This window comes from Diabrotica virgifera, chromosome 2 (assembly GCF_917563875.1).
Source record: "Diabrotica virgifera virgifera chromosome 2, PGI_DIABVI_V3a".
Lineage (NCBI taxonomy): Eukaryota > Metazoa > Arthropoda > Insecta > Coleoptera > Chrysomelidae > Diabrotica > Diabrotica virgifera.
In genome coordinates, this window is record NC_065444.1 from 131,273,523 (window position 1) to 131,561,880 (window position 288,358).

Sequence of the window (288,358 nt, forward strand, 5' to 3'; positions counted from 1 at the left end):
ATATCTTACCGCACGAATAGATTTTATCATCATCATCTTTGACTAGACAATTCTGTAGACGACGCCATTCTGTTCGGTTTCTGGCAACCTGTTGCCATCTTCTGATTTTTAATATCTCTAAGTCAGTCTCAACTCTATTTATTTAACTACCTAAAGTAATTCGGGCTCGGCCTCTGCTATTTCTTCCTACAGGTGTTTCTGTGTTTAGCTTTTTAGCAATCTTGTTGTTTGGCACTCGTATTATGTGTTCAGCCCACCTAAGTCACTGTGTTTTAATGAACGTTACAACGTCTGGTTCATTAAAGAGTTAAAATTAAGTCTTTGGTTCTAGTAGCGTTAAGGAACATGACGTGGCATCCTTAATGGCGTTATTTCAGGTGGACGACCCAAAAATGAAGATAGTTTAAATTTGATGTTCACAGGGAGTGATACTAGAGACTGAATCAGGTAACCGCACCAAGCTAATACCTCTGTCAAAACTTGGTTAACTAGCGAGCATAAACCAGTTAAAACTTTTTCTAGCTTTCTGGATTTTGTTTACTTTCTTAGAGTAGTATAATGTTTCTTTTCTAGGATTTTTTTGTTATACTACTACCATCAAATGGTCAATCCCGATAACTAATAATAGTCATAATTTAAACTGTATTCAGCCTCTTACCCACATTTCGTTTTAGATAAATTATTGTTAATTATTTTATTGTTTTGTACTTTGTGACATTTTTGTGAGATTGCAATTGAAATAGATTTATATTGCAGGAATTTTGGTCAATGCTACACCATTTACTAAAATGTTTATTTTAATTTTTTTTTCTAAAAGTTTAGGGTACTTAAAGATATATACTGAATTGTTGAGAACAGTGTATAAATAATGTATTCTAGAAATTGAGCAGAATAATATTTGGCATGCGTTTGTATAAAACACTAGAATATTGATAGTGGAATCAAAATTATAAGACTGCAAAAAAGGTAGGTAATGAAAATTAATTACGATTTAAAAAAAAATAATAAATTTTTTTAATACAAAATTCATTATTATTTATTTTTTATTGCTTTGTAATAAAAAAAGAACACAAAAGTTATTCTGACTTCTACCTCATTTTATTAGCTCTGATTGTAGATGATGTAATTCTATTTCTAAAAATACTATGAAAATATTCAATTTTTTTATAACGTGTCTGTTGTGATGTGTTGTAGGTAGACTGCATGAAAAACATATTTTTTGGGAATGGCCTGAGAAAAAATCATACTGCTTGACTTTGATTGGGTAGGATTTCTGCGGTAAGATTATTTCAGTAATAGGAGAAACTTACTTCTTTTTGCTTTTAAAGTGGATGTTTATATTATGTAATAATTTCACAAATTTCTCACAATCAAACGTTTCATTTTTGTGATAAAGCATTACTCTGTTAATTTTTACTAAAATTGGTGAAGATGGGCCTAGTGTGGGTAACTATCCCAATATTTAAAATAATAATTTTTTAAGTAGATGTGAGTTGCACAAAACTTATTACATATACGTAGGTGGTCACAGAAGGTGATTAAATCCGACGGAATCCCAATGAAATATGTTATTTACGCAAATCTGACATTGGTTAACAAAAATGTTGGTCCGGTTTACGGTATTATTATTATCTAACGTATCGAGATAATTATTTATTATTCATATTTTCGAAAAAACATATAACTGTAAGAAATTGACAAAAAAATTAAAATCGAACGTAAGTAGCAAATTTATTTTATTTGTTGATATCCTTCAATTATTATATTATCTTTCATTCAGTATACGTCTTTAAAACACGACAGGCGTCATATAATCAAACAAAAATATACAAAAATGTTAAAATTCTATATATATGTACATATAACTAAATTAGGAGCCAATTTGCCTAGTCTTTTGCCTTACAACCGATTTATTTTTTTTATTTAATTCTGATTTTACAAAATATCTAATACATACTTACTTAAAAAAGCGTTTTATTTAGTGTAAAGAACACAAATTTTACAAAATACTTAAAATATCTACAAAAGCAGCTCATTTCGGGGGGATAAAAATATATACATGAATTGAAATAGATTAAATTAATCTATATTAAGATTGTTCACAAACACAGAGCGCTATGGTAAACACATCAAAAATACCTATAATTCCCTATAAATTATAGGGGATACAAGTCTTTTCCTCATATATAAATCAATTTGATTGGAATTGGATTTTAAAAAGGGTCACTATTATACGCCCGATGGTCAGCAGTGACCAAATCATCTAAATTCAAAATAATAGAATAAACGTTAAAAAGAATACACAAACAAAAAATTGACACGGTTAACTTAAGGGGAACGGAGCAAAAAGCAAAATTTTGACGCGTGTCAAACTTTTCAATGTGTTTTAAATGAATTCATTTTGTTCGAATCCTAAGAAAACTAATAAGTATTTTTTAAAAATTTAAACGCAGAATGAAAGACTACTTTATTATCGAGGGCCGAAAGTCCCTTTCGAAAGATAAAAAGTTTCTTTTAAATAAAATATTTGCAATTAAAAATCACACTAAATTTTCTCTTATATTTTCACCCCTGCAACTTAATCAAATAAACATTATAGAAGTTTTTAGGGACATTCCGCCCTCGGTAATAATGTAATCTTTCATTCTGCGTTTAAAATTTTTAAAAATATTTATTAGTTTTCTCAGGATTCGAAAAGATTTAATACATTTAAAACACATTGAAAATTTTGACATGCGTCAAAATTTTGCATTTTGCTTCGGTCCCCTTAACATTGGATATAAAATATAAAAATCTAAACAAAACATATTCCAAATTTAATTATCAATTCTGTTTTGGAGTAATAAGGTCCAGTATTGGGCCAGAAAAACTTGTAAACCTTGTATACCCTATTCCACGAACATACGCCTGTTTTGGATTACTTCGACAACGAATATTTTACTGTGCAAAATAAGAAGAACGAAAGTAAATTGCAAATTACATTGTTGTTTATTGGAATAATTATTAGCGCCATTTACTTTCGGACTTCTTATGTTGCACAGTAAAATATTCGTTATCGAAGTAATCCAAAACAGGCGTATGTTCGTGGAATGGCCCATATTGGTGAGTATCAATATTACACAGAGGAGGGATGATCTATCTCTGGAGCATTGTCCATACATGCTGGATAAGATCAAGGTCCTGCGACTGAGTAGGCAATGCACAAGGGTAATACATTCATTCATCTGTCTAATTATACTGTATTAATTTTTTTTATAACAATATTAGTCCAGAAAGCCACTGCGCATCCGCTAGGAAAAATATTCTAATTCGGATTTTTTGCACAATCTTACTCAAAAAGGACTCCTTTTAACAAATTTACATGTTGCCAGGACCAAAAGGAGGTCAAAAATTTTTTAAACGTTTTTTTTTTGTTTTTTTCCTAAAATTATTTTTTTTTGCATGGAAAAAAGATCTTTTAGGTTTTTTGGATCATTCCAAACAGAAAAGGTCTTTAGTGGCTTTTCTCTAAAAATGATATTTTTTGACATATAAGCGATTAAAAATTGAAAAATTGCGAAATCGGCCATTTTTAACCCTCAAAAACTATGTGAAAAACTAAAAATTTTAATGTTGCCAAGGTAGGTAGATATTCTTTAAACATCGATTGATGAAATCCCGAACAGTTTTTTGCAATACAATATTCAAAACTCCTTTGTTTTTTAATTGCTAATCAAGCGTGCGCGACACTATTTTCCACCGACAGTATGGTGCAAATGAAAGGAATAAATTCGTTATTTCGTAAACCGGCGACTTTAAGGAAAAATCCCGAAACAGGTCGATTTTTATTTTTAAGTTATGATATTGTGGCATATATGGTATACTAGTGACATCCGTCTGGGCGTGATGACGTAATCGATAATTTTTTTAAATGAGAATAGGGGTCGTGTGGTAGCTCATTTGAAAGGTTCTTCAATTCTCTATTCAGTAATGTAAACATTTACATAATTATTTATACAGTGTGTCCTTCTACTTCTTTTTTTGTCAAATAATTTAATTTAATAAAAAATTTTTGGACACCCTTCATAAATAATTATGTAAATGTTTATATTACTGAATAGAGAATTGAAGAAACTTTCAAATGAGCTAGCACACGACCCCTATTCTCGTTTAAAAAAATCATCGATTACGTCATCACGTCCAGATGGATGATGTCACTAGTATACCATATATGCCACAATATCATAACTTAAAAATAAAAATCGACCTGTTTCGGGATTTTTCCTTAAAGTCGCCGGTTTACGAAATAACGAATTTATTCCTTTCATTTGCACCATACTGTCGGTGGAAAATAGTGTCGTGCACGCTTGATTAGCAATTAAAAAACAAAGGAGTTTTGAATATTGTATTGCAAAAAACTCTTCGGGATTGTATCAATCGATGTTTAAAGAATATCTGCCTACCTTGGCAACATTCAAATTTTCAGTTTTTCACATAGTTTTTGAGGGTTAAAAATGGCCGATTTCGCAATTTTTCAATTTTTAATCGCTTATATTTCAAAAACTGTCATTTTTAGAGAAAAGTCACTAAAGGCCGTTTCTGTTTGGAATAATCCAAATAACCTACAAAAACTTTTTCCATGCAAAAAAAATAATTTTAGGAAAAAAACAAAAAAAAAAAAACGTTTAAAAAATTTTTGACCACCTTTTGGTCCTGGCAACATGCAAATTTGTTAAAAGGAGTCCTTTTTGAGTAAGATTGTGCAAAAAATCCGAATCAAAATATTTTTCCTAGCGGATGCGCAGTGACTTTCTGGACTATATTGTTATATTACAATTTGAAAGATATGTAGAGCCTATCTTTAAAATTTAAATCACTTTACACTTAACTGAAGAAATCTGAGGCGCTGACGATGCAACTGACATATTAATTTTTTTGTTGAAAATTATTTGAATTAATTGCAGAGTATTTAGCAAAAATAAAGTATAAATTTTTTTTGTGAAAAAGGAGAAATAATGGTAATATTAATTATATATACATTTTTGATGTGTTTATACAGATTGTAAATTTATATCTTAGAGTAAAATATCTTTACGCCAATAGTCTTAAACTTCAATTTCAGGAGATTAGTTAAATATAATAAATACATCTTCAAAACGTCAGTTCAATGTTAAAATCTTCTTAATGTATTACCGAAGAATATCCATCATACGAGTTAATACAGTTTTTATTTAGTCATTTTTTTTTATAACTTTTTGACAAACAGGCGCTTGTTAGCGAATGTTGTTGACCAGTTTTGTTAGGAAATTTCATTATTTATATTTATATCGTTATTTTTAATTATTTGTATATTTTTAGTCAAACAAGCCGCTTATTTGCTGAATGATGTTGATGATTGTTGTTAATACCTTACAGTTTGATAAAAAAATTTAATGTGGTCAATATTGCAACTTTTCATAACTTATTGAACTTTTCAAAATAAATAAACTGAAAATAACAATTTTCTTGAAACATAATATGAGATCGTGTTATGATGAGCAATGGGAAATAGTGTACCCAACAGTGATACTTAAATATTGTCATAAAAACCTTAGGCTGGTTCAGGTTGCTTAATGGATTGGTTCAGAATTAGCACTTTTAGAAAACTTTATAAAATAAATTTAGCTAAAAGGTTAATCTTTAAAAAGCACCTAACTAAAGTTGGTGGAAAGTTAAAGACCATAAACATACAGAAATTCTGTGATTCAATATCGGGAGCATCGGCTTCATACACAATGGTACTCAGTCATATTTTAAAGTCATATCAACGATGACAAAGTTCCAACAAAGAAGGTAGAAAAATACTTAAAATCAGAAAACGATATATACACAATTATATAGAAGACTCAAACAAAAATCCACTTCGCTTTATTAAAATCCATAGCCATAAAAAGCATAGCCAAAAACCACAACCAAGATTGAATTCACCATATTTAACAAGTGTGTTTACGAAAGGTCTGAAGTTCAACCCAATAATGAGTTGTAAGGGTAAGGAAGTAAGGGTAAGGAACTGAAAACCTTCACGGCTTCAGCACGCAAAATATGGTGCATACTAAATATCGTCAAGATTGATCAATCGATACATTAAACTATAACTCACATTGATGCCAGTTTATGTTTAACTAAAAGTTTGTTTAATATCGAATCACTTTTATTTGATATCTTTAAGTGTAAGGAAATGTCCTATCTTTGACCATCTTGTTCTAGGCCTTCACTTTTTCCGTTTTAGATGAGTTATACTCCATGCAATATCTTCTAATTATTTCCCATTTTCCATTCTATCGAAGTGTCTCAACGATTATAGTCTTTGTATTCTTACAAATTTACATATTTTAGCTTCTTTGAATAGTTTGTACAGTTCGTTAGATGTCTTTCTATTTCAAATTTCTTCTGTTAGACGTCCACCAAATATTTTGGCAAGAACTTTCCGTTCCCATCTTCCCAGCATATTCTGAGACGTCTTCAATCTTATCAAACTCTTGGTCTCGACACTGCTTTGTACATTCTTGTCTTAGATCTTTTTATAGCTCTTGTCTCAATTCCACAATCTTCCTCTACTTTTTTATTTATCACCACATTGAAGCTTTTCATAAAAATATAGAAAACTAGTCTATTTAAGAGATTAGGTGAATGAAAAACAAGAACAGAGTTAGAAAATATGCCAAATCGTTTAAATTTACTGTAATTGTCACGGGCTCTAAAAGGTAGTCGCATCACAAAGATTACAACGACCAGACCATAACATGAGAAATATGGAAGACAAACTTTTTTACAGCTTGAAGAATCCCAGACAATGTAATTACTTGCAATACATTAAAATGAAACAACATTTATTTTAAAATATCTTAATAAAAATGACTTGTTAATTTTCCTTAGTGTGAGGTATACTTCTGTATTGAAGTGTAGAGGCTATTAGTTATGTACAAAAATATAATCATATAAAGTTACCTTGTGGATAAATTTACAATCTATTTTTTACATAAATTGTACAACGAATAATTCAACTAACGCAACTTACTATCCCTTGTAGATATTAATAGGCTGTCAAAAATAGCTCAAACATTAAAATTCTGAGGCTTATCGACATTTTCACATAAACTTATGTACATTTCTAATTTTATGCAAGTTCAAACAAGTGATTTTTACAATACAAAAATAAACAAAAACAATAAATATCTTATTTCACTATTATGTGTAGCTTCCAAAATAAAAGAAAATTCATAATCAAGATGACTACCGTTTGGCTACATTCTAAACCTAAAAGTTTGCAAGTATTCCAGAAATTAAATTGTCAGTCTTCCGTATTCTCTGATAAATTCGAGATTATTTTTCAGATATTTTTTTTATCCAAATTTTTATCTTATCAAACACCACAGAAATAAATTTTATGGATTTAAAAAATATTTCTCTTCTTCTAATACAGATGTGGTAGTTGGTATATGGAGCGGATGAGTAAAGCAATAAATTCAGATTATTTATTGCTCAATATGGTCCAAAAATAATTGCAATAAATCATGACCATACTTTATGTCTCTTGTTAATATACGGTACCTAATCCTCATTACTAATAGAATGTAAAACGACAATGTCGTGAGTGATTAAGGTTGTCAAATATTTCGACTCACTTGAAATCATTATATATAATAAAAAATTATTCTTCTTCATGTGTCTTTCCGAATGTTGGCAAGTAACACGGCTATTCTGACTTTGTTTTCGGCAGATCTGAATAGTTCGGCAGATGACAACCCGAACCATTGCCGCAAGTTTTGGAACCACGAGTATCTCGTCCTCTCTGGACCCCTTCTGCTGTCTATTTTCCTTGAATGATTAGTTCTAGTACTCTATATTTATTGTGCCTCATAACGTGGCCAAAATATGCCAACTTTCTTTAATTTATAGTTATGCCTACTAGTCCTGTCGCCAGGGGGGGTACAACGGCCTCGTTAATTCAGATGGACTTACTCAAGTTTTTTTTATGTATTTTGACCCGTAGAACACGAATTTTTTGGGTAACAGTTGATCCGGATGTCGATAAGATTGTTATAGACCAAGAACTTGAGGAATCAAATAACAGCGATTTTTGGCAAAACAAAACACTATTTTGTATTTTTTGGGCCATTTTAAGTAAAAAATATTTCTACAAGTTTTTTCGTAGGATGCACAGTTTTCGAGATAAACGCGGTTGAACTTTAAAAAAATCGAAAAATTGCAATTTTTGAACCCGAATAACTTTTGATTAAAAAATAAAATAGCAAGTCTGCTTACCGCATTTAAAAGTTTAAGTCAAATTATATCGGTTTTGATTATTTCCATTGGTAAAAATTTATTTTTTTATTGTTTAACAAAGCTATAAACACGTAGGGTTTCCCGTGCTTTTACATGTGTTTTAACGCATGTAACGTAGAAATAGTCTTGATTGCACTAGTACCTATTCTACCTACTCGTTCGATTTTAAATGAGAAATCATAGAAACATCACTCACGCACTAGTTGTTTGTAGCTTTGTTTAACAATAACACAATAAATTTTTAGCAATGCAAATAATCAAAACCGACATAATTTGACTTGAACTTTCAAAGGCGCTAAGCAGAATTGCTATTTTATTTTTTAATCAAAAGTTATTCGGGTTTAAAAATTGCAGTTTTTCGATTTTTTGAAAGTTCAACCGCGTTTATCTCGAAAACTGTGCATCCTACTAAAAAACTTGTAGAAATATTTTTTGCTTAAAATGACCCAAAAAATACAAAATATTGTTTTGTTTTGCCAAAAATCGCTGTTATTTGATTCCTCAAGTTCTTGGTCTATAACAATCTTATCGACATCCGGATCAACTGTTACCCAAAAAATTCGTGTTCTACGGGTCAAAATACATAAAAAAAACTTGGGTAAGTCCATCTGAATTAACGAGGCCGTTGTACCCCCCCTGGCGACAGGACTATACCTCTCTCGCCTTACCTATCCGGCGTAGTACCTCCTCGTTGGCCACAAAAAGTTATTAAAATGTGAAAACTTGACTTTCAAACCACTGCACTGGTTTAAAGCTCCCCAAAGCAAATATAAGCCAGTATACTTGATTGTAGACTGATCAAATGCAACCTGTACAAGCTCGGTTCAGAAATTGATGGTGCCAGCTTCTCTATTTGTCTTGCATCTTGTGAGGTCATTGCTCTCCAGAAATCATGAGTCTTAACTAGGGGAGGGGGCAAAATTAGACAAGTAATTATATTGATTCGTCTGATCATTGGGGTTTTCAGCATTGGCAGATTAAAAGATGTTTGTTCAAAATTTGCCTTCAGTATTTTTATTTAATTACGTCCTGTTATAATATGTAACAAATTATCGGTAATATTGTTGATTTAAAGTGCTATGTTGACTGTTTAATTTTTATCAATGCCGCGGCAATGATAAAAATTAGGCCACAGCATTGATAAAAATTATGCCAAACATTGGCTGTTCAAGTGCACCTAAAAGAAGAATGAACCTCCAGGTTATACAATCTACCCTCTTATACGGCGCCCCCATATCGTTCAAAGCTTTGAGAATGCCTAAATAGTATAAAAAACTGCTTACCAAAGCACAAAGAAAGCTCCACCTAAAGGTAACAAGCGCGTAGCGAATTACTACGACTGCCCTACAGGTCATAACCGATAAACCGATACATCCTCCATTCAGAGAGCTGGGCACTTTATTACCACCTGGGCATTCTGAATAGTTACGTCCCCGTTTCTCAAGCTGGGTACTCACTTGAGCATGAATACGCATGAGGCAAGCCGAGGCCGCAGGGAATGCCTCGAGTCGGGAAAAATGTATGAGGACACGCATCCCGCACGAGGCTTGCCACAGCAGTGATCCATTTATTCGTCCTGAGGCAGCGAATATGTCGAATGAACAATTATTATTATTATAATAATAGCTAGGGTTACGAGAATTCCCTAGTATTTCCATATTTTTGTATTTATCAATAAGTTCTAAACACAACTCTTGGCTCCATTCCATTTTTTATAGGTAGATTTATAAATTTGCCTTAAATTTTTAAGTGTATAACTTTCCAAAAGAATGAATATTTCAAGATAAATAAAATTCAATAAAATCCAAATCTTTTAACACCCTTTTGTATTATATAGCTACATTCATTGCTTGCACGGTCTGTTTAAAAATGTATAAATATGAATCGAAACGCAACCACATGTTGAAAAATACTTAAAAACCGTCCACTCTAAGGCACGAATCCCTTTGATGGACCGACAACAAATGGATAGCTCCGAGGCGTGCGGCGAACGATTTGAGCATATTTGCGGATGACGTCCTCACTGACTGCCTCGTACGGCCTCGGCTTGCCTCATGCGCGTTCGTGCTCAAATGAGTACCCAGCTTTAGAGCTCTCACTTGAGCGATACGAAGAATTTTTAATACTTGATCCGCGATATTAGTGTTGATTAAAGTTTACATAGGTTAATATTTTATTTTTTTTTGGTATAAGATTATGTAAATAAATATATAACCGCGCCCGTTGGTGATTTTAAGCCGCGTCCTGACTGGTAAAAATTTGTGACGAACCAGCTGTTCGTCGCAAATATTTGCGTGCTTGAGGTAAGTTGTGCTAATGTGGACGTGCTCGTCGCATAAATCGGACGCAAGAATTTTCAACGCACACTCTCCATCGGTTGTCGGTTTTTGGCGAAGATCAAAGGATTTGCGTCGCATACGGTTTGCAGTGTGAACGCTTTTTTTGTAACAGTGTGTGTTTTTAAATTACAACATCGATTGGGATAATCGTGTGGACTCATCCATCATAAATAACGATTTAACAATGAAAAGAAAGTGAAAATATATTTACAGCGAACTCATCGCAAACTCATCACGATCCATGGAAAGCGACGAACCAACACTTGTTCGAAGTTGATATAAATGATTAATTTAATTTGTAATTTGGGTATTGATTACATTGCGCTTCTCACGTTTCTTATCTCTTTCAAGTCAGGAAGGAACACGTCATTCACACAATCTCGATGCGACGACACCTACAGACAATATCGCTGCGTACGCCGTCCAAATTTCGAATACCCTTTGTGTTCGTCCTAAAAACTGATAGGATGTTGTTCGCGACGAGAGACAAACGAACAGCTCACAGGCGGTTCGTCCCGCCGAACAAATTATACGAATATAGAGTTCGCAAACTGCTCGGCTCGAATACGTGTACCGACGTTTATGTGCGGCTTACTCAAAGGTTCGATCAGAAAATAAGGTGAACAAAAAGATACGGCGATATTGAATCAAGCATTTATATCAACAAAGAACTTTGGAAGACAGTTCCCAGATAGTAAATATATTGTCGCTTGATAAAAGCACCAGTCATTAAACTTAATATTTTTTGTTTTGCTTGTGCACTGTCAACATCAAAAAATCTTCAATTTCTTCCCAAACTGATTTATTTTTGTTGTAATGAAATTTCTTTTTTGGATCCTATAGATTAGGATGTTTAGGATTAATAGTAAAACATCTTCCCTGGATAAATCCATAATAATACTTATTATCCGTCTACTTTAAATACACAAAAATTATTCCCTTATTTACTCCACACAACCTGAGCAGACGCGCACAACGAACGATAAACAAATTTTTGGATGGTCGAGCAGTTAACCATTAGTTTAATACGCACGTAAGAATTTACCAATGAGAACGCGGCTTTACTTGTGGTACAAATATTTGAATAAATTGGTGTGCAAATCTGAATATACCGGGTGGTGAATTGGAAAACGGGCCATAGGAAACTCAATGTAAAATTCTAAACTGTTGAATTCCTGCTTCCCTAATTATTTTACATCAAAAGATATTAGAAACTATTTGTAGAGGATTGAAATCTGTATTAAAAACAACTGTTAAAATTGTTCTACGAATTAAACATATTTCAAAATTTGTAAAAATGTAATAAATTTTTCGGTTTTTTAGCCCAAAATTAGGCCACACACAGTGCAACAATGTGCCACAATGAAGTTATTATTTTCACATTTTTGAACTGTCAATATTTTATTTTACCATTTATTGTTTTTGTTTAAAAACAATACAGTTGATAAGATACCCTCAGTTGCGGATAAAGTACTAATAATAAAGATTTTTTATTCATTCAATGGTGTGAGCACTGTCAGTTAAATAGTACCTAAACCTAACGTGTGGCCTAACTTTTACACACATACCTAATATGGCAAATAAATCATATTTTTCAAAATTTTTGGAATGCATTTAAATCGTAGAACAATTTTAACTTTTGATTTTAATACAGATTTCAATTCTCTACAAATATCACCTCATGACTTTTGATGTAAAATAATTAGGGAAGCAGAAATTCAACAGTTTAGAATTTTACATTGAGTTTCCTATGGCCCATTTTACGATTCACCACCCGGTATGTGTTAAGACAATTTTTTTTGTTAAATAGTGAAAAAATCAGAACAAAAATGCCAATAAAAACTTTTAAATGTTCATAAAAAATTTTTCGGTTTCACCAATCAAAAAAATTAATGAATAGTTAGTTATTCACCGAATAAAATTTATGAGTCGATTAACTTGTCAATGTATTCGAAGAGTAAATACTTATTTGATAAATAAATAAAATGTTGTTTGACATTAGTGAAATGTAGATGTGTTAGTTTATTGGTCGAACAACTTTATTCATCGAATAAACTACTATTTATCGTTGGTAAAACCGGCCATTAGGAGTAGAAGTATAGATCGAGGTTTTGCTTAGGATATACTCATCTCAATTACAATGGACAAACTATTGTTACAGTTTCTTTGAATACTTGAAGACATTTAGGCAGCTACTTTAGAATATTCTTTGACTCTACCTGACCTAAAATTCAATTTTTGGCAGTAAGGTCATTAAGGCAGCTTAGTCTTTAAAATAAAATCATTATACCGTTGTGTTTATGTTAAAACAGATATGCCATTCTGATCATGCTATTCCTTTAAAGAAAACTAAAACAATAAATATTTTTCGTCCGTGTTGCGTATAAGAATGTTTTGACGACAAAAGTTATAGACATTTTCAAAGATTTCAGATGGATACCATTGCCCTAAATAATTAGGTAGTTTAATTAAGCCTAATAATACCTTTTATAATAATTTTACAATAATATACATCCGACAATGGCCTACTAAGAACACAAAATACTATCTTTTGGTTCCTTACTTTTGATTTTCTAAATATTTTCTATACGGATCTATCACAATGGGCTTATGTAGGCAAGTCATAATTTAATTGAATTTTAATGTCTTCAAAACATTCTTATGTTATAATCGATATGTCATTTATAGTTTCACAGCTTTTGCTTTACCAACAACAACAAATATTTTTTGAAGGAACACCGTAGCGCCGTTCGAGCCTCTTTGGAACCATTCTGGTTTTTTCCAGTACACAAATACGAAATAAACGGGAATAGACGAAAGAATCATCAATAGTCCCATACCTGAAATTAAGAACAGTTAAATAATAACTTAATTTATTGCTTAAATATCTTAAATTTTTTAACATTTCTACAATACTTAATGCCTATACAATATTGAAATACCAAATAATATATGTATCCATAATCTTCTTCATCTTTTGGCATCATAACCCTGGATGGGTCTTTGCCTGTCTGGCTATGTCCTTCCATTCAGATCTCTTTTGTGTCCTTCTCCTCCATTGTTTTATATTCATGATTTTCAGGTCGTCTTCCACATCATCCAATCATCTCGTTCTGGGCATTCCTTTTTTTCGCCTTCCTATCGACTTACCAACTACAAGGTATTCAGTTTTCTCCATGCTCATTTCCAAACCCCATTTTCGGTACTCTTCTTTCAATTTTCTAATCATGTAACTGGCGTCATCTTTATCAGCAGCAATCACAACTTGGTCGTCAGCAAATAGCAACGTATACAAATAAGAATCTCCTACTGGTATCCCCATTGTTTGGCATTTCCTAGTCCAATATCTTAACACATGTGTAAGGTAAATTTTAAATAAAGTGGACGACAGACAGCATCCCTGCAAAAGGCCTTTCGAAGTTTCAAAGGTATTTGAAAGTTTCGTTCCAATTTTAATTGCTGTTGTTGCATTAGCATAGAGATATTTTATTGTTTGGATGTATTTTCTATTTGAAGTGGTTTGTTGTAATACCTCAAACATTTTTTCTCTGGGAACGGTATCGTATGCTTTTTTAAGTCTACAAATACCATGTGAGTTTCTAGATTTCTAGCAGAACGTTTTTCTAGTAGTTGTCTTATGCAGAAAATGTTATCGGTGCATGATCTACCTGCCCTAAATCCACTTTGTTTTTCGGAATCTTGCCACTCCTTTTCTATCCGTTTCTTTATTATTCGTCCCTACAGTCTTACAACTGAGCTGGTTACACTAATGCCTCTGTAATTATTACAATTTTTCCTACCACCCTTTTTGTATATAGGGGTAGGTTTATCCACTCAGAGGGCACGCCACTACTGCCTGAATGGCATCCGTTGAATATTTCAACTAAAATTTCTTTTGACTGTGTCATGCTGTGCATAATGAGTTCAATTGGAATACCTCCGGGACCAGGAGGTTTATTGTTTTTCATTTCTCTTAACGTTAGTTCTAGTTCTTAAATTGTTATATCTTTTAGTTGTTTCAGGTTGTTTGGGGCGATGATGGTTTGCCTTACATATTCCTGTCTACTCTCTTGCAATAGGTTTCTAAAGTATGTTTCCCACTCGTTTATATTTATAAGGGATATCTGGCATCTTTCTTGTACGTTTTGTCTTGTATTTGATATTGTTCTCCAAGCTTCTCTGCTTTTTGTTCCTCTCATAAGAGTGTCTATTTCTTCACATTTCTTCAGCCACATATTTTCTTTGGTTTTAATCACTTCTTTTTTTGTTTCCATTCTTATTCTTGCATAGGTTTTTCGGTCTTCTGAGCAATTGGTACTGAGCCATTTTTGATATGCTTCTTTTCTTTCCCTCGTCTTTTTTAAAGAATATGTAAACCAAGGGTGATGAGTGTTATTTGAGGATTTTTCCCCTAACGCTTCGAATGCAGCTTCATATTTTCTTTGTGGTTTTTGTATCTTCTTTGTCTATGTCCCACTCCCAGCCATGACAGTCTTTGAATTTTCATAAATCTTACAATACGTTATATGAGAAACGACGAGGTTTATGAACTGAATCAAGGGTATGTATACCATAATAGTAACATAATATATACCATAATATGGTTTTTGTTACTTTTGGATGAGCATAGTGCCTACTATAGAACCTCATTTAGGTTGAAACCCCGTTTCATTAGGTATGCAAATCTTTCCTAACTGCACAACGTTTTTTGGTACTAGTGGGGATTCGTTAGTGTTTTTATGACTAGTTTCATAATTTTTATTGATAAAGCTGCACTGTTCTCTCCTTTCTCTCTATGGTTTATTTATTATTGATTTTTGCTATATGGTCCGCCAAATTTCACTTTAGCCATGATATGCGCTCTATTACATATCTTTTTAAAGTTCAACATGTTGCGTTCGTATTTTCATGTTTCTATACATTTAATACAAATTATATAAAAAATACAAAGAAGAAAAATATGTATAAGGAAAACAATATAGAAAATAAATATTACCTGTTTCATATGGACTTGCAGCCATTGGTACAGCTGTGACAAAAATTGTGCAGGCCAAATACAGGATAGGCCAAATAAGGTTTACTTTTATAGGTCTGTTAAGATCTGGCTGTTTCCATCTCAGCCATGGAAGACATAAAACTGCTGCTCCAATACTCAGCTAAAAAAGAAATTATTCTTCTTGAGTTTTAGACAAATATTTAAATATGTGCTTGGGAGTCTCGATAGTTAATAGTAAAATAAATCAAATTTACAATGGAAAACAACAATTCCCTTCATTCTTTTGATGTGTCAATCACAAAAAGAAGATGATACATTGAAAACAAAAATCAAACTGAATGTAACGTAATATACGGAATTTGTCTATTTTCTACTACAACTACTATAGACCAGGGCGCATCTGTAAAAATATTAGTAAATTTGGACGTTGAGAGGTGACTCAATTTTTTTTGCAGAAATTGCTTGAAAATAACTCAAATAATAATATTTGAGTTATCCTCCCTCTCAAAAAGGTCCGGAACATTGTTTAAATAATCAAAATGTCAAAAAATGAAGGAAAAATTCGATTTTTTTCTTCGTTTTTTGATTATAACTTTAAAAGTATTCATTTCCGAGAAAAGTTGTACTGACATAAAAGTTGCGTATTAATAATTAAATTTCCTACAATATAGAATTGGCTAAAAATTTAAAAAATAGTCACCCTTGTTGCAAAATAGCAATAATTGCGAAAAAACCATACAAAAACAAGTATTCGCATTTTACGTTTTTCAACCATTTATGCTACACTTAGAACCTTCATATTTCACCCAAAAAAACTTTATGATGCAGTAAAACAATACTGTAAATTTCATTAAGATCAGTTCAATAGATGTTGCAAAATAAGTTTTGAAATCCAGCTTTCGCAAAAAAATTCATTTTTTCAAAATGTCACAGGACTGAAAATAAAGCAGATAGCAAGTTGAAATTTTTTTTTTGCGTATAGAAGTGTACTGAACCTTTCATTTGCAATTTGCAAAATTAAAATCGATTAACTACCACGGCGTCAGGAATTTTTTTAAATAAACATTAATTATTGGTGCTACGCGCAGGTCAGCGGATAATTTGCTCTGATTGGGCATTCCAATGACCTTTGATAATGATTGATACATTTTAATTTTTATTACATTTCGATATAAATAAATAAATTAGTTTATTGCAAAATAAAAACACATACTCTATCCTTTGAAATAACATTTTTTTAGCAAAAACTTTCTTTGTTCATATATTTTAACTTAGAGAATAAAAGTTTATTATTTTTAAACATATGCAATTGTTTAAACAATATTTCACAAACAATAATAATTTTTTTTTAACTCCTTTATTCTGCAATCTATCAGTAATGACAATAAGCGGCTTTGTTGATAAATGATTATGACATGTACAGGATGCTCCATTAAGCACCCTGTTTTATAATGTAGCTATTGCTAACTTTGTTGCATTACCTCTAATATTTACAATATGTAGATACAATACAAAGATATGTACATTACTAATAACTTAAACCTATTAATTAAGTCTCTTGGTTTGAATTTTTTTAATCTTCTTTCTTCATGTTCATGTAAGTCTTCAAACATAATAAAATTAGTTTGATTTTTGTGAAATTAAAATATTAAATTACAACAAAATATAGAGTAAGAAAATAATATATTAGATAAAGATTGAAAGAAATTTTGGTGGAAATCAACTTGTGTGAATCGAACACCGCTGTCCTGCGCGTAGCACCAAAAATTAATGTTTATTAAAAAATTTCCTGACGCCGCGTGGTAATTAATCGATTTTAATTTTGCAAATTGCAAATGAAAGGTACAGTACACTTCTATAAGCAAAAAAAATCAACTTGCTATCTGCTTTATTTTCAGTCCTGCAACATTTAAAAAAATGATTTTTTTTTGCGAAAGCTGGATTGCAAAATTTATTTTGCAAAATTTATTCAACCGATTTTAATGAAATTTACAGTGTTATTTTACTATATCATAAAGTTTTTCTAGGTAAAATATGAAGGTCCTGAGAGTAGCATAAATGGTCGAAAAACGTAAAATGCGAATACTTGTTTTTGTATGGTTTTTTTTCGAAATTATTGCTATTTTGCAACAAGGGTGGCTATATTTTAAATTTTTTACCAATTTTATATTGTAGGAAATTTAATTACGCAACTTTTATGTCAGTACAACTTTTCTCAGAAATGAATACTTTTAAAGTTATAATCAAAAAACCAATAAAAAAATCGAATTTTTCCTTCATATTTTGACATTTTGATTATTTAAACAATGTTCCGGACCATTTTGAGTGGATGGATAACTCAAATATTATTTTAAGTTATTTTTAAGCAATTTCTGCAAAAAAATTTGAGTCACCTCTCAACGTCTATCTCAAAACAGATGCGCCCTGGACTATACAGTGATATATTTCACCATTATATACATTGTAGATAATGATTTTTTACAAAAAAGATTTTGGATTAGTCATAGGTTCTTCATTATCTCTATTATTAGCAAATATTTTCATGTAGCAAATCGATAAGAAGATTGTGCTTAAACATGACCAAAAACTCACAGTATGGTGCAGATACTCACAAAACACTCACAAAAAGTAATTCAAAGATGAAACAATACCCTAAAAAGCTTAGAAAAATTAAAAAGGATAGCAAATAGGTATATCACAAAACATTCAAAACAACCAACACACTGAAACCTATCCTGTCCAAAACTAAATCTAACAACACACAAGAGAAATCAAATAGTTGCCTCTATAGTTGCTTACTAGGAATAGGGATGATCACAAGCTCGAGCTAGCTCGGCTCGGCTCGATTGACGAGGCGAGGTTCGAGCCGCATCAAATGTTTTTCAAGCCGAGCCGAGCTGAATTCGAAACGAGCCGAGCTTTACTTAACGAGCTTGTCAATATTTTAGCTAATACTCTAATACTTTTTCTAATTCATTTATTTCTGCTACGACGGATACTTTTGTTTGAGAATAAATAATTCAGACTACAAATATGTATTTTCAATATACAGTGTGTCCGTAAACTATGGAATAAATTCCAGCCGAGCCGACAGCACGAACTCAACCTGCAGCTCGAAGTTCAAGCTAAGCTTCTATCTCGAGCTCGGCTTGAAATTTCGAGCTGAGCTTAAGCTTGTCAAAAGCTCGGCTCGGCTCGAGTCCATCCCTAACTAGGAGGCAGGATAAAGATCATGAATCATACATCAAAAATAGAGATTTGACAAATCCAGGTGTGCAAACATATCTGGGACAACGGAAGTACAACAGAGTACAACGGAAAAATGCATCTATAATAATGACAGAAACAGACATGAAAAATAGAAAAATCAAGGAAGCAGCTCTCATCCTACTCAATGAAGAAAAAGGTGTAGCAAAACCATCAGCAGACTGTAGTAGGCTATGGTTGCCAATACCAAAAGAAAAAGTCCGCAACAAGAATATACCAACATTAGCGGATTAGTAGAAAGTCGTTGACACATCATCTACAATTATAAATAGACACACCTAAACTTATATGGAATCATCTTATATTTCGTACTATTTCGTGCGAATTTAAAAAAAAAAACGAACACACGAAGTCAAACAATATTTAGTTTAAAGCAATTTAATAACAAATACATAACAATTAAATAAAACAAAGTATTTAACAAACAAATTGAAAGTAGTTGTTTTAAAGTCAATAGCATACAAAATTTCAATGTAAAACGAATAATGTATAAATTGTTTTTATTTATTTTTTTTTGTATTTTGTGGTAGTTAGTGTTATCACCTCTAGTCCTTATGCAAGCTTCAGTTTGTGTGGGCACTAGGGTGGGCCGAAACTGGACTTCAGAAAAAAAACGAATCAAACAGGAACGCAATACCCGTAAAAAGATGCGTATATGTGTAAAAAATACTTGTGATTTTTTGTTTTATTTTGAAAAAATGTCTTCAGCCCTCTACCAGCCCTTAAGTGACCTTGAAAAATAAATAAATAAATTAGGAACACAATACCGCTCAAAGTTTGTCTTTTACCGTGTATAAATCTTTTGTTTTTTTCTTATTATTTTAAAATGATTTTATCAGCCCTCTACCACCCTCTAACTAAAATAAAATCTCAATTTTCCAACTTTTTCCAAACACAAAATGTAAAATTAACTCCGTATAACTTTAAAGCATAAAAAGTATAATAATATAATATAAAAGTATTTAATACTGATGGTCTTGGTCGTGAAGCCTCGGATACAATCGAACAGTCCCGGCTGAGATGGATCGTCGAGAGTTATGGTACTTGTCGTCGCTTATCTTCTTAGTGCGAAATAAGCTTTCGGGTGAAACGCATGTTTATTGTTTATTTGTTGAAAGCCAAGACGAATAGATTGTGTTTGTTGTATTTGCGTGAATACCTAGCACGACCATAAATATGGCTGCTTTAAAATTAAATATTACAAGAAGTAAAGTAGAATGTCCAATTTTCGGTAACCCAGTCGACTTAAACTGTCATGTTTTACCAACGATAGAACATGTGCTTCGATGTTATTTGTTTATTCGTTATGAACTGAAGTTTACTAAATATTTTGGAAAGGAACCAAGTTTTAATGAAGTTTGTGAAGTGCTTGTGCCAAAAATCAAAAGTATATGGGAATCAGCGTCAATTCCAACCGTGTCAAAGGACCGCATCATGCAATTATTACGTAAATATCATAATAAATATTTAAACCTTATCAGATATCCAAAAAGCAAAAGAAATGTTCAATATGAGTTAAAGATTACCAGCTTCAAAGAGGAAACAAGGGATAAGTTGTTCGACATTGCTGCCTGTAAGTGTGATTTTTCTGCATGCAAGTGTGATAAATCAAGAAAAGTACCAAAGCAGGAACAGGAATTTCTTTTGGATCAACGGTCCACTAGAGATATGGCTATAGGAACTGTTGATCGTGAAACAACTAAAAAGTTGAATGTAAGGACGGAGAGACAAACAAAAGAAACAGAACGAGTACAAAAATTCAAATCTGAATTTCACAATATTTCTATGCCCAGCTGTTCTACTGAGGTCACTAGGTTATCAACAGACTCTGACAATTCTTCTTCATCTGAAGCCTCACCTAGTGTTGCAAATATTGATTTACCGTCGAAACCATCCTGTAGTCAAATGAGGATAAAGTTGCCCACATTAGGTACCATATGTGACAAATATGGAATTTCTGACAGGTCAGCAGCTGCTGTTGCCACAGCTGTATTAAAAGATGTGGGAATTATTTGCGATAGTGATACCTCAAAAGTAATCGATAAAAATAAAGTTAGAAGAGCTCGTCAAAAGAACAGAAATATCCTTAGTAATGAGTTTCAGTCTACAAATAAACCCATTAAGAGTATTTACTTTGATGGCAGGAAGGACAAAACCTTAGTGCAGGAAAAGAAAGGTGAGAGATATCATAAAAGAACTATTGCAGAACATGTGTCATTGATAGAAGAACCGAATTCTGTTTATTTGGGGCACGTTACCCCATCTGCAGGCTCAGCCAAGTCAATTGGAAAGGCAATAATAGACTTTCTCATTTCAAATAACTTCTGTTTGGATAATTTAGTGGCGATTGGTTGTGACGGAACCATAGTGAATACTGGACATAAAAATGGAGTTATAACATATATCGAAAATGAACTTAAGCGACCTTTGCAATGGTTTGTGTGTGCCTTACATGCTAATGAGTTGCCATTGAGACATTTATTTCAACGTTTGGATGGAGCTACTACTGGACCTCGTCAATTCTCTGGAGTGATCGGGAAATTATTGGAAAAATGCGAACACCTTCCAATCGTAGATTTTGAAATAATTGAAAGTGATCTCCCAGAACTAACAATACCATCTAAAGAATTAAGCTCAGACCAGTCATATCTGTACGACATATGCCAAGCAATATCAAATGGCAACGTCTATGAAAATTTAGCAAATCGTAGCCCTGGAAAGTTAGCTCATTCCAGATGGCTGACAATGGCAAATAGAGTTCTCCGCCTCTACGTTGGAACCGAACATCCTACATCAAGATTGAAAGATCTTGTTCAATTTATAATTAAAGTCTATGCACCAATGTGGTTTTTTATAAAGCTTAATCCAAGTTGCACACAAGCCAGTTTGCATGTTTTCAAATCCATTACACTATCAAGATATTTAAGAGATGATCTTAAAAATATTATAGATGCAGTTATCCAACGAAACTCCTATTATATTCATCCGGAGAATCTTCTCTTATGTATGTTAACAGATAATCGTCAATGGGTACGAGAATTAGCTTTACGGAGAATTATTAAAGCCAGAAAAGAGAAAAAAGTCGGAATAAGGCAGTTTAAAATACCAGAAATAAACTTTAATGCTGCGGAGTATTTTGAGTTAATAAACTGGAGTGAATGTGAAGTAACGGCCCCACCAATGTTAGCTGACATACCAGATGATGAGCTGAAACAGTTAATTGATAGCTCTATAATTGCAGACTTTGACTTTCCAAAATATCCATGCCACACGCAAGCTGTGGAGAGATGTGTGAAATTGGTTTCGGAATCATCTTTGCTAGTTACAGGGCCAGAACGCAGAGACGGATTTATTCGATCTAAAATAAAATCAAAAGACTTTCTTGTAACTTACGATAACAAAGCACAATTTAAAATTGAATGAACGCATTTTTCTATTGATTTTTATTTCGCATTTTAGTGTGTTTAAAAATAGGATATTTATATTTTTGTTTGTTTTCGGTTTCCAATAAACTTTTAGTTCAGTTCAAATTTTGTTTTATTTCCCAACACCCTATAAAATGTGCAGTAGTTTCCCATATTTACACACAATTTTTCAGAAATAATTGTGAATTTATTATTTTTATTTTTGATTCAAGATCATTATCTGTTGGTAGAGGGTAGAATATCTTATTCTAAATGTATAAAAAAAATAACATGAACTCTTTGCATATAATTGAAACTTTTTACAGGTATTGCTAATTAAATTAAATAATTTTGATTTAGGGTTCACTTTAGGGGTGGTAGAGGGCTGAAGATGTTTTTTTAAAAATCCTAAAAAAATACAGTGATTATACTTACCAAAAGGCATCTTTTTGGGGGTATTGTGTATTAAAACTAAACAAATAATTTTTTCGGCCCACCCTAGTGGGCACGCTCCTAATCAAATTATCAACATTTTGTTGTGGTAGGTTGCTCCATCGTTTAAGAGCAGCTTGTACTAGTCGTGTGGTGTTTTGTGGATTATCCCGGCGAGCTCTAATTTTTCTTTTAAGCATATACCACAAATACTCTATAGGATTAAGCTCAGGTGAGCAAGCAGGCCACTCCCAACAAGGGATACCTTCTGCTTCAATGATGTCTGTAGTCACTCTAATGGCATTAGACCAGTAAGGATCTGTTTTTAGGTGGATGTGAGAGGTGGCATTCAGATTTTTGCGGATAAAGTTAGGTGATAACTTCGTTAATAATAATTGATTTATGCTCCTTCTCAAATATGCCCGGAACATTAATAAAAAAAATAAAATATTTAAAAATTTAAAAAAATTTCGTTTTTTTTTCTACTTTTTTTGCTTATAACTTAAAAACTATTCATTTTAGAACAAAGTCCTATAGGAATAAAACAAAGGTAATTAAATTTTCTATCAGATGCGATTGGTTAAAAATGTCTTAATTTATCACCCTTGCTTCAAAATAGCAATAAATATAAAATAAGGGGGCAAAACAAGCCTGTCCTTATTCAATGATTTTCCATCACTTAGGTTACACTTAGAACCTTCCTAATTCGCTTAAAAAATTTTTGTAATGTGCTAAAACCGTACACCAAATTTCATTAAAATTGACTTACTAGATTTTGCATAATAATTTTGCAATCTAAACTATTTTTAAAAAATTAGAATTTTTAAAAATCTTGCACAACAAAAACTAGAACATACAAAGATTTGTCCATTTTTTTACATATAACGAAGTACTCCACCTATCTAACGCACTTTACAGAATTGAAATCGGATTTAAGCAGCCTCAGCAATGTTTTAAAGTTATAAACAATTTTTTGGCTTATAAACAAATTAGTGCTGTGGCCAGGAGGGGGTGCTACGGGCTCCTTTATTTAGATGGACTTACCCAAGTTTTTTTATGTATTTTTACCCGTAGAACACGAATTTTTTGGGTAACAGTTGATCCGGATGTCGATAAGATTGTTATAAACAAAGAACTTGAGGAATTACAAAAAATTTTTCGCAAAATAAAACATTTTTTTGTATTTCTTGGGTAATTCTAAGCAAAAAATGTTCTTACAAGTTTTTTCGTAGGATGCATAGTTTTCGAGATAAACGCGGTGGAACTTTCAAAAAATCGAGAAATTGCAATTTTTGAACGCGAATAACGTTTGATTAAAAAATAAAATAGCAATTCTGCTGACAGCATTTGAAAGTTTAAGTCAAATTATATTGCATTGCTAAGAATTAATTTTTTTTTATTATGAAACAAAGCTATTTGTTTATAAGCTAAAAAATTGTTTATAAATTTAAAACATTGCTGGGACCCCTTAAATAATCCGATTTTAATTCTGTAAAGTGTATTAGATAGGTAGAGCACCTCTTTATATGTAAAAAAATTAGCCAAGTTCTAAATGGCCTACTTTTTGTTCAGAAAGATTTTAAGCAATTTGAACTTTTTTAAAAACATTTAGATTGCAAATTTATTATGCAAAATTTATTAGGTCGATTTTAATGAAATTTGGTACACGATTTAAGTATGTTACAAAGAATTTCCTAGGTGAATTACTAAGTTTCTAAGTGCCACGAAAGTGGTTAAAAAATATTGAATAACAACAGACTTATTTTGCCCCCTTATTTTGTATTTATTGCTATATTGCAGAAAAGGTAATATCTTGAGACATTTTTTACCAGTCGCATATCATACAAAATTCATTTATCTTTATTTTATTTCTCTACGACTTTGTTCCAAAACGAATCGTTTTAAAGTTATAAGCAACGAAAGAAGAAAAAAATTATTGTTTTTCGAAATTTTTAAATATTTTAATTTTTTTATTAATGTTCCGGGCATATTTGAGAAGGAGCATAAGTCAATTATTATTACTGAAGGTGTCACCTAACTTTATCTGCAAAAATCCGAATGCCACCTCTCACATCCAAAAATAGACGTTTTTTCGCAGATCCTTACTGGTCTATATGTGGATCCATTATCATGCAATAAAATTAGATTTTCTCTTGTTGCGCCTCTCCAGAGCCTGACTACAGGTTATCAACATACCTGTGAGCAGTTAAAGTTGATTAACTGAAAATTAAATGAGTTTCACAATTTCTCTCCAGAACATTACACTTCCCCTTGTATATTTGTGAACAGATCTGACAGTTTTTGATCTTGCTTGGCTTCCTCAACCTCTAAGTACACGATTTCGTGGGTCATCTGATTTTACACAAATCCTGACTTTTTTTGAAAATAGCGCATTTTGTCAATTCCCAATGTTCCAGTGTTGGTGGTGAAGACACCAATTTAAGCGATCAATCTTGTGCTGCCTGGATAACTCGGGGACCCATACCTGCCTCCTGCTGTATACTCCTTGGTACGAACTCTTCTTCTTATCGTTTCAACTGAAACAGTTACACCTGTAGCTTCCAAAAGCTGCATTTGGAGCTGCAGGTAAGAAATGGTTGAGTGTCTTCCAGCTGATATGACAATTAAACGATCGTGGAGAGCCGTTATAACTTTTGGCGACTTTTCCTTGCTTTATTTTTGAGCTTTCCTAGTAGGTTTTGGACAGAACGCCCTGTATTACGCCTAGCTCTACAGCTATATCCCTCTAAGAACATTATTTTTCCACAAGACCATTAATCTTTGCTCGTTGTAAGTTCTATAACCCCACAGGAGGCATATTTTCGTTTTTGGACTCAACAGTTAGTTTATTTATTTTCGTTCAATTTGCAACTCAAGCAAATAACCTATACCGTACCGAGCTGTACTATCTGATTGTCTTATCGATTTGTTTATTTTCAATAAAAATCTTTATTCTTCGCAACAATAACAAGTTTTTTCAAAAGAAATAAATATTAAAAAACTCTAACAAGAAGTAAAACCACTTCTATGTAAATTGGTATATTTATTAAAACTTAAAATCCCAATGGATTGAATAAAATAAGTCCAATTCAGAACGTTTTCAGACCTATCGGTCCATCATCAGTGAATCTACAATAAAATAAGTAATCCCACCATTAGAATTGAAAGATGGTTGAAATTTTTTTTTAAAAAGCTAAAAATGTGGTTAGATTACTTACGTGCATACTTGCTAAATAGCCCCAGAACCAAACAGTGGTTGAATTTAAAATTCGATTTACATTATTTAAAAATAATATTCAACAGGCTAAACGCCGATATTACAGGATATTGCCTATGGGAACATGGTGAAACCCTACCAAAACCTCAATCAACCATCTTAGGCCAACTTTGACTATAAAGTGACACTAGTGTGTATGGAACTGTTTGAAGTGACATTGACAGTAGAGAAAAAGGTAGTCGATTTTACAGTTAATTAACCAATAGGTCATGACCCACAACAAATGATAAAAATTTTAAAATATCTGAAAACGTCCAACATTTTAAATCTATTGGTTATTGAAAAGAACTTGTGATATTCAAAATTAATTTAGAAAATAAGATTATTTATATTGACTGTATACCATAACATTAGATTGATCAAATAGATAGAAAGAAAGTTGAGCTGCTGTCAATAATGATAAAAAGATAAAAATAGATGAAGGTGAGAAAAAAAGAAAGAATCAGTATTAGTTGGAATGTTATTGTACAAAATGAATAAATTGGTAGGCAATTTAATCTAGTCTATATTGTATTGGTGGTTGTATATGTAAAAGGAAAATATTGTTATTTAAAAAATAAATGTAAATTTTTGTAAATAATGGATTTGAGTTAGGATACAGTCAAATAATTAAAAGTGTGTAATATGTGAATGAAAAAGAATTGTAATTATTATGAGATGTTTTATTTTTTTAATTTTATTTCAAAAGTTTTGAGAGAATTCTTGTGACAAAGTGAGGGTATGTGAAGTTAGAGATAAAGAAAAATATGATTATATCTGTTAAGTCCAGTTGATACACGAATGAAATTAAAATGAAAATAATATTGAAAATGTACTGAATAAAATAAAACCAAAGTAAGAAAAAGAATATTGATATAATTTAATTGTAATGATAATGGATCTGAATGTGAGAACTGAAATTAAGTGATGTGATGTTAGTTGGAGAGGTAAAAATTTTTTTTTCTTGGAAAAGTCAAAGACAAAAAGTAGAGGGCTGTGGTGTAGGGTATAAAGACAAGAATTTTAAGGGAAAGAGAGGGATAAAGAAAAGATAAGGTGTGGAATTAAACTGAACGAAGTAATGAAATGAGAAAGAAGTAAAAAGATAGTAGGGTGAATTAATGAGGTGATGGTTAATAGGGTTCAGTAGTTAATAATGTTAGTCGGGTAAAGGAGTTTGAAACAGTGAAGGATAGAGGAAATTTTGAAAAAGAAGGGAGAGAAAGTTGAGAGAGAAAGAATAGGATAAAAAGAGGAAGTTGAAAAATAGGAATTATGAGAATAATTGGCGGTGAATGGGGACAAAGTTGCGGTTAAGGGATGTTTGTCTATTGACACAGTTGGGACTCTTCTTCATGTCGTTGCCAATCTCCAAATCTTCGTATAAGTCTAAACGGAGTGTATTGTTTTGTTGAATATTGTGTATCAACTGGACACCTTCAGGAATCTTAAGTTCATGTTTATTGACTTTTAAATGGTGTGAAAAGGCAGAAGTGGTATCTCTCTTGCTGTGTTCAGCAGATCGGGTAGAAAGGGATCTGTAAGTTCTGCCGATGTAGGTGGCATCACAATCTGAACAAGAGAGTCTGTATACCCCACTCCGGTTCATATAATGGATAGGATCTTTGGTATTAGTTAAACTTTTGCTGAGAGTGTTATTAACTTTGAAAGATATTTTTATGTTGTCACAAGAATTGGAAATGATATGTTTGACTCTTTCAGATAATTTGGAGTTATTGAATGGTAAGGAGGCATAGATGGGAGTAGTTGTGGATGATGTAGAGAAAGCGGATTGTTGTAGTAATTTGAGTTCTCTTTTTTGTTGAAGTTTAGTGATGATGTCTGGGTCATAACCATTGTTGACTGCAATCTGTTTGATAATATTCAACTCATTGTTGAATTCAGTTACGGATAAAGGGATAGAGTTTAATCTATGTATAAAACTGCGAAAAGCTGAGAGTTTATATGATAAAGGGTGATTAGAAGTAGAATGGATAACATGATCTGTCTGTGTTGGTTTACGGTAGATACCAAAATTGAAGGGGTCATGTAGTCTGGTAATAGATAAATCCAGAAAGTTAATGGAGTTAGAAGATTCTAGTTCCATGGTAAAGGTGATATTAGGATGGATTTGATTAATTTTGTGAAGTAAGTTGTGAGCTGAATCAGAGTTACCAGAAATGAGGACTAAAATGTCATCAACATAACGGAACCAGTGTAAGATCTCTGGATTTTTTATGATATAGTTGGATTCTAAGTGATCCATAAAAACATCAGCTAAGAAAGGGGATAAGCAACTACCCATTGCTAAACCGTCAGGTTGTTGATAAAAGTTGTTATTAAAAACAAAGTAATCTTGAGATAGACAAATTTTGAGAATGTTTATAATAGACGAAGTGGTGGTGGAAGTGACAGAATTATTTAAGAGGAGTGAATTAACCAGACTAATCGATTCATTTTTTGGTACTGAAGTAAATAAATTGCTAACATCAAAAGAAAGCATAACAATATTTGGATTAAGATTGACAAGTTGAAGTTTTTCAACTAATTGGCGAGAATTCAAAACAGTAAACTGTGGGGTAAAGTTGATAAAGTTTTTAATGGTGTTAAGAATGAATTTAGATAAAATAGAAACTGGAGTGTTAATGAAGCTGACAACGGGACGAATAGGAATGTCAACTTTGTGTATCTTTGGTAAACCGTATAACCTGGGGGTGAGTGGATTTGATGGAATTTTAGTATATGGTGCTTCAAATTCAGAAAAGAATTCAGTAAATTGCTTTAAGTTGGTTTTCATCTTCGAAACAAAAGATTTAGAGGGATCAACGGGAAGAGAAGTAAATTTATTGTTGTCTAGGAAAGAGGTGACTTTGTCAATGTATAATTGTTGGTCTAAAATAACAAGGCAGTTACCCTTATCTGCTTTGCTGAAGATGAGGTGGTGGTTTTGGATCTTATTTTTGATAGATTTGAGTGTGGAGAGAAGGGATTTAGACTTATTATATGAGAAATTGGGAAAAGAAAGAGATGAAGAAGTTTGTGTAGAAGTAGAAGGGGAACTGATGTTGGTAAGAGAAGAGTTATTGTTGGAAAGAAGTTTCGTTTTGAATTTGTTGATAGTTTGGATGCAAGAGTTTCTGATTGAAGTTTTTTGTGTGAGTGAAATGGAAAGATTCTGAATAACCATGTCGGTCTCTATGGAAAGACTCTCAAGATCTTTGATAGATAAATTGCTAGGAATGGAGTGTTTGAGGCCGAGGTTTAAGAGTTTTAATTCGTCATCAGAAAATTGGACATTTGAGAGATTTTTGATTCTTGGGTGAAATCGAATTTGGGTGAAATCGATTTCACCCAAGAATCAAAAATCTCTCAAATGTCCAATTTTCTGATGACGAATTAAAACTCTTAAACCTCGGCCTCAAACACTCCATTCCTAGCAATTTATCTATCAAAGATCTTGAGAGTCTTTCCATAGAGACCGACATGGTTATTCAGAATCTTTCCATTTCACTCACACAAAAAACTTCAATCAGAAACTCTTGCATCCAAACTATCAACAAATTCAAAACGAAACTTCTTTCCAACAATAACTCTTCTCTTACCAACATCAGTTCCCCTTCTACTTCTACACAAACTTCTTCATCTCTTTCTTTTCCCAATTTCTCATATAATAAGTCTAAATCCCTTCTCTCCACACTCAAATCTATCAAAAATAAGATCTAAAACCACCACCTCATCTTCAGCAAAGCAGATAAGGGTAACTGCCTTGTTATTTTAGACCAACAATTATACATTGACAAAGTCACCTCTTTCCTAGACAACAATAACTTTACTTCTCTTCCCGTTGATCCCTCTAAATCTTTTGTTTCGAAGATGAAAACCAACTTAAAGCAATTTACTGAATTCTTTTCTGAATTTGAAGCACCATATACTAAAATTCCATCAAATCCACTCACCCCCAGGTTATACGGTTTACCAAAGATACACAAAGTTGACATTCCTATTCGTCCCGTTGTCAGCTTCATTAACACTCCAGTTTCTATTTTATCTAAATTCATTCTTAACACCATTAAAAACTTTATCAACTTTACCCCACAGTTTACTGTTTTGAATTCTCGCCAATTAGTTGAAAAACTTCAACTTGTCAATCTTAATCCAAATATTGTTATGCTTTCTTTTGATGTTAGCAATTTATTTACTTCAGTACCAAAAAATGAATCGATTAGTCTGGTTAATTCACTCCTCTTAAATAATTCTGTCACTTCCACCACCACTTCGTCTATTATAAACATTCTCAAAATTTGTCTATCTCAAGATTACTTTGTTTTTAATAACAACTTTTATCAACAACCTGACGGTTTAGCAATGGGTAGTTGCTTATCCCCTTTCTTAGCTGATGTTTTTATGGATCACTTAGAATCCAACTATATCATAAAAAATCCAGAGATCTTACACTGGTTCCGTTATGTTGATGACATTTTAGTCCTCATTTCTGGTAACTCTGATTCAGCTCACAACTTACTTCACAAAATTAATCAAATCCATCCTAATATCACCTTTACCATGGAACTAGAATCTTCTAACTCCATTAACTTTCTGGATTTATCTATTACCAGACTACATGACCCCTTCAATTTTGGTATCTACCGTAAACCAACACAGACAGATCATGTTATCCATTCTACTTCTAATCACCCTTTATCATATAAACTCTCAGCTTTTCGCAGTTTTATACATAGATTAAACTCTATCCCTTTATCCGTAACTGAATTCAACAATGAGTTGAATATTATCAAACAGATTGCAGTCAACAATGGTTATGACCCAGACATCATCACTAAACTTCAACAAAAAAGAGAACTCAAATTACTACAACAATCCGCTTTCTCTACATCATCCACAACTACTCCCATCTATGCCTCCTTACCATTCAATAACTCCAAATTATCTGAAAGAGTCAAACATATCATTTCCAATTCTTGTGACAACATAAAAATATCTTTCAAAGTTAATAACACTCTCAGCAAAAGTTTAACTAATACCAAAGATCCTATCCATTATATGAACCGGAGTGGGGTATACAGACTCTCTTGTTCAGATTGTGATGCCACCTACATCGGCAGAACTTACAGATCCCTTTCTACCCGATCTGCTGAACACAGCAAGAGAGATACCACTTCTGCCTTTTCACACCATTTAAAAGTCAATAAACATGAACTTAAGATTCCTGAAGGTGTCCAGTTGATACACAATATTCAACAAAACAATACACTCCGTTTAGACTTATACGAAGATTTGGAGATTGGCAACGACATGAAGAAGAGTCCCAACTGTGTCAATAGACAAACATCCCTTAACCGCAACTTTGTCCCCATTCACCGCCAATTATTCTCATAATTCCTATTTTTCAACTTCCTCTTTTTATCCTATTCTTTCTCTCTCAACTTTCTCTCCCTTCTTTTTCAAAATTTCCTCTATCCTTCACTGTTTCAAACTCCTTTACCCGACTAACATTATTAACTACTGAACCCTATTAACCATCACCTCATTAATTCACCCTACTATCTTTTTACTTCTTTCTCATTTCATTACTTCGTTCAGTTTAATTCCACACCTTATCTTTTCTTTATCCCTCTCTTTCCCTTAAAATTCTTGTCTTTATACCCTACACCACAGCCCTTTACTTTTTGTCTTTGACTTTTCCAAGAAAAAAAAATTTTTACCTCTCCAACTAACATCACATCACTTAATTTCAGTTCTCACATTCAGATCCATTATCATTACAATTAAATTATATCAATATTCTTTTTCTTACTTTGGTTTTATTTTATTCAGTACATTTTCAATATTATTTTCATTTTAATTTCATTCGTGTATCAACTGGACTTAACAGATATAATCATATTTTTCTTTATCTCTAACTTCACATACCCTCACTTTGTCACAAGAATTCTCTCAAAACTTTTGAAATAAAATTAAAAAAATAAAACATCTCATAATAATTACAATTCTTTTTCATTCACATATTACACACTTTTAATTATTTGACTGTATCCTAACTCAAATCCATTATTTACAAAAATTTACATTTATTTTTTAAATAACAATATTTTCCTTTTACATATACAACCACCAATACAATATAGACTAGATTAAATTGCCTACCAATTTATTCATTTTGTACAATAACATTCCAACTAATACTGATTCTTTCTTTTTTTTTCTCACCTTCATCTATTTTTATCTTTTTATCATTATTGACAGCAGCTCAACTTTCTTTCTATCTATTTGATCAATCTAATGTTATGGTATACAGTCAATATAAATAATCTTATTTTCTAAATTAATTTTGAATATCACAAGTTCTTTTCAATAACCAATAGATTTAAAATGTTGGACGTTTTCAGATATTTTAAAATTTTTATCATTTGTTGTGGGTCATGACCTATTGGTTAATTAACTGTAAAATCGACTACCTTTTTCTCTACTGTCAATGTCACTTCAAACAGTTCCATACACACTAGTGTCACTTTATAGTCAAAGTTGGCCTAAGATGGTTGATTGAGGTTTTGGTAGGGTTTCACCATGTTCCCATAGGCAATATCCTGTAACATCGGCGTTTAGCCTGTTGAATATTATTTTTAAATAATGTAAATCGAATTTTAAATTCAACCACTGTTTGGTTCTGGGGCTATTTAGCAAGTATGCACGTAAGTAATCTAACCACATTTTTAGCTTTTTAAAAAAATTTCAACCATCTTTCAATTCTAATGGTGGGATTACTTATTTTATTGTAGATTCACTGATGATGGACCGATAGGTCTGAAAACGTTCTGAATTGGACTTATTTTATTCAATCCATTGGGATTTTAAGTTTTAATAAATATACCAATTTACATAGAAGTGGTTTTACTTCTTGTTAGAGTTTTTTAACTATATGGTATACAGCCAACCTAGGGAACTTCCCTTCTAGTTTAAATAAATATTACTTTGAGATACATGGTGATTCCATATAAGTTTGGGTGTGTGTATATAATACATAAACACATAATGCACAAACGCATAATACACAAACACACATAATAATCAGAATTTGATATCGTGAGAGCAAAAACATCAATATTAGTTTTTTTTCAACTAAACGCATGGCTATTGAGGGCAAGATCGAGGCTAAAAGTTATCCGTCAGCTTTGAAAAACATAAACCCGCTTAAAAACTTTTGATTAGATTTTTCGTACAATTTTTAAAATAATCTTTTTTGAAAATTATTTCCGGATGTAATTTTGGTTAGAATAAATTGTGGCTTAATTCCATATTCACATAATTTTAACTTAGACATGGCATGGTACAAGCAAAGAGTTTCAGAACCTTAGGAAAGAAGTCAGTAACAAAAAAAAAATGAAACAAATACCTATATTACTTAGACGAAACATTTGTAAGTACATACACGTAGGGCTTACAATACCGAGCCAAAATCTCAATACCGGTAGTTGGTATTTAAAATTTCAAATACCGGGATCCCGGTATTAAAACCGGTATTGTGAATGAAATTATACTATCCTCAGTTGTTATATCGACTCGTTATTAAATAATATATGAAACCTATTAAATTTTATTTTGAAATGAGTAGATGTTGTTTATAACATTACATAGAGAGTAGGAATAGATATATCAAAAATGTGCAAATAGAAAAACTATATATTTGATTCTGCGATAAATTTTGCATATAATAGGATAGTACTTACTTTTACTTATGAAATTTGCTATTTGTAAATTAATTTAACTTTAAAATATATTATTACAAAGATTAACTTACTGTGACAAATATTTTATATGGATTACCCTTTATTTAGCCCGCTATATATTTTCAATTATTATTAATAATTCAGAAAATAAGTAATAAGTGAGCCTAATTTATACACCACAATACACAAAAAAAATGAAAAATAGATCTGAAAATGTAAAAACAATTCTGATTAATAAATCTTACGGCTTATTTATAAAATCAAGTAGTCTAATTTTAAATATTTAAGAATTTTTATATAGCTCATTTTATGTATTTGTATAGACGAGATTTAATAATTTGGTTGTAATTCACGCTTTTAGAAAGCGCTATACTTGACTTGTGTAATAAACGTGTTTAATAAATATTTTTTACAATGATATTGGTTGTTTATCTTCAAAAATAAGTTCTTGTAATAGCAAAAAATATCTTAGAAGAAAGTTTATTGTGCATCAATTCACATTTTATAAATTAAGCTAATACCGAAATACCGGTATTTTTATTATAAATACCGGTATCGAATACCGGACAAAAATCGTCCGGGATCCCGGAATTCCGGTATTGTGAGCCCTACATAGACGATAAGCTCTTTAAATTGCCATCAGTTACGTGAACAACATGAAAAAGTATATTATATAATTGAAATTTTACTTTAAATTTCGTGATATACACTGGATTTATTTTCTAAACGTAATGATTATCTATTTAGTACTTTCCTTAATTTGTTTACAAACTATTTTTATTTTTATATATAAAAAAACTTACCCAGGTTGCAAAGCCAACGTAGTTGATAAGAGCGTCGATATCTGAGACAGTCAGATAGAGCAACGATAAAAATGCCTGTAAAAGAAATAAATAATGAATGTATCAACTATAGACAGAGAGCTAGAGCCGAAAAATCATCGTCATAAGTAATATGGAGTTTTTCCTGTGAAATGTGTCCATTGTATATTGACAATTATGACCCTTTCAGGCTGACACCTCAGTGGATACAGGAAGTAGCAATAAGGGATGAAAGGGGAAAGTTAGTACAGTCATTAAAGGTTTTCACCTCCTATTTTGTTAAACCTCCATCGATTTGCATGAAAATTGGTGACTAGTTAGAGCATACCTCAAGAAATGTGCCCACTTGTACTTTTACCCTGGTGGTGAATACCACCCCTTCCCGCGGGTGAAAACAATTTTATTAAAAATAACTCCACAAATTGATAGAGGGACAAATTTTAAGTAAAATTTGTTATATCATGTTATTAAAATAAATCAATACTTTTTGAGTTATTAAAGATCAAAGATTTGTCTATTTAAGAGCATATGCGTGAAGTTACGGATGATAAAAAGAACATATTAATTAATTGTATGTTAGTAAAATATTATTTTTATATTATTTCGATATTTAATTGAATTTTTTCTATCAATATAAACTGAATGTGTCCAGAAACTGGGGGTGTCCAATAATGGGTACATTTGACATATTCGAATACACTTTTACTAAATTTATAATATCGAAATAATATAAAAATAATATTTTAGTAACATACAATTAATTAATATGTTCTTTTTATCATCCGTAACTTCACGCATGTGCTCTTAAACAGACAAATCTTTGATCTTTAATAACTCAAAAAGTATTGATTTATTTTAATAACATGATATAACAAATTTTACTTATAGTTTGTCCCTCTATCGATTTGTGGGGTTGTTTTTAATAAAATAGTTTTCACCCCGAGGGTAAAAGTGCAAGTTGGCACCAAATCATTTTTATTTCTTGGGGTATGCTCTAACTAGTCACCAATTATCATGCATATCGATGGAGGTTTAACAAAATAGGAGGTGAAAACCTTTAAAAACTACACTAACTTTCCCCTTTCATCCCTTATTGCTACTTCCTGTATCCACTAAGGTGTCAGCCTGAAAGGGGTCATATTATCAATATACAATAGATACATTTCACATGCCAAACTCCATATTACTTATGTCGATGATTTTTCGGCTCTAGCTCTTAGACTACTATAACAGTTATAGTTACTGTATTTAACATATTCTCTGTGCTATAACCCATTATCACAATGATGGAGTCCCATAATCGATATTTATTAGTAGAGGATCCGATATAAGGTCGATCTGCACCGATCTGTTTAATGGATGAAAATTATTGGATATGTAATTTAGCATGTTAACAATTACAAAAAACAAGGGTTGCCCGATCTAATCTTGTTCTAACTATAATTAATTAATAACTAAAAAATTACATTTTTTTTTAATTAAAAAGATTGTCGACGCGGGCAGATATTATTTCAGATTTTTTGGATCATTCTAAACAAAAAAGGTCTTTTATAATTTTTCTCTAAAGTTGATCGTTTTCGAGTTATAAATAATTTAAAACTGAAAAAAGACCAAAAGATGACAATTTTCAAGGCTCAAAAACACAAGTAAAAAATATCATTTTTGTAATCACATAAATGTACATAACTTGAAGTTCAAACCTTTTTCTATCAGGTCTCCATACGAATTTTAGCCATGTTTTATTCTAAAACATATTTTTTAATAATTGTTAATGAGGAAGGTTTCTTATGGGGAGACGGGCATTAACAACTAAAAAACAATGTTTCAGAATGGAATAAGTCCAAAAGGCTTATCAATAACTGATAGAATAAGGTTTGAACTTGAATTTAGGTACTTCGTAATTTCCAAAATGATATTTTTTACTTATGTTTTTGAGCCTTGAAAATCGTCATCTTTCGTTCTTTTTTCAGTTTTAAATTATTGTTTATAACTGTTTGTTTTTTTTTAACCAAGAGGAGTAATTCAAATTTACCGCGCCGTAATGCTTGTTTCTAATTGGTCCAACCGCAGGCAAGTTTACTCCACTGTTATTAAATTTTGACACTAATGACATTTACGAAATTTTGGCAGTTCTGTCATTTTATAGGTTAATTAAGTATATCGGCGATTTTTTGTGTTTTCTGCATTATTCCTTTAATTTTTAGATTTTTAGTCTACTTTTATATACAAACAGTTGTTTTTAGAACTCTTTAGCGATGTGTTAGTATAATATAATATGTATGGATTACCATCGAAAGCTGATATGATCAACGAAAAAAGAAGATGAATTTGGTGACTTTTCTAGTAACTTTCTTGGGTGTGAATCTGTCTTTTTAGTTTACGCCTCTTGGTTAAAAAATCGACATAGAAAACGATCAACTTTAGAGAAAAATTACAAAAGACCTTTTTTGTTAAAAATTATCTAAAAAATCTGAAATAATATCTGGTGGGTCGAATTTTTTTTTATTTAAAAAAAATTTATTTTTTAATTATTAATTAATTATAGTTAGAACAAGATTAGATCGGGCAACCCTGCTTGTTTTTTGTAATTGTTAACATGCTAAATTACATATCCAATAATCTTTATCCATTAAACAGATCGGTGCAGATCGACCTTATACCGTATTTTAGACTATTACCACAGTATATAGAGGTTCCAAAGGTCCCTCTTTATACTGTGCTATTACATATATATGTTACAGTGAAAGTTGACGTTTCAGGGAAGGTTAACCTTTACTAGTCACGGTCGACTCTCGCTGGGCATCTTAGTGAAAGTTGAATTCTGAAATAACAAGATCAACTTTCACTAGTGAAGGTTGACCATTCTTAGTGAACGTCAACCTCCCCTACAGCAGTCTAGGGAAAGTTACACAGACGTACAAACAAGATCAACATCCACTAGTGAAGGTTGACAATTCCTATAGTGAATGACAACCTCCTCTACAACAGTCTAGGGAAAGTTAGAGAGAAATAAAAGACTAATCTTAAATCACGTATACTTTTATAACAAAAGTAAATTTAGAATTTGAAAGATGAACAAATAAGAACAAAATAAAACGTGAAACTATAGTCTACAATTTAAAGACTATAATAGAGACGAAAATACTATAGTCAACAATAATAAAATTATTTGTTGCAACATGATAATGCTTTATGGCATTTGGAATTGCATAAAACATTGTTTTTTATGCAGTAACACTTCTTTGTTTGGCACTTCTTGTTACAACTGCACTTAAAAAATCCTTGCCCACTTCCGGTTGACTGAGTAGTAGCAACTGTTCGTAAAGTAAGTGTCTTTTCCATTGGAATTTCATCTTCTTTTATAATGTTTACTGGACAAGTATTAAACTGGGATCTGCAAATAAAAAGATACTTGCAGGCTTAAATGTAAAATTACTAATTATTATACTATGCGGTATTAAATACGTTCAAACAAGTTAAACTTCATAAAAGTATGGAATTTCAGTATGGAATTTTTATTGGAATTTCATCTTCTTTTATAATGTTTACTGGACAAGTATTAAACTGGGATCTGCAAATAAAAAGATACTTGCAGGCTTAAATGTAAAATTACTAATTATTATACTATGCGGTATTAAATACGTTCAAACAAGTTAAACTTCATAAAAGTATGGAATTTCAGTATGGAATTTTTATTGGAATTTCATCTTCTTTTATAATGTTTACTGGACAAGTATTAAACTGGGATCTGCAAATAAAAAGATACTTGTAGGCTTAAATGTAAAATTACTAATTATTATACTATGCGGTATTAAATACGTTCAAACAAGTTAAACTTCATAAAAGTATGGAATTTCAGTATGGAATTTTTATTGGAATTTCATCTTCTTTTATAATGTTTACTGGACAAGTATTAAACTGGGATCTGCAAATAAAAAGATACTTGTAGGCTTAAATGTAAAATTACTAATTATTATACTATGCGGTATTAAATACGTTCAAACAAGTTAAACTTCATAAAAGTATTAAAAATGTAAACTAAATTGACGACTGTGGCCTACTTAGGGTAAGATTTTACTTGTTATAATAGAATAATAAAACTTACCGAGCATACAGCTGTTTCAGAACACCATCTCTGGTTCCTATGCGGTAAAATCCATTATCCACTACATCCAACACAACGCCAAGAATTGACCGTGCATCCCCTCGGCCTCGGTCCACATCAGGAACAGGAACTCTCACAGTGCAACCTTTGTCAACAGGTTGTAGTTTATGGTCAGATGTACTTTTCATACGTTTTGCTTGATCTGTTAGGCATTTGAATGCTTCATCTCGTTGTCTTTTAATGTCCATAGTTGATTTGTCCAGGTCAGTTAAAAGGTAACTAGTACCTTCTAAGTGTTGGTCTTCGCTGTTCTCTGTAACACTCAAATCACCCTCATTTTCAAGTGTACTGGAGGTTTCCTGTATATTTTCACCTGTATCGTGCTCACCACTAACAGTAATGTCCCTAATAACGGCTTCAAGATCTTCTTCAGACTCTACATTTGTTAAAGCTTCAGTAGGGATACTGGAAGTAGCTAATCCGTGCTTAGGTGGACATCCAAACATGGCTTCATACGGTGTTCTTTTTATGCCGCTGTGTAAAGCACTATTTTTCATCAACTGAATAAACTTCAGACCGTAGCTCCAATTAGAAGATTTGTGGTCATGCATCCATATGGTAAGCATATTTTCCACATCCTGGTTAGCCCTTTCGACACTGCCCTGACTTTGGCTATGTCTTGGTTTCCCATGGACAATTTTAAAATTAGGCCAAAAATCAACTAATCCATTAATAATTTTATTCACAAATTCCCGTCCATTATCTGACTGCAATACTGTTGGGGCGCCTAGCAAAGTAAAAATATCTATTATATTTTCACAAACCTCATCAGCTGTTTTAGACTTTAGTGCTCTGAGAACAACAAACTTTGTGAGATGATCTTGGTACACTAATATAAATTTATACTCGCCGTCTGGCTGCGATTGGAAATCGATTAAATCAACTTGCATCTATGATTCAACTCTTTAAAAAGCAACGGCTTAACTACAATACCTTTCTTTAGGCTTTTTTGTTTCTGTAGGCAAGGCTCGCAGAGACTTAGAAAGATTGATATATCCTTGTAGGTTATATTCTTGTATTTTGTTTTTAAATGTTTCACCATGCGATCTCGCCCACCATGTCCGGTTGTAATGTGAGCATCATTTAATATCTGAAAAAGATCTTCATCGCATATAAAATACTTGATGCTATCTTGTTCAGTTACTGGGGATATTAATTTGGTGATTCCATTCACCTCAATAACATCATACCTTTTCAAAAACCGGTAGTCATTGCCATCCTTATTAGATTTTATTTTTACAGTCTTAACCTTATCAATAAGAAGCTCATACTTCACCTTATTCACTGAAACACAATTCAACTTGGAATTTTCACGCTCATCTTTAAGTAGTTCGTAAAACTGCGCAGATTTAGACATTATCGTTCATTAACACTGAACCACTTTAAAACATAAGCGCACCACCTTCAGAATTAAAATACCACATCAGGATATAACACACAGTTGCACAATAACATAACCTCACCAACACTGACGGCCGGCTGGGCGGGAATGTAATATGCACAATGCTGCAGACACCAGACATCACTGGCACCAGGTCAAGGTCGTTCGCCCGCCGTGCACATCCGCCAGATGTTCAACATTCCCTAGGCTGATTCCGTGAAGGTTCACCTTCCCTAGTGAAAGCTGATATATATTTTCTACTATCAACATTCACTGGTCATTTCAGTGAAGGTCGACAATCACTAGCGACGGTACACCTTGACTAATATTCAGCTTTCACTGTAACATATACACCAATATATATTATTTGTATTTAATTTACGTAGACTCTAGAGTAAAGAGTTATAAAGAGGTTTATGTATTTGACTGTGTCGAATAATACACCGTGCGTCGTTGGATTTCCGACGAAGCTTAACCACAATTTTATCCCTTATACCAGTAGTTCCCAACCTTTTATGTCTGGCGACCCACTTTCTGATGTTTTTTCATATTCGCGACCCATCCCTCACCCATGATTATATATATGGACGTTGTTTAGCTACTGTACTGGGCCACGCCGCGACCCACCTGAAACCCGCCCGCGACCCACCGGTTGGGAAACGCTGCCGTATACTGACGATTTTCTAACTAATGTCATTTTGGTATGATTTTATTTTTAAAAATTTTAGCATAAGGGCCACTGGTGCTCTAACTAGGTCCTTTAACTAGCCCGTGTCCAGTAAAGAAGCCTATTATGACTGCGCTCATTCATGCATGTTTTTCGCATTACTTCAACCCTATTAACACGTTCAATGCCAATAACGCGCTGGCGCGTCGATACATGACTTTAGCTAGGTGCCGACGACGCTCTCGCGCGTTCAGACTTTCATCGATTATTATCTTGGATTATTTCACTGGCGATAAAACAGGGCTTTTTATATTTTAAAGGCAGGTAACTAGAGGTATCAATTCTCTAATTTTGTTCTTGGTTTTTCGATTTACGACTTTTTGTCCCGATAGGATGTATATCTGTTGGCTTTGTATTAAGTGTAAATATCAGTAATAGCACATATAATTCTGCAAATGCTTATTAATTTATCGGATTACTAACCGTGTAAAAATTAAACATTCCCAGATTTCGGTATTTCCCCTATTTTCCAGAGTCGCTAATCGTAAAGCTTGGTAATACCCGGATAATTTCGGTGTTTCCCCTAAATGTTATTTGAGTTCTGTTACATCTCCTTTGGTTATTTTATATTTGAATGGCATAGGGTAAGCATACGGAAGTGCAAAAATGAATAACACTGACGATATTTTACAAAGTGGCTCAAATTCAAATAAAAAAATAAAATTAGATATGAAAAAAAAATTAACAGAGGAAGAACTTTTGAGATTATTAGAAACAAGCGATGAAGAATTTAGTGACTTTCTTGATTCAGACAGTGAATATTTACCAGAATCTGAGGATGAAATTGAAAATACTTTACCTACAGCACTTATTGAGGATACGGAAGATACGGTATGTTACAAAATTAAATGCAAATATTAACTTTTTATTAAAACATATTATTTAATTGTAGCCTAATCTACTCGTTGATGTTGATGAAAGCGATAAATGGAAAGAAAATTTTGATGGTATGAAAAATTTTCCTTTTTTAAAACACCAAGAGTTACTAGTAGAAGTTTCCGATAATAATCCAGTTGACTTTTTTCGGATGCTACTTACAGATGAATGTTTGCAGCAAGTATGTGATGAGACAAACAGGTATGCCGAGCACATTTTCTTATCTAATGCAGGGGCGACACATTCTAGGATTTTCGATTGGAAAATTTTGACTTCCGAAGAACTGCTAGTCTTTTTAGGATTAGTTCTACACATAGGTCATATTTCGTTGCCTAGGATTGAGGATTATTGGAAAAAGAAAGATCCTCTTTTTGCTAATGCAATTTTTTCCACTTTTATGGGCCGGAACAGATTTATGGTCATAATGCGATGTTTGCATTTTAATAATAATCCAGAAGAGGGAGAACAAGTACCTGAAGACAGAATTTATAAAATTAGACCGATGATAAACTTTTTCAATAAGAGAATGGAAGAAGTTTATTATCCTGATCGTAATTTGAGCTTAGATGAGTCAATGGTATTACACAGAGGACGACTTAATTTTAGACAATACTTAAAAAACAAAAAACATAAATATGGGATTAAGTTGTATATGTTGACCGAACCAAATGGTCTAATTTTAAAATTTTTAGTTTATTCTGGAATGTTTGACGATTCAGGTGGAAAAGGACATGTTAATAAAGTGGTTTTGCACCTTTTAGAAGGGAAACTAAATGTAGGCCATTGCGTTTACATGGACAATTTTTACAACAGCTTTGATTTAGCTAAAAATTTACTTGAATTTTCCACTTACTGCACAGCAACTCTTAGAATTGACCGTAAAAATAATCCGGCAGAAGTAAGGCAAGAAAAACTTGCTAAAGGTGCAACAATTGCCCGTTGCCGAAAAGGGGTATTAGTTGGCAAATGGAAGGATAAAAGGGACGTTTACTATATAACAACAGAATGTCAAAACACTTTACAAGAAGTTACAACAAGAAGAGGTCAACATGTAATAAAACCAGAGCCTATTATCAGATATAATAAAAATATGTCTGGTATTGACCGGCAAGACCAGATGCTTGCCTATTATCCGAGTCAACGAAAAACTGTACGATGGCCAACAAAAATATTTATACATGTTATACAGATGATGGCTATAAATGCCCACATACTATACAACAAGTACTCTGGAAAAAAGATTGGTCTTTACGAATTTCGTTTACAACTCGTTAGATCCCTTTTAAAAGTTATTAATTCTGAAGCCAAAAGTTATGAGAAAACGCTGTAAAACTTGCAGTCAACAAAATATTCGTAAAGATACAATTTACGAATGCAAAGCCTGTCCCGATACCCCTGGATTTTGTCTGGATTGCTGTCAAATATCCCACAAAGTTTAATGTTGTTTTATTTACTTATAATTTATGTTATTTTGTATTTCTTGTTTTGTTTTGTATTAGTAAATAAATGTTCCTACTGATTTTTATCAATATTATTTACAAAACGCACCAGCGCGTCGAACGGCGTATGTATACAAATACTAGAGTCGAGCGCCACTGACGCTCTGGCGCGTTCACCACCAACCCCTCTTGTATATATGTGCATTTAGTTTAAAAATACTTACTTTATTCGGACTTTTCCAGAAACTAATAAATAAACGTCTTTGTATCAAAAACAGTAAGCGGCTCCTGGTGAAAGCCTACCCAGAATAGACCGGCAGTTAACGTGTTAATGTTAGCAAATACTATACCTTAAGGCTCCTGAAAGTCCCCATAGTCCTGGAGTCTCTGTGCATATAGTGACCAGCCTTAGTTCAAAAGTATAGAAATGTTTATATTTCCACTACTGCTGTAGATTCCTAGTTAGTAATCCTTCGGTAGTTTTTGATCCGTCTGTGTACAAGGTATAATCCTGAAGAATGGAGGTGAGTGTTTCCTCTGCCTATTCATATTTGGTTATCTATTTGATACGTTATTCATACCTATCCTTGACAGGTTTGAGAACTTCCCCACCACCTCTCTGGCCTTTTGTACTCGCCACATAAAGGCAAACACCGAACATGTAGGGTGAATATAGGTCGGAGAAGAAAATATAGATATACTTATACAATAAGTATAGTTAGATCAAATATCCATCCCACAAAAATAAAACAAACACATACATAATTTGGCTACTAAAAATAAGACTTTAGAGGCTTTTTCCTACAAGAACAAAAATCGAAAGTATTCAAACAATATTATGTTCGTCTCACTATGCATTATGCTTCCGTAAAGGTTTCTTACAAAAGTCAACAAAGAAAAACTGAAAGTATCTCAAAGCAAAAATTCATTCTCAAAAATGCAATCGCAATAAGACAAGGGTGTAATATGTATTGTAGGAGAGACATTGGAGAGTTAGTCAGAAGAGAGGACAAAGGACAAGAATGGATTATTTGAAGGCCCAGAACAAGCGAGATAGACAGACGAAGATAAACAGGAAACGGAGCGATGACAATCAAAGCTGGAGGAATTGAACACGATAATTAGAAAGATCTTGGGGAGGCATTGACATGATGATAATCGTTAAATATGCACAGGAGAAGAAGTGAGAAATAGAGAGACATGGTAAACACAAGTAAAAATAAACGTGATAAATGATGATGATACCAACTGACCAGAAAGTGTGATAGTACCTTCTTCAAAATTACTTGGATGATACTTTTAAACATACAAGAATAAGAGCTCATTAGAATCAAAACCTGCTAAATTCTAAATTTTTCGATTTCTTCTTTTTACACAGTTTCAAAGTTCAAGTATCTATTAATCTACAGGCATAAGGTCTCGGCACAAAACCTTCCAAATCCTCTTCAAAATGCCACTGAAATGTTAACGTAGAATCAAACCCTGCTAATTCCATAGTTTTATGAACAATAAAATACTTTATTTCTCTTGTATATTTTGTATGTTTTCCTATCAAAATGGTTCAATACCTATTTTTAGTGCATCAATTGCGCCTAAAAGCAGTAGGCGAAGCAACGAAGCACTAAAAAGCCCAAAACCTAGGAATTTTGTGCAGTAAGATGAATCGGCATGCAACTTTTTGCATTCGATTCGAGAGAGTGTCAGGCAATTTTGTGAACTAAATTGATCTCCAGCAAAAAATTTTGTTCATAAGAAAATGCATTTTCAAAGTGAATTTCGAAGAGATGGAAAATGAAAAATTTAGAACTCAGGAAATACTGACGGAAATAAGTTCAATTTTTATACTTGGGGGTTTGGAGGTCACTGAACACGAATTTCATGACGGCGATGGTCTCCGAGGAATCTGGAGTAACTCGCGAGACGATGGAATAATTCGCGAAATGAAGATTGGATCGAAAAACTGAAAAATACGTGTTTAATATTTTTCAAAAATCTAACGAATGACTTTACACACGACCCCCTCACTCCACCCCTTGGAGGTGGGGTGGGGGTAACTTTAAAATATTAAATGGAAACCCCCTTTCTTATTGCAGATTTGGATTGTCTACGTAAAAATAAGCAACTTTTATTCGAGACATTTTTTCGAATTGTGGATAGATAGCGCTATAATTGGAAAAAACGATTTATCGTGATACCATATGTAAATTATAGAAACGGTCTAATATCTCAAGAAATGCACTTCCAAATAAAAATCCAAAAAATATATGTTTAATAAACTAAAAAGGGGTAGTTCCCTGGATTGGCTGTATACCTTATAGTTAAACAAACTGGAACATGAAGTAAAAACCACTTCTATGTAAAAGGTATATTTACTAAAAATTTTTAGAATCCCAATGGATTCAATAAAATGAGTTCATCAGAACGTTTTCAAACCTATCGGTCCATCATCAGTGATCTAAAATCAAATAAGTAATCCCACTATTAAAATTAAAAAGATGGTTGAAATTGTGAAAGTTAAAAAATGTGGTTATGATTACTTACTTGAATACTTGCAAAATAGCCCCAAAACCAAACAATGGTTGTGATTATAAATAAATCTACATTATGTTGAAATAAATTTAAAATGGCTAAACGCCGATGTTAAAGGATTAAACCTCTGGGAACATGGTGAAACTCTACCCGAGGACCCAATCAACCATCTTCGGTCAACGATGACTACTAAGTGTCAAAGCTATGTAAGGAAATGCTTGATGTGACATTGACAGTTAAGGAAGAAGGTAGTCGATTTTCTAGGAATTTTAAAAAACAAAGTCATGATCCAGAAGAAGATATGTTAAAGCTTTTAATATCTGAAATTGTATGTTAATTAAATCTATTGTTGTTTAAAATTAAAAGATAATGTGTTTTACAAAATAAAATTATTTTAACTGTAGGTAACTACAAATTGACTGTATCAAATAAAATTAACCTGATCAAAAAATTACAATATGATAAAGTGAGCTGATTAGTAGTAATAACAGAAATAAAATTAAATAAGTGGTGTTGTAGAAGAAGTTTTAAATTTTGAAAAGGGATATTATTATATCAAGAAATTTATATGTCCACAGCATGTGTATTGATGGTTGTATAGGTAGTAGGGAAAGTATTGTTTGGATGTAGGTGAAAATTAAAAAATTTTTATATAGATTGGAGTTAGGATAAAGTCAATCTGATAGTAGAAAATGTGATTCAGGAATGCAATTATTATGGAAAAATTTTAATGAAATTGAGAAAATTCTTGTGACAAACTGGTGAATATGTAATTGATAATAAATAATTTTAGGAAAAACAGGTTGCCCAGTTGATACAAACTAAAATTTAATTAGTATAGAAAACAATAGGTGTAATGAATGAAATAGAATTAATAAAACAAAATTAAGAGAATGAATATTGTTATAATTTGATTAAAGAATGACTGAGTTTAACTGTGATTAAAGAAATAAAGTGATGAAATGTTAGATGTGAAGATAAAAAATATATTTGGAAAAGGTCAAAGACAAAAAGCAAAGGAGTGTGATGTAGGGTCAAGCATAGGTGAAATGAGTGAAAGAGAAAGATTGGAGAGTTGGGTATGAGGGTTGAACTGAATGAAAAAAAGAAATGAAAGAAGTGTGAAAAGAGGGTATGGTAAATTAATTAGGTTTTGATTAAGAGGAGTTTATGTGGTTAGTAATGATTAGTATGTGTAAGGAGTTTGGAGCCAGTAAGGGAACGAAGAAGATAGTTGACAGTGGGTAAATAGGATGAAGAAGATAGCAGATAGGATAGGAAAAGGGAAGGTATAACAAAGTAATAGGAATTATGAAAATAATTGACGGTGAATGGGGACAAAATTGCGGTTAAGGGATGTTTGTCGGTTGACACAATTGGGACTTTTCTTTAGGTCTTTGACAATTTCCAAATCCTCGTATAAGTCTAAACGGAGTGTATTTTTTTGTTGAATGTTGTGTATCAACTGGACCCCATCAGGAATCTTAAGTTCGTGTTTATTGACTTTTAAATGGTGTGAAAAAGCTGAAGTGGTATCTCTCTTACTGTGTTCTGCCGATCGGGTGGAAAGAGATCTATAAGTTCTACCAATGTAGGTAGCATCGCAGTCTGAACAAGAGAGTCTGTATACCCCACTACGGCTCATGTAATGGATAGGGTCTTTGGTGTTAGTTAAGCTTTTATTGAGGGTGTTATTGACTTTAAATGAGATTTTGATGTTATCACAAGAATTAGAAATGATTTGTTTGACTCTTTCAGATAATTTGGAGTTATTAAACGGTAAGGAGGCATAAATTGGAGTAGTTGTGGAAGATGATGAGAAAGCGGATTGTTGAAGTAACTTAAGTTCTCTTTTCTGTTGAAGTTTAAGGATGATGTCTGGGTCATAACCATTGTTAACTGCAATTTGTTTGATGATGTTCAGTTCTTTGTTAAATTCAGTTGTAGATAGAGGAATAGAGTTTAATCTATATATAAAGCTACGAAATGCAGAAAGTTTATGTGAAAGAGGATGGTTAGAAGTGGAATGGATAACGTGATCAGTCTGTGTAGGTTTACGGTAGATACCAAAGTTGAAGTGGTCATCTAGTCTGGTAATAGATATGTCCAAGAAGTTAATGGAGTTAGAAGATTCTAGTTCCATGGTAAAAGTGATTTTAGGATGGATTAGATTGATTTTATGAAGTAAGTTGTGAGCTGAGTCGGAGTTACCAGATATGAGGACTAAAATGTCATCTACATAACGAAACCAATGTAATATCTCTGGATTTTTTGTGATATGATTGGATTCTAAATGATCCATAAAGACATCAGCTAAGAAAGGGGATAAGCAACTTCCCATTGCTAAACCATCTGGTTGTTGATAAAAGTTGTTGTTGAAGACAAAGTAATCTTGAGATAGGCAGATTTTGAGAATGTTTATAATAGATGAAGTGGTAGTGGAGGTCACCGAATTATTTAAAAGAAGCGAGTTGACCAGACTAATCGATTCATTTTTTGGGACTGAAGTGAATAAATTGCTAACATCAAAAGACAGCATGACGATATTCGGATTAAGATTGACAAGTTGAAGTTTTTCAACTAATTGGCGAGAATTCAAAACAGTAAACTGTGGGGTGAAGTTAATAAAATTTTTAATAATGTTAAGAATGAATTTGGATAAAATAGAGACTGGAGTATTGATGAAACTGACAACGGGACGAATGGGAATGTCAACCTTGTGTATCTTTGGTAAACCGTATAACCTGGGAGTGAGTGGATTAGACGGAATTTTGGTGTAAGGTGCTTCATATTCAGAGGAGAAATCAGTAAACTGTTTAAGATTGTTTTTCATTTTTGAAACAAAAGATTTTGAAGGATCAACAGGGAGAAGATTAAAATTATTGTTATTTAGGAAAGATGTGACTTTGTCGATGTATAGTTGTTGGTCTAAAATAACAAGGCAGTTACCCTTATCTGCTTTACTAAAAATGAGGTGTTGGTTTTTGATTTTATTTTTAATAGATTTGAGTGTGGATAGAAGGGATTTAGACTTGTTAAATGAAAAATTGGGAAAAGATGAAGATGACGTGGAAGTAGAAAAGGAATTGATGTTGGAAATAGAAGAATTGTTATTAGAGAGAAGTTTAGTTTTGAATTTGTTGATAGTTTGGATGCAAGAGTTTCTGATTGATGTTTTTTGTGTAAGTGAAATGGAAAGATTTTGAATAACAGTGTCGGTCTCTATGGAAAGACTCTCAAGATCTCTGATAGATAGATTGGTGGGAATGGAGTGTTTAAGACCGAGGTTTAAGAGTTTTAATTCGTCATCTGAAAATTGGACATTTGAGAGATTTTTGATTCTTGGATGGAATCGAAAATTGGAAAAACTTTTGTTATGGGAAGCTTTTTGTTGATCAAGTCTAATCTTATTGTTAACTAAATGTTGTAATTTATTATTGACTCGGTTGAATTTAACTGAATGTGAACGATCTACCTTATCCTGAACGTCAGACAAGAGAGTATTAAGATTAATATAATGTAAAGTTTCGAGTAGAGAATCATATGTTACCTTTAGCTTACAGTCAATGTAGTTCAGTTTGCTATAATGTTTACAAATCTCTTTCTTCATGAGTTTAGTCTGCATAGCGTTCCTGATGTTGGGATGTACATTATTGGAAGTTCTAACTCTACAGAATGTTGGGAAGACTTTATTATGTAAACATCTGGATATGAACCATATGTCCAGCTTTATGTTGCTCCGTTGTGTGGCTAATCGCAAGTATTGTAGAGCCAAGTTGACCATACTGTCATATATAAACTAAAAAGGGGTAGTTCCCTGGATTGGCTGTATACCTTATAGTTAAACAAACTGGAACATGAAGTAAAAACCACTTCTATGTAAAAGGTATATTTACTAAAAATTTTTAGAATCCCAATGGATTCAATAAAATGAGTTCATCAGAACGTTTTCAAACCTATCGGTCCATCATCAGTGATCTAAAATCAAATAAGTAATCCCACTATTAAAATTAAAAAGATGGTTGAAATTGTGAAAGTTAAAAAATGTGGTTATGATTACTTACTTGAATACTTGCAAAATAGCCCCAAAACCAAACAATGGTTGTGATTATAAATAAATCTACATTATGTTGAAATAAATTTAAAATGGCTAAACGCCGATGTTAAAGGATTAAACCTCTGGGAACATGGTGAAACTCTACCCGAGGACCCAATCAACCATCTTCGGTCAACGATGACTACTAAGTGTCAAAGCTATGTAAGGAAATGCTTGATGTGACATTGACAGTTAAGGAAGAAGGTAGTCGATTTTCTAGGAATTTTAAAAAACAAAGTCATGATCCAGAAGAAGATATGTTAAAGCTTTTAATATCTGAAATTGTATGTTAATTAAATCTATTGTTGTTTAAAATTAAAAGATAATGTGTTTTACAAAATAAAATTATTTTAACTGTAGGTAACTACAAATTGACTGTATCAAATAAAATTAACCTGATCAAAAAATTACAATATGATAAAGTGAGCTGATTAGTAGTAATAACAGAAATAAAATTAAATAAGTGGTGTTGTAGAAGAAGTTTTAAATTTTGAAAAGGGATATTATTATATCAAGAAATTTATATGTCCACAGCATGTGTATTGATGGTTGTATAGGTAGTAGGGAAAGTATTGTTTGGATGTAGGTGAAAATTAAAAAATTTTTATATAGATTGGAGTTAGGATAAAGTCAATCTGATAGTAGAAAATGTGATTCAGGAATGCAATTATTATGGAAAAATTTTAATGAAATTGAGAAAATTCTTGTGACAAACTGGTGAATATGTAATTGATAATAAATAATTTTAGGAAAAACAGGTTGCCCAGTTGATACAAACTAAAATTTAATTAGTATAGAAAACAATAGGTGTAATGAATGAAATAGAATTAATAAAACAAAATTAAGAGAATGAATATTGTTATAATTTGATTAAAGAATGACTGAGTTTAACTGTGATTAAAGAAATAAAGTGATGAAATGTTAGATGTGAAGATAAAAAATATATTTGGAAAAGGTCAAAGACAAAAAGCAAAGGAGTGTGATGTAGGGTCAAGCATAGGTGAAATGAGTGAAAGAGAAAGATTGGAGAGTTGGGTATGAGGGTTGAACTGAATGAAAAAAAGAAATGAAAGAAGTGTGAAAAGAGGGTATGGTAAATTAATTAGGTTTTGATTAAGAGGAGTTTATGTGGTTAGTAATGATTAGTATGTGTAAGGAGTTTGGAGCCAGTAAGGGAACGAAGAAGATAGTTGACAGTGGGTAAATAGGATGAAGAAGATAGCAGATAGGATAGGAAAAGGGAAGGTATAACAAAGTAATAGGAATTATGAAAATAATTGACGGTGAATGGGGACAAAATTGCGGTTAAGGGATGTTTGTCGGTTGACACAATTGGGACTTTTCTTTAGGTCTTTGACAATTTCCAAATCCTCGTATAAGTCTAAACGGAGTGTATTTTTTTGTTGAATGTTGTGTATCAACTGGACCCCATCAGGAATCTTAAGTTCGTGTTTATTGACTTTTAAATGGTGTGAAAAAGCTGAAGTGGTATCTCTCTTACTGTGTTCTGCCGATCGGGTGGAAAGAGATCTATAAGTTCTACCAATGTAGGTAGCATCGCAGTCTGAACAAGAGAGTCTGTATACCCCACTACGGCTCATGTAATGGATAGGGTCTTTGGTGTTAGTTAAGCTTTTATTGAGGGTGTTATTGACTTTAAATGAGATTTTGATGTTATCACAAGAATTAGAAATGATTTGTTTGACTCTTTCAGATAATTTGGAGTTATTAAACGGTAAGGAGGCATAAATTGGAGTAGTTGTGGAAGATGATGAGAAAGCGGATTGTTGAAGTAACTTAAGTTCTCTTTTCTGTTGAAGTTTAAGGATGATGTCTGGGTCATAACCATTGTTAACTGCAATTTGTTTGATGATGTTCAGTTCTTTGTTAAATTCAGTTGTAGATAGAGGAATAGAGTTTAATCTATATATAAAGCTACGAAATGCAGAAAGTTTATGTGAAAGAGGATGGTTAGAAGTGGAATGGATAACGTGATCAGTCTGTGTAGGTTTACGGTAGATACCAAAGTTGAAGTGGTCATCTAGTCTGGTAATAGATATGTCCAAGAAGTTAATGGAGTTAGAAGATTCTAGTTCCATGGTAAAAGTGATTTTAGGATGGATTAGATTGATTTTATGAAGTAAGTTGTGAGCTGAGTCGGAGTTACCAGATATGAGGACTAAAATGTCATCTACATAACGAAACCAATGTAATATCTCTGGATTTTTTGTGATATGATTGGATTCTAAATGATCCATAAAGACATCAGCTAAGAAAGGGGATAAGCAACTTCCCATTGCTAAACCATCTGGTTGTTGATAAAAGTTGTTGTTGAAGACAAAGTAATCTTGAGATAGGCAGATTTTGAGAATGTTTATAATAGATGAAGTGGTAGTGGAGGTCACCGAATTATTTAAAAGAAGCGAGTTGACCAGACTAATCGATTCATTTTTTGGGACTGAAGTGAATAAATTGCTAACATCAAAAGACAGCATGACGATATTCGGATTAAGATTGACAAGTTGAAGTTTTTCAACTAATTGGCGAGAATTCAAAACAGTAAACTGTGGGGTGAAGTTAATAAAATTTTTAATAATGTTAAGAATGAATTTGGATAAAATAGAGACTGGAGTATTGATGAAACTGACAACGGGACGAATGGGAATGTCAACCTTGTGTATCTTTGGTAAACCGTATAACCTGGGAGTGAGTGGATTAGACGGAATTTTGGTGTAAGGTGCTTCATATTCAGAGGAGAAATCAGTAAACTGTTTAAGATTGTTTTTCATTTTTGAAACAAAAGATTTTGAAGGATCAACAGGGAGAAGATTAAAATTATTGTTATTTAGGAAAGATGTGACTTTGTCGATGTATAGTTGTTGGTCTAAAATAACAAGGCAGTTACCCTTATCTGCTTTACTAAAAATGAGGTGTTGGTTTTTGATTTTATTTTTAATAGATTTGAGTGTGGATAGAAGGGATTTAGACTTGTTAAATGAAAAATTGGGAAAAGATGAAGATGACGTGGAAGTAGAAAAGGAATTGATGTTGGAAATAGAAGAATTGTTATTAGAGAGAAGTTTAGTTTTGAATTTGTTGATAGTTTGGATGCAAGAGTTTCTGATTGATGTTTTTTGTGTAAGTGAAATGGAAAGATTTTGAATAACAGTGTCGGTCTCTATGGAAAGACTCTCAAGATCTCTGATAGATAGATTGGTGGGAATGGAGTGTTTAAGACCGAGGTTTAAGAGTTTTAATTCGTCATCTGAAAATTGGACATTTGAGAGATTTTTGATTCTTGGATGGAATCGAAAATTGGAAAAACTTTTGTTATGGGAAGCTTTTTGTTGATCAAGTCTAATCTTATTGTTAACTAAATGTTGTAATTTATTATTGACTCGGTTGAATTTAACTGAATGTGAACGATCTACCTTATCCTGAACGTCAGACAAGAGAGTATTAAGATTAATATAATGTAAAGTTTCGAGTAGAGAATCATATGTTACCTTTAGCTTACAGTCAATGTAGTTCAGTTTGCTATAATGTTTACAAATCTCTTTCTTCATGAGTTTAGTCTGCATAGCGTTCCTGATGTTGGGATGTACATTATTGGAAGTTCTAACTCTACAGAATGTTGGGAAGACTTTATTATGTAAACATCTGGATATGAACCATATGTCCAGCTTTATGTTGCTCCGTTGTGTGGCTAATCGCAAGTATTGTAGAGCCAAGTTGACCATACTGTCATATATAAACTAAAAAGGGGTAGTTCCCTGGATTGGCTGTATACCTTATAGTTAAACAAACTGGAACATGAAGTAAAAACCACTTCTATGTAAAAGGTATATTTACTAAAAATTTTTAGAATCCCAATGGATTCAATAAAATGAGTTCATCAGAACGTTTTCAAACCTATCGGTCCATCATCAGTGATCTAAAATCAAATAAGTAATCCCACTATTAAAATTAAAAAGATGGTTGAAATTGTGAAAGTTAAAAAATGTGGTTATGATTACTTACTTGAATACTTGCAAAATAGCCCCAAAACCAAACAATGGTTGTGATTATAAATAAATCTACATTATGTTGAAATAAATTTAAAATGGCTAAACGCCGATGTTAAAGGATTAAACCTCTGGGAACATGGTGAAACTCTACCCGAGGACCCAATCAACCATCTTCGGTCAACGATGACTACTAAGTGTCAAAGCTATGTAAGGAAATGCTTGATGTGACATTGACAGTTAAGGAAGAAGGTAGTCGATTTTCTAGGAATTTTAAAAAACAAAGTCATGATCCAGAAGAAGATATGTTAAAGCTTTTAATATCTGAAATTGTATGTTAATTAAATCTATTGTTGTTTAAAATTAAAAGATAATGTGTTTTACAAAATAAAATTATTTTAACTGTAGGTAACTACAAATTGACTGTATCAAATAAAATTAACCTGATCAAAAAATTACAATATGATAAAGTGAGCTGATTAGTAGTAATAACAGAAATAAAATTAAATAAGTGGTGTTGTAGAAGAAGTTTTAAATTTTGAAAAGGGATATTATTATATCAAGAAATTTATATGTCCACAGCATGTGTATTGATGGTTGTATAGGTAGTAGGGAAAGTATTGTTTGGATGTAGGTGAAAATTAAAAAATTTTTATATAGATTGGAGTTAGGATAAAGTCAATCTGATAGTAGAAAATGTGATTCAGGAATGCAATTATTATGGAAAAATTTTAATGAAATTGAGAAAATTCTTGTGACAAACTGGTGAATATGTAATTGATAATAAATAATTTTAGGAAAAACAGGTTGCCCAGTTGATACAAACTAAAATTTAATTAGTATAGAAAACAATAGGTGTAATGAATGAAATAGAATTAATAAAACAAAATTAAGAGAATGAATATTGTTATAATTTGATTAAAGAATGACTGAGTTTAACTGTGATTAAAGAAATAAAGTGATGAAATGTTAGATGTGAAGATAAAAAATATATTTGGAAAAGGTCAAAGACAAAAAGCAAAGGAGTGTGATGTAGGGTCAAGCATAGGTGAAATGAGTGAAAGAGAAAGATTGGAGAGTTGGGTATGAGGGTTGAACTGAATGAAAAAAAGAAATGAAAGAAGTGTGAAAAGAGGGTATGGTAAATTAATTAGGTTTTGATTAAGAGGAGTTTATGTGGTTAGTAATGATTAGTATGTGTAAGGAGTTTGGAGCCAGTAAGGGAACGAAGAAGATAGTTGACAGTGGGTAAATAGGATGAAGAAGATAGCAGATAGGATAGGAAAAGGGAAGGTATAACAAAGTAATAGGAATTATGAAAATAATTGACGGTGAATGGGGACAAAATTGCGGTTAAGGGATGTTTGTCGGTTGACACAATTGGGACTTTTCTTTAGGTCTTTGACAATTTCCAAATCCTCGTATAAGTCTAAACGGAGTGTATTTTTTTGTTGAATGTTGTGTATCAACTGGACCCCATCAGGAATCTTAAGTTCGTGTTTATTGACTTTTAAATGGTGTGAAAAAGCTGAAGTGGTATCTCTCTTACTGTGTTCTGCCGATCGGGTGGAAAGAGATCTATAAGTTCTACCAATGTAGGTAGCATCGCAGTCTGAACAAGAGAGTCTGTATACCCCACTACGGCTCATGTAATGGATAGGGTCTTTGGTGTTAGTTAAGCTTTTATTGAGGGTGTTATTGACTTTAAATGAGATTTTGATGTTATCACAAGAATTAGAAATGATTTGTTTGACTCTTTCAGATAATTTGGAGTTATTAAACGGTAAGGAGGCATAAATTGGAGTAGTTGTGGAAGATGATGAGAAAGCGGATTGTTGAAGTAACTTAAGTTCTCTTTTCTGTTGAAGTTTAAGGATGATGTCTGGGTCATAACCATTGTTAACTGCAATTTGTTTGATGATGTTCAGTTCTTTGTTAAATTCAGTTGTAGATAGAGGAATAGAGTTTAATCTATATATAAAGCTACGAAATGCAGAAAGTTTATGTGAAAGAGGATGGTTAGAAGTGGAATGGATAACGTGATCAGTCTGTGTAGGTTTACGGTAGATACCAAAGTTGAAGTGGTCATCTAGTCTGGTAATAGATATGTCCAAGAAGTTAATGGAGTTAGAAGATTCTAGTTCCATGGTAAAAGTGATTTTAGGATGGATTAGATTGATTTTATGAAGTAAGTTGTGAGCTGAGTCGGAGTTACCAGATATGAGGACTAAAATGTCATCTACATAACGAAACCAATGTAATATCTCTGGATTTTTTGTGATATGATTGGATTCTAAATGATCCATAAAGACATCAGCTAAGAAAGGGGATAAGCAACTTCCCATTGCTAAACCATCTGGTTGTTGATAAAAGTTGTTGTTGAAGACAAAGTAATCTTGAGATAGGCAGATTTTGAGAATGTTTATAATAGATGAAGTGGTAGTGGAGGTCACCGAATTATTTAAAAGAAGCGAGTTGACCAGACTAATCGATTCATTTTTTGGGACTGAAGTGAATAAATTGCTAACATCAAAAGACAGCATGACGATATTCGGATTAAGATTGACAAGTTGAAGTTTTTCAACTAATTGGCGAGAATTCAAAACAGTAAACTGTGGGGTGAAGTTAATAAAATTTTTAATAATGTTAAGAATGAATTTGGATAAAATAGAGACTGGAGTATTGATGAAACTGACAACGGGACGAATGGGAATGTCAACCTTGTGTATCTTTGGTAAACCGTATAACCTGGGAGTGAGTGGATTAGACGGAATTTTGGTGTAAGGTGCTTCATATTCAGAGAAGAAATCAGTAAACTGTTTAAGATTGTTTTTCATTTTTGAAACAAAAGATTTTGAAGGATCAACAGGGAGAAGATTAAAATTATTGTTATTTAGGAAAGATGTGACTTTGTCGATGTATAGTTGTTGGTCTAAAATAACAAGGCAGTTACCCTTATCTGCTTTACTAAAAATGAGGTGTTGGTTTTTGATTTTATTTTTAATAGATTTGAGTGTGGATAGAAGGGATTTAGACTTGTTAAATGAAAAATTGGGAAAAGATGAAGATGACGTGGAAGTAGAAAAGGAATTGATGTTGGAAATAGAAGAATTGTTATTAGAGAGAAGTTTAGTTTTGAATTTGTTGATAGTTTGGATGCAAGAGTTTCTGATTGATGTTTTTTGTGTAAGTGAAATGGAAAGATTTTGAATAACAGTGTCGGTCTCTATGGAAAGACTCTCAAGATCTCTGATAGATAGATTGGTGGGAATGGAGTGTTTAAGACCGAGGTTTAAGAGTTTTAATTCGTCATCTGAAAATTGGACATTTGAGAGATTTTTGATTCTTGGATGGAATCGAAAATTGGAAAAACTTTTGTTATGGGAAGCTTTTTGTTGATCAAGTCTAATCTTATTGTTAACTAAATGTTGTAATTTATTATTGACTCGGTTGAATTTAACTGAATGTGAACGATCTACCTTATCCTGAACGTCAGACAAGAGAGTATTAAGATTAATATAATGTAAAGTTTCGAGTAGAGAATCATATGTTACCTTTAGCTTACAGTCAATGTAGTTCAGTTTGCTATAATGTTTACAAATCTCTTTCTTCATGAGTTTAGTCTGCATAGCGTTCCTGATGTTGGGATGTACATTATTGGAAGTTCTAACTCTACAGAATGTTGGGAAGACTTTATTATGTAAACATCTGGATATGAACCATATGTCCAGCTTTATGTTGCTCCGTTGTGTGGCTAATCGCAAGTATTGTAGAGCCAAGTTGACCATACTGTCATATATAAACTAAAAAGGGGTAGTTCCCTGGATTGGCTGTATACCTTATAGTTAAACAAACTGGAACATGAAGTAAAAACCACTTCTATGTAAAAGGTATATTTACTAAAAATTTTTAGAATCCCAATGGATTCAATAAAATGAGTTCATCAGAACGTTTTCAAACCTATCGGTCCATCATCAGTGATCTAAAATCAAATAAGTAATCCCACTATTCAAATTAAAAAGATGGTTGAAATTGTGAAAGTTAAAAAATGTGGTTATGATTACTTACTTGAATACTTGCAAAATAGCCCCAAAACCAAACAATGGTTGTGATTATAAATAAATCTACATTATGTTGAAATAAATTTAAAATGGCTAAACGCCGATGTTAAAGGATTAAACCTCTGGGAACATGGTGAAACTCTACCCGAGGACCCAATCAACCATCTTCGGTCAACGATGACTACTAAGTGTCAAAGCTATGTAAGGAAATGCTTGATGTGACATTGACAGTTAAGGAAGAAGGTAGTCGATTTTCTAGGAATTTTAAAAAACAAAGTCATGATCCAGAAGAAGATATGTTAAAGCTTTTAATATCTGAAATTGTATGTTAATTAAATCTATTGTTGTTTAAAATTAAAAGATAATGTGTTTTACAAAATAAAATTATTTTAACTGTAGGTAACTACAAATTGACTGTATCAAATAAAATTAACCTGATCAAAAAATTACAATATGATAAAGTGAGCTGATTAGTAGTAATAACAGAAATAAAATTAAATAAGTGGTGTTGTAGAAGAAGTTTTAAATTTTGAAAAGGGATATTATTATATCAAGAAATTTGTATGTCCACAGCATGTGTATTGATGGTTGTATAGGTAGTAGGGAAAGTATTGTTTGGATGTAGGTGAAAATTAAAAAATTTTTATATAGATTGGAGTTAGGATAAAGTCAATCTGATAGTAGAAAATGTGATTCAGGAATGCAATTATTATGGAAAAATTTTAATGAAATTGAGAAAATTCTTGTGACAAACTGGTGAATATGTAATTGATAATAAATAATTTTAGGAAAAACAGGTTGCCCAGTTGATACAAACTAAAATTTAATTAGTATAGAAAACAATAGGTGTAATGAATGAAATAGAATTAATAAAACAAAATTAAGAGAATGAATATTGTTATAATTTGATTAAAGAATGACTGAGTTTAACTGTGATTAAAGAAATAAAGTGATGAAATGTTAGATGTGAAGATAAAAAATATATTTGGAAAAGGTCAAAGACAAAAAGCAAAGGAGTGTGATGTAGGGTCAAGCATAGGTGAAATGAGTGAAAGAGAAAGATTGGAGAGTTGGGTATGAGGGTTGAACTGAATGAAAAAAAGAAATGAAAGAAGTGTGAAAAGAGGGTATGGTAAATTAATTAGGTTTTGATTAAGAGGAGTTTATGTGGTTAGTAATGATTAGTATGTGTAAGGAGTTTGGAGCCAGTAAGGGAACGAAGAAGATAGTTGACAGTGGGTAAATAGGATGAAGAAGATAGCAGATAGGATAGGAAAAGGGAAGGTATAACAAAGTAATAGGAATTATGAAAATAATTGACGGTGAATGGGGACAAAATTGCGGTTAAGGGATGTTTGTCGGTTGACACAATTGGGACTTTTCTTTAGGTCTTTGACAATTTCCAAATCCTCGTATAAGTCTAAACGGAGTGTATTTTTTTTTTTTTTTTTTGTTGAATGTTGTGTATCAACTGGACCCCATCAGGAATCTTAAGTTCGTGTTTATTGACTTTTAAATGGTGTGAAAAAGCTGAAGTGGTATCTCTCTTACTGTGTTCTGCCGATCGGGTGGAAAGAGATCTATAAGTTCTACCAATGTAGGTAGCATCGCAGTCTGAACAAGAGAGTCTGTATACCCCACTACGGCTCATGTAATGGATAGGGTCTTTGGTGTTAGTTAAGCTTTTATTGAGGGTGTTATTGACTTTAAATGAGATTTTGATGTTATCACAAGAATTAGAAATGATTTGTTTGACTCTTTCAGATAATTTGGAGTTATTAAACGGTAAGGAGGCATAAATTGGAGTAGTTGTGGAAGATGATGAGAAAGCGGATTGTTGAAGTAACTTAAGTTCTCTTTTCTGTTGAAGTTTAAGGATGATGTCTGGGTCATAACCATTGTTAACTGCAATTTGTTTGATGATGTTCAGTTCTTTGTTAAATTCAGTTGTAGATAGAGGAATAGAGTTTAATCTATATATAAAGCTACGAAATGCAGAAAGTTTATGTGAAAGAGGATGGTTAGAAGTGGAATGGATAACGTGATCAGTCTGTGTAGGTTTACGGTAGATACCAAAGTTGAAGTGGTCATCTAGTCTGGTAATAGATATGTCCAAGAAGTTAATGGAGTTAGAAGATTCTAGTTCCATGGTAAAAGTGATTTTAGGATGGATTAGATTGATTTTATGAAGTAAGTTGTGAGCTGAGTCGGAGTTACCAGATATGAGGACTAAAATGTCATCTACATAACGAAACCAATGTAATATCTCTGGATTTTTTGTGATATGATTGGATTCTAAATGATCCATAAAGACATCAGCTAAGAAAGGGGATAAGCAACTTCCCATTGCTAAACCATCTGGTTGTTGATAAAAGTTGTTGTTGAAGACAAAGTAATCTTGAGATAGGCAGATTTTGAGAATGTTTATAATAGATGAAGTGGTAGTGGAGGTCACCGAATTATTTAAAAGAAGCGAGTTGACCAGACTAATCGATTCATTTTTTGGGACTGAAGTGAATAAATTGCTAACATCAAAAGACAGCATGACGATATTCGGATTAAGATTGACAAGTTGAAGTTTTTCAACTAATTGGCGAGAATTCAAAACAGTAAACTGTGGGGTGAAGTTAATAAAATTTTTAATAATGTTAAGAATGAATTTGGATAAAATAGAGACTGGAGTATTGATGAAACTGACAACGGGACGAATGGGAATGTCAACCTTGTGTATCTTTGGTAAACCGTATAACCTGGGAGTGAGTGGATTAGACGGAATTTTGGTGTAAGGTGCTTCATATTCAGAGGAGAAATCAGTAAACTGTTTAAGATTGTTTTTCATTTTTGAAACAAAAGATTTTGAAGGATCAACAGGGAGAAGATTAAAATTATTGTTATTTAGGAAAGATGTGACTTTGTCGATGTATAGTTGTTGGTCTAAAATAACAAGGCAGTTACCCTTATCTGCTTTACTAAAAATGAGGTGTTGGTTTTTGATTTTATTTTTAATAGATTTGAGTGTGGATAGAAGGGATTTAGACTTGTTAAATGAAAAATTGGGAAAAGATGAAGATGACGTGGAAGTAGAAAAGGAATTGATGTTGGAAATAGAAGAATTGTTATTAGAGAGAAGTTTAGTTTTGAATTTGTTGATAGTTTGGATGCAAGAGTTTCTGATTGATGTTTTTTGTGTAAGTGAAATGGAAAGATTTTGAATAACAGTGTCGGTCTCTATGGAAAGACTCTCAAGATCTCTGATAGATAGATTGGTGGGAATGGAGTGTTTAAGACCGAGGTTTAAGAGTTTTAATTCGTCATCTGAAAATTGGACATTTGAGAGATTTTTGATTCTTGGATGGAATCGAAAATTGGAAAAACTTTTGTTATGGGAAGCTTTTTGTTGATCAAGTCTAATCTTATTGTTAACTAAATGTTGTAATTTATTATTGACTCGGTTGAATTTAACTGAATGTGAACGATCTACCTTATCCTGAACGTCAGACAAGAGAGTATTAAGATTAATATAATGTAAAGTTTCGAGTAGAGAATCATATGTTACCTTTAGCTTACAGTCAATGTAGTTCAGTTTGCTATAATGTTTACAAATCTCTTTCTTCATGAGTTTAGTCTGCATAGCGTTCCTGATGTTGGGATGTACATTATTGGAAGTTCTAACTCTACAGAATGTTGGGAAGACTTTATTATGTAAACATCTGGATATGAACCATATGTCCAGCTTTATGTTGCTCCGTTGTGTGGCTAATCGCAAGTATTGTAGAGCCAAGTTGACCATACTGTCATATATAAACTAAAAAGGGGTAGTTCCCTGGATTGGCTGTATACCTTATAGTTAAACAAACTGGAACATGAAGTAAAAACCACTTCTATGTAAAAGGTATATTTACTAAAAATTTTTAGAATCCCAATGGATTCAATAAAATGAGTTCATCAGAACGTTTTCAAACCTATCGGTCCATCATCAGTGATCTAAAATCAAATAAGTAATCCCACTATTAAAATTAAAAAGATGGTTGAAATTGTGAAAGTTAAAAAATGTGGTTATGATTACTTACTTGAATACTTGCAAAATAGCCCCAAAACCAAACAATGGTTGTGATTATAAATAAATCTACATTATGTTGAAATAAATTTAAAATGGCTAAACGCCGATGTTAAAGGATTAAACCTCTGGGAACATGGTGAAACTCTACCCGAGGACCCAATCAACCATCTTCGGTCAACGATGACTACTAAGTGTCAAAGCTATGTAAGGAAATGCTTGATGTGACATTGACAGTTAAGGAAGAAGGTAGTCGATTTTCTAGGAATTTTAAAAAACAAAGTCATGATCCAGAAGAAGATATGTTAAAGCTTTTAATATCTGAAATTGTATGTTAATTAAATCTATTGTTGTTTAAAATTAAAAGATAATGTGTTTTACAAAATAAAATTATTTTAACTGTAGGTAACTACAAATTGACTGTATCAAATAAAATTAACCTGATCAAAAAATTACAATATGATAAAGTGAGCTGATTAGTAGTAATAACAGAAATAAAATTAAATAAGTGGTGTTGTAGAAGAAGTTTTAAATTTTGAAAAGGGATATTATTATATCAAGAAATTTATATGTCCACAGCATGTGTATTGATGGTTGTATAGGTAGTAGGGAAAGTATTGTTTGGATGTAGGTGAAAATTAAAAAATTTTTATATAGATTGGAGTTAGGATAAAGTCAATCTGATAGTAGAAAATGTGATTCAGGAATGCAATTATTATGGAAAAATTTTAATGAAATTGAGAAAATTCTTGTGACAAACTGGTGAATATGTAATTGATAATAAATAATTTTAGGAAAAACAGGTTGCCCAGTTGATACAAACTAAAATTTAATTAGTATAGAAAACAATAGGTGTAATGAATGAAATAGAATTAATAAAACAAAATTAAGAGAATGAATATTGTTATAATTTGATTAAAGAATGACTGAGTTTAACTGTGATTAAAGAAATAAAGTGATGAAATGTTAGATGTGAAGATAAAAAATATATTTGGAAAAGGTCAAAGACAAAAAGCAAAGGAGTGTGATGTAGGGTCAAGCATAGGTGAAATGAGTGAAAGAGAAAGATTGGAGAGTTGGGTATGAGGGTTGAACTGAATGAAAAAAAGAAATGAAAGAAGTGTGAAAAGAGGGTATGGTAAATTAATTAGGTTTTGATTAAGAGGAGTTTATGTGGTTAGTAATGATTAGTATGTGTAAGGAGTTTGGAGCCAGTAAGGGAACGAAGAAGATAGTTGACAGTGGGTAAATAGGATGAAGAAGATAGCAGATAGGATAGGAAAAGGGAAGGTATAACAAAGTAATAGGAATTATGAAAATAATTGACGGTGAATGGGGACAAAATTGCGGTTAAGGGATGTTTGTCGGTTGACACAATTGGGACTTTTCTTTAGGTCTTTGACAATTTCCAAATCCTCGTATAAGTCTAAACGGAGTGTATTTTTTTGTTGAATGTTGTGTATCAACTGGACCCCATCAGGAATCTTAAGTTCGTGTTTATTGACTTTTAAATGGTGTGAAAAAGCTGAAGTGGTATCTCTCTTACTGTGTTCTGCCGATCGGGTGGAAAGAGATCTATAAGTTCTACCAATGTAGGTAGCATCGCAGTCTGAACAAGAGAGTCTGTATACCCCACTACGGCTCATGTAATGGATAGGGTCTTTGGTGTTAGTTAAGCTTTTATTGAGGGTGTTATTGACTTTAAATGAGATTTTGATGTTATCACAAGAATTAGAAATGATTTGTTTGACTCTTTCAGATAATTTGGAGTTATTAAACGGTAAGGAGGCATAAATTGGAGTAGTTGTGGAAGATGATGAGAAAGCGGATTGTTGAAGTAACTTAAGTTCTCTTTTCTGTTGAAGTTTAAGGATGATGTCTGGGTCATAACCATTGTTAACTGCAATTTGTTTGATGATGTTCAGTTCTTTGTTAAATTCAGTTGTAGATAGAGGAATAGAGTTTAATCTATATATAAAGCTACGAAATGCAGAAAGTTTATGTGAAAGAGGATGGTTAGAAGTGGAATGGATAACGTGATCAGTCTGTGTAGGTTTACGGTAGATACCAAAGTTGAAGTGGTCATCTAGTCTGGTAATAGATATGTCCAAGAAGTTAATGGAGTTAGAAGATTCTAGTTCCATGGTAAAAGTGATTTTAGGATGGATTAGATTGATTTTATGAAGTAAGTTGTGAGCTGAGTCGGAGTTACCAGATATGAGGACTAAAATGTCATCTACATAACGAAACCAATGTAATATCTCTGGATTTTTTGTGATATGATTGGATTCTAAATGATCCATAAAGACATCAGCTAAGAAAGGGGATAAGCAACTTCCCATTGCTAAACCATCTGGTTGTTGATGTTTATAATAGATGAAGTGGTAGTGGAGGTCACCGAATTATTTAAAAGAAGCGAGTTGACCAGACTAATCGATTCATTTTTTGGGACTGAAGTGAATAAATTGCTAACATCAAAAGACAGCATGACGATATTCGGATTAAGATTGACAAGTTGAAGTTTTTCAACTAATTGGCGAGAATTCAAAACAGTAAACTGTGGGGTGAAGTTAATAAAATTTTTAATAATGTTAAGAATGAATTTGGATAAAATAGAGACTGGAGTATTGATGAAACTGACAACGGGACGAATGGGAATGTCAACCTTGTGTATCTTTGGTAAACCGTATAACCTGGGAGTGAGTGGATTAGACGGAATTTTGGTGTAAGGTGCTTCATATTCAGAGAAGAAATCAGTAAACTGTTTAAGATTGTTTTTCATTTTTGAAACAAAAGATTTTGAAGGATCAACAGGGAGAAGATTAAAATTATTGTTATTTAGGAAAGATGTGACTTTGTCGATGTATAGTTGTTGGTCTAAAATAACAAGGCAGTTACCCTTATCTGCTTTACTAAAAATGAGGTGTTGGTTTTTGATTTTATTTTTAATAGATTTGAGTGTGGATAGAAGGGATTTAGACTTGTTAAATGAAAAATTGGGAAAAGATGAAGATGACGTGGAAGTAGAAAAGGAATTGATGTTGGAAATAGAAGAATTGTTATTAGAGAGAAGTTTAGTTTTGAATTTGTTGATAGTTTGGATGCAAGAGTTTCTGATTGATGTTTTTTGTGTAAGTGAAATGGAACCATAGAGACCGACACTGTTATTCAAAATCTTTCCATTTCACTTACACAAAAAACATCAATCAGAAACTCTTGCATCCAAACTATCAACAAATTCAAAACTAAACTTCTCTCTAATAACAATTCTTCTATTTCCAACATCAATTCCTTTTCTACTTCCACGTCATCTTCTTCTTTTCCCAATTTTTCATTTAACAAGTCTAAATCCCTTCTATCCACACTCAAATCTATTAAAAATAAAATCAAAAACCAACACCTCATTTTTAGTAAAGCAGATAAGGGTAACTGCCTTGTTATTTTAGACCAACAACTATACATCGACAAAGTCACATCTTTCCTAAATAACAATAATTTTAATCTTCTCCCTGTTGATCCTTCAAAATCTTTTGTTTCAAAAATGAAAAACAATCTTAAACAGTTTACTGATTTCTTCTCTGAATATGAAGCACCTTACACCAAAATTCCGTCTAATCCACTCACTCCCAGGTTATACGGTTTACCAAAGATACACAAGGTTGACATTCCCATTCGTCCCGTTGTCAGTTTCATCAATACTCCAGTCTCTATTTTATCCAAATTCATTCTTAACATTATTAAAAATTTTATTAACTTCACCCCACAGTTTACTGTTTTGAATTCTCGCCAATTAGTTGAAAAACTTCAACTTGTCAATCTTAATCCGAATATCGTCATGCTGTCTTTTGATGTTAGCAATTTATTCACTTCAGTCCCAAAAAATGAATCGATTAGTCTGGTCAACTCGCTTCTTTTAAATAATTCGGTGACCTCCACTACCACTTCATCTATTATAAACATTCTCAAAATCTGCCTATCTCAAGATTACTTTGTCTTCAACAACAACTTTTATCAACAACCAGATGGTTTAGCAATGGGAAGTTGCTTATCCCCTTTCTTAGCTGATGTCTTTATGGATCATTTAGAATCCAATCATATCACAAAAAATCCAGAGATATTACATTGGTTTCGTTATGTAGATGACATTTTAGTCCTCATATCTGGTAACTCCGACTCAGCTCACAACTTACTTCATAAAATCAATCTAATCCATCCTAAAATCACTTTTACCATGGAACTAGAATCTTCTAACTCCATTAACTTCTTGGACATATCTATTACCAGACTAGATGACCACTTCAACTTTGGTATCTACCGTAAACCTACACAGACTGATCACGTTATCCATTCCACTTCTAACCATCCTCTTTCACATAAACTTTCTGCATTTCGTAGCTTTATATATAGATTAAACTCTATTCCTCTATCTACAACTGAATTTAACAAAGAACTGAACATCATCAAACAAATTGCAGTTAACAATGGTTATGACCCAGACATCATCCTTAAACTTCAACAGAAAAGAGAACTTAAGTTACTTCAACAATCCGCTTTCTCATCATCTTCCACAACTACTCCAATTTATGCCTCCTTACCGTTTAATAACTCCAAATTATCTGAAAGAGTCAAACAAATCATTTCTAATTCTTGTGATAACATCAAAATCTCATTTAAAGTCAATAACACCCTCAATAAAAGCTTAACTAACACCAAAGACCCTATCCATTACATGAGCCGTAGTGGGGTATACAGACTCTCTTGTTCAGACTGCGATGCTACCTACATTGGTAGAACTTATAGATCTCTTTCCACCCGATCGGCAGAACACAGTAAGAGAGATACCACTTCAGCTTTTTCACACCATTTAAAAGTCAATAAACACGAACTTAAGATTCCTGATGGGGTCCAGTTGATACACAACATTCAACAAAAAAATACACTCCGTTTAGACTTATACGAGGATTTGGAAATTGTCAAAGACCTAAAGAAAAGTCCCAATTGTGTCAACCGACAAACATCCCTTAACCGCAATTTTGTCCCCATTCACCGTCAATTATTTTCATAATTCCTATTACTTTGTTATACCTTCCCTTTTCCTATCCTATCTGCTATCTTCTTCATCCTATTTACCCACTGTCAACTATCTTCTTCGTTCCCTTACTGGCTCCAAACTCCTTACACATACTAATCATTACTAACCACATAAACTCCTCTTAATCAAAACCTAATTAATTTACCATACCCTCTTTTCACACTTCTTTCATTTCTTTTTTTCATTCAGTTCAACCCTCATACCCAACTCTCCAATCTTTCTCTTTCACTCATTTCACCTATGCTTGACCCTACATCACACTCCTTTGCTTTTTGTCTTTGACCTTTTCCAAATATATTTTTTATCTTCACATCTAACATTTCATCACTTTATTTCTTTAATCACAGTTAAACTCAGTCATTCTTTAATCAAATTATAACAATATTCATTCTCTTAATTTTGTTTTATTAATTCTATTTCATTCATTACACCTATTGTTTTCTATACTAATTAAATTTTAGTTTGTATCAACTGGGCAACCTGTTTTTCCTAAAATTATTTATTATCAATTACATATTCACCAGTTTGTCACAAGAATTTTCTCAATTTCATTAAAATTTTTCCATAATAATTGCATTCCTGAATCACATTTTCTACTATCAGATTGACTTTATCCTAACTCCAATCTATATAAAAATTTTTTAATTTTCACCTACATCCAAACAATACTTTCCCTACTACCTATACAACCATCAATACACATGCTGTGGACATATAAATTTCTTGATATAATAATATCCCTTTTCAAAATTTAAAACTTCTTCTACAACACCACTTATTTAATTTTATTTCTGTTATTACTACTAATCAGCTCACTTTATCATATTGTAATTTTTTGATCAGGTTAATTTTATTTGATACAGTCAATTTGTAGTTACCTACAGTTAAAATAATTTTATTTTGTAAAACACATTATCTTTTAATTTTAAACAACAATAGATTTAATTAACATACAATTTCAGATATTAAAAGCTTTAACATATCTTCTTCTGGATCATGACTTTGTTTTTTAAAATTCCTAGAAAATCGACTACCTTCTTCCTTAACTGTCAATGTCACATCAAGCATTTCCTTACATAGCTTTGACACTTAGTAGTCATCGTTGACCGAAGATGGTTGATTGGGTCCTCGGGTAGAGTTTCACCATGTTCCCAGAGGTTTAATCCTTTAACATCGGCGTTTAGCCATTTTAAATTTATTTCAACATAATGTAGATTTATTTATAATCACAACCATTGTTTGGTTTTGGGGCTATTTTGCAAGTATTCAAGTAAGTAATCATAACCACATTTTTTAACTTTCACAATTTCAACCATCTTTTTAATTTTAATAGTGGGATTACTTATTTGATTTTAGATCACTGATGATGGACCGATAGGTTTGAAAACGTTCTGATGAACTCATTTTATTGAATCCATTGGGATTCTAAAAATTTTTAGTAAATATACCTTTTACATAGAAGTGGTTTTTACTTCATGTTCCAGTTTGTATATGTTTTATATTTTTCAAGAACCTATGGAATAACATCAAACACGACACTCCACTCCACCCCCTGAAGGTGGGGTGGGGGATAACTTTAAAATCAAATAGGAATCCCCATGTTTTATTGCAGATTTGGATTCCTTATGAAAAATAAGTAACATTTATTTGAAACATTTTTTAGAATTGTTGACAACTCTCCACTCCACCTCCTGGAGGTGGGGTGGGGGGCAACTTTAAAATCTTAAGTATGAGCCCCCATGTTTTATTGCAGATTTGGATTCCTTACGTAAAAATAAGTAACTTTTATTCGAGACATTTTTTCGAATTATGGATAGATGGCGCTATAATCGGAAAAACACTATTTATTAGCTCCATCTGTCAACAATTCTAAAAAATTTTTCAAATAAATGTTAATTTTAAAGTTACCCCCCACCCCACCTTCAGGGGGTGGAGTGGAGTGTCGTGTTTGATGTTATTGGATATGTTCTTGAAAAATATTAAACACGTATTTTTTGGTTTTTTATTTGTAAGTGTATTTCTCGAGATATTAGACCATTTGTATAATTTACCTATGGTATCAAATAAATCATTTTTTACGATTATAGCGCCATCTATCCACAATTCGAAAAAATGTCTCGAATAAAAGTTGCTTATTTTTACGTAAGCAATCCAAATCTGCAATAACAAATGGGGGTTTCCATTTAAGATTTTAAAGTTACCCCCACCCCACCCTCAGTGGGTGGAGTGGGGGGTCCTGTTTAGTGTCATTCGATAGATTTTTGAAAAATATTGAAAGTGTATTTTTCAGTTTTTCGATTCAATCTTCATTTCGCGAATTATTTCATCGTCCCGCGAATTATTCGATCATCCTAGGCAATCCCAACAAACATATAATAGCTGGTCAAGCTAAATACTGAGTACTGCAGCTGATTAGTAGTCGCATAAAAGTGACAAAGGCTGTTTAAGCTATTTTGCTGTTTAATATGTCGAACAAACACTGCTTCAGATTATTTGTAAGCCCTTTTGCAGCCAATTGACTTAAGCTGAATATTAGACTGGAGAAGCGCTATTTAAGGCACTTTGTATTATAGTATTCAGCATATCTTATTCAGCTGAATGCTAAGCTGAACTAGCGCTGCTGCAGAATTTTTGTCTACTTTTGATCAACAATGTAAAAAAAACTGAACAAGAGGCTGGGGAAGCGCTATTTAAGTCAGTTCATAATACATTATTCAACCTTCTCTATTCAGTTATATTCTGGGCTGAAATAGTGCTTGTCCAGAACTTTTGTAAGTACTTTTAATCAGCAACTTTATAAAAGCTGATATAAAGCTGAAAAGGAGCTTTAATTTAATTAAATCGTTCATATTCGTTGCAAAAGGTGTATACTTAAGTTCGATGAAAAATGGCTTCTGCAGCTGATGATTATTAAGTATTATACAATTGCTTATATTTGCTATATAATTTTAATTATTTAGATAAAAGATATACACTGTGCTTTACTTAATATTTAAAAAATATGGATAAAAAATCAATTCAAAATTTTAAAAAAATAAAAAAATCTGGCCATTATTACCGAAAATTAAAGGTAAACCGTTCAAATTATGAAGAGTTTTTAAAAAATCTATATGCACCAAGTAGTGTTTCTTCTCATTCAAAAGCTAACGACACAGCATCAGGATCAGGTAATTTTGTTTTAATTTTGTGAGTATATTTTAAATAAAAAATAATTTGTTACATAGGTTCTAAAGAACAGGAGTGTATTTCTAGCACATCAAGTGATCTTGACGATAATCTAATGGAAACCAGTGAAACATCAGATGATGGTGACCAGTTTATTGATGAAGACATTTTTAAAACAGAAGATACTGAAACGCAATTATTGCCTTGTTCAAGTACCGAATTAGGAAATTGGGCAATCCGACATAATATTACACATGCAGCTCTAAAAGATCTCCTACAAATAATCAAGAGACAGTATGATTCTAGTTTATTTATCGATGCTAGAACATTATTAAAAACGCCAAAAAATACGAAAAAAAGTTGTAAAGTTATACAGGGTGGAGAATATTGGCATCAAGGTCTTGACGTTTGTCTAACGAACACTTTTAAAAACTTGTCAAAAGACATGTTAATACAGCTCAATGTAAATATAGATGGGTTGCCAATATATAAAAGTTCCAAACGTCAGTTTTGGCCAATTTTATGTAGCATATATGAAATGCCTGATATACAACCTATGATTGTTGGCATTTTCCATGGAAATAACAAGCCTCTAGATATAAATGAATTTTTGGAGCCTTTTGTTGAGGATGTTAAGCGGCTGCAATCAAATGGACTCTGTGTTAATGGGCATATGATTCACATAAAAATTAGATGCTTTATCTGCGATTCACCTGCACGGGCATTTATTAAAGGTATCTGTTTTTTTTAATTATTGCTTAAATTGACTAGTTTATTTTACAGGTGTAGTCAATTTCAATGGGATTAATGGATGCCTTAAATGCACTACTGAAGGCGAATATTCTTATCTTTCTCGAACTGTTGTATTTCCTGATATAAAATGTCCTCTTAGAACTGATGCAAAATTCAGAAGTAAACATTATGGTAAGCACCATAAAGGGCAAGAGTCACCAATTTTGAAAATTTCCGAAGTTGACATGGTGCAGGATTTTATAGTAGCAGATGAACTACATCTTTTAGAGCTAGGTGTGATGAAGCGTTGTCTAACAGGATGGAAAGATGGTTCTATGGGTTTCTCAAGTAAGCTATGTGCTCGTGATATTGAGAGGATCTCCAAACATTTAATATCTGTGAAACTTCCATCTGAAATTCATCGTTCCACAAGAGGATTAGATTGCCTGGCATACTGGAAAGGAGTAGAATGGCGCAATTTTCTTAATTATATTGGAATTGTTATTTTAAAAGATGTGTTGAACACTGACGTTTATAAACATTTTTTACTTCTTTTTGTTGCTGTTAGAATATGTTCTTCTGACATGTATGCTGAAAATCGTTCGGTTGCCCAATTAATGTTTGAAAAATATATAGATGATTTTAAGATTATTTATGGCGTACAATTTATTACAAGCAACATTCATAACTTAGAACATGTGGTTGATGATGTTAATAGATTTGGACAACTTTTTACAATATCTACGTACCCATTTGAGAATACATTATTTCAACTAAAAAAATTATTGCGCCAAGGAAATAACAGTTTGCAGCAAATTGTTAATAGAATTGGCGAAAGAAATTTAATATTGAGCAATGATACAAAAAAGACAAGTTTACAGCCAGAAATTAAGAAAAGGGGGAATGTTATCAAGTGCTACATTTATTCTCATAATTTTTGTTTAAGTAATGTTTTCAAAAATTCATGGTTTTTAACAAATGACAATGACATTGTTCAAATGAATTCTGTATCAGAAAAAGGTGGTAAAATATTCATACATGGAAAATCTGTTAAGAAAAAAGAAGATTTCTTTAGTTATCCCATTCGATCATCAAATTTACACATATATATTTGCAACATTACAAATTTAAATAATATGAAACTTTATTTGCTAGAGAATGTTGTTTGTAAAATGGTTGTTATAAAATACAATGAAAGTAAAATTGTTTTTATTCCTCTTCTACACACTATTAAAAATAAACAAAACTTGAATGTAAATTAAAAAGTTTTTTTAATAAAAATGTTCTTTTAGTCCGTGTCTGTATCATTATTATCTTCCTCTTCAACCTCGTCATGTTCTATTATAGCATCTTCACCGTCAGCTTCATATTTTTCCATACCATATTCATCGTTATCTTCATCATATTCTTTTTCTTCATTAAATGATTGCTCATTTTCATAAAAAATTTCATTTTCGCCTGAAATAATAATTTTTATGTTATACATTTTTTTAATATAGGTACCTTTACCTTGTCTTTGAGCAACACCTTTTCTGTTTCCACTTAAACGTTGTTTTTTAACCATTGATTTTTTTCTTCTATGTATTGAAGATTGGCGGATGCCTCCAGTTAAACTACGCTTCTTTGCATTTCTTGTAATTCCAATTATAAATTTTTTCAACAAAGCCTTCGAAAAATCTTTATTGGAACTTTGGACTATTGTAAAAAACACTTCTAAAATATTTTTGCAATTTTTAATACAACATTTTTCAGTGTTGCTTCTACTTCCTCCCGTCCACGAACACTGCACCATAAATTTTTTCTCAAAAAAATAATCTACAATACCCTAGCAGGTATCCAAACCATTACTAGTATCAGGAATATTACCAATAATTTTTTTAAAATAATTTCTCTAGAAAACAGTATCAACATTAAATTTAAAAGATTAAATGAAAACTGAAATAATATAACTTACTACTTTCTTTTCATAATTTGAATCTTTGAGATTTTCCTCTAATTGACTTAACTCCTGTGAGGTTGAAACGGCATGAAATTCAAATTGAATATTGTCATCATCCTGATGATTGTTTTTAAAATTCTGCATTGCTGACAATAATTTGGCATCAAAATCTGATTTAATTGCCGCAACTGCCTTCACCAACATATCTTTTACGCTCTCTGTTATATCATTTTTAAACTGATTAAATTTTTGCTCAATGTCATTCAACTTGTTAATAATGTCGTTTTTACTTTCTTCTCCAATCAAAGGCTTATAATTAAGGGTGCAAAAAAAAGTAATTAAAGTAATAATTTTAAATGTTTCCAATAAAAACTTACCTGTTCGATGACATTTAAAAACTGCGCATTTGCAATTGCTTCAGGAGAAATAATTGCCTCATCCGAAAAATTGGTTTCCAAAATTATATTTTCGCTTTCAACAACAGGCTCAGGAGTTTCTTCCGGTATGATTGGTTGAAACGAACAAAATTTTGACGATGATGATGCAAACAGAGTTTCAAAATTTTGTTGACTAGTGACCTTTTTTGTGTTTCTTACTTTATTTTTTTCTTTCATTTCTCCTAAAACCTCGGAATCAGTTGAAGACGTTGCCGAACCTCCCGACACTTCTAAAAGTTCAGTTTCAGCTGCAATGCGATTTTTATAATAATTTCTTTTGATGCGACATATTATTTTATTCCACGTAATGTCTGGAGTAGAATTGACATCCTTTATCAGATTTTTCACGTTTTTTGGTGGCCAAAATAAAATTTTGTTTTTTATCCACTTGTGTGGAACAACAGTTAAGACCGACCTTCCAGCTTCTATCGTCTCAACGATTTTAAAATGGGGTTCTGTAATAAATTAAACTAATTAAAATTTCAAATATTAACTACAATATTACATAGGTACATAAGTAGAAAAAAAGAAGTTTTAAATTTCATCCAATGCATAGGCAACTCATATTACGTTCTTATAATAATAAAAGTATACTTTTTATTTACCCATTATTTTAATTAGAAGATTTGTAACTTATTAGTAGTTTGTTAATATCAGTCTCCTTATATAAATAAATATATCCCAGGTTTATTCTAATTATTTAAGACCAAAATATTTCATAATTTAATAAGTTTAATACTAAATGTAAAAAAATAATTAACCTAACTTTTTTTAAATGTATAATATTGATAATTATTAATATCCATTTTTACAAACACTTTGTATACTTAAAGAATAAATAATAAACAACGTACTTACCTGGATTACACCTATTCATTTTGACTTAAAACTTACGCAAAAATCACTATAAAAATAGGAAAAACAAATAAATTTTGATCTCCGTTTACAGACAAGACAGTATTTTCGCGGTAAATCCCAGGAGTGTTTTGTTCTGCTAATAATCAATCTCAATTCAGCTAAAATTTAGTGAATGTGGCGTTGTTTACTTTTGCAGAAAGTATTCAGAAGTTATTCAACTAAAATTCCGATAATTATTTTCAGCTTTTGTTCGACAAATAAACAGCGCTTCTTCAAATTTATTTCAGCTGTTGTTCAGCTTCCAAAGCATTTCATTTATACAATAAAATACACATTTTTGGTAAGTGCCAGATTAGCTCAGTGGGATAGGCAGTGATATATGGATCGAGAGGTAGCAGGTTCAAATCGCACAGAAGACACTATAAAATAAAAAAAGTAAGTATTACGATTTTAAATAAAATAATAAAATAAGTATGAAATTGAAGTTAAAAGAAAGCTAATGTCGATAATAAATCGTAATAAATATATAAAAAAAAAACATTTTTGTTTTATTTATAAAAAGCTGAAGAAGAGTTGAAAAATAGACTGTATAATATCTGCAAAAGCTACTTTTCAGCAAGGAAACAAATTATATAACACGTGAAAATTGGTCAAAAGCAGCTGAACAAAGGCTGAAAGTAAAGCTGTTTAGAAACTGAATAAGTATTTCTTCATTTTGCAGAAGTGGTACAGTAGCAATATGAATAGCCATATAAAAGTTGAAGAAGCGCTAATAAATGCTACTTTATTCAGCTTTAAGCTGATTATCTTCTCCTTTTTCGCCTGTTTAGAATCTGAACAGATGCATAAACAAACTAATCGACTACCTTTGTTCAACATGCAAGCTTCTAAAATTAGCTGATGAAACGTTAAATCAACTTAAAATGTTTGTTGGGATGAGTTCTACCGTTGATTGATGTATTGTACCTCAATACATCAATCAACGGTTCTACCCTGCTCACCAGGTACCTCGGAGAACATCGCCGTCATGAAATTCGTGTTCAGTGATCTCCAAAACCCACAAGTATAAAAATTGAACTCATTTCCGTCAATATTTCCTGAGTTCTAAATTTTTCATTTCCCATCTCTTCGAGATGCACTTTGAAACTGCATTATCTCATGCACAATTTTTTTTGCCGGAGATCAATTTAGTTCACAAAATTGCCTTACACTCCTCGAATCTTTTTCAAAAAGTTCCATGACGATTTATCTTACTGCACAAAATTTCTAGGTTTTATGTTGCCTCACACAGTTGAAAATGAGCAATATTATGTGGGCTTAGAATCAAAATCTGCTAAATCCAAACTAAAAGTACAAAATTTTGAAGATGTACGGGGCATGCAGAAAAATGACTATACCAAATTAGTGTGCCACTTTATGACATTTATTGATGCCACTTTGATTAAAAAATGCCGGATACTTTTTGGGACATTTATATTTTTAATGTTTTTTACTCACCTGAAAAATTTCAAAAAATGGATCTAGCAGGTTTTGATTCTATAGGCCTTAAATACTTAAGATCTTCAATTACTTCTTATTTCACCTAACACAATACCCGCGATATTTTTAGATCACATATGTGTGTACTCATATGTATATGTACTCTTAATACAGGGGCGTGCGTTGGAGGCAGTCCGTAAAAAATATATCCTTAGAAAAACTCTAACACGTCAGATTAAGACAAGGTAACTTAAGTCCATGAAGAACAGTTTATATTTAAAAAATCTGACGATTTGAGCGGGGCTTAAAGAAACGGGTGAGTCACAAAATTTCACAAAAAAGCGAATATTTCACAAAGTGGACATCAGATCGAAAAACTGAAAAATACGTGTTCAATATTTTTCAAGAATCTATCGATTGATACCAAACACGATCCCCACGGAGGGGAGTGGCGGCAACTTTAAAATTTTAAATAGGAACCCCGAGGTATTTCGCGAAATGAACATCAGATCGAAAAAGTGGAAAATACATCTTTAATATTTTTCAAAAATCTATCTAATGACACCAAACACGACCCGCACGAAGGTGGGGTGGATTTTAAAATCTTAAATAGGAAGCCCCATTTTTTATTGCAGATTTGGATTCGTTGCGTAAAAATAACTATTTAGCCCGATCAAATAACAATTTGACCCCCAAAAAAATAAAGGAAGGACGAAAATTTGGGAATAGGTAGTTGAAATTGTCTCTTATTATATAAGAAAAAGTTTACAATTCTACATCCCCTCCATTTTACAAAAATTGAGGGGAATACCCCCCTCTCGAAGGTAAAAAAATACATTCAAAATAAGACCAGAATTGGATAAAATGACTAATTCTAAACAACTTTTGTTCTATAGAATTTTTTCATTAAGTCAATACTTTTCGAGTTATTTGCGAGTGAATATGTTCACGTTTAACAAAATAAACTGCTCGTCAAAAGTTAGGGATATAGAAAATTATGCTGATTTTCATAGTTGATTTTTTCGCGAACAGACGGACTCCGCTATTTTTTTTTATTTTAGATTTTTCTTTAGTATTTACACCTTTGTGAAAAGGTTTATTCAAACTTATTTTTTTGCACTTATACCGGGTGGAAGAAAAGAAATGTTTTTCTTATGTTAAGTTTGAGACAACCTGTAGGGAGAACGAGGTACAAATGTGAGTATACATCAGAATCGTATTGTAGTCTTATATTTTGTGAACACGTTGTTGTTTGAATGTCCCTGATATCTTTAGAAACAAAAAGAATAGACGGTTTTGTTAATTTAACATGTGTTTTAACCAAAACAAAAGTTTGAGACACCTTGTAGGGAGAAAAAGGCACAAAGGTGAGTATACCTCGATATTATTTTGTAGTCTGGTATTTTGTAAATATTTTATTTTTTTAATTTCTCTGATATCTTTAATAACAAAGAAACTAGACGCTATTACTCTTAATATGTGTTTCTATGTTTCACATGTGTGATGTGATGCATGTCGTCAGTTAAAACACATGAAAGAGCAATACCGTCTAGTTTCTTTGTTATCAAAGATATTAGAGAAATTAAAAAAATAAAATATTCTCAAAATATGAGACTACAACATAATATCGAAGTATACTCACCTTTGTGCCTTTTTCTCCCTACAAGGTGTCTCAAACTTTTGTTTCGGTTAAAACACATGTTAAATTACAAAACCGTCTATTTTTTTATTTCTAAAGATATCAGGGACATTCAAAAAACAAAATGTTCACAAAATATAAGACTACAATACGATTTCGATGTATGCTCATATTTGTATCCCGTCCTCCCTACAGGGCGTCTCAAACTTAACATAAGAAAAACATTTCTTTTCTTCCACCCGGTATAAGTACAAAAAAAAGTTTGTGTAAACCTTTGCATAACTGTGTAAATACTAAAGAAAAATCTAAAACAATAAAAAAAATTAGCGGAATCCCTTAATCTGTTCACGAAAAAAATCTAATATGAAAATTCAGCAGAATTTTCTATATCCCTAACTTTTGACGAGCAGTTTAAAACATGTTTTTGGACGGTTTTTCGGAGATAACTCAAAAAGTATTTTAGCGAAAAAATATTCATAACAAAAATATAGTTATAAAAAATTGAAAAAAAAATGGTGTATACGTGAGGTCTGTAGACCCAGTAAAAGCAGAGTTGCAACTAATAAAAAGTAGGTTCTTCTTCGTCAAATTCCAAATCGAATATTTCAATGTGAAATAACCCAAAAACGGAGCACTTTTCGGAGAAAATTCATTTTGCCTTTTTTATAGTGTTTAAAAAAAGGTTTATTTTTGTTTTCTAAAAAAACTTGTAACATTAAAAGTAAGTGAGTTACGCTCAAAATATTGTTGGTCCCTTTTATTTTTTGCTAAAAAAATCGCGAAAATCACCCCCTAATTAGCATCACAAATAAATTTTATCATTACCACTTCACAAAGTTACTTTGTCTATGTATTATTTATACGATCTGTTAGTTTCATCGGTTCAAAGTGCTTCTTTTTGAAAAAGCTGTAGTTAAAATGGCCTGAACGAGTAACTAATCACGAGTTTAGGCAAATTTTGAACAGCCATAGCTTTTTTTGTCTTTTTTTTTTGTCTAACAAGAAAACAAAAATTCAAAAATATTCACAAAAGCAAAACGTACATTTTATTACTCTTTGAGATTTTTAGTATTACTAATAATTTTTAAGTTTATTTATTTATTTATTTATTTATTGGTACACATCACAAACACCAGTTAATTCCAACACACAAGTTAATTCCATAACACAAGTTAATTCCATAAACAAAAAATGCTTTATTTTAAACCCAATTTTATTCAAAACTGAGCACTTTGAACCAATGAAACTTATAGATAATATAAACAATACATAAGTAAAGTAACTTGTGAAGCGGTAACGATTAATTTTATTTGAGAAGCTAATTAGGAGGTGATTTTCACCATTTTTTTACCAAAAATAAAAGGGACCAAAAATATTTTGAGCGTAACACACTTACTTTAAATGTTAGAAGTTTTTTTTTTAACAAAAATAAACCTTTTTTTAAAACACTTTAAAAAAGTTGTAATGAATTTTCCCCGAAAAGTGCTCCGTTTTTTGGTTATTTCACATTGAAATATTCGATTTGGAATTTGACGAAGAAGAACCTACTTTTCATTAGCTGCAACTCTGCTTGTACTGGGTCTGCAGACCTCACGCGTACACTATTTTTTTCAGTTTTTTATAAGCTATATGTTTACTAAGAATATGTTTTTTTGCTAAAATACTTACTTTTTGAGTTATCTCCGAAAAACCGTCCAATAACATGTTTTTTTTTTGTTAAAATGAACATGTTCACTCGCCAATAACTCGAAAAGTATTGACTTAGTAAAAAAACTCTATAGAACAAAAGTTATTTAGAATTAGTCATTTTATCCAATTCCGGACTTATTTTGTACGTATATTTTTTCACCCCCGAGAAAATATTTTTCACCCCGTATTTTCCAATTTTTGTAAAATGGAGGGGATGTAGAATTGTAAACAATTTTCTTATATAATAATAGACAATTTCAACTACCTATTCCCAAATTTTCATCCTTCCTTTATTTTTTTGGAGGTTTTCGTAAAATTTTGTGTTCCCTGATCGGGCTAATTATTCGAGACATGTTTTCGAATTATGGATAGATGGCGCTATAAAGGCAACAAACGATTTTTGGAAATGAAAAATTAAATTAAAAAGTGGAAATTCTCTACTAAAATGGAAAACTTAACTTTTTTGGTTTTAGGACCTAATCTTCGCAACCCAATAGAAGCCTTAGTAACTGCAAATTTAGCATCGAAGGCTCCCCTACTATAACTATTTAATTATGTGATCAATTTTATAACACAAGGAAAAACCTTTATTGTCAGTATTTAACGCTTTATTCCGCGTTAACATTTTTATTGTGTGTACTTTACGAGACTAGATATAGATGTTCAGTGTTCATATATTTTATGCGATAAAACTACTGAACCCATTCTTGAAAGTTTATTCGCAAATCGTGAGCTGAAAGAAATAAATGGAACGCAATACTATGCAAATTTTACTACGGAAACCAATTTCTTTTTGCATGATTAAATTTGTGTAACTCAGTAAAAGCAAATAAAGACAGTTGTACTTTAAAAGAATATTAAAAAAATTATTCAGAAAATGTTTTTTGCATATAAGTAATTTTAATATACAAAGGAATTTTTATTTACTAAAGATATCCTCTATATTTTCTACTTCGTAAGGATGTAGTTGCGTCATGTAATTTGTTTGACTATTTCTGTCCAACTATCTCTCTCCTATGCGTGTTGTTTTGCTCGGAGAATGAGTAACCAGTCATGTCCTTTATTTGGTCCGACCATCATGCTGGAGATCTTCCTTTGGATCACACTTTTACCCGCTACGTTTCCTTCAACTAACATTCGTTCCATGCCTTCTAGTTATACCTATGTTCAAAATATCTCAGAACATTTTGGTTAATAGTTGGGGTGAGTCCAACGAACTGTCAATACGGAAGGAATGGCTCGGAAGGAATATGCCCATTCAAACAGTGAAGCGAGATTGCGGCCAACATACAAGTGAAAGGTCCTAGAGAGAGACAGAGCATGCCAGGTGCCAGGAAAAAATTTGCTACAATTACCACTAGAGTTGCCAGATGTGATTTTATCAGTGATGTCTCCCACATCACTGGATTTTATATATCCCCCACTTAGAAACTGAAATTCCCTCAAATCACCCAAATTTAAATTTTTGCCGCATTTTAATAAATCAGTAGTCGAATGTAGAGAACAGTAAATCAAAATTATACTGTTGGAATATATTCTGGTGGAATTTACCAGCTGAACAGACGGGGTCGTGAATTGTAAGTTTTTGAATTATCTCTTGTTTTCTTCGCTTCAGTATCCATCTGGCTTGCAAACTTTAGAAGCCATGGATGTGTTACCAAGAAAATGGACCAATAAGTTTTCAATTTAAAAATCTTTTAGTAATATTTTAATATTTTTAAATATTATTAATATTGCTATTAGGATTGAAAACTACTTCACCTCAAAATTACACTTCTTATCAACAGAAGGCCATGGAAATAATTCATAGGTCCTATCGTCTTCGAATATATGAGAGTATAATAATATACAGTTTCTATGTAACAGTTCAACCATTTCTGTTTAGAAAAATTCCTCTAGACGCTTTCAAATTACTCCAAAATTATGGGAAAATACCCCAAGCTGGCAACCCTGACTACCACTATCAATTTTTTTTGTTTAGAAAAGATAACGATTATCTTCTATCCTTCCCTGACTAAACTCTCTCATCCTGGCCGCATTTAATTCACTTCTTGCCCATTCCATCCGTATTGACAGTTCATTGGGCGAGTCTAGTTTTTACGTTAAGTTCTTATAGTATTGAATTATTTTTGCGATGTGTCCAAGGTATGCGCAACATTCTACGATAGACCCACATTTCAAATGCATTATACGCTTTGAACTAGCGTTTTTGATTGTCCATTTTCTGAAGCGTAGGTGGCGATAGGGAATATTAAGACTCGAACCAGTCATAATTTTGTGTTTTTTGTAATTTCGGTATTCTTCCATATTTTTGTGAGTTTGAATGTTGCCGATCTGGCCTTTGTGATGCGTCGACGGATGTCGTCTTCGCATTTTCCCCTATTAGTGCTGATGGGGCCTAAGTAATTAAATTATCTCTGTTTGGTTGTTTCTGATTCTGTTGATGATCATTACTTTGTTTTTCTGTATATTTATTTTCAATCCATATTCCGTATTCACCGTGCACAGCCTATTCATAATTTGTTCGACTTCTTCTGGCGAAGACGTCAATATAACAGTGTCATCAGCATAACGTAGGTTTTTTATTTTTCTTCCTCCTATAGTTATCCCACCTTGCCGTTCCTCAAAAATTTGATATGTTCACTATATACAGCGTGTCTACTTAAGTTGGAAACATATGGGAAACTTTTTTGTTATGCATTTTACGAAAAAAAGTTATTCTTTATAAAAAGTTCTGCATGCTCTAGAACCTAAGATTCAATCATCAGATATCAAATTTTGTCAATATTATACGAGGTATGTCAAAATATATGAACTTAGTCCAAGAGTAAAGTACCTTTATTTCTCTCAATATCGAAAATTCTTATTATGGACAGTTGTTTGGAAATATAAACTAAGATCAAATATGCAATTACATCCTTCTAATTGGAAAATATATTTTCCAAATTTTTCTCAAATTTATTGATACTAACTTCGTTTTTATTTATTACACATACGATAACTCTTTTATTATTACTTTTACGAAAAAAAGGTATTCTTTATAAAAAGCTCTGTATGTCCTAAGGCCGAAGATGCAACCATCAGATATCACATTTTATTAATTTTATACGAGGTATGTCAAAAAATATGAATTTCACTCAAGAGTAAAGTACCTTTATTTTTCACAATATTGAAAACGGTTATTAAAAAAGTTGTTTAGAATTAAAAACTATGTTTCAATATGAAATAACATCCTTCTAATTGAAATATTGTGAAATATAAAGGTACTATAATCTTGAGCGAATTTCATGTTTTTTGACACACCTCGTATAAAATTAATAAAAGTTGATATCTCATGGTTGTGTCTTAGATTTTAGACCATGCAAAGCTTTTTATGAAGAATAACTGTTTTTCATAAAATGAATAATAAACGAGTTATCATATTTGTAATAATTAAAAACGATGTTGGGTATCCCTAAATTTGAGAATTTTTTTTTCCAATTAGAAGCATGTTAATGCATATTTAATCTTAGTTTTTAATTCCAAACAACTTTTTATCATAAGAATTTTCGATATTGAGAGAAATAAAGGTACTTTATCCTTGACCGAAATTCATATTTTTTTACATACCTCGTATAATATTGAGAAAATTTGATATCTGATAATTGAATCTTAGGTTTTGGGGCATGCAGAACTTTTTATAAAGAATAACTTTTTTTCGTAAAATTAATAATAAAAAAGTTTCCCATATGTTTCCAACTTAAGTAGATACGCTGTATATTGAATAGAATGGGGGACATTATGCATCCCTGCCGAACTCCAGACTTCAATTTTTTTTAAAAATTCAAGTTTTTCGAAACGATATTATTAACTCTTACGCTATTTTATATAACTAATTTTATTTTCACACCTACTATTACCAAAAAATCTAATTCAAAGACAAACATTTTTGCCAATTTTAATCTTAATTTAGTACATCCTCTGGTAAGTGATCAGGTAATACTAAATTAACATTTAAAATTCACTTTTAGTAACAGAACTATAGAACCAGTGGCCCAGACTATCAAACCAAGTTCTGACAGTAAACATCAGGCAACTATGCCATTTAATATTTTTCTCTAGTTTGTTTTGTTGTGGCATTTTAATCCAATTTACTATTTTTATTGGAGATAAGCCACAATTTGACTTTAAAATAAATTTATTTTGACTTTTCGATTTTCATTTCGGACATAATTCGGACATAATTCGGAAGTAGAGTGGACGTATTTTACAAAGTTGGTGCGTCATTACTGTTTGGATTTTGGAGTAGTAGGTTGCGTTTGAATATTTCCACATCGCACCTACGCTCAAATAGTGTCACAACTCAAAAAAAAATAAAAACGCTTTTATTGTACCAACAATTTAATAAAACTACAAAAGCTTATCTCAAAAAGTGTTACGTTTATAGTTCAAGTATTTGTCCTTAGATGACACTAGAGTCACTATATGATTAACCAAAATCAAAGATACACCGAACATTAACAGTGTCACATATCGATTTGTGCAAGGCATTTGTCCATCTAAGATGTGTATAAAGAATCGTTTGTCGAGTTAAGACAGTATATGTGATTACTTTATTCAATACAATCTGCGTATGTACTCAAGAAAAGTGACACATTTATCACTTATTTATCTTTTTTGCAGTATTTTTTGTTTAATGTTGTTACTTGTATTTAAAGTTACATCAATAAAAAGTATAAGTCTGTTAATCAAATAATAATATTGATATTCTGCACTGCAAGAGCCACTTTTGATAAATAATATTTCGTAAATTTTTTGTTATTTTATCTGTATAGTGTCACAACTCAAATTTTTTTTTTAATATTTTTAGCAGAATTAATTCACTATTTTGTAGAGTTTCAAAAAACTTTGTAACTGACTAAAATAGTTATTATACTAATTTGAACAGTTTTTGAATTAAACCCGGAAAAGTTGTAGCACAAATTTTAAACGTCGTTTTCTCGATACTTTGCTTTTTTGACTTATGACACTGTTTGAGCGGAGGTGCGACATAACATATTAATATTTGGTTCGGTTGTACTCAGATATACCTACTCGAAGATCAGGTTCTACATTCGGTTTGTTTCTGTAAAGTTCTTAATATTTAGTATTGCGAAAATCGATTCTTGCAGGTGTGTTGTCATATATAATATCATAAGAGAGAAAATTTTGCCGACAATATTTTCGACTGGAATGGAAGTTTGTTGCCTGGCAATTTTCGCGAATTAAATTTTTACAGTTAAATCACGAGACGTCAGTCGAGTGATTTTGTTAAAATTTGATGTAAATAATTATTTTCTCGAATGATATTCGACATAACAAGACTATTTCACAATACAAATAATGCACCATATCAACGAAACATTTCATTTCATTTCAAACGATTCATTTTTTTCGAATCCTGAGAAAACTAATAAGTATTTTTGAAAACGCAGAATGAAAGATTACGTTATAAGCGAGGGTCGAAAGTCCCTGAGAACTTCTATAATGTTTATTTTAATAAGTTACAGGGGTGAATACTAAGAGAAAATTTAGTGTGATTTTTAATTTCAAATATCTCATTCAAAATAAACTTTTTATGTATTCTAAGGGACTTTCGGCCCTCAGTAATAATTTAGTCTTTCATTCTGCGTTTAAATGTTTCAAAAATATTTATTGGTTTTTTCAGGATTCGAAAAAAATGAACACAATGTCGGTGGTAATATTTTCCAAATCTACCTTTGTCATACAACGCACTCAGTCGAATAGAATATTTTCAACATATTGTCAGTCAGACAGTGAAAATTTTAAATATTTTACATGGCATCGGGAATATTTTGAGTTGTTGATTAAATCATATTAATTATTTCATTCATAGGAGATTCTGAACAATAGAAAGCTACAGAAATCTAAATTAAACTAATAATTTTTGATTATTTCATTCATAGGAGATTCTGACCAATAGAAAGCTACAGAAATCTGAATTAAATCGATAATTTTTTAAAATCTCCCGTCGTTAAGTATATTACGTCAGATGCCCTTCGTTGCTACGAAAAAAAACATTCACTGACATTAATGACAATTAATGTTTTAAAAATTATAAAAGTGATGACTTTCAATCGTCAAATATTTATAAAAACTGTGTGTTTAATGGTACTTACATAAATAAATTACAATAAAATTTTGGTTTTGAACAGTTTTATTCATGAAATAATCGCAACAAATTGCACTCGACCTCTGAAATTAATATAGAATTTTTGCTCTCGTGACACGTTGACATAATTTCACTCGCCTTCGGCTCGTGAAATTAAAACTGTCAAAGTGTCACTCGGAAAAAATTCAATAATTTCAGAGCTCTTGTGCAATTACTACTGATAATTTTCCGTCGTCAAGTATATTACGTCAGATGCTCTTCGTTGCTACGAAAAAATACATTCAGTGACATTAATGACAATTAATGTCTTAAAAATTATAAAAATTATTGACTTTCAACAGTCAAATATGTATAACATTTGGGTGTTTAATTGTACTAATTTGTACTTACATAAATAAATTACAATAAAATTTTGGTTTTGAACAGTTTTATTCATGAAATAATCGCAACAAATTGCACTCGATTTTTAAAATTAATATGGAATTTTTGCCCTCGTGACACTTTGACATAATTTCACTCGTTTTCGGCTCGTGGAATTAAAACTGTCAAAGTGTCACTCGGGAAAAATTTAATAATTTTAGAGCTCTTGTGCAATTGCTACTGATAGTGTATTCGATAAATAATTGATTTAAGACGTGAACTTAATAAAACGTTATTTATTGTTTATTATTTATGGAAGATCCAAGCGCAGAATACACCAGGATATATTCAGTGATCCAAGTATTTTGTTGTTAAAGATGTTCAAAAATTGTAAGCGTTTCATAGTAACAATATATTATTATTAAAAAATCACTTTATCACTTTTCCTCTTTTCTCAATTGATTATTAGTTTTTGTTTTACAGTAGATAAATTATTACAATCACTGAATACATAGTTAGTGAAAAAATTATCAGTAGTAATTGCACAAGAGCTCTGAAATTATTGAATTTTTCCCGAGTGACACTTTGACAGTTTTAATTTCACGAGCCTTCGGCTCGTGAAATTATGTCAAAGTGTCACGAGAGCAAAAATTCTATATTAATTTCAGAGATCGTGTGCAATTTGTTGCGATTATTTCATGAATAAAACTGTTCAAAACCAAAATTTAATTGTAATTTATTTATGTAAGTACAAAGTACCATTAAACACACAGTTTTTATAAATATAATATGACGATTGAAAGTCATCACTTTTGTAATTTTTAAAACATTAATTGTCATTAATGTCACTGAATGTATTTTTTCGTAGCAACGAAGGGCATCTGACGTAATATGCTTAACGACGGGATATTATCAAAAATTATCACCTTAATTAGCATTTCTGTAGCTTTCTATTGGTCAGAATCTCCTATGAATGAAATAATCATGTTAATTAACTGAATTCATAATTAAGGTAATTATTTATACAAGTAACAGTTATCCAAGAACATTCAATTAAAGTTAATGATGACATTGTCAAGTAAAGTTTACATATCCATACCAGTGAGAATTTTACTACACGTAGTTTGCCGTGTAAAGACAGAAAAAGTAGGGATAGCCGTAAAATATTTGCAAATTATGTACCGATGGCATTAACAATATTAAATGTACAATTATTATAAGCTATAGTAGTTTCTCATTCTTTTCTACCAAAGCATGATTTTGTATATTATTGACCTGTAGCATTTGGGAACTCGAAGGTCCAGCGTCATTTATTGTTCTGAGATTATCAATCAACTTCTGGTGGTGACTGGAATCCAGCTGCAGATATGATTTTAGAGAGCTGTTTGAGTGACCCGTTAATTTAATTAATTCCTTTTCAGAAACATCTTGCTTGAACAAGGCTGAAACATCTGAAGATCGATGAGAATGGTTTGTTATTTTATGTTTTTCTGTGTCTATTCCAATTTTTTTAGCTGACATTTTTGTCCACTTAGATCCGGTGTTGATTCCAAGTGGATAGTTTTTGAACCAAGATCCATCCTTCCAGTTGGGGTGAACGGTAAGAAAGAGTCTGTCTGATAAAATCTTTGGTCGTCTTTTTTCCATTAATTTCAAAAATAATCTAACTGGGCATACATTTTCGTTTGATGAATTTCTTACCAGCTATTTGCTGCTTGCCAAACTTTTCGAACCTCCTTGATTTGTTTTGGAAAAAATGCTGTTGTATACAATTTGGTCCGTAAATTCTCCCATAACATTAAATTCCTTCTGGAAAAAGTGAATCTTGCAGTTTACGGCCTTATTGCCTCTTCAAGCAAGTTCAAATGAGCAAAAAACTTCTTTTGTGCTCCATCGGGAGTTTCCTCGTCGTAGCTTTGGCTGATTTTTAATAGTTCTTCGGTGGATAATGCTTTTGAACTGAGTTTTCTTTTTTTCTTGAACATTTTAAAGCTGCCTCCGCTTGGTATTTCTGGCCAATCTTGTACATTTGAAAGATATATATGTGAAAGGGTCGATTTTTATGCCGTACTCCGTAAAATGTTTATCTTGTACTGTTTTTGCTGTAGTATTCCACATTGACTTTAGATACGACTCTTTATAGTCTTCGCCATTGCCTTTTTTCATGTTAAAGGCATAATCCTCGAGAATTTTTGCTAGTTCCATTATGGTAGTACATCTTTCAAGCGTAAAATTTCGCAACCGTAGGAACTCCGAAAATTGGGTCCAAATAGAGTTTCTGGACCTCTGCGTGTTCAATGGGATATTTGCCGAAACCAATTTTTTGATTTCTTCTCCTGACTGGCATCCAAATCTTGATTTTTCGTCTGGATTCATTATATCTGTCCAAAATTAATTACGTCTCAATGACGTTTGTCAAACTGACAACGATAGAATTACCAGACACCATCGTGACGGATCTGTCATAAATTTGTCGCTGAGAAATCACGGACAGAAAGGAGTTTTGTCCATAGATATAATAACCTGTTATTATACCTGATATAATAACATCTAGGCACTAGATTAGGCTAGCTATGGGCCGCTCTGTGCATCGAGGTGTAACGCTGATATAAAGGACGCCATTGGTCAATATTTATTTTGAGTGGTATCAAAGTGGTATCTTTGTCCGTCATATGAGCGGTATCGCCTAGTAAAAAGAGATAGATAGACCACCGATCGACTGCCCGCGCGTTACGCTTTTTTGCTCAGTATGCCTTGTCTACGGTTAACATGTCTCTGGTTTTGTCAGTAGGAAACGTGGCGTTACTTTGACGTTTTATCAGTTAAAAATAGTCTAGTGAATAGTCGAAAAGGATATCAAGTATTTTAAAGCGCGTTTTGTAAGAGAATAGAAATGAAAATTCTCTTCTTCGTTATTTATTATTGCGGTGCTGATTTTGGAGTTATTTTTGCATTTTGCGTACCATGTTAAATCACAGGCAAATTTTGATATGTGGCACCAGTGGTTTATGTACATGTACGTATTATACGCAGCATGTATTTTATAAATAACCTGTAGGATCTAAAGGACTAATAATGATATTTAAAACTGTTGTTATTAGGTTTGTTCTAGCATCAGTTTCAGACGGTTTGAAACCATCAGCGAATAATGGAGCAGCGCGAGTAGATGGGATCCCACATAACAATGATGTTCGTATCATGTTCTAAGCATATACTACCAACATTCGTCAGAGTATATTCTTTTTAGTATATGCGTAGTACAAGCATAGCATGTACCTTAAAAAACATTCTAAATTTCATGTTCTTTGCACATACTTTAAAGTATATTCTCGTACCGAATATACTGAGTACATTCGTGTACGTAGTAACTCGGAATATTCGTAAAAGTTTATTCTTAGAATGTACCTTTACCGAATATTCTTAGCACATACTTATAAGTACATTCTTAACACATACTTATAAGTAGATACTATTCTCAGAATATACTTTTACCGAATATTCTTAGCACATACTTATAAGTACATTCTTAACACATACTTATAAGTAGATACTTTTAAAATATCTTAAAAATAATATATGTGTATGTATAGGAAGAATAATGTTAGCCTATAGATTATCAACTTCGTTAAGAATAATTAATGAAATTTAAAAATTTATGTATGTAGGTACCTACTATTAATTAAACTACCGAATTCATTATTTAAAATTGTTTTAATTGTATGGTAAAAATGTTTAAGAATTAATTGTATTAACGAAAAAGGAGAAATTGTCGTTTCGCTTTCATAACTGAAATGCATTTACTATTTTGATTAAGTTTATTGAGTATTCTTATGAAGAATTTTATTTTTACATGGAATTGACATTCAGGTAAGCTGTGTGGCTGAGCCAAAACCCACAACCGGCACAAACAAAGCGGAAACGACCGCTGCATACCTGCATAGGGGTTAGCGGGTAGGGGGTTGGGAACAAAGGAAAAATACAAAATATGAAAATAGTTACTGAATAGGCATTTGGCATTTGTGTCTACACTTAACACTAACAATGTCTATGCTGTGTTGTGAGGAAGACCAAGTATTTCAACCAGGAATAGGAACATGCATAATTAAACGTTTTATTTTGTTTGCGGTCAACTTACAAATAAAAAATTCATTTTGGTACTTCAATATTACTTAAATAGTAAGTATGTATATAGGTACATATAAGCAACATATAAATTTTAGTTATTTACATACATATGTTACATAATATTTATTTGGGTACGATAGGTATATGAATATGAATATATAAATTTATATATTCAGCATTTATATTTTTATATGCACATAATAACTAAATATATATACCTACCTACCTATATAATATTGATATAACTAACTAAAATTTATATAATATTTTATATTTACTTTTTAAGTAATATTGTAGAATGTACTAACTACATTCTCATATGTAATATGTAAATTTAGTAGAAAGTAGAACCTAGGATGAGATTCGGTGATGCTGAAAACATGCTTCTGAGCAATATAGCACTTCCTTGTAATATTCTTTCCATATACTAAAAAGTACATTCTTCCTATATACTAAAAGATGTGAGGTAGTACATTCTAAGTATATAAATAGAAGGTTTATAGCACCTTCTTAGAATATCCTAAAAAGTATATTCTTGGTATATACTGAGAAGAAGTGCGGTAGTACATTCTAAGTATATACATAGAACGTTTAAGTACTGTAATGTAGTATATACTCAGTATGTGCTCTGCACATTCGCAATGGTAATTACGCATATTCTTAGTATATACTTTTTCTGAAAAGTATGTTCTATGAATCTACTAAGAACATGAAATTGTTATGTGGGATAACACTGGTGACTGTATTATGTTCTCTCACTGACCAACTGTTTGCTGACGGTTTCTGACTAGTTCGACTGTTTGCTAGAACAAACCTAATGTTTCTTAATATATACGAACTAATTTAGGAGTTGAGGTAAATTATTTCGGTAAATATATATAAATAATTTATATGAGGTCTTTTCGGATTCCTTCTTAGCTATTCGTTTTAGAATCATTTCTTTTAATTCTAAAGTATCGCACCCTTATTTAATTGGGACCTAAATAACCATTTACTTTTTATGAAAGAAAATATATTTTTAATAATAATAAATTACCGATGTAACATAAAACAATATTTACCATTACTAATACAGATGGCGTAGGCGTCATTCTTTTAGACTGGATCATAGTAAGTAGCTCTGGCATTTGGCCGTGACATGCTCCTGCATAAAACAGTCTTGAAGATGTAAGAAGAATTCCATTAACAGCCCCGAATGTAGATAGAGCAACAAACACTGGTATTGTCCAAGCAAAAGGTCCAAATAGTCTATTGGCGAAGGTTACTGCTACTGCTTTTGAACCAAGAATTTCGACTGGAGAAAGTGTGGTGTAAAACGCAACGTTGGTCAGTACATACACGGCGGTAACTAACGTGCACGAAATTGCAATGGCTAAAGGTAGATTTCTATAAAAGAAAATATCAGCTTTAGAATTTTATAAAAAATATTTTCTTTATTAAAACATATTTATTTATATTTTGACATGTGGTAGATTTATTATGATAGATATTATGGCAAAATATAATTCTGGTAGTTAAATGCCATTTATAGACTATAAAGGTAAATAATGTTTGTGTTTATTTCATTAGACATGCGGTTAAATAGCCCAGTATATTCTACGAAAAGCGAAAAACAGTCTTCTTTTTCTTCTGTTCTTGTCCGATCTGAAGTCATACTTGTAACGTTGACTGCTAGTTATCTCACCATCTTTTGAAGGGTCTTCCTGGCGGCTTAGTGTCTGTTGGACTTAAATATCTTTATACTCGTGATAGTCTTCTTCTCTATCTTTCCTATCGTAAAATAATATCCTACATTTTATAGAGATCTCTTATTTGGTAATTTGGCATTCCCAGAAATTTATCTCAAGGTATTTTATATACGTTCTAAGTATTCTTTTGGTTTCTGTTCTATCGGCACTCATTTATGTCGCTTAATCATTATTTATTTCACAGATGATTTATACAGACGCACTTTCCTATCCAGTTTTATATCCTTATTATTCTATATGATATCCACTTCTCTCCACTTATTTTTCCCTCTCTTCACTCCTGATTGAAACTCTTGCTTTTGTTTGAAAGCAAAAGTTTCAGTCTCTCTTGTGTTAGCTTTTGAAGGCAACACATCTCTCTCAGTACGCGGACCTTTCTCTGGGTTCAAGTATTAACGCGAATATTTTTCTGTATCGCAGACATTTCTCTGGGTTCAAGTATCGCTTTTTCTCTCTGTGCAATAGCATAAGACGCAAATCCGATGTAGACAAACAGCTTATCTGCTAAAAACAATTAACCTCGTACTAGAAGTAACCGTGTGTGAAACCGGCATATGTGACATGATCTATGCGCGAGTGGTGAAACAGTGACTTGGGTAAGATTTTTTATAAACTGATACTATTGTCTGTATGCTATAATCCCCATATGATCTTTTATGTATGTACACCATAATCACTTGAACCAGCAACCTAAAAACACACAGTCCACACAGCCCTGAAATTATGTTAATAATTTCACATATTATGCACATACCTTAATTATTGTACAAGCTATTTAATTTGTTGGTTTTGTTACACCCTCTTTAAGATTTCCGTAACTGGAAATTTCTGTTCCTAGAGACTGGAATTTTAAGATTTTTTTATTATTTTGTTGGTAATTAATATTGAATTGTTTGTAGCATTTTTGTTATCTAAAATTAGGATTGCGTCGTCTTTTGTCAAAGTTTTTTAAACATTTTTTACGTATGGTATACACCCAACCACAAGGAACTATCCCATTTTACATTAAAGAATTTTTATTTCTTTTCTGTCCAACTTGTACACTTTCGTACAATGCTTGTACACACAACGCTTACCCCAAAGCATCAAACGAGTGTCTACAGACCAGTACCGCCTGGAATTACTTGAGAATTTTACGTAAGTTTAATAGTACTTGTATTAATGTTGCGAATATTATAAATATGGCTCATTGTTATGCACGTTAATTTATTAGAGCCGTTAGTGTTAATGTCGAAATCAGGATTGATAACAGAAACGTATGGGCCATTCCACGAACATACGCCTGTTTTGGATTACTTCGACAACGAATATTTTACTGTGCAACATAAGATGTACGAAAGTAAATGGCGCTAATAATTATTCCAATAAACAACAATGTAATTTGCAGTTTACTTTCGTTCTTCTTATTTTGCACAGTAAAATATTCGTTGTCGAAGTAATCCAAAACAGGCGTATGTTCATGGAATAGGGTATAGTAGTTTGTATTCAATTTAAATAAACCAGGTTCATTATATGGTTCGTATAGTATAAATACCGTTGCACGTCATCCGCGTCATAGCAAGTGACGTCACATGATACCAACACGAAATATTTAAGTCGTAGGTGTGTTCCTTTTTAGAATCGTTTAGCTGAGTACACTGGAATTGCAGCCACTAGACATATTTTATTAAATAAGCGTAGAAATAATATTTGAAGATTTCTATTAATGTAAACCTAAAGAAATACATCATAACTTGTTTCATTTAATTTATATAAGTGCCATTATATAAGTAGACATTTTAGCACACATTGGTAACGCTTATTTTTATTTGGCAGTTGCGTATTGACACTTCAAATTTGTTTTTATTATTTGCTATAAGTATTTGTTTTATTATATGTATTGTTATTGTTAAACGCTTTTATTTAGTTCAATAGATTGCGTCAAATCTTTGGATGTTAATTTGACTACCTTTTCTTCCATGCAAATGAATGAAAATTTGCAGACATATGCATTCGTGGGAACAATACACGAATAGACAACAACAAATTTTTGTTTACGTTTATTAATTGTTTAAATAAAAAAAAACGATTTTAATGGAAAAAGGCCTAAATTATCTTGTTTTTTACAATGAAGAAACTTGAAACTTTTACGGATTGTAGCTAATGATATAACCTATACATAATTTCACTTTTTACGTTAATTGTTTACGTTATGCGTCATAAATAAACAATAAAGTTTTAAATTTTGAACACTCATATATTTGTTTATACAGTACGATGCAAATGAAAGGAATAAATTCGTTATTTCGTAAAAAGGGACTTTAAGGAAAAATCCCGAAAGAGGTCGATTTTTATTTTTAAATTACGATATTTTGGCATATATGTCATACTAGTGACGTCATCCATCTGGGCGCGATGACGTAATCGATGATTTTTTTAAATGAGAATAGGGGACATGCGATTGCTTATTTGAAAGGTCATTCAAGTCTTTATTCAGTAATATCAAAATTAATATAATTATTTGTACAGGGTGTCCAAAAATAATTTTTTAATTAAATTATTTGACAAAAAAGAAGAATGTATGTAATTTATTTAACTCAGAATACATTTTACAGTTGCCCGTAAACAGAAAAAAATGTGTATTTCAGAAGTAAATATGGCTTTTCTATTAAATTAAATATTCAAGCCAGCTCCCGCCAGCCACCTGCCTCTTGGAAGTTTTAACATTCAATTTAAGCGAAAAGCAATGACTATTTGTGATATAAACATTTTTGTCTGGTTACTGACAGCAGTAAAATGTATTTTAATTTAAATTTAATAAGTTACACACATTCTTCTTTTTTTTGCCAAATAATTTAATTTAAAAGAATATTTCTGACATCCTGTATAAATAAGTATGTAAATGTTTATATTACTGAATATAGAATTTAATAACCTTTCAAATGAGCTAGCACACGACCCCTATACTGCCGTGTTAACTCAAAAGGGCGAATCTACTTTAAACTACTTTGCGAGAAAAATCAGTTTTAGTGGTTTTGATTAGGCAATCGTGATTTTTTAAAAAGTTGTGACTTGTACCATATAGAAGTTAACAAATAGGTTTATTCTATCATGTGACAGATTTTGGTAGAGTATCAACTTGGGAAAACAACGCTTTTGACAGATACGCCTTTTTCACTTAACACGTTCGCACCTAACGTATTACCACTAGACGTTCCTCAGAAACGGATATGAGTTTTTAGGTAAAAAAAGGAATATTGGATTAAAACTCGGACACATGGATTAGTATATAGATATTTAAACTTTTTTTTTTGTTTACTTAGCCTGTCAGTATACTGGTAGTCAGGATATATTTGTACGTGTTTAACTATATACTGAATACCAGTATACTGGCAGGCTAATCTAGATAAAATAAACAACAATAATCGCTTTATAATTGGGAAAAAAATTGGTCATAATTTTTTTTATTACAAAAAAAACATAAGTATCATCCTAAAAAACTATAATAAATAAATTTATTGTTTGCCTTGTGTATGGAACAATTTGTAGCAAGGAACTATGCATAGTCCTGGTGAGTCGGGGCAGCTGGGACAATAATAACGCGACCTTTTTCGGGCATTTTGCTTAGCGCAATATCGGCACCGTAACATACCACTTTTATTTTTTTCCGTGACCGGAACTTGTTCTGGGTAATGCATGTTGTTTGCAGTGGCTTGTACCTGAATAGCCTTGTTATTGTCGATAAGGTCCATTACTATGCTCTCAAGAAATTGTAAAAAGGAAGTTTTCTTATTCGATGCTCTAATGTAAAAGCTGTTCCAAATGCATATGTCTAATAGATGGAAAAACAATTTTCGATACCACCGAAGTGTTTTTCTTGGTACCGAGTAATATGACAACATCTGGTCTCCTCGATCTATCCCAGACATGTGCTTATTGTAGTCAAGCACACAATCGGGTTCAGTCATAACGTGCTTATGCTTTGTGCTGATCATTCTGACATCACGCTTATCTTTCCATTTGGTAACCAATACGGGCCCTTTACGTTTCCATACAGCATCTCCTTTCTTTAGCTTCTTTTTTAACATGTCCTTAGGGTTTCCAGTTCTGTCTTTTCGTAGAGTTCCAACAACGTGTGTTTTTTTCCTTGAATAGGGTTTCCGCCAAATCTACGCTATTGTAGAAATTATCCATGTATAAAACATGACTTTTTCCGAAATAATCCTTCGTCAACTCTTTGACAATATCCGCCGTTTTCAATGTACCTCTTCCGGTATATACAATAATATTTAATATATATCCATCGTGTGTAGTGAGTTCGTATAGTTTAATCGCATACTTGTGACGTTTGCTGGCTATGTATTGTCGAAAGATGAGACGACCACGCCACAAGAACATGGCCTCATCAATGGAGAGCTCTCTATTAGGGTATAGACAATTTTGTATATTTTTTAGAACTGCGTCCAAAATAGTCCGAATCTCGTAAAGACGGTCCTCAGTATTAACATCAGTATGGTCTACGAATCGTAGCATTTTTAAAATCCCTAGAAATCTATCGCTGGCCATAGTTTTCCCAAAAATAGGGTGGTAGTAAATACTTTTCCTGCTCCACTGTTTGGCAAGGGAGGGAAATTTTACGATGCCTCCCAAAACACACAAACCTAGGAATTTTTTGATTTCCTCATTAGAAACTTCTTTCCATACACATCTTTTTCGTTGTTGAAGTGTTGTAGATGTGGATACAGTGGGTCGTCTATTAGTTTCGCATACAATTGTGTTGATTATATCGTTGTCGAAAAGCACATTAAAATAATCTATGGGTTTTGCATTGGCCGGAAGATTTACATTGATAGACGGCATTCCAGTAAAATCAAATTCTGTTACATCTTCTACTTCACCCCAACCATAATGTTCATCTGAAATGTATTTTGTAAATTTTTTCTGTGTCATAGTGGGATTTGTTGTCTTATTATGGCAAATATTCGGTACATCTTTTAGATCAAACTGTTGTTCATCCCCAGATTCACTTTGATCGGACTCTGTATCTTCAGAACTATTCACACTAGTTTCGCTAAGATAAGTTTTATCAACTATAGAATCATCGTCAGAAAAATCATCTTCGGACTCACTAGAATTTTCTGGGACATCATCGGAACATTCTGCCTCTATTTTATTTGCTTCAATCTGCAATTCTTGTTCTGTTAACGGGCGATTACTAACATACTTTGAAAGTCTAGGTTTTTTCATACCACTTGGGCTAAAACAAAAAGAAAACAATTAGTAATGCACAAACTATTGAACCACTCTGTATATAACTTTATTTTTCATCTAAATATTGTAATACTTTTAAGAACAATAATTAAAACATTTCAATATTATTTATTCGTTCAAGAAACATTCAAGTGTTTATAATGGGACAATAAAAAAAATCTTGTAACTAAATAAAGTGAACAAAATTTAAGAATGCTAAATTTAACTGAAGATTGAGAGGTTTATGTTCATAGAACGAACTACATTTAAAGTAATTTAAAGAAAAGTAATAATAAAATGATCGAAAGTGGAATTAGTTGCACATTGTGCTTTTATTTAATGAGTAACTAAATAACACTAAAATATTACACCAAAATTATTTTGTTTTATTGCTAGCACTATTATGACCTATTCTATAAATGATATTCAATATTTCTTACCCTGGAATATTTGTATTATCCATATTTCATCAATAAAATTCACCAATATCACCATATAACCTTAAAATTTTCACGTGTTCTAAATGTGTCGATAATACTGTTTAGGAACGAACTACCAGTATACTGGCAAAGATTACAATATTAGAGACTACATACATATACGGCGTCTACATCTCGTTTCTTTACTCCTGGTCTGTGTGAATATATAAAGCATTGAAATTAGTAGAGTTGTGAGCCAGTAAAGTGGTAGTCAGTATATTACGGAAAACTCGAACTACCAGTATAGTGGTAGTCAGGTGCGAACGTGTTAATATGAGGTATATAATTAAGAACGTAACTACATATGATTTTTTAAAAATATTTATTGCATTAAACAAATTAACGTTACAATATTAATGTTGTATTAATTTCGTAAGTTATTCTTAATAATTAGGAAAGTTAAAAAAGTAAACAACAATACAGACTAACTAAAATATCATACTCAGTCAAACAAATATAAATAATTAATCCTTAATTTTCTACTCCGACCTAGTTATTATATTATATTAACCAACAATTGTGTCCACATTTTCGCTAACAAAAATATTTTTCCAAAATGTAATGCGATTTGGGGGCTTTATTTGACCAATTTCAGTGATTATATTCTGTTTCCTTTCCATGGTGATACCTCGTGGTTGAGAGATATAGAGTGGTTTTGCAATGCCATTTATTTGGATATTAGCCTTTAAAAAATTGGCACTTATGATTTCTCCTTCAAAACTAGTTTTATAACCTAATGTATGGAAACCTCTCATGCACTGAACTTCCACTATTTGTTGAAGGTACGGACGAGGGACCAACCTTGTTATTTTATATTAAGATGATTCGCCTTTCCAGTGGTAAAAATCATTAAAAGCCATGTCGATAACTTCGACATTACGTGTTGACGTTTTAACCGCATTTACAAAATCAAAGAAGTCATAAACTTTACCTTGTCGATTTAGTGATTGCTCGACTCTATGGTGAAATGAGTCAGCTGCCATAAATGTATGACCTGACTCAAAATATCTTAGAGTTATTTTACTAATGTTCAATTCTAATGAGTTTACAGCATACACAAAAAATGTGTACAAGCACCAATTTTTGTTCTGACCGGAACAATTATCCAGCCAAATAACAACTTCTTCGGAATCCCTAATTTTGTTTAAAAATGCATAAAATGTGCTAACAATATCAGCCGTTTTTCGTCCAGAAATAGCTTCATGCCATAGAACAGCAACTGTAGAAGTTTTAGAAGTACGAGCTGGAACAAAGCTCTCATTAAAGGCTATCAGTCTAGGAGTAAATATAATTTCTTTGAAAGTATCGCATCTTGGGGGCATAATCACCTACAAAAAGATTGTGTAAGGTCAAATATAACAGATATTATTCAAAATAAAATTCATACCTTCTGCAGATCACCTGTATAAACTCTAGAATCGCCCAACGATCGGGAATCAGCGTTGTACATCTCTCGGGCCTTTATAAATTTTGTTCTCGATGATTTTTATATGTTTCGCATTCAGGACAAACTAGACCGTCATCTAACACGTGTGAGCTTTCTTTTTTATGAATTTCGTATTTTTCACAAGTAAAGCACTCTTCGTTTCCAAGCTTTGCAAATGAAATATTAAGCTCACTAACGATTTGACGATATAAATAATACGAACATTGCATACTGTTTTTTGCTTTAAATGATTCATACATTAGTTTTATAGTTATGTCGCTAGGCAAGTATAAACGGTTCGGAGCATGTGCTCGTCTATAATGCGATGTCGTAGGGTTGAAGGGCTGTATATGACTAATGATTAAATCTCTGTCAAATTTTTTTAAGCTGCCTCCTCGTTTATCTTTGTTAGGTTTAAGCGATAATTGGGAACTCCTTAAAGCTGTTCTAACTGGCTTATCATTTTTTTCGTGATGTCCTAAAGTTGTCAGATAAAATACTTTACCAATATTTTGAGGTAAGGTTAGAAATAAAGTAAATTGACAGTTTACTACTTTTCGCGCCAACATAATAATATCTTGAAATGTTAAGTGAATAGGCCGTATCTGCCGAAAACTTTTTAGTTACGGCTTTTCGTGTTAACATTTACAGTTGCGGCTTTTAAAGCTAACATTTTAGTAGAAAATTCAGATACGGCTATTAATTTAAGCAGTATATATCCGGTTTTATTGTAGATACGGCTATGAAACTCAGGTAGACTTGTAGAATAGATTACTAAATAACGCGTGGGATATGAAACTCGTTTTTAATAAAAATTGTAGTTACGGCCTTTTGAGCTAACACGGCAGTATAATAGGGATAGAATAATTCTCATTTAAAAAAATCATCGATTACGTCATCACGCCCAGATGGATGTCGCTTATATGAGATATATGCCAAAATATCATAATTTAAAAATAAAAATCGACCTATTTCGGGATTTTTTCTTAAATGTGCCGGTTTACGAAATGATGAATTTATTCCTTTCATTTGCACCATACTGTATAAACATCGGCGCTTATTCGTCTCAAATTTCAATATGATACGAAACAAAACTTCGACCAAAACTCGAATTCAAAAGATTCGTGTTTTTATCGTTGTCTTAGAAAAACCACCGGTAAAGACGTTTCGTGCTACAATTAACATTAGAATTCGTTTTGGCGTATAATTAAAGTTTCTTACGAACTGTTAAACATATTCAACGGTCATTTATAAACAAGTGTGCTTCTGTGACCTATGTGCTGTGAATGTTGTCATGTGACATCGTGCAATTATTAAGGGTCCGGTGTGAAGGTATGTACTATACGCATAAATATTTAATGCGACAATTTGCATTAACTAAGGGCCGGTATTTCAATAGCTACTTAAGCTTTTGCTTAGCTAAGCCTGTGTCAAAAGTTAAGGAGAAGCTTAAGCCGCATGCCGTATTTCCATCATTTCCTTAACTAAACTGATGCTCAACTGTAAAGTTAATTGGTTTGGTACCTCTGAATACGTCAAAATGCCAGAACTAACTGTTCTGAGGTAAAAACAACTACTGTTGACGTTTAATTTTATATTGTCATCTTATCAATATCAATGTCAATTACTTCACTTAATTTTGTGTACATGGTACATGTGTTGTTAGTGTTAGTTTCTATTTTCTCTGGTTATATTTTATTGTTATTTTTCATAAGCAATAGTTGCCTTTGTAATTTTGTTTATTGGATATATTCCTTAAAATGTCAAATTCGAATGTAAGTATATTTTTGTAAAATAAATATACCTACCAAGCATTGTAGAAATAAATAATTTTCATGTGCCTACACCTTCCAAAAGTAGTAAAAATTTTAATAATCGTTATTACGGTTAATAAATTAATAGATTAATAGATTATTATTTAATAATCTACTAATGACGTTATTACTCAAAAGTTGGTTTTCAAAATAACTTTCTAATTAATAATCTATAGAAATAACCTCAAAAAAACAGAAAACAAATTTTAAGCAAAGGCTTAAACCAACGCTCGCGCGAGCTTAAAATTATTTGGTTTAAGCCTAGGCTTAAGCCTCAAATTGAAGTGGAAATACAGGCATCTAAGCTTAGCAAAGGCTTAAAGTAAGCTTTGGCTTAAGTGAGGTTGGAAATACCGGCCCTTAATAACTCCTTTTGAGATTTTTTAACTAATACTTGAAATTTTAATTTTTTTACTAAAATAAAAGAAATATATTTTTTATCGAAATTTTAAATCTTTTCAAACACTTTTTTTTTGAAAATCAAAGTTAACAAGTTTATGCGAATTACTATAAAGTCACACTTTCCAGATATAATATTTTTGATAACATAAAAATAATTTTATTGGTTTGTAAACAAATAATACTGTGACATTCGCTAACAATCAGAAGTGCCAAAATTTTCAAAATCAAGTAGGAACCTTTGCATTTTTTGTGTAGTTTCATAAAATTTTTCACTGAACTAACATCATGTCGAATTTTTTATTTATTATTATTGATTATAGAATGTACATAATGGTTTAACGTAAGAAAATTGAAAAAATTATACTTTAATGTTTTAGTTTTGATTTGTTCATTTAATTAAAACGTTTATTAATGGGAAAGGCGCAAAATTTCGCCGGTCAAATTTTAATATGTTTTTTGAAATGTATTCATTTTTTTCGAATCCTGAAAAAACTTGTAAGTATTTTTGAAAAATTTAAAGACAGGATGAAATATTACGTTATTACCGAGGGCCGGAAGTCCCTGAAAACTTCTATAATATTTATTTTAATAAATAACAGGGGTGAAAGTAAAAGAGAAAATTTAGTAAATATTTCATTCAAAAGAAACTTTTTATCGATTTTAAGGAACTTTTGGCCCTCGATATTAATCTTTCATTCTGCGTATACATTTTTCAAAAATACTTCTAGTTTTCTCAGGATTCGAAAAAATGAATACATTTATAACACATTGAAAATTTTGACAGTCGCATTTAGCGCCTTGCCCCTTAAACATAAAAATTAAATTCAGAAAAATGAAGTTAGAAAAACCAAAAACTTTATTATTCTTTCTTTAGCATGGCGAAGGCATCAGAAAGGAGCAGTCAACGAAAACGAAGATTAGAGAAAGCAAGAAAGAAATATCGCGAGAAACGTGATGCTGAAACTAATAGTCAAAAATTAATTAGACTGACAAAACAAAAAGAGGCGTATCAACGCAGACGCGTTTGTAAACAAGCAGAATGCCGAGAAGAAAATCCAGAGGGCAGGAGAACACAAATTACTGCTAGAGTCCGAAATTTTTGCCACGAAGAGTTTGAAGCCGAAGTTAATACTTTTGCTGAAAAAGTGTGTGACATTTGTACAAAGCAATGTTATCCCAAGCAAGTTTCAACGTACTTGATTCCAATGGCACCTCCAGACTGGATGCCACCTGAATTAATAAATAAAGTTCGCCTTACAGTTTGTCAACGCTGTAAATTGCACTTAACAAGTAAAAAACCAAATTTTCCCGCAAAAGCTTTTTGGAACAATTTAGACTCAGGTGATATCCCGCCAGAAATTCAGGCACTTTCTCAAGCTGAACAACGTCTGCTTTCACGAATTCATCCTTTTTTAAAAATTGTTAAATTTTATGGATTGTACGGGCAGTACGGATTCAAAGGTCAAGCGATACTTTTCGCCTTGGACATTTTTGAAGTCATTTCAAAACTATCAACGTTTCTACCTCGATCGACATTGGATGCAGATATTATAATAGCAACAGAACGTTTAGAAAATGCAAACTCTACTCGAGACTATACAGTCTCCAGAACCAAACTGATTGCAGCTTGATTGTCTCCAGAACCAAATTGATTGCAATGGCTAAAGGCGAATAACCCTTTGTATCGAGATGTTGTCATTGATGAAAATGCACATCTTGAGCTATGAAAATGCAGCTATCAAATCCTGTTTCATGCGATGAAGAAATTGAAGATTTCAATGAAAGTGCAGAAATTATGTCGGAGTACGTGGCTATTAACAATAACTCACGTATTATTATCCATGCATCTTGGCATCAAGGAAACACGGTAAGTTATTATAAAAGTAAGTTAAAGAAAAAAAAAATGATTTCTTACATTATTATATTTTTATTCAGGAAATCTTCAACTCTCAAACCGCTGGAATCCAATGTTGCGTTATGGCTCTTGCTACTATTGTGCGATCTTCAATCATGGACATGCAACGGTGGTCAACAAACATCATAAATGAAAACATGATAGAAGCTGACCAATTATATTCGACTGTGAATAGATTAATCGTCGAACGGAACGATGGATATGCCGTCCCAGCAAATGGATACCTAGTAGTCAAAGATTTTGACGTGGTTGAAAACAATCTCAACATGTTCGGACGGTTTCAAAATTCAGTACATTGAAGATACAGGTATATTCGGCAGTCTATCTGATCGAGATAATACTCCAGACTTTGGATACAAATTATCAGATGGACTTGTGAAATTGTTCGAAACTCATACAGCAGACATTTTAATCACAAATTCAAAATCTTTTGCGATCATCAAATCTGGAAATAAATTTTACTTTGCCGAGTCTTACTCCTGTGGCCCGAAAGGTACGATGGCAAGGAACGAAAAAGCATGCGTTATTCAGTGTGATGACATGAATGAGTTTCATCGAATCTGTAAACGAGCTACAGGATCCAGGAACATTAAGTACACAATTAACTAAATCGATGTACAAGAAAACGGATCCCCAGTTGTAACCGAACGAGTTTCCCCGGTAATGATTTGTTGCAGATTTCTGATATTGCTATGGCCGAGAATGACGATCGGTATCAAATACAGGAACGAGTTTTGACGGTAATAATTTGTTCTATTATAACTGCATGTAAAAACATCTCCAATGAAATAAATTTAAAATTATGTTGCAGATTCCAGAAGATTTTACTTCAGATACTCACATAGCCCTACAAACGTCAATGATGGCTCCCATTGATTGTGTACAGCGCAATGTTGAAGATGAGTTGGAAGTTTCAAATAGATTAAATGAAATAGTTCGAAAAACCAACGGAAATATAGTCAATGAACGCCACGAATTGAAATCTGAAGAATTTGCATGGTTTTATCTGTTTCCGTATGGGATTAATGGATTGAATCAAAGGGGATCAGTAAAGATATCACCTCTTGACTACTTTCAATTCCGGATACTTGGAAATGATCCACGATTTTGTCGCAATGATTACCTTTTTTACGCCTTGTCAATGTTCGAGTACTTACGCGTAAAATCAACTATTTCAGCCTGTGGTAAAAAAGTTCAAGGCCAGGATGGCTTAGTGACTGATGTCCATCTTTACATAAAAAATTTAAGAGGGTCTGCTGCATACTGGCACAGCAGTCTCAGTGAGCTCCTCGCGCTCATTCGTTGTCTAGGACCTCCTCATCACTTTATAACATTAAGCTGCAATGATCTATGGTGAACTTCTATGCGAAAAGCTTTACTAATTGCCGACAATAGACCTGACGTCGACCCTGACAGTGCAAGAAACCCAGCGACTCAGAAGAAAACCCTGTAGTTGTGAGTCGTCAGTTTATGATTCGAGTGGCAGCCATGATGAGAATTTTAAAAAATAACGATGAAGTCTTTGGGTCAAAAGTCATAGATTTTTGGTGGCAAATAGAATTTCAAAACCAAGGGAGCCCTCATCTGCACATGGTCATCTGGTTAGAGAATTGTCCTGCATTCGACACTCCAGAAGGTTTACAACATATTGACCAAACCTGTTCCTGTCAACTCCCTTCTGAAGATGATCCAGAACTATGTCAACTAGTTAAGAAATGTCAAACTCATCGACACACTTCTACGTGCAAAAAAAATTCGACCGTCAATTGTCGATTTGGTTTTCCTCGTTCAGAATGTGCAGAAACCAAAATAGTTGCTCATTCATCTGATGAGTTTGTACGAAGTAACGGGCGAATCGTGCTACTGAAAAGAAGTGAGGAAGATCAATGGGTGAACAATTACAACCCAACACTTCTGAGGATTTGGAAAGGCAATATGGATATTCAACTGTGCGGCACTAATGAAGCTATCACCTACTACGTGGCAAAGTATATATCAAAAACAGAACCTGCTGGAGTTGACTCATCACTTGCCAGAGCTATTCAAGAGATTCGGTGGGAAGAAGCTAATGATTCCACCAAATTATTCAAGATTTGTATGAGGATTTTAAAAGAACGACAGGTATCTGCTTGTGAGTGTGTTTTCCGTTTATGCCACTTACAGCTACGTGACAGCTCAAGAAATTGTGTGTTTTTAAACACGCGGAAACCTGAGCAGAGATATAAGGTTATTAAGTTTGATGAAGGCGGAACAGCAGTAGGCTACTTTTCAAATATTTTTGAAAGATATGAGAAGCGTTCGCATCAACATCCAGATTATGATTTCGAAAACATGCCTTTGATGGAGTTCGCCATGTTGTTTCAACCCCATTATCCCAAAAAGAGTACTGATGACGGAGAAAATGTTGATTACGATTTGAATATACCAGAAGACAAAACCAATTCACCGCTTATCAAATTGCTTGACAATACGAAAATGCACAAAAGAACTCGCCCAGCAACTGTTAGGGTGCCTTACTAAAGAGCAGCAACGGACCCAGAGAACTTTTACTACAGCCTTCTTCTGCAGTACATGCCATACCGGAATGAAGGTGAAATTCTGCAAGACTTTAATACCGCTAAATATGATTTTCGCGCGCGGGAAGATAACTTGAAGATGACTAGTGCTCACATGGAACTCTTTAAACAACGTGATAAACATTTGGAAAACGCATTTATCCAGGTGCACGCATTTCAAGTATTAGAGTCATACGAACCAGCTGAAGATTTTGAAGAAGTAGAGGTTCCCGCTGATAACCAGATAGCCGATGAGGAATTCACCAAACTTCGAAATGCCATAAACGTGGGACAGAGAGACCTTTACAATCGCATAACACGAAGTATCGAAGAACAATAGAAAGGGTCAAAAGAACGAGAATATATCTTCATAACAGGTGGAGCAGGCACTGGAAAAACTTTTACGCTGATGGTACTAAGAAATCAAATAAATCGTTGTTATGGTAAAGTTAAATAGCAATTTTTTATATCTTTATGTTAATCATTATATAATTCTTACACTATGCTAATATTCGAAGTTCGTTACAGGTAACAATAATTCCGTAAAAGTTTGTGCGCTGACTGGTGTAGCTGCCCGGCTCGTTAGTGGAACTACATTGCACAGCACATTTAAACTACCTGTACAGAAGGATGGACGTATATTGCAAATACCACAATTGACGGGAAATTATCTTCGAATTATGAGACTACAGTGGAAAGACATTCAGTTTCTCTTTATCGACGAAATTTCAATGGTTCCGTACGAGATGTTATGTATGATTGAGTCAAGGCTGAAACAACTCAAAAATGCCGATGAACAGTTCGGCGGAATCAACGTTATTGTTTTCGGCGATCTTTTCCAGCTACCTCCAGTTCGTGGACATCAAGTTTTTGAGCAACCGGAACACATGATCCCAGCTTTACATCTTTGGAGATGTTTCTCCCTGTGCGAACTGACTGAAAACAAGAGACAAAAAGGTGATAATACATTCATCGACATCTTAAACGCATTAAGAGTTGGTAAACTTCGTGGAGAACATATCAGTGTCTTACTACAAAAAGTTTCCTATGAGACAACGGGTGAGTTTTTGATTGATCGAGCGTTGCGAATTTATCCCACAAATCAACAAGTGTATAACCACAATAATTTGGTATTACAATATTATGAGAAATAGAAGAAGAAATATCGACAACATTGCCTTGGAAAGCATCATCCCATCAGATATAAATAAAATAGGTGGTCCTCCAAAAGAATTGACGATTTTCGTAGGTGCCAAAGTTATGCTCAGGTCAAACGTCGACGTTTCAAAAGGATTAGTAAATGGCGCCATTGGATTTATCGAAGAAATTATATGGCCTCATTTCCGACGAGCTCAAATGTATGATGAAGATATTCCGTCAGTAAAAGTGAAATTCGATCAAACTGGCGTCCACGTAATTCAACCAATTTCTATCCAATTTCCAGCGAAAACAAGTTATGGCACCGCAGAGAGACGAATGCTGCCCTTAGTATTGTCGTGGGCATCGACTGTCCATAAAATGCAAGGTTCGACTGTTGACTACGCTGTCGTGAACTTGGGCCCGAAAGTATTTGCGGAAGGACAGGCTAACGTTGCATTGAGCCGAGTGCGATCATTAGACGGCTTGCGCATCGAAGAACTGCATTGCGAGAAATTAACAGGGTCTACACCGTGCAATAGTAAAGCATTAGAAGAGATGGAAAGACTGCGAAAACTGAAATATTGATTTTTATTTAGATGTATGAAGAAATTACAGAAAATGTACAATGTATCAAATGTTGAAATAAATGCAAAAAATGTGTCTATGTTATACATCCTTTTTTAAACATGACGATATATTCTAATGTTTGAAAAATGTGAGACTAAAAAGTAAAAAATAAAAAATATGAAAAAAAAATTTTTAGGAAACGCTTTTCTTTAGTTACTAGTGACTAAAATTAAAAATATTATAAAAAAATCAACTAAAAAGCAAAACAAAATAAAACTCGAAGGGTTATTCGAAACAAACTTTTAGACAGATTAAATATACAAAAATCTCACACATTCGTTAAAAAATTGAAAAACTCTAACGCATTCGTTAAAGAAAAGCGTGGGGCGCGTCTTCATCGAATAAACGGTTTGAGGATAGATACTTTTTTACTTTTCGCGCCCCACGCTTTTCTTTAACGAATGTGTTAGAGTTTTTCAATTTTAACGAATGTGTGAGATTTTTGTATATTTAATCTGTCTAACAGTTTGTTTCGAATAACCCTTTGAGTTTTATTTTTTTTTATTTTTTTGCTTTTTAGTTGATTTTTTTATAATATTTTTAATTTTAGTCACCAGTAACTAAAGAAAAGCGTTTCCTAAAAAATTTTTTTTTATATTTTTTATTTTTATGATTTACTTCAAAACTTAAGATTAATACTTAAATTCTTGTTTTATATTTCTAATGTTTTCATTTTTATTTACATTGAATATTAATTTGTTTTGTATAATTTACTTCTGCAATAATTATGTGATTTATTTCATTTAAAATGAATTCAGGAACTTTTTGTAATTTGGCAACAATGTCAACTTAGATATCTGACGTAGATAATGTCGTGCAACGGTATTTATACTGTACTAACCATACACACGTATTAGGTATATTATAATATTCAGATTAAACGAATAAAAAATCATTTTACCTGACTGGGTCCTTTAGTTCTTCAATTATAAAATTTAGATAGTTCCTGCAAAAAAATATGATAATATAGATGATAGATCCCAAAAACGGCTGAATAAAAAAGAAGTGTTGAATAATTTCAGGTAAAATAGTTTATTGATTTGGCGTAGGAGGACGAAGTGTAAACACAGTGTGTTTATCGATCGTACCAAATTTATGTCTGCATTTGGCAGTTAATGATTTTCTTCATCAACTTTCTATATTAAAAAACTCGTTTCAATGCCACGTTGAAAGAATTTTCTTAATGGAAATGTTGACCCATAAACTCGCTTTATATTTCTCTTCCGCTTTTCACGGTTCTATTTCCTTAACTGTTCAAGATAGAGAATGCTTGATGATGATAATTTAAAACTTTTGTTGAATTATTATTCAAGATTTGTATTTTTAAGAACTAGTTTTTATTGTTCTTACATTCGAGATTATGAAAATAATTTTATTTTTTATTTTTGCGATAAATATAAAAATATCCCAATTAGGTTGTGAGAAACAGAAAGACAAAGTATAGTAGAGGAGGAAAGTATGCTAAATTTGCAGTTACTCGAGCGTTATGGGGACCTATTGGGCTGTGAAGATTAGGTCCTAAACTAAAACCAAAAAAAGTTAAGTTAAGTTTTCCATAAAGTAGGGGGACTTTCCATTTTTTAAATTAATTTTCCATTTCCAACAATCGTTTTTTTCCGATTATAGCGCCATCTATCCATAATTCGAAAAATTTCTCTAATAAAAGTTGCTTAATTTTACGTAAATAATCCAGATCTGCAGTAAACATTGGGGGCTCCTATTTAAGATTTTAAAGTAACCCCATTCGATAGATTTTTCAAAAATATTGAATATGTATATTTTTCAGTTTTTCGATCTGATGTTCATTTCGCGAAATATAGCGGGTTTCGTATTTAAAATTTTAAATTTACCCCCCACCCCTCTCCGTGGGGGGTCGTGTTTGGTATCATTCGATAGATTTTTGAAAAATATTGAACACGTATTTTTTTGTTTTTCGATTTGACGTTCATTTTGCGAAATATTCGCTTTTTTTTGTGAAACTTTGTTACTCGCCCATTTCCTTACTCCCCGCTCAAATCGTCAGACTTTGGAAATATACATACACGTTTTGCATGTACTTAACTTACCTTATCTTAATCTGATGATTTCGAGTTTTTCTAAGGATAGATTTTTTTTTCGGACCCCCCTTAACGAATTCCCCTGTATTAAGAGCCAATATCTGGCAAAGGTTTATTTACAGGGTACAAGGTTTCTCCCCATAAGATAATCTGACGCGCTTGAGTAACTGCAAAAATCCCCGCTTGCGCTCCCCTACCAAAGTCATTTGGTCTTATTACTGGATGACTTCATTTTATGAATTCCCAGAAATTAGCCGTGGGATCCATTTTACTTAGGTAGATGTTTTACTATTTTGATACTATTTTCAATTTTGATAGAGATTATTTTTTGATTATAGTATAGATATTTTAGCAGTTTTATAACGTTGTTTTCCAGTCCTACTGCTTCTTGTAGGTACTTAAGTGTATTGTGTTGTACACGGTCGAATGCCTTTCGACGAAGTCAAAATTTTGAGTTCTTTCTGAATTCACAATTTTTTCATAGGATAATGCGCATACAAAACAGTGCCTCTCTGGTTCCTAAGTCATTATGGTGTCCTTTTCTTTGGCAGTGTTATGAACAGAGGCTTCAACCATTTCTCTGGTTTTGTTCCTTTGTTGTACATTTTATTAAAGAAAGCAGTTAAATATGTAAGTACTTTCCCGTACATAGATATACTATCATAAATTATGATTTTCTCTTCACTGCGTATAAAATATACCAATTATTTTTCTCTTCAACTTCTGTTTCCATAAGATTTTCTTCCTTGTTATTTTAATAGCATTTTCTATTTTCTTTGGTTAGCCTTCTCAATTTCCTTGCTTTGTATGTGTTTTATTCCAGTTGTCTTTGAATATATTGTCTGCATCCTATTTTATTTAAGTCGTCCATATTACATTCTCTGCCTTATTCTTGTAACTTTATTTATATTTTCTTGGTTTCTCATTAGCTTCACGATATGACCTCACATTTATTGTCATTTGCGCAAGAAACTTTCTAAGTTTTTTTAAGTCATGTAATATAGGTGCTCATTTTTAAAATCATGTAATATAGGTGCTCACTAAAATCTTTTTTTATAGTCAAGTTAATAAGTCTACTATCGTTGTAATTTTCATGTTTCCTATGACATCCATGATTGGTTTGAGAATTTATTTATTTTCTAACGTCTCATTTGCAACACCTATAAATACATAGGTATCTTAATATAATTTTTCGGTATTTCCGGTATTGCTTCCAAGTTGCCCTAAAATTAATTTTTTACCTTTCTCTTTTTCTGGTGTTGGGACATAAAACAGACCTTAAGTATCAAACCTTCTATACTGGTTTCCTTTTGTAACTCACATTTCTTAAAAAAACTATACAAAACATTTTATTTATTAAAATAAGAAAATCTACGGTTTCGTTTTGATTAAAATCTGTCTTCATCCATCCCCCGATAGTACTATTTCTAGGTCTACCTGTTGTCAAGGAGGCTCTAAGGAAGACAGGTTTTTACCATTCCGACCGTAGATTGTCGATATAAATTAAAATAATTTATATCGCAGTATGGATAGAACGCCCTCTAACGGGGAATAAGAGAAATGAATTTCGACTCAATTCAAGCTCTCTGCTTAACCCAGGTATAAACATACCAAAAGGCACCGCCAGGAAAACATTCCACTTTGCGGTTCAGAGAGCCCATATGAAACGAGTCTTTGTACTCTATGCAGAGTATGGCATTAACAAAATAAGAAAATCTACGGTTTCGTTTTGATTAAAATCTGTCTTCCTCCATCTCCCGATAGTACTATTTCTAGGTCTACCTGTTGTCAAGGAGGCTCTAAGGAAGACAGATTTTTACCATTCCGACCGTAGATTGTCGATATAAATTAAAATAATTTATATCGCAGTATGAATAGAACGCCCTCTAACGGGGAATAAGCGAAATGAATTTCGACTCAATTCAAGCTCTCTGCTTAACCCAGGTATAAACATACCAAAAGGCATCGCCAGGAAAACATTCCACTTTGCGGTTCAGAGAGCCCATATGAAACGAGTCTTTGTACTCTATGCAGAGTATGGCATTAACAAAATAAGAAAATCTACGGTTTCCTTTTGATTAAAATCTGTCTTCCTCCATCCCCCGATAGTACTATTTCTAGGTCTACATGTTGTCAAGGAGGCTCTAAGGAAGACAGATTTTTACCATTCCGTCCGATCGTAGATTGTCGATATAAATTAAAATAATTTATATTGCAGTATGGATAGAACGCCCTCTAACGGGGAATAAGCGAAATGAATTTCGACTCAATTCAAGCTCTCTGCTTAACCCAGGTATAAACATACCAAAAGGCACCGCCAGGAAAACATTCCACTTTGCGGTTCAGAGAGCCCATATGAAACGGGTAGACCTAGAAATAGTGCTATCGGGGGATGGAGGAAGACAGATTTTAATCAAAACGAAACCGTAGATTTTCTTATTTTGTTAATGCCATACTCTGCATAGAGTACAAAGACTCGTTTCATATGGGCTCTCTGAACCGCAAAGTGGAATGTTTTCCTGGCGGTGCCTTTTGGTATGTTTATACCTGGGTTAAGCAGAGAGCTTGAATTGAGTCGAAATTCATTTGGCTTATTCCCCGTTAGAGGGCGTTCTATCCATACTGCGATATAAATTATTTTAATTTATATCGACAATCTACGGTCGGAATGGTAACAATCTGTCTTCCTTCGAGCCTCCTTGACAACAGGAAGACCTAGAAATAGTACTATCGGGGGATGGAGGAAGACAGATTTTAATCAAAACGAAACCGTAGATTTTCTTATTTTGTTAATGCCATACTCTGCATAGAGTACAAAGACTCGTTTCATATGGGCTCTCTGAACCGCAAAGTGGAATGTTTTCCTGGCGGTGCCTTTTGGTATGTTTATACCTGGGTTAAGCAGAGAGCTTGAATTGAGTCAAAATTCAATTCATTTCATATTATTTATTAGTTCGTTCTAAGTTCAACTTAACGATGCAGACGTACAAAATATTTGATCAAAAGTTGAGTTGTTTTTTGCCTTACCTAAAATATAATAAATATAATATACTCATTGACAAAAATATTGCATATTTTGAAATTATCATGTAACGTGAAATTTTTTGTGGTGCAATCCTTAGCCCCCCAGAGTCATAGGAACAGGATTTCTTTTCCGAATGCGATGTTTTAGTGTCATATAAATGCTCAATCGGATTTAAATCTGGTATGAGCTATATGGGGGCCAATATAATTTTTAAATTGAATCTCATCTGTAATTCGCAGGAATCTGTCATATCCATTGTGGCTGGCAAATGGCAAGACATGATCTTCGTTAATGTTTTTTTTTTCTCTGATTCTGGCTTTGGTTTAGAACTAGAACCTTTAGCCACGTAATTGTATAACTTATCACTAAGTCAGGGGAGTAATGTGTAGTGTGTGTGTTGAGTAAGTGTCTTGTTACTTTGCAAAGTCGACGTCATTGTCTTTGCAAAGAGACGCTAATTGTTTCCGAACGTCTGCGGTCCCTCCGGTGAGTACCGATCCCAATCTTCGTTAATGTTTTTAATATATATGTCAGCTGTCGCCCAATCATCTCCACAATTTAGGCATGTCCCTCGTAGATATAATAATACGTAGATTAGGCAAGGTACGAAAAACAGCGTAACGCGGAGCAGTTCGGATCGTATCTCTCTCTCTCTACCGGCGCTTAGCTTTCTTTCTCTAGCATATGATGGCCGCTGCCGCTGTGTCTGTGTCGTTTCATTACTCCCACCTCTTGGTAGATACGCTCACACTCGTACGACAGACAAAGATAGAAGGACCAACGTACTTGATATTGGCGTTGCACCTCGATGCATTGAGCGGCCTATAACTAGCCTAATCTATTGTTAATATATCTATGATGTCCCTTCCCGTAAATATCACTACATAGCTCGATCAAATACATTAGACTATAATACATCCAATTCCCACAGAAAACTGGAAGCACGTTGCCACTAGCGCCTCTGCCGGCTTGAGTTGAACTAAGTTTTCTCAACGTAAACATCAAATGTAATTTTGTTAATTTTTGAATAATAAATTGGCTAATCTTGATACATTGTGTTTGTATTTTTACACAAAATGTCTTATAAAATAGGTTCGGTAAAATTGATTCTCCCCAAATACCTAGCATGGCAACAAAATTAACTAAAAGTGTATTTATTACTTTGCCTCCATTCACCACGATGGATGCGAGGGTGTTTAGTTGCAATTTCTTTTTACAAGAAGGCTAACCCCAGGCTGCATAGATAATTCATTTTCTATTATTAGGGCTAAGGATACACCTGATAGTGTGAAATTTAGGTGTAACTTTAACCCTTAAACGCCCAACCTTTTTTAGGTTCCATGTACGCCCAAGGGTGGGTAAAAAATGTCCACCTCGAAAATAGCTAATATATTTATTGAGAGTTGTTAGAAATGGATTAAACTTAAGAATCTTATGCTTAATAAACACAGCATCTTCTAAAATATTAATATAAACAATTTACAAACCTTACAACAAAATTACAATGTACATCAAAATTAACATACCAGTAAAAGCCAGCAATTCAGATTTGTCGATTTTCTCCACATTATTCCTTTCAACCTCCTCACTGGCGGATAATTATGTAGATTATGTAATTATACGTCGATAATTATATGGATTATCTTCCTGCCAACGAGAAATTATATAGAAACTTTTAGTAACAAGTTTTACCAAGGGTGTACTTTTTATGTCCACCCATATTTAACTCAAGATGCTACTTTTATGTTCAAAAATATCGGTAGAATCAAATTAACATTTGATAAAGGGCTGTCTTTTTAACAATAAATAATTAAAAAAAAATTTAAACATGTAATAAATATGTTACAAGGGAATACGCATTGGGTGGACATCTTTTATCCACCGTTGGGCGTTTAAGGGTTAAAGGGAGCTTCAGATAAAATTAATGATATATTTAAAAGGTATTTTCAAAATTATATACAAGAGAGTGTTGAAAATGTCAAATATAATGTAAAATTAAAATGTTACAAGAACTCTCCAAAATGTCTGTACCTACAAATTGTCACAAAACTTTTATAGATAAATATTCCTATTTTGTAAATAGGAAAAATTATGTAAATTAAAAAGTGAGAATGTAAGATTAAAGAAAATAGCTCACAACTAAATTTGTATTTTGATTTAATCCTATAAAAATAACTATCTTTTAAATGCATAGTTTGTGGTTTTAACTCATACCACTAGATGGCGGTATTTTGTTTGCTTCCACAAAATTAATGGGAAATGTCAAGAGTTGTATGTATTATAGTCTAATGTATTTGGTCCTATGCCGCCACCACCAAAATCAACGCTCTGTATGAGGCTACAACTGGCATAACGTTCACCAACTCTTCTGTAGACGAAGTTTTGATCATGCTTCTATATTGTAAACGGTATACCAACTTAACCTCATACAGAGCGTTAATTTTGGTGGTGGCGGCATAGTGCTATGGAGTGGTATTTCTTGGAAAGGAGCTACCGAACTTGTGGAAGTGATTGGGTGAATGGCAGCTGACATATACATTAAGATTAGGATATGACAGATTGGTGCTAATCCACGTTAACGCACGTCTTCGTGTGGCGGGGCTAATAAATACTTACCTTAATCAGATTTACTTTAAAAATGATATTGGCTGCCATATAACCCATATCCGATTTAAATCCGATCGAATATTTATGTCACTTTAAAACATCACATTCGGAAAATAAATCCTGAGCCTGTGACACTGAGATGGCTAAGGATTGCAGCACAAAAAGTTTCACTTCACATGATTAGTATTTCAAAATGCAATATTTTTGTCCGTAAGTGTATAATATTTACATCATATTTATGTACTCAGTGCCCCTTTGTTGTACTATTTACAATTAGTTACTAGTTTACAATAGAAAATACTACTTACCAACCGTTATAAGCAAATAATCCAGAATAGAATGATAATGCCAAAGACGTAACCTCGTGCTTGGTGTTCATAAAGGAGAAGTGTTCTACTTGCCCTATAAAGAGAATAATCGATAATATTTTATTATTTATAATTGGAAAGTGTACAATCAAAAATGAAGATTTACGTTAAACCGTTATTTCTTTAATATTATAATTTAAATATTTAAGTCAGCAATTATTTTTTATAAATAATTTTTTAGTATAATACCAATATAATATACTGATGATACATAAAAAACTAAATGTTCCGCTTTACTTCTGAAGTTGAAATTTAAAGTGCTTTTCCTCAAATTTCCCAAACCTGTTCCTCAGTGTAACCATTATGTGATTATATTGTTTATGTTTTAAAACTTGTGATTTTATTGTTTACTTTACGGTGCCACAACCCTCCAATTCTAAACAAAACATGTAGGTAACTAGTGTGGCACTACTAAAGTGACATTTAGATACAGGTTTTACAAATCGATGATTTTCCATTGCACCAACACCAACACCATTTTTGTAAAGTATCATTTTATTGAACGTTATACACCTCATAAAAATAAACCCAGCGCCTATTTCATTCATGTGTAAAATTTTCAGTACTAATTACACGAGAGCTCTAAAATTATCGATTTGTAACCCGAGTGACACTTTGACAGTTTTAATTTCCCCTCCCCTTCGGGTCGTGAAATTATGTCAATGTCACGATGGCAAAACAAATCGATAATTCCAGCTCGAGAGTAATTCGGTAAGATTATTTCATGAATAAAACTATCTTTTTAAAACATTTTAACTAATATTTTATTGATATCTTCGCCTGAATTTTTGCTAAACCTGTTTCTTGGTGTTCTCTGTGACAAGTTGTAAAACATTAATTTTTCATTAATGTCACTGAATGTACTTTGCGTAGCAACGACTGAGGTAAACTACTATCTGACGTAAAATACTTGACAACGGGAAATTATCAAAAGCTATCAATATTTATTACACGAGAGATCTAAAATTATCGATGTGTATTCCGAGTGACACTTACGACAGTTTTGTTTATGTCAAAGTGTCACGAGGGCAAAACAAATCGATAATTCGAGCTCGAGAGTAATTCGGTAAGATTATTTCATGAATAAAACTGTCGTTTTAAATCATTTTAACTAATATTTTATTAATATCTTCGCCTGAATATTTGCTAAACCTGTTTCTTGTTCTTCTCTGTGACAAGTTGTAAAACATTAATTGTCATTAATGTCACTGAATGTATTTTTGCGTAGCAACGAAGGGCTTCTGACGTAAATTACTTGACGACGGAAAAGTATCAAAAATTATCGCTGTAATTTTTATTTTTATAGGTTTCCATTGGTCAGAATCTCTATGAATGAAATAATAGCTGTAATTTTTATTCTTATAGGTTTCTATTGGTCAGAATCTCTATAAATGAAATAATCACCAGAATTTCAAAAATTATATCTATTAAATTCAAACTACTTGTTCTGAAAATATTCAGCAGACATATCCAGAATGACACATATAACAAATGAAAAAATAGGACAAATCATGGACAGAAAAACCCCCATCATAGATGAACTTTAGCAAAAACAGCTTTCTTGGTAAACACAGGTAAAAGAGATACCCTCGCTTACCGAAGTTATTAGAGATATCGCAAAGGCATTTTTACCGCACGCTAATAGCGGAATACGCTATTTTGACATGTACGCAAGCGCAGAGCGAATGTTACGCTAATACCGGATAACGTGTCCCGCTATTTAGGTCGAAATAAGGGACAGTAATGACGTTAACGCTAATTTGACATTTGTGATGAAACATAAAAATAATTTATACGATACAAATTTTATAAACTAAAAACTGTGAATAATCTTGTTACCTGTGTTGAGAAATGCGTGTGTTCTTATTTTGTCTACAATTTTGCGCTTAGGATATAAGTTATTCACGGTTCGCCGACGTTTCCCCAACTGCCATCAATACGACTAACTTCACGCGTAACTTGGATACGAGAATTATAAAAAAAATATGCATTGGAATCCAGATCCCGTTATTCGTTAACCCGTTGTCTAACCCGTTGTCCTAGGTGAGCGACAAACGCGACAACGCGACACGACGCGACGCGACGCGAAAATATCAAGTAATGGTTGTATTTGTGTGTGGCCTACGTTTTCGGGTTAATCAGTCTACGACAAGACGCGACGAAGTGCGAATTTGTTTTGTTCGCGATTGTTCGCGACGAGACACGACGCACTGAAGCAGTGTCAGTGTCAAGCTTGCAGTGTCAAGTGCAAGTTGCTTTTTTCAATTCAAATTATGCTACTCAATAGTTTATTAAATAAATAAAAACTAATATGTATAGTACCAGTGTTTTTTCATTAACATACTTTAAAGCCAGTAACAGCGTCTTCTCAATAGAAATTGGTTTTTGAAAATTACTTATTGACAGTTGAATATGTACTGGGTTTAACAGCTGCAATAATATAATCGAAAGTGCATGGTAATAAGCCACAATACATTTTAAACCGACGTGGATTATTTATTAATTTCGAATATAAATGATGAAACTCTCCAAATTTATTTCGCTCTAAATATATGATATTTGTTGTCTTTCTTCTTCGTTTATGGAATTTTTTAAAGCTAAGTATTTAATATGAATTTTCCAGCAAAACTGCAGTATACTTCCCCATACTTAAGATTAGGAATGAATTGACATCGTCACCTTTGTCCTGGTTTGAGTGATGGAAAGCGACGCGATGCGACGCTACATAAGCCACACGTCGCGTTAATTACTGGTCGCATCGCATCGCAACGCATCGCATCGCGTCGTTTTCCGTCGCTCACCTAGGACAACGGGTAAAGGTGAACGACAAACGCGACAACGCGACACGACGCGTAAATATCACGTAATGGTTGTATTTTGTGTGTGGCCTACGTTTTCGGGTTAATCAGTCTACAAGACGCGACGAAGTGCGAACTTGTTTTGTTCGCGACGAGACACGACACATTGTCAAGTGCAAGTTGTTTTTTCAATTCAAATTATGCTACTCAATAGTTTATTAAATAAATAAAATCTAATAGGTATAGTACCTACCAGTAACTATATAGTACCAGTGTTTTTTCATTAACATACCTTAAAGCCAGTAACAGCGTCTCCTCAATAGAAATTTGTTTTTGATAATTACTTATTGACAGTTGAATAATGGGTTTAACAGCTGCAATAATATAATCTAAAGTGCATGGTAATAAGCCACAATACATTTTAAACCAACGTGGATTATTTATTAATTTCGAATATAAATGATGAAACTCTCCAAATTTATTTCGCTCTAAATATATGATATTTGTTGTCTTTCTTCTTCGTTTATGGAATTTTTTTAAAGCTAAGTATTTAATATGAATTTTCTAGTACATATACTTCTCCATACTTAAGAATAGGAATGAATTGACATGGTCACGTTTGTCCTAGATTGAGCGATGGAAAGCGACGCTACATGTGATAACGTGATAACTGTGATAACGTGAGTACAAAGCATAGATATAATAACACAATAGATTAGGCCAGGTCCGAAAAATAGCGTAACGCGGAGCAGTTCGGGTCGGTGGTCTATCTATCTCTCTCTAGCGGCGCTTAGCTTTCTCTCTATAGCATATGATGGCTGCCGCCTCTGCGTCACTGTCGTTCCATTACTCCCACCTCTTGGTAGATACGCTCACACTCGCACGACAGACAAAGATAGCTAGACTTGATATTGGCGTTACACCCCGATGCATTGAGTGGCATATCCCTAACCTGAACCAAAGACATACATATTTGTTTCTTTGTAATTACAGCTTCAATTTACCGTACACTTCTCGTAGACTCTGCCGATAAAGTAGAGTCGTGTTGGGGAAAAGTCGTGCGCCCAAGTTATTAAGATATTTTTATATTGATTATTTATATTTATTGTTGGTTAAATCATTACAATTAAAATGCATGTCAACCTGCTCAATATCCAAATTAATTTTTTAATAACAAAACAACTACTTAGGTACAGTATTCGTATTCATCAACATTAATTTCTAGGTTACGTTTAATCCCAAACGTCGGTTGCCATAATAACGTTAAACCCCGCCCCAGAATATTTGAGATAACTTTGTTTATGCCTGTGTTGAAATAGACCGTTAACCGTTGGTTATTTACGTCTTGACACGGTATAACCGTTAGCCTTTGCGAAATCTCTCTAATATCGGATTGGCCACCACCTGGGCGAAAAAACGGAGAAGACCGAAAACAACATGGCTTGATGGAGTCCAAAAGGCAATGTCAGAGAAAGAGTTCTGCGACCAGGAGATTATACCGATAGACATTAATACAGAACCCGAAGGTGTAGGACACTATAAACCAGCCATTGTATATGTTACGGCAGTTACGGTCAGTGATGTAAATTGGACATTAACGTTAATGGCCGGGCATTGTCGTGAATGTCCATTTTCCTTGGTTATTAACGACAATGCCCGGTCATTAACGACAATAACCTTAAATAATTGATGGATTCGACCGTTACTTGATGGAAGTTCATTTTATCTCACAATAACACACTGAAAAACGTTTGTTTTCTATACTTCCACAAAATTTATTACAACTATGTTATTACTACAGCTGTTTCGGCAAAGTGCCTTTCTCAAGTGATAGGCACTTGAGGTGATCACTTGAGAAAGGCACTTTGCCGAAACAGCTGTAGTAATAACATAGTTGTAATAAATTTTGTGGAAGTATAGAAAACAAACGTTTTTCAGTGTTTTATTGTGAGATAACCTTAAATATTGGCCAATGTTGTAAAAACTTAATGTAAAATTAGATTTTTCATCAATAACTGGTCAATACCGACAGTGGCCAGAAGCAAATGGCCAATGTTGATAAATCGATGTCTCAGAAGCCAATCGGTGTAAGTCAATAAGTGTTTAAAATGAGATACTAATATGTTTCTGAAAGTAGTTGCAGAAATATAAGTAGTTATTAAAAATAAAGAAAACGTCTTTATAAATATTCATAAATACAAACAAGGAAATATATTTTTATATACAGTATGGTGCAAATGAAAGGAATAAATGCGTTATTTCGTAAACCGGCGACTTTAAGGAAAAATCCCGAAACAGGTCGATTTTTATTTTTAAATTATGATATTTTGGCACATATGGCATACTAGTGACGTCATCCATCTGGGTGTGATGACGTAATCGATGATTTTTTTAAATGACAATAGGGGTCGTGTGCTACCTCATTTGAAAGGTTATTCAATTCTCTATTCAGTAACATAAACACTTACATAATTAATTATAAAGGGAGTCCAAAAAAAAATTTTTTAAATTAAAATATTTAACAAAAAATAGAAGAATGTCTGTAATTTATTTAATTCAAAATACATTTTACTGCTGTCATGAATCAGAAAAAAATGTTTATTTCACAAATAAACAATGGTTTTTCGCTTAAATTAATATTTAAACTTCCAAGACGCAGGTGGCTGGCGGGAGCTGGCTTGATCATTTAATTTCATTCTATACTGCTTTGTTGTTTTTTTAACACCCGGTGTTCTCAAAATATTTTTCGCTTCTTTAATTTCACTTATTCGGCTATTGTATTCGTCACAGTTTAAAAATGATTTATTTTCATCACGTTTTGACTTGACTATCAAGTTTATATAATTATTAAAACGAGTGTGCACATCGTTGATATTCATGATCATCATCATCATCATCATCCAACCAATTCACGTCCACTGCTGGACATAGGTCTCCCTCAATTGTTTCCACACTTCACGGTTTTGTGCTGATTTTTGCCAGTTTTTACTAATCCGCCTGATATCATCTGCCCATCGTGTAGGCGGCCTTCCTCTACTTCGTTTATCTTCTCTTGGTAGCATATATTGATAGCATATATTTTACTAATCCGCCTGATATCATCTGCCCCTATATATTGATATTCATGATAGCACTTATTAAATAAATTTACGAGTAATTTCAGCACGAAAACATTAGGTTTGTTCTAGCAAACAGTCAAACTAGTCAGAAACCGTCAGTAAACAGTTGGTCAGTGAGAGAACATAATACAGTCACCAGTGCTCCACCCTCTACTCGCGCTGGTCGACTATTTGCTGATGGTTTCAAACCGTTTGAAACTGATGCTAGAACAAACCTAATACAAAATATACACACATGAAGTAAACAATAGTAAACCTACACATAACCTATCTTTTAGTCAAAATTTCAACATTGACCGATTAACAAGGGGCATTGTCGACATTGGCCGGGCAATGATAGAAATGTTATCAATAATTTAAAACTATCATCAATGTCCAGTTTCTATGGACAATAACGTTAATATCCGGCCATTGTCGACAATGACCAATTCAACCGGCCATTGTCGATATTGGCCGGCCAATAACGTTATTGGCCGGATTTACGTCATTGTCCGTAACATATATATACGTTAAATTCAGCTTCTTCAGGAAATTTCACTCCGTCCATCCAATATAGTAAGTAATATATAATAGTGATGATATAAGTATATCTTAGTGACAGTAAGTTGTGTTCGGATCCAGGCATTTTTTCGGTCGCGGACGGTGCTTTTTGTTACTCTATACCTGGCTCTAGACCAGCGGTTCTCAATCTGTGGTACATAAGTAGTATTTACTAAGTCTTGATAATAAAATCTAAAAATATAGGTGGTACCAAAAATAATAAAAATAACTGTAGGTAGTGTCATCGCAGCTCACGCTTGCGATGTGCATCGCCCCGCCTTCTCTCCTCTGACGCGAGTCGGAGGCTCCACCCGTCGAGGCATTGGAATTCCCAGCTTGCCGCACGCGTCACAGCGACGTTTCTATAAAAGCTGGCGGTTGCAATCCTCGACATCTCAGCCCAGAAGAACCAACACACTTCCCAGGAAATGGACTTCCCACCCATATCGACATAGTTGTGGCCAAAAACCTAGGACTACAATCAGAACTAATCACGCTAGATGAAGGATCAACAGACCACAACCCCATTCTACTAGAAATTGGAACATGGGAAGAGACAAACACACCGAAAAGAACAAAAAAGAAAACAAAGTGGACGAACTATAAAAGATTAGTGAGTGAAGGAATAAATATAGTGCCAGTTATAAATAACCCTGAAGAAATAGAAGTAAAAGTCCTAGAGCTCGAAAACATCATCCAAGAGGCAATCAGAAACAGCACAACAGAGGAAGAAGTCGAGATCCACATGGGAAGGTTCAAAGACATACCACAAGAAACTCAAGATTTGATAAGGGAAAAAAATAGAGCGAAACAAATAGCCAGAAGAACAAGAAACCGAGTAGACAAAACCTGGGCAAATACATTAAACAGAGAGGTCAAAACGGCTCTACAACTCCACCGTAGCAAAAAATGGGACAACTTCGTACAAGAGATGGAAGAACTAGACTCAAACATGAAAAACGTTTGGAAGCTCCAAAAAATGTTGAGAAGCGACAGAAAACCCATCCCCCCATTACATGGAAGATACGGCATGGTATACACCATAGAGGAAAAAGTAGAGGCGATGAGGTCTACACTCGAAAGAGAATGCGACCTAAACTTCCATCAAGACGAAGACGACGACTTCCTGGAAGAAGTCGAAGAACAAGAAGAAGGACCAGAAGACCCAGAGGACATCATTCGCCCAACATCACCGGAAGAAATCAACGTACACATCAGAAACAGTTCACCTAGAAAAGCGCCTGGTCCAGACGAAATAACAAATAGAGCCCTAAAGTATTTGCCCAGAAAAGCTATAGTGTACTTCACAAACATAGTGAACGCGATATTAAGATATAAGATATTCCCGAACAGATGGAAAGAGGCCCATGTCATTATGATCCCAAAACCTGGCAAGAACCACACATTCCCGCAGAACTACAGGCCAATCAGCTTACTTCCAGCGATCAGCAAGATAGTGGAAAGAATCATTCTTAGCAGACTGCAAGCGGAAACAAATAGATTAAACATTAGCCCAGAAGCTCAATTCGGATTCAGAGCAGAGCACTCCAGCGAGCTACAAGTACTCAGACTAACCGAGTACATAGCAGCTGGATTCAACGACAAGCAGTACACTGGAGCAGCGTTCCTGGACGTAAGCAAAGCGTTCGACAGAGTATGGCATAAGGGGCTTTTATACAAAATGCGGGGTTACGGGTACAGCGGAGCGATGACGAGGCTAATCTCATCGTACTTGGGCGGCCGGAGTTTCAGGGTTCGGATAGGAAAGTCCTGTCCGAGCTCGGGAACCCGGAGGCTGGAGTACCTCAGGGAGCGGTCCTGTCACCTCTGCTGTACACGATATACACCGCTGATGTACCTAGAACACCAGGTACCCTTATGAGCCTCTACGCCGACGACACAGCGATAGCGGCCAAACATAGAAACGTAGACATAGCAGTGACCAACCTGCAAACAGCGCTACAAGAAATAGAGGAATGGAGTATAAAATGGAAGATAGCCATCAACTCGGAAAAGACACAAGCGGTTCTATACAAGAAAGGAAGACAACAGCCAGAGGAACAGCTGACGGTACAGAACAGCCCCATCGAGTGGAAAAACAAAGCTACATACCTAGGAGTCATCATGGACAAAGGATTAACCTTCCAAAAACATGTAGAAGCCACAGTCCAGAAGGCCAACATAGCGAAAGCAACACTAAGAGGACTTACAGGCAGAAAAAGCAAATTAAGACTAAAAACAAGGTTAAGATTGATAAACAGCATTATACTACCGGTATTAACATACGCATCTCTCGCATGGGGACAAGTATGTAACACCCACAAAAAGAAGATACAAGCGGTCCACAACAGCAGCTTGAGAGAAGCCGCCAGAGTCCCAAGATACGTAGCAGAAAGATTCCTGTTCAGAGAACTCCAACAGGTGAGAGTCACCGAAATTATGACAGACAAGGCAAGGGTCAAATTCGCGGAACTGGAGCACCACCCAAGTCACATACTGCGAGAGATGCTAAGGAATGATGAGTTCCACCGATGGAAGCACAAACGTCCGAAACAGCAAATAGTGGAATAAAGTGAACAAAAGTAAAAAGTGATAGTAGTCAGTTCGTAGCTCGAATACAAGTGCCGAAGACAGCGTTACACACGAAGATCCAACACCACGATCACCTTCAAGGTAAGCCAATTATAGAAAATTACAGAAGGGCGCAAGCCCCCAAAAAAATATATATAAAATATAAAAAAGGCGTAAGCCCCCAAAAAAATATAAAAAACCAAAAAAACAACATAAAAACTCGAGCAACAAGTCATTGGGCAGAGCCCAATAGGGCTCAGCACAATGACTTGGGGCCCAAGCAAGCAATTTTAGTTACCGCGGATAAGTTAGTAAGACGATAAAGGCATAGAGCGCATCACGCTGAGCCTAAGATTTTTGCATTCGATTAGGGTACCACATGGAATCTTATTACCCAGGATTCCATTGTGAAGAGCATTTGGCTGCGATAGTTGTGCCCTCATCGCGCATCAGCGTGCTATGGGGGGGGGGGAAGGGATGGCCTGGGACATTGGGGCGAGGTGGGGTGATCCCTGTTTATACTCGGGTCAAAACACCTCGCCCCATTGAATTGTTACACCCGAATGTACTCTTTCGAGAGGGTGGACATTCCCACAGGTCGGGTTGAATCAAATTTCTTGCTTGCTCGACATCTCAGTCCGCAGTTGTCCTCCGGTCTGCACGGGCTTGCCCGTCGGCCTGGGGCGCTGCACCTACCTTCCCCGACTCTGTGGTCTGGGGTCATTCTACCTCAAGAAGTTGTTTTATTTCTTAGCAGTAGTGTTCCTTTTTAGGGTTCAATTTCAAAATGTAAGAACGTTCTTTGGCTCGGTTCTTTTAAGAACCAGCCAAAGCCTCTAGAAGCAGCGTAGCAGTGTTTTATTTTTAGGTGTAATTGTATTAATGTAAGAAATGACAGTTCTTGTCAGAACTCAGTGTCCCCTTTGCACTCGCCTTTGTCAAGGCCTGGTGCATTTTCCACATTGCCTTAGCCCTGGAGGGCTGAGGCGAAGGTCCATGTCACCAGCACCCCCTTTTTCGATTTGAGGGTCAAAAAAAGCTCATTCGTTTGTATTGCGTTAGTACTGGATTGTATCACCCTTCATTCGTTTGTACTGCCCCCACCCTTTTAAATCGGCCTGGAGGGGCTGGTGACATGCCATCCCCCCCTTTTTCGATTTGAGGGTCAAAAAAAAGCTCATTCGTTTGTATTGCGTTAGTACTGGATTGTATCACCCTTCATTCGTTTGTACTGCCCCCACCCTTTTAAATCTGCCTGGAGGGGCTGGTGACATGCCATCCCCCCTTTTTCGATCTGGGGGTCCGGGATGGGTATGTTCGTTTGTACTGCGTTAGTATCGGATTGTATCGCCCTTATTTTGTTTGTACTGCCCCCACCCGTCTAGATTGGCCTGGGGGGGCCAGTGACATGCTACCCTCTACTCTGCACTTTTTGCCTTTTGAATGTCGAAAATAGGCTATTTCGTTTGTACTGCGTTAGTACTGGATTGTATCACCCTTCATTCGTTTGTACTGCCTCCACCCTTTTAAATCTGCCTGGAGGGGCTGGTGACATGCCATCCCCCCCTTTTTCGATATGGGGGTCCGGGATGGGTATGTTCGTTTGTACTACGTTAGTATCGGATTGTATCGCCCTTATTTTGTTTGTACCGCCCCCACCCGTCTAGATTGGCCTGGGGGGCCAGTGACATGCTACCCCCCTACTATGTATTCTTTGCCATCTGAATGTCAAAAATAGGCTATTTCATTTGTACTGCGTTAGTACTGAATTGTACCGCCCTTATTTTGTTTGTACTACCCCTACCCTTCTACATTTAAAACAGAGAAGGATTAGTGCTAGGAGTAAGGACACAAAATCAGCCAAACCTTGCACATAGTAACACCGTGGGTGTAAAATTTGGTAAATTCGTCAAAAATGAAACTAATTAAATTTTGAAACTGAAAAACAGGCTTGCAAGCCACTCTCCACTCTCCATGGGAAATGGAAATTTACCCCCTCAGATGGATCTCGGAGTAGTAGCGATTTGAAAAATGGTACATGTATTTGTTGGAGATATTTTGAACATCATTTTCAATCAGAAATCAGAGCAGCGACCTTGTCTTTTCCTACTAGGAAGAAATTTATCCATCCCCTCAATAAATTTTACAGTTTCAGACGCTATCGATATGAAAATCAAAGATCTTATGCAGCGCATTCCGAAATGCACTCTTCGTTGTACAATTTCAACCTCTCTGGATAACTGATTAACTGAAACATACATACGGCAGAATTCATTGGAATCGAAAATTATTAAAAGTATTTGGAACATTAAATGAAAAATTCCCACAATCAATATCTTTCTTACCATCTAATGTCAGAGACCAGATAACAATAATTGCAACTGCTATGTTATGGTAATTTGTTTTCTAGAAAGGTTTGTATTGTTCATTTATGACTGCAATAAGATTCAGAATTTCCGTATTTCATTATTTGTAAAATAAATATAGTGTCAAAAACTTGCTTATACATTTGACGCACTGTCCGTCAACGTGTTAATTGACTCTACAGATTCAGTGCCAAAACGAGACATTTTTATAGAAAAATATTTGCAAGTATATTAAATGCCAAACTGACCTATTAAATAAACAATGACATTGCAATTTTCGATTTCTATTATGGAATTATCGCTGTATAGACCAGTGCGGATCTGTTTTGAGGTGGATGTGAGAGGTGGCATTCCGATTTTTGCAGATAAAATTAGGTGACAACTTCAGTAATTATAATTGACTTATGCTCCTTCTCAAATATGTTTGGAACATTATTAAAAAAATTTAAATATTTAAAAATTTCGAAAAACATCGATTTTTTTCAACTTTCATTGCTTGTAACTTAAAAACGATTCATTTTGGAACAAAGTCATAGGGAAATAAAATAAAGATAATTGAATTTTGTATGATATACGACACGACTGGTATAAAATATCTTAAATGATTATCCTTTCTGCAAAATAGCAATAAATACAAAATAAGAGGGCAAAATAAGCCTCTTTTTATTCAATGTTTTTCAACCACTTTGGTTGCACTTAGAACCTTCGTATTTTACTTAGAAAATTTTTACAACATACTCAATCCGTCCACTAAATTTCATTAAACTCGACATAATAGATTTGGCATAATAATTTTGCAATCTAAATTTTTTTAGAAAAAGTTCAAATTTTTTAAAAACTTTCTGAACAAAAAGTAGACCTGTTAGAAGTTTGCTAATTTTTTTTACATATCGAGAGGTACTTTACCAATCCAATACACTTTACAAAATTAAAATCGGATTATTTAAGCGGCCTCAGCACTGTTTTAAGGATATAAACAATTTTTTTGCTTATAAACAAATATAGTGAGGACGTTTGAGTTGGAATAAATTCATTTTCTCGAGAATGGGCAACTCTGGAGATAAATCCCTAAACAGGTCGATTTTTATATTTAAATTATAATTTTTGGGATATCTATCATACTACTAACGTCATCCATCTGGATGTGATGACGTAATCGATGATTTTTTTAAACGAAAATGTGGGTCGTGTGCTAGCTTATTTGAAACATTATTCAATTCTCTATTTATTACATAATTATTTATACAGGGTGCCCAAATTTTTTTAAATTAATTGAGACAAACAGAAGAAAGTATTTAATTTAGTTAATTCGACATACATTTTACTGTTGTCCTAAAACAGAAAAAAATGTTTATTTCATAAATAATAGAAAAATGAATTTATTCGTATTTATTAACTCAAACGTCCTCACTGTATTTGTTTATAAGCCAAAAAATTGTGTATAACTTTAAAACATTGCTGAGGCCGATTAAATAAACCAACTTAAGTTCTGTAAAGTGTATTAGATAGGTAGGGCGTACCTTTATATGTAAAAAAATTAGCAAACTTCTAAATAATGGTCTACTTTTTGTTCAGAAAGTTTATAAAAATTTTTAACTTTTTTAAAAAAATTTAGATTGCAAAATTATTATGCAAAATCTATTAAGTGTATTTTATAGTCGTATATCATAAAAAATTCAATTATCTTTATTTTATTTCCCTACGACTTTGTTCCAAAATGAATGGTTTTAAAAACGATTGAAAAGTTTTCAACAGAGATGTTGAAATTGTACAACGAAGAGTGCATTTCGGAATGCGCCGCATTAGATCTTTGATTTTCATATCGATAGCGTGTAAAGCTGTAAAATTTATTAAGGGGATGGATAAATTTCTTCCTAGTAGGAAAAGGCAAGGTCGCTCCTCTGATTTCTGATCGAAAATGGTGTTCAAAATATCTCCAACAAATACATGTACCATTTTTCAAATCGGTAGCGTAGAACTACTCCGAGATCCATCTGAGGGTGTAACTTTCCATTCCTCATGGAGAGTGGCTTGCAAGCCTGTTTTTCAGTTTCAAAATGTAATTCGTTACATTTTTGACGAATTTACCAAACACCCGCGGTGTTACTATAATAGTTTTGGCTAATTTTGTGTCCTTACTCCTAGCATTAATCCTCCCCTGTTTTAAATGTAGAAGGGTAGCATGTCACTGGCCCCCCAGGCCAATCTAGACGGGTGGGGGCGGTACAAACAAAATAAGGGCGATACAATCCGATACTAACGCAGTACAAACGAACATACCCATCCCGGACCACCATATCGAAAAAGGGGGGATGGCATGTCACCAGCACCTCCAGACAGATTTAAAAGGATGGAGGCAGTACAAACGAACGAAGAGTGATGCAATCGAGTACTAACGCAGTACAAACGAAATAGCCTATTTTCGACGTTCAGAAGGCAAAGAGTGCAGAGTAGAGGGTAGCATATCGCTGGGCCCCCCAGGCCAATCTAGACGGGTGGGGGCGGTACAAACAAAATAAGGGCAATACAATCCGATACTAACGCAGTACAAACGAACATACCCATCCCGGACCCCGTGATCGAAAAAAGGGATCCCCCTCGAGTCAGATTTAAAAGGGTGGGGCAGTACAAATGGATGAAGGGTGATACAATCCAGTACTAACGCAGTACAAACGAAATCGCCTACTTTCGACGTCAGATGGCAAAAAGTGCAGATTAGAAGGGTAGCATGTCACTGGCCCCCCAGGCCAATCTAGACGGGTGGGGGCGGTACAAACAAAATAAGGGCGATACAATCCGATACTAACGTAGTACAAACGAACATACCCATCCCGGACCCCCATATCGAAAAAGGTGGGGATGGCATGTCACCAGCCCCTCCAGGCAGATTTAAAAGGGTGGAGGCAGTACAAAAGAATGAAGGGTGATACAATCCAGTACTAACGCAGTACAAACGAAATAGCCTATTTTCGACATTCAGAAGGCAAAAAGTGCAGAGTAGAGGGTAGCATGTCACTGGCCCCCCCCCGGCCAATCTAGACGGGTGGGGGCAGTACAAACAAAATAAGGACGATACAATCCGATACTAACGCAGTACAAACGAACATACACATCCCGGACCTTCAGATCGAAAAAGGGGGGGATGGCATATCACCAGCCCCTCCAGGCAGATTTAAAAGGGTGGGGGCAGTACAAACGAATTAAGGGTGATACAATCCAGTACTAACGCAATACAAACGAATGAACCTTTTTTTGACCCTCAAATCGAAAAAGGGGGGATGGCATGTCACCAGCCCCTCCAGGCAGATTTAAAAGGGTGGGGGCAGTACAAACGAATGAAGGGTGATACAATCCAGTACTAACGCAATACAAACGAATGAGCTTTTTTTTGACCCTCAAATTGAAAAAGGGGGGCTGGTGACATGGACCTCTGAGGCGAAGCAGATGACCTGCGAGTCCGTCCATAATTTGAAAATGGACGAAGATACGGATAGGCCGGGGGTGAATTGAGTAGCTCCTTGTATGTAATAAGCTAGAGACCCAGACTTTTGCCTAGCTTATTCCCCCTATCCGTAACAGTAGTACATGACTCAAAAAGGTTGAGAACCTCTGCTCTAGACCAAAGTATCTTCTGGAAAGTTCATCAGCTCTTTGGATACCATGTATTTACAGATGACCTGGCACTCATACAATTGGTACCATATTATGTTCCTTCCGTCCATTGATTGAGTTCTTCACGACATTCCAACTCTAGCCTAGGCCTAACTAGGCTAAGTGATTATCTATGACAGGGGCCACCAATTAGTTTCCCTGAGGGTCCGTTTCGAAAACCTATGACACTTCCGGGGTCCGGATTTAGGCTGCCTGTGCCTGACTGTTCTGATACGGTTTCTTTGTGGATTCTTGTTAAAAAATATGTCCTATAAACAAATCAGAAGGGTGCCGGGCGAAATTTTTGGGCAGAAATTGTTTAATATTTTTGTTAACAAATTCAAAACATCACCTTTTTTTGGACGCGAAAATATGTTTTTAGCATTTTTGGGTCATTTTAAATAAAAAAGATCTGTCATTTTATTAAAACTTGGAGTTTTCAAACATCGCAAATGCATATTTTCTCATTTTTCACGCTTATAACTCGAAAACTATCAACTTTTCAGAATTACGACAAGAGAACTTTATTGTTTATAATTACCCAAGAATTACGCAAAAAAGTAATTTTGAATTTGCTTAAAAAATTGTTTCACCCGGCCGGCACCCTTCTGATTTGTTTAAAGGGGACATTTTTGAACAGGAATCCGCAAAGAAATCGAGTCAGAAATATTTTTCATACGAAAGTGGCCTCACACATGGACTAATATGGAAAGGAAAACTAATAATATCTGATTGTTTTTTGGTTACTGTATACTTTTCTGTAAGTTTTCCTGGTACAATAATTGTGTATTGTTTTGATGTTATTATCAGTATATTTTGAAAACAGCAGTATTGTATATTGTTACTGAGAATATTTTAAAAATTAGGAATTTATATTTTGAATGCTAATGAAGTTTTTAGACATCTTCAATTTTGTAGAAAGGAAACTGAGGAATTTAAAATAAATAATCATAGTACAAAATGCTAATTAACATGTTATCTTTTCTACATTAGTTTCAATGCAAGGTGTTTGTTGCAAACTTATTAAATCTGAAAATTATTTTAATTAAATGCACATCTGAAAAGTACTCCTACTTAACATATAGTAGAGAGGAAATGAATATAAAAAAATGCACATGACAATTTTATATTACAGTTTACTTAATTTCAAAATTAATGATTAGTAAGTATAACAATAAGGGGGAAAACTCTTTACAAAATTAAATTATCAAAAAGAAAAATGACATTTTTATGTACAACCTGTTTGAATTTTGGAGTGAGTTTAGTACAACTGAGTCTCATTAGGGAGTTGAGATATTCATCTGTTAAGTGAGATCTCTACCGATTTTTAATAAAGTTCATTCTTGGTAAAGCGGCTTCGCACACATAAGTTGAGCCAAACATAGTTACACAATTTCATGGCCAAACATTTTCAAAATTGCCAAACACTAGGTATATTCTGAATTTATTGACGGTCCGCTGATCTATGACTAGCTAATAAAAAACTGCTATATATTAAGGTAAACTGTTCCAGTAGCTCACTCTGTACACATTTACACAAGAGATTAAACTATATAATTTTTAAATAATTTTAGGCTGCAAAAAAGTTTAAAATCATTGTGCTAAAGCTTAGCCTAGCGCCTAGTGTGCTAGTATATAGACGCCGCCTGTAACTAAAAGTTTTATAAGGTGGCTGTGCTGTAATTTATACGTTCATAACATGCAGTATCAGAAGATCAACATTTAGGTATATGAATATTTTTCTTTGGTATCAAACCTTATCTTATGCCTTATACTATATCTTATCTATATGATATCTTACCTTTTGTAAGCTGATAAATTCCAGCACCTATGATGACAAAGAGGGCTAACAGTTTAGCGTACGTGAAAACATCTTGAACTCGTGTCGCCCATTTGACGTCGTAACAGTTGACAAATGTTAAAACGCCTAAAAAAATACCTTTTTATATAACCTTTAGTCTGTAGTGGTAAATATACATTTACAGATTTTAATTTAGGAATATTTTTAAACTAAATTTAATTGGTTGGAAAACTTTTGATTGAGAGCTAGGAATTAGAGATCGCTCTAAGACACAGAAAATAAATAGCCATATAAACCAAACAGATTATTCACCCATAAAAATTTTAGGGGGGTTTTGTTCTCCTAAACCCCCAAAAATTTGTGTGCGTTCTATTAAATTATTATTGTGGTATAATAACCATAACCATTGTGGTTATACCATTAGTTAAAAACAATGTTCTTAAAACTGTTTTTCTTCTTAATACTTTTTCGATAAGCCAGTTTTTATTGAGTTACTTGAACATTTGTGAAATGCAACACATATTTTTAAATTGTAAAGTAATAGTACGGGATCCGAATTAAGGTCGATCTGTACCCATCTGCTTGCCGGACAAAGATTTTTTTTATTAAATTTCGTAAATAGTGCCTATCAAAATCGTGTCATAGCTATCCTTAAGGGGAAGGACGTAGAGGTTGAAATCAATATTTTAAGACATTTTTTTTTGAAATTATGGTAGAATTATTTTATTTTATTTGCTATCACTCAAAACAACATACATAGCGATCGATAATATAATTTCGATCGCCAGGTAAAATAAATACATTATTTTAAATGCGAGAATTCACGACTATGAAGAGTACGATACCATGCTCTCGGCTAGGATACCATCCTTTGGTCTCCGTAGTGAACGCACCCTTAGACTATAAGAGTATAGAGACCTGGTTATACGAGTATTATGAAAATAATATTCTATAATCACCATTTAAAAATATGTGTTTGATTTTACAAATATTCAAAATATCTCGATAAAAACTAGCTTATCGAAAAAGTACTAAGTGGCAAAAAAGTTTTAAAAACATTATGTTTAACTAATGGTACCACAATTATAATTTAATTGGAACGTACACAAATATGGGGGGGGGGGGGTTAAGGGAACAAAACACCCATAACATTTTTATGGGGTGCACAAATTTCACTTTTTTTTAAAGATGTTCGTGCCATAAGAATGCCACATGTCCATTTTCAATAACTGTAACAACTTTTTTATGTGCACATTTTTAGGTACCTACTAAGGTAACTTAGGTTCAATCGAACTATTTTTGGTCCCAGAATATGTTATTTAATTGATGATCTGCCTTTTTGTTACACCCTGTGCGAATAAGCTTTGCTAAATAACCATCCACGCATCAACTGAGGACGTGGTATAGGGCAGCAGCATTTAGACGAGCGGCAGGCACCCCCAAAATGACATGGTACTGACCACGGTGTGGTGAATAGCTAATTTTGGTACTACTTTATGTTTTTGTTGGTGCTGAAAACGAAAATGTAGTTTATTTTGAATTATAAGTGGGGAAACAAGGTCAAAATCGCAATTTTAGCCTAAAAATAAAAAAATGAAATCACGTTTCTCTGAGTTTAAGTTGCCAAAGTTGCACCATGTTTTTTTCTATAAAACAGTTTGATCTAAAACTCCCCAGAAAACTTCTTGGTACTCTATATCTTGATAAACGTGATTAAAAAGCTACATTTCAAATTTTGTCACTCAACTTTTGCGATTTAACTTTGCAATTCACAAATCTGCACCTTTTACTTTAAAAAATTCATAACTTTTATTAGAATAAGACTGAAGGCTTGCAACGGATCCCATAGTGTTCAGAAAGGTGAAAAATATAATTATACTATAAAAATTTCAGAAAAAACTATTAAAACCGAACAGAATTATAACGAGTTAAAAGCAAAAAAGTGATTTCTTTTATCTTATTATTATGGCAAATTGCGTTTTTGACAGTGTTTCCCCCACTTAAAATTTAAAATAAACCTCATTTTCGTTTTTAGTGCCATCAAAAACATAAAGTAAGACCAAAATTAGCCATTCACCACCCGTGGTCAGTATCTCGACAAATAAGCGTTTTTTGGGGTGTGCCTCTCGCCTATTTGTGATACTGAACAAGAGCTACAGAAGAATGAATTCTTCATTGACTTGTAACCAGATACAGGAGGAGACAATCATATTTTGGTTTAATCGGCTGTAACACTGTGGTATGCAAGAAAAGAAGATACCAATACACTAAACCCTCTCAAGATAGTCTAATATAACATATTAATTATAATATTAAGTTCTCTAAACACAAAACCCTTAATCTTTGGCATGTCGTAAGTTACAAAGGGAAATAAAAAGAATAAAAAGAAAGCGTACACATTATGGAGTTAGTGAAGTTGGCTAGCTAGGAACAAGACCACTTTGGTAATGTGGTAACGGCATATTGTAACCACAATTAAATTTAGGTATCGATTTATTTACACTATTTATTTACTTCTTTTAAAATTATAAGGATTTTGCAACTTTAAACACTTCTTAGAAATACTATGGCTACAATTAAAAAACGTAGTAAGTAAATAAGTTTAAGGTAAACAGATTTAAAACTATAAGAGCATATTGCTAATTTGTTGGCAATATACTCTTATATTGCCAACTAATTAAGAGAAGATAGAAAAGGGCTGTCTTGTCTTAACTTAGTAATATAGGGCTATTATCTTATTACGGTTATGCTATGCGTCACAATGAATTAAAATGTTAAACAAGAAAATTAATAATTTAAGGAAAAGGATGAAAATATCTTGACAGCAAATATACTGTATATATAGGGTGAGGCAGATAAAGGGCCTATTAGAAATATCTCGAGAACTAATGTAAAGAAAATTATGAAATTTGGAATATAGGGGTTTTGAGGTGTGAACTATTTAATGAAAATATTTTGGTCTCTTTGCTACTTCCGGTTATACCGGAAGTTGATTGTAACTTCGTTTTTTTAAATGGGACATCCTATATATTTTTACGTTTTTGGATTCTCCTCGATTTCTTCTTTCTTAAAATATAAGGTTTTGTAATATTAAATAGGGTAGATTAAAAGATAATTACGTTTTTTTATTAATTTCGTAGCAAAATTCACACCCTGTAGAATTGTAGTAGTTTTACATCCAAATCCCTTTATATGTTCAAATGATTTTTAACTATTGTTACCAATTATTAGTATAGCTAAATTTTGAATTTTAGTATACAGGGTGGGTCGAAACTCGGAATGTGTATTTTCTGAGTTTTCTTAAATAGGACATACTATATTTTAGTATTGTAATGAAATGGTATTTTATGGTACTTTTTAATTTCTTAAGCATTCCCTATAACCAACTGCTTTAATTTGTGCTTAATTGTTAATCGCACCAACAATCTTAACTACGTATATATTTTGATAGCTCAACCATTATTGGCAGTTTTAAGTATCAGTCTCGATTAGTATGTATTAATTTCCGAAAAATTATTTGTGATTGAATATTTTTACGGCCAACCTAATAAAATTTCAGGTCCATGTCACCAGCCCCCCCTTTTTCGATTTGAGGGTCAAAAAAAAGCTCATTCGTTTGTATTGCGTTAGTACTGGATTGTATCACACTTCATTCGTTTGTACTGCCCCCACCCTTTTAAATCTGCCTGGAGGGGCTGGTGACATGCCATCCCCCCCTTTTTCGATTTGAGGGTCAAAAAAAAGCTCATTCGTTTGTATTGCGTTAGTACTGGATTGTATCACCCTTCATTCGTTTGTACTGCCCCCACCCTTTTAAATCTGCCTGGAGGGGCTGGTGACATGCCATCCCCCCCTTTTTCGATCTGGGGGTCCGGGATGGGTATGTTCGTTTGTACTGCGTTAGTATCGGATTGTATCGCCCTTATTTTGTTTGTACTGCCCCCACCCGTCTAGATTGGCCTGGGGGGGGGCCAGTGACATGCTACCCTCTACTCTGCACTTTTTGCCTTTTGAATGTCGAAAATAGGCTATTTCGTTTGTACTGCGTTAGTACTGGATTGTATCACCCTTCATTCGTTTGTACTGCCTCCACCCTTTTAAATCTGCCTGGAGGGGCTAGTGACATGCCATCCCCCCTTTTTCGATATGGTGGTCCGGGATGGGTATGTTCGTTTGTACTGCGTTAGTATCGGATTGTATCGCCCTTATTTTGTTTGTACCGCCCCCACCCGTCTAGATTGGCCTGGGGGGCCAGTGACATGCTACCCCTCTACTATGCATTCTTTGCCATCTGAATGTCAAAAATAGGCTATTTCGTTTGTACTGCGTTAGTACTGGATTGTACCGCCCTTATTTTGTTTGTACTACCCCTACCCTTCTACATTTAAAACAGAGAAGGATTAGTGCTACGAGTAAGGACACAAAATCAGCCAAATCTTGCACATAGTAACACCGCGGGTGTAAAATTTGGTAAATTCGTCAAAAATGAAACGAATTAAATTTTGAAACTGAAAAACAGGCATGCAAGCCAGTCTCGTTTTGGCATTGATTTATGGAAATTAAAAATTTAAAATGGATCTCGGAGTAGTAGCGATTTGAAAAATGGTACATGTATTTGTTGGAGATATTTTGAACACATTTTCAATCAGAAATCAGAGCAGCGACCTTGTCTTTTCCTACTAGGAAGAAATTTATCCATCTAATGTCAAGAGACCAGATAACAATAATTGCCGCTGCTATGTTATGGTAATTTATTTTCTAGAAAGGTTTGTATTGTTCGTTTATGACTGCAATAAGATTCAGAATTTCCGTATTTCATTTGTAAAATAAATATAGTGTCAAAAACTTGCTTATACATTTGACGCACTGTCCGTCAACGTGTTAATTGACTCTACAGATTCAGTGCCAAAATGAGACATTTTTATAGAAAAATATTTGCAAGTATATTAAGTGCCAAACTGACCTATTAAATAAACAATGACATTGCAATTTTCGATTTCTACTATGGAATTATCGCTGTATAGACGAGGGCGGATCTGTTTTGAGGTGGATGTGAGAGGTGGCATTCCGATTTTTGCAGATAAATTTAAGTGACAACTTCAGTAATCATAATTGACTTATGCTCCTTCTCAAATATGTTTGGAACATTATTAAAAAAATTTAAATATTTAAAAATTTCGAAAAACATCGATTTTTTTCAACTTTCATTGCTTGTAATTTAAAAACGATTCATTTTGGAACAAAGTCATAGGGAAATAAAATAAAGATAATTGAATTTTGTATGATATACGACACGACTGGTATTAAATATCTTAAATGATTATCCTTTCTGAAAAATAGTAATAAATATAAAATAAGAGGGCAAAATAAGCCTCTTTTTATTCAATGTTTTTCAACCACTTTGGTTGCACTTAGAACCTTCGTATTTTACTTAGAAAATTCTTACAACATACTCAATCCGTCCATCAAATTTCATTAAAATCGACATAATAGATTTTGCATAATAATTTTGCAATCTAAATTTTTTTAGAAAAAGTTCAAATTTTTTAAAAACTTTCTGAACCAAAAGTAGACCTGTTAGAAGTTTGTTATTTTTTTTACATATCGAGAGGTACTTTACCAATCCAATACACTTTACAAAATTAAAATCGGATTATTTAAGCGGCCTCAGCACTGTTTTAAGGATATAAACAATTTTTTTGCCTATAAACAAATATAGTGAGGACGTTTGAGTTGGAATAAATTCATTTTCTCGAGAATGGGCAACTCTGGAGATAAATCCCTAAACAGGTCGATTTTTATATTTAAATTATAATTTTTGGGATATCTATCATACTACTAACGTCATCCATCTGAGTGTGATGACGTAATCGATGATTTTTTTAAATGAAAATGTGGGTCGTGTGCTAGCTTATTTGAAAGATTATTCAATTTTCTATTTATTAAATAATTATTTATACAGGGTGCCCAAATTTTTTTAATTAATTGAGACAAACAGAAGAAAGTATTTAATTTAGTTAATTCGAGATATATTTTACTGTTGTCCTAAAACAGAAAAAAATATTTATTTGATAAATAACAGAAAAATGAATTTATTCGTATTTATTAACTCAAACGTCCTCACTGTATTTGTTTATAAGCCAAAAATTTGTGTATAACTTTAAAACATTGCTGAGGCCGATTAAATAAACCAACTTAAGTTCTGTAAAGTGTATTAGAGAGGTAGGGCGTATCTTTATATGTAAAAAAATTAGCAAACTTCTAAATAATGGTCTACTTTTTGTTCAGAAAGTTTATAAAAAATTTGAAATTTTTAAAAAAATTTAGATTGCAAAATTATTATGCAAAATATATTAAGTGTATTTTATAGTCGTATATCATAAAAAATTCAATTATCTTTATTTTATTTCCCTACGACTTTGTTCCAAAATAAATCGTTTTAAAAACGATTGAAAAGTTGAAAAAAATCGATCTTTTTCGAAATTTTTAAATATTTGAATGTTTTAATTAATGTTCCGGACATATTTGAGAAGGAGCATAAGCCAATTATAATTACTGAAGTTGTCACCTAATTTTATCTGCAAAAATCGGAATGCCACCTCTCACATCCACTTCAAAACAGATCCGCCCTGGTCTATACAGCGATAATTCCATAGTACAAAAATCGAAAATTGCACTGTCATTGTTTATTTAATAGGTCAGTTTGGCATTTCATATATTTGCAAATATTTTTCTATAAAAATGTCTCGTTTTGGCACTGAATCTGTAGAGTCAATTAACACGTTGACGGACAGTGCGTCAAATGTATAAGCAAGTTTTTGACGGAAATTCTGGATCTCATTGCAGTCATAAATGAACAAAACAAACCTTTCTAGAAAACAAATTACCATAACATAGCAACGGCAATTATTGTTATCTGGTCTCTCGCATTAGATGGTAGGAAAGACATTGATTGTGGGAATTTTTCATTTAATGTTCCAAATACTTTTAATAATTTTCGATTCCAATGAATTCTGCCGTATGCATGTTTCAGTTAATCAGTTATCCAGAGAGGCTGAAATTGTACAACGAAGAGTGCATTTCGGAATGCGCCGCATGAGATCTTTGATTTTCATATCGATAGCGTGTAAAACTGTAAAATTTATTGAGGGGATGGATCAATTTCTTCATAGTAGGAAAAGGCAAGGTCGCTCCTCTGATTTCTGATCGAAAATGGTGTTCAAAATATCTCCAACAAATACATGTACCATTTTTCAAATCGGTAGCGTAGAACTACTCCGAGATCCATCTGAGGGTGTAACTTTCCATTCCCCATGGAGAGTGGCTTGCAAGCCTGTTTTTCAGTTTCAAAATGTAATTCGTTACATTTTTGACGAATTACTATAATACCGTTACCGTTACTATAATAGTTTTGGCTAATTTTGTGTCCTTACTCCTAGCATTAATCCTCCCCTGTTTTAAATGTAGAAGGGTAGCATGTCACTGGCCCCCCAGGCCAATCTAGACGGGTGGGGGCGGTACAAACAAAATAAGGGCGATACAATCCGATACTAACGCAGTACAAACGAACATACCCATCCCTTACCACCATATCGAAAAAGGGGGGATGGCATGTCACCAGCCCCTCCAGACAGATTTAAAAGGATGGAGGCAGTACAAACGAATGAAGAGTGATACAATCCAGTACTAAAGCAGTACAAACGAAATAGCCTATTTTCGACGTTCAGAAGGCAAAGAGTGCAGAGTAGAGGGTAGCATGTCGCTGGCCCCCCAGGCCAATCTAGACGGGTGGGGGCGGTACAAACAAAATAAGGGCGATACAATCCGATACTAACGCAGTACAAACGAACATACCCATCCCGGACCACCATATCGAAAAAGTGATCCCCCTCCAGTCAGATTTAAAAGGGAAGGGCAGTACAAACGGATGAAGGCTGATACAATCCAGTACTAACGCAGTACAAATGAAATAGCCTACTTTCGACGTCAGATGGCAAAAAGTGCAGATTGGAGGGGTAGCATGTCACTGGCCCCCCAGGCCATTCTAGACGGGTGGGGGAGGTACAAACAAAATAAGGGCGATACAATCCGATACTAACGTAGTACAAACGAACATACCCATCCCGGACCTCCATATTGAAAAAGGGGGAGATGGCATGTCACCAGCCCCTCCAGGCAGATTTAAAAGGGTGGAGGCAGTACAAAAGAATGAAGGGTGATACAATCCAGTACTAACGCAGTACAAACGAAATAGTCTATTTTCGACATTCAGAAGGCAAAAAGTGCAGAGTAGAGGGTAGCATGTCACTGGCCCCCCCAGGCCAATCTAGACGGGTGGGGGCAGTACAAACAAAATAAGGACGATACAATCCGATACTAACGCAGTACAAACGAACATACCCATCCCGGACCTTCAGATCGAAAAAGGGGGGGATGGCATGTCACCAGCCCCTCCAGGCAGATTTAAAAGGGTGGGGGCAGTACAAACGAATGAAGGGTGATACAATCCAGTACTAACGCAATACAAACGAATGAGCTTTTATTTGACCCTCAAATCGAAAAAGGGGGGATGGCATGTCACCAGCCCCTCCAGGCAGATTTAAAAGGGTGGGGGTAGTACAAACGAATGAAGGGTGATACAATCCAGTACTAACGCAGTACAAACGAAATAGCCTATTTTCGACATTCAGAAGGCAAAAAGTGCAGAGTAGAGGCTAGCATGTCACTGGCCCCCCCAGGCCAATCTAGACGGGTGGGGGCAGTACAAACAAAATAAGGACGATACAATCCGATACTAACGCAGTACAAACGAACATACCCATCCCGGACCTTCAGATCGAAAAAGGGGGGGATGGCATGTCACCAGCCCCTCCAGGCAGATTTAAAAGGGTAGGGGCAGTACAAACGAATGAAGGGTGATACAATCCAGTACTAACGCAATACAAACGAATGAGCTTTTATTTGACCCTCAAATCGAAAAAGGGGGGGATGGCATGTCACCAGCCCCTCCAGGCAGATTTAAAAGGGTGGGGGTAGTACAAACGAATGAAGGGTGATACAATCCAGTACTACATAAGTGCAGTCTCTCGGTAGCCGCCGAAGAGATAAGACGCGCAGAGTGCGGACGAGCAGCAATAGCAGCGCAACAAGTCGAGGAGAGGGAAGTGCTTTAGTGTAACGTACTTCTTAGTACGGCTGTGAATGTAAGCACAGCAACACTAGAGCGCTCGCTCTCGCTAGACGCGAAGACGTGGAAGCAGAGGCAAAAGCCAACCTCTTGGATGTGGTGAAACTCAGGAAGTTTGATTTCATTGAATTTTCTGAGACATTGCAAACAAGGGTTGGAAAGCAGAATAAGCAATAGCGGGCTCGACGTGAGCCCGCTACGGGATACTCTCTGTGCCTCCGATAGGAATGGGTACAGTTTAAAACACTGTACCTCGACACTGCAAGGTGTAGTTATTTAGAATACATCTTGCAGCCCCGGCCCCTAAGGTCAGAGAGTTGAGAAAATCAAGAGGATCCCGTACCTAGTTCTGTCTAGGTACGAGAACTACCGCGCTGTTGTGCAGGGAGCCAACCCTGAAGTCGATGTGGTGTCGGGCCAATCGGCTGAAAAAAAGGCTTCTTCTAAAAGTTAGGTTACCGCTCCCAACCAAAGATGACACGAGTCAGATCTCGGTCACCCCCCAAATCCAAGGCGCTTTCCCCGCCAAGATATGCAGACTCTAAAGAGTCCCTCCTGTTACAGCACCCTGAAGAGAGCAGCGATGACCACTCGAGCGACCAGGAAGATGGCAAAGACGGTTTTACGATCCAAAATCGTAGAATAAGAAAAAAGAAGAAGAAGTCAAAAGGCAAGGACTCCACGCAGAACGTCGAGACCACCGAGAACGTCACCGAAGCCACCCAGGAAGTCGAGGATTCCCAGAACATCGAGGCCACCCAGGAAGTCGAAGACATGGACGAAGACGTCCCAGGCGCCGAAGGCAGGGGCACTACCAAACGTCAGCGGTTTGAAGAGGATGCCGCCAGCGAAGACGAGCTGACAAAGGCCAACGCAGAAATCAACCGACTCAGAACCCTGATGAAAGAATTTGCAGCAAACGTTGATGCAAACAACAAAAAATACGAAGAGGTGATCGCACAACAGAAGGCAGAGATCAAAGAGCTGAATACGGAGATTCGACGAATGAGCGAAAAGATGGATGCCAGATTCGACGAGTTGATAGCTCTCCAGAAACAACTCGCAAAGAAATCGGAGAAGAAAAACCCCGAAAAGACGGACAAAAAGCCACCAGTAGAGCAGCCTGCCACCAAAAAGATGACCACCGAGCAGACTCGACCACCCAGCCAGAAGGCTACCACCTCGACGAAGGAGGCGTCCACCCAACAGAGAAAAAAGAGTAAGGAAGAGTTTCCACCCCTGGTGACACACCTTCCACTAACCGACGAGGAAGACGCCGCATGGACGTCCAACCAAGAAAACGCCATGAAACTAGCTCCCCAGGTACAGCTACCCCTCCCCGAGGAACCAGTGCCATCCACGAGCACAGATAGGGACGCGCTTGCCGCTTCCAGTCAAACTGATACAGTGTCAATGGAAACAATCCAAGACGAAAAAGACGCCGAAGAAGCCGTGTTACCTGAAAACCAGGTAACACCATACAGAAAACCGCCTGTAATTAAGTTACAGAGTGTCAGCGAGACAGGGGCTATTCTTACCATAGCCCAGGGCAAAGGCATCATCACCACAAACAAAATCTCCAGAAGTGGCAGAGAGACGCTCATCCAGGCTAAAAGCCCGGATGACTACAGAAAGATGACAAGGATAGTGGAGGAATATGCAGAAGCATACGCCGCCAAAGAGAAAAAGAGGCTACAATGGATAGCCTTTCCACTCGACGAAGACAGGAAACCAAAATTAGTGTTACGAGGATTGCCCACGAATACCACCGAGAAGGCAATCCAAGAAGACATGGCAAACCAATATGGAATAACCTGCCACACAGCACGTAACATGTCTACGAGAGTAGGGAAAAGGAGGCCACTACCCATGTTTGTCATGACACTGGATCAGGAAGACGTGGAAAAAGCAAAGCGGGTAACGAACCTGTGCCACATGAAAGTTGTGGTAGAGGACCTACGCAAGGCAGCAGGACCGACGCAGTGCTTCAACTGCCAAGGGTACCATCACGCCCAGAACTCGTGTCACAAGGACCCGAGATGTGTGAAGTGCGGCGAAGAACACCACTCAAAGCAGTGCCAGAGAGCCAGAGAAGTCAAGGCAACGTGTGCCAACTGCAATGGGAGCCACCCAGCCAACTACAGAGGATGTCCTAGGTGCCCAACCTGGGGGAGGCCTCCACCACAGAGGTCACAACAGCGACCACCACCAAACCGAAGACAGCAGGCAACCGGGGTATCCTACGCGCTAGCCACGCAGGGAGACCAACCAGCGCAGAACAACACACCGTCCAACCGACCAACCCTCCCAGACGAAGAGTACCTAGTCAGGATGGTCACAAACATCGTGACTAAGGTAGTCCAAGAGGTGATAATCAGCACCAGGCAGGCACAGAACTAATGGCAGAGAGGGGATACTTGAGGATAGGCTCCTGGAACCCGGGCGGCATAACCACAAATCAGAACATACTAGATGAACTCGCCAACAGATACGAGATGGACATCGTAGCAATTCAGGAAACAAAACTGACCAACAACTTCAACCTAAAGTTTCCTGGATACGACGTATATAGGAACGACCTCACTAGAAGATCAGGAGGAACGGCCATCCTAGTAAAGAAGGGTATTAGACACACCAGTTACACTACTCCACCACTGGTCAACATGGAAGCCACAACAATAGAAGTTAACATGAGGCAAGGCGCAATAAGGATCACATCAGCCTACGTAAGACCACAAGACCCTTTAATGGACGATGACCTAGATGCGTTCCTAAACATCGCCGAACCATCCATCATAATAGGAGACCTGAATGCAAGATCCCCCAACTGGAACGACAGAGCTACGAACAGAAACGGACGACTACTAAACAGATACATAGAAAACAACGAAGACACAATGGCAATGGGCCCAGAAGAACCTACCCACTACCCAGGAAACGCACTTCCGACACACATCGACTTAGTTGTAGCCAAAAACCTAGGACTGCAATCAGAATTAATCACGCTGGACGAAGGATCAACTGACCACCACCCCATCCTACTAGAAATCGGAACATGGGAAGAGACAAACCCGCCAAAAAGAACAAAAAAGAAAATAAAGTGGACTAACTACAAAAGGTTAGTAAGTGAAGGAATAAACATAGTGCCAGTAATAAACAATCCAGAAGAAATAGAAGGAAAAGTCCTAGAGTTCGAAAATATCATCCAAGAGGCAATTAGAAACAGCACAACAGAGGAAGATGTCGAGATATTCATGGGAAGGTTCAAAGACATACCACAAGAAACACAAGAGTTGATAAGGGAAAAAATAGAGCAAAGAAAACAGCAAGAAGAACAAGAAACAGAGTAGATAAATCCTGGGCAAATATTTTAAATAGGGAGGTCCAAACGGCCCTAAAACTCCACCGTAGCGAAAAATGGGACAACTTCGTACAAGAGATGGAAGAACAAGACTCAAACATGAGAAATGTCTGGAAGCTCCAGAAAATGCTGAGAAGCGACAGGAAACCCATCCCCCCACTACATGGAAGATACGGCATGGTATACACCATAGAAGACAAAGCAGAGGCGATGAGGACTACACTCGAAGATGAATGCAGACTGAACTTCCACCAAGACGAAGACGACGACTTCCTGGAAGAAGTCGAAGAACAAGAAGAAGGACCAGAAGACCCAGAGGACTTCATCCCCCCAACATCACCGGAAGAAATCAATGAACATATCAAAAATAGTTCACCGAGAAAAGCGCCTGGCCTCGACGAAATAACCAACAGAGCCCTAAAATATTTGCCCAGAAAAGCTATAGTGTATTTCACAAATATCATAAACGCAATATTAAGATTCAAGACATTCCCAAACAGATGGAAAGAGGCCCGTGTCATCATGATTCCAAAACCTGGCAAGAATCACACATTCCCACAGAACTACAGGCCAATCAGCTTACTTCCAGCGATCAGCAAGATAGTGGAAAGAATCATCCTCAGCAGACTGCAAGCGGAAACAACCCGACTAAATATCATCCCAGAGGCTCAATTCGGATTTAGAGCAGAGCACTCCAGCGAACTACAAGTCCTCAGGCTAACCGAGTACATAGCAGCCGGTTTCAATGATAAGCAGTACACTGGAGCAGCGTTCCTGGATGTAAGCAAGGCATTCGACAGAGTCTGGCACAAGGGGCTCCTATTCAAAATGCGGGATTACGGGTACAGCGGAGCGATGACGAGGCTAATCTCGTCGTACTTGGGCGGCCGGAGGTTCAGGATTCGGATAGGACAAGTCCTGTCCGAACTCGGAATCCCGGAGGCTGGAGTACCACAGGGAGCGGTCCTGTCACCCCTGCTGTACACGATATACACCGCAGATGTACCTAGAACACCAGGTACTCTCATGAGCCTCTACGCCGACGATACAGCAATAGCGGCCAAGCATAGAAACGCAGATATAGCAGTGACCAACCTACAAACTGCACTAGAAGAAATTGAAGCATGGTGTATCAAATGGAAGATAGCCATAAATTCAGAGAAAACACAAGCGGTTCTATACAAGAAAGGGAGACAGCAGCCAGAGGAACAATTGAGGGTGCAGAACAGGCCCATCGAGTGGAAAAACGAAGCCAAATACCTAGGAGTCATTATGGATAAAGGATTAACCTTCCAAAAACACGTAGAAGCCACAGTCCAGAAGGCCAACATAGCAAGAGCGAATCTAAGAGGACTCACAGGCAGAAAAAGTAAACTAACACTCAAAACAAGGTTAAGATTGATAAATAGTATAATCCTACCGGTATTAACTTATGCGTCTCTCGCATGGGGACACGTATGTAATACACACAAGAAGAAGATCCAAGCAGTCCATAACAACAGCTTGAGGGAGGCCGTCAGAGTCCCAAGATATGTAGCTGAAAGATTCCTGTTCAGAGAACTCCAACAGGTGAGAGTCACAGAAACCATGACAGACAAGGCAAGGGTCAAATTCGCAGAGTTAGAACATCACCCAAATTACATACTGCGAGAGACGCTAAGATACGACGAGTTCCACCGATGGAAGCACAGACGCCCGAAACAACAAATTATAGGATAAACTAAAAGTGATAAGTGATAGTAGTGTGTTCGTAGCTCGAAACAAGTGCCGAAGATAGCGTTACCCACGAAGTCCAAGTACCACGACCACCTCCAAGGTAAGCAAATATTAGAAAATTAGAAGGGCCTTAAGCCCCCAAAAAAATTTATATAAAATAAAAAATGGCGAAAGCCCCCAAAAAAATTAAAAAAACCAAAAACACATAAAAATTAGAGCATCGAGTCATCGGGCGGGGCCCAGCAGGGCCCAACAGGGCTCAGTGGGGCTCGGCACGATGACTCGGGGCCCAAGCAAGCAATTTTTAGTACCGCGGATAAGTTATTAAGAAGATAAAGGCATAGAGCGCATCACGCTGGGCCTAGTTTTTTGCATTCGATTAGGGTACCACAGTGGAATCTTATTACCCAGTGTTCCATTGTGAAGAGCATTTGGCTACGATAGTTGTGCCTCCATCGCGCATCAGCGTGCTATGGGGGGGAAAGGGATGGCCTGGGGCATTGGAGCGAGGTGGGGTGATCCCTGTATAACTCGGGTCAAAACACCTCGCCCCAATGACTTGTTACAAGCGAATGTACTCCTTCGAGAGGGTGAACAAATCCCACAGGTCGGGTTAAATCAAATTGCTTGCTTGCTTGAATCCAGTACTAACGCAATACAAACGAATGAGCTTTTTTTTGACCCTCAAATTGAAAAAGGGGGGGCTGGTGACATGGACCTTAAAATTTCAGGTATTTTGTGTTGCAATTAATGTTTGGCTTGAATAACCAATAACTCACAAATTGAAGCAGTTAGGTATAGGGATTGCTTAAGAAATTAAAAATTATCCTAAAATACCATTTCATTACAATACTAAAATACAGGGTGTTCCATTTAAGAAAACTCAGAAAATACTCATTCTGAGTTTCGACCAACCCTATATACAAAAAAGGAAAAATTTAACTATACCAATAATTCTTAACATAGTAGACTATATTAAAAATCATTTGAACATAAACAGAGTTTATTATGTCAAACTAGGTACTACAATTCTACAGGGTGTGAATTTTGCTACGAAATTAATAAAAAAACGTAATTATCTTTTAACCTACCCTGTATAATATTACAAAAACTTATATTTTAAGAAAGAAGAAATCAAGGAGAATCCAAAAATGTAAAAATATACAGGGTGTCCTATTTAAAAAAACCAAGTTACAACCAACTTCCGGTATAAAAGGAAGTAGCAAAGAGACCAAAATATTTTCATTAAATAGTTCACACCTCAAAACCCATGTATTCCGATTTTCATAATTTTCTTACCTTGAGTTCTCGAGATATTTCTAATAGGCCCTTTGTCTGCCTCACCCTGTATAAACAGAATAACCACGATTTAAAAAAGGTTCTTACTAATAAAAATTGCAAAAGGCGGAAACTTGATACACAAGTTGCAAATTTTAAAAGAGACAGTACTTGAGGAAAAATGTCAGTTTTAAACCAACTTATAAATTAATATGATTTTATTTTCATATTTTTGCTATTTTTGTGCAGTTTTATTTGACTTTGTAAAAAATGATACAATTTTCCCAATTCCCCCTAAGTCCTATTAAAGAAAGCAACCAAGAGAAACTCTTTAAGCGGGTCTGATTAATAAGCTTAAATCTTCTGCTTCCATGGAGGATTTTTCCTATTACTCAAAGTTCCAATTTATATAAGTAGGAAACTAATTGACATTTCCAGATGATACCAAGTAGAAGTAAAGTCTTGTGACATAAATACACAGGATTACGTTCAATGATTCTTAAAGAAACTAAATTAAAAACATTTCTTTATTAGATCCTATGTGGAGCGAAAAAAATTAGGTCACGGTATATCTAAATTATAAGAAATATTAAAATTGGTCAATATTTTTATTTTTTTTATGCTCATTTTATAATGAGCAGCAATATCGAACCGCCAGACTGTCTTTCAGATCTCCTGGCGAACACATTGCAGTCCAATCATGCACAAGCAAGAAATGATTATTCTCAGAATCATCTGACAATTGAACCAACAGTCTGAGTATGCCGAATTGCTCCAAAAATATTGGAGGTAACGTATGTCCCTAAAGTTTTCGGAAAAAATAAATTTAATTTTCTAGTTGTAAATTAAGTTTGATGTATTGTACATTAAGTTTATTTTACTAACTGAATACAGGAAATTAAGTTTGCATATTAAGGGTTTATAATATATTTTTATAAAACAGAAAAAGGTTCGTGATCTTCAATGGCACGTAAATGTGGTCTTGCGTGTGCAATAAGCCTTTGGACTGTTTCTAAAGCGATCTCACGAAATTTTTGCAAAATTCTTCGCCTCAGCTGATCTTTATTTTGGGCTTCCCAGCCATTATTATACACCATTCGACCCAAAACTCTTCTATGGCCTCGCCTGAGGCACATTTGGAGGGTTGTTGCGCTTGGGAACAAAAATTATATTTTGATCAGTTAACCAATCTGTCGTTCTCCTGGCGTAATGGCATGACGCTAGGTCGGGCCAAAATATGATTTCATCATTGGAGGGATGAGTATTTATAAATTGAACAAGCTTTGTACGACACCTGTCAACGTAAGTGTCAACATTGAGAGCTTCACCGCGAACACGCCCAACAAACGGCCGTGAAACACCAGCTTCTGAGATGGCACACCATACGACAATTTTATCGGCAAAGTACCCCGCACAAACCTAATGGAAATTAGGTCCCAGTGAATTTAGTTTATACTTTGGGAAAATACTCTTTGAAGCATCCTGATAAAAAGTTCTCATGGGCACATCTCGATCGTATGGAGGATTTTCAAGATATAGAGGCACAAACTCGGAAAATTATAAGATTTACCGGGTATTCCAGTTCTCTGAGTTACTAGATATCTGGCAACATGTAAACGTTTGGATTAAATAAAAGTACTAGTACTCTAGGATTTTTTCCTGGCTATCCAATGGCGACCTTTACTTTGACCTTGACCTTAAACGGACGTCATCTTCTAGAGTTTCGAGGATTTTCAGCATTAAATTGATATAAACAGATTACTCATGGGTTTTTGGGATCGCTAAACACGAATATGCCTCAGATCAGAATTGACCTCCGTAGGACGTGGTGGCCATGGCCACTGCAAAGGACGTCATCTTTTAGAGTTTCGATGGTTTTAGGCATTTAATTGATGCAATTTAATTACTGGAGGGTTTTTTGAGGTCGCTAAACACGAATATGCCACCAGAACCGACTCCCCTAGCACATGATTTCCAAGGTCAATGAAAGGGGCTCCTGGAGTTTCGAGAGTCTTCGGTACTACATTGATGCAAACGGATTACTCATAATACCTGGACATCGGAGTACCTGGTGCCTAAGGCACGACATGCTTTGGAGATTCGAGAGCTTTCGGTACTAAATCAATGTAAACTGATTATTCACAGGGTTTTGGGGCTGCTGAACGTGAATACGCCATCAGATACAACTCACGGAGCACCTGGTGCCTAAGGCAGGTCTTCTTCTGTAGTTCCGACAGGTTTCGGCATTAAATTGATTACTCATGGGTTTTTGGGGCTGCTGAACACAAATACGCCGGCATCAAAATAGACACCGGGGTACCTGGTGCCCAAATCTTCTGGGGTTTCGAGAGTTTTCGGTACTAAATTGATGCAAGCGAATTACTATTGTGTTTTTGGGGTTGCTGAACACGAATATGACTTAGATAAAAGACTCTGAAGTATCTAGTGAGCACGATGAATAACACTATCAAAATAGAATAATATAGTAAATCGATCTTAAAATAAATAAAGGTAAAACATTGTCAGATATAAATTGAGTTTATATTTATAAATAAATAAAGCAATTGAAAAGCACAACATAGTTATTTTAATAAAAATCTACAAATAGCAAAAAAACTTTTCACCAATTTGTACGCTTTCTTTGAACAGCAACGTAGAAAACCTCCAAGTACTCGGTGTGTACCAATCCGTTTGCCCAAAAAAAAACACACTTGGTGTGTACCAAACAATTTAGTACCGAAAACTCTCGAAACTTGAGAAGATGACGTGACTTAGACGATAGTTGCTCCGGTGTCTGTTCTGATGGCGTATTTGTGTTCACCAACTCCAAGAAGCCATGAGTAATCCATTCGTATTAATTTAATACCAAAAACCCTCGTTTTCGGCATTAAAGTGCCGAAGACCCAACTCTAAAAGATGACGTTGAAGGTCAAGGTCAAAGTAAAGGTCGCCACTGGATAGCCAGAAAAAATCCTACACTACTAATACTTTTCTTTGATCCAAACTTCTACATGTTGCCAGATAACCAGTAACTCAGGGAATTGGAATACCCAGTAAATCTTATATTTTTCCGAGTTTGTGCCTCTATATCTTGAAAATCCTCCATCCGATGCCCATGAGAACTTTTCATCACAATGCTTCAAAGAGTATTTTCCCAAAGTATGAACTAAATCCACTGGGACCTAATTTCCATAAGGTTTGTGCGGGGTACTTTGCTGATACAATTTTGGTATGGTGTGCCATTTCAGAAGCTGGTGTCCTAACCTAACTTTACTTCATCCGTTGCATATTGTACGTTGCGTGTATAAAATCCGTCGTTGCCCTTCATTTCTGAATTGGAAAAAGTAAAATACTTTTCATCATCTGTCATGAGACTGAATAGCTCACAAATGTAAAGTCCTGTGATCATAGATCACTTGAAGTGATTGTTGACAGAGCGATGACACAGGACAAGGACATGAGGCCTCATGGCAGGGGTTAGGTCAAGTAACGATAATAGAGCAATGACATATAATTATAAAGTATGATTATTGAATAAAGTACTGCAACAATTCATAAGATTTTAAACATTATTACATGGCGCAGTCAGTAGGATGTAATCAGTGTTATCATAGCAGGTTAGTGAGAGAAGTACAAGTGGAAGAAAGTGAAAATAACGAGGTAGGTGATTTTATGATATCATCAATCACTGTTAATGAAATCAAGAATAAAAATAATAAAGACTGGATCGAAAATTTAAAAATTAGTAATGTTGATATACCTTTTAAAATAGATACAGGGGCACAGGTTAACATTTTGCCTAATGGTTTTGTTCAAAAAGTTTGCAAAATTAATGATTTAAAAGAAACTAAAGTCATACTTGAAACATATGGTGGTTTTAAGGTCGTTCCTATTGGTACAATAAAACTTGTCTGTAAATATAAAAATATTGATTATTTATTAGAATTTGTTGTAGTTAAAGATAGCCTTACACCAATTTTAGGGTTAAAATCATGCTTAGATTTAGATTTGATACGAAGAGTAGATAACATAGATTTAAACATAACAAAAAGTGCCTTTATTAAACAAAATAGTGATGTATTCATTGGATTAGGCAAATGTCCTCAAAAATGTAAACTAAAACTTAAAGATAATTGTGTTCCTGTAGCTAAACCACCACGAAGGGTCCCTTTAGCCATTAAAAAAAGATTAGAAAACACACTTTTAGATTTAGAAAAACGTGGCATCATATCTAAATGTGAGGGTCCTACTGAGTGGTTGAGCAATTTAGTTATCGTTGAAAAGCCTGATAAAACGTTAAGAATCTGTTTGGATCCTAAAGATTTAAACCAAGCGCTTGAAAAGGAATATTGCTTAATACCTACTATTGAAGAGATATGCAATAAGTTAAAAAACAAATGCTATTTTTCTGTTTTAGACTTTAAAGAGGGATTCTATCAAGTTCAGCTAGATGAGGAGTCCAGTAGAGTTTGTGCATTTGGAACTCCCTTTGGAATTTGGAAATTTGATAGACTTCCATTTGGACTAAATATTGCCCCCGAATTTTTTCAAAGAATTAACTTAGAGAATTTTGGTGATATTGAGGGCTGTCTTATATATTTTGATGATCTTTTGATATTTGCTGATAGTCTTAAAGAACATGATAGAATTCTTAATGAAGTATTGGAACGTGCTAGAAATATTGGGGTAAAATTTAATTCTAATAAGATACAATATAGAATGTCTGAAGTAAAATATTTGGGAAATACATTTGATAAAAATGGTATGAGACCTGACTTAGATAAAATAAAAGCTATTATTAATTTAAAAGAACCCAATAATAAAAAAGAGTTACAAAAAATATTGGGCATGATCAATTATCATCGCAGTTTTATACCAAACTTATCGGATGTATCAGCCCCATTAAGAGAATTGTTAAAAAAGAATACACTTTGGGTGTGGACTAAAAGTCACACAGACGCATTAAATTTAATAAAAAAGTTAATTTGCTCACCACCAGTTCTTGCAAATTTTGATGAAAATAAGTCAATAATAATTCAAACAGATTCAAGTCAAAATGGCGTGGGATGTGTATTACTGCAGAATCATAAACCGGTATCTTTTGCTTCTAGGTCTTTAACTGATTGTGAAACTAGATTTAGCCAGATTGAAAAGGAACTAAATGCAATCCTATTTTCTTGTACTAAATTTCATAATTATATTTATGGTAGAGAAGTTAAGGTATTCACAGATCATAAGCCATTGATTTCGATAATGAAGAAAGGCATAGCTGAAGTAGATTCTCCTAGACTACAACGTATGAAGGTAAAATTATTAAAATATGACTTAACTGTGGAATATATGCCAGGCAAGGAAATGCTAATAGCTGATTTGTTATCTCGTAATTTTGTGAAGGAAAAGGTAGAGGATGATGCTTTTGTAACAGAAATAGTGCATACAATAAATATAACAGATGAAAGGAGAGAGGAATTTATAGCTGAAACTAAACAGGATAAAAAACTTCAATTGATCAAAGATTTTTGTGAAAAAGGGTGGCCGTCATGCTCTTCGAGGGTACCTTATGTAGTAAAAGATTATTTTAGTATTAGGCATGACATCTACATATTGAATGATTTGATATTTTATATGGACAGAGTTATAGTTCCGGATTCTTTAAGGCCTAGGATGTTAAAGTTTCTTCATGAAACACACTTTGGAGTTACAAAGACACAGCAAAGAGCAAGGCAAGTGTTGTTCTGGCCAAATATGAATAAGGACATAGTGGATTTGGTTAGAAATTGTGTTGATTGTGAGAAATATCACAGAAGTAATGTTAAAGAGCCATTAATACTAAGAGAAATTCCAGAACTTCCATTTCAAATGCTAGCGGCTGATATTTGTGAGTTCGGAGGAGCATCTTATTTAATTGTAATGGATTATCTCACAAAGTGGATTGAAATTGTTCTGTTGCCGTCCAAAACATCCCAGTCAATAATAAAATCATTTAAGACCATGTTTGCCACTCATGGGATTCCTTTGGAAATTGTATCTGACAATATGCCTTTTGGCTCTAAGGAATGTAGAGAATTCTCTAGAGAATGGAATTTTAAATTTGTGACATCTAGCCCTAGATATCCTAGATCAAATGGGCAGGCGGAACGAGCTGTTCAGATAGCTAAAAATATTCTCAGAAAGTGTGGTGATCTTCAGTTAGCTTTATTAGAATATAGGAACACACCACTGTTAGGATCAGACAAGTCCCCAGCACAACTCTTGAATAGTCGTAGACTTAGAAGCAAACTTCCAGTCTTACATGAAAAATATTTACCAGAACAAGTAGACCTAACAAGTGAAAAGAATAAATTGGATGACAAAAGAAAATTGTACAAGCACTACTATGATAGAAATACAGCTGCAAGAGAAGAATTAAGTGAAGGCGATAACGTTGTTATAAGGGAAGATGGGCAATGGAAACCTGCTGTGGTCAGGCAATGTTTACAAGAGCCAAGATCATATGTTATTGAGAAAGAAAATGGAACATTGGTAAGAAGAAATAAATATCACTTGAGACCATCTAGTAATACGCCTAAACATCACATTAAATTAGAAGATGATCTTGATGATAATCAGAGTAACAAACCTTCAACATCAATGGCCTGTGAGAGTGAAGTACCGAATCAGTTTCCTACCAGAGGTAAAAGAGTAATTAAACCCCCAACTCGATATAATGATTTCGAGATGTACTAGTTTTGTAATCACTTAATATTATTGTTAGTCGTAGGTAGTATTAGTATTTTATAATATTTTATTCTGAGTTTATTGTTGTAAGTTCTCTGCTTTATAGGAAGGGAAAGATGTCATGAGACTGAATAGCTCACAAATGTAAAGTCCTGTGATCATAGATCACTTGAAGTGATTGTTGACAGAGCGATGACACAGGACAAGGACATGAGGCCTCATGGCAGGGGTTAGGTCAAGTAACGATAATAGAGCAATGACATATAATTATAAAGTATGATTATTGAATAAAGTACTGCAACAATTCATAAGATTTTAAACACATGAGAATTTTACCAGAAAACTGAATACGTCTTAATGCACGGCAACTGTATAGGCTGGTGTGTACTTAGGAGCTTTTTTTCTTTTATATTCTTTTAAATTATTTCTAGAAATTGTTCTACTTACAGTCATTCGTGAAACATTATATCTTCGACCAACATTTTGCAAAGACTTTCCTAATTGGTTCTCCATACTCTGAGTTAAACTCTGTACCCGAGAAGGAGTTAAAACTCTTGGTCTTCCACTTTTGGGCAAATTAAGGCATGGTGTACCATTTTCGCATTCTTTAAGTGTCTGGTAAATCTTTGACACAGAAATATTTTGAGCACTAAAAACTTTTACAATATATGGTACATATTACTTTTACTTTTTGATACATGTCCAACTAAATGATAAATACTTTGACGAATATTAACTTTGTACGACATCTTAACGAACCGTATTTATCAAAACTGACATTGTTTATATCGTTTAAGTTGTTTACTAACATTGGTTTCCAATTGCAACTTGATCCAATGCTTCCTACCAATAATACTTTAAAATCTAAAATTTTCCGAAAACTTTAGGGACATACGTTATTAGCCGAAGCAAGAGCGAATACATTATAGTACGTTCTTTAACGGTAAAATATTGCAAAACTTCTAAATTTCCACAATTAAAACTTCCCCTGTTCCATTGTTCCCATACATCAAAGTTTGTCCGACTAGACACCGTTAAGCTATTAAGACATTTTCAGCTTGCTATTAATTAACTTTTTTTGGTACGCGGGATCCAGGTCTATGACCGTGCATGCAACAAAATCGTAGTGCATTCTTTCACGGTTTTTGCTCTAAATTTTAAAGAACCGCTTGGATTGACATGAAATTTGGCATACACATATACACCCTAAAAAAAGGGATATTGTGCCGATATGTGCTTTTGCCCTGGGGGTGACTTTCACCCCTTCTCGGGGGTTTAAAAATATACAGCCAAAAGAAGTCCGGAATTCGATAAACTGACTAATTCTAAGCAACTTTTGTGCTATAGAGTTTTTTCACCAATACAATACTTCTCGATTATTTGTGAGTGAATATGTTCATTTTTCAACAAAATAACCACGTTTTTAGACAGTTTTTCGCAAATAACTCAAAAAGTAAGTATTTTGTTAGCAAAAATATAGCATGTAAAAAAGTGAAAAAATAGTATATGTATTAGATATTTAGAACTAGAAGAAGCAGACTTATAGCTAATGAAAAATAGGTTCATTTTCGTCAAATTCCAAACCGAATATTCGAACGTGAAATAACCAAAAAATTAAGCACTTTTTGGGGAGAACTCATGACAACTTTTTTAAAGTGTTTAAAAAAAGCTTTATTATTATTTTATAAAAAAAAATTCTAGCGACAAAAGAAAACAAGTTACGCTCAAAATAAAGTTGGTCCCTTTTTTGTTGGTAAAAAAATCGGGAAAATAACCCCCTAATTAGCATCTCAAATGACCTTATTCGTTACCATTTCACAAGTTGCTTTACTAGGGTATGTATTGTTTATACGATTTGTAAGTTTCATCCGCTCAACGTTCTTATTTTTAAAAGGGCTGTAGTTGAAAGGGCTTCAACGAGTCACTAATCACGAGTGTTAATCCGGTCAACTTAGACATTAAAATAGTTGGCAAATAACAAAAATTGCCGGAGAGCCAAATTTTGGTCGAGAGCTAGAGTTTACCATAACAAATAAAGTTTTAAAAGTCCCCATCGATCCCATGTGTGCAACAAAAGTTATTCGGGGTCAAAGGTCAAAATTTGAGATTTTTTGGATTTTTCTCGAAAACGGTAAGTTTTATCAAAAAAAAAAAAACATCAAACCAAAGTTGTAGATCTTAACATTCTCTACAAAAATAGTCCTTACAATTTTTTTTTCCTAAGAGTTACCATTCCTGAGATATCGCGATTTTAAAAGTTACTTTATACATTACATATATGCACATATAAGCCACGTATATTCATAATCTGGCAATTAAGACAAGTAAAAATGCCTATTTGTGTCTCTTTTATATAATATATTATACTATTCTGAAAATATTTCTTCAAAAGCTAATCAGTCCCAAACTGAATTTCCTCTATCCACGTGGCCTTGAAAAACATTTGGCTATACCATTGTTTAAAAAAGAACCGATTGTCTATTGTAAACAATGGCTACAGTATTGTCCGTAGGTCTTGTTCATAATATTATCTGTTTCTTTTAGTGCTAAAGGTTTAGTTCAAGTGAATATAAGTACTTATTACAAGCGTCTACCATTTAGCAGACATTACGGGCTTACAGTGACAGTGGTATTTGACGGCTACAGTGACTCGACAAAGAATATTAAAGCTGCAGAACAACGTCGTCGAACTACAAAAACATCATCGGGCTCCGAGATTATCTTTGATGAAAATATAACAGTTCCAGCGAATCAACAACAATTTTTCGCTAACATTAATAATAAATCTCGTTTCATTTCCACGTTAACTGACAAATTGACAGCTGCGAATGTTGAAGTGAAACAAGCTAAAAATGACGCAGATGTCCTTATAATTGAGACAGCAATTGAAAAATTTAAGGCAACAAACACAACAATAATTGTAGTTGGTGAAGATGTTGATTTGTTAGTACTGCTTACTGCAAGAACTCCAGTAAATAAAGTTATTTATTTTCTGAAACCTGGAAGGGCTCAACAGTGAACAGAGATATATTCTTCGAAAAGTTTATCGGCTTATCCGAAATGCCAAAAGTACATTTTATTTTTACATGCGATAACCGGCTGCGACCCTACGTCAGAAATGTACAGAAGGGGCAAAACGTCAGTACTTAAATTATTCAAAAAAAAAAAGATTTGACTAACTGCTGTAAAGTTTTTACAGAACTTGATTCCACACCGCAAACAATAATTTATTAAGGAAGGAATTAGCTTTCTTCTTGCGGTTTATGGAGCTCCAAAAAAATTAGTTGTATTGATAAATACCGATACTTAACTTTTGTAAAAAATACGCGAAACAAGAAACAAGTACAACTATCACGTCTTCCTCCAACATCAGCATCTGCTTTTCAACATTTGTATCGAGTATATTATCAAGTTCAAACATGGCTAGGCAATGAACTGAACCACGAAGACTGGGGTTGGAAATTAATAGATAATACTCTGGAATCGATTAAAACCTTACTCCCACCTGCTCCAGAAAAACTCCTTACACTATTTTTTGCAATTGCAAAAAAGGTTGTAGTGCCAAATGTTGATGTAAAAAAGTCGGGTTGCTGTGTTCTCTAGCGTGTACCAACTGCCAAAGTCAGTCTTGCTCAAATGTCCAGTTTAGTATAACAGAGGAAGACTCCTGTGATTTTAATGAAGAGGCCAATGACTCAGTCCCATTTGAACAATTTTTGAACATCCAGCAAGAGGAAGAGGAAGAAGATGAAATCGAAGAAGACTTGACTGTTGAAGTAGACTTTCAAGAATATGAATCTGATTAAAATATCTAAAGAAATCAAAACAATAGTTAACCTAATAATCAATATCAATAATAAGGTAATATCTAGAACTTGACCGGTATTGTTTCCTTAAATTATCCTAAAATTGTCAAAACAGTTAGTGGAATAGGCCTACAGGGGAAACCACGGTAAAAAAAACGCGCCAAGTACACTACCTCACAGGTGTTGTGTGGAAACGTGTGCATATTATCATGTATAATGTGACTCTTAGAATCGCGATATATCAGGAATGGCAACTCTTAGAAAAAAAATAGTAACGACTATTTTTGTAGAGAATTTTAAGATCTACATCTTTGGTTTAAGGTTTATTTTTGATAAAACTTACCGTTTTCGAAAAAAATCCAAAAAATCTCAAATTTTGACCTTTGACCCCGAATAACTTTTGTTGCACACATGGGATCGATGGGAACTTTTAAAATTTTATTTGTTATGGTATACCCTAGCTCTCCACCAAAATTTGACTCTCCGGCAATTTTTTTTATTTCAAATGTCTATGTATATAGACTGGGTTATGTATGCAAATTTAGAAACACCAAATCTTAACCAATCTTTGTCTTACAGAGAAACAAGAAAAAACAAGATATTCAGAAAAGCAAAGCAGACTTTATTTATTGTTTGAGATTGTTGGTACCTCTAATAATTTTTAAGATATTTTGAAAATAAGCATATTTTCAAAATTAAAATTTTACTTTAAAACCAATTTTTTTTTCAAAAATAAGCACGTTGAATCGATGAAACTTACAGATCATATTATAAATACAACATAAATAAAGCAACTTTTGAAGCGGTAACGATTAATTTCATTTAAGTTGCTAATTAGGGGGTGATTTTCCCATATTTTTTGTGGCCAAAGCAAAAGGGACCAACTGTATTTTGAGCGTAACTTGCTTACATTTCATGCTAGAATATTTTTTTTAAAAAAACAGAAATTAAGCTTTTAAACTCTTTAAAAAAGTTGTAATGAGTTTACTCCAAAAAGTGCTTCATTTTTTGGTTATTTCACGTTAAATATTCTATTTGGAATTTGGCGAATATAAACTTATTTTTCTTTAGCTATAACTCTGTCTCTACTAGGTCTAGAGGCTTCCTCCATACACCATTTTTTTCACTATTTTACAGGCTATAGTTTTGCTGAGAATATTTTTTTTCGATAAAATACTTACTTTTTGAATTATTTGCGAAAAATGTCTGAAAACGTGTTTGTTTACTTGTACCTTGTTTACCTGTTAACTTCTCCATCACAAAGATATAAAGGTTTGTTATGTTATACAGGGTATTTACAAAGTTATAACCAATTTTATATGAAAATCGTAACAAGTTCAACTCCCTGTATAAATAAAAATAAGCAAAACAACAATGGTTTATTAATGCCATATTTTTTAACGTATTGTCAAAATCTTCAAGAATGGTCGATATTGATAATTTTCTTTATATCAAATACAGGGTGAGTCAAAACTCAAGTACATTATTTTCTCAGTAATGTTAAATAGAACACCCTGTATTTTATATAATTATTGAAAAGTAACATTAACCTACTTTAATTTTTATATAACATTCCCTATGCCCAAATTTATTAGTTTTCGAGATATTTTCATTTTTCAGAGCAAATTATTTTAGGTGTTTAAATTTATCTAAATTTTAAGTAAGCCATGACTGAATTGACAATTGAAGATTACCGATTATCAATCCGGTAATCAATGTAAAACTGTAGCAAATGAAGAAATAAAAATAATGTATTAGTAATACATTTTACAAACAAAAACACAACCACTACATGCAACATTTTTGAAACAATTAAAAACTATCTTTTTATGTAAATGCAACAAATAAACAAAGAAAATTAGTAATAAATTTTACAAAAAAACACACAAACACAAAATACAATATTTTGTGAAGACAATTAAACACTACTTTTGTATGTAAATGTAACAATGTAATAAATAAAGAACGAAACATAATTTATCAGTAATACATTTTGCAAAAAAACATGTTTGAAAAAATTAGAAGCTACTTTCAATAATAATTACATAAGGTGTTCAAAATGATCTCCTAACACATTTATGTACGCCTAAAAACGATCATTGAATGAACTACTTACTCTACGGAGCATTTGTAAATTAACACATCGAAATACACTTTGTATTCTATTTTTCATCTCATCCCTTGTTGTTGGAGGTATTTTATAAACTTCATTATTAACGTAACCCCAAAAAAATCAGTCCAGTTTATTAAATTCTGGTGATTTGGGTGGCCACGCTACTGGTCCATTGAAAAATGAAAATATCTCGAAAACTAATAAATTTAGACATAGGGAATGTTATCTAAAAATTAAAGTACGGTAATGGTACTTTTCAATAGTGATATAAAATACAGGGTGTCCCATTTAAAATTACTGAGAAAATAATGTACTTGCGTTTTGACTCACCCTGTATTTGATATAAAGAAAATTAGCAATATCGACCATTCTTCAAAATTTTGACAATACGTTAAAAAATATGGCATTAATAAACCATTGTTGTTTTGCTTATTTTTATTTATACAGAGAGTTGAACTTGTTACGATTTTCATATAAAATTGGTTATAACTTTGTAAATACCCTGTATAACATAACAAACCTTTATATCTTTGTGATGGAGAAGTTAACAGGATTTCGAATTTAAAATAAAATATAGGGTGTTCCATTTAAAAAACATGAGTTTGATCTGCCACTGTGTTATCGAACACCCTGTAACATTCTAACTAACTTTGTAATGTGAAGCTCAAAGGTGGCTAAAATTTTTGTTATTAACTTTTATTGCTATCTATTACTATAGCGGAGCTATTGAGCTTTACCCTACTAATCAATCACCCTGTAGAATAAAAGTTGCTTCAAATTAGTCAGTTTATGGAATTCCGGACTTATTTTGGTCGGACTTTATCCACTTTTCGACTTCTTTTGAACATATATTTTTTCATCCCCAAGGTGGGGTGAAACTTACCCCCAGGGCAAAAGCACATATCGGAACAATATCACTTTTTTCTTTGATATGTTAGCTATGCGGATGCCATATTCCATGTAAACTATTAGCAAGCTTCTTGCAAAACACAACATTGACATAGTCACAGTTCAGGAAACACACACTGTCAAATTTCAGGATATAGAATGGTAGCCTCACTTAACCACCCATAATAATAATATGGGATTGCTACCTACTGTAGAACAGATATAAAAAATGTCAGTACCATACATTCTTACTCATCTCAAGAACTCTTCATACTAGCAACCGTAATAGACAAAATCACAATAGTTAATATATACAAACCACCAAACGCAATATGGCCAAAAGAAGTGCTTCCTTCATTCCCGCACCCATCAATATAGACAGGAGACTTCAATAGTCATCACACAACATGGGGCTATAACCAGTGCAACCTCTCAAGGCGAACAAGTGAGTGAATGAGCAGAGCTCAAGCATCTTAGACTTTTACACAATGCAAAACAGAAACCTACCTTTTTTCCGCTAGATGGCAAAATTGATAACCCAAATCTAGCATTTATATCCACCAAAGATCACTGCCATAATAGTGATGTTCTTGATAATTTCCCAAAATCGTAGCATAGGCCAGTAATAACAACTATGTTCATAACTATTCCCATTATAAACTCAATTCCTCTGCCTAGATGTAAGATGTACCATGTACCTAAGTACCAAGCCCAATTAGAGAAGTATATCAGACATATTGAGCCAAAGGTAGAAAACTACGGAAGATTTGCCAAACTGATAATTAGCTGTGCTAAAAAATATATTCCATGCAGTCTAACCAAATTCTACATGCTGTACCGAAAAATTCAACGACTTGTTTGATCAGTACGAGCAAATCAGAGACTCAGACCTAGGTGAACAACTACTGTAGCCTCTAAATTCTGCAATCACTAGGTGGAAGAAAGCTCTCGAAAACCTTAACTTCACGCATAGCAGTCGCACTGCCTGTAACCTACTCAGAAAACTAGACACAGACCCTAATATTTCAACCACTAGCTCTTCATCATCAAACCCAGAAGATATAAACATGATATACTTCTTCTCCCAATTCGTCACTTTCCGAATACTTTGTCTTGAAGGATTACCTTCAGTAATCTGTATTTAGTGCCGTTTCTCATTATGTGTCCGAGATATTCTAACTTTCTCCTTTTAATTAGAGATGTATCAAGTCAAACTAGTTTGATTTTATTCAACAAACTTGACTTGACTTGAAAACCAAACTTTTTTTGTAAAAAAGTTTGACTTGACTTGATTTCGATATCTTAAGGTTTGACTTGAAATCAAACTTCTTCAAACAGTTTGAAGTTTGAATATCATATTGCGCAACGTGTTTATTTCCAATTCTAATTGAAAGCGTACCTCCTGACTTTTGTTTTGACTTATTTGGATAGGTCTGAATCTGTACTCTGCTACTCCGCAAATTAGTTTGTAGTTCATATTAAGAAGTACCTATGTGCTTGGCTTGTTTATTACGTAGGTTTTGAAGTGTGTGCTTTGTGAAATAATATCTGAACCTGAATATTTTTCGGCTCAGAAAAGTACCAGATCAAATTGAGTCTGATTTTGAAGGTATCTCTTCTCTTCCACTGCAAAAATTAAGAGAAAAAAATCTGTAGTTGAAGTAGAATTAATTAGAAATGAAGTAGAAGTAGAAATAATGAAGTAGAAAAATAAATATACTGATTTATTTGATATTGTGGCAGGTGATTTCAAAACAATGAAAATTGAAAAGTACATACATACTTGTATTATGTAAAAATAAAGAACAGTGTTATAAAATGACAATTAGTGAACTAATTCTTTAAGACGACATTGCAAAGTCGCAAAAAAATCATTAAACCTAGTCTATCAAAAATATATTTTGTTGTTCCTTCATAAATTTTTGTTAAAGGAGCCGTTCAAGTATCGTAACACAATTTTACAACCTCTTTATTCCATCTGTACCTTTTCATCTTTTGTTGTGAAGAACGGTCCAGCTATTTATTGCCAACATGTGTTACTGTGCTTGATCTTTAAGACAAATTTTAAGATTTTTTCACTTGAATACTATTGTCCTATTGTAACATGAGCGGAGCGTGAGGGGGCAATATAATACAATCCAGGGGTTCTATGTAAAATATAAACAAAAGTTGAAAAGTTGCGAGATTGTGATTCCGTAGTTTTTTTTTATTTAAGTTCCCCCAACTTCATCATCATCAGTAGCTCGACAACCCTTTTTGGGTCCTGGCTTGTTCTGGGATTTTCCGCCATTCTGTTCTGTTCCTTGCTTTGTTCTTCCAATTGGTAATCTCAAGTGTTTTCAGGTCTTGTTCCACTTGTTCCATGTATCTAAGTTTGGGTCTTGGGTCTTCCCTTTGACTTTCTCCCTACTGGTGTTTGCCTCATCACCTATATGTTTTGGTGTTTCGGTCTCCAACATCCGTTTAACATGGCCCATCCAGCGCAGACGTCCGATCTTTAAGGATGTTATGACGTCGGGTTCGTTGTATGTTGCGTATAAAATTATATTTTCTGCGCCATACGTCATTTTCTTTCACCCCCTTATAATCGCTTTTCGACAGTGTCCATGTCTCTGATCCATACATAAGGACCGGTTTTATCAGGGTTTTGTATATTTTGCATTTGGTTTTTCCCGTGATGTTGTTAGATCTCAGATGTTTAATTAGTCTATTTACTAACTTGCGTTACCCTCCCCCAACTTGCGTTACGTAATACTTTAAAGCTTCCAAAGTAGATTAAATTACACTTGGTATGATAAAAAACTATCCAACGAATTCTTTGTTTTAATCTAGTGACACTACCAGCAACTTACCAGCAAGCAATTCTAAGCATACAGGAATCATTTTCAAAAAATTTACCCTATTTTGATTATAATCGCTTCCTGTATCAAGCTACTTTTATGCAGCACTCATTGTATTATTAATTTTCTTATCTTAATTGGCAACTAACATGTCAATCTCGACAAAAAAGTATATCTACAAAATAAATTATTTTTCAAACCCTTTCAAACTAGTTTGACAAACAATTTGAATTTACAAACTTGTACGATTGACCAGTTTGACTTGACTTGAATTATTTGTCAGAAGGATTGACTTGAGTTTGACTTGAAATTAAGTCAACCTCAAGTCAAGTTCAAACCTTCAAGTCAAACTTGTGCAACTCTACTTTTAATGGTAAGCATCACCTCTCTTTCTTACCCCATTCTTCGTAATACGGTCTCGTTGGTTATCTTGTCCGTCCATGATATCCTTAGGTTGCGCCTGTATAGCCACATCTCGAAGCCTTTAAGTTTTTTTTCCATCGCTTCAGTGAGTGTCCAGGATTCAACTCCGTAGTATAATATTGAGAAGATATAACATCATAGGAGCCTTACTTTTATCTCCAGATTAAGGTTGTGGCTTTTAAAGTGTTTGGCCATGTTTTTGAATGCACTCCTAGCCTTCTCTATTCTACATTTTATTTCTTGTGAGTGATCCCGTTGTTCGTTTACTATTGTTCCAGGTAGGTATATTGTTTTACTCGGTCCACTGGTGTATTCTTGATAAGCAGTTGGGCGTCTCCAATTTTATTTTTACCGATGACCATAAATGTAGTTTTTGATATATTAACTTGTAGTCCCGAGTTGAGTTTTGACCACAGAATAAGGAACAACTTGTTTCCTATTCTGTGGTTTTGACCAGCGGCGAATAAGGTTGTTTGTCTTTATCGGCAATAACAAACTCGTTGATCGAGCCTTATGACGGTTTAGCAGATAAAAACTAAATATCGGTAATTAGGTTTTCGAATTTATTTATTTACTAAGAAAATTTATAGTTAAATTTAAAGTATTTAAAATTTAAAAACAGTGTGGTAAATATATAAATAATGAACATTAAAAGTTGGAGTGAATAGTTATATTAAGATAAAAGAAAATAGCAAATACAGAAAATGTAAGATTAGATAGGTTAAGATAGTTAGGACGAGAATAGATATTTAGGGTGAAACCAAGAAAAGTGAACCCTCTGAGGAGTTGATCCGGGGTGGGCTCTTACTGTGGTGACACCAAAGAGTTAATAATAATAATAATAAAAAATATATATTATTACCAAAGAAAATAAGTAATGGAGGAAATTAAAGAGTATTTGACAGAAATTATGGCAGGTTTTAAAGAGAATATCAAGGAAATGCAAGAGCTTTTCAGTGAATACCGGGAAATAATGAAAATACCCAAAGAAGAAAATAAAATAATGAAGGAAGAAATTTAAGAACTAAATAAGAGAGTAATAGAAAAAGCTAATGAAACGATGGAACAACTAGAGAAAAACAAAAAGAGAAATCACATAGTGATAAGAAGACTTAAAATGGAAGAAAATAAAGAAAAGCAAAGAGAGGTACTCAAAACTTGCATCAAGGACACATTAAAAATCGAATCACACATCACGAAGGTAACGAAGTTTAAAGGTGTTTAAAATTACTGAAAAAATAATGTACTCGCTCTTTGACGCATCCTGTATTTGATATAAAGAAAATTAAAAATATCAATCATTTTTGAAAATTTTGACCATAAAAATAATGGCTTCAATAAACTATTGTATTTATTTTTATTTATACAGGGAGTTGAATGTGTTACGATTTTCATATAAAATTGGTTATAACTGTATAAATACCCTGTATAACATAACAAACTTTTATATTTTTCTGATGGAGTAATTAACAGAATTTGGAATATAAAATAAAATACAGGGTGTTCCATTTAAAACAACATAAGTTTGGTCTGCCACTATGTTATCAAACACCCTGTAATATTCTAACTAATTTTGGAATATGAAGCTCAAAATTGGCTAAAATTTGTGTTATTTACTTTTATTGCTCTCTGTTACTATAGCGGATCTACGGAGTTTTATCGCACTAATCAATCAGCCTGTATATTATTGTAATGCTAAAAAGTTACTTACATATACAGCAGACAGCCAATAGCCTTGCTGCGCTATCTGGTGGTTCACATTCAGGAAAGAAAGGTTTCATAACGTACTGGCTAAACGTTAGTGCTACTATAGCTTGGGAACAAGGTCGTACAATCATACATTCTATCCACAATCTAATAAAAGCACAGAAGGGACCAAATGTTTCCATAATGTAGGCATAATCCGCGCCACTTTTTCTTATCATCGTTCCCAACTCCGCATAGCAGTAGGCACCAACCTGAAAACGTAAATAAGGGCATTTAGCACTAAAAACACCCGAATAAATCGATTTTTAAATACACCACCTAGAGACTTGCAGTTTTTTGCGTTATGTTCAAGATGACGTCAGGAAAAAAGTGTACTATTCAAAAATGAGTGGAAATGCATAATTGCACTTTAAAGTGCATAAAATGCATCCAAACCTGGTGGCCAAGGTCACTGCAAGAGACGTCATCTTCTGGTGTTTCGATGGTTTTCGATGATTACTCACTGATTCTTGGGGTCGCTAAACACGAATGTGCCATTAGAATTGACCTCCGGAGTACCTGGTGCCCAGGGTCGCTACTAAGACACGTCACCTTCTGGAATTTCGTGGGATTTCGGCACTAAATTGACGCAACTGGACTACTCCTGTTACTAGGGTTTTTGAGATCGTTAAACACGAATATGCCATCAGAACATACCTCTGGATCACCTGGTGCCCAAGGTCACTACAAGGGACGTCATCTTCTGGAGTTTCGAGGGTCTTCGGTATTAAATTGATACACACGGATTACTTACGGATTTTTGGGGTGCTAAATACGAATAAGACATCAGACTTGAACTCCGGAGTACCTGGTACTCAGGATCGCTACTAAGGAACGTCATCTTCTGGAGTTTCGAGGTTTTCGGTATAAAATGGATGCAGATGGATTACATGGGGGTCTTGAAGTCGCTTAACACTAATATGCCATTAGAACAGACCCACGGAGCACCTGGTACCCACGGTCACTGCAAGGGACGTCATCTCCTGGAGTTTCGAGGTTTTCGGCATTAAATTGTTGCAAATGGATTACTGGAGGGTTCTTGAGGTCGCTAAATACGAATATGCTATCAGAACCGACTCCCGGAGAACCTGGTGCCGAGGGTTATTGCAAGGGGCGTCATCTTCTCGAGTTTCGAGAGTATTCGGTACTAAATTGATGCAAACGGATTACTCAAAGGTTTTTGGAGTTGCTGAACGCGAATATGCCATCAGATCTGACCCACAGAGTACCTGGTGCCTAAGGCAGGTCACCTTTTGAATTTTCGAGGGTTTTCGGCATTAAATTGATGCAAACGGATTACTTATTCATGGAATTTTGGGGTTGTTGAACACGATTGCGTCATCAGAACAGACACCAGAGCACCTGTTGCCTAGGGCACGTTTCCTTCTGGAGTTTCGAAATTTTCGGTACTTATTTGATGCAAATCAATTACACATGGGTTTTTGGGGTTGCTGAACATAAAGACGTTATCAGTTATCAGAACAGACACCGGAGCACCTGATGCCTAAGGCACGTTATCTTCTGTAGTTTGGATAATTGTCGGTACTAAATTAATGCAAACGAATAACTCTGGCGTTTTTGGGGCTACTTAACATGAATATGCCATCAGACCCAACCCACGGAGCACCTAGTGCCTAAAGCAGGTCATTTTCTGGAGTTTCGGGCGATTTCGGCATTAAATTGATGCAAACGGATTACTCATGGGTTTTTGGGGTTGTTGAACACTAATGTACCATCAGAACAGACACAAGGCACCTGGTGCCTAGAGCACGTCATCTTTTTGAGTTTCGAGAGTTTTCGGTACTAAGTTGATGCAAACGGATTACTCACGGGTTTTGGGGTTACTAGACACAAATACGCCATCAGAAGATGCACATGGGCCTAAGGCCCGTTATCTTCTGGAGTTTCGAGGGTTTTCGGCATTAAATAGATTCAAACGGATTACTCATGGGTTTTTGGGGTTGCTAAAGACGCCATCAGAATAAACACCGGAGCACCTGGTGCCTAAGATATATAGTATATAATCTTATGGAAGTTTCGAGAAATATCGGTACTAAATTGATGCAAACGAATTGCTCGCGGGTTTTTAACAGAACTCAGAACCGACCTTCGGAGTTCCTAATGCGCAGAGTGACTGATATGTTTTAGAATTTCCAGATTTTCGACATTAAATTGGTACACACCGTGTACTCGGAGTCTGTTGAGTACGATTATGACGTAGATGAAGGCCTCTGGGTTATCTGGTATCCAGGGCTAATCCAGGTATCTGGTATCCAGGCCACGAGTAATCCGTTTGCATAAATTTAGTATGCGTAAACTTTAGAAACTCCAGAAGATGACGTGTCTTGACGTGCCCTAGGCACCAGCTGGTCCGGTGTCTATTCTGATGCCATATTCGTGTTCAGCAACCCCAAAAACACGTAAGTAATCTGTTTGCATCAATTGAGTGCCGAAAACTTTCGAAACTCCAGAAGATGACGTGTCTTAGGCACCAGGTGCTCCGGTGTTTGTTCTAATGGGGAATTCGTTTTCAGCATCCCTAAACACCTATAAGTAATCTGTTTGCATCAATATAGTAGCGAAAATCCTCGCACAGAGGATGACGCCCCTTGCAGTGACCCGGGCACCAGGTCTATGATGGTCTGTTTTGATGGCATGTTCGTATTTAACGACCTCAAAAACCCCCGAGTAATCCATTTTCATCAATTTAATGCCGAAATCCCTCAAACTTTCAGAAGAGGACGTCCCTTGCAGTGGCCTTGGGCTCCAGGCTCGGTTTTGATGGCATATTCGGGTTTAGCGACCTCAAAAACCATCCAGTAATCCATTTGCATCAATTAAATGCCGAAAACTCTCGAAACACGAGAAGATGAGGTGTTTTGTAGCGACCCTGGGCACCAGGTACTCCGGAGGTGGATTCTGATGGCATATTTGGGTCTAGCGACCCCAAAAACCCATGAGTATTTCGTTTACATCAATTTAGTGCCAAACATCCTCGAAACTCCAGAAGATGACGTCCCTTGCAGTGACCTTGGGCACCAGGTAATCCGGGGATCAGTTTTGATGGCGTATTCGTGTTCAGGAACCCAAAAAATCCCCCGAATAACAAAATTTGGTTCTTAGTATACTGATTTTGACATGTTGATGCACTTTTGGATGCATTTTATGCACTTTAAAGTGCAATTATGCATTTCCACTCATTTTTGAATAGTACACTTTTTTCCTGACGTCATCCTGAACATAATGCAAAAAAACTGCAAGTCTCTAGGTGCTGTATTTAAAAATCCATTTATTTTGTGCTAAATGCACTCGTATAAGTATGATTCTAATTACACTGAATAAAAGTTGATTCATAATTTAATCACTAGATCCTTTCTTTTAGGTATTATTTTCCCTTAATTCTGGAAAAGCATTGTATTGCTGAAAGAACATTATGATAGTGAAATTTAAGATAAATTTCTTGTCAACAGTTACCTAATAGTACAGTATGCGGCAAAATAAACAGTACCGAAATATGTATGCCTAAAATTTGTATGTGTCATGCGCCGAAACGTACTGAGTGGTTTCCGAATATCTAGGTGCTTCAGGACGATTGTCAGTTTTGCAAAAAAAATTTTTATCGTGGAGTACTATTTTTGGCCATACGGAAAAGGTTGCGAAAACGGTCCATGTTTAAAATCGACAATGGTTTCAGCAGGACGGGGAAAACTGTCACACCGCCACGAGCCTTTTCGAATACTGCGCGATCATTTTGACGTGGCAGTGATTTTCTATCCCCATCTCACTGATCAGACCTAACGCCACCCGAAGCTTACATAAGTGAAATGCTGAAGGAGGAACACCAATCCACCTTCAGACATTCCAGAATTGCGGACTAGAATTAAAGATTTTTTCGTGCCAGAGTGCATCTTAAACATTGTTTTATTGGAAACGTAACTCACACCGAAAGGTAGAAGAGTTCTGGATTAAGTAAGTAAGGTAAGTTATGAATAATGTTTGCAAGGCTATATCATGTAGGTATACTAAATATAAATAAATAATCATAAACATTTCAATACTCATTTCAGTACTGTTTATTTTGCCACATACTGTATTTTTAATAAAACATTTGTCACGAAAACATTTGGTTCTTTGCAGATCAAATGGAAGTAAGCAAACCTAGCAAATACTTTTTAATTCACAAAAAATATAGTTTCGGTTTTAAGGCAAAACGCTTTGAAATAATACTGAGAGTGATTTTGAATTATTTTAAAGAATATGTAAAAAACTATTGATGTTTTTTTATTTTAATATATCCCAAAAATATAGATTTTCGGTTGCGAATTCACACGGCCGGTAATACTGCACAACGGGTTGAAAGTAGAAATCTAAGAATTAATATGTCAGCACAGCACCAAATTATCAGCTCATATCCACGGAGCACCTGGTACCCACGGTCACTGCAAGGGACGTCATCTCCTGGAGTTTCGAGGTTTTCGGCATTAAATTGTTGCAAATGGATTACTGGAGGGTTCTTGAGGTCGCTAAATACGAATATGCTATCAGAACCGACTCCCGGAGAACCTGGTGCCGAGGGTTATTGCAAGGGGCGTCATCTTCTCGAGTTTCGAGAGTATTCGGTACTAAATTGATGCAAACGGATTACTCAAAGGTTTTTGGAGTTGCTGAACGCGAATATGCCATCAGATCTGACCCACAGAGTACCTGGTGCCTAAGGCAGGTCACCTTTTGAATTTTCGAGGGTTTTCGGCATTAAATTGATGCAAACGGATTACTTATTCATGGAATTTTGGGGTTGTTGAACACGATTGCGTCATCAGAACAGACACCAGAGCACCTGTTGCCTAGGGCACGTTTCCTTCTGGAGTTTCGAAATTTTCGGTACTTATTTGATGCAAATCAATTACACATGGGTTTTTGGGGTTGCTGAACATAAAGACGTTATCAGTTATCAGAACAGACACCGGAGCACCTGATGCCTAAGGCACGTTATCTTCTGTAGTTTGGATAATTGTCGGTACTAAATTAATGCAAACGAATAACTCTGGCGTTTTTGGGGCTACTTAACATGAATATGCCATCAGACCCAACCCACGGAGCACCTAGTGCCTAAAGCAGGTCATTTTCTGGAGTTTCGGGCGATTTCGGCATTAAATTGATGCAAACGGATTACTCATGGGTTTTTGGGGTTGTTGAACACTAATGTACCATCAGAACAGACACAAGGCACCTGGTGCCTAGAGCACGTCATCTTTTTGAGTTTCGAGAGTTTTCGGTACTAAGTTGATGCAAACGGATTACTCACGGGTTTTGGGGTTACTAGACACAAATACGCCATCAGAAGATGCACATGGGCCTAAGGCCCGTTATCTTCTGGAGTTTCGAGGGTTTTCGGCATTAAATAGATTCAAACGGATTACTCATGGGTTTTTGGGGTTGCTAAAGACGCCATCAGAATAAACACCGGAGCACCTGGTGCCTAAGATATATAGTATATAATCTTATGGAAGTTTCGAGAAATATCGGTACTAAATTGATGCAAACGAATTGCTCGCGGGTTTTTAACAGAACTCAGAACCGACCTTCGGAGTTCCTAATGCGCAGAGTGACTGATATGTTTTAGAATTTCCAGATTTTCGACATTAAATTGGTACACACCGTGTACTCGGAGTCTGTTGAGTACGATTATGACGTAGATGAAGGCCTCTGGGTTATCTGGTATCCAGGGCTAATCCAGGTATCTGGTATCCAGGCCACGAGTAATCCGTTTGCATAAATTTAGTATGCGTAAACTTTAGAAACTCCAGAAGATGACGTGTCTTGACGTGCCCTAGGCACCAGCTGGTCCGGTGTCTATTCTGATGCCATATTCGTGTTCAGCAACCCCAAAAACACGTAAGTAATCTGTTTGCATCAATTGAGTGCCGAAAACTTTCGAAACTCCAGAAGATGACGTGTCTTAGGCACCAGGTGCTCCGGTGTTTGTTCTAATGGGGAATTCGTTTTCAGCATCCCTAAACACCTATAAGTAATCTGTTTGCATCAATATAGTAGCGAAAATCCTCGCACAGAGGATGACGCCCCTTGCAGTGACCCGGGCACCAGGTCTATGATGGTCTGTTTTGATGGCATGTTCGTATTTAACGACCTCAAAAACCCCCGAGTAATCCATTTTCATCAATTTAATGCCGAAATCCCTCAAACTTTCAGAAGAGGACGTCCCTTGCAGTGGCCTTGGGCTCCAGGCTCGGTTTTGATGGCATATTCGGGTTTAGCGACCTCAAAAACCATCCAGTAATCCATTTGCATCAATTAAATGCCGAAAACTCTCGAAACACGAGAAGATGAGGTGTTTTGTAGCGACCCTGGGCACCAGGTACTCCGGAGGTGGATTCTGATGGCATATTTGGGTCTAGCGACCCCAAAAACCCATGAGTATTTCGTTTACATCAATTTAGTGCCAAACATCCTCGAAACTCCAGAAGATGACGTCCCTTGCAGTGACCTTGGGCACCAGGTAATCCGGGGATCAGTTTTGATGGCGTATTCGTGTTCAGGAACCCAAAAAATCCCCCGAATAACAAAATTTGGTTCTTAGTATACTGATTTTGACATGTTGATGCACTTTTGGATGCATTTTATGCACTTTAAAGTGCAATTATGCATTTCCACTCATTTTTGAATAGTACACTTTTTTCCTGACGTCATCCTGAACATAATGCAAAAAAACTGCAAGTCTCTAGGTGCTGTATTTAAAAATCCATTTATTTTGTGCTAAATGCACTCGTATAAGTATGATTCTAATTACACTGAATAAAAGTTGATTCATAATTTAATCACTAGATCCTTTCTTTTAGGTATTATTTTCCCTTAATTCTGGAAAAGCATTGTATTGCTGAAAGAACATTATGATAGTGAAATTTAAGATAAATTTCTTGTCAACAGTTACCTAATAGTACAGTATGCGGCAAAATAAACAGTACCGAAATATGTATGCCTAAAATTTGTATGTGTCATGCGCCGAAACGTACTGAGTGGTTTCCGAATATCTAGGTGCTTCAGGACGATTGTCAGTTTTGCAAAAAAAATTTTTATCGTGGAGTACTATTTTTGGCCATACGGAAAAGGTTGCGAAAACGGTCCATGTTTAAAATCGACAATGGTTTCAGCAGGACGGGGAAAACTGTCACACCGCCACGAGCCTTTTCGAATACTGCGCGATCATTTTGACGTGGCAGTGATTTTCTATCCCCATCTCACTGATCAGACCTAACGCCACCCGAAGCTTACATAAGTGAAATGCTGAAGGAGGAACACCAATCCACCTTCAGACATTCCAGAATTGCGGACTAGAATTAAAGATTTTTTCGTGCCAGAGTGCATCTTAAACATTGTTTTATTGGAAACGTAACTCACACCGAAAGGTAGAAGAGTTCTGGATTAAGTAAGTAAGGTAAGTTATGAATAATGTTTGCAAGGCTATATCATGTAGGTATACTAAATATAAATAAATAATCATAAACATTTCAATACTCATTTCAGTACTGTTTATTTTGCCACATACTGTATTTTTAATAAAACATTTGTCACGAAAACATTTGGTTCTTTGCAGATCAAATGGAAGTAAGCAAACCTAGCAAATACTTTTTAATTCACAAAAAATATAGTTTCGGTTTTAAGGCAAAACGCTTTGAAATAATACTGAGAGTGATTTTGAATTATTTTAAAGAATATGTAAAAAACTATTGATGTTTTTTTATTTTAATATATCTCAAAAATATAGATTTTCGGTTGCGAATTCACACGGCCGGTAATATTGCACAACGGGCTAAAATTAGAAATCTAAGAATTAATATGTCAGCACAGCACCAAATTATCAGCTCATATCTACGAATATCAGCTCATATAGTCGTCCTCAATATTTGTAAAATCATATACAGTGAGCACGTAAATTCATTATTCATAAATTATACTATACAGAGGATTTGGAGCTGGATATTAGTGACACTCAATATGGGTTCAGCAATGGTATGGGTACCAGAGAGGCATTATTCTCCTTCAACGTGCTGACACAGAGATGTTTGGATGTTAACCATCCTCTTTACGTCTGTTTTATAGACTACAATAAAGCGTTTGATAAAGTAAAACATGATCGACTCATGGAAATCCTAAAAACCTAGATGAAAGAGATTTAAGACTAATAACACACCTCTATTACAATCAGCGAGTAATAGTAAGAATTGAAAAGAAAACATCTGAAAAAATGGAAATAAAGAGAGGAGTCAGGCAAGGCTGCATACTATCACCTCTATTATTTAACGCTTATTCTGAAAAGGTAATGCGAGAAACTCTGGAAGATGAAACAGTCAGCATAAGAGTAAATGGAGTCTTACATCAGATATGCAGATGATACAGTAATAATAGCCGATAGTTTACAAGACCTGCAAAGACTCATGAGTAAAATAGTAAGGTGTAGTAGGGAGTACGGACTCTCTCTCAATATCAAAAAGACGAAGTTTATGAAAATTAGTAAAAACAACCATAATACTAACGAAATCTTAATAGTAGAGGGCCAGCAGATCGAAAGAGTCAAAAAGTACACTTACCTAGGAACCCTTATAACAGAAAATAATGACTACACTACAGAAATAAAAGTCAGAATCGAAAAAGCACGTACTAATTTTATAAAAATGAAAAAGGTCCTATGTAGCAAAGATTTAACACCCTAGCTCCTTAAGTACGCCTGACAAAATGTTACGTCTACAGTGTACTATATTATGGAGTGGAATCATGGACGTTAAATGTAGAAACAATGAGACGACTTAACGCCTTTGAAATGTGGACCTATAGAAGAAGAATTATGAGGGTTTCCTGGGTAGATAGAGTTACAAACAATGAAATACTGAGAAGAATAGGTAAAGAGAAGGAAGTTGAACTTACAATTAAAGAAAGAAAGCTACAGTATCTCGGACATGTGATGCGGAGCGAGAAGTATGGCATCCTACGACTCATAATGCAAGGAAAGATAGATGGCAGAAGAAGCATCGGAAGAAGACGAATTTCATGGCTGAAGAACCTGAGAGAATGGTTTGGATGTAGCTCAAAACAACTATTTAGAGCTACTGCCTCAAAAATTAAAATAGCTATGATGATTGCCAACCTCCGTAGCGGAGATGGCACCTGAAGAAGAATATAGAGAATTAAATAACCTTTCAAATGAGCTAGCACACGACCCCTATTATCATTTATGAAAATGATCAGTGCCGTCATCACGCCCAGATGTATGACGTGACTAGTATGATATAGCTGCCAAAAAATCATAATTTAAAAATAAAAATCGACCTGTGTCGGGATTTATTTCCAAAATCGCCCATTCACGAAAAAATGAATGTATGCGAACATGCTCACTGTATAAACACAACCGTTTTTAATAAGACAATAAGTGCCGTCTCACTAGCAAAGCATCGAAGGCTTTTTGAGTAAATTTGAGGTTAAAATATCTTTTAAGGAAGGTTGTAATCAAAGTTCTTTCAAAAGAATTGTAATAATCCACATATCTTCTTCTTCAAGTGTCATCTCCACGACGGAGGTCGGCAATCATCATAGTTATTCGGACTGTATAGACGGCTGCTCTGAAAAGTTCATTTAATGTACATATGTCCGATCTATTCCAATTTTCTGGTTGTGATTGTATGTATTTAAGACTTCCATTTCTTTATTCATCTTTCTCAGAATATTTTTGTTTCTGACGTGTTATGTCCATGATATTTTCAGAATTCTTTTATACACTCATAAGTCGAATGATTCCAGTTTTTTTGAACTCTTAGCTCTAACTTCAAATCTCTGGTGCAGAGCACTCTTCACATTTTGTCGAAATATGCTCTAGCCTTTTCTATTCTAATTTTAATTTCCTGGAAGTAATAATTTGTGTAGTTGATCATTGTTCCAAGATAATATGCATATTGGTTTACCCGTTCGATATTCGTTCCGTTTATGAGGAGATTCTCGCCATTTCGTTGAGTTTAGATATTCTAATAAATTTTGTCTTCTTGATGTTAATTGTTAGACCGTATTCTTGACCATCATACACCCCTATTCTTTTCACCAGTCTCTGAAGATCTACAATATTTTTGGGTAAGATGACAATGTATGTATAATCGATATAAACTAATATAATATTTTAACGAACTTTTTAGTTCATAAGAATAATTGGAAAAAAAATTAAAAGTTTGTTGGCTGTATACTATTGCTTTAAAAAACTTACAATTAAGTAAAAACTTATATACATAGATAGTATATTTATTATAACATTAAAATTATACAAAAAGAATAATAGTTATTTATGAAACAGTTCGTGAAGTATGCTTTTTGCAAACGCACGCGATTTTTAGAGCACGAGCGACAACGGAGCGAGTGCTATACATCGCGTAAGTTCGCAAAAAGTACTTCACGCACAGTTTCATACAATATTTTATCTAGTCTACCATGAACAAATAAAAAAACTGTAACTCTTCGTCACTGGAATTCATTTCTATTCTACAATTTTTAGAACTTTGACATTTAAAAATCCTAACTAAAAATTTTGTTGTAAGTCATTGCTCATATTGTCATCACCATGACAACGTGAAAATTAATGATATTTGATTATATGAAAGTGTGCCAAAAAACCCATTGAAAGTGTGCGAAAAAGTAAGTCCCATTTAAAATACATTGTTACTTCACGCACACTTTAAACCCTTCACGCACTGCTATCTATAATGCCAGTTTTCACAAACTAAAAACCTATACATAATATGGCATAGAGTTGATAAAAATTATTTCAAAACGTTTTTGGTTTAATCGAACGTGAAACTAGTCACATAATAATTATTAAGGTTTATTAACCATTAGATCATCATCATCATCATAAGTGGCTCGATAATCCGTTGTAGATCTTGGCCTGCTCAGAAAGAAGTCGCCACTCCTGTCGATTCCTGGCAACTTCCCTCCATCTTCTGACCCCTAGAATTTTTAGGTCTTCTTCGACATCATCAATCCATCTTCTTCGTGGTCGTCCTCTACTTCGTGTACCCTTTGGTTTTAAAAATGTTAATCTCTTAGTGTATTCGTGGTCCAACATCCTAGCAATGTGTCCAGCTCATCTAAGTCTCTGCACTTTAACGAATTTCACAATATCTGGATCGGTGTATAACTGATACAGTTCAAAATTGTATCTTCGACGCCATAGCCCATTTTCATTTACTGCTCCAAAAATCTTTCTAAGAATTTTTCTCTAAAAAATACCAAGAAGTCGTTCATCACTTTGAGATAGGGTCCACGTTTCAGCTCCATATATCAAAACCGGTCTTATTAAGGTCTTGTATATATTGAGCTTTACTGCACGTTTTATATTTTTATTTTTTAAATGTTTATGGAGACCGTGAACAGTTCTTTTTGCTGTTGCTATGCGTCTTTTTATTTCATCGCTTGTAGTGTTTATTGAGTTTACTAGCGATTCAAGATATGTGAATTACTTGACTTGCTCAAAGGTGTGATTGTTAATTTGAATTCTCTGTTGGATATTACGGGAGTTTTTAGAAACCAACATACGAGTATATTTGGTTTTTTCCTCGTTTACCACAAGTCCTAACCATTAGATTACATGTTGAAAATATTAAATTGTAAAAATATTATAACATAAGGTCAATGTTATTAGATTTCACTTTGGTAACGTACAGTCTCTGCTGAAAAAGGGGGATATTAGAGTCCTCGAATCGAATTATTATATCAGTGAAAACATCTTAATAGTAGTTGAAACTAGTCAACTAGTTAAGGTTTATTAACCCTTAGATTACATATTGAAAATATGTATTAAATTTTAAAAATGGTAGGGGAGTCCAAGCGGGATTTTTGCAGTTACTCGAGCGCGTCAGATTATCATACGGGAGAAACCTGGTACCCTGCAGATGTACCTCTACCATATATGGGCTCTTAACAAAGGGAGGTTCGTTAAGGGGGGCCCGAAAAAAATATCTATGGTTAAAAATACTCGAAATTGTCAGATTAAGATAAGGTAAGTTAAGTACATGCAAGAGAGTGTATATTTAAAAAATCTGACGATTTGAGTGGGGCGTAAGGAAATGGGTGAATCAAAAAGTTTCACAAAAAAACAGCGAATATTTCGCGAAATGAACGTCAGATCTAAAAACTAAAAAATACGTCTTCAATATTTTTCACAAATCTATCGAATGGTACTAAACATGACCCCCACGAAGAGGGGTGGGGGTAGATTTAAAATTTTAAATACAAACCCCGCGATATTTTGCAAAATGAACATCAGATCGAAAAACTGCAAAATACTCTTTCAAAATGTTTTTGAAAAATCTATCGAATGGTACCAAACACGACCCCCCACGGAGGCGGGGTGGGGGGTTACTTTAAAATCTTAAATGGGACCCCCAAATTTTTATTGCAGATTTGGATTCTTAACGTAAAAATAAGCAACTTTTATTCGAGACATTTTTTTCGAATTATGGATAGATGGCGCTATAATCGGAAAAAACGATTGTTGGAAATGGAAAATTAAATTAAAAAATGGCAAGCGCCCGCTAAAATGGAAAATTTTACTTAACTTTTTTTGATTTTAGGACCTAATAATCACAACCCAATTGGTCCCCATAACGCTCGAGTGACTGCAAATTTAGCATACTTTACTCCCCTACTAAAATATTGTGACAGGGTCAATGTTATTAGTTATTAGATTTCACTTTAAGGAAACTTACAGTTTCTGCTGAAAAGGGTGATGCTAGAGTTCTCCGGTTGATACCAGCCAACAGTTGGCTTGATCGAAGGTAATCTGAATAACATATTTACATCATTCTTTTGTTATTTAAATTTTAATTCAAAATTTCTATTGATATGTACTATATTTCTGATGACATAATCGAAAAAGTAACATTTTCCGAAAGAACTTCTCTTTGTATCATAATGAGGCATTACGAGTACATCAAAATGCATTTTCCATCGACAATGTAGTAAAACTGGAACACAGAAAGTTTTCATTTCGATTTTTCATAAAATTGGGCCAAAGTTCGTATTAGGTGGTCTCGGGTTCGTATTAGGTGGTCTCGGAAGGTTACAAATGTGCAGTTCATAGATTTTAGAAGTTTAAAATTATACAGTACCTATGCTGCAAATGAAAGGAATAAATTCGTTATTTCGTAAACTGGCAACTTTAAGGAAAAATCATGAAACCCGTCCATTTTTAATTAGGTATTTTTTATATATATCATACTAGTGACGTCATTCATCTGACCGTGATGACGTAAGCGATTATTTTTTAAATGAGAATAGGGGTCGTCCGCTAGCCCATTTGAGAGTATATTCAATTCTCTATTCAGTACCTAATATAAATATTGTTTACAGGTTGGTCAAAAAGGATTACTTTAACTAAATTAATTGACACAAAAATAGCTATTCCCACCTACCTCTACCGAAAGTATACTTTTCCGGACCTGATTGTAGGGAGCAAAGTTGTACTTTTCCTCCCTAGGGAGGAAAATAAAAGTGACGTCATGGTATTTCATTCATGAAATGTAACTTATTGACGCCCTGTACAATATCTATTTTCTATTACGTAAGTTTCTGTACATTTTAACGTTTATTTATAAAACACTCTGTATTTTGCAGAATGGTAAAAAACAGTAATTGTTATTTTGATTTAACAATGTTTACATTATTAATTTGACTTATATTTGACAATTGACAGTTATATTGTACGTACTTGTTAGTTTTAGTTCTAATAAATTTTGTTGGTTTTTTTTTTTTTTTTTTTTTTTTATTTGTGACTTTAGCACTTAGCTATTTAGCCAGATACAACTTGATAATAATTAATGCTAATACAAAAAAACTATTAAACCTAATACAAATGATTAAAAAGAAAAACATATTATTCTAATTTACTTAATACTAAATAAAAAAGTGTCTATCTATACCTACTATTGCAAACAGATCAAAATAGTCAAAAGAAAAAAAAAACCTCTTAAAAATTACTAAAAGACATTACTATAAATAGGGAAAAGGAGGGAAAATAAACAATTGGGTAAAAAAAAGGTTAACGAGATTGGCTAAAATTGATTACAGACATACATTTGTACTATGTATAAATTTGATTAGACAATCATATACTCTTTTGTCATTAGTAGCCAATAGGTTATTTATTTGGTACGGAGGAAATATTTGCAGCGTTTGCAAGCTGCTTAAAAGAGTTCCTGTATGCTGAATATATTTGGAACAGTTAAAAAAGATATGATTAAGATCTCCTTGTTCTTGACATGTTTCACATAAGTCTGAATTGTAAATTTTGATTTTAGCAAGATGAGTAGGATAACAAGCATGACCAAATCTCAATCTTATTAAGGTTGTTATATATTTACGGATGTTACTAAATTTCTTAAACCATCTCGAATTTGGAATTTGTGGTTGTATATAAATATATTGTGTTGTTGAATGGTTACAAAAAGTTTGCCAATAAGTTTTCCAACGATCTATTTGATTTCTTTTAGAGATACAAAAAGTGTCAGGAATACAAATTCTCTCCTCTGGTACAATTTCAGCTGAAGAAGTTATTGCAGCTTTAGCTAAAGAATCAACATGCTCATTATATTTTATACCAACATGAGCTTTTACCCAAATAAAATTAGTAGTTTTATTTTTATTTTTAAGCTTGACAAGCATGTTCTTAATTTGGTAAATGAAAGGATTAGAATTATAATTGGGTAATTTTGAATTTTTGAGAGATAATAAAACTGACAATGAATCGGATATTATTAACACTGAATTATTGTTTAAACTATCGAAATATATCAAGGATTCAAGAATTGCAATTGCTTCTGCACTAAAAATTGAGCAATTAGAAGGTAATTTGAACATTTTTTCTGTTGACTTAGATGGAATGTAGAAAGCACATCCGGTCCCTTCCGATGTTTTGGATGCATCTGTATAGATTACAGTTGCTTTGGGCCATTTGTCTATACAGGAATTCAAGATGCATGAATCTAATAATGAACTATTATAATATGTAGGTATATGTATATCAGGTTCATAAAAAAATGCGAAATAGTCGTTAGTATCAAGGTTGTTGATATTGTTGATATACTTATTGTTGCACATGGTTCTAAAGGCTGTACACAGGGTTGGTGTATTTTTATGAGTCCAGTAACTGTTTGTTAGATCATCTGTGTTTAGTGAGCTTATGCTAGAATATAATGAATTATTGATACATGCAATTTTCACAACAAATTTTTCACTCAGATAATCTCTTCTAAAATTCAAGGGAGGTTCTAAAGCTTCAACATGCAATGGTGCTATTGGAGTAGACTTCATTGCTCCCATACAGATACGTAGAACAGTACGTTGAAATACATCAATTTTATTTAAAATTTGTTTACTTGCTGATCCATAAAGTATACATCCATAGTCCAGAATAGATCTGATGTAAGATTTGTAAAATAGTAAAGCTGTTTCTACATCAGCTCCCCACCAAGTTTTAGAAATGGATTTTAAAAAGTTTAGACCTTTATTGCTTTTGTCAAGCATATACTCGATGTGTAATTTCCAAGTTAGCTTTTGATCTAGAAACATGCCTAGATACTTTATTGACTTGCAGAAATTTAAAGTTTGGCCATTTAATAAAATAGTATTTGTGTTAGGAATATTATGTTGTGAAAAAATACACACATTAGATTTACTAGTGGATAAATTAAAACCATTTTCACAAAACCATTTTGAGAAATATTCATGTAATTTTCTTAAGATTGTAAGGGAGGGTTCATATTTTGTCCTTTCTGTATATATGAGGAAGTCATCCGCATATTGGATTGTTTTGTAAGTAATACTTGGTGCATTAAGGCTATGAAAATCAGCCGTATACAAATTAAAAAGAAAAGGGCTTAAGACTGATCCCTGAGGTAATCCCCAACTATTATAACGTGGTCCAAGAAGTTCATTTTTATGGTTTCTAACGTATAGGCGTCTATCAGTGTAGAAATTAAGAATAGTTTGTGCTAGTTTTATGGGTATTTGAAACTGATTGATCATTTTGTCTTTTAATCGAGGTAAACACACACTGTCATAAGCGCCTTCTATATCTAGTGATAAAGTAGGCAAATAATTATTTCTAGAAAAATTACCCTGTATGTCCGCTACAAGTGTAGCTAAAGCATCTAAAGCTCCACATCCTCGTCTGTATCCAAATTGATTGTTTGGTAGTAACTTTTTAGTATGGACCCACCATTCTAGTCTGTTTTTTAACATACGTTCCAAAGTTTTAAATACACACGAAAAAAGAGAAATGGGTCGATAAGATTCGGCTGAATTTGGATCTTTTGTAGGCTTTAGAATCGGAATAACAATTATGTCTTTAAAAATATTTACGTCAGAATTGTCTTGAACTATACGATTAAAAAGGTCCAATAGAAAATGTTTTGTTACTTCTGGAAGGTTTAAAAGCATGGAGTATTTGATATGATCGTATCCTGGACTATTATCTTTACGATTATTTATAGCGAAAATTAGTTCATTGTAAGTAAAAGGTTTTAAGAGAAAATGATTTTTATCAGCTGGGGTTGATGCTATGGAGCTGGGAATTATTTGAGGGTTCGCAGTTGGGGGTGCAACTTTAATAAGAAAGTCATCCATCCATTTCTGATCTAAAGATTTTATGTTTGATAGCGGTTTTCTGTAAAGTTTTTTAGCTTGATTCCAAAGAGTTGTAGCGGATGTATTTTTATTGAGCGAAGAGACCCATTCAATCCAATGCTTTTTGGCTATACTTTTTAATGTTTTTTTGGTTCTAGCTGCAATCTCCTGATATTGAACATAATTTTCAAAATTACTTTTTTTCTTGTAATTTATTAGAGCCAATTTTCGTTGTTTGATAATATTGTCACAATCAATATTCCACCAAGGGGGTGGGTGCCTTTTACATTTATAAGGTTTATATTGGGGTATAGCTGCTCCCGCAGCCGTATTTATATTATTTATGAAGAAGGAGTACTTATCAATTAGATTATCCGAGTGAAAATTGTTTGTATCGTGTAAATTTTGAATAGTAGAGGTATATAACGCCCAATTGGCTTTTTTAATATTCCATTTATTTTTAGGAGATATTTCATTTTCATTAATTGCAAAAAGAAGTTCTATAGATATGACATAGTGATTTGATCCTAGAGTGTCAGGAATGACATTCCAAGATGTCTTGTTAACCAATTCAGGTGAACAAAAAGTTACATCGACAGCCGAATCTTGTTGATCAGGACGTCTCAAAATTGTAGGTTCGCCATTATTTAAAACTGTTAAATTTAAATCATCTGCGACATTTATAAGTTGTGACCCTATGGTATCATTATTACGACAACCCCATATAGAGTGGTGTGCATTAAAGTCACCACCTATAATTAAAGGACCCTCAAATTGTTCAAAAATTTTAGTCCAATCGTCATATTTTGTTTGTATTTTTGGAGGTTTATAAATAGATAAAAAATTTAACAATAAAGTTCCATATTTAACTTGGATAGCACACACTAAAATATTTTCATTGTAATTTATATTGATTTTATGTTCAACAAAACGAAGAGATTTGTGTACCAAAATTGCCACACCAGCGTAGCCATCGTTTCTGTCATTGCGGACTATATTGTAACCACTAAAACTATATTTTTGATTTCTTTTGAACCAAGTTTCACTTATAATAGCAATGTCAATATTTTTATCATAAAGAAATTGTACCAGACTATTTTTGTTAGCTATAGCAGAACGTGCATTCCATTGCATTATATTTAAATTGCGTGTTTTGGGCATTTTATTGGTTTTTCAAAGTATCCTCCAATACCTGTTCTATGCTACTTGTAATTAATTTAATATCAATAGGTTGTCTATTGTTACTTGAAAGAATTTTATTTAAAAAATCCACGATAAAAATGGATAGGTTGCTAGCTATACTACTCTTCTTGGTTTCCAAACAAGCGTAGTTTGGTTTATTTGAATTTATCGGCAAAGGTTGTGAAGGTCCAAAGGAGAATGGAAATAATGGTTCATGGATAGGTGACTGGATAGTGGGAGAGTTTGATTTTCTCTTCTTTTTCATTGGAGGACTAAAGCTTACAGGATTGGGTTGGGAAAGGAAATTATTTTGATTGCAATTGGTATTTTTAGGAATTTGATTAGGTTGTGATAATGACATACGATGGTTGTTAGGAAGAACAGGAAAATTTTGGTCATAATTTGTTAGCGGTGAAAAAGAGTTGTGATTTACTAGACTGGATAAGGAGTTTTCAGAAATTTCTTTAGCTTCTTTAAAGGAGGTTTTTTGCTGTATCATTATATTTTTAATTTTTTTTTGATTATCGTAAGAGGGACACTTTTTTGAGATAGAAACATGATCTTTGCTTTTACAGTGTATACAAAAAGTTAAATATTTATCACAATTATGTTTATCGTCTTTAATTTCTCCACAATTGATACACTTTTCTTCAGTACTGTTACACTGCTTAGATACATGCCCAAATTTAAAACATTTGAAGCATTGGATCACTCTTCCTACAAATTGTTCGACAGGAAAAAAGACTCTATTAAAAGCTACTCGATCAGGTAAAATATTCCCCTCAAAAGTAACAACAATAGTTTTTTTTGGTACAAATTCAACTGTTCTGTCTTCTTTTTGGACTTTTCTATTTAATCTGTAGATATTAGTGACGCGTGAGTGTGATTCTATATTTTCCATAAGATAGTTGATATCGTAACGAGTATCAACATCTCTTACTAACCCTTTAATTTCAAGTAAGTGATTTGGAATAAATGCTTTTAAATTTTCTGACTTTAGGAGGGGATGTTTAACTAAATTATTTGCTTCTAATAATGATTTTAATAAAACCTTAATCCGGTTTCGGCCTATACTCTTAATTTCCAAAATATTATTAAGTTTAAATTTTTTAAAAAGGATATGGGCAACTGTCATTGCATGCAATTTTCCTACATTATTTTCAGTGCTTTCTATGTATACCCAAATATTTTGTACATTGTACTTATCTGAAAGAATATTGAAAGTTTTCGGTTCCAACTGCTTTGTTTTCTGGAGGTTACTATCACTTGGATTATTACTAGTAACACTTGAAATTAAAATACTGTTATCCATATCAGCATCTGTCGTCACAAAAGACGTCGGTTGTGTAGTTTTGTCCCCCATCGGGGACCGATATTTATTAGTTGTCAGAATACACTTGTCTTCTTAATTAACTTTTCACTAAAATTTTAAAGTTTACCTATATAAATAGGTATACAATTTTATTCACTGACAAAAACTGTTACTTTTTCAACTCGTATGAAAGTTTAAATAATACTTTTTGAGCTAAAAATGTTAATTTTTACTAAGAGTAGATTTTACTTCGTACTATCAGTTTGAAGTTTAAAACGTCAATAATTTTGTTGGTTAGTTACATAAATAAATTAAGTAAAAATGAAAAGGTGGAAAAACCATATGTATAACACGGGAGTAAAGTGCCTTTTCCTCCCTTGAATGATTACTGCCCTCCGCTACGTGTCGGGCAGTAAACTTCATTCTCGGTAGGAAAAGTAGCACTTCCCTCACTTGTTATACAAAGTAAACTTCATTCTCGGGAGGAAAAGTAGCACTTTCCTCCCTTGTTATACAAATAGCTATATACAAATAGCAGTAATCATTCAAGGGAGGAAAAGGCACTTTACTCCCATGTTATACATATGATTTTTCCACCTTCCTCAAATAACAAGTCATTTTTTCATTTTTAAATAATTTATTTATGTAACTAACTGACAAAATTTATTAGAGAACTAAAACTAACAAGTAGGTACAGTATAACTGTCAACTGTCAAATATAAGTCAAATTATTAATGTAACATTGTTAAATCAAAATAACAATTTACTGTTTTTCCATTCTTCAAAATACAGGGTGTTCTATAAATAAACGTTAAAATGTATATATACTTACGTAATAGATAATACAATATTGTACAGGGCGTCAATTAGCTATTTCATTAATGACATTCCATGACGTCACTTTTACTTTTTCTTCATAGGGAGGAAAAGTACAACTTTGCTCCCTACAATCTGGTCAGCAAAAGTATACATTCGGTAGAGGTAGGTGTAAAAAGTGTTTTTTGTAATTTCTGTAATTAAAAACATTTATCTGCTGTCAGAAGACAAAAAATGTTTATTTGACAAATAAACAGTGGTTTTCGCTTAAATTAAATATCCAAATTTAAATAATAAATAATGTGGATGGCAGTTTGAACATTTAATTTAAACGAAAAGCAATGTTTATTTGTCAAATAAATATTTTTCTGTCTTACGACAGCAGTGAAATGTATTTCGAATTAAAGAAATTACAAAAAATACTTTCTTTTGAGTTAATTATTAATTTAATTAAAATATTTTTTTTCCAGCCTGTAAAATAAACATTATTGAATAGAGAATTGAATAATATTTCAAATGAACTAGTACACGACCCCTATTCTTATTTAAAAAAAAATCATCGATTACGCCATCACGCCCATGTGGATGACGTCACTAGTATGATACATATATGTCTGACCGGTCACTAGTGTGATCATAAATCGACTGGACAGGATTTTTCCTTAAAGTCGCCTGCTTAAGAAATAACTAATTTATTCCTTTCATTTGCACCATAATGTATACCAAAGAGAATTTTCCTGTTGTTTCTTCTCTGTTCGCCATTTAGTATACACAAATATGTTTATCTACTCTATGTCATAATATTATGTATAAGTTTTTAGTTTGTGAAAACTGTCATTATAGATAGCAGTGCGTGAAGGATTTAAAGTGTGCGTGAAGTAACAATGTATTTTAAATGAGATTTACTTTTTCGCACTGTTTTAATCTTCGCGTTGTCATGGTGACAATCCTTAACTTTCACGTTGTCATGGTGATGACAATATGAGCAATGAATTACAACAAAAGTTTTGACAGTTTTGTGGTTTGAAAATAGTTAGAATTTTTAAATGTCAAAGTTCTAAAAATTGTAGAATAGAAATGAATTCCAGTGACGAAGAGTTACAGCTTTTTTATTTGTTTATCGTAGATAAAATATTGCATGAAACTGTGCGTGAAGTACTTTTTGCGAACTTACGCGATTTATAGCACTCGCTCCGTTGTCGCTCGTGCTCTAAAAATCGAGTGCGTTCTCAAAAAGCATACTTCACGAACTGTTTCATAAATAACTATTTTAAAACATAAATATAGTAACATATTTTAATAAAGTTATTCTAAATAAAATTTAATCAAAACTAAAAATTTGGTTGGATGGTTGGTGGAATTTTTTAAGGGTTGAAAATCAACTGAGTGATAAATTGGGTCTGGTCGGATAAGATGGTGAAAAATGTCCCTAGCGATATTCCAAAATAGTTATTTTCCTAACTGGTGCGGAAAGTGATACTTTCACGCACGAGACTGCCGTTGACCCGAACGACGCGATAGCGAAATTCGGGCAAGCAGTCGAGTGCGGGGAAGAAACTTTCCGCATGAGTTAGGACCGTACCTTTTTCTAGGGAATATTTTTTCTAGGACCGTACCTTTGGAATAAAGCCACAAAAATAGATTTATATCAATTCTTATTTAGAAGTGAAAATACACAAATTAATTCTTTGACCAATAGAATTTTGAAGGTTGTCAAAACCAAACTTTCAATATAATGGGTTGCCACGTCGACGATATTGGTTTCCATGACGACGATTCAAAACCATTGTAATTGTCTACTGATCTGACTTTTAAATATTATGTCAAAATAATTTTATTTCATCGAATTATCAGTAGTAATTGCACAAGAGCTCTAAAATTATTGAATTTTTCCCGAGTGTCACTTTGACAGTTTTAGTTTCACGAGCCGAAGGCGAGTGAAATTATGTCAAAGTGTCACTAGGGCAAAAATTCTATATTAATTTTGGAGATCCGAGTGCAATTTGTTGCGATTATTTCATGAATAAAACTGTTCAAAACGAAAATTTTATTGTATTTTATTTATGTAAGTACAAATTAGTACAATTAAACACACAGTTGTTATAAATATTTGACGGTAGAAAGTCATCACTTTTATAATTTCTTAAACATTAATTGTCAATAATGTCACTGAATATATTTTTTCATAGCAACGAAGGGCATCTGACGTAATATACTTGACGACGGGAAATTATCAAAAATTATCGATTTAATTTTGATTTCTGTAGATTTCTATTGGTCAGAATCTCCTATGAATGAAATAATCGCGCTAATTTCATTAAAACATGTAATATGTAAATAATATCTAAATATTAGTTTATTGCATGTATTATAATATATTATAATGCCATATTACAAGGTATTTTATTTCACGCACGCCGTGCGGGAAAGTGCAGCTTTCGGAAACGAAATGCGTGCGGGAAAGTGGCTCTTTTAGCATGGCCGTAGAAAAATAAAAATATCATGCTGTTCTACATTAAAAAGTATTTGACCAAAAAATTTTTTGAAGTGATTGACTCTTTAGACGCGATTGGGAGTGATTTTTTATTATTCTGCGCGCATGCGCACATTGGCAGTACGGAGTTTGTTGTTAAATCTCTTAAGTTATGTATGTATCAGTCCAAAAAAGGCGTGGAAATAATATGTTAGTGTTTTTAGTAAATATATTTATTATAATTTTTGAATATTTGGATTTGTCTTCCTCGGGAATAAGACAGTAAAAGTTATATTTAAAGTATTCTTATACTTCACATGATGTATTTGTCACTATGTCTGACAGATGTTGTAGTCTGTAAAAACAAAGGGAGTAATAGCTCAGTGGTAGAGCGTTCGACTGGAGATCGAGAGGTCCCCGGTTCGAATCCGTGTGTTTTCTATTTTTATTTTTATTTTTGGTATTGTTTTAATAAACATTTTTGGATAGTAGTAAGTAAAAATTAGTTTAATCTTTAAATAAAATACAAATAACCTGTTGAAAGTATATTTATTTCGTTGAAATCATATAATAAAAGTAAAAAATTGAAACGTGTTTTATCGTTTTTTGGCGAAATCTTCGGTTCTGGTCATCTTAGAAACTTTTTTCTTTCATTTTGTAGTATTTTTATTGCCTATAGCATAATACACTAAGCATCAAAATTAGCGCCCCACCTTAAAAATGGGACATTTTTGATGTCTCGTATTTCCTAAACCTGTTGTCCGATTTGAGTGATGTTTTTAGTATACTAATATAGCTTTATTTTTCAAGAATATCGATGCAATAATATCATTGCTAAAGAGGTAAGTGTCAATGTATACCGGGTGTAACAATGATAGTGTGTTTTTTCTTCAAAGTTTGGAACACACTGTGGAAGATTCTAGCGTATATAAAATATTGAAATTAAAACGCAGCTGTAGCCTTAGTCTTTCTTAACATGTTGCTTTTTGATTCATTCGCTTATGTTGAATAAATAAAAATGCTGGACGGAAGGGCCGCCCGAGAACTTTATCGTACCGGTCTATTATCGTTATCGTACTAGATACTGGCATTCTATAAAAATAACAAAGTTACTCGTTATTTTGATATTTTAGCAACACCTTGTATACTTGAAAATGTTTTATGGTTCTACGCATTATTAATTCCTGCATTTGAGAAAATGTTCGAGGACACACTATAGATTATTGTATAAAGCAATAGAATATTAGTCATACTTTCATTTCAAATTAGTTCATTTTTCTGAGAAATTAATAGTTTACAATATTTGCATTTTACTGCATGGATTTTAATGAAATTTTGGGAGTAGCCCAATCTCCTAATTCAAAGTCTATCCTATATACTATATACTATGGCGCTTTTATCATGGGGGCGGTTCCCACCACTTCTCGGGGATAGAACATTTTTTATTTTCGAATTGCATGGAGCAAAAGGAAGAATTTTAAAAAAATTTTAAAATGCGCTCTATAATTTGGTCTTATTTTTTCACCCGCCCAACTTTTTGAAAGTAGAAATAACACTATATTAAGAGGTATTGCAAAAGAAAAACAATGCATTTAAATTCTGGTGGATGAGGGGTTAAATGTATGTACTTCTTATTTTTCCTTAAAATACATTAGTCATATATATTTTTGCACCATATCTCGCTTAGTTTGAATGTAACCGACATTTAACGGTGCTCGTTTTAAAGGCCTTTTCAACTACAAAAGCATGAGCACTTTGAACATGCACCAAAAAACGAACTCTTTTTACCTACCATATCTCTTTTTGTATTATAAATAGAAAATTTACGAAGGAACGAATCTCTTTGTTATTTATAATCTAAAAAAATTTTTATATAGTGTTTTTAGTTTGATGCATAGTTTTTAAGGTATTCACAAAAAACCGTCCGAAAACGTGTCATTTTTAAATGAAAATGGCCAATTTTCAACTACGCATAACTCAAAAAGTATTGAGTTCTCAAAAAAAAGTATAGATCAGTTTTTGCTTAAAAATAGATTCTCTAGCCACTTCCATGCTTATTTTGACCAACAAATTTTCCACCCCCTTGAAGGGGTGGGAATTGCCCCAAGATAAAAGCGCCATAGTATATAGGGTAGATATTGTTCCTTGAGCTATTCCCTACTTACTGTGAAAATATCAAGTACATCGATGTAGTAGGATGGAATTCGAAGCCAAATACCCTCATTGACTGCCCTATAATAATGCTCTGCTATGATCGCGTGAGAGAGGACACACACAAGATTCTAGCAAAATTTCTATTTTCTGTAACTTTTCGAGTTTTTGAGTTACAGCAACGAGTTTTATGTCTTTGGAAAGGTAATTTCACATTATTTCAAAATATGTAAAAATATACAGGGCGTATCTAAAAAATTAAGATTTTTTTTCATTTTCGGTTGAACCGGAAACCATATTGTGACTAAAATTTAATGTGCTAATAGATAATAAAATACTATATACGTCTGACAAATTTCAAATTTTATATATATTACAGAGGAAGTTACGGGCACTCGAATATTTTTTTATAAAAAATTCATAACTCCCCTCTTATGAGGAGTTAAGAAATCTGACTAACGCTATTCAATTTAACGATAGGCTATTAAAAATATATCAAAAAATAAACAAATTCCTTGGAGCCATTTTTGAGAAAATCTAGTTCAAAGTTATATCAAATTTTGACCCCTTAAATATAGGCAACTCATAACTTTTTCTGAAAAACCATAATATTCTTGTTATAGCCCCATCTTTAGGCTATATAAATGTTTTTTCAAATTAAATTTATCTTAATCAAGTTTTTAGATTGGTAGGGAAATGTCTCGAGTGGGCGGTCGGCCATGCTGGCCGCCATTTTGGATTTGGAACTGTCAAATTCCGTATTTCTATTTAACTATCGATGAGCTAACTTTAAGTTAAATTTCATTCGTTTCGGTCAAGATTTGCAAAAATGGGCCCCAAATAACCCCCCTATTTCGGCCCCCCTTTGAGAGGTTTTTTTCAAAAGCTTAGTTTCTCGACAAAATTCTCTTAAACTTACTCATACCGAATTTCATCGAAATCGGTCCAGTAGTTTTTGCTGGGCGGTGGCGACATACGTACGTACGTACATACTTCCGACATGTTTTTTTATTTGCTTTATAGACTCAGGGGGACTCAAAACGTCGAAAAAAAGTGAAATCTGAAAAAATTTTTTTTGCACGATCCTATAACGTTATCTATTATACTCATACTACGTATGTAGTACGATAAAGTAAAAAAACGAAAAAAAAATTTTTAAGAAACGCTTTTCATAGTTACGAGTGATTAAAATTAAACATATTATAAAAAACGCTGGACGGAAGGGCCGCCCGAGAACTTTATCGTACCGATCTATTATCGTTATGGTACTAGATACTGGCATTCTATAAAAATAACAAAGTTACTCGTTATTTTGATATTTTAAAAACACTTTCTGTACTTGAAAGTATTTTATGGTTCTACGCATCATTAATTCCTGCATTTGAGAAAATGTTCGATGCCATATTTCGGGGATACACTATAGATGTATAGATTATTGCATAAATCAATAAAATATTATAGTCATACTTTCATTTCAAATTAGTTCATTTTTCTGAGAAATTAATAGTTTACAATATTTGCATTTCATTCTATTTCGATTAAGCCAGTCAATGCGCGATATTAAGAACAAGATATTATCTCCAAATTCTATCCTACTGCATGGATTTTAATGAAATTTTGGGAGTAGCCCAATCTCCTAATTCAAAGTCTATACTATATACTATGGCACTTTTATCATGGGGGCGGTTCCCACCACTTCTCAGGGGTGAAATATTTTTATTTTCGAATTACATGGAGAAAAAGGAAGATTTTTAAGAAAATTTAAAAATTCATTCTATAATTTGATCACCTTTTTTACAAAAACCATTCATTTTAAACCCGTTCAACTTTTTGAAAGTAGAAATAACACTATATTAAAAGGTATTGCAAAAGAAAAACAATGCATTTAAATTATGGTGGATGGGGAGTTAAATGTATATACTTTTCATTTTTCCTTAAAGTACATTAGTCATATATTTTTTTTGCACCATATCTCGCTTAATTTGTATGTAACCGACATTTAACGGTGCTCGTTTTAAAGGCCTTTTCAAACACTACAAAAGGTGTTGGTAGCATTATACACCTAAAACCTACCGTTCCTCTGTTATTTCAAGTTGAATACACCAATTTGAGCATGCACCAAAAAACAAACTATTTTCACCCACGATATCTCTTTTTGTATTATAAATAGAACATTTACGAAGGAACGAATCTCTTTATTATTTATAATCTAAAAAATGTTTTATATAGTGTTTTTAGTTCGATGCATAGTTTTTAAGGTATTCACAAAAAATCCGTCCGAAAAGGTGTCATTGTTCAATGAAAATGGCCAATTGTCAACTACGCATAACTCAAAAAGTATTGAGTTCTCAAAAAAAAATATAGACCAGTTTTTGCTTAGAAATAGGTTCTTTAGCCACTTCCGTGCTTATTTTGACCAACGAATTTTCCACCCTCTTGAAGAAGTGGGAACCGCCCCAAGATAAAAGCGCCATAGTATATAGGGTAGATTTTGTTTCTTGAGCTATTCCCTACTTACTGTGAAAATATCAAGTACATCAATGTAGTAGGATGGAATTCGGAGCCAAATACCCTCATTGACTGCCCTACAATAATGCTCTGCTATGATCGCGTGAGAGAGGACACACATAAGATTATAGCAATATTTCTATTTACCGTAACTTTTCGAGTTTTTGAGCTACAGCAATGAGTTTTATGTCATTGGAAAGGTAATTTTTGCATTCTTTCAAAATATGTAAAAATATACAGAGCGTATCTAAAAAATTAAGATTTTTTATTCATTTCCGGTTCAACCGGAAGCTATATTTTTGGTAAAATTTATTGTGATAATAGATAATAAAGTACCATATACGTCTGCAAAATTTCAAATTTTAGTTTCTATTAAGAAGAAAGTTAGGGGCAGTCGAATATTTTTTAATAAAAAATTCATAACTCCCCTCCTATGGGGAGTTAAGAAATCTGACCAATGTCAATCAATTTATTGATAGGATATCAAAAATATGTCAAAACATAAAAAAATTCCTTGGAGCCATTTTTGAGAAAATCTAGTTCAAATTTATGTCAAATTTTGACCCCTTAAATATAGGCAACCCGTAACTTTTTCTGAAAAACGATAACATCCTTCTTATAGCCCCAACTTTAGGCTATATAACGACTTTCTCAAATTAAACTTATCTTAAACAAGTTTTTAGATAGGTAGGGAAATGTGTCGGGTGGGCGGTCGGCCATGTTGGCCGCCATTTTGAATTTGAAAATGTCAAATTCCGTATTTTTATTTACCTATCGATGAGCTTACTTTGAGTTAAATTTCATTTATTTCGGTCACAATTTGCAAAAATGGGCCCTAAATAACCCCCCTATTTCGGCCCCCATTTGAGAGGTTTGTTTTAAAAGCTTCTCGACAAAATTCTCTTAAACTTACTCATACCGAATTTCATCAAAATCGGTCTGGTAGTTTTTGCTGGGCGGTGGCGACACACGTACGTACGTACAATGTACAAACTTCCGACATGTTTTTTTTATTTGCTTTTTAGACTCAGGGGGACTCAAAACGTCGAAAAAAAGTGAAATCTGAAATTTTTTTGCACGATCCTATAACTTTATCTATTATACTATACTACGTATATAGTACGATAAAGTAAAAATCAACCAAAAAGCAAAAAATAAAAAAAATTGAAGAAATCTAACACATTCGTCAAAGAAAAGCGTGGCGCGTCTTCATCGCAGAAATAAACGGTTTTCGCACCACGCTTTTCTTTGACGAATGTGTTAGATTTCTTCAATTTTTTTTATTTTTTGATTTTTGGTTGATTTTTTTATAATATGTTTAATTTTAATCACTCGTAACTAAGAAAAGCGTTTCTTAAAAAATTTTTTTTTCATATTTTTTTTTACTTTTTAGTCTTACACTTTTCAAACATTAAAATATATCGTCATGTTTATTAACATATTATGTATAAAACATATCATGTACAAACATGAAAAGTAGTCGGAATCGGCAAACAATTTAAAACTTTATTGTTTATTTATGAAGCATAACGTGAACAATTAACGAAAAAGGTGAAATTATGTATTGTTCATATAATTAGTTACAATCTGTAAAAGTTTTAAGTTTCTTCATTGTAAAAAACAAGAGAATTTAAGCATTTTCCGTTAAAACCGTTTTTTATTTAAACAATTAATAAACAAAAAAAATTTTTATTGACTATTCGTGTATTGTTCCCGCGAATGCATATGTCTGCAAATTTTTAGTCATTTGCATTGAAGAAAAGTCAGTCAAGTTAACGTCTAAAGATTTGATGCAAACTATTGAACTAAAGAAAAGCGTTTAAAAAGTTAGGTACTTTTAACAACTAGCAATGTTATTGATCAATACATGGTGTTTCTAAATAAGTGTGACAAAGTTTATAGGGCAATTCTGTATACATACATTTAAGAATTTTATATTTACCATTGGCGTGCGTACGGGTATAAGAATTTTAGATACATGCCGTATGCACGCAAATAGTGAGTATAAAATTCTTAATTGTATGTGAAAAATGCGCAATAACTACTTTTTAAAACCTACCAAATTTCATTTGCATATCTCGATCAGTTTTAGAGCAACAAATAAATCGTCAGTTTGTAAGAAAAAATTCAACATCCCGTATCTCGGAAACAAAGCATTTGTGGACATATGTTTATAAAGCAAACGGTCATTATTTTTTCATGCAGAATTACACCTTAAAGTGTGTCGCACTTATTTAGAAACACCCTGTATTGATGAATAACATGGCTAGTTATTAAAGTACCTAACTTTTTTATTATCCCACATAAGCGAATGAATCAAAAAGCAAAATGTTAAGAAAGCCTAAACTAAGGGTACGAGCATGCCGAAGATACATGGATGAGCGCGGTGTAGGTCGCGATCGCGGTCGAGGTTTACATCGATGACGGCCAGAACATACCGAAGATACCTTCTTTTCAGTGTTCTTTGCGGTTTCCACATAACCAAAACTTGTCGCAACCTGATTATAACAAGAAATGAATAAATACACCAACCGTATCTCCGGCAAATGTCACGTGGTTTAAAAACCACCAATAAACTTTAATTTTTCACGTGAACAGCAGCTCGATTGCGATGTAAAACAATTTATTTTGTTTTGGCATTGACCAAATTGTTATTGTTATTTGTGACAGGCATAAAATGTTATTTGTGACAGGCATAACTTTGATTTTTTTAAAAGGGAAAGTACATCATGTGACACCTCATTTAAAAGCTTTTGAAATACTGATTACAAAAATGTATAATACTTTAATCCTTTTTGACAGCGTAGGTGCAAAATTTTGGTCGAATTATTTTTAAATGCATTAATTTTTTTCGAATCCTGAGAAAAATAATCAGTATTTTTGATTAATTTAAACGCAGAATGAAAAATTACATTATTACCTAGGGCCGAAAATCCCTTAGAATAACCAAAAAGTTTCTTTAGAATGAGCTATTTAAAATAAAAATCACACTAAATTTTCTCTTTTTTTCACCCCCATAACTGATTAAAATAATAACTGTAGAATTTGTCAGGTAGGTACTTTCGACCCTCGATAATACTGTAGTCTTTTTTTCTGCGTTTAAATTTTTCAAAAATACTTATTAGTTTTCGCAGGATTCGAAAAAAATGATTGCACTTAAAAAGCATTAGAGCGGAAATATTGCGCCTATACTCTTAAAAAGTATTAAATTGTTATACATTTTTGTAACCAGTTTCAAAAGCTTTTAAATGAGATGTCTCATGATGTTCTTTTCTATTTAAAAAAATCAAAGTTATGACTCACCTGAAGAAGGATGGCATAAATTTCGAAACATTGATACTATATAATACTATGATTATATTAAAAATCGACCTGTCCAAGCGTTTTGCTTATCATCATTCTCTTTGCCTCATCCCTATGCGGGGTCGGCTTCCCTAATTGCATTTCTCCACACAATTCTGTCTTGGGTCATATCAATGTTAATCCCCTTTACCAACATGTCCTGCCTTATCGCCTCCCCCCAGGTCTTCTTTGGTCTTCCTCTCCTACTCCTTCCAGGAATCTGCACTTCAGCTATTCTTCGTATTGGGTGATTAACGTCTCGACGTTGAACATGACCGAACCATCTTAACCTATGCTCTCTCATTTTGGCATCAATTGGTGCCACACCTAGACTTCCCCTAATATACTCATTTCTAATTTTATCCTTCTTTATCACTCCACTCATCCATCTAAGCATTCTCATTTCCGCCACATGCATTCGTTGTTCCTCTTTCTTTTTCACTGCTATGTGCTAAAAATATAAAAGTTAATAGGGAGGGGAGTAACACTTATTCCAGGGCAATATTCCACAGGGTGTTCCAAACTTTGAGGAAAAAACACACTATCATTGTTACACCCGGTATACAACGGCACTTACCTTTTTAGCAATAATATTATTACATCGATATTCTTGCAGAATAAAGCTATAATATACTAAAAAATCACTAAAATCGAACAACAGGTTTAGGAAATACACACTATCATTGTTACACCCGGTATACAACGACACTTACCTTTTTAGCAATAACAAATATTATTACATCGATATTCTTGCAGAATAAAGCTATAATATACTAAAAAATCACTAAAATCGAACAACAGGGTTAGAAAATACGAGACATAAAAAATGTCCCATTTTTAAGGTGGTGCGTTAATTATGATGCTTAGTGTATTTGTTTCCAAAAATTTTGGCACAAAATTCAATTTTTTTTGGCTTTTGAAATTTTTAACCTTAAAAAAATTGGGCCGCCAAAAATGCCCAAAAAAATTTAATATTTATTGGGTATTTAATTATCTAATTATTTTCAGATTTTTGTAGTTGGACATTATGGTCAAAATAATGAAAAATCATTTTTCGGTATTTTCTTTAATCTTTTTGACTTCTGATTCAATTTTAAAGTCATTATTTGTCTTATATTCCTTCAAATACATCCCAAATAAGATCCAAACAAATTTTAGACCCCTAGACCTGAACATAACTTCAAAATAATCGAAACGTATTTCGTTTTTTGATGATATCTTCGGTTCTAATCATCGTAGAAAATCATTTTTTTTTTTGTTTAATTTTTAGGTTTTTTATTGGCTATATTTTATTATCTATAAAAATTTTGGCGTGCAATTCAAATTTTTTAACGCCTTTGAAAATTTTATACAGGGTGTTTCTAAATAAGTGTGACAAACATTAAGGGGTAATTCTACGTAAAAAATAATGACAGTTTGTTTTATAAACGTATTTTCGCAAATGCTTCGGTTCCGAGATACGGGGCGTTGAAATTTTTCTTACAAACGATTTTTCTTTTTATTTATTGCTCAAAAACCAGTTTAGATATGCAAAAGACATTTGGTGGGTATTAAGAGGTCATTATTGCTCATTTTTTTGACATACAATTAAGAATTTTATATTTACCATTGGTGCGCATATGGGTAATTATCTATATTTAGAAAAAGATACAAAATTTACAAAAGGAAAAAAATAGTACGCCACTGAGATATTTCAAATTAAAACAATTTTTGAATTCCTCGTTCAATTTGTAACAGAAAATCTATCTTCCCTTTTTTCACACGGTGCCGTTTTTATACAAAAAATTAAACATCTTAAAGCTTACCAAGTATTCGACATAAGTTTCTATTTTCTATATGAATGTAATGCATAAATAAACGTATTTCGAATGCTTTGCAAGCGTTAAAATGTTTTATTTTTTGCATAAAAATTAACATATTCTAGAACAGGTCAAGACCCACCATGGGTTGTAAGTTGTAGAGCCAATAATGATGATTAAGTTAAGTTAGAATGTAGTTTATCTAAAACTATTTCTATAACCAGCGTCTTTTAAAAACTTTAAAATAAGTTTGTGGTTTAATTAAATGTGTATATTGATTAAATCTTTCGCCTTTTATAAAAAAAAAAATTTGGAAGTCTAAATTTTATCAACATTTAAGTTTTATTAAATTTAAATAAAACTAAAGAAAAACTACGACATTTTTGTAATACATTGCAATAACCGCTACTAATTAAAGTGGAAGAATTTTTTTGAAACACATTTACAAATAATTATTGACGGTTTTTATTCTGGAGGTCATTCATTTAAGAAATTATTGTTACGTGCAGTCTGGTATCTCTTCAAAGGAAGCAATTATTTAATGAAAGAGCACAAATTAACAATGTAACGTAATAACATTAGGTTGGGAAAATGGTTCAGATTTTGAGATGCAAAAAAATAAGAAACAGAACTAGCTTCCCTTAGCTCAAAATGTACAGGATGTACTTATTTTGTTTATTATTATTAAGTTATAATATTAAAAATTACTATATTCGATGATGATTCTTAAGTAACTTTATGTATTAGTGTGATAAAAAGGGTTAAGCCTAAAAATGGTCAAATTATAATTACGTCAGGAGGAACACCCCAGAATAAGCTTTAATTTTTCGCCAATGTTATTTAAACAAATTGTAAAAATTTCAAATTTCAAAATCGAACAAAAAAGATTTCCTGTAATGTTTTCTGAATTTGATAGTTTTTCGAGTTATAAATAAAGTAAAACTGAAAACAATGAAAAATGGGTAGACAGCTCAATAAGACAAGGTGTACTCTTTTCTACGGAATCCTATATTTCGTGAGCAGTCGCTAACATCGTCAGGGATGCTAAAAAAACATTAAAGGTACAATGGCGATATCAGGTATGGAAAACAACTTACTAGTTTGAGAATGTCGTCATATAGATCTTAAATAGTATATTGTACAACAAGAGAGAAAAAAGACATATTTCTCACGAGCGCAGAAGTTTGTTGGCACGAGCCGAGGTACGATCTATAATAAATTAACTATGTATAAATAAATACTACTTTCCTATGAAACAACAATAACGAATTCTTAAAATGAATGAAAACTACTGCACTGAACAGATATCGATAAAGATAACAGAACAGATAAGAGAAAATCTGACGCAGGTTTGTCAAAATGACAGTGACAATTTCTCTATGTTGCCTAATTAGTTATTAGTTATAATATGTTCGATTTATTGTTAGAAATAAAAAAATTTAGTAGGTCCAAAATGACACAAAATCTAGGCATGGGATGAAAAAGTTTATTTGAAGAAAGTATATTTTTTTGTTCGTCTTAATGGCGTTACAGGCTCGTTTTTTTAATATTGTATGTAATTACAGAGTCATTTCCACATACTAATATATTTCTCAAATTGGGCTATGTACCGTCATTGTTTATTATATTACGAATATGTGTGTCAGATATCTCGACAAAATATTCAAAATTACAGCCGCAATCTTGGACCGCGTTTGTTGCTACCTGTTGATCGCTACATGGATCGCTACTGTATCCTCTTAATATCCGTTCTTTGATTAATAATTGTCTGATCATTCTGATAAATAAATTAAATTAAATTAAATTAAATTCTTTAATTTGCTAAAATCTTTACAGACTCAAAGTCCATAGTATGGCTTTCATTCACAACATGTGTAGCTAAAGAGCATCTGTCTGGATATAGTCTACAATCACTTTTATGTGAGGTTATACGATCTTTAACTCGTCTTTTACACATTTACATATTATACACAAGGCAATAAAACACAATATATTATTTTTGAAATCAAGTTCAAACCCTTTTCTATCAGCTCCCTATGAGATTTTTTGGGCTTATTTTTTTTAAAACATTAATATAATTAATGCATCTAACCTTAATTAAAGCACCTTCTAGACTTTTAAATTTGTTCCTATCCTTTGGATTATGATACCCAAAGATGCCCTTTGCAGAGGTTATAATGATACCCAAAGTAGGACAAGATAGCCATAAATTATCATCATACATACCAATATACTTACTCTCCATAATCTTAAAGTGTTTGAAAAATTTCTAGGAATGACCCACATAATTGAACAAAAAAATATTATTTCGACACAACAAGTGCCAACAAAACAACTATGCAAGTCATTAAAATATTGTAGTCATACCTACACCAGGGAACATGTAGAGTTAACATGGAAAACTATTACTCTGAGTTAAAGCCAATAAACTCAGGGGATCCACAAGGTAGCGTTCTTCGACCAGTACTATACCTTTTGTATACATCTAACATTCCGGAGAGAGAAAACATTCAACTATCCCCATTTGATGATGATACAGAATAACTACTTGATTTTACATATGAGCAAACGGCAAGTATAAAGGCTCAGTTACACGACGTTAGTAACTCGTATGAGTTACTGGGAAGAGTACTTAAGGCGAATGTTTCACAGGGATAGTGGCGTCTACATGCTAAAATCGTTTTTTAATGTGTAGACGCGCCTTCTGAGACTTCTTAGCACCTCAACTAATCACTGGTACCAGCTACTAGAAGCATGTAACCGGCCTCTACGGTGCTAGTGCGTCATACAGTCGAGTATTGCGTGGGAGAAGTATTGATGGGGGAACCTACTCGTTCCAGTAAATAGAGTTGCTTTCTATTTACTCGACCGGCATGAAAACTCGCAGCGAGTACAATCCGACAAACGAGAGCTGGCGGGTGACCTGCGCCAAATAAAATGCCATTTGGGCGACTAAATAAAAATAGAAATTCTTGACAACACTGTCAGAAATCTAACATTATTCACTACGATGTGAACTCTTAGCCGACAGCAATAGAAATGAGCAATTTGTTCTATCTATCTAAATCTTTATATGCCATTATGGCATCCCTAACTCCGTATATCTTTAACTTTAAGCTGCAGACTAGGTGACAGCTTCTCTAACCCGGGAGCAGTCGCGCCGTTAGAAAAAATCTAACATTTTACCCTTTTTCGTGATAACTCGATAAAAATTTTTGCAACACAATTTTCCACTCGTAAGTGCCTTGAGGAAGGGTGTAGTAATGCGTAGATTTATCTCTTTAAATTTTGTTTTCTTCTTCTTCTTTTTGTGAAATTTATGGCTTTGGTGAGAACCAATTAGCATTAATAATTGTTAGAAATTAAATTTCTAACATAACAAGTGAATAAAAATACCATAAAATAAAAATTTGTTGTAAATTCGAATTCATATTCGTATGGTTGGATAAAATCTAACGCGCGACTGCTGACGTGACAGAAGTGAGCGCGACTGTTCCCGGGCTAATAGAAAATGACACACGTCTTCCCTAGTGGTATTACCATTCTCTAGGAAAATATCCTAGAAAAAATTCTAAAATATACAGGGTGTCCAGAAACTCTACCGACAAACAAATACAGGAGATTCCTCAGATAATTTTAAGACATTTTAACCTAATTCATCTAGTTCGAAAATGCTTCCTAAGGGAGCTAGATTTCTTTGAAGTTTTGTTATTAGTTTTTCTTAAATGCCTCCAGAACGCTTCTATTTAGAAAAACGAAAATTGGTACACATATTTATCTTCCAGAGATAAATCGATTTCATCTATTGCGAATTTCTAGTATATGTCATAGGCGTCCGTTTTGGGTAGGGCAACGATTATTTTATATAACATCCATAAAGATCGGACGTCTGCGCTGGATGGGCCATGTTGAACGAATGTTGGAGACCGAAACACCAAAACATATAATGAAGCAAACACCAGTAGGGAGAAGGTCAAAAGGAAGACCCAAACTTAGATACATGGAACAAGTGGACCAAGATCTGAAAACACTTGAGATTACTCACTGGAAGAACAAAGCAAGGAACAGAACAGAATGGCGGAAAATTCTAGAACAAGCCAGGACCCAAAAAGGGTTGTCGAGCTACTGATAATGATGATGAACGATTATTTTATCGCATAACTTATATATTTTTAACTTTTAAGCATTTTTGACACTGTATTATTAAATTGTAAGGTATTCTAGTACTAAAAGATACTCTTGCTTTAGGTCAGTAGGACACACCGTTTTTCAGAAAAATAAATTTGAAAATTTTTCGTTTTTTGAGTTTCCAAAAAAAAAATAAAAAAACCATTTAGAAAACGAAATCTGGTACGTTTATTTATATTCCAGAGATGAATCGATTTCATTAATTGCGAATTCCTAGTACCGGTTATGCGTCTGTTTTGGGTTAGGTTTACGGTTATTTTATTGCATAACGTTTTTGTCTTTAATTTTTAAGCATTTTGGATTTTTGACTCTATTAAATTATGAGGTATTCTTGTACTAAACGTTAGTCTTGCTTTAAATTTGTAAAATGCACCGTTGTTTTTGAAAAACAATTTTTTTTTTCAAATTAAGAAAACGGAAAATTTTCAAATTTTTTTTCTAGGAAAACGGTATTTTCTACCGATTTAAATCACGAGTACCTTTTAGTACTAGAATACCTCACAATTTAATAATACAGTATCAAAAATGCTTAAAAGACAAAAAAGTTATGCGATAAAATAACCGTTGCCCTACCCAAAACGGACGCCTATGACCGATACTAGAAATTTTATAGATAAAAAAAATATGCGTACTAATTTTCGTTTTTTTTTAAATAAAAGTGTTCTGGAGGTATGTAAGAAAAACTAATTAGCAGACGCCGTCTTCAAAGAGCTCTAGCTCCCTTAGGAAGCACTTTTGGACTAGATGAATTGGGTTAAAATGGCTTAAAATTATCTGAGGAATCTCCTGCCTACGTTTGTCAGTAGAGTTTCTGCACACCCTGTATACCTTACCATCAGTAGTGTTCATACATCTAATTATCATCATTTGTAATGTGTGATCAATGTGTCGTGTCGAGAGTCGAGAATTACTGCATAATATTTGGCTTTTTTGACAACGCGAGTTATCTCGGCCCTAAAGGCGGGTTGACATTACTAGTGAATAACGAACGTGGCTCACGCTTACGTATTTTGCCCGTGCTATTGTTAGATATTTTATTATCTATTTTCAAACTCGAGCAGTACATTTGTATCTATGCATTGCATAAATACAAATGTACTGCTCGAGTTGGACAGGCCACGTGGTACGAAGTGATGACGAAAGATTGATTAGCAATGTGTTTTGGGAAAGAGCAGACGGTAGAAGATCGGCAGGATTGGCTAGAAAAAGGTGGAAAGATGCAGTCAGAGAAGATGGAGAAGATGTAAGTGAGACCATGGGAAATAGTAGCACAAGATTGGAACCAATGAAAGGCAATAGTAAACGCGGCAAAGACTCACGAAGAGTTGTAAAACCCAAAGATGATGACGTGTAAAGAATAGACAATAATGAGCTGACACATCTTGCACTACTAGGTCTGGATCGCGCGTAAGAAAAAAAAATTAATAGCGATTAATAGCAAGCTGAAAATTATTTGGTAATAGCTTAACGGTTTCTAGTCGTACAAACTTTCATATATAGGAACACTGGAACAGGGGAAGTTTTAATGGTGGAACATTTTAAAAATTTGGAACGTCAGACTACGAAAACGTCAGATGTATTTTGTCGGACAGAACTTCCAATTGATTTGTTGCACTTTCAATAAACTCTCATGCAAAATCAGTCTGCTATTTAGCACCAACGTCTCTCTTCAAACCTGGCCCCACGGAGGCAGTGCCGGATTTAGGGTATTTGCGGCCCTAGGCCAAATTACCTCGAGCGGCCCCGATAACTTCACGATTATGTAATTAAAGCATAAAGACCAATAATAATAATAATAATTAAAACGTTTATTTTAATTTTACTTTTTAAAATTCGTAATACAAAGCATAACATAAATGGATAGAAATGCCTCTAATGTTCTATTTGAATACGGACATAAATATGTTGAAATGTATTTACTAAAAATAATCTTGGTTTGCAAATTTGGCTAAAACCTCAAAACAGCTCTAACAATTTCTATATTTATAGAAATTTCGAAAAAGAAAATTTATAGAAAGAATTCTATATTTATAGAAGCCTTTGAGATGTTGGATTTTCGAAGTCTGAAACGTGATAGATCACGTGACCAACAACGATGTGCTGAGAAAAATGGAGACTGAGAGAGAATTCCTAAATAATGAAACCAGAAAAACGAGTTATCTAGGAAATAATTTACATAGGAGAAAGATACAACTTTTTACGATTCATAATGGAAGGGAAAGTGGAAGGAAGAAGAAAATGCTCCTGGCTGAAGAACGTGAGAGACTGGACAGGCATGGACACTTATTCGATACTAAGAACCGCTCAAAGTAGAGAACAATTTGCTGTAGTTATAGCCAACCTTCAGTAATGGAGAAGGCACCTTAAGAAGAAGATAGAAAATATATTATAATTCAAAATGTTAGCAAACAGCAGTTATTTGTAAAATTAATAATATTGCTAAAATTATTATATTATAAATAATTAGTATTGTAGTTAACTGTTAAAATTAAATACCATATGTTTCATTCGGAGGGAAAAGTACAGATGACAACAAAAAACTAAAAAAAGCCGAGTTGAAAAGACATTATAAGTAAAAGAACAAGCAAAATAATATGAACTGTACTAGTAATAGGCTACGGTACTGAAAAATAAAAATATGAATGCCTGGTTGCACCAACAAATCTTAAGCTCCAGCTTAACCCAGTCAGCTTATAGATAGGCCCGATTTAAGTGTCACATACGTTGCACCATAATTTTCAATTCTTATCAATACAATCCACGTGACAATCCATTATGGCAAGCTGAAAATTGATCTAAGACTAAATGGTGCAACGGACTGAAATAAACTTCGGACCTTTCATTCAATTCTGAATAAACCATGTCAATTACAACATTGAATCTTTAAGTTTTCTTTGCCATTAAAGTGGGGTTCAGTGGATTTATCTTCTTTGTCTTAGCCAGGGAGAGCTTTTCTTTTCGGGCGTCTTTTTATTTCAAGAATATAGATTTCATTTTTAGGCAACTCCTTTCCTCTTTTTTCATAGGAATCAAAGTTGTCTCTCAGACTCAATGCATACTCCTTTAGAGATCTGTATGTTGCAAGTCACATTCAAGTCTGTAGCAGTTAATGTTTTGCTACTCTTGTCAAAACGTTGTAAAATACCGTATTAAGTGTTTAGTAGAATAGCCATTCTCTTATTTGAAAAATCGTTTACTGATTTCAATTCAATGAGTAAAATTTTTTTACCAAAAAAGTTTTTTTTTCACAAAACACTGCGGCCCCTTTTTGCTTGCGGCCCTAGGCCGTGGCCTAGTCGGCCTAGTGGTAAATCCAGCACTGCCCGGAGGGACTTTAGTGGCCACGGAAGGTTGGCAACCCCTAGCTAGGATCGACCCTGGCAACTAACAAAGACTCTTACTTAATTTCTTTTGGTTGAGTTTGTGATGGTATCACCAGGTCAGTATCATCACACAAATTTAATCTAGAGTGCTAAACTATAAATTTTAATAAACAAATGGTATAAACCCACAACAACAAGTTTATCGTTCAAATAAAGTTATTAACTTTATTAAAGAATTGAATCCTTGAACTGTTGAGAAGAAAAAATATTTTATAATATACATACACGTATTAGTGATTCACGATTTCTAAAAAATCATTTGCAAATTCTGTATTGCAACTTTATATTATAAGGAAGGTCAGTTGGAGGTAAATTGCAAGATACCTGATCTATGCCTATTAGTTATTAGATTAATTTAAAATGGGACTCAAGCATTTCTTAATATGTCTAGTGATGAGAGAATAGCAGAGAGAATATAATATCTACATAATCTCTGATTCATTCTCTGATGAAAAACTAATGAGTTTTGAAACTGTTCGGTCAGAGTGCTTGTTGCGCTCACTAAATGAACTGAAATATAAGATGGCGTTGGCATTGTGTTGCAGCGATATGAAAATGGTTATTCATTTTTAATTATAATGTACTTTTTTATCATGATTAATTATGTATTGGTCTTTTAAATGTGTATTTAGTTTTGTAATTAGTATCAACTTGTAATGATAATATACATTTATCGTTTAAGGTATCCTGCCTCTTTCTGTTAGTAACTACCCATGGATATCACAAATTGTGCTTACTGATAGGTTTGTTTGTAGAACGATCAGCAACTCTTGCCAACCATCAGACACATGCGCACTCGTAGTCTATGAATGCTAACTATTAACTGCACAACGCTAACTGTTAACTGCTCATGCATCTGATGGTTGGCAGCAGTTGCTAATCGTTTGTGTCGTACTACGAACAAACCTATTAGGTCTGGATCCCGTGTACCAAAAAATTTGATTAATAGCAAGCTGAAAATTTGTTAATAGCTTAACGGTGTCCAGTTGGACAAACTTTGATGTATTGTGACACTGGAACAGGGGTAGTTTTAATTGTGAAACAGTTTGGAAACTCAGATTTGGAACATCAGATTACAAAAACATCCCATATATTTTGTCGGACAGAACATCCAATTCATCTGTTACCCTTTCATTAAATTCTCATGCAAAAATCAGACTGCTATTACTAACCAACATGATTCCTGTAGTTTGACATGGTCTTCGTGTTCTACTCATTAAAATGCCCAGTTGGTGATTTTTTCACCAGTCTGGTTTTTGCATGAGAGTTTAATGAATTGGTAGCAAATCAATTGGAAGTTTTATCTGACAAATTACATAAACATTTTCGTAGTTTGATGTTCCAAATTTTTAACCTGTTCCACAGTTAAAACTTCCAGTGTTCCCATACATCAAAGTTTGTCGGACTAGACACCATTAAGCTATTAATAAATTTTCAGCTTGCTATTAATCATTTTTTTTTGATACGCGGGATCCAGGTCTATATGGAATAAATAAATAACAAAACAAATTCCCTGTCAAAACTGCATTTATTTTGAATAGAATGAAAAACAAAATAATATTAATGTCACTAGTTACGTTAGTGTCACATATAAATAATTGTAATAATATTAATAAAAACCATAATTCCTAGCATGAGTGCGTCCTGTTTTTTGATAATTTAGTTAGGCGAGGAAACATAAATGAGTTTCTAATAGGGCTTTTCATCCATTGTCATTTGTTTCGAGCTTCTGTTAGATGTTGTATAATCCGTGTATAATATTACTATACACGGATTATACGACATATGACAGAAGCTCAAAACAAATGACTGTGAATGAAAAGCCCTATAGAGGGAACACGAAAAAAATTAACATTATCCGATCAGCTCGACTTCCACAGTTCACTACTATACGAGTTACAGGCATGTTTTCAGCACTTAAAATCACCAAAAACGAAAAGTTTATAAAATAATCAATCTAATGAATGTCTTTAAATACTATATTAAGCTCAAAATCACGACAAAAAACAAATTAAAATTAACATTATACTGATCAGTTAGACTTCCACAGTTCACTACTATACAAGTCACAGGCATGTTGTCAGCACACAAAATCACCAAAAATGTAAAGTTTATAAAATCATTAATCTAATGAATGTCTTTAAATACTATATTAGCTCAAAATCAGGACAAAAAACAAATTAAAATTAACATTATCCCGATCAGTTGGACTTCCACAGTTCACTACTATACAAGTCACAGGCATGTTGTCAGCACTCAAAATCACCAAAAACGTAAAGTTTATAAAATAATTAATCTAATGAATGTCTTTAAATACTATACTACCTCAAATTCACGACAACAAACAAATAAGAAAAATCAATAATTACATTGAGTTTAGGTTATGAACAGTTTTGTGTGCCAACCAAAGATCACGTGGTTTATCTTTGACAGGTCGATGGATTGCCTAATACAGAATGTCAATCTAACCTAAAAGTTTTAGAGGACCGTTAAAAGTTAAATTTTAGAGGCCTCTTAAATTTAACGGAAATGTTACAGAATACACCCCATTATAGTATATTATAATGCCATATTAGAAGGTATTCTACTTTCCCGCACGCCGTGCGGGAAAATTTACATTCACGCACGCCGTGCGGGAAAGTGCAACTTTCGGAAACGAAATGCGTGCCAGAAAGTGGCTGTTTAACCACGGCCGTAGAAAAAAGCATTATTACAAGATGTATTTGTTATTAATCTTTTCACTTTTATTGAAACGTCACACAATTTTTTCGTTAGGAAATACATACTTTATCTTGAACTCAGTTTTTTCAAGCAAAGGTGAACACCAGCGAGCTTCTAATAAAAATCGTCTAAACATAAGTAATTTAAGAAAAAGCAATAAATTATTTCACAATATTTTGCGTCCGTTTCCAAATTATAAACATATATTTGCGGATTAAGATTATTTAAAGCAGTAAACGTGAAATCGTTGAACATATTTTTTTACGAAACAGGTCGCAAGATAAACAAACATTCCCATAAAAAATTGTATTTGGTCGTAACCACAAAGTAATTTATTATTCCCAAGTTAAAGAAAACATAATGACAGTTTTGTCAATTTTAAAAAATCGGGGAATCTTGTTGATTTTCTAATTCTAGTTTTAATTCAAAAAGCATTACTAAATTAGTAATTAATGAGTAATTCTTAGGAATAAAACATAGTAGGTATATGTGTATGAAGAAATAATTTGTTATTCAAGATTCAGATTCCAAGTGTAATATTCTACTAAGTCTTTAAAAGTTAAATTTTATATTATACAAATAGTAGCTGACTTATACAAATAGTAGCTGACTTTATGATAAACCTATAACTAAATTTACATTCAAGATGCAGTAGAAATAAACAAACCAAGACACGTTAAATGCTACTAGGAGTACCCCCGAATCATAATTTACCATATGTATAAACTTTGAAAATCAGGATTTGGGATTTATAATGTATATACATTGTAAATTATGATTCGGGAGTGCTCTTAGTAGCATTTAACGTGTCTTGGTTTGTTTATTTCTACTGCATCTTGATTGTAAATTTAGTGCAAGATAAATAAATCGACTCATGATTGTGATCAAACATTTCATGAACAAGCATGATTGTGATCATGTGACTAGATTATGATCAAACATTTTGAAGTCAGATTTTTCTGAAGTAAGATAAGAGGGTACATGAATATCCAGAATGTATTTTGAAGTATGATACTTTACAATTACCTAGGTTTACAATTATGTTTCCGGCATCATTTACGGCAATGGTAATCATTCCCAATCAGACGAACAACGTCAATTTAGTATCTGTGTATATTTTGCCTTTAATCAAATATATCTACACCTGCTGATGTTTCTCAAGAAAACAAAATTGCACAGATACTGAATAACTAACGATACGATAGCCTTACTACGCCCCTGGTGGAACATACTGGATCGACGATTCGAGTTGCACATGTCCGATAGCTCTAGATAATTCCAAGGAGTTTTCTAGCGGCGCCGAAGAAATTTATACCATTTATTAAAAACTACCCTTTGTAGTAGTTTTTAATCAATGTTTATACAGTCGAACTCGCTTATTAGAATAGCGTTCCAAGCAAAAGTATTCCTATAACCGGGATATTCTAATAACCGATCATTAGTTGCTAATAGAACAGTTTCGGTACCTCAAATTTCTATTCCTTAAACCGGGACATTCCTATAACCGGTATTTTAATAAGCGGATTCGACTGTACTGAAATCTGGGAACGGAGCAAAATAGTATATTATGCAACGAGCATTTAATGATGGTCATTATGAAGCGAGTATGTGGGATACGAAACGAGCCGCCTAGCGGCGAGTTTCGTATAGAGTACGAGCTTCATAATGATAATTAAATGCAAGTTGTATACACGATTTTTTCTATGATCATTCACAACAAAAAATATATTCAAATTTATTAATTTTGTAACGCAAATAAATTCAGTAGTTTGTCAGTTTGACAGTTTGTTTACATATTTAGCACTGTCAAAGCGCATGTATTTGACTCGCCATTGGTCACTGCGAGTGTGCCACCTACATCGCAAATGCCATATCGCGATTCTATTGGTTAAAAATCTGTATCATAATCAAAATCTGTATCAGAATGAAGTTCATTATGATACAGGTAGTGAAGTCATAATTGATATACAGTGCGTCCATAAAGACTTTATGGAAAAATACCGAAACAGGTCGATTTTTATTTTTAAATTACAATTTTTTTGGAATATATATCATACTAGTGACGTCATCCGTATTGGCGTGATGACGTTATCGATGATTTTTTTAAATGAGAATAGGGGTCATGTGATAGCTCATTGGAAAGGGTATTTAATTCTCTATTCACTAATATAAGCATTAATATAATTATTTATACAGAGTGTTCAAAAAACATTTTTTAAATTAAAATAATTGAGAGTAAAAGAAGAATGTATGCAATTTATTTAATTCAAAATGCATTTTACTACTGTCAGAAAACAGAAAAAAATTATATTTGACAAATAAACGTTGATTTTCGCTCAAACTAAATGTTTAAACTGCCAAGAGACAGATGGTGGCAGCTTTAACATTGAATTTAAGCGAAAAACAATATTTATTTGTCAAATAAACATGTTTTTCCTGTTTTCTGACAGTAGTAAAACGTATTTTAAATTAAATAAATTACCTACATTCTTCTTTTTGTCTCAATTATTTTAATTAAAAAAATATTTTTTTCAACACCTTGTATAAATAATTATGTTAATGTTTATATTAGTGAATAGAGAATTGAATAACCTTTCAAATGAGCTATCACATGACCCCTATTCACATTTAAAAAATCATCTATTACGTCATCACACCCAGATGGATGATGTCACTAGTATGATATATATGCCAAAAAATCGGAATTTAAAAATAAAAATCGAACTGTTTCGGGATTTTTCCTTAAAGTCGCCGGTTTACGAAATAATGAAATTATGCGTTACTTTGTGGACGCACTGTATTATAGTATGAGAATAGATAAACATATAAATATAAATTAAATTTTAGAAATTAAGTTGTTAATATACCGGGTGTCCATCTATATTTTCCCCCATTTTAACTGCCTATAACTTCTAAACGGCTCAAGATAGAAACATGCGGTTTTCGCTGAAATGTTTTATTTTACTAAAAGTTTTGTATGAATCGATTGAGTTTTTTATATCGCTTTCAATTACGAAAATAAAAATGGCGGATTTTTGAAAAAACTTTGTTGACTTTTTTTTAATGGAACACCCAGTATATTTTTTTGTAAATTGAAAGAACGATCATTCACCTATCCAGCGATATAAAGTTTTTTAAAATCGGTTGTCAAATCACTGAGTAATTAATTTTTAAAATGAGAGGTGCAGCGTGGATATCACATACTGTAGCAAACTGAGCCGGCCCTGTCTTTCCACACCACGGCATGATCGACTGGTGTCGATTGTACCCGACCCCACTACCACATGGACTCGAGGTGGTGGTAGGTACTCGGAGAGAGGCCAGGGCATTTTCGGTCATTCGACAATTCAACACTCGAATCCAAGACGTTGAAAAGTGAAGACGTGTAATAAAGACTTTAACTCTCAGCGTTTCTTTAAATTTCGATAACTTAATGTTTTTTTTTTGTATTAAGATTTTAGACTCAATAAAGTTTTAATCATAACATTACACTGGCGTCCAACGTAAAGCCTTTTTAAAATTAATATCGTCGTGTTAAGAAATAAGAATTGCAACGATTCCGATTAACATTGAACACGTGCAGATTTACGGCAAAACATTCGCAAAGCAGGCTTTGTTTAGTTCACTTATCCGCATTGAAAAAATCCAATTGAAGACACCCGACAAAACATTCGCTTTATGGAGCTTTGTTTAGTAGTTGTTTTCATAGGAAATAATTAGCAAATTCTAAAATAAAGGTAATTGACGACACCCGACAAAACATTCGCTATCTACGGCTTTGTTTAGTAGTTGTTTTCAATAATAATAACAAATAATATTCAAACTTGTAACTGAATAGTAAATTCAATTGAAGACACCCGACAAAACAAACATTCGCTATCTACGGCTTTGTTTAGTAGTTGTTTTCAATAATAATAACAAATAATATTCAAACTTGTAACTGAATAGTAAATTCAATTGAAGACACCCGACAAACATTCGCCTTTGTGGCTTTGTTATTAGCATTTTTTGGAAATTTTGAAATAATTTAATAAACGTGTTGAAGGCGACCAACAGAACATTCGCACTTGTGGCTTTGTTTAGTAGCGTTTTCAATACAAAAACGAACATTTCTACATATTACCTATTAACAAATATTTTAAACGTGTTGAAGACATCAGACGAAACATTCGCCTTTCGTGGCTTTGTTTAGTAGCTGTTCTCAACACACATTATATTATATTCACATTTTACTTTGGCTTGCAGATCGTGCAATAAAACATTCGCTAGCTTTTCATTGTTTTGTCAGTTCTGTACGTTTCAAACAAGCGTCGACAAGAATTCGCTTCGCGACGATTTGTATAATTGTGATAACCCGTAAGCGACGACTACACCAAACGTGGCCGATCCAAATCAAAACGCGACACTTAGAAGAAGTCCAAGATTTGCTGAAAATATGACTACTATAACTATGTCTGCGGATCAATTTAATGAATTACTTAGAACAGTCGCAGCCAGTCCAGGCACCAACAATTCCAGCGGTAGTTTTAGTAAATGCACCGCACGTTTTAGCGGTAAACGATGTCATAATACAGTTGAAACATTCATAACAACGGTGTCAATTTATAAAGAAATTGAAAAGATTTCAGAAGCAGACGCACTGAAAGGGTTACCTTTACTGCTTACTGACAATGCAGCTGTATGGTGGCAAGGCGTCCAGAACGAAGCCAAAACCTGGAACGACGCTACCCAATTACTTAGAACAGCATTCTCACCATCTAAACCTGCACACCAAGTTTATGTTGATATATTTAACAATAAGCAACAATCCAACGAAACCATTGATGAATTCGTTACGCAGAAGAGGGCGTTACTCGCTCAACTGCCCCTCAACAGACACGACGAACAGACCCAATTGGACTTAATATATGGATTGCTGAGTCTCCACATACGGAAAGAAGTACCCCGAAATAAAATATCCACGTTCAGTGAGCTTTTAGATAAAGGCCGACAATGTGAGGAGATTCGCAAAGAAGCTATCCCAGATAAAGGAATAGACGAGAAACAAGGCACTTCAACAAAACGCAAGCCGGCACGATGTGGATTTTGCCACTTCAAAGGCCACACAACTGATGTGTGTAGAAAGCGGCAGACTAAAGAAAATGAAAAGCATCCCGGTACCGACAAAGCACCTGATACGCAGAATTCAATGAAAGAATTGCCCCAAACCAATAATGGTATCATATGCTATGGATGTGGCAAGGCCGGTTACTACAGAAGCAATTGTCCAGTATGTACAGCTTCGCGACCTAACGTAAACACCCAAGCTGTGAATTTTTACTCCTTCAATACACTACAAAGCTTAAGCACTCAAGTACCGACAATACCAATAACAGTACAAGGCATCCGAGGCATTGCGCATATAGACACTGCAGCCAGGACTAGCGTCGCTGGTAGATCTCTCTATGAGTGCTTGAAGAAGACACCATCTGTTATTTTCAAGAAATCGGAAGCTACGGTAACCCTAGCCGATGGTTCTAACCAAATGCAAGAGCTGCTTAGCACCACAGTTGAAATAGATATTGAAACCAGAACTTTTCAAATAAACTTTATAGTTCTACCGAACGCTTCAGATAATCGAACACTTCTGGGAATCGATTTTCTCGAGAAGGCGGCCATGACCCTACACATACCACAAAGGTGCTGGTCTTTTGCTGATAAACCAGACCAATTTTTTGAGTTTTTGGAAACGACGGATCATACTCCGAATGACAGACAACAAGCACCCTCAAAGAAAACTGTATATGCTACAGGGGTTAGGCAAGTAAGGTCACCGTTTCTCGACATTTTTACATCGTCATTACCGGAAGAGCAAAGTTATAATCTATGCGAGCTAGAACTACCAAATGTACCAACACAGATACCATTAAAAGAAGTATTTCAACACAATGACTTATATTCGCCAGATGCTATTGATGAAATATTCAAAGACTCGATACCTTCCCTATATAGTAGTCCACCTCGTGATCCTCGAAAAAGAAGAAGGTTCGAAATATTTGGCATAGACGTTGTATTGAATACGGAAGAAGCCTCCGGGCTGACCGAAGGACAAAGGGGCATTTTCAATACCACGCTGCTACGGTTCCAAGACATCTTCGCTGAAGAAGGTCCGCCAACGTGCTATGCTCAGCACCGGATCAACACAGTAGATCATGCTCCAATAGCCAGTGCCCCTTACAGGCTGAATTCATCCCGCCAAGCGATCCTTCGCGACAAATTAGATGACATGCTAGCAAAAGGCATTATTGAAGAGAGTGACATCCCTTGGGTATCTCCAGTGGTCTTGGTTCCCAAAAAGAACAACGATCTTAGAGTATGTGTAGACTACAGACGCCTGAACAGTATTACGATCCCGGATCACTACCCGTTACCAAGAGTCGACGATCTATTACACACCGCAAAAGGTTGCCCATATATGTCAAGCCTTGACCTTCAGTCAGGATATTGGCAGATCGAGATCCACGAAGAAGATAGAAACAAAACAGGATTCATAACTCCATTTGGAGTCTACCGCTTTAACCGAATGGCATTTGGTCTTTGCAATGCCCCTTCAACGTTCCAACGACTGATGGACCGTTTTACAGCCAGTCTGCACACAGTGTCACTACTAACATATTTAGACGATTTAATAATAAGATCTGTTAGCTTCGAGCAGCATATCTGCGACCTAGAATTGGTCTTTGAACGTCTTAGACAATATAGACTTAGAGTAAACCGATTAAAATGCAACTTTAGTTGCGCTACTATCCCATACCTGGGACATATAATAACAAGAGATGGAATCAATATGGATCCAAGTAAAACGGAGGTGATCGTGTCGTTACCGGCACCAAAAACCGTTAAACAACTTCTTTCGTTTATACAAACATGCTCGTGGTATAGGAGATTCATACCGAACTTCGCTCATATAGCCCGACCATTAACCAATCTCACCAAAAGGAAATCCATCTGGAAGTGGGGTGAGCAAGAAGGGAGAGCCTTCGATAGTCTTAAGATGTGCCTGTCCACGTCACCTATTCTGAGACAAGCTGATGATGCTATCCCTTTTATAATTAAAACAGATGCTAGTGCCTACGCAATTGGAGCAGTTTTGGTCCAGGGGGAGAAGGAGGAAGAACATCCCATAGAATATGCAAGTCGCTTACTCACCAGTGCGGAAAGGAACTACTCGACGACCGAGCGAGAAGACCTCGCTATCGTGTGGGCTGTAGCCAGGTTTAGGGGATATATAGAAGGCGCAGAAACCATTCTCATAACCGATCACCAGCCGCTTAGATGGTTAATGACACTAAAGACTCCCAGCGGTCGATTAGCAAGATGAAGCCTGCAGCTACAATCCTACAATCTAAAGATTCAGTACTCGCCTGGTAGAACTAATACTGTTGCCGACTTTCTATCTAGACCGCCATGTTCACAGCACACTGAAAACTGTAGCGTATGCAGCGTGCAGATCGACTTACCCGTACGAAGCGAAAAAGAGATCCGCGAGGAGCAATTGGCAGACGCCGAATTGAAAATCATAGTGAATGCATTAGAAAACATAGAGGATTTGGAGGCACACCAAAAATGGTTCAATCGAGGATATCTGTTGCATAGAGGCGTACTCTATCGATACAGTGAAGAACAGGAAGACGACGACGCCAGATTGGTAGTTCCCGAATCCCAGTGGAATAATATTTTACAAGCATACCATGACGATCCGACAGCAGGACATTATGGTGTTGAGAAGACCTTCCATAGAATCTCAAGACGGTACTACTGGCCGAAAATGAGGCAGTGTATTACCAAACATGTTGCCCACTGCCTAGACTGTGAAAGATATAAATTAGCCAACAGGAAACCCCCTGGATTAATGCAAACATCCACAACTAACCAGAGATTTGAAGTACTAGCCATCGACTTATTCGGACCTCTGCCCACATCCAAAAGAGGCAAACGGTGGATTTTTATTGTAGAAGACACGGCAAGTCGCTGGGTGGAACTATTCTCGTTGACCGACGCAACCGCTGAAGCTTGTGCACAAGTCCTTTTGGAGGATATATTCCTGCGTTATGGTCTACCCCGCAGAATTTTAAGCGACAATGGGGTACAGTTCGTTTCGGCCGTAGTTCAGCAGCTTACATTTTGTTTGGGAATCAAACAGACCTTTATTCCCATGTATCACGCCGAAGCTAATCCCGTTGAAAGAAAGAACCGAGACTTAAAGGTTCAACTTGGAATATTGGTTGGAAGAGAACACACAACATGGTGTGAACACATACCCGCCATACGTTTTGCCTTAAATAGAGCAAACTGCCAGAGCACAGGCTATACTGCCGCCTACCTAACTTTCGGACGCGAGCTCCGAACTGTGCAAGAAGTAACTAATGATTTAAGTGTCATAGTACAAAACGAAAACTTCGTTGCAGAGACTACCCCCAGGTTGCAGCAATTAGCAACCTCACTTAAGCTTGCACAGAGTATTACTGAAGAGCGTCAAGATCGTAATCAAGCATATGAAAATGCGAAACGACGGCCTGAATCAAAGTATAAACAAGGTGATAAGGTGTTACTACGCTGCCACTTCCTCAGCAATACGCAGCAGGGGTATTCTGCTAAACTTGCCCCTAGAAGGGACGGACCGTATGAAATCTTAAAGCAGCATGGGCCTACAAGTTATACAATCGTAGACCCCAGGGACAAGAGCACCCCACTAGGTGTATACCACTCTAGCGCCCTTACTCCATTTCAGGAGGGCGACACTATTACGGCTGAGCCCGTAAGGACACTACGTAAGCGAGGACGGCCCAAGAAACAGGGACCAGCTACCCATACTCCTACAGAGTCTTCTCGAGCTACTCCAACTACTGGCGACTCGTCGAGACGCCTTCCTCGCCAGAGGGGGAGACTGTAGCAAACTGAGCCGGCCCTGTCTTTCCACACCACGGCATGATCGACTGGTGTCGATTGTACCCGACCCCACTACCACATGGACTCGAGGTGGTGGTAGGTACTCGGAGAGAGGCCAGGGCATTTTCGGTCATTCGACAATTCAACACTCGAATCCAAGACGTTGAAAAGTGAAGACGTGTAATAAAGACTTTAACTCTCAGCGTTTCTTTAAATTTCGATAACTTAATGTTTTTTTTTGTATTAAGATTTTAGACTCAATAAAGTTTTAATCATAACATTACAATACCTAAATAACATGTAACTAAGCAAAATGATATTATGTTGTGATTTTCACATTTCATCTCTCATTTTAAAAATTAATTTCTCAGTCATTTGACAACCGATTTAAAAAAAAATTATATCGCTGGATAGGTAAATGACCATTTTTTCAAGTTACAAAAAAATATACTGGGTGTTTTAATAAAAAAGTCAACAACGTTTTTTTTTTCCAAAAATCCGCCATGTTTTATTTAAAAGCGATATGAAAAATGGCCATTTACCTAAAAAATTGAAAAAATGATCATTTACCTATCTCGTGATATAAAAATTTTCAAAATCGGTTGTCAAATGACTGAGAAATTAATTTTCAAAATGAGAGATGCAATGTGGAAATCACATAACATAATATCAATTTGCTTAGTTAGAGAGTTGCACCTCTCATTTTAAAAATAAATTACTCAGTCATTTGACAACCGATTTTGAAAAACTTTATATCGCTGGATAGATGAATGACCTTTCTTTCAATTTACAAAAAAATATACTGGGTGTTCCATTAAAAAAAAGTCCACAAAGTTTTTTCAAAAATCCGCCATTTTTTTTCGTGTTTGAAAGCGATATAAAAAATTTAATCCATTCAGACAAAACTTTTACTAAAATAAAACATTTCAGCGAAAACCGCATATTTCTATCTTGAGCCGTTTAGAAGTTATAGGCAGTTAAAATGGGGGAAAATATAGATGGACATCCGGTACATTTGTACGGTTAAGTAAATAAATGTTATAAATTAATTGTGTTTTTAGTGTTAGAAGACTGCAAATAAATTAAAATAAACATTACATTAGTATCAGGGGTGGGATATTTAAATAAATTCTGTGAAAAATGGCTACGGGAGTTAGACCCATATTAAGCTGCACCCCCCACCATGGCGAATAAAGTTCGGACTAGGCAAAAAATTTAGTGCTATTTATGTGCTAATTAGTTGCTCTATTCCGAATTTTGTTGCTCAAACCGTTTACCAGGAAATCGCGTTGAAAGTGGGGGGGTGCAGGTTAATGTAAAGCTGCACCCACCCACACCGAAAAAAGCTCAAACTTCTTGATTTTTTTGGTGATAAATTTAGTGCTATTTATGTGCTAATTAGTTGCTCTATTCCGAATTTTGTTGCTCAAACCGTTTACCAGGAAATCGCGTTGAAAGTGGGGGGGTGCAGGTTAATGTAAAGCTGCACCCACCCACACCGAAAAAAGCTCAAACTTCTTGATTTTTTTTGGTGATAAATTTAGTGCTATTTATGTGCTAATTAGTTGCTCTATTCCGAATTTTGTTGCTCAAACCGTTTACCAGGAAATCGCGTTGAAAGTGGGGGGGTGCAGGTTAATGGAAAGCTGCACCCACCCACACCGAAAAAAGCTCAAACTTCTTGATTTTTTTGGTGATAAATTTAGTGCTATTTATGTGCTAATTAGTTGCTCTATTCCGAATTTTGTTGCTCAAACCGTTTACCAGGAAATCGCGTTGAAAGTGGGGGGGGGTGCAGGTTAAGGCAAGCTGCACCCACCCACAACGAAAAAAGCTCAAATTTCTTGATTTTTTTGATGAAAAATTTAGTGCTGTTTATGTGCTAATTAGTTGCTCTATTCCGAATTTTGTTGCTCAAACCGTTTACCAGGAAATCGTGTTCAAATTGGGGGGGTCAAGCTTAATGGCAAACTGCACCCACCCACACCGAAAAAACTTCAAACTTATTGATTTTTTTGGTGATAAATTTAGTGCTATTTATATGCTAATTAGTTGCTCTAATCCGAATTTTGTTGCTCAAACCGTTGACCAAGAAATCGCGTTGAAAGTGGAGGGTGCAAGTTAATGGCAAGTTGCACCCACCCACACCGAAACAAGCTCAAACTTCTTGATCTTTTTGGTGAAAATTTAGTGCTATTTATGTGCTAATTAGTTGCTCTATTCCGAATTTTGTTGCTCAAACAGTTGACCAGGAAATCGCGTTCAAAGTGGGGGTCCAGCTTAATGGCAAGCTGCACCCGCTCACACCGAAAAAAGTTAAAACTTTTTGATTTTTTTTGGTGATAAATTTAGTGCTATTTATGTGCTAATTAGTTGCTACAATCCGAATTTTGTTGCTCAAACCGTTGACCAAGAAATCGCGTTGAAATTGGGGCGGTGCAAGTTAATGGCAAGTTGCACCCACCCACACCGAAAAAAGCTCAAACTTCTTGACTTTTTGGGTGAAAAATTTAGTGCTATTTATATGCTAGTTACTTGCTCTATTTCGAATTTTGTTGCTCAAACCGTTTACCAGGATATCGCGTTCAAAATGGGGGCTCCAGCTTAATGGCAAGCTGCACCCACTCACACCGAAAAAAGCTCAAACTTCTTGATTTTTTTGGTGAAAAATTTAGTGATTTAGTGCTATTTATGTGCTAATTAGTTGCTCTAATTCGAATTTTGTTGCTCAAACCGTTGACCAAGAAATCGCGTTGAAAGTGGGGGGGTGCAAGTTAATGGCAAGCTGCACTCACTCACACCGAAGAAAGCTCAAACTTCTTGATTTTTTTGGTAATAAATTTAGTGCTATTTATGTGCTAATTAGTTGCTCTATTCCGAAATTTGTTGCTCAAACCATTTACCAGGAAATCGCGTTGAAAGTGGGGGGGTGCAGGTTAATGGCAAGCTGCACCCACCCAAACCGGAAAAAGCTCAAACTGCTTGATTTTTTTGGTGAAGAATTTAGTGTGATTTATGTGCTAATTAGCTAATTAGTAATAAAACTATGGTTTACAACAATTACGTTACGACTATTGCTGATAAATGTACTTACTTGAAAACGAATTAATTCAAAATTCATTCAAATTTTTTGCATATAAAAAATATATTTAGTCGGAATGAGCGAAGCGAATTCTGAAATTCACATGAGTGCCTTAAAAATGTACTTTTTAACACGTATATCATACAATATTTTTTCTACAAACGTTATAAATATATAAAATACAATATTTTTGTTAATTGCTGAAACCATGAAACCTATCATCCGTAAAAGATAGAACTGGTTGTCTACACTCGAGGGGAATATCTAAAAATTCTTAGCGAAAATATTATACCGTTATATAAACTTGTTTTTTCTACAAACGTGTTAAAAATGCAATAATAGAGTTTAAATTAAATTTTAAAAAACCTTTTAAACCACCGTTTTCAAATTGTGCAAGTTTTACTATTAATATTAATGTTAGTAAATGCAGGGCCGGCGATAACGGGCCTGCAAGGGATGCATTGCAGGCGGGCGCCCCTGTTTAGGGGGCGCCAGAATGAGCTTTTTTTCTGCCGGTATTATGTAAAATACTAAAATAAAAAAATAATTTTTTTTAATGTGGTTTAAATTCGTCATAATACCCTAAGGGCCGATTGTTCAATTGGAGATTATCTTCAGATTAAAAATAATCTTCAATTAAACTTAATATTGCGTTGTTCAATCCAAGTTTAACACTTAACCATCTGTTAACAAGAGATTATCTTAATCGCTCAAAAACGAAGGATTAACGGTGTTAACTAAAGATTTGTAACCTTACTTTCTGGTTTTAAATTAAATATTTTCAAGAAAATTCCAAATTGGAACAACCATAGTTATTGCATGTATTTTGAATTGTTCTTTCTATACATTTTCAGTCGTAGATAAGATTTGCAGTAATAATGCAGTAATAAATCTATTACAATTTCGTGTCTCTAATAATAATGGCTATTTCTCTTTTATTTTGATGACAGAGATATGACAGAGGACGAATATTTCTTAGCTGTTTTTAATATAATTTTTTTGACTTCAAAAAAATGTGTTTCTTAAAAAATTTATATTAGTACAAAAATAAATTAGATCTCTCAGTGTATAGGTCCTTATGCTTTTTACAAATTTATGCATGATAATTATTAATTATTTATAAATACATATTTCCAGAAGTTTCGCTTTTTTTCATTATCTGTAAAAATCAGGTAAAAACAAATTGGAAAAACTTTTAATGAAATTTTTGAGAAGGAATAGGAATTATTTTTATAAGCTAAAAAATTAACATTACTATTTAAACATGTTTTTTACGCAAAGTTACCAGTTGTACTTTTGATACTTTCTTCCATTTTAAATATGTTTAATAATGTAAATTAAAATCTCTGTCAGTAGTAGTTGACATGTACTAAACACTACATGTCAAAAATCATTAACTTTATAACACAGAACACATTTTTATGTACAATTTTCATGATAAAGTTTGTTCCACGTCGTTAATTAATAACTGGCAACGTTGTCCCGATTCAGTACTCGCGTTTAATAAATCCGAAAGTTAACTAACATTGAACAACTTCTTAAAAAATAATCTTTAGATTAAATTTAATTACGGTTTACTTAATCCATGAGTTAACTACTGCTTGAACAACTGGCCCTATGCCCTAATCTGTGTTTGTTAATTTTGCATATCACATAATATACAAAAATATGCAATGCCGCATAGAATTCTTACCATGTAGTAATAAAATTTATTGGTCAAAGATATCATATTTCAACCAAACAACTTTGCTCTTAATGAGAATGCTTTGTTTATGTTCTTCAAATTTCTTGCAAGTTGTTAGGTTTGTATCAGCAGTTATGAGAGGAAATGAATAATTTCTAGTCAAATAAATAAGATTGTGATACTGTTTTCTTGACGCCCGCGCCTGTCTAATTGAAGTATTATGTAAATACCTATTAATAGGTATCAAGTTAAGTATTAATCCCATACAAAAATAATATTTAAAATAAACATTTTAAATTTAGTTTAGAACTCTTATTTCGATTATAATACAGAATAGTTTGTAAGTTGTACTCTGCAGTTAAAGAATCTAGCATTCAATTAATATAAAACTATATTTTTGTTAAGCACTCAGTACTATTATGAATCTACGGTAAAGTTATTATTTTTATTTAGTTAAACAAAAATGGATTAAAAAGATATCTGGGGCACAAATCGAAAAAGAAAAAATGACAAAAAAAAATAATCTTAGTTCTGAAAGTGAAGTTGTTTTGTCAGATGATTGGTCCAATAAAATTGTAACCGAACTTTATTTACCGGGGACATTTTCGGATAGCGGGACACCGACTTAAGTCACTGCCCGGAACACACATTTTTAGGGCACAAGTCCAAAATCAAGTCATTAATATTAATAGGGAGAAAAGCTCTTCTAGCTACCCCTAAAATCAGGTGGTTTAACCACATAAAGTAATACAGAGGATGTTCCATTACCGGCATTACCCAGGGCATCTAAGGTAACGTTCAGTACAAAGCCTCCTTATTCGTTATGTACTACGATGGGGCGAGGGGTGGTGGTAAATACAGTTTGAGGGTCAGATAGATACGGGGTCAGGTTACGCAGTGTAACCGGTTTGATCTTCGTACATGAGGGTCTCACTGTTCAATTTGAACACATAATGTTCCCGTTCCCGAGGCTGGTGTTGTACGAGTATCTGTGTGGGGGAGGGGGGCGCCTGTGCTAGTTTTGCAGGCGGGCACCTTATACCCTAGCGCCGGCACTGAGTAAATGAAATATAAATATTTTGACTTTTCACAATTTGACAATTCACTTTTAACTGCAGTGCCTTAAAATTTTTAAAGCACTAGTGCTATAAAGTAGCATTTTTAACGCTCCAATGGAGTGCTAAAATAGTTATTAATGAAACAGTTCGTGAAGTATGCTTTTTGCGATCGCACGCGATTTTTAGAGCACGAGCGACAACGGAGCGAGTTCGCAAAAAGTACTTCACGCACAGTTTCATACAATATTTTATCTACGATAAACAAATAAAAAAAGCTGTAACTCTTCTATTCTACAATTTTTAGAACTTTGAAATTTAAAAATTACAACTAGGTACTTTCAAACCACAAAACTGTCAAAACTCTTGTTATAATTCATTGCTCATATTGTCATCACCATGACAACGCGAAAATTAAGGATTGTCACCATGTCAACTCGAAAGTTACAAACAGTGCGAAAAAGTAAATCCCATTTAAAATACATTGTTACTTAACGCCAGGGGCGTAGCTACCGTCGTATCAGCCGTATCAATTATACGGGGCCCCCGACATTCAAGGGGCCCCCAACATTCAAGGGCCCCATCGCGGCATGTCGAAACAAAATTCCATTTGCAAAGATTGAACTAAATATTCTACAGGTATTTCACTATTAAAACGCTTTGAAACAGTGTATGTTGTTTGGATATCAACATTTTGGTGTAGTGGATTCTTTATATATATGTACCTATATAAATCATATTTACCTATTATCTATTCTCTGCCTCATAACAACAGAGCTTTATTGTTTTCAAGGTATCTCTCATTGTCAATTCCGTTGGCTGTGTGTGAGTTATTGTATAATGTATATTGAAGAATGCCGAATTGCAATTTTTGTAATCGCTTTATCTTTGAATATTTGAAACAGTATGTATTGTTCGGGTATATTATGTATGTTCGTATAATCTGTTCTTTATCTTTATTGTATTTATGTATATCTACATTTCTCCAAGAAATTAACGTATCACCTTAAAAATTGGTCATTTTTTATGTCTCATATTTCCTAAACCTGTTTTCGATATATTTTTGAACATTTTCGTTTAATAATATTGTTGCTAGACAGGTAAATAGACGACCGGAGTGTGACGTCACAGCCAACTGCGGCTATATTCAGTGTTATGATGATCACTTGCAAACAAAGATTGTAAACACGTTGAAAAGTAAGGTTTTACCGAATCTCAAGACTTTTTAATTAGTATTCAATCTAAAAAAATAAAATAAAATATAAAATCTAAAATTTATAAAAAACAAATAAATTGTAACCTTACTTCACCGAGACATACATTTTATTGTTATTTATATAAAACGTCATGCTTTATTATTTACACAACCTTCTAAAATTGTTGTAGTAACTATAATAATACTTAAATATTGCAAAAAACGGAAATATTCTCTGTAAAAACTGAAAAAAACAATAAAAAATACAAATTTGCCACACTAAACAACGTTTGTTTGGAAAACTCTGACATGACATATGTCAATAAAAATTGACACTTCTACGTCATCACTCCGGCTGTCCATTGTTATTGTATACCGGGTGTACCAATCAAAAAGTAATTTTTTCTCAAAGTCACCACACCCTGTGGAATATTGTTGCATTTATAAAATACTGAAATTAAAACCCAACTATAGCTTCATGTGTTCTTAACATTCTGTTTTCGATTCATTCGCTTATGTTGGATAGTAAAAAAGTTAGGTAATAATTTAACAACTCGCCTTATTTTTCATCGATACAGGGTGTTTTTAAATAAGTATGGCAAACTTGCAAACTTTATTGCAGCTTCCAGCTTTTCTTGTACTACATTGCTACCTTGTAATGTCATATTTAAATTCTTGAAGAAGTCAAAAATATAACAAATATACGCTACCTTGATTAACCGATTGGCGTCATGAAAACTGTCTTTAAATTGAAATATTGCATCCCTAGCCGTTGGTGGATGTTGTTCTAAGAATATTGAAATTTCTTCCTTGAATTATTCAATTAATTCAAAAAAAGTTTTCTTGAAACATTCCCTTTTGATAGTCAACGCACTTCGCAGTCTAAAAGAAGATGTTCATGTGAAACGGCGAGGCGAGGCGACCCGGCATTTTGCTTTCGTGGCCCGGTACCGGGTCGCGACCCACCATTTGGGAAACGCTGCTCTAGCGCGTAGTTTGATTTTACGCTCGTCGTCCGTAGCAACCGTACAACCATACAATACAATCACATTGAACATTCAAACTGAAAGATATAAAAGTTAATGTTATGACATTATAACGACAGATATAAAATAGTTACAATAAAGTTAGTGATTTAAAAATAGTTTCATTTTATTAAGTGATTGTAGAAAAAATGTTGTATGTATTACAAGCGCAAAGTGACATTATTTCTTTTGAGTAATTACCGCTCTCCGCTACGGTCGAGTGGTAACTCTTACTCTCAAGAAATAATGTATCACTTTTCGTTCTTAATGCATAAATAACTATTCAATTTGAATTTTCAAATTGTACGAGTATTGTATGGTTGTACGGTTGCTACGGACGACGCGCGGTAATCAAACTTTAACGCGCTAGCGCTATAAAGTGACGGTACTCAGTAAACGTTAACTTTTCGTTGCCATTGACAAGCGAAAAAGTCTTCTTTATCAAGTGATTGTAGAAAAAATTTAATAGATTTGCTTGAGTTTTACCGCAAATAATTTGTGCTATATCAAAATGTATTTTATTTCTGTTAATATAATAATTAATAAATGTAAGATATTGTATTAGATTTTGCAATAAAAAATTTTAAAACTATATTAGTGATTTCTATAAAACACTCACCAGTGTACAGTCGGGCCAGATTCAGTGTGTATTTGAGATTTTGGATGTACACTAATGTTTGGCGTTCGGGTTTTCCACATTTTCTGAATTTTATTTTGGTACCGTGCAGATGTTTTTACTTGACGAGATGTTATCAAAATAAAAATCACAAAATTTGGAAAATCCGAAAGTCAACAACAATGCGCATCCAAATCTCAAATACAAAGTGAATCTGGTCGGACTGTAAGATACCTCACCGAAGAATGAAACTTCAGCCGCTTCAACACCACCTTTAAGACTAATATTCAATTGTTTTATTTTTAAAACATTCACAAGCCACAAAGATTTTGTATTTTTTTTAGAAATTTATAATTCACACTCGTATTCGTATCTTACATCAACATGATGGTTACTTGGTGAAAGTTTGTATGTTTATTACAAAATGTGGAAGTATGTATATAGTCCATATGGTGAGACCGCTCCATATAGTCCATATGGTGAGTCTGAAAACATTTCTGATTCGGTTTCTTTGTGGATTCCTATTAAAAAATGTCCCCTTTAAACAAATCTGAAGGGTACCGATTATCAGAAACAAATATTACAATCAAACGGCAGAAATCAAAATAGAAAACCAGTTAACTGATAAAATTGCAATAGAACGAGGAGTACGACAGGGCTGTATTTTATCTCCACTACTATTCAATATTTACTCTGAATGGATATTTAAAGAAGCTTTAGACGGTTGTGCAAAGGGAGTATTAATAAATGGTGAATGGTTGAATAACATTAGATATGCAGATGACACCATAGTTTTCGACGATAATCTGAATGATTTACAGATATTAACAAATCGTATAACAGAAGTCAGCAACAGAAGAAGACCAAATTTATGACAATTAGTAAGAAACCAATATTAAACGCTCAACTTACAGTCAACCAACAGAATATCGAAAGAGTTGAGCAATATACATATCTGGGTACGAATTTAAATAGCCAATGGGACAACTCGACAGAAATTAAACAGCGAATAATAAAAGCGAAAGCAGCATACGTTAGAATGAGACCAATTTTCAACAGTCGAGACATATCATTAAAAACAAAATACCGTCTGTTGAAAAGCTACATATTCACAGTTCTGCTCTACGGAATGGAAGGTGGACACTAACTGTTGCATCTATGAATCGAATCGAAGCTTTCGAAATGTGGTGTTATAGGCGCATCTTACGTATATCCTGGGTTGAACGAATTAATAATGTAAAAGTGCTGCGTAGAATGGGGAAAGACTGTGAAATTCTCATAACCATCAAAACAAAAAAATTAGAATATCTAGGACATGTAATGAGAAATCAAGAACGTTACGGCCTTCTCCAACTGATTCTCCAAGGGAAGGTAAATGGTAAAAGAGGGCCGGGAAGAAACGCATTTCCTGGCTTCAAAATTTACGAAAGTGGTATAACACCACTACCACTGAACTGTTCCGCGTTGCGGTAAACAAAGTCAAGATAGCCATGATGATCGCCAACATCCGAAACGGATAGGCACTTTAAGAAGAAGAAGAAGGATATATGGCGGAATTTTTGGGCAGAAATTGTTTAAACAATTTTTTTAAACAAATACAAAAGACCACCTTCTTTGCCCTGGAACATATATTTCTAGATTGTAAACTAGCCCTAAGAAAAGATAAGAATAAAAAATCTCCAGGCGAAGATTGTGTAATTACTGATGCAATAAACATCAGAGGCACTTGTCTTCTTAAGAAAATAAAAGACCTTTTTAATATGTGCCTTTTAGATAGCAATATACCCGACAAATGGCATAATGCTCAAGTAATTCTATTGTACAAAAAAGGAGATCCCCATGAATTAGAAAATTACAGACCTATAAGTCTTCTTAGTCACTTATACAAACTCCTTACAAGAATAGTAACGAATCGTCTTGAGAAAAAACTTGATTTCTACCAGCCAATTTGGAACAAATGATCACCCACAGAGCATTAAAACGGTAATAGAAAAGACTATCGAATACAATCGACCACTCGTTTTGGCTTTTGTAGATTTCCATAAAGCCTTTGACACGGTAGAACGTGACAAAATTCTGGAAGTACTACAAGCATGCCGCATTGACTACCGATACACAAGGTTAATTTACAATACATAAAAGAACGCAACTATGTGGGTGAAACTACATAAAAACACGGACCATATCCCAATCGGCAGAGGAGTCCGACAGGACGATAAGTTATCGCCTAAACTCTACCGCAGTACTAGAATATGCTTGTAAATAACTTAACTGGGAAGAGCGAGGCCTGAATATTGACGGTAGAAGATTAACAAATTTGAAATTCGCAGACGACATAGTTTTGTTCTCTAACAACCTCAAGAAAATATGTACCATGCTACATGAACTTTAGTTAGTGTACGCCAGTGTAGGTGTCTCAAAATAAACATCTCCAAAACAAAATTCATGACAAACCTAGTACCTAGCGGAAATATCAATATTGGAGAAAACGAAGTAGAGCTAGTGGAAAAATACATATACCTTGGACACGAAATAAAGATCACAAGAGACAAACAAATATGCAAACTACGAAGAAGAATAAACCTACCATAGGTAGCCTATGGAAAACTCAAAGACCTATTTAAAAGTGACATACCAATTTCTCTAAAACGTAAAACATTTGACCAATTTGTGTTGCCTATGATGACTTATGGTGCCGAAACTTTGACATTGACAGCCACAGCTTCTAAAATGCTGCAAATAGCCCAGAGGAAAATGGAAAGGTCAATGCTGAGTATGTCGCTTCGTGACCGAGTTAGAAATGAAGACTTAAGGCGAAGAACAAGAGTTACCGATGTAATTTCCCGAATTGCCACCCTGAAATGGAACTTGGCCTGACACGTCGCCCGAATCAGTGATGGGGAGTGGACGAAGAGTGCAGGCCGAGATTAGACAAAAGAAGTAGAGGAAGACCATCTACTCGTTGGACTGATGAACTCAAGAAAATGTCAAGAAATTGGATGCAAAGTGCTCAAAATAGAGCACAATGGACAAAAATGAGGGAGGCCTATGTTCAGCGGTGAACGAAAAGGGCTGTATGATGATGATAATGATACGTACTATCGAAATATATCGGTATCCGATTTTGTTGCTAACCGTAGAACTTGCAAATGCATTAGTTAATCCCACCCGACCTGGCTCCGCGCTATACATATGTGTCTCTGTTCTATGTTAAATAAATAAGTTACTCGTACATATTATTTGGTACTAAAATAATTTAGGGAACACGTACCATCAAATTATACTTCTATCTGATTTTATTTCTCATTGTTTTAGTGAACATACAAGTGTTTCGTTGTGCGTCTAATGAGAAGCTGGCACCGCCCCATTTTGAACGCGATTTCCTGGTCAACGGTTTGAGCAACAAAATTCGGATTAGAGCAACTAATTAGCACATAAATAGCACTAAATTAATCACCAAAAAAAATCAATAAGTTTGAAGTTTTTTCGGTGTGGGTGGGTGCAGTTTGCCATTAAGCTTGACCCCCCCCAATTTGAACGCGATTTCCTGGTAAACGGTTTGAGCAACAAAATTCGGAATAGAGCAACTAATTAGCACATAAATAGCACTAAATTTATCACCAAAAAAAATCAAGAAGTTTGAGGTTTTTTCGGTGTGGGTGGGTGCAGCTTGCCATTAACCTGCACCCCCCACTTTCAACGCGATTTCCTGGTAAACGGTTTGAGCAACAAAATTCGGAATAGAGCAACTAATTAGCACATAAATAGCACTAAATTTATCACCAAAAAAAAATCAAGAAGTTTGAGCTTTTTTCGTTGTGGGTGGGTGCAGCTTGCCATTAACCTGCACCCCCCACTTTCAACGCGGAGCAACAAAATTCGGAATAGAGCAACTAATTAGCACATAAATAGCACTAAATTTATCGCCAAAAAAAATCAAGAAGTTTGAGCTTTTTTCCGTGTGGGTGGGTGCAGCTTTCCATTAACCTGCACCCCCCACTTTCAACGCGATTTCCTGGTAAACGGTTTGAGAAACAAATTTCGGAATAGAGCAACTAATTAGCACATAAATAGCACTAAATTTATCACCAAAAAAAATCAAGAAGTTTGAGCTTTTTTCGGTGTGGGTGGGTGCAGCTTTACATTAACCTGCACCCCCCCACTTTCAACGCGATTTCCTGGTAAACGGTTTGAGCAACAAAATTCGGAATAGAGCAACTAATTAGCACATAAATAGCACTAAATTTATCACCAAAAAAAATCAAGAAGTTTGAGCTTTTTTCGGTGTGGGTGGGTGCAGCTTTACATTAACCTGCACCCCCCCACTTTCAACGCGATTTCCTGGTAAACGGTTTGAGCAACAAAATTCGGAATAGAGCAACTAATTAGCACATAAATAGCACTAAATTTATCACCAAAAAAAAATCAAGAATTTTGAGCTTTTTTCGTTGTGGGTGGGTGCAGCTTGCCATTAACCTGCACCCCCCACTTTCAACGCGGAGCAACAAAATTCGGAATAGAGCAACTAATTAGCACATAAATAGCACTAAATTTATCGCCAAAAAAAATCAAGAAGTTTGAGCTTTTTTCCGTGTGGGTGGGTGCAGCTTTCCATTAACCTGCACCCCCCCCACTTTCAACGCGATTTCCTGGTAAACGGTTTGAGCAACAAATTTCGGAATAGAGCAACTAATTAGCACATAAATAGCACTAAATTTATCACCAAAAAAAAATCAAGAAGTTTGAGCTTTTTTCGGTGTGGGTGGGTGCAGCTTTACATTAACCTGCACCCCCCCCACTTTCAACGCGATTTCCTGGTAAACGGTTTGAGCAACAAAATTCGGAATAGAGCAACTAATTAGCACATAAATAGCACTAAATTTATCACCAAAAAAAATCAAGAAGTTTGAGCTTTTTTCGGTGTGGGTGGGTGCAGCTTTACATTAACCTGCACCCCCCCACTTTCAACGCGATTTCCTGGTAAACGGTTTGAGCAACAAAATTCGGAATAGAGCAACTAATTAGCACATAAATAGCACTAAATTTTTTGCCTAGTCCGAACTTTATTCGCGATGATGGGGGGTGCAGCTTAATATGGGTGGGAGTTAGCAATTTAAAAGTGACCAATTTACGACGATAACTGAAAGATACCGAACTAAATTCTGTTGTGTTATCATGTGGTACATGATCCAAGTGAAGGTAAACAATGAAAGAAATAATGCGAAAAATAATGAAAAACATGTACCTAAAATAATGAAAAATAAAAACCTTATTTTGTAAAAGGTATATGTATTTAAAATCCCTAAAAAGGAGCTGTATCACAAAACTTTTTCGGAAGCAATATTCCATCATCAGTGTTATCACAGGTTTACATGCTGCCATCAAAATGTACGGGTAAAAACCCTTAAATTGATTTTAAACAGTTGGGGTTACATTATGTTATCTGATTTTGAAGGATGTTAAAAATATTTCCAGATTAACACCTGCCATCACATGATATCAACCATATTGGTTGGAAAAGGTTGGAATAAGGTTTTTATTTTTTGTGATTTATGCTATACAGCCAGTACAGGAATTTTTCCTTGTGATATTTTTAAATTTTTCCTTGTGATATGTAAAATAATTGTTTATAAAGTGGAAGAAAACGGTACTAAAATTTAATGCTATGCGGAGGATGCAATGTTAGTAGTGGACGAAAACGATCTGTAATGGTATGGGAGCCCAAGCGTGGATTTTGCGTATTACTCGAGCGCGTCCGTTGGGGCAGTCCGTAAAAAATCTATCCTTAGAAAAATTAGAAAACTTCAGATTAAGACAAACTAAGTTAAGTACATGCTAAGATAAGTACAAAGAGCAATGCTTGGCATATCACTTAAGGACAGAAAAACAAACATGAATAAGACAGAAAACCAAAGTCACCGATGTGGTACAAAAATCATTAAAATTTAAATGGGAATACGCTGGACATGTAGCTAGGAGCGATATAAACAAATGGCATAGAACACTTCTAACCTGGAGACCATACCAACACAAAAGGCCCAGAGGCAGACCTCCTATGATATGGACAGATGATCTGAAACGAACTGCAGGGAAAAATAGGCACAAGTAGCGTACAACAAAAACAATGGAAAATAAGACTTGAAGAGGCTTATGTTCAGATGTGGACGTGAATGGCTAGACGAAGAAGTTAAGTACATGAAGAACAGTGTATATTTCAAAAATCGATTGACGATTTGAGCGGAGCGTAAGGAAATGAGTGAGTCACAAAGTTTCACAAATAAAAGCGATTATTTCGCGAAATGAAAATCAGATCGAAAAACTGAAAAATACGTGTTCAATATTTTTCACAAATCTATCGAATGATACATGACCCGCGGAAGGGGGTCGTGTTAAAATTTTAAATAGGAACTCTCCCTTTAAAATTTTTAATAGGAACCCGCGATATTTCACGAAATGAACATCACATCGAATAACTGAAAAATACGTGTTTACTATTTTTCAAAAATCTATCGAATGACATCAAACACGGACCCCCACGGAGGGTGTGGAGGGTAACTTTAAAATTTTAAATGGGAAACCCCATTTGTTATTGCAGATTTGGATTCCTTTCGTAAAAATAAGTAATAATATTTAGTTGACATTTTAGATACATTTTTTCGAATTATGGATAGATGGATGGGGCTATAATAGGAAAAAACGATTTTTGGAAAGGAAAAATTAAATTAAAAAATGGAAAATCTCCCTAAAATGAAAAACTTAACTTAACTTTTTTTGGTTTTAGGACCTAATCTTCACAACCCATTAGGTCCCCATGACTACTCATTAACAGAATGAGAGAATTAAGAATGGTGAAAATCGCTCGAGCAAGAGTAGAACGTTGGAGCGTGGGCCTTTCCAAAAAGCGTTCCCAAAAAGTGGGCAGTCACCTAAAGGTCGAGCGGACAGATGTATAAAGATAAAATAGGCAATTTGCGTAAAATCAAAAGGAATTAAAGGAAATAAGCATGTGGTTCATGTTAACTATTTCAATTTTTTAGTTTTCTGACGTCAAAAGTTTTAAAAGTGTTTTTAGTTTGCAGAGCAATGGGTGTTATTGACGTGAAATGACAATACATACACTGCCATATTTTACGATTTTATTGCTTAACATTTTTGACATAATTATCTTAAACTTTGAAAATTGCTTAATACGGCATTTTTGTTGCATGCTTGATAATTGATTTACCTACTATTTTCGTTTTCAGTTTTTATAACAATCTACTATCTTGCGTTCACTTTCTTTTTCTGGGTAATGTCATCAACAGTTGTTTTAATTATTTTTTTAATTTAACCGTTAATTTAGGATTCAGATTCATGTTTTACATGAATCTAAATTCGAAATTAAACAAAATATTGAATATGACGCCGACGGTATCGTAAGTTCGAAGAGAAAATGCATAATAATAATGCAGTCATATATTGTCTAACATAAATATAAATTAATTAGGAAGAAAAAGTACAAATAACGATAAAAATAAGGTTTAATATTTAGGTATTGTCTAAAAATAGTAAAACTATAGTAGCGTGTATTATGTATTGTAAAAATAATAAAGTTAAGATAGAAATATAATTTTTAATAATTAAAGAAATACTATTAGGAAATTGTTTAAATTACAATACAGATATATAATCAGGTAATAAAATTAGTTAAATATGCAACAAATTGCAACACATTTTTATAGGTTTCACGGATGGCTTTGCAAGAACTAATCTTATACTACGGAATAGCCTGCATTATCACGAGCACCGGTAGTTTTGTATTTAAGTTAACAAAGATTTAAAAGTAAAAGTCATTTTCAATTTTGTAACAGTACATTTTGAGTAAATATCAATATCATTGCCCATGGGGTCGTGAAACTCTGTGTCAGTGACGTGTGTGCTAAGAATAATAGGTATGTGTATTTAATAAAACTATGACTATTTATCAGCGATCTATTCTTTGGATATATTTGATGTGGCTTAAAACTTACCATAGAAAACACCCCAGAGGCTGTCCACACTATTAACGAAACATTCACACTCCCCGTATTTTTCAGCACCCCCGACGGACTCACAAAAATCCCCGAACCTATAATACTTCCTACGATAACTGTGATCCCATTCATGAGGGTCATTTTTGGCTTGAGGGTGATTTCCTCATCGCCCTTCTTAGGTTCTTCCTCGTCCATGGCTAACGGTGATCTGTAGTGCAAATTTTGCGAGCACGTTGGAATTGAAGAGAGGCCTTGAAGTCCGCGATATGACAAGAAAACGTTCTTCGGTGGCCGATTTCGACCTTTACGCAGAGGAACACAAGGAATAAAGGATACGCGAGGGTGGGTTATTTTGCCGGGTAGCGCTTGAGCGGTATCGGTAGACAGGGTGGTGGAAAAACCGGTCGGAGAGGGTTTTGCCATACGGAAAAGCACGAGAGCAAGAAATAGCCCTTCATAAACCATCATTTAGAAGAAGATATATTTTTATTTTAAAGCGAGGATTTTGCTTTTATTTATTAAATTGAAGTTTTGTCGATTGTGGATATATTATAATATTAAATTAATTTAGAAAATTAGGATCATGAAGAAGGACTATAAATAATAAAACAAATTTATAACTCAAAGTTTAAAGATGTTTAAGAATAATATCTAATAAAGTAATAAATAAATTAAAAAAATATTGTCAAAGAATATTTTTAAATAACAGGTTAAACATAAAGTAAACTAGAAAAGGATTATTGCTATAAAAAAGGTAAAAATCAAATGGAACCATTTCACCGACAGAAATAATTAATATACAATGATGTTCTAAAATTTTATAAGAATACTTTAGAAAATATAATTAACACTAACATTATGTAATTAGCTAAAAAAGGGTTGAGAAGAAAATATAGATCATGGAAGAGTATTTTATTGTATTTCGGTAATTTTAACAATTATTTACTAATGAAGTAAAAACCTCACATGTAGGTAGGTGGTATATAATTTATTAAAAAAAATTTTCTAAAAATGATCCAAGATGGATAAAATCACAAACGTTTTCGGACCAATCAGTCCATCATCAGGTGGTAGAAACCTAAAATAAGCAAACCACTGTATTAAAAAAGCCAAGATGAAATTTGACTGTCTGAAAGGTAGGAAAATTACAACATGTGGTTACTTACTTCAGATCCAAAGTAGTTGGAACTAGCTACATATTTAGGTCAAAAGACCTTAATGTAATAATAATTATGCCATTTAGGCTACAAAAATGTCGACAATAAGTCGATGTCACAAGAAATTAAATTGCAACGGTATTACAAAGTGGTCTTCATCTTGGCCTCAAACTGACAGACTAAAATATGACATTGAACGGATATTGACAAGACCTTCTAGGGAATTTTATGTGTTCTAAAATACATTTAATATGTTGTTCTAAAATACAATATAACTACATACACATAAAATTCCCTAGAAGGTCTTGTCAATATCCGTTCAATGTCATATTTTAGTCTGTCAGTTTGAGGCCAAGATGAAGACCACTTTGTAATACCGTTGCAATTTAATTTCTTGTGACATCGACTTATTGTCGACATTTTTGTAGCCTAAATGGCATAATTATTATTACATTAAGGTCTTTTGACCTAAATATGTAGCTAGTTCCAACTACTTTGGATCTGAAGTAAGTAACCACATGTTGTAATTTTCCTAACTTTCAGACAGTCAAATTTCATCTTGGCTTTTTTAATACAGTGGTTTGCTTATTTTAGGTTTCTACCACCTGATGATGGACTGATTGGTCTGAAAACGTTTGTGATTTTATCCATCTTGGATCATTTTTAGAAAACATTTTTTAATAAATTATATACCACCTACCTACATGTGAGGTTTTTACTTCATTAGTAAGTTTTTATTATGGTATACAGCCAATGAGAGGAATCTTTTCCTTTATATTTTAACAATTATATTATTGCTATGGGGTGTAATTCGCTCGTATTTATTTTGTAACTTCAAAACTTTATTTGGCTTTTTACAATAAGTCACATTTTTTTATGGGAAGGAGTAGGTGAATCTTCTAAAAACCTTATCAGGCCGTGTCTGGTTAAGGATGGCCTGGCGTGTGTTGGATTCAAAGTGGAAGGGTCCATCTGCTCTGCTGCCTACTAAATACAGTGGAACTTTGATATTACGGCCTCTGCAGCTACGTCACCTCGGTTGTAACTTCAATTTTTAATAAGTCCGGCCAAAAACTATTCGATATTATTAAAAACCCGGTTTTAGCGGTAAAAATGAAGTAACCCTCGTCTATAGCGTCTTAAAATTTTACAGTAGGTTGTTGTTTTTTCATTTTATGAAAAATAAAGTGCAATGCGTTTCCAGCTTTGCGACACTGCTCCTTCCAAGAATGTGAGAAAGGCCCATTATCCTTTTGTGTACAGTTATGTGACCTTGGTAGTTTATGATTTCTTATTATTTGTCAGTGCCATCATAAAGAGTCAAATTTTCGGCTGTAATAAAATAGTGTAAATAATGCTGTAATAAAATTTTGCCTGGTTAAAATGTCATTTTTTCTACCTCTTTTATAACGTTACTCTGATATAGCGTCATTTTTTTACTGGACCCTTCAATGACGCTATAACCAAGTTCCACTGTATAGCTATAACCAAGCTCCCTGCCTGCCAGCCAACTAAATTCCACCCCCTCACACAAACTATTATGTGGCAGGTCCTTTCCAGAGCGCTGCATCACATGAGTAGCCCGTCTTCTCTCTCTCTCTCTCTCTCTCTCTCTCTCTCTCTCTCTCTCTCTCTCTCTTCTTCTCTCTCTCTCTCTCTCTCTCCCTCCATTTCCTTCTTTCTGACAATTTGACTTACTGCATCCCATGATACAATGAGAACGACGTATTCTTTATATCATGACTGCATCCAGTATTGCCTTGTACTCCGTCTATCCCCTCATTGCTACCTGCGTTATGGTATGTGCGCTTACCGTACCTACCTTCCTGTGTAATTAGTCTCTGTCCTCAGTGAACACTCTGCACTCGAATACTTAGCGCTCGGCCATGTCAGCTACTCCACAGTCTGTGCAGTTTCCATCCGCTACCTTCCCAATTCTTTCTAGGTAGCTCCTGAAGGAGCCTTGCCCTGTTAGAAACTGGGTGAAGAAGTAGTTAGGGTCTGTGTCGCCGCACTTAAACCAGTCTGCGATATTTGGAATTAATACCCTCGTCTAGACCGCTCTATACTCATTTGTCCATTCTTTCTGTCACTCCGTTATACTGCTATTTTCTCTTGCTCATTCTTCCGGTAGGTTTCCGCCCTTTCCTTCGCCATTAGGTATCAGGCGGATGGGTAACACACTCGCGATCACTTGTATGGCCACCGTTGATGTTGTTCTATATGTGCGTGCTACTATTAGTAGTGCTTTTCTTTTGGCTTTCTCTAGCATTCTCCTATATTTATTGACGTTAAGCACTTGTTTCCATACTAGTGCCACGTAAAGTACCTACCTACAGTAGAGTGTACCACTTCCATTAAATTTCTTCTTTTGGCGGTCCCTCGTCCTCCCACATTGGGCATAATGCTTATCAGAGTTGAAGTTCTCTCCTCTGCCTTGCAGACGACATATTTCACATGCTCACCGAAGGTTCGCATCGCATCTAGTACTAGTCACAAGTGCAAGTACTTATTTCACTTTTTTGGAGGGTAATTAAGATTCTTTCCCCATCTAAGGCAAAATCTATATGGTCTCTGGCACTCGGACCCTTGAGGATTACAGCTTCAATTTTCTCGGCCACCAGCGTGAGGTCCCTGCTTCCCACCCACGTCTTCACTTTGTTGAGGGCTCGGTTCGCTCTTTGTATGATTGACCAGTTTTAGTTGTGCTCCACCAGCACCACCAGGTCATCCGCATATGCTACTGCCTGTACACCAATGCCCAGGTCAGACTGCAAAATCTCGTTATACAGGGCGTCCCAGACTATTTTAGCCAGGCTATATCGCTTAAACGAATAGAGATTTTCGAATGGGACAAAAAGTGATATATTCTACTTGTAATACACTTTAATATGGCGTACAAAAAATTATCCCCTAAATATTCATCCCTTAGTTACAACCCCTAACTTTAATTTTTTTAATAGCACCCTGTACATTTTTTTACAGTTTTGGATGTGGTCTTTTATCGTCTATTCAACACATTTTTTGAAAATAAAGTCGGTTCATAAATAACCAAGAAACTCTCAGTTTATTTTTGTTCATTTTGTGTCTCCGACTAACTTATCCAGGCTATATTTTTTAAACTAATAGAGATTTTAGAATGGGACAAAAACTGATCTATTCCATTTGTAATACACTTTCATATGGCGTAGAAAAAAGTCATCCCTTAAATATTCATCCCTAACTTACAGCGTGCTATTTAAAAAAAAAATAAAGTTAAGGGTTGTAACTAAGGGATGAATATTTAGGGGATAATTTTTTTTCTACGCCCTATTAAAGTGTATTACAAATGTAATAGATCAGTTTTTGGCCCATTCGAAAATCTCTATTCGTTTAAGAAATATAGCCTGGATAAATTAGTCTGGGACACATAATTAACAAAACTAAACTGATATTTTCTGGTTATTTACGAACCAATTTTATTTTCAAAAAATGCGTTGAATAGACGATAGAAGACCACATCCAAAACTATAAAAAAATATACAGTGTGCAATTAAAAAAATTAAAGTTTGGGGTTGTAACTAAGGGATGAATATTTACGGGATGATTTTTATCTATGCCATATTAAAGTGTATTACAAGTAGAATAGACTACCTGTTGTCCCATTCGGAAATCTCTATTCGTTTAAGAGATATAGCGTGGCTAAATTAGTCTGGGACACCCTGTATAGAACATTCCAAAGCAGTGGCCCCAGAACGGAGCCCTGTGGAATTCCCACCGTGGTCTTCAAGAGCTAACCCTCGCAATATTGATGCACATATCTATGAAGTAGTCCCTGATCAAGTTCTGCAGATAGGGACATATTCCCAAGTTGCCCAGTAGACGATCATTTTCCAGCTATTTTCCAACTATTAAAAGCATTTCTTATGTCGCCGATGAAAGCCATCATCTGTTTGCTCTCACATATGAATATATCCCTCTTGATTCTGCTTATGGTGTCTACCGCAGCTTTTCCTTTACTAAACCCATACTTATCGAAGTCGTAAAGGATTGTGTATTGTGTTCTATTGTTGTTTAAGTATTATTTGTAGATAAAATATTGTTACTATATTTTTATCCGATTCTATTCGTTATTTCTATATTTCATTTAATCAATACTGTTATGTTAATATGTTTCATTTTTCATCTCTTTTTTGCAAAAAAAGAGAACATACCATTTGATTTTTAGGATTTTCAATTGGGCATAGCTATCTTTTGAGAGGTCAATTCCACCTTTTACAACTTAATATCCATAGAATCAGTTTTATTATTATTTTTTATATCTCGATTATAATCTCATCTTCATGATTAAAGACAATCTATAATTTTAATTTGTTTCATATTATTTCATTATTGTTAATATTTGCACAATTGTTGAGAAAGGGATTTATAACAAAACTGGAACAGTGGAGGCAAGCTCATAAACAAAATTTTTTAAACTTAGTGGAACAAGCGAACCATTAAACTTAGTTTTTTGTGCTCTTTGAAAATTTAAAAATTTCAATATACAGGGTGTTGTTTCAAGGTCACAATGATTTTATATTTTTTTGTTAATCTGGACCTGGATTTTTTTTGCGATTAGTAGTTGCGTGGTTTCGGTTCGTTCTAAATGAGACATATGTGTACCAAACATCAATAAAATATACAGTGTGGCTCTAAAGTTTTGGATTCAAAAAGAAATGGGCAAAATCGATAAAACACCCTGTAACTCGGTTATAAAAATCGGTGGGGAAATAAATGTAGTACCTATATCTAAAACCGCCTCAGTGACGTCTATTCACTATTCAAGTATTTCCATTTCCCAATGAAACACCCTGTATATATTTATAGTTCATCCACTTTTTCTTAATCTTTGGTCTTCTGGTTTCTATTCTACTACTTTTTGGTATAATATATTATATTAGGCTTTCTCTATTCTGCTTTTGATATGCTACCCTTAATTTCACGATGTTTTTTTATTTGTGATTGTGGTATTTTATTTTATTTTAATTTTATAGCAATCTTATTTGTTACAAATCATTATTTCTGTGAGAAAAGCTTTATTCAAAATAACTATGTAAGAGTACAACAACTGTCAAATAAAGCTAGGCCAAATACCCAAGTAGGTGGAGGCCAATAAACTAAAGAAGAAGAAGAAGCTAAAAATTAAAGTGAGTATGTAGACATATAGTCCGTCCGCTATAACTTTTCCCATGCGGTATGATTCATTTTCAAATTAAGTCAAAACATAAATTGAAACGAACGTCGATGTGTATATACATTTTCTATACTGTTATACTACACACATCGGCGTACGTTTCACTTTCTGTTTTGACTTAATTTGATTTAAAATGAATCGTACCGCATGGGAAAAGTTATAGCGAACGGACTATATCTCTACATACTCACTTTAATTTTTAGCTGGACATTTCACTTTCTGTTTTGACTTAATTTGATTAAAAATGAATCGTACCGCATGGGAAAAGTTATAGCGGACGGACTATATTATGTATTATTATCAAGTACTTTTATGGCTGAAGTTAAATTCTGAAAGACGTTATACTCTTATTACCGTACTAAACCTCTAGTCGTATGTGTGTGTGTGTTCACAAAGAGGGGATGGCATTAGATATTCTAGTTGTATAATTTTATTGAATTGCTAATTTCTAGTGAATTTTATTAAATTTACGTATCTTCTTTTTAATGTGCGAATGCGAATTTAACGAATGTTGGCGATTATTTTTGCAATCTTTATCTTGTCTACAGCAACGCGGAAAAGCTGCATAGTTGTTGTGTTGAACCAAGTTCTGGGGTTTTTTAACCAGGATATTCTTTGACTTCATGGACCTCGCTTTACAAATTTTTTCCCTGTAGGATGGCTCCTAATAGGAGGGCATACCTGGATTCATTTCGCATAATGTGTCCTAAATAGTGTAGCTTTCGAGATTTTATGGTGTTCAGTAGCTCTTAGTTTTTGCCATATACTGTAGTAGGTACTATATTATTATTTAGGTTATATTATATTTAGGTTTAGGTATTACATATCATTAACTAGGTTGTTTTGACAACGCTCAATAAAGAAAAAATCCTACAAAAATATTAGCAACCCAGGCAACCAAACGACGTTTTTATAACGTAGATAAAACGTCATCAAAATGACCAATTTACGTGTTTCTATGACGTAATACTAACATTGAAAATCACGTGTATTTGTCTCATCGATTTGACGTCCTAATTGTGACGATTTTAAAACGTCATCGTACCTACGTTTTTTTCACGTCGAGATTGTGACGATTTTCAAACGTCAAAAAGATGACGACTTTTATACATCGGTAAAATCACGTCTTTAATACTTTTATATATATCTACTTACTGTGTCAAAACTGAAAAAACATATAAACTAATAAATAATTTATTAACAAATTATCCAGCATACACATAATTATTAGTTCATTAACAGAAAATAAACATCAAAAATAAATAACCATAACCTCAAATAGTTGTCAAGAAGAATCACTGCATTAAACTAACTCACTGAGCAAAAAGGAATAAAAATCTCTTAACACGTTTCTTTGACTAAATATCTAAATGAAAATCTTATTTTATCACACAAGACACAAACCACGTAAACAATAAATGATAAATTTCTTATGAACATTAATTTAACGTTATACACGAAATCGTTTGGAGTCAATACAAACAAGCTTTAAACTCCTACCAATTTTGTGACGTCAGACTTAGGTTGTTTGAAATGAAAAGGTTTTTTAAACGTATTTTAACGCCAGTAATCTTACGTATTTAAAATCACCTACAAAGACGTCTATATGACGTAATGTTCAACCACGTGTGTATATTCAACCAAAAACTGACGTTTCCTCGACGTTATATGACGTCTCTTGGTTGCCTGGCAAATAGCTTAAGATATATGAAAAACGATGGTCATGGTAAAGATATATATGCTTCTTTTCATGAGCATTGTTCAGTGCGTCACAAATGATAGAAAAAAAGGTAAGTCCGTGATAATATACATTTTAGTGACATGGCATTTTAGTTAAATCTGACAGTTGTCAAATTTTATTTGCAATTTGGCATAAAAACAAATCAATTGTGTTTATTGCATTTATAAAATGGTATTTTCTTTGATTTGTATAGTCTTTTAAATTGTTCAGATTATATTCGTAGATAATATATTATATAATTTGCAAATTATTTTATTTTCGATTATGGCGCCATCTATTTTGACAACTAGAAAAAATGATATAAATGTCACCGACGAAATGTAATCATCGACGTGCGTTTTTTTCTGTCACATACAATTTAATGCGTTAGAAAGAAATCGAAAAACTGTGACGCACTGAAAGATCCTCATGAGAAAAAGCATACCTACACTTTAGTGCGGCTATAAGTTTGACAAAAGCTTTAACAAATATGCCAATTTTTTTTAAATTGTCAAATTTAAATTTTTAAATTAGTAGCACTAAATTAAATAATTAAAAATAAATGCATCAATTTCAGATTACCAAAATTTTGGAATTAAAAGAAGATACGACAAGTATATTGCGACCTTTAATGGGATGAGTCGATGGTAAATAGAAATAACATAATGAGGCGTAATGGGTTACAGAAAAATGACATTTTAATTGACAGGTAACTTTTACTATGAATAATAGTAATAATATATATGTGCTAATTTTTAGTATTTTAATTGTGTATATGATCTGTACCTTCGAAAGTTTTTATTCTTTGTCAACCAGCTGGATGCATTCTTCGAAGAAGCTTCCGATTGACTTTACCGCATGCTCCCATTTTCGGTGATTTTAAATCACGAAACATTTCTAAAATTCAGTTTTTGTAATAGCCCTCTGTGCCACTGTCACATTCGTTTTAATCGTCTCTTTATCGTCGAAGCGTGGTCCTTTAAACACCATTTTTACTTTTGGAAATACCAAAAAAGTGCAGTAACCTTGTATTTTGCTAAAAACTGTTGCACAAGGTTTGATGCATGCGTTGTCTTATTATTGTGGCGAAGAAACAAATTGCCGGTCATCCAAAACAATATGTTTTCTTTTCTTTGTATCACGTAATCGTTTTATAACTAGAAAGTAAAACTCTTTGTTAATTTTCTGATTTCTTGGAGTCAATTCATGGTATTACCTTCATAATAATAAAAAAATATCATTCAATATGGATGCTCGAATGGAACCGTAATAATTATGCACTGTAGTTTTTCAGAATTATTATACACTTATCTACCAAGCAAATATTTTTCTGCTGTACTATGAACAATTTTGGAATGGAGTTTCAAACGCGACTCATTTCCAAATTCTCTGTTAGAATTCTCAAAACACAAGTTTTCAGAATTTTAAGTTAACTTTCTAGATCGCTCACAGTCGACCTTTTCAATCACAGTTCTCTTCTACTTCATCTAGTTTGCATCTACTCCTGAACAACAACATTTCCATGAGTTCTCCACTATTCTCTATTTTGTGTTATTTGGTGCCAGTTTCTCCCCACTTTAGCTTTGATGGCGTCTTCCTTTACTACAACTGTGCTCGCGTGGTCTCCAATTTACAATGTTGTTCGTCCACTTTTCGTTGTTTTGGTGTGCTACGTATATTACAGATCACAGGTCTCAGAATATCGACATTATTGTGCATTTTGTTTTTCTGGAAGATCGAACAGACTACGGATCAACGGCGGATCCAGCAACCTTGCAAGGAGGGGGCAATGAAATAAAAATTCTCTCGTCACTCGCGTACGCAGGATTCTTTTTCCGTATGAGCTGTTACTTTATTTTTCTTCATGTACCATGTCCTTTCAGAACGTTGGTTACTATCATAGCTATCTTAATTTTATTCACTGCCACCCTAAATCAACCACGAAGTGCTTTTTCGTCCTGGATTGCGTTTGCCTTCTATTTTCACTTGCATAATATTTTGTAGCAACTTATATTTGAAACTTTTCATTACATGTCCAAAATACTCCAGTTTTCTCTTCTTGATGCCTTCTATAATCTCAGTAGTCTTGCTGAGACGTTCTAGTATTGTGGAGTTTCGAATTTTCTTCACCCAAGATACTTTTAAAATTCTTCTATAGCACCACATTTCGAAAGCCTCAAGGCGATTTAGGTAAGTAGATCGATTTTATTCGCAGTCCAAGACTCGACACCATACAGTAAGACCGAAGTACTTTGGAGAAGTACAGTACTTTGGAGAAGTACAGTACTTTGGAGAAGGAATTCTGTTTTATGTTTCATTACGTTATTCAGTTGTCAACAGGACACAAAACTCACTATTTATTTTCAATCGTAATTATCTCTTTCTTAAAAAAAGGCGACACCAGGCGAAGTATCAAGGAGGGGGCAATTGACCCCATTGACCCTCCCTTGGATCCGCGCCTGCTACGGATAACTACCATCAGACATGTGACTATTTCTAAACTAATTAAACAATTGTTTAATATGTGTTTTTCTCACATATTCATCTTTAAAGTACTCTTGCATCATTTTAGTACTTTCTACTAAAAAAATTTAAACCAAAACTTAATGCAAAGTCGTAGTTATCAGCCATTTTCGTCGATAAAAACATGGGAGAACTGAAAAAAGCAATTTAAACATAAACCGGCAGTTCACTGGTTCACAACCATCATATCGGATGGTTCACTGAGTAGGCTCGGACCTCAAATAGTGCATTAGAAGGCAGACTTCGTACATGTTGTACTTGTTTCCTTTAGATTTGTCTCCTAAAGTATACTGTTAAATATTACCTCTTATAGTTTCATTTAATTTAGCATGATTTGTTATATACCGGGTACACTAAACTTTCTACACAGAGACTTTTGCATTAAGCAGAAGAATTTTATATTTTATATTATGGTAAACAATATTTTAAATTAAAAGCCATATCGACCAAATAATAGCTTACAAATATCTAGAGCATTACAAACAACTGAAATTCAAAGAGGGATAGGTCTCACATGGAACATTTTCAAGTCTAATATTCCCAGTTTGTTTATAAAGAGAAGTTTTTAACAAATGTATTTTATCGGTTCAAATATCGGTTCAGATAAAAGTTTCAGTTAGTTTTCTGACGCAGAAACACTAACACTGACAAAAGGAACAATAAATAAAAAAAAATTTAAGGCACTCGTGGGAGTACCGACAGAAGTGAAAACTTCTGGCGTATCAAGCGTCTTCGTGTACACACACTATCCCTCTTCCAACCTTTATATTTCCAACTTCGGTCGAACTTATAGGCAATTCAACTTATAGTATATAAATTACTAATATCTTGCGATAGCGATGACGGTCGCGACCTCATCCAAATGCTTTTTACCCATCCAAAGAGAAGTGCTATACCTATATTATATAGGCATTGCTTACGTCCTAAGCTATTTATGTATATGTTATAGTCAAAGCCCGAATTTCAAGCACTCCTAGGTTTGACTAGGCAATCCTCAGGTCTGACTGACGGTCTTAGTCAAAGCCCGAAATAAATTACAGTATTGGCCTTTGACTAGTCAAACCTAGGAGAGACTAAGTTGGTCAGGCAAAGGTCGAAATTTAATTTTATGAAATCGGGGTGTGACTAGTCAAACCCCGATCAGCTATTAAAATGTCGTAATTTGTTAGATTAGATTTAATAATTTAATAATTAGGTAAAATAAAAAAATAGTGTTCATTCTAACATGTTGTCGCATTATGGCAGTTAGAGTTGCACAATACGTAAGACCTTTTACACTTACATAATTTTGAAGAGCATTTCTTATTGCAGTAGCATTTTATAAGGCCTTGTTCTGCAAATTTAGAATTTTTGTACTAATTTCTCTTTGAGACAGCTGATCGTCTGGAACATCTTCGAAGAAAATTCTCTTTGCATTCTCTTATTTGATTTCTTGAAAAAAATGTGTTTATTGTTTCTAATTTCGTATCAACTCTATATAAACCGTCAATTGTTTTATCTTGTATGATATCCAAAATATTTTCGAGAATCTCCTTTGGCTTTATCAAAGCTGGAGATAGGCATTGTTACAGTTTTTCCGATAGAAATTGAAGGTTATTTTTTTTTTCACTTAATTGTTTCTTAGCATTATCCTGGGCATGAAGACCTTCAATCGCCTTTTCTTTATTTATTTTAATCTTTTCTGTCTGTGCACAACGCATGCATGTACCTTTTCTGTCAAAAGCTTCATAGTATGCACTAAGTGTGCTGTCAGCGCACACAACATGTACCACCTAATTACCAATAATTATGCACTTGTTTGACAATTTTCTTCCTCTCCTAGTGACGACGGTTCAGGGGCTTCCTAAGTATTATGGTATCCTTAGTTTTTTCTCCAATTGCAATATCTTCTTTCACAGTTGACGATGACATTCCAATTCCATCTGTTTGTGCTAAAATAAAATTCATATACTTAGTCAAACCAAATTACGTTTTTTAAAAAATCAAATAAGAGAATGCAAAGATAATTTTCTTAATTTCGAAGATGTTCCAGATGTTAAGCTGTCTCTATAAAGAGAAATTTGTACAAAAGGTTTTAAATTTTGAGGACGAGGCTTTATAAAATGTTACTGCAATAAGAAATGCTCTTCAAAATTATGTAAGTGTAAAGGGTCTAACGTATTATGTAACTCTAAATGCTGTAATGCCTCAACATGTGAGAATAAACACTAATTTTTTTATTTTAATTACGACAATATAAAAATAATAAACATTAAAATTAGAAAATAAAGTTTTATTTAAACCTAATCTAACAAATTACGACATTTTAATAGCTCATCGGGGTTTGACTAGTCAAACTCCGATTTCATAAAATTAAGTTTCGACCTTTGCCTGACCAACTTAGTCTCTCCTAGGTTTGACTAGTCAAAGGCCGAAATTCTAATTTATTTCGGGCTTCGACTAAGACCGTTAGTCAGACCTGAGGATTGCCTAGTCAAACCTAGGAGTGCCTGAAATTCGGGCTTTGACTATAACATATATATACACATAATAAAAATACGTACAAAATTTATTTCGGCGAAGTGATGACGGTCGCAAATTCAATGTTTTTTCCCCATCCAAAAAGGGCACAACATCCCTAAAGAAGTCTTCACTTCAAAAATTTATTTCGCGGAAGCGGTGAAGGTCGCGATAACGGCAGCTAATTCAATACTATTTACCCATGTAAATAGTGCACAACGTCCCTTAAGAAGTTTTCACTTCAAAAATTTATTTCGCCGAAGCGATGATGGTCGCGATGACGGTCGCTAATTCAATAGATTTTCCCCATCTAAATAGTGCACAACGCTCCTAAAGAAGTTTTCACTTCCAAACTTTATTTCGCCGAAGCGATGACGGTCGCTAATTCAATACTTTTTCCCCATCTAAATAGTGCACAACGTCCCTAAAGACGTTTTCACATCCAAAATTTATTTCGCCGAAGTGATGATGGTCGCAATGATGGTCGCTAATTCAATATATTTTCCCCATCTAAAAAGTGCACAACGTCCCTAAAGAAGTTTTCACTTCAAAAATTAATTTTCCCGAAGCGATAATGGTCGCGATGACGGTGGCTAATTCAATAGATTTTCCCCATCTAAAAAGTGCACAACGTCCCTAAAGAAGTTTTCACTTCAAAATTTATTTCGCAGAAGCAGTGACGGTCGCGATAACGGCCGATAATTCAATACTTTTTCCCCATCTAAATAGCGCACAACGTCCCTAAAGAAGTTTTCACTTCAAAAATTTGTTTCCCCGAAGCGATAATGGTCGCGATGACGGTGGCTAATTCAACGGTGACGGTGACACTTCAAAAATTGATTTCCCCGAAGCGATAATGGTCGCGATGACGGTGGCTAATTCAATAGATTTTCCCCATCTAAAAAGTGCACAACGTCCCTAAAGACGTTTTCACTTCAAAAATGTATTTCGCCGAAGCGATGACGGTCGCTAATTCAATACTTTTTCCCCATCTAAATAGTGCACAACGTCCCTAAAAGTTTTCCCTTCAAATATATACGTACACAATTTATTTCGTCGAAGCGATGACGGTCGCGATGAGAGTCGCGAAATCAATCCTTTTTCCCCATCCCAAAATAGATTTTACATTTATTTTAAATTTAAATATTTCTACACAATTTACATATACATACACATAATAAATATACGTATAAAATTTGTTTCGCCGAAGAGATGACGGTCGCAAAATAAATCCTTTTCCCCATCCAAAAATAGGTTTTACATTTATTTTAAATTTAAGTACCTATTTGTTTACAATTTATGTATACATACATTGATACGTACAAAATTTATTTCGCCGAAGAGATTACAATCAGAGATAAAGTACAAAACCTAGAATTAAGAAGAAAAGCGGAAGACACACATGCGGTGGAAATAATAACCTTGGTTAAATGGGATTGGGCCGGTCATATTGCCCAGATTGACGGATTATAGATGGACCAGAAAGATTCTGTAATGGCGACCAAGACAAGAGGCATATCGAAGCAAAAGACGACCACCGACTAGATAGGCGGATGATATAAAGCGCACCACCAAATTAAATGCAAGAAGCTCAAGACAGAAATTGGTGGAAAATTCTACGGGAGCCAACGTTCAGTAGTGGACAAATATATAATAATTGATGCAACAATATTGACATTTTGAAAATCAATTTTCAAAACAATAAATTTGGTGAAAAATGGAAATCTCGTGAAAATTTTCGTGCGATGATTTTATAGTTGACCGAACAAAACTGTGTCCATGGACGTTTTGGTGAATTCCGCGAAGATCTTTCGACGATAGCTGTTATCCCGGAAAATATTGATGCTTGATGCTGTGTACAGCGTGACTAAAGCAGATCTGCATTTATTATTTGTCATGCATCATTGAGCATAGGCATAAATCAATTTCAAACAATTTTGCATGACTATTTACGAGATGCTTTGTTCGTCTTGAATGTGCTGGCCCAGAGATGCATGGACATGAATCAGAATAAGTACTTATGTTTTGTAGACTTTGAAAAGGCATTTAATAAAGTTCAACATAAAAAGCTTGTAGATATATTAAAAAGCAAAAATATTTGAATCCAACTGCCAAGGTAAAAGTTGACAACCAGGACACCCAAGATATCAAAATACTGAGAGGAGTCCGTTAGGGTTGCGTGCTGTCTCCACTACTTTTCAATGTCTACAGTGAAGCGGTATTTCAAGAAGCGCTCTCAGATTCAATAGAAGGTATATCTATCAATGGAGAAGTTTTGAACAGCATACGTTTTGCAGACGATACAGTAATAATAACGGATAACAACAATGATTTACAGAACGTAAATTAACACTGTCATGAATACGGACTGAAGATGAATTTGAAGAAAGCTAAATGCATGATCATCACTAAATCAGCACACGCAAACATCCAATTAACTATTGAAGATACTGTAATTGAGAGTGTGGATAACTACAAATACTTAGGAACATGGATAACATCAAATGTAGACTAAACTAAAGAAATTAAGACACGTATTGAAATAGCAAGTGCATCATTCATTAAACTTTAAAAGTTTCTTTGTTGTCGGGATATAAGGTTAGAACTACGCCTGAGGATGCTTCGATGTTACGCGTTCTCTACTCTTCTTTATGGCTTGGAAGCGTGGAAATTCAAAGAATGTCAAACGTGGAAGTAACTAGAAGGATAGCAAATCAACCGGAAATAATACTAACTATCAAAAGACGAAAACTTGAGTACTTGGGACATGTGATGAGAGGGCAAAAATACTCTTTATTACAACTTATTATCCAAGGCAAAATCCGAGGAAAGCGAAATGTGGGAAGAAGAAGAACATCCTGACTTAAGAACTTACGGGAATGGTTCGAATAAAGTAGTGGAGAGCTATTTAGAGCGGGAGCCAACAGAGTCCGCATTGCCAAGATGATTTCCAACCTTTGATAGAAGATGGAACTTAAAAAGAAGATTTACAAGTGAGAAACGTGTGCAGTCGTTAGATTTCTCATAATGGTGACGAAACATGGACATTACCATGCGGTCGAAACGAAAATCCAATAAAATATAACAAAACCTATAAAAATATCAATTTTTCGTTCTGTTTTGCATTCTATGGGGGTTGGTCATAAGATGCAAAAAGTCAGATATATAACATGACAAAATTAAATTACAATAATAGACCATTTAAAGTAGCTCCTCCGCCACTGTCGGGTCAGTGATGACGCGCACAGTTGTAGTGTACTTACATTGGAGAAACGGATCAATAAGAGAGCCCTTTTGGCATTTAAGCGTTATACGTTAGCGCCTACGAGAAATTTTTGGCGGTTAAAGCACGTGGAAGCGAGTACAATAAGGAGTTCATTGGACGTCTACAAAAGATAATTTTTAACACCTTGGCTACCGATCATTTAAATTTAAACAAATAACTTGTAATTTTGTACCTAATATTTTGTTATTAAATTTCAAGCATATTTCCTTATTACGTCAGAAGTCAGTGTAAAAATAGTACAAGAAAAAAAATTTTTGCTAAAAATTCAAGATAGAAAAAATGTTGCACAAATTTTGCAAAAACGTAATGGTAGGGGAGCCCAAGCGGGGATTTTTGCAGTTACTCGACAGCGTCAGATTAGCATATGGGGAGAAACCTGGTACCCTGCAGATGTACCTCTACCATATATTGGCTCTTAACACAGGGGAGTTCGTTAAGGGGGGCCCGAAAAAAATCTATCCTTAAAAAACTCGAAATTGTCAGATTAAGATAAGGTAAATAAGTACATGCAAAAGAGTGTATATTTCAAAAATCTGTCGATTTGAGCCGGGCGTAAGGAAATGGGTGAGTCCCAAACTTTCACAAGAAAAAAGCGAATATTTCGCGAAATGAATGACAGATCGAAAAACTAAAAAATATATGCTCAATATTTTCTAAAAATCTATCGAATGATACCAAACACGACTTCCCATGGAGAGGTGTGGGGGTAAATTTAATATTTTAAATACGAATTCCGCGATATTTCGCGAAATGAACATCAGATCGAAAAACTGAAAAATACACTTATTCAAAAAATCTATTGAATGGCACCAAATACGACCCCCCACAGGGGTGGGTGGGGGTTACTTTAAAATCTTAAATGGAAGCCCCATTTTTTATTGCAGATTTGGATTCCTTACGTAAAAATAAGTAACTTTTATTTGTGACATTTTTTCGAATTATGGATAGATGGCGCTATAATCTAAAAAAAAACGAATCTTGGAAATGGAAAATTAAATTAAAAATGGAAAGTCCCCACTAAAATGGAAAACTTTACTTACCTTTTTTTGGTTTTAGGACCTACTCTTCACAACCCAATAGGTCCCCAAAGCGCTCGAGTGACTGCACATTTAGCATACTTTGCTCCCCTACTATAAACTTAACATTCAGTGTGTGTGAGATGCCGGCAAACACACAGTCCCTACCCCTTCTACGTAAATAACGTTACATGTACATGTGGACGGCTCCCGGCATCAATACACGAGATATTGCTATTCATTTGTAGTTTCTTTTTCTTCATGTGCCATCTCCTCTAAGAAGGTCGGCAACCATCATGGCAATTCACACTGTCGATACCGCTGCTCTAAAGACATCAGCAGAAGTGCAGTTAAACCAAGCTCTCAAATTGTTTAACCAGGAGATGCGTCTTCTTCCACGACTCCTTCTACCATGTATTCTTCCTTGTATATTAACTGTATTTACTGTAACAAGTTATAACGCTCGCTGCTATTCTAACTTTAATTGTATCTAAAACCTCTCTTCCTTTTCTCATTCTTCTCAACAACTCGACATTCGTGACTCTATCCACCCAACTTATTCTTAATATCCTTCTGTAGGCCCATAACTCGAAGGCTTCTAATCTGTCCGAAACATCTTTCTTTAATGTCCAAGCCTCCAACCCATAAAATAATACGGAGAACACGTAGCATCTCAGAAGTCTTATCTTTAAAGAAATTGTAATATCCCTGCTACAGAATACTTTTTTCAGTTTGTTGAAAGTATTTCTTGCCTGTCCTCTTTTTGCTTTAATCTCTTCTATATATTCATTATTTTCATTAATTACACTGGTAAACACACAATTGGCTGCCGGAAATGTTTTTACTGTTTCTAGTTAATTTGGGTCTGCTGAATCCAAAAATGCCACCAGATTTGCTCCATAAGATCGTTTTCAGAAAATTCGAAAACAGATCACATATCTAACATATAGGGTAATTTAACGCAGCACCACCTATCTATATGTAGTGCTGCTACCCATCAAATAAACAAAACACGAATAAAAAGTAAGATATTTATTGTATAACAATATACTTACAAAAATCATTACATATATCTGCCAAAAACACTTAACTTTTCATCTAACCTAACCGGCATCGCAGCTCAAATCTGTTATTCGGCGTCACCTAAAAACTTCCTTTTCTATGATTTTCTTTGCAATGACTTTAAAAGGGCGGTCCCTTTGAAGACTCCAGCAGTAATCCTCCATCATGCGAGTGTCTAGAGTTGCACAAGTTTGACTTGAATGTTTGAACTTGACTTGAGTTTGACTTAATTTCAAGTCAAACTCAAGTCAATCCTTCCGACAAATAATTCGTCAAGTCAAACTGGTCAATCGTACAGGTTTGAAAATTCAAACTGTTTGTCAAACTAGTTTGAAAAAGTTTGAAAAATAATTTATTTCGTAGAGATATACTTTTTTGTTGAGATAGACATGTTAGTTGCCAATTAAGATAAGACATTTAATAATACAATGAGTTCCATATAAAAGTAACTTGATATAGGAAGCGATTATAGTCAAAACAGATAAAAATTATATTATATAACTTTCTTAAAAATGATTGCTGTATGCTTAGAACTGCTTGCAAGTTTCGTTTTATCGATATCACTGTTTTATATTTTTATTTGAGTGTTATTACTAGATTAAAACAAAGAATTCGTTGAATGGTTTTTTATCATAACAAGTGTAATTTAGTCTACTTTAACAAAAATTTATAAAGTAATAACAAAATATAATATTTTTAATAGAGTAGGTTTAATGCAGTTTTTGCGACTTTTCAATTTCGTTTTAAAGAATTAGTTCACTATTTGTCATTTTATAACGCTGTTCTTTATTTCTACATATTATGCACTTTGCAATTTTCATTGTTTTGAAATCACCTGCCGCAACATCAAATAAATCAGTATATTTATTTTTCTTAATTATTAATACTGCTTCGACTACAGATTGTTTCTCTTAATTTTTGCAATGGGAATACCTTCAAAATTAGACTCAATTTGTTCTGGTACTTATTCTGAGCCGAAAAATATCCAGGTTCAAATATTATCTCACAAAGCACACACTTCAAAACGAACGTATATGAACTACAAACTAATTTGCGGAGTAGGCGGATATCTACGGGGGAGATAGGGAAATCCCCCCCAAGAAGGTCCAAAATTTTTTTTGACAAATTTCAATAAACATAGAAATGTATTAGCTGATATAATATTTAAACCACAGACAGACAAATAAAACCCAATAAACCCGCTATTTAGGATAATTAAGAAAACTTAATGCATCTACATTAATTAATTTAAAATTTAAACCCAAACATAACATTATTTGTAGCCTGTATACGAAAAAAATGTGAAACCAATAACCCTATGGTCAGTTTTGAATTTTAAAAATACTTTTGTATTGTCGTGTTTTCCAGGGAATTGCAGGTTGGTACCAGATGTTGTTTTGATGAGATCTATTAATAAAAGAAAGTCATAAAAACTTTAAATGATTATTTTGAATTGCCCATTGATCAAGCAAATAGTATTTTTTTGCAACTATTAATGTCATAGGACTAACATGCCCCCTGTCAAAATATTCAATGTGTTTTAAATGTATTTATTTTTTTCGAATCCTGACAAAGCTAATAAATATTTTTGAAAAATTTAAAAGCAGCATGAAAGATTACATCATTTCTGAGGGCCGAAAATCCCTGAAAACTTCTATAATGTAAAGTTACAGAGTGAAAATAAAAGGGAAAATTTAGTGTGATTTTTAATTGAAATATTTCATTCAAAAGAAACTTAGATATTATTTATTCTAAGGGACTTTCGGCCCTCGGTAATAACGTAATCTTTCATTCTGCGTTTAAATTTTTCAAAAATACAGGATTGGAAAAAAATGCATATCTACATTTAAAACACATTGAAAATTTTGACAGGCGACATTTTGCACCATTCCCCTTAACGAGAACTCGTAGTAACAAAGTGCTTTATTCCTGTTCGAAAGTCAAACTATCTGTGTAGATTCATTTCTTCATATTACAAGTTGTAAGACTCCCGTTTAGTAATTCTTAAGTTCTTTATACATATCTTGAATGTACTAATCTGGTTACTGGTAAGTTTTTTTAAGTGAAACTGTTTATTAAATATAATATATTAGATTATAAACCTGGTACATTCCAGGTCAAATCACTCAGACAAAATCTTTTGGATCTCATATTTGTCTGAAACTTAGTGTATAGTGTTACGGTCAAAATTACTAATTAACTTTAAATCATCTCAGGTACACAATTTAAGTATTTATAAGCTAGAACATTCGTTGTAATAAAAACAATTTCATCAATTTGATTAAATATAAATAGCGTAAATTCATTAATTCGATTTGTAGGTATTTTATGTTTTTTATTGTCATTGAAATTGGTCATTTACTCTATAGCTGACGTTTATTTGATTCTAGTTGAATACATAGCGTTGACAATTCTTCCTTTTCGTATCCAATATGGTACCGCTTCTGGTTATCGTATTTTTGTTCGTGTTTTATGTTTTGACAGACTTTTAAATCTGTCAAATCAAAGTTCTATTTTTAAAAGAAGAATGTGACGTAGTTGGTCACTTAGCAGCTTGTAAAATCGGAATTGTTGATTTGAACGTCACCGCCGAATTTTTTTAAACGTCTGATTTTTTTGAAAATAGGGATTTATCTGATCCATCCATTAATTTGGGATCTATAAAATCAGACTTTCGCATAAACTAGTAATTATTGGAGTTAGCAAAATTGATTTTGAAGATATATTACTAGTTTAGTCCAATTTTTGGGATAACATACGGCTGTGGTGTCATTTCTTCGATTTGGTAAGTGATATTTGCGTATTGGGTGATCGATTATGTGTGACAACGAGTAAATTGTTCTAGATACGAATGAATGTTTGGTTTGAGGCCAGAAAACGGGTTTCTGTATCGAAGTTGTACTGAAGACACGTGATCCTCTGAAAGCTGGAAGACCCCATCGATTTTGGGTAAGTTATGCTATATTACATCCCACCTCGGGGGGTTTAAGGAGTACTTGTGAATTTTAGTAGTGGGATTAATGCTTGTTTTGTTTTAGGGTTTTTCCACGTGGCTTTTATTTTGGGGTTTGGATCTCAATAACTGGATTTCAGATGAGTTACTTTAATTATTTTGATTTGTAACCATTTAATTTGCTGAACTTCTTTTTTTTAATCTGTAGAATTTGATAATTTAGGTTGCGGTAATTTATTTGTATATTTTATTTGTTGAATTCAGGTATCTTCATTAGGTTGTTTTTTTTTTAATTTATTAGTATATCCTTTTATAATTTCTTATGTACACGGCTCTTGATCGGATAGTCAATTGTTTATTTTCCGCTACGCGTACTCGACCTTACCATTCGCAGAGCTCTACGATTGCGTCTCGAGATTTATAAATTGCATTTTTTTTATATACGTTTATATATTTTTTTTGTTGCTACCCATATTTAGGTAATTTACCCAGTGATCAGGGGTCGTTGTTTGGTTCAGTTTGGTTAGTTTTAGTAGTTAGTTTAGTGTAATTTTTAAAAAAGTGTTCAATATATTATGTGTTCAATTAAAGTGTCAAAGGTGTAGTATTATTCCGATTCTTTTGGCAAATTCGGGAATTTAGGTACACTGGATTGGTGTTTGGGGCATGAATTTGTCTGGCGCCCCCTTTAACAACAAAATAGTAAAATTGGGAATCCACCCCATCTCCACTGTATAAAAGCTAGCCCGCAACACCTGTGCTCTCACCTCCAACGAATTTTGTGTTGCGTTGTGAGGTGGTGGCATTTTTGGCGCCCAACGTGGTGGCGATCTTGAAGATCTTCTTCTTCTTTGATACTTGTGGAATATTGGACAATTTTTGAAGACTTGGAAGAATATTCGTTTGGAGATATTTGGTGATGTGAAGTTTGTGTTATTGTGAAAGTGAAGTGAATGTGAAAGATGCCTCGTAAAATTAACGAGTATCGATTGAGCCAAGATGAACTCACCTATGAGTTGAAGATTAGAGGATGTGCCACTGGAACGATGGAAGAGATGCGCCATGCACTGACTGCGGCACTTAGGTTGGAGAAGAGTGGAGACAGCATTAGCTACCCTCCGTATCCTTTTAATACTGAGGAGGATGTGTTTGCTGTGAACTTAAAACTCAATGAGCTCGATCCGATTATTTCTGCCTTTACTGGCACTACAGCTAGTAATGATTATAACAAGTTCACATCTAAATTACATTGTGTGTTGAATAGACTGGAGCATATACCGGAAGGTACCGAAGAGAGACCAGCATTACTGTCAAGAGTATTTGACTTTATGGGTCGTCTGCAGTTAAGAGCCGAAGAATTGGAGAGAACTATGAGTGTACCAGTCCATCTGAGTTTGCTGGCTGACCAAACTGAAAATCTACATATAGAGGGTGTACCAGCACATACATCAAGCCCGATAGCTTCAAGGGTTCCAATTACATCTTCTCAAATTCAGTGCATACCTCCCTCAAAATGGAACTTGAAGTTTTCTGGTGATCGGAAGGGCACATCGATAAGCGCGTTTCTCGAAAGAGTAGAAGAACTTAGAATGGCGAGACATGTCACGAAAGAGACTCTTCTGGAATCTGGCATAGATTTGTTTGATGGCAGGGCATATCAATTCTATTTGGCTTATAGAAACCAGATCAATAATTGGGATGAATTTGTGGAGCTCTTAAAAGAAGAATATTTGTCTCATGATTACAACGAAAAATTGTTTGATGAAATTCGTAGACGCACTCAAGGACCTGATGAATCGATTGGAGTTTATCTAGCAGTGATGGCTGGATATTTTAGGAGATTGACTTGCCCTATTGATGAACCGACCAAATTGAAGATATTAATGAAAAATATTGCACCATATTACCAGACACAGTTGGCGTTATTAGAAGTTGATTCTATTGCAAAGCTTCGTGAATATGGAAAAAAATTAGAAGCCAGGAAGGAAGCAGTTGAAAGCTATGTTCCACCTAGCAGACGAATTGGCAATGTTTTAGAACCAGATTTAGCTTATGTAGCGGTCGACTCGTCTAGCAGCGTTAGTGTGGATAGTTGTCAGGATCAGTCGACTACATCAAGTGTAGTTCGTGGTGAAGTGAAAAACGCAAGACCTCCGAAAGATATCGTTTGCTACAGATGTAATAAACCAGGACACCGAGCTATTGGTTGCACGGCACCAAGGACCACGCGTTGTTTTAAGTGCAAAAAGGAGGGCTACACCGTTAAGACATGTCCTGATTGTTCAAAACTACGACCTTCGGAAAACTAGTTCCACTGCCTTTGACTGATCGAGAAAAAAGCAGTGGAAATGATGAAGCCTCGATCGACAAAATACAAGTACTATTAGATTTTGTTTTAGAAAATGCTGTTGGTGACGAGAGACCATACCTGGCTGTTGATATACTTGGAAAATCTGTTTTAGGATTGCTGGATTCTGGAGCAAGTAGGACGGTGTTGGGGAGTAAAGGATTAACTATGATTAGAGAGTTAGGTCTGCCCATGGATAACAATCGCCTAAATAGCTGCACAGTGGCAAATGGTGTTAGTTGTCGCAGTGTCGGCATGGTGGATTTGCCTGTTAAGTTGAGGGGTAGATTTAGATTGATTGAGGCTATGGTGATTCCAGACTTACCGCACCTGTTAATTTTGGGAGCTGACTTCTGGCGTATTATGGGTATAGTTCCGGACTTCCGTAGGAAGGAGTGGTGTTTTTCTAGTGAACCGGTGTTAGTCAACTCTATCGACCAGATGAGTGGACAGACGCGACTTAGTTCTTTCGAAAAGAGCAGATTACAGTCAGTTATTGATAGGAATATGGTACTTATGGGAAACGAACTTGGTTGTACAAATGTGGCAGAGCATATGATTGTCACGAATAGTCAACCCATTAAACAACGCTATTACAGAGTCAACCCTGTTGTCCAGGAGCAAATTGATAAGGAGCTTAATGAGATGTTGAAGTTAGGGATAGTTGAAGCTTCTAACAGCCCTTGGTCTTCGCCAATACTTTTGGTCAAGAAGAAAGATGGCTCTTATAGGTTTTGTGTTGACTACCGCAAATTAAACTCAGTGACAGTTAGAGACAGTTACCCATTGCCACAAGTTTCTGATACCTTGGATAAGCTTCGAAATGCCAACTATTTGTCAAGTCTTGATGTGAAATCGGCTTACTGGCAGGTGCCAATGGCTGAAACATCCAAGCAATTTACGGCATTTACAGTACCGAACCGTGGGCTTTTTCAATTCAAAAGGATGCCATTTGGTTTGCATAATGCCCCTGCTACCTGGCAGAGACTTATTGACAATGTGTTGGGTCATGATCTGGAACCACATGTCTTTGTATATCTTGATGATGTGGTTATAGTAAGTCAAAGTTTCGAACAACATCTGGCCATATTGGAGGAGGTGTTTCGGCGATTAAGGGAAGCTAACATCACGGTCAGCCTTGATAAGGGTCAGTTTTGTAGACCGCAGATGAAATACCTTGGGTACGTTATAGATCGGAATGGGTTACATGTAGATCCAGAAAAGGTCAGGGCAATGTTGGAGATAGCAACTCCAAATAACGCTACTGAAGTGCGTCGTATAGTTGGAACATTTTCGTGGTACCGAAGATTTGTACCAGATTTTTCAACCATTATTGCCCCAATAACAGCGCTGGTAAGGAAAAAAGCAAAGTTTCTATGGACCGAAGAGTGTAGCAGATCTTTCAGAAAGATCAAGGAATGTTTGGTAGCCGCACCAGTTTTAACATGTCCAGATTATACCAAGCCATTTACGGTTCAGACAGATGCGTCAGGTTATGGGATTGGAGCAGTACTAGTGCAACCGCATGAAGATGGTGATAGAGTAGTGTCTTATCTTAGCCGTTCCTTAACTCGCCAAGAGCGCAATTACACTACTACAGAGCGTGAATGTCTAGCTGTATTGTGGGCTATTGAAAAATTGCGCCCTTACTTAGAAGGTGTACCGTTCACGGTCATAACCGATCATTATAGTTTGCTTTGGCTGCAAAATTTGAAAGATCTGACTGGACGATTAGCACGATGGGCTGTAAGGCTACAGCAGTACGACTTCAAGGTAATCCATAGGAAGGGCAAAGAAAATATCGTACCAGATATGTTGTCCAGAGCTGTTCCAATCGTCGATTGCATAGAGACCGAAGAGGTTGATGAAACAAATTGTGACAAGTGGTATCAGAAAATGCTGATGAAGGTTCAAGGATGTCATAGTAAGTTTGGCAGTTGGAGAGTCGAAGGGGGTAAACTGTGGAAACATGTGGCCAATGAGTATCCTGGGTTGTCATCCATTGATGAAAATTGGAGGCTGGTAGTACCCAAGAAAGATCGGCTTAACATAATCTTAGCAGCTCATGAACCTCCTACATCAGGGCATACTGGCGTGTTCAAGACTTATTCTAGAGTGGCTGAAAAGTATTACTGGCCTAAAATGAGGAATGACATAGCCAATGTTGTACGAAGATGTAAAACCTGCGCTGCTTACAAGCCGTCTCAGCAGAAGCCAACTGACAAAATGGTATCTCATCCTAAGGTTGACCGCCCTTGGGAAATGATCTCGATGGACTTGGTAGGTCCACTACCAAGGTCAAAGCAAGGCCATACATATATTTTAAATGTTACTGATTACTTGAGTAAGTTTACCCTATTGTTTCCCTTGCGGAAAGCTACAGGTGATACGGTGGTGAAAAAGGTGGAAAATGAAGTTTTCTTGATATTTGGAGTGCCTAGGATTGTAATATGTGACAACGGTCCTCAATTTAGATCCACCCAGTTTGGAAAATTAATGCAGACTTATAAGTGTTATGTGAAATACAGTGCTGCTTATCACCCCAGGGCTAACCCAACAGAGAGGGTAAATCGAACATTTAAAACTATGTTGGCTATGTATGTGTCAGATAATCACCGAACTTGGGATGAGAACTTACATAAAATTGCTTGTGCTCTTAGAACATCCACTCATGAGACTACTAAACTAACACCATACTTTGTCAATTTTGGTCGGAATATGAAATTGTCTGGACAAGATTATGCTGCTCTCACTGGGATAAATGACGAAGATGGAACTCAGACCGGGGATCTATCCAGAAATGAGTCATTTAGAAAAATGTTTTTGGATGTTAGGAATCGTCTGGAAGTTGCTGGGAATAAGAGTTGCGATAGATATAACTTGCGTTGTCGTCATGTCGAGTACCTTCCAAACCAACTTGTCTGGAGGAGGAATTATGCCCAGTCTGACGCTGCAAAATATTTTTCGCATAAACTAGCCCCTAAATTTATAGGCCCCTTTTGTGTGAAGAAACGGATATCACCGTGGACTTATGAGTTATGTGACGACAAGGGCAATAGCAAAGGTGTGTGGCATGCGAAAGATCTTAAACCGGGACCAACTGAGGAGTAGTATATTCGCATTCGTTATGTCTTCCATCATCATCCCGTGTAACACACCGGGTGGTGTTATGTTTATTATTTTTTTTGTTATTGTTTTTTTTTTCTTTTCCTTTGACGGAAAAGAAGGATGACTGTAATCGAGTGAATGGTCAACCTTGAAGTATGTCTGGGTATCGTGGCTGAATGATTGTAGTTGTGATCAGATGTGCAATGTGACGCTGCGCTGATTTGTTTTTTTTTTTTTTTTTAGAAATTTACTACGTAAATTTCTTGAAGTAGAGGGGGGATTTGTTACGGTCAAAATTACTAATTAACTTTAAATCATCTCAGGTACACAATTTAAGTATTTATAAGCTAGAACATTCGTTGTAATAAAAACAATTTCATCAATTTGATTAAATATAAATAGCGTAAATTCATTAATTCGATTTGTAGGTATTTTATAACATATTTTAAAACAAATGAAAATGTCAGAAAATATACTATTAAGATAGCTACATGGAACGTAAGAACTCTTTATCAGACTGGAAAACTAAATAACGCAATTAATGAAATGAAGAGGCTCAAAATTGATATTCTGGGGATGAGTGAAATAAGATGGCCAGGTAATGGTAAGTGCGAGAAGGAGGATGCAACAATATTTTTTTCAGGCAGCAGAGAAGAAGATGTCAACCATAGGCATGGAGTAGCGGTTCTAGTAAATAATAAAATCAGAAAACATATAAAAAATTTTATTCCATATTCAGAACGCTGCATGTTGATCCAGATAAGTGCGCACCCTCTAGACATAAATATAATTCAGGTTTATGCTCCCACATCTGAGAGTACTGATAAAGAAATTGAAGAGTTTTACGAACAATTAGACGAAATCATAAAAAACCTAAAGAAACAAGACATAACCATGGTAATGGGAGATTTTAACTCCAAAATAGGAAAAGGCGAAGTCAGTGATGTAGTTGGCAAGTATGGGTTGGGAACAAGAAATGAACGAGGTGATCGACTAATACAGTTTTGCCAGGAGAAAAACTTAATTATCACTAATACTTGGTTTAAGTTACCATTAAGAAGATTGTACACTTGGAGGTCACCACAGGACAAGTCTGGGTACATCGTTAGAAATCAGATAGATTTTATAACAATCAACAAACGATTCCGTAACGCAATAATATCAGCCAAAACATATCCTGGAGCTGATATAAACTCTGACCATAATCCTCTTGTAGCCCAATTACGAGTCAGACTAAAAACCTTAATCCAGAAACAGAATAACAAAAGATTAGATATGGATCAACTTAGAAATCCCGAGATAAAAGTCAAGCTTACAAATAGCATTAATAGTAATGTTGCTTTAACAACAAATACGGATGATATTGAAAGAGACTGGATCAACTTAAGGGACGCTATATGCAACGGTGCGAAAGAAGTAATTGGTGACTACGAGCGGAAGAAGAAGAACGAATGGATGACAGATGAAATATTACACCTCATGGACAGAAGGAGGGAAAATAAGAATAATCCCGAACAATATAAAGAACTGGATAGAACTGTCAGCAGAAAGATAAAAGAATCCAAAGAGAAATGGTTACAAGAAAAATGTCAAGAGATAGAAGAGCTAGAACGAAGACACGATAGTTTTAACATGCATAAAAAAATTAAGGAGTTTTCTTATACTTACAAGAAAAAACAGTTTGGTAAGTTAATAGACGAGAACAACAAACTTATTGTAGATAAAGAAGAACAGTTACAGACTTGGGCAATTTACATAAAAGATTTGTTTACGGATTATCGTCATATTTCTACGAACTCTCTTGATCTGAATGGACCAAAAATATTGAAAAGTGAGGTGATAAAAGCTATAGATCAAACGAAAGATGGGAAAGCAACAGGATGCGATGAAACACCAGTCGAATTTTTAAAAGTTTTTAACGAGAACAACATGAATGTAGTATTGAAACTGTTCAATAAGATATACGATACTGGTCAAATTCCATCGGACTGGCTGAAATCTACATTTGTGACCCTTCCCAAGAAATCCAATTCTAAGACGTGTAGCGAATATCGCCTTATAAGTTTAATGAGTCATACCCTTAAAGTATTCTTGCGTATTATCCATTCCAGAATACGAGCAAAATTAGAACACAGCATAAGTAAAACACAGTTCGGTTTTAGATGCGGTTTTGGAACTCGAGAGCCCCTATTTGCAATACAAGTCTTGATTCAAAAATGCCTGGATCAACAGAAAGATGTTTACGCCTGTTTTATCGACTATGAGAAAGCATTTGATACTATCAAACATGACAAACTCATAGAACTATTACATCTTTCAGGACTTGACACTAAGGACATCCAGATTATAAAAAATCTATATTGGAATCAAACAGCCCACATAAAGAATGGACATATGGTGAGTGAAAACATAACCATTTCTAGAGGGGTTAGACAGGGCTGTATTCTTTCGCCACTGCTTTTCAACGTGTACACGGAACAAATATTTCTAGAGGCACTAGAAGAGTACAATGAGGGCATCAAGATTAATGGCGTACCAATAAGTAATTTTCGATATGCAGATGATACTGTTATACTAGCCGATAACATCGAAGATTTACAGATGATGCTAAATAGAGTAAATACAACTGGCAACCAATTTGGACTGAAGATCAATAGAAAGAAAACTAAATTTATGGTGATCAGTAAAAAGAACATTCAACATATCGACCTGAATATTGAAGCCGAACGTATTGAAAGAGTACACCGATTTAAATATCTGGGATATACAGTAAATGATAAGTGGGACCCAGACGTAGAGATTAGGATCCGAATTGAAATAGCAAGATCCAAATTCATAAAAATGAGAAAGCTCTTAAGCAACCGCAACCTAAGCGTTAACCTCCGATGGCGCGCCACAAAATGCTATGTACTCTCTACGCTACTTTACGGAGTAGAAGGGTGGACGTTAACAGCAGCAACTATAAAGAAGTTAGCGGCTCTAGAAATGTGGCTGTATCGACGCATACTGAGAATTCCTTGGACAGACAGAGTGACCAACACAGAGGTATTGAGACGAATGGGTAAAGAGTTGGAATTGTTAACAACTGTTAAAAGGAGGAAAGCGTCATACCTGGGCCATGTGTTCCGTAATGATAAGTACAGTCTGCTACAGCTTATCGTCGAAGGCAAGATTGAAGGTAGAAGAGGTTTGGGCAGGAAGAAGAAATCCTGGCTGAGAAACTTGAGAGAATGGTTTCAAATACCAGAAGCTGCGAACATAATACATGCGGCACAAAACAGAGAAACCTATCGTTTGATGGTCGCCAACCTTCGGTAGAAGACGGCACATAAAGAAGAAGAAGGTATTTTATGTTTTTTATTGTCATTGAAATTGGTCATTTACTCTATAGCTGACGTTTATTTGATTCTAGTTGAATACATAGCGTTGACAATTCTTCCTTTTCGTATCCAATATGGTACCGCTTCTGGTTATCGTATTTTTGTTCGTGTTTTATGTTTTGACAGACTTTTAAATCTGTCAAATCAAAGTTCTATTTTTAAAAGAAGAATGTGACGTAGTTGGTCACTTAGCAGCTTGTAAAATCGGAATTGTTGATTTGAACGTCACCGCCGAATTTTTTTAAACGTCTGATTTTTTTGAAAATAAGGATTTATCTGATCCATCCATTAATTTGGGATCTATAAAATCAGACTTTCGCATAAACTAGTAATTATTGGAGTTAGCAAAATTGATTTTGAAGATATATTACTAGTTTAGTCCAATTTTTGGGATAACATACGGCTGTGGTGTCATTTCTTCGATTTGGTAAGTGATATTTGCGTATTGGGTGATCGATTATGTGTGACAACGAGTAAATTGTTCTAGATACGAATGAATGTTTGGTTTGAGGCCAGAAAACGGGTTTCTGTATCGAAGTTGTACTGAAGACACGTGATCCTCTGAAAGCTGGAAGACCCCATCGATTTTGGATAAGTTATGCTATATTACATCCCACCTCGGGGGGTTTAAGGAGTACTTGTGAATTTTAGTAGTGGGATTAATGCTTGTTTTGTTTTAGGGTTTTTCCACGTGGCTTTTATTTTGGGGTTTGGATCTCAATAACTGGATTTCAGATGAGTTACTTTAATTATTTTGATTTGTAACCATTTAATTTGCTGAACTTCTTTTTTTTAATCTGTAGAATTTGATAATTTAGGTTGCGGTAATTTATTTGTATATTTTATTTGTTGAATTCAGGTATCTTCATTAGGTTGTTTTTTTTTAATTTATTAGTATATCCTTTTATAATTTCTTATGTACACGGCTCTTGATCGGATAGTCAATTGTTTATTTTCCGCTACGCGTATTCGACCTTACCATTCGCAGAGCTCTACGATTGCGTCTCGAGATTTATAAATTGCATTTTTTTATATACGTTTATATATTTTTTTTTGTTGCTACCCATATTTAGGTAATTTACCCAGTGATCAGGGGTCGTTGTTTGGTTCAGTTTGGTTAGTTTTAGTAGTTAGTTTAGTGTAATTTTTAAAAAAGTGTTCAATATATTATGTGTTCAATTAAAGTGTCAAAGGTGTAGTATTATTCCGATTCTTTTGGCAAATTCGGGAATTTAGGTACACTGGATTGGTGTTTGGGGCATGAATTTGTCTGGCGCCCCCTTTAACAACAAAATAGTAAAATTGGGAATCCACCCCATCTCCACTGTATAAAAGCTAGCCCGCAACACCTGTGCTCTCACCTCCAACGAATTTTGTGTTGCGTTGTGAGGTGGTGGCAATAGCTTCTGCTTAATTCTTCTTTTTTTCTCTCAAAATACCATTTTAAGTGGTTTTACAGTGATTTGGTATTTATTTAAACAAAAATTCATTATAACGCATTATAACAAGTTATTTTAATTAAAAACAAGTTTTTGATCAAAATTTTGACGGCACAAAAAAATTTTAATAAAAGAAATTATAGGAAATCATATTTTCAACAATTTCAGGCCTTACTCTTTTTGTCGAAAAGTTAAAAATGGCGGAGATATTGAGCAAAAACGGTTCTCCTTTAAAATCAAGATGGCGGCTAACGTAACGGCGGAATTCATTCGCGATTTTAAATTTACACTACTATCGACCCCCTAAAGATTAGAAAAATAGAATCTTGCTTGGGTAGCTCGGCATGCAAGATCAAATGCTAACCCGACTAGACTATATATAATTTTGACTCTGATATTATTGCATGTAACTTTTCTTGTATTGTAAAACTATATAAATTCTTCGAACCATTTAAAGTCCTGTGTTTTGGCTATGTGTCAGCAAATTTTCAGCCTTTTCAGCCAAACCGAAGAACTTATATTTTGGGAATGGAGGAACATGTAAAAAGCAGTATTTTAACGTTTTCTACAATAACATTTGATCAAAAACTTGTTTTAAGTAAAATAACTTGTTATAATGCCTAATATTCACATTTTTGATTACGATAAAAAATGCAAATTTGTTTAAATAAACACCAAATCACTGAAAAATCGCTTAAAATGATAGTTTGAGAAAAAAAAGAAGAAGAAGAAAACGGTTCGACCATCAATGTCTTATTTTTACCTCCCAATGCAAATTTGTAGATCCGCCATTGGCGGAGTAGCAGAGAGAATTGTAAATAAACACGTTGCCCAATATGATATTCAAACTTCAAACTGTTTGAAGAAGTTTGATTTCAAGTCAAACCTAAAGATATCGAAATCAAGTCAAGTCAAACTTTTTTACAAAAAAAGTTTGGTTTTCAAGTCAAGTCAAGTTTGCTGAATAAAATCAAACTAGTTTGACTTGATGCATCTCTACGAGTGTCCCATCTCCCCTGATATTTCTCTTCCATCGTTTTGATATCTTGGTGGAAGCGTTCCCCTTGTTCCTCAATAAGGTCACCAAGATTTTCTGGGAAACGGTCTAAGTGGCTGTGGAGGTAATTAATTTTAATACTCATATGACAACCGTGTTTGTTAAATTTTTTGAGCATTTCTTCCACTATATCCCGGTAATTTTCCGATTTATTGTTTCCAAGAAAATTTTTCACAACTTTCGCAAAAAAAACATCATGCATTACATTCAATTTCAGTCATAGATTCTGTAAAATGCGAATATTTTATAAGTTGTCGCATCTGAGGCCCATCAAATATTCCGGCTTTCAATTTTTCTTTACTAAGTGCAGGGAATTTGCTGGACAAGTATTCAAAACAAGGACGATTCTGGTCTAGGGCCTTTACAAATTGTTTCATCAGCCCTAGTTTAATATGTAACGGAGGTAATATTATTTTCTCTCGGTCGACCAATGCTTCGTTACCTACGGTAGCTTTTCCTTAAACTAAAGCATCTCTAGAACTCCATTTTCTTCTACTTCAGTGTTGGTCCTTAGCCCTGCTATCACAAAGACACAGGAAACAAGGATATTCTTTATAGCCATCTTGTTATCCCAGGAACAAGTTCTTCTTCTTCTTCTTCTTCTTCTACGGCACTACAGCCCAAATTGAGCCTTGGCCTCCTTTATTTTTTGCCTCCATCCTTGCTTGTCTGTGGCTGCTCTTCTCCATACACGGATTCCTAAAAGGGCTTGTGCGTCGCTGTTTACTGTGTCTTCCCAGCGTTTTCTTGGCTTTCCAACCGGTCTCTTTCCCTGCATTCTAGCATTCAGTGCTCTTTTTGGTAGCCAGGAAAAGTTCACCATCTTAAAATTAACACAGATCGCCCACTGATGTTGATCATAATTGATGTTTTTTAGCACCAGCGATATTGTTTTATATTTTTCTTTCATTTTTGTACATAGAATGCCCAATTGGTGTACTTCAATATTTGTTGCCATTATGTAGGACACACTTTAAACTTCGTTTGTAACTGTCGATAAAAAGACGCCGATCTGGTGTATACTCCGATACACCCATTTTTTCTATAACAGTCGTTTAATATTGTTACAAAATACCATATCATCTTGCTGAGAAAAAAAAGGCAAAAGATATAGTGCAGCTATAGTGGTGGAATATACAGAAATGTAAGAATATTTAAGTATTTGATGAGCATGTTATATCTCGAAAACTAGAGCTGATACAAAGAAAAGGTTTGTATTTTTGGAATCAGCACAGATGAATTAACCAAAATCAGTTTTTTTTTCGGCAGCAAGACAAATTTTTTTTTTTTTTTGTTGGGCTGTGTTATTGTACCCAGATATTTCAGATCAGATGTAATCAGATTAGATGTATCCGAGATGAAAATAATAAAATACTAGTTCACAAAAGGGATGTCAACAAGATATGGAGAAAGTACTTTGACAGCTTATTAAATGAAGAATTTGACAGTAGAGTCAACGGAGACAGTAGCAGCAATGGTCACCAAAATAACAACGAGGAAGTGGCTCAAGCGCTTCAAAAAATAAAGAAAGGACAAGCGATAGGATCAGATGATATTCCTGGGGAAGAGTGGAGAGCATTGGGAGAGACAGGAACAAGGTGGCTAGCAGGCCTATTTAATAGAATTTATGGAAGTTGGACAAATGCCAGACGAATGGAGAAGCAGTATACTGGTACCTGTTTACAAAAACAAGGGAGATATACAACAATGTACAAACTACAGGGCTATAAAACTGCTTAGCCATGAAAATATGGGAGAGAGTAATTGATAGACGGATACGTGAGGAGACCGAAATATCCGAGAATTAATTTGGCTTTATGCAGGGCAGATCAACTACATATGCAATTTTAATTATAAGGCAGTTGCTGAAAAAATACAGGAGTAAAGAAACAAACGCTCATATGGTATTCATTGATCTTGAGAAAGCATATGATAGAGTTCCTCAAGAGATTCTGTGGTGGGCACTCAATAAGAAAGGAGTCCCTGGTGAATATGTAAAGATTGTGAGGGATATATATGAGGGAGTAACGACTAGTGTTAGGACAGGTGTGGGAGAGACTGATAAATTTCATGTGAAAGTAGGATTGCAGCAAGGCTCTGTGCTTAGTCCGTATTTATTCTCATTAATTTTGGACCAGATAACACCGAAACTACAGGGTAACATTCCATGGTGCTTAATGTATGCTGATTATGTCGTGTTAGTAGGAAATAGTGAAAGAGACTTAGAACAAAAACTGGAACAGTGGATGCAAGCCTTGGAGGAAAAAGGTTTAAAACTTAGTAGGACAAAAACAGAGTATTTGGAATGTCCTTTTAAAGATGGAGTTACTACAAATAAAATGGTATCTTTGGATGGTGAACTGATTGTAAAAAGCAATAGTTTTAAGTACCTGGGATCGGTATTACAGAGTAATGGAGAAATAGATGGAGATGCATGCAGTAGACTTAGGGCTGGATGGATGAAGTGGAAAGAAGCGAGTGGTGTGTTGTGTGATAGAAAAATTCCAATGAAGCTGAACGGAAAATTCTATAAAACAGCCATAACACCCAGTGAAAAAGAGAGAGGAACAACGAATGCATGTGGCGGAAATAAGAATGCATAGATGGGTGAGTGGAGTGACAAGGAAGGATAGAATTAGAAATGAGTATATTAGGGGAAGTATAGGTGTGGCACCAATTGATGCCAAAATGAGAGAGCATAGGTTAAGATGGTTTGGTCATGTTCAACATCAAGACGTTAATCACCCAATACGAAGAATAGCTGAAATGCAGATTCTTGGAAGGAGTAGGAGACCTGGAAGACCAAAGAAGACCTGGGGGAGACGATAAGGCAGGACATGTTGGTATAGGGCATTAACATTGATATGACCCAAGATACAACTGTGTGGAGAAATGCAATTAGGGAAGCCGACCCCGCATAGGGATAAGGCAAAGAGAATGATGATTGCACCCAGATATTTATAGTTTGCAACTTTTTAAATTTCTTCTTCATGTATTGTTATGCTTTCTTGGCGTTGTTGGGTTTTTTCATTACCATAAATTGTGTCTTTTTTGTGTTTAGGGACAGTCCGTTTTCTTCGCTGACTTCTACTACTCTGTCAGTCATTTGTTGTAAATCTTTTTACAACTTTTATTCCCGTAGTTAGTTCTTCTAGTGCTTCCTGGATTATTTCTTCTGAATACAAATTGAACAAGGTAGGACACACAGTTCTGCCTGACTTCCCTCTCAATCTGTATTTCATTTGACAAGACGTTGCTCTCTTTTACCACAGCGATCTGATTATAATAAATAGTGCTAATGATGCTCGATGCTGATGTCTCTCATGCCTAGGTTTTTCTTTTCAAGTAATTCGATAAGGTGGTTATGTCTAACCTTATCGAAGGCTTTGCTGTAATCCAAGAAACACATATACACTGGCTGATTAACATCCATGCATCTTTGCACAAATACAGTATCTGGCAAAATAAACATAGTACTGTAACTATAATAAACATAAACATAGTACTGTAACAGTAAAGGATAGGAAATAAAAAATTCGAGGAAGTACAGAAATTTAAATACCTGGGCATTATGATAAACAACAAAGGGGAAAGAAAAACAGAGATCGAAGAAAGAATAACTGCGACAAACCGGGTATACCAAGCAAATAGAAAACTATTAAAGAGTAAAATATTGACCAAACAAACAAAAATTAATATAAAACAATAATAAGACCAATAACGATGTATGCAGCAGAAACGATGACTATGACAAAAAAAAAAAGAGAAATTAAGGATTAATGAACGGAAGATAATAAGGACAATACTGGGTCCAGGGAGAATCGAAGAACAAGAGTATAGAAGGAGAAAAAATAAAGAAATTTTAGAAGAATTAAATGGTGAAAATATAGTAAAGAAAATAAAAGTACAAAGAACCAAATGGCTGGGTTCCTCCAACCAGGAGGAAAAAGGAGACGTGGTCGACCCAAATCTAAATGGTTAACTAAAGTAGAGGAGGACCTAAAAGAGGCAGGAATTACTAAATAGAAAGAGAAGGCAATAGGCCGGACGAAATGGAGACATATTAGTGAACAAATAAAATGATCATGGGGACTGATCCACCCCATAAAATGGATCTAGAAAGCGAAAGCGGTGAAACCCCACATGGGGTGTTAAGCCATATACTATACTATACTATACTATACTATACTATACTGTAACAGTACTGAAGTACATAGTAACAGTACTGAAATGAATATTGAAATGTTTATGATTTATTTATATATCTAGTATACATGTCATGATATAGCCTTGCAAACATTATTCACGACGATGCAAGTTCCCGAAAAACAGATGTTAAAGATGCCCTCTGACCAGTGGCGGATCTACGGGGAGGGAAAATGAGGAAATTTCCCCCCTAACAAGGTCCAAAATTAAAGAAAAAAAATTGGTTAAACAAAAATATATTAGCTGACATGAAACCGAAACCACATAAAGACAAATTCAACCCAATAAACATGCTAGTTAGGAAGATTAAGGGAACTTAATGCCTATTAGGGAAACTATTAAGGTAACTAGTGCTTAAGTTTTTCTTTTTTATGTCTTTTGGTTGGTTTTTCATGGGAAGTTTCCCCTAAGGCAAATTTCCCATCCCAAGGCAAATTTCCCTCCCAAGGCAAATTTCTAGATCCGCCACTGCCTCTGACACAAAAAATCTTTAATTCTAGTCCTCAATTCCGAAATGGCAGAATTCCGAAATGGCAGACGGTGGATCTGTCTGACTTATTCAGCATTCACCATATCTGGTGGCGTGAGTTCCGGTGAGTGGCAACTCCCAAAATGATCGCGCAGTATTCGAAGAGTGTGACAGGCTGTCCCGTCCTGCTGAAACCATTGTTGATTTTAAGCTTGGACCGTTTTCGTGACCTTTTCCTTATGACTGAAAATAGTACTCCACCATAAAAATTTTTTCCGCAAAACTGAGAACCATTCTGAAGCACCTAACATTATCACGACATTCACATACGTTACAACGACTGGAAACCACTCACTACGTTTCGACGCCTGACACATACAAATTTGAGACATACGAATTGGATACTGTTTATTTTGTCGCATACCGTACATTTACAGCGAATAGGGCTTCCCTCCTTCTCAGCCCATTTCTAAATCCAAATTGTGCATCACTAATTACGCCAGTCAATAAGAGCTTGAACAGGATATTACCTCCGAATTCTATCCTACTGCATGGATTTTAATGAAATTTTGGGAATAGCCTCTACTTATCTCCTAATTCAAAGTCTACCCTATATACTACGGCGCTTTTTATCTTGGGGGCGGTTACCACCCCTTCAAGTGAGTGGAAATTTTTTTGGTCAAAATAACCACGGAAGTGGCTAGATAACCCAATTCCAAGCAAAAACTGTTCTATAATTTTTTTTGAAAACTCAAATAAAATATTTTTGTATTTTGTGGTTGAAAATTGACAATTTTCATTGAAAAATGACACCTTTTCGAACTGTATGTTTTGCGAAAACTATTGGCCTAACTAAAAAAACTATATAAAGTATTTTTGTAGCTTATAAAAAACAAAGATATTTGTTCCTTCATAAATCTTCTAGTTATCATATAAAAAGAGATATATGGTAAGTGAAAATATTTTGTTTTTTTTGCATGCTAACACCGGTGTATTCAATTTGAAATAACAGAGAAACGGTCGATTTTAGGTATATAATGCTACCAATACCTTTAGTAGTACTTCAAAAGGCTTTTAAAATGAGCAAAATTAAATGTCGATTACATTTTAATTAAGCGAGATCTGCTGAAAAAAAATTGATGATTAATGTATTTTAAGAAAAAATGAGAAGTGTATTTGACGCCATATCCATCAGAATTTATATTCATCGTTTTTCTTCTACAATACCTCTTCTTATAGTGTTATTTCTATGTTCAAAAAGTTGGACGGGTTTAAAATAAATGGTTTTTGAAAAAAATAAAATAAAATTATAGAGCGCATTTTTAAAATTTCTTAAAAGCTTTATTTTTCTCCATATAACTTGAAAATGATAAGAGTGCAGTAATAACAAATACAGTAATAAATACAGTAATAACAAATAATACAAAATTTTTATCTGAAAAAACCCTACATTTTCATATGATATTTTTTTTCGTATCTCATTTAATTTTAGAGTAACATGGAGAAAAATGAAGAATTTTAAGAAAATTTTAAAATGAATTCTATAATTTGATCTTATTTTTTTTTCAAAAACCAATCATTTTAAACCCGTTCAACTTCTTAAACATAGAAATAACACTATAATAAAAGGTATTGTAGAAGGAAAATGATGCATTTAAATTCTGCTGGATAAGGGGTTAAATATACTTCTCATTTTTTCTTAAAATACATTAGACATCAATTTTTTTCCAGCATATCTCGCTTAGTTTGAATGTAATCGACATTTAATATTGCTCATTTTAAAGGTCTTTTCAAACCTACAAAAGGTATTGGTAGCAATATACACCTAAAATCGACGCTTTCTCTGTTATTTCATCTTGAATATACCAATTTGAGCATGCACCAAAGAACAAATTCTTTTTTTACCTACCATATCCCTTTTGATGCCTTGGAACACGAAGCAGCTAGCCAAGCTTCACGAAACAATCGAGTACTAACTGTGGAAAAAGGCGATAAGAGAAAAGATGAACGTTTGGAAGAAATGGTACGGAGGGTGATTCGTGACACGATGCCGAAAAGACGCGTGAAGAGGACTGGAAGAGTTCGTTCAAATACAGATGCTTCCTCGATACGGCCATGCCGTATCGAATGCCTCGTATGCCTCGTAATCACCGGCTTAAAGTAGACGAACAGCTTTGCTCTGTGAGACGAACCACCGTCGTTAATGAGCAATGGCAGCTCCAACAGTTACTAGACGCCCAAGAAGATGATACGTGTATAAAAAGAGTATTGGATTGGATGCGGCAAGGTGAGAGACCTAGTTGGCAAAACATTAGTGCATGTAGTCCGGAAGTCAAGGCCTACTGGAGCCAATGGAATTGCCTGGTACTAAAAATGATCTTCTGTACAGAACCTTTGAGAACGATGATGGTAAAGAATCTAAGCTTCAGTTGATAAAAGTAAATGTCAAAAGAATTGCGTCAGTTGCATGACGTTACATCAGGTGGACACTTTGGAATTACGAAGACTCTGCAAAAGGTTCGAGAACGGTTCTATTGGGTGAACTGTAAAGATGATGTATGAAGATGGTGCCGGAAATGTGAACCAGTAATAGTCCAGTTGGTAAAAAGAAAGCACCCATGAGACAGTACAACATTGGCAGTCCTATGGAAAGAGTAGCAATCGACATTGCAAGTCCATTTCCAGAAACCGATGCTGGAAATAAATTCATCCTGGTAGCCATGGATTATTTTACGAAATGAACCGAGGCCTATGCATTACAAAATCAAGAAGCTGCTACCGTTGCAGAGGTACTTGTTAAAGAATTCTTCAGCCGATTTGGTGTTCCCTTGGAGATCCACTCCGACCACGGGCAAAACTTTGAGCCAGCCCTTTTCCAAAACGTTTGTAAATTGATTGGTGTCAATAAGACCAGAACGATAACCCTGCATCCTCAATCAGATGAAATGGTCGAGAGGATGAACCGAACGATGGGTAAACACTTGTCCAAAGTTGTATCTGAACATCAGCGAGATTGGGACCAGCACATTCATTTATTCCTGATGGCCTACCGCTCGGCCGTGAATGAAACTACAGGTCAGACATCAACCTGTCTGATGTTGGGTCGTGAAGTTCGTTTGCCCTGCGACCTAAAGTTTGGCTGAAGACCTTCCGAGGAACATGTTGCGGGCGAAAAATACGTCGACCGCCTGAAGTTACGAATCAACAACACTCATGAACTTGCCCGACAACACATCCAGATAGCCAGTGACAGAATGAAAGATCAATATGATTCTCGATGCAAGAATGAAAGCTTCGAAGTAGGTGATCTTGTCTGGCTTTATAATCCACAACGTCGTCGAAGCTTGTGTCCTCAACTGCAAAGACAATGGGAAGATCCGTATGAAGTTGAGAAGAAAATAAATAACGTAATATACAGAATTAAGAAGTTGCCAAACGGTAAACCAAAAGTTATTCACATAAATCGTCTTGCACCATATGCTGGCTCAAATGAAACAGAAGAAGCCCGAGTCCTAAAACAGGAGATGAAAGATGCCGCACAACCAAGTTTTAATGAATTTATGTCAAATTACGCAGAAAGAAAGAGTGCTAGATTCGGCGTAACCACAGAAGTTCAGCAAGATCTGTTTAGTGTTCCAGAAGACGTCTCTCTAGCCCACTGTGTTACCCAAGATCTCGAGATGACTAAACGAATCTCGTCCGTATTCAATAGAAAGTTCGGCCACCTGGACGAGTTAAGACATCAGCAGCCTAAAATTGGAAAAGTACTGCGATTGGAAGATGGTCCTCGATCTTTGCTGTATATGGTAACCGGATATGGTTATACGGATACGACAAGCTACGAGAACATATGGCGTGCTCTAACTGATTTGATGAAAATCGTGTGTAATTATGACATCAAAAATTTGGCTTTACCAAAAATAGGCCATGCAGTAGAAAATCTGGATTGGAAGATTGTGAGAAGCATGCTTAAAGTGATCTTCAGAGAAACCGGCGTACGAATTACTGTGTGTTGCATTAACCCAAAGATCTCGTATCATTCAAAGGCAATAGACTCTTACTTCCTCTTGAGGGGTGTATGCAGAGCTGGAGAATCCTGTAGATTCCGCCATCCTGGGCCTTCATCTAGTTGCTGATCGGGACGCTGAGATCTTAAGAAGGGAGCAGTGTGACGAATTACCGACAGCAAATAACAGGCTCCGTCTTGACAGCTCGTTACGTATGGAGATATCTGGAAGGATGACTCATGACTCATCAGACGAGCAAGGAAAAGATTTCTCGAGAAAGATCGCCTACGCTTGGGCGGTTCAGTTTTTCTGTAACGTACAAGAACATGGCTTGTATTTTTGTATTCAATATAAATAAGGATGGAATTTTAGGAGTAGTTAGTCTGTAAAATAAATTCGTCTGTAGCTTGCATAAATAAATTCGTATAAACAAACCGAGAGTATTATTTTAACCGTAAACACGCTACAATATTCAATATCGGTCCATAGATAAACAGAACAGAAAGAGGTTTATGACGCGGTGGATTTTATTACAGCACGCTCCTCGATAACAACACATATGTGTCGACACAGTCAGTTGGGGTATTTATTTATAGCGATTACAGCTCTAAAAACAGGTGAAGATACATATTCTACGATTTAATTTTTCCTCGTTATACCAATATGCCTCGTTATAGAGATGTTACAGTTCAATAGGAATTTCATGGGACATCTAGTGTACCTCGTTATAAGCGAAACCTTGTAATAACCGTGTTCGTTATAGAGAGAGTCTACTATATATTATAAATTTACCTTACGCAGGGAATACATTACGAATGCTGATAGAAAATTTATTCTTAGGTGTCGCGTTTGGTGATTAATTTGAGAGAAGTTTTGAAGTTAGTTATAATAACTGATTAAACAAAAGATTATATACATAAAATCTCATAAAAACACTGAAATTAATAAAAAATGTATAAAGCCGATCCTGCTATGAATCAAACGACCATAATTTTCTTCGCTCGTCTGTAAAGCTTCTTGCTGGTATTCACTTACTCCAATTTCGGTCGCCATTGTGAAGAAAATTGCACAACAATGAACTAAACATAAAAAATATCTCAATTACCTCTTCCTTAATGTGGGAGAACGTGAGAACTAAATAGGGACTTCCTTGGAATCAAATTTACTGACGTACAGTACAGTGAAGAGGTCAAACAAATTAACTCTAACATGGACTTTAATTTTTTTGCGATAATAATAGTTAATTACTTAATTATCAATTCTTAATAAGCAACGCAATGGCACTACTGTTATAATTTTAATTATTATTTTAAAATTAATGCATACATGCATAGTTACATACATTATAGGCCTTGCAAGATATAATATTTAAAATTAATATTCTAGAAAGCGTGTGGTGAATAAAAATAAGGAAGAAGAAGTCTAGTGCAATCTCACCAAGAATAAAGAATTTGCGTCATTCTTACCAACTTAAACATTCTATATCAAGCACAACTTATACAGTATGGTGCAAATGTCTGGAATAAATTCGATATTTCGTAAACCGGTGACTTTAAGGGCCGAACAGGTCGATTTTTATTTTTAAATTACGATATTTTGGCATGTATTTCATAAGTGACGTCATCCATATGGACGTGATGGCGTAATCGATGATTTTTTTTAAATGAGACTAGGGGTCGTGTGACTGCTCATTTGAAAGGGTATTCAATTATGTATTCAGTAATGTAAATATTAACATAATTTTTTATACACAGTGTCCAAAACTTTTTTTAAATTAAATTAATTGACAAAAAGAAGAATGTATGTAATTTATTTAATTCAAAATACATTTTACTATTGTCAGAAAACATAAAAAAATGTTTATTTGACAAATAAGCATTGTTTTTCGCTTATATTCAATATTCATACCAGCTACCGCCAACCACCTGCCTCTTGGAAGATTGAACATTTAATTTAAGCAAAAAGCAATGCTTATTTTGCCAAATAAACATTTTTTTCTGTTTTCTGACAGCAGTAAAATGTATTTTGAAATAAATAAATTACATACATTCTTTTTTTTGTCAATTATTTTAATTTAAAATTTTTTTTTTGGACACTGTGTATAAATAATTATATTAATATTTATATTACTGAGGCCCAACACCGAAAGGTATCAATGGGTCTACTGATTAAGTAAGTAAGTATATTACTGAATACAGAATTGAATACCATTTCAAATGAGCTATCACACGACCCCTAGTCTTATTTAAAAAAATCGTCCATTACGTCATCACGTCCATATGGATGACGTCACCCGTATGAAATAATATACTTACTTACTTAGTCCTAAGCCTTTCTACCTTTAGGTGTAAGGCTGGTGGAGTTGAGTTTGGCATTGTAGTCTCCATGCTTTCCGATCTTGCGCTAGGTTTCTTGCACTTTCCAATGTCAATCCCTTCTTCTCGACTTCTTTCCTGATTTCATCTACCCACATAACTCTTGGTCTCCCTCTTTTGTTTTTCCCCTGCACTCTCGTTTCGAACACTCGTTTTGTTAGCCTCTCGTTCGACATTCTACACACGTGCCCGAACCATCTAAGTTGTCCTTCTACTATTTTTTCATTGATTGGTTCTAGTTTTAGGTTTTGTCTAATTGTTTCGTTTCGTATTTTGTCTGTCCTTTTTCTGTTTGCTATTTTCCTCAGGAACCTCATTTCCATAGCATTGACTCTGGATTTTTGTCTCCCCGTCAATGTCCATGTCTCGCTGCTATACATGATTGTTGGTCTAACTACTGATTTAACGACTGCCGTTTTTACTTTTTCCGGTATCCCTTTTTTCCCAAAAAATGTTGTTTTCATAGTGTTAAATAAGCTTCCTGTTCGTCCCATTCTCTCGTTTATTTCCATGTCTTGTTTACCATTTGATTCGATTATTACTCCTAGGTATTTAAAATATTCCACTTGCTCTAGTTGTTTCCCGTCTAATTCTATTGCGTGTGTCTTCCTCGTATTTGAAATTATCATTGTTTTTGTTTTCTCTGTATTAATTTTCATATTTATGTTTGATAGTTCTTCTTCTAGGATTTCAAGATTGTTCTGTAAGTCTTCTCTGTTTTCTGCTATCAATACCATGTCGTCTGCAAATAGTAGCTCCGATAGTTGAGTCTGTTTCATTTGCCAGTATCCTAATGTTAGTTTTCTCATTCTTCTCTTGGCTTTCTTTATCGCTTCATCCAGTACCACTGAGAATAGCAGTGGACTCAGCACGCATCCCTGTTTGACGCCTTGACTTGTAGAAAATTCTCTGGATTCCTCGTTATTGGTTCTTACTGTATTTGTATTATTTTTGTACATATCCTTTATTACTTCTATTATGTGTCTGTCGACTCCCCTTTCTGTTAGTGTCTTCCAAACGTCCTTTCTTCGGATTCTGTCAAACGCCTTTTCCAGGTCAATGAAGCACATATGTATCTCTCTATTTTTCTTGATTACCTTCTCACTTACTTGTCTTAATGTGAATATTAGGTCTTGCGTGCTTCTGTCCTTCCTGAATCCACACTGTGTGTCTTCCATAGTTGTTTCTATTTGTGTTTTTATTCTTGTCTCTAGTATTCTTGCTAATACCTTCCCAGGGATACTTGATATGGTGATACCTCGGTAATTATTACAGTTTCTCTTGTCTCCCTTTTTGTGTATTGGTAATATAATGTCTTTCTTCCAGTCCTTTGGTAATTCTGCTCTATTTATGATATCATTCATTAGTTCTTTCATGCTATCCATTCCCTCTGTCCCCATGAATTTTATCATTTCCGGGGTGATATGATCCTTGCCTGGTGCTTTGCCCAGTTTTACTCTTTCTATTGCTTTCTCTAATTCCTCTCTTGTTATGGATTCCACTTGTTGTTCTTCATTCCTTTCTTGTATCTCCCCTATGTTGTCCTTGTCTACATGAGTTAGCTCTTTGAAATGTTCTCTCCATCTTTCCATTATTTGTTTTTCTTCTGTTAGTACGTTTCCATTCTTGTCTTTTATATTCGGCATCGTGTGCTCTTTCTTTTGTCTGAGTTGTTTTAATGCGCCGTAGAAGAGTTTTTGGTTTTCCCTATAATTTTTTGTCATTTTTTGTCCAAATATCTCCCATGACCTTTCCTTTCCTGCTTTCACCGCTATTTTAACCTCTTTCCTTTTTTCTTTATATGCTTCGTAATCTTCCGGGTGTTTTGTGCTTAGGTATCTTTTCCATTTGTCTTTTTTGTTCTTTATTTTCTCTCGTATTTCTTCCGTCCACCATTCTGTTCTCCTCATGTTAGTGTTTGCTATTTTTGCTTTCCCGCAAGTTTCCTCAGCTGCTTTGATTATGCTGGTTTTTAGATATTCCCATTTTTTTTCTATATTTGTATTTTTTGCCCTACCTTTCAAAGTATTATCTAAGTTTTCTTGGAATTTCTTCTTATATATTTCCTCTTTTAATTTGTAACTTTTTATTTTTTCATTTACTACCTTTCTTCTCTTTTCTTCTTTTTCCTCTGTTGTTCTCATTCTCATTATTACTAGATGGTGGTCACTGCCAATCTCCGAGCCTCTTTTCACTTTCGTATCCTGTACTCTTTTCCATTTGTTGCTGCTTACCAAAAAGTAATCTATGATTGATTTTTCGTTTCTGCTGTCTTGTACTCTCGTGTATTTGTGTACTTCTTTATGTTTAAATTTTGTATTTGTTATAACTAGTTTATTCTCCATACATATTTCTATTATTCTTTCACCATTTCTGTTTAGCATTTCTTCTCCTTCTTTTCCCATGCACTCCTCTATTCCGCTGTTGTTGTTTCCGACTCTACCGTTTAGATCTCCCATTACAATTATGTTTTCTTCCCCATTATCAATTTGCATTTGGAGCTCCTCGAAAAATTTATCTTTCTCTTCCTTTCTTGCATCTTCATTTACTCCGTAGGCTGTTATTATTGTCCATATTTCTTCGTCCATCAGTTTAATTTTCACCGATAATATTCTCTGGTTAACATATGTTTCTTCTATAACGTGTTGTAGTCTATTCGGTGCAATTATTATCCCGACTCCTTCTTTTGCTCTCTCTTTTGTATCCGCTCCTACCCAAAGTAACCAATATCCTTTGTGTATTTTCTTAAGACCTTTTCCTTTCATCTTCGTTTCTGTTATTCCTAGTATTTCTATTTTTTGTCTTATCATATCTTCTACCAGTTCTTCCTCTTTTCCATTGATGCTTCTCACATTCCATGTTCCCATTTTTATCTCTCCTTTTTTCTGCAATCTAGCTTTCCCCTTTTTCCTATTTTCATCCTTGTTTACCTTTGCATCATCTTTTTCCCTATCGCTTTTCCCATTCATTGCCTTGGTTGTCATTGTTGTGGGTCCGGTCTCATTATTTTCTTTTAGTTTTTTGAAGTCCCTTCCCCGATATTTCTGTGAGTTAGTATAAGTTTCTCTTTATTATGGTCCCATTTCCACTCCTTTCCATTAATCTCCAGTTTCATATATCCTATCTTCGTAGTATTACCTTTGTCTTTTTCTTCTTTTGCCATTTTCCTAATTTTTGCTTGTATTTCCCTTTCCTTTCTTGTTAAATCTGATTCGATATACACCTTTTGTCCCTGTAGATTTTTCAGTTTTCCTTTGTTTTTTAGTACACTCATCTTATCCGTTAGGTTTTCCATTTCTGCTACAAAGATTTGGTCGCCGATCTTCACCGCTCCTCTCAGTCTGACCTCTAATTTCAGATTTCTTCCTATGAAGTGTTCTACTGACTCCTTTACAGTCTTTCCGTCGGTAGCATCTAGTGTTAGGCCTTTTAATACTATATTATTTCTCCGTCTATCTTTTTCCAATTGTTCTATTCTATTGTTTGCCATTTTTAAACCTTCTTCCAATTTTTCGTTTTTTTCTTTCAGCTCCTTAATATATTCCATCGTTTCTTTTTGGTCTTTCCGTATGGTTCTTATTTCTGCCATCATTTCATCATTTTTCCACATAACTTCCCGCATCATTTTTATCATCTCTTCATTTGTGTCGTTGCTTTTATTCGGTGTTCGTCTCGTCAGGTTACTCTTTTCAAAATATAATTTATCTTCTTTATATTTTTTCTTCTTAGATTCTTCGTCGCCACTATCAGATAGTTCTTCATTCTTTCTATAGGTTTCCTTTCGGATTGTTCCTGTCCCGCCACTGGCCATTTTAAATTAAATGTTAACCTCAGCACTAATATAAATATTATTATTATACACTTAGAAGTTTATTTTTATTTCGCACAAGAACGCTTTTTAAGTTTAACGATTATCGATAACGATAGGTCTTTTAAAAAACCGGTGTTTTTATTGTGATAGGTTTCGAATTCGAAATTACCTTATCGCCAATACACCTGCCACACGACCTCTCGCCTCGCTTGCCAAACTCGAACTCCCTGAAATAATATAAATATGCCAAAATTTCGTAATTTAAAAATAAAAATCGCCTTTTTCGGGATTTTTCCTTAAAGTCTCCGGTTTATGAAATATCGAATTTATTCCAGACATTTGCACCATACTGTATAAACTATAGTATATTGTGCACAATGGCGTTATTATGAGGTACATCACTCAGCGGTTTTACCTCAGTTTCAGCGAAGATGTATGGGCCATAATCTTCGCAATCTTCTGTTGTTTAGTGGCTGCAGTATTGATAATCTTAACTGGTTGGGGTATGGGTTGGGGGGCTCTTCCAATTTTTCAGTGTCTTAGCTTTCTTGAATAACTGTACTGACTAACGGGATGATTTGCACATTACATATTTAATATTAAATAATATATTAATATTAAATAATATAATAATACACTTGTATACTCTTTGTAGAAAATTACATTGTTGTGTACATCTCCTCCATTATTAGGTCCGCAAATTTGGTAAAAGTAATGCAAAGGTTATTTTCTGATTCATAAATTGGTATGTTGATAGGTAATTTTTAATCATAGTTTTGTAGTCAATATTGTGAGGCCGCTCCCGTATCAAAAAATTTTGATTCGGTTTCTTTGCGGATTCCTGTCCAAAAATGTCGCCTTTAGACAAATCGAAAGGGTGCCGGGCGAAATTTTTGGACAGAAATTGTTTAAACATTTTTTTAAACAAATTCAAAAGATATCTTTTTTGCTCCGAAAAATATTTTTTAAATAGTAGGTACGAAACATACAAGCCTCGAAACTACGCACTTTCCAGGCTTGAAAATTCATATATTATACAAATTACCTATCATTTTTGAGGTTAGTAAGTGGCTAAATTGAAGGTAAAACATTCAATTTCAATATTCTGGTGAATAATCAGATGGTATTTCGGTTTAGACCGGTGTTTTTTAATTGGTAGATAATTATGCGCGTCCACTCGGCTTTTAAGTCCACCGCAGCGGGTCGCACTATATGGTGATAATTGATGGTGCGTCTCTGTCGCACTGTATACTACGTACCTATACTATATTAGTATACGTAGGTACTTATGCGAAATATTCCTAACAAATACTTAACGTTTATTAAAATTTTATAATTTATTATTAACAGAGAATATTTTAATAATTTATTTGTTTATTTAATTGATTATTGTCAATGTGCTAATTAAATACAACAGTCTAAATTGAAATAAGCCCCAATTACGCATCAGAATCTTGAAATGTTTAAACTTACATTTAAGCACTTATCAACCTCACAAAATATAATTTACATAGTTACTTATATGAGTTTTCAAGCCTCGAAAATACGTATATTCGCAGTTTTAAAATTTTGGAGCATAAATTTTAACGCTATCAACATGTTCGAGGGCTCATTTAATAGATATTCTTAAGTACTTTGACAAATTAATAAGTTTATGTTATAAAATGCATCAATTTCCCGTTATTTCAGCTTGAATACTTAAAGTTTTTTACTCGCCGAAAAAAATATACATCCAATTACCTATAACTCACTTTTAATTAACAGTAAAAGGTTTTTCTAGTAAGGGGTTTACTTCATTTTTTATTAGCTTGAATTTTGATAATAATAAATTTTTTTGTAAAAACTTACACTTTTTGAGTTATTGATGAAAAATTGGTTAAAAACATGCATTTTCTCAAGAAAAATTAAAATCTTTGATCTTTAATAACTCAAAAAGTTTTGATTTATTTTAATAACTTTATATAACAAATTTTGCTTGAAATTTGTCCCTCTATCGAATTATGGGGTTATTTTTAATAAAATAATTTTCACAACACGAGAAGGGGTGGCATCCACCCCCAGGGTAAAAGCGCAAGTTGGCACCATGTCACTTTTGTTCCTTGAGATATCCTCTAACCACTTACCAACTTTCATGCACATCGATGGAGGTTCAACGAAATCGGAGGTAATAGCTCATATCCACCTTGAGTGACTCCACTACAATTACGCATCAGAATCTTGAAATGTTTAAACTTAAATTTAAGCACTTGGCAACCTCAAAAAATATAATTTACATAGTTACTTATAGGAGTTTTCAAGCCTCGAAAATACGTATATTCGCAGTTTTCAAATTTTAAATCACTTATAAATAACTCGAAAACTATCAAAAGAAAAATAACAAGAGAATTTTGTTGAAGGCAGTCCGATTAGTACGACTACAAAAGAAAAACAAACATTTGTGAAAAGTGGTGATTTCTGAACATAGTCTCATTTTAGCTCGATACACTTCACCCAGCATTGCTCTAACTTCTTCAGTTCATCTGAAAAATACGTTTTCTCGAGGTCTGCAAAGTAGGCTTCCGTGGCGGCGATGATCATTCGACTTTCTGCTCGGCGTGTGACATTGTCAAGTTTGGTAACAAATTATAATATAAGTCGCACAGTGCTAAATATGAAGAATACGGTGAATATGACAACAGTTCGTAGTCCAATTCGATCAATTTTGCCTTGGCAATGGCGGAGGTCTGAGCTGGTCAAATGGAACCGTTTTTTTTACAATTTGTTTTACCGTTTTACTCTTTTCCAGGAAGTCGATGTAGATCACACCTTGTAAATTCTAAAAAATGGTGGACATCATCCTTCCACCCAACAGGACAGTCTTCGCCTCTTCGGTGCATGTTCGCGGGTTGACTTCCACTGTTTAGACTGTTCCTTGGACTCTGGTGTGTACCAGTAGATCCATGGTTTTTCAGACATCAAACAACGTAGAAACTCATTCGGATTACTCTTAAGCAGCCACAAATATTGCTGTGAAGTTGCTTGTGCTCACGGTTGCGCTTGTTGTCCGGAGAGAGCAAATGCGGTGCTCATCACACCGGCAACTTTCTCATGCCCAAAATTTCATGCAGGACAAGGGAGACGAAGAAAAAGACGAATTCGTCTTTGATATCAATGAAAATAAGCGAACAATGGGAAATGTGTAAAAATAATATTAAAGACGCAGCAAATAATATTCTAGGGCCAGAAAAACCACCATCATGCAATGACTGGTTCGATGCTGAGTGTAAGGACATTACAAGAAGAAAGAACGATGCATATAAACTGATGCAGCAAAGAAGAACCCGAGAAAAACAACAAAAATAAAATATAAATACCTTAGAAGAGAAGAGAAGTGCATTCATAGAAGAAAGAAGCGAATTTATGAACATAGAATACCTTCTGGAAGAATACTAGAAGGAATTGAAACGAAGGCTAAGATTATTTAAGGATAAGGAGGGGCACATACTCAATACAAAAGAAGAAGTATTGAAAAGGTGGGTGGAACACTATAAAGAACCATTTACTATCGAAGTAGAGGATGAAAATCAACCACCCCAGGAACAAGCAACAATACACCATTAGAGCCTTCATCAATAATTCAAGAAGTAAGCGATGCAATAAAACACCTAAAAATTAATAAATCTCCTAAGCGGAACTTATTAAATGTGGAGGTGCTACTCTGACTAATCAAATATATAAAATAATACTGAAAGCCTGGAACAAGGAACAAACCCCGGAAGGGTGGTGTATTGGATTCGTTTGCTCGCTACACAGAAAGGGTGATCAATTGGAATGTAGAAACTATAGGGGAATAACCCTCCTTAACGAGTATCTTATATGGTCGCCTAAGTGCACATTCAGAGGAGCTTCTTGGATAATATCAAAGTAGTTTTAGGCCTGGTCGATCAACAACAGACTAGATTTTTGTACTAAGTCAAAAATTGGAAAAAAACCAATGAATTCAATATCGACACATATCATCTTTTTGTAGATTTTAAATCGGCCTATGATAGTGTCCTATCATAATGCCATGGATGCCAGCCATGGATGCAAGCCATGGATGAATTTCACATCCCTGCATGATAAACTGATAAGATTGGTTAAGGCTACAATGCGTAAAGTTGTTTGCAAAGTTGAAATACAGGGCAAACAATCACAGGCGTTTGAGACGCATGTTGGGTTGCGACAGGGAGACGCGCTGACGTGTCTCCTTTTCAACATAGCTCTGGAAAAGGCGTTCAGAGATGCCCGAATAGGCAACAGAAAAAATATTTTACCACCTTCTCAAATACCTCAAAAAATATGATCCTGCAAGTAAACGAGGAGAAAACTAAGATGATGGCATCAACACCCACCAATAAAGCCAGAAACATCGGTCACCAATTCACGCTTGATAACTCTACCTTTGAAGTGGTGGACAAGTTCACATACTTAGGCTCCCTGATCACCAAGGAGAACTTTATGACGGAAGAAATCAAACGAAGGATAATTCTAGCAAACAAATGCTATTTTGGACTGAGTAGACATATGAGAAGCAGAAACTTAAGTCAAAAAACAAAAATAACCATATATAAAACCCTTATACAACCAGTGTTTACATATGAATCGGAGACATGGACCATCTCCCAACTTTCTGCTTATATTTGAATGAAGGATCCTGAGAGGACTTTTCGGTGACATCTGTGAAAATGGTGTTTATAGGAAGGCTAAGATGGGATGGACATCTAGCAAGATCACAGCAGAACAACCCACCTAGAAGAATCCTTATGTCACAACCTGTGGGACGTAGAAATAGGGGTATGCCAAACTCAGATCAAAGGATGGTGTTGATGAGGATGGGAGAAAAATAGGTGCAGCAAACTGGCAACGGTTGGCAATAGATAGAACTGACTGGCGTAATAGACTTGGGAAGGTTGAGGCTCTTTCATAGGGCTGTAGCACCATTGATGATAATGAATCATATTTATTTAGCATTTAGTAATAAAATGAAATTAATCTTTTTCTTAGGGTACCTGTCCGTTCCGAACGTTGGCTATCATTCTGGCTATGATGTTGTGTTAAGGTCTTTCTATACCATGCTCTCAGGTTACTAAGCCAGGATATTTTGTTTGTCCTGGGGCCCTTTTTCCTTCAATTTTACCTTGTAAAATGCATTAGAGTAGCTCGTATCTGCCTTGATTTCTCATTATATGTCCCAAGTACTGCAGCTTACGGCCCTTCACGATGTTGACTAAATCTGCGGTTGTGTTCATCCTCCGTAGTACTTCTTCATTGGCGACTTTGTCTGTCCATGGTATCTTCAGGATCGTTCTGTACAACCATAGCTCAAAAGCCTGAAGTTTTGATAGAGTTTCTACCTTCAATCTCCACGGTTCTACTCTGTATAGAAGCACTGAATACACGTAACATTTAAGGAGCCTTATTTTTGTTTTTAGGGTGAGGTCATGGTTCTTGAACACAGAGCTCATAGTCAAGAATGCATTTTTTGCCTTTCCGATGCGACATCTAATCTCTTGCCTATTGTCCCAGCAAGATTTTAGAACTCAAACGAAGCATACAGACACACCTCACGTCTACTCTACGGTTGGCTATTCAACCCATGTGCTGAAGAGAAGTCGACAAGTAGCGTCAGGAATTATCATCGGAATCAAAACACATCTTGTATGCAAGACTAATATAATCCACGAAATACAGGATAGAGATAAACTGAAAATGTTTCAGGTCGAAGTCTGGAAAAACTCGAAACATGTCACCCTTTCCTTACTATACATATAATCCTCCAGATAACATACCTGCATTGGAATTGGTGGTGCAACAAATCCAGCCAAGTACCATGTGGAGCCACTCATGCGCTGGGTACGTGGTGTGTATCGTCTCTAGGGCGGCCTTAGGACAATGACGATAAGTGCTTCGGGTCGTTATTGTTTCCAAGACGTAATTCTGTGTTTGTAGACAGCGGGCCAGTGTAGTTTGCGCTGGAAAGTGGGCGGCTTCCGACAGGTCAATGTGGTATTTTTCCATGATTTTATTTGCTACTATAAGCGGAGTGGATTGTGTTGTAAGACGTTAGGCTGCTTGTCTATATTCGTCTGATTTTTGTGGAAGTATTCGTCTTTGCCTTTCCCAGAAGGTTAACGCGTGTTGCTCTCTGCGGCATTGTATTGGTTCAATACCGGTCTGGGCTTCCATTGATGTAATCAGTGTTGATTTTGGAGCACCGGTGATGACGCGAAGGGCAGTGTTCTGGGCGAGTTCAAGCTTGGAAGTGGTGTTTGTACTCACAGTTATTGTAGCTTCACTCCCATATTCTAATATTCGCCGGACATAGGTTTTGTATGTTGCTACCAACACATCTTGCGTATTCGATGGGGAGAGGTGGTGGTATAGCTTGGGGGTCAGATAGGTACCACTCCATTACGGGGTGTGACCGTTCTGATCTTTGGACATGTGCATTTTGTTACATCCTGTCTTTCCAGATCAACTCCTTTGTATGTCAGCTTGACAGCAGTCTGTTTGTTGAAAGGGTAAGTACTTGATATACGGTTTTGGTTGTGCTGACAGTAAGGCAGTTTTTATCCGCCCATTTTTCTAGATATTTCAGAGCCTGGTTCATTATTCCCTCGAGCGCTTTAGACTGCTACTTGATGCCTATATTAGGAGGTCATCGGCATACAGGAGGGCTT

General features: G+C 34.3%; 6 protein-coding genes across 9 annotated transcripts; 1 reads left to right on the forward strand and 5 right to left on the reverse strand.

Moving 5' to 3' along the window:
• Positions 1-12,528: 12,528 nt before the first annotated feature.
• LOC114327480 (large neutral amino acids transporter small subunit 1) lies at positions 12,529-234,277 on the reverse strand. Its single transcript, XM_050643994.1, has 9 exons — positions 234,025-234,277; positions 165,844-166,090; positions 131,804-131,929; positions 114,898-114,991; positions 107,802-107,846; positions 90,627-90,951; positions 34,547-34,621; positions 15,640-15,799; positions 12,529-13,483 (listed from the first exon to the last, which is right to left on the reverse strand). The coding sequence occupies exons 1-9, from the start codon at positions 234,220-234,222 to the stop codon at positions 13,326-13,328; spliced, it is 1,428 nt and encodes a 475-aa protein (XP_050499951.1). The 5' UTR covers positions 234,223-234,277; the 3' UTR covers positions 12,529-13,325.
• On the reverse strand, positions 37,715-39,625 carry LOC126880209 (KRAB-A domain-containing protein 2-like). The gene is made up of 2 exons (XM_050643995.1): positions 38,670-39,625; positions 37,715-37,958 (listed from the first exon to the last, which is right to left on the reverse strand). The coding sequence occupies exons 1-2, from the start codon at positions 39,617-39,619 to the stop codon at positions 37,730-37,732; spliced, it is 1,179 nt and encodes a 392-aa protein (XP_050499952.1). The 5' UTR covers positions 39,620-39,625; the 3' UTR covers positions 37,715-37,729.
• On the reverse strand, positions 45,646-53,418 carry LOC126880206 (uncharacterized). The gene is made up of 2 exons (XM_050643989.1): positions 53,284-53,418; positions 45,646-49,659 (listed from the first exon to the last, which is right to left on the reverse strand). The coding sequence occupies exon 2, from the start codon at positions 49,463-49,465 to the stop codon at positions 46,991-46,993; it is 2,475 nt and encodes an 824-aa protein (XP_050499946.1). The 5' UTR covers positions 49,466-49,659; positions 53,284-53,418; the 3' UTR covers positions 45,646-46,990.
• Positions 49,666-61,533, reverse strand: LOC126880207 (uncharacterized). 3 transcript variants are annotated; one of them, XM_050643992.1, is made up of 2 exons: positions 61,399-61,533; positions 49,666-53,711 (listed from the first exon to the last, which is right to left on the reverse strand). In XM_050643992.1, the coding sequence occupies exon 2, from the start codon at positions 53,515-53,517 to the stop codon at positions 51,043-51,045; it is 2,475 nt and encodes an 824-aa protein (XP_050499949.1). In that variant the 5' UTR covers positions 53,518-53,711; positions 61,399-61,533; the 3' UTR covers positions 49,666-51,042. The 3 variants fall into 3 exon arrangements, with proteins under 3 accessions (XP_050499949.1, XP_050499947.1, XP_050499948.1); XM_050643990.1 differs by lacking the exon at positions 61,399-61,533 and adding an exon at positions 57,336-57,470; XM_050643991.1 differs by lacking the exon at positions 49,666-53,711 and adding an exon at positions 53,718-57,763.
• Positions 69,360-72,185, forward strand: LOC126880208 (uncharacterized). The gene is made up of 2 exons (XM_050643993.1): positions 69,360-70,890; positions 70,940-72,185. Exons 1-2 carry the CDS (start codon positions 70,272-70,274, stop codon positions 72,148-72,150), a joined length of 1,830 nt encoding a protein of 609 aa, XP_050499950.1. The 5' UTR covers positions 69,360-70,271; the 3' UTR covers positions 72,151-72,185.
• LOC126880210 (uncharacterized) lies at positions 72,081-74,538 on the reverse strand. Of its 2 annotated transcripts, XR_007696481.1 has the most exons (4): positions 74,123-74,538; positions 73,205-73,719; positions 72,398-73,136; positions 72,081-72,346 (listed from the first exon to the last, which is right to left on the reverse strand). XR_007696481.1 is itself a non-coding variant. In XM_050643996.1 (3 exons), exons 1-3 carry the CDS (start codon positions 74,139-74,141, stop codon positions 72,813-72,815), a joined length of 858 nt encoding a protein of 285 aa, XP_050499953.1. In that variant the 5' UTR covers positions 74,142-74,538; the 3' UTR covers positions 72,081-72,812. The 2 variants fall into 2 exon arrangements, 1 of the variants encoding a protein (XP_050499953.1); XM_050643996.1 differs by having other exon boundaries at positions 72,081-73,136.
• Positions 234,278-288,358: the final 54,081 nt, after the last annotated feature.

What these genes read in the sequence shown, in the direction of transcription:
- LOC126880209 (XM_050643995.1), bottom strand. Translation starts at nt 39,619, where the DNA reads ATGCAAGTTGATTTAATCGATTTCCAATCGCAGCCAGACGGCGAGTAT. An exon ending in CTGAAACAGCTGTATGCTCG is followed by an intron (nt 37,959 to 38,669) that starts GTAAGTTTTATT and finishes TTTTATTTGCAG; the next exon opens with ATCCCAGTTTAATACTTGTC.
- LOC126880206 (XM_050643989.1), bottom strand. Translation starts at nt 49,465, where the DNA reads ATGGTCAACTTGGCTCTACAATACTTGCGATTAGCCACACAACGGAGC.
- LOC126880207 (XM_050643992.1), bottom strand. Translation starts at nt 53,517, where the DNA reads ATGGTCAACTTGGCTCTACAATACTTGCGATTAGCCACACAACGGAGC.
- LOC126880208 (XM_050643993.1), top strand. Translation starts at nt 70,272, where the DNA reads ATGGAAACCAGTGAAACATCAGATGATGGTGACCAGTTTATTGATGAA. An exon ending in TGCACGGGCATTTATTAAAG is followed by an intron (nt 70,891 to 70,939) that starts GTATCTGTTTTT and finishes TTTATTTTACAG; the next exon opens with GTGTAGTCAATTTCAATGGG.
- LOC126880210 (XM_050643996.1), bottom strand. An exon ending in TTTTAAATGTCATCGAACAG is followed by an intron (nt 73,137 to 73,204) that starts GTAAGTTTTTAT and finishes CTTAATTATAAG; the next exon opens with CCTTTGATTGGAGAAGAAAG.
- LOC114327480 (XM_050643994.1), bottom strand. Translation starts at nt 234,222, where the DNA reads ATGGACGAGGAAGAACCTAAGAAGGGCGATGAGGAAATCACCCTCAAG. An exon ending in CGCCATCTGTATTAGTAATG is followed by an intron (nt 34,622 to 90,626) that starts GTAAATATTGTT and finishes TTTCTTTTACAG; the next exon opens with GCATTTTTATCGTTGCTCTA. An exon ending in TGCAAGTCCATATGAAACAG is followed by an intron (nt 13,484 to 15,639) that starts GTAATATTTATT and finishes TCTTAATTTCAG; the next exon opens with GTATGGGACTATTGATGATT.